Source organism: Tenrec ecaudatus, chromosome 6 (assembly GCF_050624435.1).
Source record: "Tenrec ecaudatus isolate mTenEca1 chromosome 6, mTenEca1.hap1, whole genome shotgun sequence".
Classification (NCBI taxonomy): domain Eukaryota; kingdom Metazoa; phylum Chordata; class Mammalia; order Afrosoricida; family Tenrecidae; genus Tenrec; species Tenrec ecaudatus.
Genome location: NC_134535.1, coordinates 93,269,207 through 93,557,564, shown reverse-complemented (window position 1 = coordinate 93,557,564; position 288,358 = coordinate 93,269,207). Strand labels below are relative to the sequence as shown.

General features: G+C 42.8%; 1 protein-coding gene, 1 non-coding gene and 3 pseudogenes across 10 annotated transcripts; 4 read left to right on the top strand and 1 right to left on the bottom strand.

The window, feature by feature from the left end:
• Nucleotides 1–53,460: 53,460 nt before the first annotated feature.
• GXYLT1 (glucoside xylosyltransferase 1) lies at nucleotides 53,461–270,476 on the bottom strand. Of its 9 annotated transcripts, none has more exons than XM_075551873.1 (9): nucleotides 270,128–270,476; nucleotides 255,894–255,986; nucleotides 250,928–251,099; nucleotides 246,259–246,384; nucleotides 242,693–242,944; nucleotides 232,511–232,634; nucleotides 231,925–232,097; nucleotides 202,460–202,558; nucleotides 53,461–53,558 (listed from the first exon to the last, which is right to left on the bottom strand). In XM_075551873.1, the coding sequence occupies exons 1-9, from the start codon at nucleotides 270,346–270,348 to the stop codon at nucleotides 53,487–53,489; spliced, it is 1,332 nt and encodes a 443-aa protein (XP_075407988.1). In that variant the 5' UTR covers nucleotides 270,349–270,476; the 3' UTR covers nucleotides 53,461–53,486. The 9 variants fall into 9 exon arrangements, with proteins under 9 accessions (XP_075407988.1, XP_075407993.1, XP_075407992.1 ...); XM_075551877.1 differs by lacking the exon at nucleotides 53,461–53,558 and adding an exon at nucleotides 158,334–160,782 and having other exon boundaries at nucleotides 270,128–270,474; XM_075551875.1 differs by lacking the exon at nucleotides 53,461–53,558 and adding an exon at nucleotides 163,431–163,570 and having other exon boundaries at nucleotides 270,128–270,475.
• On the top strand, nucleotides 165,407–166,912 carry LOC142451101 (serine/threonine-protein kinase Sgk1 pseudogene; annotated as a pseudogene).
• LOC142452074 (U6 spliceosomal RNA) lies at nucleotides 219,772–219,875 on the top strand. The gene has a single exon (XR_012785137.1). It is a non-coding gene; the product is annotated as a U6 spliceosomal RNA (small nuclear RNA).
• On the top strand, nucleotides 256,659–257,867 carry LOC142451100 (splicing factor 3B subunit 4 pseudogene; annotated as a pseudogene).
• Nucleotides 270,477–272,143: 1,667 nt separating the features above from the next.
• Nucleotides 272,144–275,179, top strand: LOC142451543 (prefoldin subunit 1 pseudogene; annotated as a pseudogene).
• Nucleotides 275,180–288,358: the final 13,179 nt, after the last annotated feature.

Sequence of the window (288,358 nt, the reverse complement as noted above, 5' to 3'; positions counted from 1 at the left end):
CAACTGGTTCTCTCTGGTATAGTAACTGTGCACTCTTTTCATCTTCTTTTGCTGTTTCCTGCATCATTCAATACTTTGCTCATATAATCTTTTAATATTGCAACTTGAGGCTCGAGTATTTTCTTGAATTCTTTCAGTTTAAGATATGCTGCCCAAGTTCTTCCCTTTGGGTTTTTAATTCTAGGCCGTTGCACGTTTCTTTATAATATTCAGCTCTTTGCCTTCTCAAGTTGCCCTTTGAAATTTCCTCTTCAGCTCTTGGACTTCGGCATTTCTTCCTTTCTCCCACCACTTGTCTGTCAGTTTGTTGTGCTGTGATGGCTCGTGTGTTGCTGTAATCCTGAAATGATTTTCTGGAAGCTCTGTCACTAGTATTTCAAATGCCAGCAGGGTCGCCCAAAGAGAACAGGTTTCAGTGGAGCTTCCAGACTGAAAGCAATGAAGAAGGACATGACTGGCCATCAGGGGAAGAAGTTGCTGAAAACCTTATGCATAGCATTTGGTAGTTATAGATAAAAGATATGTGCAGACAAACTGAGACTGCTTCATCAAGAGGCTTGTGTAGGCTGAGATTGCATTAAGATGCTGGAAATGTGGGAAGGAAGTTTCAAAGCAAGGAGACTCTTTCCTTCACATCCTTCAGTCTTGTCCAGAAGCCCTGTTGACTAAATGGCCAGAAGTATCAGGCTCCCATTCACTCACAATGACCCATTGCTATAGGGCATAAGGCAATATTTTGTGCACTGCAGTTCCAGATGGATTGTAGCATATTACAGTAATTGATACAATTGAGTATTGTTATAAGAAAATCATTTATTGGGAAAGCTATTCCCCAAACAGGCCCATGTTTATTAGGAAACCATTACATATGGTGGTTGTAGCTCCAGCCTAAGGAGAAGGGTAAACATTCAAGAAGTGGTGTCGAGTGTACGGGCAAAGCCCTTGCAAAAAACAAATCAGACCCCTAACTTCATGCAACGTAGAAAAACATCTGAATAAATTAAGAATCAAGATATTTTTAAAGGATCAGATAAAATTCTCAGAGAGTATTTTTATAATTTTGGTATGGGATGGCTTTTCTAAACAAGTTCCAAAAAGCCTAAGGAAAATGACTAATAGATTCAATTAATTGAAAAATCATATGTTTCTCGAATTGAAAAATACTGTAGGAATATAAAAGCTAAACAGCAGGCTGAGGTGAGGGCAGGGCGAAGCATTGGGTGATTTGTAAAGTGGTTTATTTTGAGCATTAATGATGACCTGGCCTGTAAGCCCCCACCACATTCACAAAAAGTGGTTTCTTTAATAGCAGCCTGAGGAAAAAAATAAATATGTGTAAACACTGGTAATAAGATTACTATGAGACAGTAATAATGTCTTCTATAGTTTAAAATATATACAGCATGAACACACAACGATAGCAGGTAAGTCATGTGAGCAAGTGATGCAGATGATGTTTCCACAAACTTTCTAAAGCACACTTACAGAGCGTCCAAGTTGGAGGTAGAATTTAATTGTAAAGAAAAAGGGGACATGGAGTACAGAAGAGGTGCGAGAAATATAAAGCACACAGTAAGATGATATTTTTCATCCAAGTATAGTAATGATTACATTAAATATCAGTTAACTAAATTCTATAATTAAAATACAATGATTATCAGACCTGACTTTAGAATCCAGTAAGACTGAACCAAAAAAAGAAAGCAGTCATATCATGAGAAAAAAAATCACTACAAATCTCATATTGATATTTTGAAATAGAATAAAAGAAAGCCGTAAACAATTTACGTTAATAAATAAGAATATGTAGCCCAAATTTATGAATCTTTCTGGAATATACATATTATCTGGAATTAAAGCCAAAAAATAGATAGAAGAATAATCTTATAAATACTAAAGAAATGGAATCTATAATCTGAACGTTCACCTCCGCAAACCCAAACAAATAAAACAAAAACTCTAGCTCCAACAGTAAATCTTCCCAAACATTTAAAAGTGAACTAATGCCAATTTTAGATAAATTCTGTCAGAGTAGAAAAACAAGGCACACTTCTTTTTTTTTTCTTCTTGTTTTAAAACATTTGGGGGGGGGGCTTGTACAGTTCTTATCACATCCATTGTGTCAAGCACATTTGTACATATGTTGCTATTGTCATTTTCAAAATATTTTCTTTCTACTTGAGCCCTTGGTATCAGCTCATTTTTTTTCTTTTCCTTCCCACCTTCCCTCCCTCATGAACCCTTGATCATTTTTTTTTAATTTCATGTCTTACACTGACAGATGTCTCTCCTCACTCACTTTTCTGTTATCCATCCCCTTGGGGAGGAGGGTTTATATGTACATCATTGTGATTGGTTCCCCCTTCCCCCACGCCCCACCTTCCCTTTACCCTCCTGGTATCACTACCCTCATTATTGGTTCTGAGGGGTTTATCTGTCCTGGATTCCCTATGTTTCTAGCTCTTATCTGTACCTGTACACATGCTCTGGTCTAGCTGGATTTGTAAGGTAAAATTGGGATCATGATAGAGGAGGAAGCATTAAAGAACTAGAGCAAAATTATATTTCATTGGTGCCATACTGCACTCTGATTGGCTCATCTCTTCCTTGTGACCCATCTTTAAGGTGATTTCCAATTATCTACAGATGGCTTTGGGTCACCACTCCATGCTCCACCTATTTCACACTCATATGATTTTTTTCTTCTGGGTATTTGATGCCTGATACTTGATTCCATCAACACCTTCCTCATGATCACACAGGCTGGTGTGCTTCCTCCATATGGACTTTGTTGCTTCTCAGCTAGATAGCCACTTGTTTATCTTCAAGCCTTTAAGATCTATGATGCTGTATCTTTTGATAGCTGGACACCATCAGCTTTCTTCACCACATTTGGTTATGCACCCATTTTGTCGTCAGTGTTTGGGTTGGGAAAGTGAGCATCATGGAATGTCAGGTTATTAGAAAAAAAAGTGTTCTTGTGTTGAGAGAGTACTTAAATAGAGGCCCAATGTCTATCTGCAACTTTAGTACTTAATATGTAAAAATATGTACATAGAATATATTTCCCTGTCGTTATATATAAATATATTTACATATGTACATGCCTGTATTTAGACCTCTATAAATACCCTTTGCCTCCTAGTTCTTTCCTCTATTTCCTCTTAGTTTCCTTTTGTTCCACTATCATGTGTGGCCTTCATTCGGGTTCCAGTAATTCCTCTCAGTTACATTGTCCTTGATCAAGCCCTACCAGGCATCCTACGCCTTCCTTGCCATCAATTTTGGATCACTTGTTGTTCCCTTGTCCCTGGGTTTGTTAACACCCACTGCCTTCCCCCTGCCTCCCCCTCTCCCGTGTCTCCCCTGAACCATCGGTCTGGTTGTATTCTCCTCCAGATTGCTTATCCCGCCTGCCTTAGATAGATATGCAGAGACAATAATAAGCAAAAAACATGACAAAACAACAAAAGAAGCAATGACAAGGGCAATGGGTGTGTGGGTGTGCTTTGCCCCGTTGGTGTGTGTATGGATTGTGATGGGAGTTGTATGAGGCTCTAATAAAATGATTTTTTTTAAAAAACACCACCAACAACAAAAAAAGAAAAGCCTAAAAATAGTTGCAGGTCTGTTTGTTGACCTTTAGGAGTGTTTACCAGTCAAGTCTGATACAGTGCCACACCCTGGCTCCAAATCTATCTCTGATATTCCCTGGGGATTCATTGCTTTGCTCCCCTGGCTGCTTTATTGCACACCTTTAGCATTTTCCCCCAGTGTGGTGGGGTCAGATCAGGCACAATTCCCTTCTTTACTCATTTTATGAGGATAGCTTGCCCTTACTAAGAGAAACTGACAATGGCATTATAAAAGTGAAAAGTAACAGGTCAAGTTCACTTGTAAGTGAAATTCTTAAATTAACTATTAGCTAAACACAGAAGTAACATTTTATAAAGAAAAAGAACAACACAATAACCACTTTGAATTACCACATGAAACCAAGGTGAGTTTTTTAATTAAAACCAAAAAATAAAATTGATTCAATTCACAATATAACATAATAAAGGAGAAATATCAGTTCATCACCTCAATAGATGCCTTAAAACAGTGATTCTCAACCTTCCTAATGCTGCAACCCTTTAATCCAGTTCCTCATGTTGTGGTGACCCCCCCAACCATAAAATTATTTTCGTTGCTACTTCATAACTGTAATTTTGCTACTGTTATGAATCAGCAACCCCTGTGAAAGGATTGTTGGACCCCCAAAAGGGTTGCGACCCACAGGTTGAGAACCACTTCCTTAAAGGCATATTATTACATACAATTTTTTTCAGGATTTTAAAAATGATTAGCAGAAATGTCATAGAGGGAACATCCTTAATCTGATTAAGTACTTGCGAAAAAACAACAACAATATGCATCATATTCAATGGCAAAATGTTAAACGTATTCTCTTTGAGGTAAAAATGAGAGGAGAATTTTACTGTAGAGGGGGATTATAGCAATAGGACAAGAAAAAGGATAGAAGATACATTTATTGCAAAGGAAAAAATAAGTTTTTCTACAGACAACAAGACGATTTATATTAAACTCTAAAAGGATGAAGACACAAATGATAGCAACAATAACCAAAAACACCAGGCAGAATATACGCAAAGGAGGGGAGGTTCTAGAAAGCTGGCATCAAGCAAAGGAGAATGACTCCTAGGAAAAGCAAACCAGGTGCAGCGTCTCACTGCACCAACTCACAGCCTAGAGCGGTGCCCGGCCGTGCAACAGAGAGCGAACCCAGGCCCCGTCCAGAGGACTCGAGTTGAGGAGACCAGCCAGAGGGTCCAAGTGGAACAAAGCAGACAAGGCAGAATTCACAACACCAAATACCATGGAGGGGAAGCTAAACAGAGAATGTTCTGGAAATCTGCAGAGGTCCCCTGGAATATTCTGTGGGATACAGATCAGCACGCAAGGAAACTACACAAAGCCAAAGGAACCCATCCAAAGTCTAGAGCAGCAGTTCTCAAGCTGTGGGTCACGACCCCTTTGGGGGGTGGAATGACCCTTTCACATGGGTTGCCTAAGAGTATTGGAAAACACCTGTCTCTGATGGTCTTAAGAACAGAGACAGCACTCCTCTATCTGTCTCCAGGCGGGTCCGCTCACAGGCAGATACACCCACCTACATACGAGTACCCGGCGTGACGACTGTTAAGCATGCTACACCATTCTTCATGACAAAATTTCATTTATTTGTCATTAGAAACAAATATTTCACCATATATAATGTCATACTGTTTCGTGATTAATCACTATGCTTTAATTATGTTCAGTTTGTCACAATGAAACTACATCCTGCAAATCAGCCTTTTACATTACGCTTCATAACAGTAGCAAAATTGCAGTTATGAAGTAGCAACGAAAGTAATATTATGGTTGGGGTCATCCCAACATGAGGAATTGTATTAAAGAATCACTGTACTAGGAAGACTGAGAACCACTGGCCTAGAGGAAGCAGGCAGAACCCAGTGCTCACACAGGTCCAGAAATAGTGTCTGGTTCCCACCAAGCTGAAAGGAAATCATAGTAATAAAAATACAATCTGCTGACAGGGAGAGAGTATGTTGCACATGTCTGATCAGGAACTGTATCCAGAATCTATAATGAACCCTCAAAAGTCTATACTAAGAAACAAATTATCCAACTAAAATTGGGAGGGTGGGGATTGAATTCCCATATGACCCCTTCTTTGATCTATACTCCAAAGACTTGAGGGCAGGAACATAAACAGATAGCTATATAGCAGAGCACCACTACCTCCAACAGCCCAAAGGTGGAAACCGTCTAAGTGCCCATCATACCCATCAACAGATGAATGGATAAGCAAAATGCTATATAACAACACAAAGGACAACAGCCACGACGAGGAAAGCCAGCTCTGATACGTGCTACCAAATGGATGGCTCTTGTAAACAGTGTGCTGGGTAAAATGACAATGACTATACAAATGCATTCATATGAACTAGCTAGATAGTGGTCAAAGTGTTTTCAGTGATTACCAGAAGCTGAAGAATACGAAAGGGCGGTTAATGTTTACAGGACACGGAGTCTCTGTTAGGGTGATAAAAAAGGGAAACTGTGATGTTTGCTGCACTACCTGGGGAGTGTAATTAATGTGACCTAACCATACACAGAAAAATAGGTGAACTAGCAAATGTTTTGTTATATGTATCTTACCACAATTTTTGCAATGGACAAAAAATTTGCAGTCGCTTAACCAAAAAAAATATATGAATGGCAAATAATCGCATGAAAATATTTTCAATATCAGGAGTCTCTAGGAAAATCCCAATCAAAAATCACAATGAGTTACTACTATAAACCCATGAGAATGTTGGGTTGATCATACCCATTCTGGGTACAAATGTAGAGGAAATAAAATTCTAATGTACATTGTTAGAATATAAAATAGAACAATCGCTCTGGAAAACTGTTGGACTTTTTTCTTTAAATGTATGTATACCATGTTCTCTAGCCTGTCAGACTCAGGTTTCGATCCATTTCAAACAATTGTGTCTATGCAAGTGTTTGTACAAGAATGTTCATAGAAGCTTTACTTGAAACAGCTGAAAACTGGAAAAATCTAAATCATCATAACAAGTGAAAAGAAAAAAATTGTGAACATACATACAATGTAATATGCTACTAAACTGCATAAACGCTTATGTGCATACCCACATGTATCTACACACAGGCTGGACCGCGAAGTCCCAAGCAATCATGAAGCTGCTGGGATGAAGAGTCTACTATCCAGTCTGATTGAGTCACACACACAAAGACATTTACGTGATAGCAACTAAAGGCCATTATGATTATTTATAGAAACTAAGGCGAGATAGAAAACAAGCGGTAACCAACAGCAATCGGTTTAAGGTGAAGTGGTCCCTCCCACTGTCCAATTAGGACACAGCTTTAGTAGGAGAGATCCCTTCCCAAATGAGCGATACCCATGACTCAAGGATGTATCACTTGTTCTCTGCTCTCTCGCCTCATCCACCCATTGCCATCAGCCCACCAGCACTCACGCCCCCGTGTATGCCGTCCAATCAGATTAGATGTTCACTCTCTCTACTTCTTCACAGTTTTTCTTATCAGTGTGGCCTCCCAATCTTTACAGGTCCAATTCCCAACCAGCCACTTCAGGCCAGCTCTGGGCCATTGCCACAGTTAAAACTGTACTATAACAACCCATGAGACAAAACCGTTTTACAGCCAAGCCTTCGTGTTCTATGTACTGCCTGTGAGCACACCCTCTTGGGACACACCTCTTCTTGGCTTTAATATTAAAGCTCAACATATCCGGTGTCACCACTGCCAAAGGGCAGGCTAGCTCAGCCCAGCCCCCATGCTGACACTGGGTTTACTCGGGCATCTGACTGGAGCTGCTACCCGTTAGGAGGTGCCCTTTGGAAAGCTCCTGCCTACAGGCCCCCTGCCCAGAATGTTCACAGAAAAATCTAAATCCTCATAACTAGTGAAAGGAAAAACAATTTGTGAATATATATATACCCAGCTCCATCAGTGGTCTCCTGGCCAGAGGTGCCCAGATTGACAGTCACCTCACCTGCCATTGCTCACTGCTGGTCCAATGCCTGCGGCTCACCCTGCTGCCACTGGTTCTCTGCTGCTCAGTTACTCTGTGCTTGCTCCCACATCTCTGGGGGGTGTCAGCTTAATGCTGCAAGCCCAGTACGGCTTTTTCACGGGGATCTAGGAAGTTTCCAACACAGGTACCACCATTCTAAAGGATGCTCCCCTCTCCCGGCTCTTGTTGATCAAAACCAGTAACCCACTGTGGAGGAGCTGATGCCAACTCACAGCCCCCTTTGGAGACTGGCCACTTATATGGGATGATTTCCTGTCAATCTCTAGGGATAGTTTTCATAAAACTGACCAAATCCTCAGGTCAACTGCAAGCCAACTAATCTTATAGGGTTGATAGTAAACCAACTATGACCATAGAAAACTGACCAATCTTTTCAAACCGATCAGGCTAATAAGCTGAACCATGAATCATTTTGGAAGAATTTGCAAGCCAAGGGCCAGAAAGGCCCCATAGAAGACCCTATTGCATGACAATTATTCAGCCATAAGGAAATGGACAATTAATAAATGCCAACAACATAGATAAATCTCAAAATAATTATGCTGAGTTTGAAAAAAAACCTCAAAACTTAACCTACTGTCATTAGAACTCCGAGCAGCCCTCCATAGTGTTTCTGAGGCAGTCAATCTTGACGACGTCATCTTTCTTCTGAGGTGGTCTTACATTAGTGACATGGCATTCGCAGCCCACAGCTCATTTCACAGCACCACCACAACGCCTTGAGTTAAACCAGACACACACACACACACACACAAACCATCTATATAAAATTTCAGAAAATTCATATTAACTGGGACTAGAATGACGGGGGTTATGAGGGTTGGAAGAGATGAATTACAAAGGGGTACAAGGAATCTTTGGGGAGTGATAGATATGTTCACTGTCTTAATTGTGGCGATAGTTTTATGAGTATATGCTTATGTTAATGGGTAATAAAATATTGAAAACTGTAACTCTGAAGTCAAAGAAATTGCACAAGATTGATGTAATTTAGGAGACATTCAGGGATTAGAATCCCCACATTGTAAAAGTTATATTATAAAAATGATAACCGTTCACAAATGTTCAATAGATTTAATAAATGCCAATTTAAAATGCCAAAAAAGTACATATAGGGAGAAGGGTGTATGTTGGTCCCTTTGTAGGACTTTGAGAGGCAGATTATAGAAATTAAAGTAAATGCTCAATGGTTACAAGTAACCAAAGCAATCTTGAAGAACAGAATTGGAGAGCTTAACTTTACTGAGTAATGAAAACTAAGTCTTGATAAAAACAATAGTAATAAAAGAAGCAGCATGGTGTTTCTACAATGATGGGCAGACCCTCACATATATAGAAATTTGATTTATGACAACGGTGGAAAGTATAACAGTAGTAAAATTATTTCGATGTTTAAAATGTTTCCAAGACATTAGATATCAATGAGAAAAAATTAATAAATTTGGTCCTTACCTTATAAAATATAAAAAAGTCAATTCCATATGATTTATACCTTAGATATGAAAGACAAAACAACACTGTTTTATAAAATAATGTAGATGCGCATCTTTATAACTTCAGAGTAGCAAAAGCTTTCGTGAACAGGAAACAGAAGTAACTAACCATAGAGAAACAAACTGATCAACCTACTAGTTTTAAAGTTAAGGATATCTGCTCATGAAAAACATCATTTAGAGATTCAAACACCACATTGGATAAAATGGTAATAATATACATAACTCACAAAAAGTACCTACAAATGACTGTAAAGGATATATATATACATAATTTATATCAAGAGAAAAATGGGCAAAATACCTGAAAGGCTCTCCAGTAGAATCATATGAAAATGTGTTCAATCTCATTAATAATTAGGGAAATTAAAATTGAATCAATGAGATACTACTATACATCAGCCAGAATACAAACATTTTAAAGACTGAAAATACCCACAACTGACGAAAATATAGTGTAACAGAAACTCTCTTATTGTGTGTTGAGAGCAAACATTGCATACATACTTGTGAACCAGAAATACTACTCGGAGGTACATCCCAACAGGAATGCATGAAGATGCTGACCAGGAAGCTAGCACAATGTTCTGAACAGCATTAGTCATTATGCCCCAAACTGGAAACAACCCAGTTTCAACCGTAGAACAGATCCATTGTGATATATTCATACAACGGAATTCTAAACAATAAAGCTTAATGGCATGGAAAAATCTCATAAACATTCATATTGATTGAAAGAGATTAGACATACCTTATACATAATCCAATAAAGTCCAAATTTGGGCAAAACTAATGCATCGTGTTTCCAGATGCCTATGTAGCTGGGAAACATACACAGAAAAGAGGGACGTTGTTGCCGCCACAACTAAGATGATTGGGGGGCTGTGGTGCAGATGGAGAGAATGTCCACGGCAATGGCACCCGGGGACCTTCCAAGGCTCTGGCTGTGTTCGCTTTCTTGTTAAATGGATTCTCTTTAATAATCCACAAATTTCTTACACTAATGTCTGCAACTTTTTCATACTTCAAAACAGAAACACTTATGAAAATTTTTGTTTTATTTTCATGCTACCAGAAATATTTGTTGATCATACTATCTTTACTATAAATGGAATATAACATTTCCCTCCCTATAATTCTGTGCTAAATCAGTTTTTGAAATGACCATGAGTCATTTTGCAATTAAAAACAATAATTTCTAAAATATAAGGAAATTAAAGATTCTAGGATTGTCTAGAAGTAAATAGAGGCAGATAAAATAAGAGAGAAGTTTCATCAACAAGAAGAAATAAAAAGCTCCTACTCTCAGCCAGCCAAAAATCTTCCGGCAAGTGGTGACAAAACAAGCAATCCCTTTGCCTCTTTCTATCCTCGCTTCAAAGCGCTGGGGCCCTTTCCAGGAGTATAATGCAAATATTAGGAGTAGGACTGATTTTTTGTCAAATACACAAAAATAAATCAGATTAGTTCTATTCCCTTGAAGGCCTTCATCTCAGGAAGTGAGACACTTTTTTCCAATGACGCTTTTATTCATGCAAACATGTTGACTGCGTCTTGGAGAGTTCTTTTAATAACCTCGGGGACGGCACCGTCAGCCTCAGAGAACGAACTGAAAAAGTTATTTGGATTCATGCCTGATAAATGGCGTGGGTAAACTCACTCGTTCAGAGTGTATTGATTTGATCAGAAACTTGAAATATGGCTGGGAAAGAATAAGGGCATTCCCAAGAAAAGTTCCTTCCAAAAAAATTGCGTGAGCCCTGTCAGCACTTCGTCATCTGAAGTGACTACTCGGGAGACCAGCACGTATTCCATCTACTTTCTCAATAAATGGAGCTGAGCTGGAGGCGTTTTTGTGGGCCACACACTGTTCCAGAACCAGCAGAAAGACAGCGTGGAAGAAACAGGGCAAAAAAAGATCTGCCTTCATGTAGCTAACACTAATAGCCCACCTCATGGTATCAGACTTTTCCTTGCTGCACGTGTCTGTTAATAGTCACAGGCACCTTTCTGTGTTATTACCATATTTTTATTATTAATGTATTTAAGGGCAGTTTGGGGTTCAAATCTCCTCTTCTGAGACGCAAGACAGTGTTACATGGTCTTAAAATAGAAATATCCAGACTGCTTTTCCAGTGGAAAACCAAGGATTACATTAACTTGAGAGGTTGCTGCAAAGAAACACAGACTGGACTGCACAAACAGATGTTGACTTGTTTGGGTCTGCCCAGCTGGACGCTGGAAATTCATGTGACATTCCTGCAGACAGGAATGTCTGATTCAGCCTTGCAGAGAGAGTTTGGTGAGGTGCATGTCGCAGCCACGACAAGAAGACGTTGCCCAGTGCTGATGGGACACAGCATGGCCTGGCCTAGTTGTCTCTCAAGTTCACAGCACCGTCCCCACCCCTGGCTGGGCAAGCCCTCAGCTCCCCAACGGGAGTTGCGTTTCATCGGACTCTCAGAGTCCAGGCGTGAGAATTCTGAGTCCCCAACTCATCGCCATCGTGAAGAGCATTGCCTCATCCCAAATCGTACATCATTAACAGAAAAGAAAAAGAGGGGGGCCTTTTATTCCATTTGCGGATGGATGACAAAGGCTTTGCTGACCATTCCAAATGCTCTTGCCCCAGCCTCTCCTGCAAAGAGAGGCGGGACTTAAGCAAAATACTTAGCACTGATTCGAAGCGCAGGGGAGAGCGAAGAGAACGCTCTCTGTGGGCTCCCAGTCGGAGCTTGTCCGCAGCGGGAGGAGCAGCCACGCGGTGCCACAGCACACAGCTCGCGGGTCCCAGGGCCAACTCAGCAGCTGCCGCCCTGCTGGCGCCCTGCCCAGCCCAGCTCTGCCTCCTGCCCCGGAGCCCTGCTTCCTATTTTCCAAGTGTAAATGCTTTTTAATGAGCCTTCATCACGTCCTCAATTTGCCGACAGCCATTACAGGGGCCCCTTGCCCGGCGCCATACTCACCTGGCATCCCCAGTGCCACACCTTGGCCCACACCAGGGCACCAGCCCCGTCCCTCAAACACCCACATCTTCGGCTGCCCGGGAGCACCAGCCACCCCATGGGCCCTTTACTCCCATCACTTCCATTCCTTTGCCCCTTGGAGCTGCAAGCTCCCTGTCTGGCACCAGCACCCCTACCAGGACATACTGGAGTTTGGGGGAATGGGATGCTTTTATTCCACCTATAGTATTTAGAAACAAACAAATTGTCTTTTGGTTGTTATTTTTTTTTAGTTCTTAAGGACGGGGAAACAAAGTATGATCTTGTCAATCTTAGTCAATAACCCTGATCTAAAGGAATACCCCCACCTAGGAAGCTTTTCCTTGACCTTCAGTCGCCAGAGTCTTCTGTGCACCTGCATCCTGGGAAAGTCCAGTCACACTGACTCTGTGAAACACGGTGAATACCTAAGGCTCAGAACTGCAGCAGGTGAGGTGTGCAGTGGGGAGGCCTCCTCTATCAGGAGACTTAATGTTGAATCATACTCACAGAGAGGAATCTTAATCAATATCTCTCTGTGTCTCTGTCTCTGTCTCTCGCACGCATGCACCCACTCACGTCCTTTAGGAACAGAGACCCTGACTTAGAGGTGTTACTGTGTGATGTCGAGTTAAATCTAGTGGCCGTCACAGGAAGCATGGAACTGGCCCACAGATTCCCAGGCTGTAGTCTTTATGGGAGCAGATCCCCAGGGCTTGTTTCCTGAGAAGCCATTGCTGGATTCCAACCCATGGACCTCATGGTCAGGAGCCAAGTGCTTAGCCATTTTGCCACCAGGACTCCTAGTCTTTGAGGTAAGAACAATTACTCTTAATCGTCTCTGAAATTCCTACGACAGTACTCAGAAAAAGCTCACTGCCATCAAGTTGATTACTACTCTTACTACGTGTTTAATAATGCTTGAGTAATAAATTAATTCACAATTTTTAAAAAATGAAACATTCTTTCTTGTCTAACTTCTGGTTGTTGTTAAGTGTCATTGAGTCAATTCCAACTCATTATGACACTAGGTCAGCAGAGGGAAATACCACCTGTTCCTGCCCCGTCCTCAAGATTGGTCTTAAATATGAGCCCAGTGTTACAGCCACTGTGTCAACCCATCCTGTCAAGGGCCTTCTCTTTCGATGAGCATCTCCTGGACCAAGCATGGTGTCCTTTCCCAGGGACTGATCTCTCCTGATCACACATCCAAAGTATTTCACCATCCCCACTTCCAAGGATTGCTCTGGATGTCCTTCTTCCAGAACAGGTCTGTTTGTCCTTTTGGCAGTCCGTGGTGTTTTCAATATTCTTCACCAGCACCATAATTCAAATGCATTGCTCCTTCCTTGGTCCCCCTCATTCAATATCCAACTTTCACATGACTATGGGGTAACTGAAAAGGCCAGGATTGACGGACCTTAGTCCTCAAAGTAACATCCTTACTTTTCAGCACTTGAAAGAGATCCTGTGCAGTAGCTTGACCTAATGCAATGTGCAGTTTGATCTCTTGACGGATGCTTCCATGAGCACTAATTGTGGACCCAAGCAAGATGAAATCCATGACAACTCCAGCGATCCCTCTATGTATCTTGATGTTACCCGTCAGTCCAGCTGTGAGCATTTTGCCCTCTTTGCATTGATTTTTACCCCATACTGAAAGCTGCAACCCTTGATCTTCATCAGCAAGCAATTCTAGTCCTCCTCACTGTCAGCAAGCAAGGTGTGTCATCTGCATATCGCAGGCTGCTAATAAACCTTCCATGATCTAATCCTGATTCCATGATCTTCGTCATATCGTCCAGCTTCTCTGATTATTTGCTCAGCATACAGATTGAATAAGTGTGATGAGATGACACAACCCTGATGCACACCGTTCCTGATTCTAAAGCATGCGGTATTCCCTTGGTCTGGTCACACAACTAACTGCCCCTTAATCCATGCATAACTCAGTGTTCTGGAATTCCCACTCTATAGTTTGTTATGATTCATGTAGTCAAATGCTTTTACATAGTCAATAAAACTCAAGTAAATATATTTCTGGTGTTCTCTTCTTTGAGGTAAGATTCACCTAATATCAGTAAAGGTATCCCTTAGTAAGCCCCTTTTCCCGCTGCCCCCTCTGAATCTAGCCTGAATTTCTGGCAGCTCCTGGTCAAAGTCCTGCTACAACCTTTGTGCCGGTGGCCTGAAGCATTCATTGCCTTGAAGTAGTACCTTAGCCCATAGTCGCATGGCTGTATTCTCACTGTCTGTCTGTCTGTGTCTCTCCTCTTTTATAGGGCACCATTCAGATTGGATTAGGACTCATCTGACTCCAGTATGACCTCAGGTTAACTTAAATAACATCTTTAAAGACCCTGTGTCCAAACAAGGTAATGTTCGTAGGTACCACGGAGTGTAATTTCAGAATACTTTGGGGAGGATTACAAATCCATCCATAACAATCTCCTTCAGAGGATATATCTTAGTTTATAACTATGCTTTCATTAGTGTGATTATTTGATTAGTGTTTTCTCCCCAATTGTCAATAAGCTCCAAGAGAGCAGGTATTATGATTTTATTGTATTATATCCATAAATATCTTAGAGAATTTTAAGTATGAAATAATTTTGTGTTCTATATGCTGTAGGAACAAATGTTTTAAATATTAAAAGTAAAGTCCCAATTACATAAATAGTTCTGTAACAACCAAACAAATATATTCATTGTCATCCAGTCGACATTGTCATAGCAACCCTGTAAGTCAGCGTAGAACCGTGCCTATGGGTTTCTGTAACTGCAATTGTTTACTGGAGTAGAAATCCCCTTCTGTCTACAGCAGAGCTGTGGGCCTACCTAAGCTATGGTTATGCTTAGAGGAAAACGAATGGGTACAGATGACATCCTTAGAAAGTGTAACCTTACTGCAGTCCGATAACATAAAGATAAAATCCCCTTTAGCAAACAGAAATGTGAATACGGTTCACACCCACTGCAGCCGAGTTGATCCCAATTTATATGAACCCTTTAGGAGAGAGTAGTGTTGAAATCTTAGTGGACACTAGACGCAGATTGTCACCTCTCTCTCCCGTGGAGCAGCTGGTGGCTTAGAACTGCTGACTTTCCATTGATTCCATTCCACTAAGGCCTAGTGCCTTAACCACTGCACCACCTGGATGCCTACAGATAAATGCTTCTGAATTACTTGTTGAGTGTTTGATTTTTAAAATAACTAAATACACAGAAAGGTTTTCAGTTTGGGTGCACACAAATCAAGTCGAACATGCCAGTGGTTTCTGGTTTTAGTCATAAAATATGAACAGTGAAAAAGAATATGAACTGTATAGCAGAAAAGAAAATTACCTAGTAAAATGAACAGTAAAGGGGGATTTTTATAAGCCACTGACAAACAGGGAGGCTTGTAAAATAAGATTGCTTCTTATCTGAAATTCTCTGGATAATCTCAAATCTCTAGATAAAGAGAATTAGAGAGACAGTCAGATCAGATATGCTGCTGTTGGATAATAATACAGCAAAACAGCCAGCAGTCACAGAGCCACTTTGCAATGCAACTTGACAATACAGATTGACTGCTTTAAATATCTTTATATATTTTTAGCCAGGAATTCTATATTTAGTGATTTAATCCAGGGAAATAATTAGACAAATAAATACTGCATTTCTATCCTATTTGATTACTATTTTGTATATATTAAAATACATCATCTACATTAAGTAGATATTTAACATAAATATATAAAACTTAAATACCTATTAATCCAATAGTGTTCAGAAAACTTGAAGACAACCAAAATGTCCAACGATATGAAATTGGTAAATATATAAACTCTTAAAATAATAATTATGGTCTACATTACTAATGAGAGCCCTGGTGGCATAGTGGTTAGAAGTTGGGCTGAAAGCCACAAGGTTTGCAGTTCAAAATGATCTGCCACCTTGTGAGAGAAAAATGGGGCTTTCTACTCCCATAAATAGCTGTAGTCTCCGGAACCCATGGGGAAAGTTCTATCCTGTCCTATAGAGTTCAAGTCGGCATCGACTTGATGACAGTGAAATATTACTAATGTGCAACGACCTCACATACTAATCACAGCAAAGGTATATATCCACTAAGGTGAGAAAACAAGTGTGAAAACACAGCAAGTTTTTATTGAACATTGTGCCTTTCACTAAATGTAGTTTACCTATCCAAAAAATAAAAGATGGAAAAATCATATATATTTGAACGTTAGCTTATGATATATATGATGAAGCATGTATTGCTTAATTTACTAATATCTTCAACTCATACTTCAAACCTTAAGCAGAAGGATCAAATGGTGGAGAGATTTTTATTAGAGCATCTACAACAAAATTTCAATGGTGAAGAAACCGCTTTATGTAATAGCATCCCACTTTGGTTACGTGTGTTTTTTTAAGTCACATATGTTATCCAACTGTTCTCAAGAGTCTATAAAATGAGGAAGTGGGAAGAACAAATTAAGTTGCAAAGACTGAAAGATTCTTTACTTTTCTATACTTTCTGAATATTTATAACTAGCAAAAGCAGACTGTTGTTGCTAGTTGCCCTTGAGTGAATTCCAACTCAAGGGGGCCCTGTGAGTAGGGAGTAGAAATGTCTCATGGGGTTTGCAAAGCTGTGGCCTTTCAGAAGCAGATGGCCAGACTTGTCTTCCAAGGTGGCCCTGGTGTGGTACTTACATAATCTGTTGTTAATTTGAGAGGATTATGAGTGAATGGGGTGGAGTGTACCTGTCACTCTACTGACAAGACACATGGCACTACACTGATTGACTCCATGCCCCGGGAACTGGAGGAGCCACGTGGAGACCCCCGCCAGCACTGAGATGCTTACAACACCACTGGATCCACAAGACTTCTCACCCACTGACCTGTGATCTTCCTGCATTCAATGTCTTTGCATGTGTTTTGTGAGTCTGAAGAGGAATTTATAGATTGGTATCAGACATATGGGCTAATATTGGACTTATGGACTTGATCTGGACTGGGCTGCTGTGTTTTCTCAATATTTAACTGCTCTTGTGTATAAAGCTCTTTCTTATACATGTGCGTGTCCATGAATTTCTTTCTCTAGTCTACCCCGCCTAACACACCTGGGCAGGGTCAACCACCAACAAATAGGATTGTGTCAGTGACTTCTGGTTACCTTCCAATATTCATTTACAATTTCTTCCTCGATAAAAGAACCAGTGTCTTAGGGGGACATATTATTGACTAACCAGAAAAGTGCCTCAATCATCCTCTCTTTCAGCTCAGGGTGACCATGTGAAGAAGTGCTGCCCAATAATGTACAAGTGAAGATGCTGCAGAAGGAAGCGCCATTATTAAAAAATGGAAATAATGCACGAAAGACAAAAGAGAAGGCGGCTGTTTCTATAACAATATGGAATTACCCAGCCCGGGAGCAGCCTCTTCAAGAATTTTTTTACATGAGAGAGAATGCTCAAGTCTCTTGCTTTAATCCATTATTTTTCAGATCTTTGTTGCTCACCACTGAATTAATTCCTAATGCTATTTGTAAAAGTAAAAAGCGTGTCTGTCAGTGCTCCTTAAAAATCTAAATTTCTTTGAATTTACATTCAAGACCTGCAAATAAAATAGGATATATTAAAATAAGGCTAAGCTTAAAGAAAAAAGGATAAAATTTAAGGTAAGCCCAGACTTATGTAAAATAAGTGGCTGTGAATATCAACAATGTAACACCAATCACCCATAACTAGCGCTATATCTACATTACACTTGAAAACACCAGAACCACCAGGAAAACATCTGATGAGCTGGGAAAACACGGGAAAGTTCAGCCTTCCTAAGATGAAGGTATAGGTACCTAGGGAAAGAACCAGGAAATGAAAGTGGGCGGGGGTGGGGGGTGGGAGGCAGGGGGAAGGGGGGGTAGGGAGGACCTTCACAGTTCTGTCCAAGATTCCCTTTTTCACTAGATCTCATCACAACATCTGTGATAACTAATGTCAAATTATTTACTCGGAAATTGATCATGTAAAAGCATAAGTAATACTATAAAGGAGAGGCATGAAAAACAGAAAACAGCATTGAGGACAGAGAGGAAGGACACATTGTAAAGAACACTACAAGGGAAAGATGTTCAACAGTTAAATCGCATATCTTGTCAACTGAATTAGAGGAGGAATTGCTAATAAAGCGACCACTGAGGACCTGAGTGACTCGCATAGTCCTCACATCTACTCTGGAAAATGGCATCGGATGAACACGTTTGAAGTGCGTATGTGTATGCACTTACACACGCGCGCACACACACACATCAAATCGTCAGTGATTTACTGCCTCAGTGTGAAGTTAAACAGTAACATAAGGGACATACGTGGCATGACGCCTCTGAATATCGAGTCCAAGCATCAACTACAATTCTTAAGTACTACTGGCATGTGTATCTCTCAAAAATACAGGAGGACGCATGGATCATGCTGTTGGAGAGCCACTAATCTTGCAGAGCTGAAGAGGTAGAGCCAATGATGGGAGACGGTGAGAACGAATAGACGTAGAGACGAGGACTAACACAGGTGCCATGACGGGAAAGAGACTCATGCTGCATGTCAATGTAGATGGTAGGTGTGTGAAAGGATAGGGAAGTGGGTAACAGGATGGGGTACATGATTAACTGTATTTAACCTCACAGAATCACAGGTGAGTCCTGCTAACAAGTTGTGTTTAAGATTCTGACTGGCAATTTACCTTGAAAAGCAACAGAAAAAGTTACCAAGTAGACTTTCTGGAAGATGGTGACTGAGGAACACATACCAGAGGGACTGCAGAAATCAGCGCAGGAGAGTTACTAAGAGGAAATTCCACTCTGTCGGGTCACAGGAGAAGCATCATAAAGACAAGTAGGCACAGATCCACTAGGTTTTGAGGAGCTGGGGCTTTTGGCTTACCACAGTGGAGACCAGCTAGGGTTTGACCTTAACCCCACCACTGTCTCGGCCAAAGGCGGGACCATTTGGAGCCAGACCAGGGCCTTATCTCAACACAACCACAGCTTGCCACCACCTTGAGGCATGGTTTAAACGCCTCCAGCCCCATGGTCAGGGGTCCCGGGGAAGTTACATTGTTACTTTTGTTTCCTCTCTGCTCTCTGACACCCGTCCCCCACCCCACCCCATCTCAGCAGGCTTCATTTGTTTTGTTTTCCTTTTTTCTCCTTTTTCTCTTCCCTTTTCTCTCACATGCCACTGCCAACCTCCAGACCACTCCCCTTAGCCTAGGGCATTTGCGCCTGCCCACCATCCAGCTGGAAGGATTCAGCAGTATAACCCAAGGCTGGGGAAAGCCTGCCCACTCTCCACCAGGGAATATCATGCCCAACTTCTTCCTGGGGAAATCATGCTGCGGGCTGGGGGAGCTCCTAGCCCACCTCTGTGGTCCCATGTGGCTGACGGAACGCCCTCCCACGTGCCATAGTGCCTCACACAGCCTAAGGCAGCCCGGCCAACACTCACCAACATTCCACACTGCTGTGGGAACCTCTGCCCAACCTCCGCAAAGATCTACCTGACCAGGGCAATTCTGCCCACCATTTGCGGTGCTCTGCATCAAAGCGGGCAACTCACCAAACTGCTGTGACGCTCCCATTGCAGTGGGCATCCCCGCACGCCCTCTGTGGCATACCCAAGCTGCCACGGGCCACACCATCACCACTTCTTGTGAGATCACCCAGTACAGCATCCTCCTGGGTCCACAATAACCCAATCAGCATACACTAAGAGGACCATCCAACTTGCCCTCCAAATAACAGAATACTGGTTGACTGGGGCAAGAGTGAAGCCACAGGAGGATAAAGTGGTAGGCCAACTCCATAGTAAAATTTGGCAATATCTAAAACAGATGGAAATTGAGCTACCATACAACCCAGCAATCCCCCTACTGGACATATACACAGAAGAGGCAAGAAACAAACCATGGCCAGACATCTGTGCTCCAGTGTTCATCGCGGAACAGTTGACAACTTCAAGGAGTTGGAAACAACCCAAATTTCCATCAACAGATGAAGAGATTAAAAAACTGTGGTACATACATACAATGGCGTACTATGCGTTGCTAAAAAGCAGTGATGAACGCATGAAGCACATCGCTGCATAGGAAGAACTGGAGGAAATTATGCTAAGCAAAGTAAGCCAAGCACAAAGGGCAAGAACAACATGAGTCTGCTGAGGTAAGCTTTAAAAAAAAAATGCAGAAGGGGCATAGGAAAAAAGCTACTGTGTACAAACATTCCTGGGGTGAGGACCAGGTAGTATGGTAGGGGCCTGACCAAATCCAGGGATACATATGGTAGCCAACTAAAAAGGAGGAGAGATTAAAAAACGAGATGGGTAGCTGGGGAGCAGGGAACTAACCCACCCAAGAGGAGGGTATTGTTTGTATCTCCACAGGAAAAGAGGGACCAGACTTCAACCTGTTGCTCCAAGATATGAATGCAACATACCAGCCAAGAAACAGGGAAACAGAAGAGAGGTCTGAGTGGCCGGCCAGAATCCCAACTATGTGGACAGCCACTCCTCCCCCCAAAATAATTTATTTCAGAGGGCAGCACTGAAGCTACAGTTCAGGGAGAGGGACATGCCCGATCAGAGCACACAGGAACAAATGAAGGGGAGGAAGAGAGAGTGGAGCACATCCTGACCCACCAAACCTTGAGGACGATATCCCTGCTCAGAGCAGGCAATGCACAGAGAGGACCACATGGCCGGCCCCACTACGAGACATGACATCGCTCAATGACCCATAGCCCTACGGGGAACAACACTGGAGACACAGTGTGGGAATTGAGCCCAGTCTGACCCCACAACACCGAGGTGGAACACTAAGGGCTTTCAACAGAACAGCAAGGGGAGCAGAGCAAGGAAGTCCTGAGGGAATACCAAAAATAGACTTTGGGGCCAGGGCACAGCACCCCATCAGACTCTACTGAAAAACTCTCCTAAAGGTGAACAAACAGACCTTGAGCTATTTACAGGCTTTTCTTCGTTGTTGTTGTTGTTGTTGTCATTGGTTTTTTGTTGTTGTTGTTTTCTTTTCTTGCTTTCTTATACTCTGATTTGTTTTGTGTATATTATTCTCTCTGCAGGTCTATATAGATAAGATAGGCAGGTTAAACAATCTGGAGGAGAAAACAACAGGACCAATGATCCCAGGTGGACATGGGAGAGCGACAGGCAGGGGAAAGGAAATGGGTGTTAACAAACCCAGGGATAAGGGAACAAAAAGTGATCCAAAATCAATTGTGAGGAGGTTGTAGGAGGCCCGGTAGGGCTTGCTCAAGGGCAACGTAACCAAGAGGAATTACTGAAACCCAAATGAAGGCTGAGCATCATAGTGGGACAAGAGGAAAGTAAAAGGAAATAGAGGGAAGAACTAGAAGGCAGAGGGCATTGATAGAGGTCTAAATACAGGCATGTGCATATGTAAATATATTTATATATGATGAAGGGGAAATAGATCTATGTGCATATATTTACAAGTTTAGTATTAAGGTAGCAGATGGACATTGGGCCTCCATTCAAGTACTCCAATACAAGAACACTTTGTTCTATTAAACTGGCATTCTAAGTTGTTCACCTTGAAACACAATCGCTGAAGTCAAAGCTGGTGCATAAGCAAATGTGGTCAAGAAAGTTGATGGTGCCCGGCTATCAAAAGATATAGCATCTGGGGTCTTAAAGGCTTGAAGATAAAGAAGTGGCCATCTAGATGAGAAGCAACCAAGCCCACATGGAAGAAGCTCACCAGCCTGTGTGAATGAGAGGTGGTGTCGATGGCATCAGGTATCATACATCAAAGAACCAAAAATCATATCATTGTGAATGAGGGGGAGTGCATACTGGGGACCCAAATCCCATCTGTAGACAACTAGACATCCCCTTACAGAAGGGTTGTGGGGAGGAGATGAGCCAGTCAGGGTGCAGTGTAGCAACAATGAAACATACAACTTTCCTCTCATTCTTTAATGCTTCCTCCACCACCCACTATCATGATCCCAATTCTACCTTACAAATCCAGCTAGACCAGAGGATGGACACCGGTACAAATAGGAATCGGAAACACAGGGAATCCAGGACAGATGAATCCCTCAGGCCTAGTGGTGAGAGTGGAGGGTGGATGGAAGGTAGGGTATAAAGGGGGAACCGATCACAAGGACCTACATATAACCCCCTCCTGGGGGGATAGACAACAGAAAAGTGGGTGACAGGAGACATCGGATAGTGTAAGATAGGACAAAATAATAATAATTTATAAATTATCAAGAGTTTGTGAGGGAGTAGGGAGGGGAGGGAGCGGGGAAATGAGGAACTGATACTAAGGGCTCAAGTAGAAAGAAAATGTTTTGAGTATGATGATGGTAACAAATGTTCTTGCCACATGGAAGGATGGCTGGATCGTGGTAAGAGTTGTACGAGCTCCCAATAAAATGATTATTTAAAAAAAAATAGATGTGGGGGAATTGTACAATTCTCCTTGATATGATTGAACTATTGAATTATATGATATGTAAATTAATTTCTAATGAACTGTCAGAGAAAATAAAGAAAAGGAAAAGTTATCCATTTATTGGCCATAAGAAATAAATCATTACAAATGATGTTACATTTGTATGTAATCAGAATAGTAAGTCTACCACTTTAAAAATCGTGAGTGGTGCAAAGAGTTCATGCGCTCAGGGACTCAGTAGCTTCAAATCTACTTCGAGTTCCTGAAAATGAGGTCTTCAGATCTACTTCCGCCAAACTGGCCACTGGAAACCCTTGGAGCCCAGTTCTACCCTGGCACACATGGCATTCCATGAGTCAGAATCAGCTCAGCAGCGACTGGTTTTATCATATCATCTTAAAGGAAACCGTCTAAATTTTAACGAAAAGGTTCAGAGTCAATAAGTTTGGAAAACATTAAGCAACTTTAAAAGTTTTTTAAAGACTTCTCAGAGCCTATTCTATGCGAATGTTGTATTAGTCTGGGTTGACAAGAGAAACAAATTTATAGACACTCATGTGTGGAAAAGAAAACCTTATATCAAAGAGCAATTGTGTATTTGAAAACACCCCAGGCCAGTCCAGGGTCCATAAATCCGATGTTGCCCATATGTCCGTTACCAGTCTATAAATTCTTCTGCAGACTCACGCAGCACATGCAACGATGCTGAATGCAGGAAGAAAAATCACAGGCTAGTGTGTGGAAAGTATTATGGATCCAGTGGTGGTGGAAGCATCTCAGGGCTGGCAGGGTTCTCCAGCTCCAGGCCTCCATGTGTCCTGTCAGCTGGAAGATGAAGCAGAGTCTCCTACCTCCAGGGAGGAATACAGGACGTCCCAGAATCCTCAAGAGAAGGTCATGCCCACACAGAGGTCTCATTGGCTATGGCCTGATTGACAGGAGGGACCCCACCCCTTTGCAAGTTGACAGATTATGTAACTGCCACAAATGTGCATCCAGTGACCAAAAAGAGGAAACAGCATGTACTGGATTTGATTTGCCCAGTTCATTTTGTCACAGGACTCCTCTTGGTGGAGGGAGCAACCTAACAGATAGGGTTTTCATAGTTCACTCTGTATCTATCCCATGAGGAAAATAAGGCAAACTTCTTTCAAGACTCACTGTGTTTAAAAACAAAGTACTTTAAAATGTAAATAGTACCTGTGTAAGCCTAGGCTTACCGGAAGAGCAAAAACAGCTATGGACATTTATATATACAGAGAAATATGAATCAAGAAAACGGCTTACGTGGTAGAAGTGGGCACATACAATCCATGTTCTGTGGGTCAGATGTTAAGCTGGAGGCTTTTCATAACTCATGTAGCTTCGGGGACTGATGAACTCAAGATCACAAGAAAGACCAGAGGCTGTTATCAGGTTGTAGAAGTGAGGCAAATCCATCATCAGGAAATCAGGCTTGTGCCTAGAAAGGAGAATGACTTTGAGAATGATTGGGGCTTTAAACAATTGATGTATGTATATGTATGGATTGTGATAAGAGTTGTATGAGTTGGCTCAAGTCCTCTTATGTAGGAAGTAGGCCACACTCCAGAAGAAATTTCATTTCAATTGCATTATGGCTGTGACCTGAGTAAGGAGATTGCACACCACCCTAATTTTACAACTGATTGGTTGCTCATTGCTTATCCCATTTGGAGTTGATTACATTGTGTTAGATCTCGTCATGAGGGATTAATAAACCTTAACTGTCAACCCCCCAATAATCTTGGCCCAGCCAAGTTGACTTAAAAACTAACTGCCACAATATCTGACAAGTTTTGTGCCAGGCCTCAGAGCTCCCCAGAGGGGGGTGGGGATGGGGGAAGTGCAATGCTTATATTCGTCTCCAAAAACTGGAAGAGGATCTTATTTGAGGGAAATCTTGGTCAAATGTCTAGGAATACCTGGAGTCTGACAATAGATTATGATTTATATAGTGGTGATTGAAAGGTAAAGACTTCTTTTTTGTGTGTATATAAGAAAGAGCTTTATATCAAAGAGTAATATATTAAGAAAACATCCAGCCCAGTCCAGATCAACTCCATAAGTCCAATATTAGCCCATATGTCCGATGCCAGTGTATAAATTTCTCTTCAGATTCACCCAACACATGCAATGATCCTGCATCCGGGAAGATCACAGGCCAGTGGGTGGAAAGTTTTGTGAATTCAGTGACAGTGTAAGCATCTCAGTACTGGTGTGGGTCTCCACATGGCTCCTCCAGCTCTAGAGCTCAGGATCCATCGGTATAGCTCCATCTGGTTTTTCAACAGGAATGTCTCACAGAGAGAATGTGTGTCCCACTTCCAGGGAGGAAGACATGAGTTCGGGCATCCTCAGAAGGCCATGCCCACACAGAGGCCTCATTGACTATAACCTGGTTGACAGGCTAGACTCCACCCCTCAAGTTGACAGGAGATTATATAAGTGCCACATGCATTGAGGGAGAGCTTGAGCAGAGGTCCAAAGTCTGTCCACTTCCTCAATGTATTGACATATAAATATATGTACACAGGCCAACACCTCTATTTTTATGAATATATTTACATATGTGTACACCTATGTTTGTGCTTCTATCCATACCTTTGCTTCCTAGATCTTTCCTGTTTCCTTTCACCTACCTCCTGTCCCACCATCGCATTCGCCCTTCTCCTGCCTCTCAGTAATTGCTCTCAGCTAGACTGCTGTTGCTCCAACACCCCCAGGATCTCTACGTCCTCCTCGTTGTCGATTTCCATTCCCTGGCTGTCCCCTGTCTATGGCATGCTCGCCCACAGCTCCCTTCCCCCAGCACCACCTGGTCCCTAAGTCCTTCTGGAACCTTTAGTCTTACTGCTTTTTCCTCGGGCTTGCTTCCCATGCCTATCTTATACAGCTAAGCAAATCAACAATAACGGTGGCAAAACAAAAGATTGAATAAAAAGGGAAAATAAAGCAATAAGTAAACATAAATAACTAGCAAAAAACTCCAAAAGCATAGATAATTCTAGGTCTGTCCACTGACCTTTATGACTATCTCACCACTGGTGTTGGGGATTCCAGAAACTGCCCCTCCTAGCCTGAAGTATGTTTGTGGGGCTTCTCATGGGCTTTATAGCTATGTTGCTGATCTGTTATGTTCCCTTGTTGGTTCTGTAGGGGGTTCAGACCAGACTCACTCCCTGGTGAGTGAGTCCCCAGTATTGTCCTCTGTTGTCATCTGCTCCAGCGAGGGGACATCATGTCTCGAGCTGTTGTTGGCCCTACAGTCCTCCCTGTGCCTTAGCAGCTCCCTGCAGGGACGTTGTCCTCAGGGCTTGGTGTGCCGATATGGGATCTGGACCCTCACTGTTTCTTTTCCCTTCTTGATTTGCTTCCGTGTGGGCGTGGCCGGCTCGCCCATCTCTCCAACCTGTAGGTTTAGTGTTGTCATCCTCTGTGGCACATTCTTCTAGAGCGGGTCATTGGTTCGATTTGGGCTGGCCCTGAAGCTCACTCTGTTCATGAGTTGCTGCATGTGGTTCCATTGCCCTAAAGGTGTGGTGTCCCATGATGGGGTCCGCATGCACACTCCCATTTCTCAGCATGAAATGAGGCCCATTTCATAATGCATAGCTTCTTGGTATTCCTCATTTCCTCCTGGTATTGGACGTCAGCAGCCTCTTTTAAGCAACTTAAATCTTTATGTGTCACACCTAGTCTGGACCTCAGGGTTTCATTTGGAAGGTTAGAAGTTCAAATCCAGGCCCCCGGAAGAAGACTTGCTGTTCCTGTCAGCTCCGAGGAAGTCTTGGTCACCTGTGAGCCTCTGCTTCTTCAAGGTGAAGACTTTTAAAAGGCTTTTTCCCCCAGCAAATACATATCTCTGGGACACTCGACCCTCAAATATCTGCATGCTCACTCTTTCAATTCATTCAGATCCTTCCCAAATGATAACTTTTAAAAATCATCTTATTGGGGGATTGTACAACTCTTAGCAGAATCCATACATACACCCATTGGGTGTCAAGCACATTTGTACATTTGTTGCTCTCATCATTCTTAAAACATTTGCTTTCTACTTGAGCCCTTGGTATCAGCTCATTTTTCCCCTCCCTCCCCCCTACACCCTCCCTCAGGAACCCTTAATAATTTATAATTATTATTATGTCATATATTATACTGCCCGACGTCACCCTTCACCCACTTTTCAGTCGTCCATCCCCCAGGGAAGAGGTTATATGTAGATCCTTGTAATTGGTTCCCCCTTTATACCCCACCTTCCCTCCACCCTCCTGGTATTGCCACTCTCACCACTGGTCCTGAAGGGATCATCTGTCCTGGAGTCCCTGTATTTCCAGTTCCCATCAGTACCAGTGTACATCCTCCAGTCTAGCCAGATTTGTAAGGTAGAATTGGGATCATAATAGTGGGTGGGGAGGAAGAATTTAGAAACTAGGGGAAAGTTGTTTGTTTAATCATTGCTACACTGAATGCTGGCTCATCTCTTCCCTGTGATCCTTCTGTAAGGGGATGGCCAGTTTCCTACAGATGGGTTTTGGGACCCCAATCTGAACTCCCCCCTCATTCACAATATGAATTTTTGTTCTATGATGCCTGATATCTGATCCCTTTGACACCTTGTGGTCATAAAGGCTGGTGTGCTTCTTCCACATAGACTTGGTTGCTTCTGAGATGGATGACTGCTTGTTGATCTTCAAGCCTTTAAGACCCCAGATGCTATATCTTTTGATAGCCGGGCACCATCAGCTTTCTTCATCACATTTGCTTATGCATTCATTTGTCTACAGCAATCATGTTGGGAAGGTGAACATCATGGAATGCCAGTTTAATAGAACAAAGTGTTCTTGTATTGAGAGAGTACTTGAGTGGAGGCCCAATGTCCATCTGCTACCTTAATACTAAATCTGTAAATATATGCACATAGAGCAATTTCCCCTTCATCGTATATAAATATATTTACATATGTACAGGCCTATATTTAGACCTCTATAAATACCCTTTGCCTCCTAATTCTTTCCTCTATTTCTCTTTACTTTCCTCTTGCCCCACTATCATGCTCAGCCTTTATTTTGGTTTCAGTAAATCCTCTGGGTTACATTGCCCTTGATCAGTCTCTATCAGGCCTTTTATACCCTCCTTGCCACTGAGTTTGGATCAATTGTTGTCCCCTTGTCTCTGGATTGGTTAACACCACTTCCTTTCCCCCACCTCCCCTTCTACCATGTCCCCCTGGAACCATCGGTCCCATTGTTTTCTCCTCCAGACTGTTTATCCAGACTAAATGATAACTTCTTTAAAAAGACTTTTCCCATATAAAATGTCAAGTCCTGTAACTCTTTAGTCATTGAACTTGGAATCTGCCTACATATTACATATGTATTTGTTTATTGGAGTCATTAGGTGATGTAAATGGTTACCTCATCAGTTATTAAGTAGAATTTTATGGTTCAAGTTTATCCAAAGGTACACCTTGGGGGAAAGGCCTGATGACTTATTTCTGAAAAGTTGATGACTGAATACTGTACAGAGCATAATTCTACTCTGAAACCCATGGGGTTGCCATGAGTTAGAATCAACTGTCTTTTATTGTTTTCCTATTCGAAGCAGCCTTGGTGAGTACTGTGAAAATGCTCAGCTACCAACCAAAAGGTGAGCACTGTGGAAAATGTGGCAAACCTGTTCACTGCCTGTTATCTCACCAGCCTGCTAGCCCATTGAGGCTGGGGGTTTAGTTAGCGCACACCTTTGTATCATCCTAGATGACTGGACCGGTGCCTCTGCCACATAGTGGGCCCTCAAAAAATTTTTGTTGACTAAACATTTAGTCAAAATAACACAAAATAAGCACACATTGGTTTTGCAGTCCTCTGCTAGTGATTTTTTTTTTTGCTTTGAACTATTTCATATACTCAAGTATTTAAAATCCCTCCCAATATTTCCAATTAGAACTGAGTAAACAACAAGAAGTTTGTCTATGATCTTGCTCTATATAATTGCTAGAATTCTGGTAAGGGTTGAACCTTTTATTCTTGAGAACTTCATATGGGGTTAGAAGGGGAAGAAATGAGAGGTAACATTACTCCTTTTTCTGATGAAAAAAATTCCAAGTGGCAATCACACAAAATTTCTCATGACACACAGTAAGACACAAAAACTGCAGAGACTCACAATATTGTGTTGTCTCTTTGATTAAAGTAAAAGCATGTACCAAAATAGCGAGAGGAGCCTGGTGGTGAAGTGAGTTATGCTTGGGTTGCTACTGCAAAGTCAGCAGATCAAGACCACCAGTTGCTCCTCAGGGGAAAGAAGAGGCTTCGTATTCCTGTAACGATTTACAGTCTCACAAACTCACAGGGGCAGTTCAGTGCTGTCTCTGTACCAACAGGAAGTATCCAAAGTGGCTGGACACCCTGCTCGATTCTCACCCTCAGGAAAGGGACACAGGAGATACGAGCGCTACAGCAAAATGTGGCCAAGAATGTAGATGGTGCCCGGCTATCACATAAAATAGTGTCTGGGGTCTTAAAGGCTTGTCTCTAAACAAGCAGCCATCTAAGTGAGATGTCAACTAAGTCCACAAAGAAGAAGTACGCCAACATTAGTCACTAAAGGATTGTAAATCATATAATCCCAAGTTGAAGGAGGTATTAGTATCAGCCTAAAATGTGAAAATCTGGTTTGCAAAAGACTATGGATGACAGTGGGAGACCAAGAATCATTTGCGGGAACTACATAGGAAATAAGCCTCCAGTGAACTCCCTCCATCACAACTGAGGGACGGGAGGAAAGTGGTTACTGAACAGAGTGCCTTGGAGAGAGGAGTGTAGAAGCTCAAAGGCATCACTCTGACCTAACCGGTTAAAACGTTGTCAGTTGATCCCTTCTCTGATGCACGCTGGACCTGGTCTGGCTTTCAACATTTTCTGTATGTTTGTTTTGTTTGTTCGTAGTAGGGTGTATCAGAGGTGTTATGTCATGGGGAGGTCATCCTCTTGAAGTTGTGCTCTATGTTTTCCTGTGTTTCGGTGTGCGAACCCCAGAATGGATGAGCCTTTAGGGGGGATAGCACGTAGAGGGCTCGGGGCAGGGTAGGTGGGTTCAGTGGGGGAGGGGTGGCGTAGAAGAGAGACCATGTCAAAGAGTCAAGGAAGAAAAAGAATGTTTGGAAACTGGCTGTGGTAGCAATTGCACAATTCTGCTTGAAGTGCTTGAACTCTGGAATGATATGACACATGTATTAACTCCTGAGTAATAATAAATTATAAAGAAAAAATGTTAAGTGGAGAACAAGTGAACAGACAACATCCTTGAAGAGAAAATGTCTCAGAACAATCGGCGATAAGAGCGCAGAGGGTAGCAGTTACTGGAAAGGCTCCGCAGGAAGGAGGGATACACAGAAACAGGAAGCTCAGAGAGGAAGTAGGAAGAGGGCTGTTACACGGAAGGATTTTCACTAGTGTCACAGCACGCAGTGTGTAGATGGGAAACTAATTCGCTCTGTACCGGTTGCCCCAAAACACCATAAAACATTAAAACCAAAAAGCCCATTGGAAAAAGAAAAGAAAGTGGCGGCACGGCGAAGCCTCTAATAAATGCATGTTGTGAAAGAGAATGCACCGAACTAGCAAAGACAAGTGAGTGGCATCTGTACGATGAAGCTGGGAAAGTTAACCAGCCCGGCGAGCTGAGGCTTAGGAGAAAATGTTAATCCAACGCAAAGGTTAACCACTGTGGAGAGAAATGAATGAAGAAGAGGAGTAAGCCCAGCTCCGGTGAAAGACAGTGCAATGGTGCCATGGGAGGAGACGAGAAATCACAGCTTCTCCATGGCCTCTGCGTGCACCAGAGAGAGAGACCTTGAGCTTGGGAAGAGAACAAATATGGTTAAGAGGAAATTGAACAGCCAGGTAAATTGCAGCGCTTCCATTTCAAAAAGTTATGTGGATTAAAAGGTTTTAGTGACATAAAAAAGACGGCATAAGATTAAGTGGAAAAAATAGCTATGTGCAAAAATTTTACTCCCAAATTATCTCAATTTATTAAAAATTTCAGAGGAAAAAAATACCAGATAGAAATTTTCCAGAATAACAATGCTCGACTCTAATTGGCAGTAGGTTTTCCCCCCTATACATTGTATTTTTATGAACTTTAAAATAATGAACATTTGTTACCTTCATAATTAGAAAAATGAAGTCAAAAACTATTAGAAAAGCAAAAGTAGGAGTCCACGATACTTAAGGCTATTAACTGGTGGCTTACAGCCAGTATTACGTGAGACCAAGATTCCAGACCCAGGAATTATAGTGAGTGTCCTATCATATATCTCCACGGAGTCATAAACATTAAGTTAGAAGCCAGAAAGCCCTGATTTTCATAACCATGAGACTCCTAAACCCTTGAGCACAATATCTCAAGGAAAACTCTGGATTGAACGCTTAGAAAACATCACTTCCTTCTGCCCTTGATTCCCCTAGACAGGAGGAGCTTTCTCTTGCTCGTGACTATTTCCAAGCTGGTAGAAACAAAATGTAGGGATCATCCTCCCAGCATCGTGGTCTGTGTATCTCAACACCGTCTACGGAGAGGGGAAAGGTGGTTTTCTCTGATTGTCCCAACTCTTCTCCCAAATGCCCACTCCTCCGGTCACACAGCATTCTACAGTCTCCCTCTGCTGGCCTTTTCCCCACTCAACAGTCTCCTCACCTGCCCCAGTCCACCTCTTCTGTTGGTCTCTTCTACTTCATCTCCATCCATCCCTGGTCCTTCTTGTTCAGAAGACGGAGTTGGGGGAAACTAGACCTGACTCTTATCGGCTGTTTCTCAGAGCGTGCGCCTCTTAACCAGACCCACAAGATACTCCGTGGCCAAGGGATTGATGGCACGAATTTTGAGAAACGGGGGGCCCCCCTTAGGAGATTAACAACACCAATTAGCATATTAAAATTGTTAACTGCCTACAATAAATAATTTTGTTTCAAGTTTGCCGCATTTAACAAAGTTCTCTTTTGATGAAATCTTTTTTATTCATTGGGATTTAATACTTATATCCTATCATTCCATATTTCCAGTTTTTTATTACTTTCAAAATGGAAAAAAATGGTGATGAAGAATTCACTTTCTCACCGATAACAGGCATGACCTACAAAGTATCTGCAACTTAGTACCTTTGTCTAAAATATCCTAATGCTGGAATCATGGTACCATGGGCCCTGGGGAGCCAGCGTCAGCCTCAAACCCCATAATGGGTATCTACCCTGTCCCAATGGAAAGAAATCCACCAACAGAGTGGGGTCCTGATCTTCTCACTGATTCTTTCTGATCCTTTCCCCAGTCAGCACTCTGCATCTCACATCTCTCATCCTATTCACCAAAGGGAACCCTGAATGAAAGCTCTGACAGCCAGAGGTCCATAGCAAACAAGGCAATTAACTGTAGCCTTCCTCCCTACCTAATTCTTCCAGGAATGTCTCAGGAAGGTCATTGTTTTCCTAATAATTAATATCCCAATTAAATCATCACTTCTTCAGACTTACCTGCCTGACCAGATCAAATGCCAGGCCTGTAGTCTCTTTCTATATGTACCTCTCCCTGCAAGAAGTACGGCCAACATGCTCCTCAGAGGCAAGGATGCCGAGACTTCCTCCTACGTATTTTGGACATGTTGTCAAGAGAGACCAGCCCCCGGAGAGGAAGGCCTTCAGGGAGGTGGACTGACACCATGGTCTAATGATGGGCATAGGAACAATTGTGGGGATGGCACAGGACCGGGCAGAGTTTCAGTCTGTTACACAGAGGGTCACAGCACACTCCATGACCTAACAACAGGAACAACAACGTGGAGTAGTTGTTGTATCACAGTTAGTCATTTTACATTCAGGGCGAACAGATCCTTCATACCTGTCACTCGCTTCCACACACTAAATTAACATGTTCTACAGAGAATGCTCAATAGTTTGCTTTTTTACCCCCATTTAAGTTTCACAGTTAACCAGGAAGTGCGGAAATTCAATGATCATCCCTATCTTTTAAGAAAGGAACTGAGGCATTGGATTGATAAGGAAGGAGATTAACATTAACCAGAAGCACCCACACCAACCCTGCAAAGGTGACTTTCCGCCTCCTGGTGACCCAACAGGCCAGAGCCAAACTGCTCCACGGGGCTCCCAGGGCTGAACTTTTCATAAGAGCAGATGCCACGTCTTTCTCTGGTGAGCTTGAACCTCTGACCTTTCCATTAGCAACTAAGCACTTTGATTACTGAGCCACCAGGGATCCTTACAAAGCAAAATATCACAAAGCGGGGACATAAAGAATTTTAGGCCGAGGCCTGCATCTGTGAGTGTCGTGAGAATAAGAAGTTCCACCGCGGGACATTGCTGTGATATTGGTGCATTGTTTCCTGCCTCTTCCCCTCCCACCACCACCACCAGAAGCACTCATGTTTTGCTGAATATGAACAGATGGTGGATAAATAGATGTTTATCACCAAAGCAATAAGCAATATCATTTACAATATCTTTATGATCAGGAAGAAGAACCCATGCTGGATAACAGTACAATTATAGAGAGCCAACACTGAGTGTAAGTACCATAACCCAGAAAGAAATCATCAGCTGCTGCTAAATCTGCAGAGAGGTTCAGAGCAGCATGCACAAAGCTCTCTGCCTGCTTCTGACCTGTTCAGCATTTCCAGCCACTATTTCAATTGTGAGGCAGTGGGGAACACACTGACCATTTCTTAGAGAACATCAAGCTAGGAGAGATAGATAATACTTCTGATACCGAAATTAGTTTACAAAATTATTTCTGTTGCTGAGATCTATGAGTCAGAATCATGAAGATTAAATTCAGCAGGATTTAATACAAACTCTGGAGATTAGTCCTGGAACTCAATCATATACATTGCGAAGAATATACAATCAGTTCATTGTTCCCTTATAGCAGGTACAAATGTCCAACTTAGATATGCAGAGAATGTCTATTCAACTTCCATAACTCAGTTTAATTTCTGATTTTGAGATGCCAGTATACCAAGCAAGTAGGAAATGTAATCTCAGTCATTTTTCTCACCACTGCAGGGCAAAGCATGTGGAAGAAGGTGACCCCTCCCATCCCTGGTCATCCATTAGCTGTCAGACCCCAGGGCCCTGGCTGCTCCAGGGTGCTCTGAGCCATTAACATCATTGCTAAGGTCAGAAAATGTAATCCAGGCTTCTTCCTATATTCCTAAATTCCAATCCAGGAAGTAGCATTGGATCCCCCAAATTTAGGATCCCACAGGCCTTTTTCCTTCTCCCATCCTCTTGTCTCTTTTGATTTCAGTAAATTCCCAGGGGCACCTTTTTTTTCTCTCTGTAAGAGATTCTTTTGGCCCCTCTACTCGCTCAAACATGCTAACTTCCACTGTGTGCTCATATGAGGTTTAGAAAACAAAATCCAGAAATTCCATGTATATTGCTTCTGCTTTCCATCTGAACACATAACTTCAGGAGGCAGCAAAGAAAGTCCAGGTTATCTGCCTGAATTGGAGAAATGAACCTGGATAAATACAAAAAGGAACAAACTAATACCTGAAAATATCATGGAATAATTACATGTTACATTCAAAGCAACTATTAGGCCACTACAAATATTTCAGGTATAAATGAAATAATAGTATGAGAAAAATGTATGAGTACTTATTCATATTAGGACTGGAATATATTTTGAAGGGTTATAAATCGATTTCTTCTGTTACAATATTTTATATAAATAAATATAAGCCAATAAACACAAATATAAGGTCCTTAAGTCTAAAGTGACATTAATGTTATAGTCACATAATCTGTTAGCAATTTGAGAATTAAGAGTGAAGGAGTGGAGTTTAGCCTGTCAATCAGGTTGCAGCTTGATGACCTCATTTATAGTCACTAAGGAGATAAATAGCTCACTGGAGGCAGAACACACATAGACTCCCTGCGAGTCATTACTGACAATGTTCCTGATGGAGCTACACTGATGCAGCCAGAGCCTTGAGAGCTGGGGGAGTCACATGGAGACCTCTGCCAGTGCTGAGATGCTTCTACCACCACTGGATCCACAAGACTTTGCGCCCACTGTCCTGTGATCTTCCTGCATTCAGCATCATTGCATGGCTGCATAAGTCTAAAGAGGAATTTAAGGACTAGTATCGGACATATGGGCTAAAAGACTTATGTTGGGCTTATAGACTATCTGGACAAGGCTGGGATGTTTCCTTAATGAACAATTACTCTTTATATAAAGCTCTTTCCTGTATACATGAGTGTCTGTGAATTTGTTTCTCCAGACTAACACAATTAAGATATGGAGCAGAAACGGCTAGTTGTCTAATAAAACCCATTCTTCCTTTCCTCCACTGTGACTGTATTGTAGCAAGTAATCCTCTCTTCTAGTGGGTGTGATCCTGTAGCTATGTCTTTCCAATGGTGGTACTATAGGGTAAGCATTGACCACAAGGTCAACAGTTCAAGCCCAACAGCCACTAAGAAAGATGAGGCTGTCTACTCCTAGAAGGAACTGCAGCCTCAGAAAACCTATATAGGATTGCTATGAGTAGGTTTCAACAGTTTCCAGCCTCAGAACAGTCTACTTCTGAGGAATTGGTCACTGAAAACCGAGTGAATAACAGGAGAACATTGTCAGACATGGTGCCTCTAGGTGAGACCCTCAGATCAGAAGGAGCCCAAAATATGACTGCGGCAGAGCTGACTTCTCAAAGTGGAGCTGTCCACAATGAAATGGATGGAGGACAACCTTTAGGTCTTCATGAGGACAAAAAACAACTGCAAACTATTAATAATTAAAACTTGGAATGTAAGAAGTACAAATCCAGAAAAATCGAAAGTAGTCAGAAATGAAACAGAAAACATAAAGATCAATTTCCTAGGCAATAGTGAGCAGAAGTGAGCTGGTATTGGCCACAAAACAATTATATGGTTTCTATATGGGAATAACAAATTCCAGAGGAATGAGGTCATTAATGGATTCACTGTCAAAAAAAATTTCAAGATCTACTTTGCATACAATATCTATTTGCATACAAAGAAAAACATTCAATACAAATATTATGCAAATTTATGCACCAATGCACCAAATTTATGAAGAAATTGAAGAATTCTACCAACATCTTCTGTCAGAAAATGATCAAACATACAGTTAAGATCCATTGATAAATATTGGCAAGTGGAATGCAATAGTTGGATACAAAGAGGAAAGAGCAATAATTGCAAAATATGACCTTGAGGACATCAATGTATCTGGAGACATGATAGATTTTTGAAAACACAATGACCTCATCATCACAAATACCTTTCTTCAACAACACAAAAGGCTACTATGCATGTGGACTTCTCAAGACGGAATACATAGATATCAAATTGACTACATTTGTGGGAAGAGATGATAGAGAAGTTCTGTATCAAGAGCTAAAACTAGACCGGGGGCAACTGTGGGATCAATATTCATACTTAACTTCAGTTTGGAGTTGAAGAAAATTAAAACAAGTCCATGAGAGTCCAAATACAAGCTTTAATCTATCCTGCCTCAATTTTGAGAACATCTCAAGAACAGATTTGCTGCATTGAACACAAATGACAGAAGAGCTGACGAGCTGTGGATTGACATCAAGAGCATCATACATGAAGAAAGCCAAAGCTCATTTAAAAGACAGAAAAGGAAGACCAAAATGGATGTCAAAAAAAGACTGAAAGTAGCTTTTAATCAGAGTAGATAAGGTAAATGAAAGAAATCATGAAGTAAAAAACTGAAAAGAAATTTTCAAAAGGCAGCTCGAGAAGACAAAGTAAAATATTATAATGAAATGTGCACAGACGTGAGTTAGAAAACCAAAAAGGAAGAGCACATCAGATCTTAAACGGAAAGAAATAAAGGAAAAGTCAAGAATCTAGTTGCAATATTGAAGGATGCAGGAAGCATCCAAAGAAGATGGAAGGAATACACAGAGTCACGGCACCAAAAAGGACCAACCAGCATTCAACCCTTTTAAGGAGTAGCATGTGAGCAAGAACCAGTGATGCCAAAGGAAGAAAGTCCAAGCGAAACTGGAGGCATCAGCCCAAAGCAAGGCTCCAGGGACTGATAGAATCCCAATTGAAATGCTTCAACAAGCTGTGGGGGCACTGCAAGCATTTACTTACTACACTAAGAAATTTGAAAGACAGTTACTTGGCCAACCCAACTGGGACAGATCTATATTTGTGTCCATTCCAAGGAAAGGTGACCCAACAGAATGCTCAAATTATAAATCAATATCATTGATCTCGTATGCAAGTAAAACCTTGCTGGCTAAAAGTGAGGGGGACTTGGAGGACTTGAAGGCCTTGGTGATGAAGACCAATGATTGCACTTTTCAGTATGAAGCATAACTCTATGTAAAGATAACCCAAATCCTCACAACTGGACCAATGGATAACATCATGATAAACAGAGAAAAGATTGAAGCCGTCAAGAATGCTGTCTTGCTTGGACCCACAATCAATTTTCACGGAAGCAGCGGTCAAGAGAACAAATATTACATTGGGTCTGTCTGCTTTCCAAGACCTCTCTCAAGGGTTGAAAAGCAATGATGTTAATTTAAGGACTAAAATGTGCCTGGCCAAAACCATGGTATTTCCAATTGCCTTATATGCATGTGAAAGTTATACCTTGCATAAGGAAGACTAAAGAAAGATTGATGTATTTTAATTATGGTGCTGGGGGAAAATATTGAAAGTGCCATGAACTGCCAAAAGAACAAGCAAATAGGTTCTGGAGAAGTCTGATCAGAATGCTCCTTAGAAGCAAGGATGGGGAGACTCCCTCTAACCTACTTTGGACATGTTATCAGGGAAACGTAGACCCTGGAGCAAGACACTGTGCTTTGGAAAGCAGAGGGGCAGCGAAAAGGCGGAAGGCCCTCAACCAGGAGGGGTGACCTCGTGACTGCAGCGATGGGCTGGAACCTGACAGCTGTGAGGAAGGCACAGGACTGGGCCATGTTTCCCGTGTTGTCCACGGGGTTGCTGAGTCGGAACCGACTTGACAGCACCAAAGAGCAGCAATAAATCTGACTAGGAATCACCTCCACGGTGCTAGGTTCGCAGGTGTTGGGGAAATAAGGGTCTGCTTTCTCCCTGCGGTCTTCTCTCTCTCTAGCTGGCACCAGCTTCGACGTGCTCACAAGGCCCTAACAGATGGCAACTCTTTCCCCAGAAGGAACCTGATGCTTCAAAATCTACATGGGGCAAAACTGCCCACCACCTGGGAACACTCACCTCAGATTATTACATGTAAAACAAATGATTGTCTTTGTTGTTTAATCCTTTGGTTTCAGGAATCTCTTTGTTGCAGCTGTCGGTGAGCACCAGAATGCTAACTGGAAGGCAGTCAGTTCAAACCCACCAGCTTCTCCACAGAAAAAAGGTCAAACTATCTGCTCCCATACAGAGTTAAAGCCTCAGAAAACCATATATATTGTCACTAAAGGTTGGGGTCAACTAGAGAGCAGTGGATTTGGTTTTCTGTTTTGTTTTTGTTTCAGCAAATTAGCCTACCCTGGAATCCTTATTCAGAGGGCCTCTGGAGGTCTACCGTGTTACACAGTGGGTTGCTAATGGGAAGGTCACTGCTAGGTACTCACTGTCATCAAATCAAAAATCCTATAAAAATGAGTAGACCGCACTCTGAGTTTCTCAGACTGTAATTGTTTATGAGAGTAGAAAGTTCAGTCTTTCTCCTGCAGAAATTAGCCTTCTCCCAAAAAGTTAGCAGTTCAAATCCAGCAGTCTTTCTATGAGAGAAAAATGAGACTGCCTACTCCCATAAAGCACTGCAATATTGGGAACCTACAAGGGCAATTCTACACTGTCACTATGAATTGGAATCTTATAGCTCAGTGACAGTGAATTCCTTTCTGTTGAAAAGCCTTATTCGGTTATATTAAAGTGAATGTATCATTACACTTTTAAAATATTCCATCTGTTTTATTGATGCCCTAAAGAAATAATCTCAATTCCAGGTGCCATGTTTTGAAAGGAACTTTTAAAAACAAATGATTAGTTCACATGGAAAGACTAGGGTGGTCTCTTTCTGGTGCTAGAAAGGACATAAACAGATATAGAACAAACATTTATTTAGGGTCTATCAGAAGCACTTAATAAGATATGGGTGTGTATCAACCCATTAAACTCTAGAAGCTAGGCTTTGGTCTAGAGTAGAAGATACCATCTTCAACTATTCGAGGGTTATTCTAAGGCAGAATAATATTATCTCCCTTTACTGTAATCAGTCTTACTACATATGAGGACATAGACTAAATCATGGAGAAAAGACTCAAGTTCCTATTCAACCCTCTTCTCTCACAACAGCTCGACTCATGCAGAGTGACCCATGCTAATTGCTCCGAACGTGTTACTCATGTTGTAGGTAGGCGCTGTCGGGTCAGTACATGCAAACCTTACATGCAACAGAATGAACCACAGCCTGGTCCTGTGCCATCCTCACAATGGTTGTTATGTCTGAGTCCAAGGTTACAGCTCCTGTGTGAATCCGTCTGATTGAGAGGCTTCTTTGTTTCAAAGACCCTCGATGTCTTTTTGCAAGGACAGGTCTTCCCCGACAACATGGTCAAAGTAAAAGGTGAGGTCTCATCACCCTCACTTATACGAAACACCCTGCCCATACTCCTTCCAAGGCAGGTTTGCTTTGGGGCTCTCGACAACACTCTAAATATTCTTCAACATTTCCATAATTTGAATGCATCAAGTCTTCCTCATTCATTGTGCAACTTTCACATGCATATGGGGCGAGTGGAATCCCATGCCTTGAATAAGGCACACCATAGTCTTCAAGTGGCAACCCTGCTCTTCAGCACCTCAAAGAGGTTTCGCAGCACATTTTCCCAGAGCAGTCCCTCATTGGACTCCCTCATTGACTGCCGCCTCCATGAGCACTAATGATGAGTACACGCAAGATGGGTCCTTGACAACTTCAAACTTTTCGGTTTATCGTGATGTTACTTAGCGGTTCCGTTGTGAGGATTTTTATTTTCTTTATATTGAGTTGCTATCCATAGGGAAAGCTGCAGTCTTTTATTTTCATTGCGTCAATATTTCGATCTGATAGAGAAACCTGGAACCAAGCCGCTCCAATGGCCTGGGTCTTAGACTGTGAGCCCCTGGAGGACAAGAAACATGTATCTCTTCACTCGGCATGGAAATGTCCCAGTGAACAGTTGACACTACTTGTCAAACTGAATACAAGTCCAAAGAGGCAGATGTTGAATAAAGCCAACGCCAAAGTGGGAAGCAGTCATTACACAAAAGAGAACCAGGTGTGAATGAATTCACTATCACTCAGGTTCTCAGTCACAGGACTTCTAACACTGTGATGGGATTGGGCTCACCCATGACCAAGAGTCTCTCATACTCTAACTCATATTACTCCCTAGCTCTTTTTGATCCACTTAAGACATGCTTTATGCTTTGAGGAGCACTACATGAGAATATTTTTAAATGTAGTTTTCTTTCCACCTTCCATTTTGTCATTTCTCTCTCATGATCCTCCCCGGGTCTTTCTTCAAAATTCTAAAAGGAACATAAAAGTAAACCTCTCCGTATGAAAAGCAGCAGAAAGTCTCGATCGCATTTTCTTTAAATGCTTAACCGAAGTTCCTCTCCTCTTCACTGGGAGAGAGCGAATGTGGCTGCTCAGTGGTAATTTTTAAACATTATCCTTATAACTTGTCTGTAAAATAAAAAGTAGACATGCTTTTCATACTTCTCCAATATAAGACATAGATAACACCGTTTCTCTGGCGCTCTGGTAGTGACATGCTAAGGCCCTGAGGGAGTAAGAGGAAGAGTTCTGCTTACAGCCTGGGAAACCCAAAGGGGCGCTCTGTCCTCTGCCTAGCAGGCGACTGGGAGCAAGACCCAAGTCAATGGCAATGACCTTGGTTTTGTTTGGGTTTGTCGTAATTTAGAATATTTCACAGGAAAATATCACAAAAGCCATAGTTAAGATGAAACATGGCCATTTTTCTTCTCTTATGGGTCAAGGGGAACCAGGTTTTATTAAATTAAATATTTTTATTAAATAATCTGCTCCACTCTACCACTTGCTTTTTCTTCTATGGCCATTGTGCCCATGAATGTTTCCAATATCCCTTTAACTCAGTGAAAAGAATTGTGCCTGGTTTTGTGGTTGGAAGGAAAGTATTTCCTTTCGTTATTATCATTAGAAATTTTTCGGTGAAAGACTTTTTTTTCCTTTTTCCTGGGGATCTTCAGTTTGTTCTCTTTTAGGGCTTTCATAATTACCTCGCTCTTATCAGTTTCCTCTTAAGGCCAAATTGAATTGCTTTGCATTTATCTCCTGCCTTTAGTATTACTTTCATATTATTGGGTATCTAATTAGAGAAGGCTCTTTTATAAATAACATTTTAAAGCTGTGCCACCAAATGGTTGAATACCTGCTGTTAGCTTCTCAATCTTTCCCACAGGTCCTCCCCAAACAGCTTTAGCTCAGCAGTGCGCACTGTTGCAGTGCTGCATAGATGAGAGCGAAATTCCATGTGTGGAGACCGAATTGAAGTCACAGAAGGCAGAACTCACACTGCTAATTGTTGCTTAGCAATAAAATGTGCAAAACATGCTAATGGAGCAAGAAAGGCAGGCAACAGGGGTGTCTGTAGCCACACAGGCAGTAAATCAGGGAATTAGAAGCCAACAGCGACAGCATGGAAAGGAATTCCGTCCCTTAGGAGCCCAGGAAGGTTTTTCTGCTCTCGCTCCTACTGATTAGGGGGGCAGAGGGGAGTCCCTTTATCCATCAGATACCACTGTTGTGGTGCTTGAAGATGACAGAGACACAGATACGGCTAGGTCCATGATTGAGCAGTATATACCAACAAGAAATAAGATACTCCTTTCTTTTCTCTGATCAACAAAAAGATTTGATGTTCAGATGCCAGTGTGTGTGTTTACGATGAAAGAGCCCAGAGTAGAACTGGCATGCCTGTCACGCTCAGCACACATGCTCTTTGGGTGACAGGAATGCCCCCAATGTTCAGACTGTCTAACCTACAAACAGCAAGCAAAAATGTCCACTGTTTTTCCAGCTTGACTTGCATCCCCCCAGAAATGTATTTTAACTCCCAGCCCACCCACTACTACCACTTGTGAGTGTGAACATGTGTGGAAACAGGATGTTTCAAAGTGTTTGGAAACAGGATGCTTGAAGGTGTTGGCAGTTAAATTAGCACGAGGGCACGCTGGAACAGCGTGAGCTCTAATGCAACATGACAGGTGTCCTTTCAAAAGAAAAGGAGGTTCGGTGGGACACACAGAAAAAAGCAGCCACCTAAAGGTGCATCTATAAGCCAAGGAAGGCTGTGGTGGGGGAAGGGAGAGCACAAACCACAGGAGAGGCCCTCCTCTAGAGCCAATGGAGAGAGCACAGCCCTGCCAGCACTCTGAATTTAGACTCCTAAAATACATATATATTATATATATATATATATATCACTGCTGGTCAGTCAATTCCAACTCAGAGAGAGCCTACAGGACAAAGTAGAACTGCCTCAGTGGGCTCTGAGCTGGTAACTCTGCAAAAAGAGAGCTGTCTTTTCTCCTGGTCTTTCTCCCAAGGAGCAGCTGGTGGCTTCCAACTGCTGGCCTTGAGGTTAACAGCCCAACCTGTCACCACTCTGCCACCAGGGCGCCCCGTCTCCAGAAAAACGAGACCTGGTGGTGCAAACGATTAAGGACTTGGCTACTGGAGCCCCTGAAACTGAGACTCGCTGAAAAGGAGATTTATAGAGGAATAGAGGTGAGAATACATACGCTTCTAAATGTCTCTGCCACTTCCAGTTAAGTGCTACAAGGACTCAGCCACTGGTGCGTGCATCAGTTAGAGCGAGAAGGCAGGGGGTAGAAGTGGGAGGATGGAACTTTCACTGTTTCTTATGCGCCAGGCTTTGGACAGGCATTATTCCATTGAACCCTCATAGCCATCCTACAAGGGAGACCGCAGCTTTGTTCCTTGTCTAATGCAGTTTAGAAGCAGTTCTATTGGCATCGTGGGGTATGAGCTGGCTGCTGACTGCAGTCAGCAATGCCAATCTAGCTGATCCAAGGGAGAAAGAGGATATGGTAGTTACATAATCTGGTGTCAGTTTGAGACTTGAGAGGATTAAGAGGGCAGGGGTGGAGTCTAGTCTGTCAATCGGGTCATAGCCAATGAGGCCTCTGTATGAGCATGGCCTTCCCCTGAGGGATTCTGGGAATTCCTGAATTTTCTCCTTGGAGGCAAGAGACACTTTCCTTTCTCTCCTCATTCCCTTGGAGACGCTCTACTGACAAGACAAGTGGCACTACGCTGATAGACCCTGTGTCTTGGGAACTGGAGAAACCATGTGGAGACCCCTGCCTGCGCTGAGATGCTTATAACGCCACTGGATCCAAAGACTATCTACCCACTGGCCTGTGATCGTCCTGCATTCGGCGTCATACCATGTGTTTCCTGAGTCTGAAGAGGATGCTACAGATTGGTATTGGACATATGGCTAAGGTCAGACTTAAGGGCTTGAATGGGACTGTTGGGATGTTTTCTTAATGCACAGGTACCCTCTATATAAAACTCTCTCTTATACACATATGTGTCTCTATGGATTTGTTTCCCTAGTCTACCCGGACTAACACAGATGAGGTTCTACTCCCATAAAGATTTACATCCTTGGAAACCCGCAGGGGAGTCCTACTCTGTCCTATAGAGCATATGTCAGAATCAAGTCAATAGCGGTGGATGATTTCATTTTACATGCACTGTTTCATTTATTTATTAATACCTTTTACATGCATCATTTCATTTAATGATCATAGCAATCATATAAGGGAGATATCACATATTATTTATCTATTGCTACATAACACTATTAATAATATTAATCACTGCCTAGTACTTAATGGGCTGCTAAATGCAAGGTCAGCAGTTCAAAACCACTGCTGCTCCATGAGAAAAGAGAAGGCTTTCTACTCCCATAAAGAGTTACAGTCTGGGAAACTCACAGGGGCAGTTCTACCCTGTCCTACAGGGTCACTATGAGTCAGTATCAACCTGACACAAGTGAGAAAGTGCTCTCAGTAGCTTAAAACAACACGCATTTCTTACCTCACAGTTTCTGCAGACCAAGAATTCAGGCACAGGCTAGGTGGGCTCTCTGCTAACCTGCAATGAAGGAAGGGTCTAGAACGTGGTTCCCATCCGAGGCTCAACTGAGAAAGGATCTGCTCATGTGGCAAGTTTGTAACTTTCACTTCCTGGCAGCTGTTGAATCAGGGGCTCAGTTCTTGTCAGCTGCTAAGCACTCTGAGGTCCTTGTTACCTGTATGTCAGCCCACACATGACAGCTTGATTCTGCAGATCCTGGAGGAAGAGTTTCCTAGCAGGATGGATGTTCTAATCTATGGAGCATAAGCATATACATCTAAGTGTGTATATGCTACCAACTTTACTGTACTGTACTGATTAGGGGCAAGTCACACGCAGAGAATGAACACCAGGATGCTGAGATCTCAGAAGTCTCCTGGAGTCTGTCTGCCTCGCTTTCAATGGAGAAAATAAACTAGCGAAGATAAAATATATTGCCGGTCATCAGCTAACCCAGATTTTACTAAGACACCACCATGTCTTTCTAACTACAGGGTTTGCATGCTTAGCAACTACTCTGCCAAGAGTGTGAATAAAGAGTCCTGGAGGTGCAGCGGTTAAGCAGTTGGCTGCTAACAATAAGGCTGACAGTTCAAACCTACCCAGAAGCTCTGCAGAAGACAGACATGGTGGTGTCTTAATAAAGATTACAGCCTAGGGAAGCCTCTGGGGTAGATCGACTTCATGGGGTCACTAGGATTAGGGCGTGGACATTATGGCACCAAACAACGGCAGTGGGGCTAGGGACTAGACAACTAAAGTAGCGACAGATCAAGGGAATCCATTAAACAGAGAAGCATCAACTGACGCTGTATTCCCTAGGGAATTGTTGTAGGTTTTTTAAGCAGAAGGTTTTGAAATTACTAAGATGCATCAAGTACTGCGGCCACAGTCTAATCAATATATCGGGAACTTCTTAAAAGAATAAATCTTAATGTTAACCAAAGTGGATATCCATCTCTAACTGGAGATCCTGCCTTTTAAGGCATGCCCCTAAGTAATTTAAAGAAGCAGTAATCGCTAGGTTAAAAAGGTTTTGCACAAAATAATCTTTGTTTAGTTTTAAATGAAAGACCTTTCAGTAAGAAGAGCAACTCCCCAAGTCGTAAATCTCAGAACCTGCGTGCTTAGCCAATACTCTCTCAACAGTGAGCTATGGCACAGAAGGCAGAAATCCATTTTAAATGCACCCCTTTAAACACCCCCTCCATCACGCATCTGTCAGTTGGTTGTACCAAGCTAGCTTGAGTGTTCCTGTGATGTTAGAAGCTATGTGACCAGTATATCAAACATCAGCAAGGTCACCTGCTGTTGGACTTAGGTTCCGTTGAGTTGGTCCCGACTCAGAGCGACCCGATCTTTGTTCACCAGAAAGCGCCAGTCTGCCATCCTCACCATTGTTCCGATGTCAGAGCACATTGATGCAGCCACTGTGTCGATCCTTCTTCTTGGAGGGCTTGCTCTTTATGGCAGCCCCTCTAGTTCACAAGCATGACGCCCTCCTCTCCTGACAACATGTCCAAAGTATGTGAGGCAACGTTTTGCCATCCTGGCTTCTAAGGAGCATTCTGGCTATACTTCATCCAAGACAGATTTGCTTGTTCTTTTGGAAATCAATGGTTCTTCCCACATTCTTCGGTGGCACGATAATTCAAATGCATCCATACTTCTTTGGTCTCCTTATTCAATGTCCATCTTTCTTGTGTATAGGAGGCAATTGGCAACCGCATGGTTTTGATCGGGCACACTTCAGTCCTGGAAGTAACCCTTCATTTTCTACATTTTTCAAGAGGTTTGGTACAGCGGATGTACCCGATGCTATATGTTGTTTGATCTCTTGACTGATGCCTTCATGAGCATTAATTGTGGGTCCAAGCAAGACAAAATCCTTGACAACTTCAAGCTTTTCTTTATCGTGATGTGACCCATTGGTCTGTTTGTGGGGCTCAGTCTGTCGGACACTGGGCTGTCATCCACACTGGAAGCCACAGTCCTTGGTCGCCGGCAGCAAGTCTATCAAGCCCTCCTCACTTTCAGCAATCAAGATTGTGTCATCTGCATATTGTAGGTTGTTCATGAGCCTTCCTCCAATCCTGATGCCAAATTCTTCTTCATATAAACCGGCTTGTCTGATAATTAGTTTAGTTTACAGATTGAACAAGTATGGTGAGAGAATACAACCTGGACACACACCTTTCCTGATTTTAAACCATGCACTATTTGCTTGTTCTGTTCACACAACTGCCTCTTGATCCATATACAAGTACTTCAAGAGTACACTTAATTGGTCTGGAATTCCCATTCTTCTCAAGGTTATCCATAGTTTGTTATGATTCACGCAGTCAAATGTCTTGACATAGTCAATAAAACATAAACAAACATCTTTCTGGTATTCCCTGCATTGAGCCAAGATCCACCTGCCATCAGCAATGATATCCTTTGTTCCATGTCCTCTCCTGAATCTGTCCTGAACCTCTGGCAGCTCCTTGTCCATGTACTGAGGGAAACTGAGGACTGGGATGAATTCTTTATTTTCATATTTAAGAAGCCGGAGAGGCGAAGGTTCTGGGTAAGGGGAGGCCTTCACACTTGTGAGTTAGAGATGAGTCCAGTCACATTCACATAACTAAGATTAATCCCCACAATATCCTCCCAGAACAGTGCTACACATGGCCGGTTGCTATCTGGCCCGCAGCTTTATCTATGGGAGCAGACATGTTGTAATTGCTCTCCCTGCTCAGGGGACAGTCACCCCCACCCCCGACCTGCCCCAGCACTGGTGTTGGGTTACTCCTCCAATGAACTCAGGAACTTCCAGATGTGGGGCTGGATCCCACAATGGACTGCTGCACCCCTTGTTAGATATCTTCAGCAAAACTTTACTTGCGTGTGATATTAGGGATGTTGCCCTGTAATTTGAATGCTCTATTGGATTCTATTTCTCTGGAATGAGGACAAAATCATGCTCTTCTAATCCTCTGGCCAAGCAGCTGCCTTCCAAAGTACCTGGCATAGAAGAGTGAGCGCTGCCGTTGCTTCGTCCGCTCTCTGAAACATTCCCATTGCTCCCATCGAGTCCTGGAGCCTTGCTTGTGGCTAAGCAGTCCATGCACCCATGGTGCATAGGTTCCAGTGGAGCTGCTAGACTAAAACAGGCCAAGAAGAAAGTCCTGCTTATCGACTTCTGTAAATTAACCAATGAAAGCCCCAAGCATCGCAATGTTGTCCACTCTTAGGATAGCAGTTGAGCCCCCGAGGATGGAAAGCACTTAAAATACGTGGTGGTCACAAGAATGAACTTGAGTAGACAAGTGATGGTGAAGATGACGGTCAAGAAATGTTTTATTCTGCTGTTCATGAGTCACCAAGAGTCAGCATCCTCCTAACTGAGGCTCAGAATACCAAACACACCCTCTAAGCACTGAGTAGCAGGGCCTGCAGCCCATAGCAAGATACACGTCGATCTGACCCTCGTGGTGTAAAAAAGGAGGAAACCCTGAGGCTCCAGCAGAGGTTAGCTAAAGGAATCCCTGGGCATTAGAAACTCAAATGCTTCCTTATGCAGCATGTTATTTGTCCTCGCTCCTACTTTCTCTACTTGTGAATTCATACACTTCACATCACATCCTGTTTTGTATAATAGGCTTCAGAGCTGGTTGCTTAGTTTGCAATTGTTTCTCAATTTACAAACTGTGCCCACAAACAAGCTACTTCTCCTGCTCAAACTCATTCTCCTCATAGCGAGGATTGGGATGTAAGATAACATCGTGCATAAGGTTTTCAGAAGGAAAAAAATGTACTAAACTCTTCATACATGTACTTAAGTCATCATGCATGTGAACTGAGTCTTCCTGCATGGGAAGGATTCAGCTTAGTGATTGGCATGTAAGAATGCATAGTGTAAGGATTTGCTAATGAAATTTTAATGGATTGTGTTGAATTTTAAAGATCCAATGTAATAAACTCATGTAAAAATAAGCGAATGCAATAAATCTTTGTCTGCTGCAGATCAAATTGTGCCCCCCAGAAAAATAGTTGGAAAGCCTAACTCCTGTATCCGTGGACATGAACTTGTTTGAGGAAACAGAGTCGTTAGTGTATGTCTGTTTTTGTAGATGCTCTAACTTAAATGAAATGAGGTCATACTAGAGTACAGCGGTCCTAATCCCAATCCGTTCTGAGTGGTGTTTTATAAAAATGAAGAAGAGACCCAGAAAGAGCAAAGTCCAAATGGCTGATGCCCTGACTTGGACTTCTAGTTTCCAGAACTCAAAAAGATAAATAAATTTCTGCTCTTCAATATCTTTCTTCCTCATTTTAATATAAAAACCTCATACTACAACTTCTAATTAAATATGTAAGATTTCTGAACTGTGCACTTAACACATGTATATGTCAGTGCTTCTCATCAGTACGCTAGAGTGATAATTAGGTTTAATGTCGACATGGCTAGCCCAGGAGTCTCCCATGATACAATCTAATGTAATGAGGTCAATTTCATGATGGCAAAATTATGGTGCAGTACCACCTTCTTAGTCTGGCTACAGCCTTGTCACCATGGAAGGAGGCCTCATTCAGGGAGTGGCCTGCTTTTAGTAGAGACACACACTAGGCGGAGGCTGCTAGATCTGGACCCTGCATCTGGTCTTCAGCCTCCTATCATACTGCCTGTCTATCCCAGGAGCCACCAGCAGCCTGCTGACTTCAGATGCACTCAGCTCAGCATCTGCCAGCCTGTTTCCTCCTGCTACTCCCTGTTCAGTAGCTGTGTTACACGGGGTTCTCCAGAGAAACAACACCAGATGCTTATGATTTTCTACATATATAAGAGGATAGGTGTGTGTAGCACAAAGGAATATATTGGCTAATTAGCCCACACAGCAGTACAGAAGGCTCAGTTCAACTCACTTCCGTGGAACAGTTAATATACTGGAAGTCCTTCAACTCATGAGGGCTGCTGGGTCCAAAGTCAAGGAAGCAGACAGCTGAGTCTTCCATAGGCAAGGCAGGCAGTCTGGCCACAGGCAGCAAACAGTAGGGCAGGTTACCAACAGTCAGTCAGATGGCAGGATCCAACAGTCCCATGCGCAAGTGATGTATACACAAGCAGCACAGCAAAGCAGGTCTCAAAGGAACCTCAAGCTCTAGTGACCCAATCCATGGGTTGGGTGTCCCACAGGTAGTGTAGCTCCAAAGTTGAGGCAGAGAACTAGCTAAGGCAACCGGACTTGGGTCTGATCGCCACAGAATGAGAAACAGGTGGGGCTTGCGAGCCATTTATCTCTTTGTCCTCCAATCAAACTGCAACCTTATTAATGCCACATGTTCTTATTGGCCAGGTTGGCACAGTAAACCTACCTACCACAGCAGCCCTGCAGCTTCATCAGTCAAGAAAAGCCTCCAACTTACATCTGACCCATGAACTTTAAATGGACTGGACACACCCACTTCTAGAATTGTGTGAGCTACTTCTTTATATAAATCTCTCTCTACACATCCAAGCATCCCTGGTTTTGTCTCTAGATAAGTCAGCCTAACACAACCGGGAATATCATAAATGCTTATTAAAAGCACTTAAATGCCTGCTTCCAAGGCCACAGTTTAGAAATAACATATGTGGATTTTAAAGTTAAAATACAAGACATTTACATTACAAATATGGAAGAAGTATTCTATTGAACAGAAAGTTTGCTGTATTATATGAGGGTAAGTCAAAAATTATAGAAACCTTTGTTAAAACCATAGAAAGCCTTATTAAACAAAGATATCAAAATGTGAGGCTGCTATATGCCTCATCTAGGTGCTATATGCCTCTTCTGAAAACAGCATTTCCATCTCTCTAACCCTTCCCTGAGAACTCTGGGTTCTTGGATTTGCACATATCAAGACAGTTTTGGCACACTTGAATGGCTGAAATTGTGTCCCTTTTAAATATGCTTTGAGTCTGGGGAGCAAAATAGAAGTGTGAAGGAGCAAGACCAAGGTGTAGGGTAGAGAGGGTAAGGTGTCCCTAGAAACTCTCATAGGACCCCCTTACGAGCCTCGAAGAGTGAGAAGGTAAATTATATCAATGGGGAAACAAAATCCTCAGGACAACATTCCTGATCCTTTCCCCATCAATGAAGTTTTCAATGTTGTAAAAACTTATTTTTAGTAGTTCTTTTCATTGCTCTATTCATGTTAAACCCAACTGTCTTAAAATTTCTTCATAAGAACCTCCCTTGCTCAGCCTCTATCCTTTGAGGGAAGAAACTCTATCAAGATTACCTCTTTGGTCTTAAAAACGCATAAGCTATCTAAGGTGCAGTTAACGATTGATCTCTCCCCATGCAGAGGAAAGAACAGCAACAACAAAAAATCCGATACAGGGAAGCAATTAATTCATGAGAACCTCAGCCTTCACGGCCCTGAGACCAGAAAAACTAGATAGTACCCAACACTACTCCCAACCACTCTGAAAAGCTCTGCCTTAGACGGAAAGTCCTGGACAGAGAGAAAGGGAAAGTGTGGAACAAAACTCAAAATCATTCAAAAAAATTTTAAAAACCACAAGCTTACTGTCAAGTAGAAACTGTGGAACCCCCAAAATTATGGCCCATAGTAGCACCTCAGGCCCAGAACAGTGCTGTTAAACTGTGGGTGTGGAGCCTCCAATCAATGTCACGAATTAAAATGAATATGAATTGTTGAATGGGAACCAAATTTGCTCTGTAAACTACCACCCAAATCACAATGAAAAGTTTTTGGTTTTTCTACTTTGAATGGTTCAATCGTAACATCTGATTTGAAGGGCTAAAGTGTAGTGTTTGATTTGATTCCTTTTTTATACATCTAATAGTACTAACAGTTAAAAAATGAAGGGGAATACACGGGGGGTATGAAACCTCTGGCAAACCCCCTCTGAACATGGACCAGGGATGGGAAGGACCTTGACATTATAGAGAACCCATGGAAATGGGTTATCACAGATATAAGTAGGCTGAGATGCTGTTACCTGATCTTTCGATCTCCCTTTTGACATATTTTGAGTTTGCTCTAGTTTTTAACATTTTCTGTTTTCTTTCAAAGTGGGATTTATCTCTGTTGTATTTTGTTATTGTTGGTAGCCCTCCCCACTCTTTGTGATGTATTTTTCTATGCTTTTCGGTAGATAAAAGGCAGGATAGGTGAATCTATAAAGACACTAATTGGATTAAGAGTTTCTAGAGGTAAACAGGGGAAGTTGGGGGGAACGAGGAGCTAATAACAAGGGGGAAAGAAGGAAGAAAATGTTCTGAGACTGTTTGTGGGCGTGATTGTACAACACTTCTCCAAATGCCTGAACTACTGGATTTTATGATGTCTAGATTGTGTCCTAATAAAATTATAGACACACATATAAAGCTTTTCCTTTTTTTAGGAGGGGGTTTGGCAGTTGAAGGTGTGACAATCTGCTTCCAGAAGGCCACAGCTATGGAAACTCCTGTGCGGTGCAATAGGTAGGGCTGTGGCCATGAATCCAAATGGACGTGATAGCACACGTTTTCCTTTTTTGTTTTTTGAGGGGCTACTCAGAGGACTAGTGAATTTATTAGGAGTGTTTCTTCAGCCATTCAGGAGGATTCCTCCCTGAAGCAGAGTCTATCAGGAAGGAAGAATTGGAGAGAGGGCAACCTTCTCAGGCATGCACTCTACTGCCAGCAGAGGGCAGTGGTGTTCAGTGGTAGGATTCTCCCCTTTCCAGCTCAAGCTGGGCTAGCAGCCCCTGTCAGTGAAAGCTCGCGTGGTCTTATGATGAAGAGCAGGTTTGGGCAGAGCTTCAGGACTAAGGTGCGTTGGGAAAGGCTACTTCTGAAAATCAGCCCAGGAAAAGCCTAAGGATCATAACAATCCAACCCACAGCCCATCGGGGTGACGCGGGACTGGGCAGCATGTGCTTCTGCTGTGCCTGGGGCCACCAGGAGTTGGGGCAACTGAAAGCCAGCACTTGGCCCAGAACAACCCAGCTGTTGACACACACTGCCCTTGACCCAGCAAGTTGACACCTGAGTAACATTACTTGCCCACTTTTTCACCAAAAAAGGGGGGCTCATCAGAGATTTTAATGTGGACTTCTAGTACCAAAAACATTGCTTTCACAGCCACTTCCCACTGCGAATCCTACGAGCCACAGCTGTAGGCAGGCGTTTCTCTGGGGACCTTCTTCTTTCCCTCCCCTGACACAGGAAGAACCATGCACGTCCAGACTGACACACGGCTGCATTTGCCCAAACCCCACAATGACCGACAGTTATTTCTATGAGTTATGATTCAACGTATCCTGGGACCCGCAGGCCAAATTTGGGATGATTCCGGCTTCTAACAGAATAATGGCCATATTGATTGCCATGCATTAAATAAGTAAAACTTCGTGAGACCATTCAGTGAGAACGAGACAGGGATCACAGGAAGCTCTCCTTGACTGAGAACGGCCAACTGATGGCAACAGAATTGGAAAGCAACCATTTTATAACCACTGAATTAGCCCCTTGTGTTATCACTGATTCAGGGCAAGATCATCCAGATATAAAAGCCATCAAGTTTTTAAATGACTGGAATCAGTGGCAAAATGTCACCTCGCCGATTTTTTTTTTATTAATTGTGAAGGATGAAAGGTATTTTGACAAGGGAGAGGTCTGAGCTTCAAAACCTGGGTCCGGCAGGATTCATTTGGGAAAGCGGAAGAGCTGTAGCTCTTTCCAACAGAGGAGACTTACTATGGGGAGTGTTTCAGAGGTGTGGGAGAGGGAAGCAGGAAGCAACAGCTCTCTTCCCAAGGCCTATGGAAACAAACAGGGAAGGGGGAGTTTCGGAAGTGCAGACATCAAAAGAGAGGCACCACCAAGCTGGTCCTTTCCCAGTGCTGAAGTTCTCAGACTCAGCCGCTCTTCACACCTGGGAGGGCTCCAGATGAGGCCCCTTGAGGGGCCCTAAAAGACGCCCACTGCTCAGAGCAGCTGGCAAAGGGCCCCGGCAATGAAGGCATCTGTCCCCTCCTCTCGCCTTCAAATGCCCCCAAGGTCTCCTCACAGACCTCATGGAAAGCCACTTGGCAAAGGAGTCTGGAAATGTAGTGTGTAGGCCCAGGGGTCCTCAAACTGCGGCCCGCGGGCCACATGTGGCCCGCCGAGGACATTTATCCGGCCCACCAGGTGCTTTCGCCTCGTTTGTTGTTTTACTTCAAAATAAGATGTGCACTGTGCATAGGAATTTGTCCATAGTTTGTTTTTTAACTATAGTTTGGCCCTCCAACGGGTCTGAGGGACAGTGAACTGGCCCTGTTTCAAAGTTTGAGTCCCAGCATCTCAGACTAGGACTTAGAAGGGCAGTGGTGGGCTGAGAAACGCAGGTCATTAACTCCAGTGATCCCACTCGGACTCATTAGTAGTGGGACAACTGGCAGGACGGGTCTCCTGGCTTCTTGGAGGATGAGCTACACAACATCACCAATGGAGTTTTCTTACCAAATAAAGCATTTAATTGAATCTAATCACACCGTCGGGCCTAATTTTCAATCAGAGGAAATGCAGAGTAGAAAGGAAAACAGTCAAATGGCTCAGGAAGGAACGCGTTAGATAAATCCAGAGTGTGAGGCGTTCAGCAAGACACCATCAAGACCCTCCTCCAAGTGAATGCTACTAAATCTGCAGCAGGAACAACCATCTTCACCTGCAAAGGAAAGGGGCCAAACGCAACACTCAATGTTCTATTGACTCTTCGTTTTCTCATTACAAAAGGCATTCTTACAACAATTGGAGATAATTTAATCTGAACATGACCTCAAATTATCATTCACTTCCTTGGCTATAGTTCTATGGTAACATTTGTTGCACCTAGAGAGAACATACATGAACCTTATACTGTTTTTAACTAATTAGAATGTGGAAAATTGTTATAAGAACCAGAATTATTTTTTAAATGACATAAAAATAAGCTCTGTCAACCTCACTGCCATTGAGTCAATTCTCTGACTCCTAGTGACCTTATAGGAACTGTCCCTATAGATTTCCTAAATTGTAAATCTTTATGGGAGCAGAAACCTCATCTTTCTCCCACAAATGGCTGATGGGGCTTTGAACAACCGACCTTGAAGTTAGCAGCTCAACACAACCCACTTTGCCACCAGAACTCCTAAAAATGGGATAGTAATGTCATTTCCTCCCTGAGAAATCGGTTTATCTGCTAGCTCATACTAGTAGGCAGGTTCTTCAAAGCTTTGTTTACCTCCAAATGCTTGTGCAAATCACAAAATTAAGCACACTCCTCCCCGGCACATACACATGTTTGTTTTTGAAATGTTGCATGTGTCTCTGAGCAAATAATTTCGCCAAACCTAAAACACCACGTTTTCATGCCTCAACATCCCTGAAATCAGAATGTAATTTTAATCAACAGTATGCAATATCTAGCCTTTTTTTTCTTACCGGTGCATCTTATTTTTGTTTGTTTTTGGTGCTTCACTGGTGCATCTTCTAAACCAGTGTCCAGATTCAATGAAATGAGCGACGTTATACAATGAATAGCACAGCTCATTTTATTGCCAGGTGTCGCCAAAATGTAAAGTGATTTAGAGTTAAGGTCAAGAACAAGGATAAGGTGAAGTTCTATTATTTCCCTCCCCTCGTCTACTGCGTCCTTGGAAAGGCCTTCCCCCTTGAGGACTGCTGTGCCTGGACGCCGCCAGCAGGCTCTTTGGGCGGAGGGTTTGTTGGGGGCTCCTGTGGTTTGTTTCGTTGGGGCGCTGATGGTGGTGGTTGCTGTGGGCAAGTGATCTAACCCTGGGCTTTTTTACTGGGCAAATATGGTGTGATTTCTTTTTTGCTGGCCTGTTTATTTCATAGGAAACAGCTGATCAAACTGTCCCAAGAAGCCCGCGTGGGTGCCTGAGGCAGGTGTTGGGTGAATGTGGCTGGCCTTCGCTGTGGGACCATTTCATCACCTTGTTTCAATAGGCAACTAAACAGAAGAACTAGCAGGACGTGGGGCTGAAGATCAAAGAGAACCGGGGGTTTTTACTTTTAAAAACCACAGAAATACAGTGAACAAAAAGATGATTTAGTAGACCTAGGTACCCCCCTTTCTGCCCATTGGAAAGTTTTATCATTTAGGGAAAAAAGGAAGAGAAAATACATGTGGATTAAGCATCTGACCTAGACCAGCTATGTGAACAGCCTTGTTATCACATAGGAAAAGAGATTATGGCAGATTCGCTGGGTTAAAATCTAACACTTTATCATGATCTCCCTTTTGACCAATTTAAAAATTGTTCTAGTTTTTGCCAGGGAAGCCAGCTCCTAGCACATCATTATGGGTCCGGTAGGTGCAATTGTACAGCGATAATAAGTAAAGATTATTGTAAAGCATGAGAGATAGAAGAGAAATATAGAAATAAATTGAGTTAGACACATTTCATAGTAGCATGCTCACTGCAGCCCCGCTTGGTGGTCCACGTGGAGGGAGAGAATCTTTAATGCTAACCAAGGCTTTTATATTCTCTGGGGACATGCAAGCCCCCTAATTACAGGTGAGGACCTACCATCATAGGAAAGGGCTGTGCTATTGGGAATACAGTAATGGGAGGGGATTATCTAGGGGTAACTTTGGATGTCACAGGGCCAGTTTGCCTGGCTCAACTGATAGAGACCATTATCAGTAGGGTGTGACCTCCACCTGCAGGAACCAAGTTAAAGGTAGCAATCCTCAGGGAGAAGTAATCCATTGTCCCCAGCAGCAGGGAGCAGGCCCACCCCTGTGGTGTGGGGAGACAGCAGTCTGGCAGTGACTGCTTCAGGGATGATGTCTGTAAGCATCTGACCTCCCCCCACAAGTTTTTATTATTTTATGTTTTATTTTCAACTTGGTTTTTTTCCTGTTTTATTTTGCTATTATTGATAGCTTTTTTGACTCTTTGTGTGTGTGTGTGTGTGTGTATGTATATATATGTATATATATATATGTATATATATATATGAAATCTGGGATGGGTGAAGCTATAGATACAGTAGCTGAATTGATGGTTCGTTGGGAGCATGGCAGAGCGGCTAGTGAGAATGGGGACATAAGAGCAAGGAGTACAAGAAATGTTCTAAATTTGATTTTCGTAATGATTGTAGACTCTTCTTGATATGACTGAACTATTGAATTATATGCTTTCTGGATTGTGTCCCAAAAAAACTGCTTATATAAAAATAGACATATATAAATCCCCATTTACACTTCGAGACAGAGTTGGCAGACCTAGATCATTTTAACATACGTCCTTCCATCAGGATGAGGAGCACACCAAAGAGTGAGAATGTTTTGTCCCTTGGAATAATAGCTATTACTCTCTCTAAATTAAAATGTTCCTGTCAGTTGTCCTTGACATTTACTCCTCATCAGGAATGAAATATACCTTCATCAGACCTAACAATGAGGGAGGTGAGTCTCCTCATACTTAAGACCAGAAGATGATATACTTTGTTAATGTGGGCGGTGTTAATACCTTGTTAATGTGCTCACAAATCAGCCATTAGCCATATTAATGAACAGATTCAAGATTAATATTGTTATTGAAATGCAGAATTTAAATTTCATCAGTTTTCCAATGTGTTAAAGACCAGAGCCATTAGTGGGTAATTTATTGAAACTCTTCATCGAGAGGAAGGGCGTTAAAAGACGATGATAATGAGATAAAAGCAGCCATTTTTCTCCTTTGAAACATATCCTCCAAAAATCCCAATTTTTTTAATAATGACCCAATAAAGAAGCAATGTGGTACCAAAGGGCAACTATGGTATCATCTCATGTATACAGCATCTGTACAATTGGCACATCCATAAAAAGAGAGTTAGTAAGTGGCCCAAAGGATGGGTAGGAGTGGGGAAAGGGAATCATGACTTCCCGGGCACTGAGTTTATGCTAAAGATAAAGACAACAATTTGGGAAAGGTGATGTTCCCACGATACTGTGGGCATGACCAGTGTCATTAAATTCTATACATGAAAATGACTGAATTGAAAGATGATTTGTTGCGTTTGTTTTACCACAATAAAAAGGAGGAAGAACAGAAGAGAAGTAAAATAATGTAGTATTAAGTGGAGCTGTGTGTTTAAAAAAGGAAAAGATGTTTGGGGGGGTTGTTTGGGGTTTTTTGGGGGAATTTGTTTTCCTGTAAAGAACTAGTTTTAAATATGTGAAAGGAATGACAAAATGGATTATTAGCATTAGACCAACACCTCATAACATTATCTTAGAGACCAGATTAAATGACTGCTGAAAGGTCCTGAAGCAAAATGACTCATCTGATTTTCATTTTTGCTCTCTGTCCCTTTAAACAGACTGAATTCTTCAGTAGCTCACAATGCTAAAGGCAAAGTGATCTGCTAATTTCTCTGAACTAACCTTCAAAATGGCTTTCATTTTATTTTATTTTTTTCAGGAAAACATATTTTGACATCCCTGTTCCTTAGTTCATCTCAGAGCTCTAAACTCATTTAGGTAAGTGCTTCCAAGAATCATCTCAACACCATTTCTAGAGAAGAAAACACCTGGGATATTTTTTCTTCACTGGAAGAAGAAAGAGCAGAGTAATAGAACAAACAGGCACATATTCCTGAGAGAGTGCTTGGGCAACTAGAGTGGATAACTTTTAACTCTCTGATTTTAATTATAAGACTATCATCTACTTAATAGAGATATTGAGAATTTTAAGTTAGTGTATGTTAATATATAAAAAAAGGCCTCTAAAATGTTAGCTCCATTAGCAGGTTCAAATATCCCTACTTCTCACTTAACTGATGACCTACGAATATCAACCTCATCTCTCACTGGTCATCAAGCAGTAGGTTTCTGCATTTTTCTGAAATCTATATTTTACTTTTTGAACTTTCTTACATAATATGCAATTTCTAAATTTTTATGGGATGGGCAAGGCACAGACTGGAGGATGATATTTGTAAGCTATATAATATGTTCACAAATACTGAGATGCAGAATATCCAAAGAACTCCTAAAACCCAATAGTTACAAGGTAACCCAATAAAAATTGGCTAATAGTTTGTAATAGCCACTTTAGTTGTTGTTGTTGTGAAGTGGGTGGAGATTTACAGAGCAAATAGATTTCTCATTCAACAATCCGTATACATTTTGTTTCATGCCGCTGATGGCAATCCCCATAAAGCATCTCATCCCACTTCCTCTGTGTGTTTCTGGTTTACCTTTCTCCTTCTTTCCTAACACTTCGGAATGTTGGTCTTGGGTGAATGGTTAATTATTCTAAGGTGTGCATGCCTCCCCAGGGCTATTGTTCCTTCTCTAGGCCTATTCTTTGGCTGAGATTAAAGCCATTGGGTGAGTTCATTTCCAGACTTGAAGAGTGACTCAGGCCCTAGTCTCAGGGGTTCCACCAATAACCCTGGTCAATGTTTATATTGTTGAATTTTGGTTCCCTCGTTATCCACCATCTTCTAGTAGGGCCCTTTACAGAACAATTGGTAGTGGTAGCTGGGCACCATCTAGTTCTTCTCCTCTTGGGTCGATCTCCCTGATGTTTTCATGGCCTCATTGTGATCCTTTTTCAGCAGTTGGTAGTTGTAGCCAGGTACCCTCTAGTTTTAGTCCACTGGACTGATGGTTTCCAGTTGTCTTCAACTGTCATCCTCTTCTTTGCTGTATACAGGCAGAGACTAATGGTTGCCCCTTAGATGGTTGCCCATGAGCTAAGAGCCCAGTCTCTCCTCACCGAAGTAGAATGTTGTTTTGTGGGCTGTGTTATGCCAGCCGACCTCATTGTGAACAGACCCTTTAAGAGACACATAACCATACAGTCAGCGTGAGCGATGAAAATAATAACAATGTCCAATCTATCGGGGTTATGAGGGCATGGGGCAGGGGAAAAGAGCTGATCCCAAGGGCTCAATAGAAAGAACATGTCTAGAAAAGAATGAGGGCAACATATGTACAAACATGCCTGATTCAATTGATGTATGGATTGTGATAAGAGTTATATAGAGTCCCCAATAAAATGATGTTTTTAAAGAGAAAATATGAGCAGTCAGTACATGGAAAATTGTGTCTTGACAACATTAGTCATCAGAGAAATGCAAATTAAAATCACAATGAGATATTGTTCACACCCACTCCAATTGTAAAACAAAAACCAAAAAAAGCCTCATCCCCTATGTGCCAGAATTTCCACTCCTAGTCATTCACCCAAGAGGAACAGATATTCATGGAAAGAGACTTGGACAAGAATTTCACAGCAGCTTAACTCATAATAGCCACAAACTGGAAGCCACCCAGCTAGTCTTCAATAGGAGAACGGATAAACGAACCACGGAATACTCACTCACACATGGAAACACTACTTAGCAACAGAAAGGAACTAATTGCTGGTAGATACAACAATACAGGTGAGCCTCCAAACAATAGGCTAAGTCAGAGAACGTTGTAGTCCATACTCTGAAGCTCCATTTATATGAAACTCTGGGGCAAGTACAGCTGATTAAAGTAGAAGAAAATCGGAATACTGTGTGTTTCAGGGGAAGTTTGGGAAAGGGCAGGCAGGGACTCCAGCGATCTGGTAACATTCTGTATCTTGATAAGGGTTTGCATGATAAAGAGGTTTGCATTGATCAAATTCCATAAATATAGGGTTAAGTTTTATTAACTCTCCTTATACAGTTTTTACATTAAAAAGATAGTAACTGGAAGCAGATGTCAAAGACATATTTTAAACGAAATGTATTGACACCTGCTATTTACTTAGAATGTGTCAAAAACAAAATTAAATAATTGAAGAGAAGGGGATGAATAACTGAACTATCATGTTCAAGAAATGGAGTAAAATGTTTACAGTAGAATTTAGATGGGGAATGGACAGGTTTTCACTGTAAAATGCATTACTGTAATGCTAAAATAAAATATTGGAAAATTTGTTTGAAATGATACAAAATTGGATTGCAAAAGCACTGCTGTGAAAAATGTCACAGTAATTGCCGAGGACATTCCAGAAAGGGCACTTTTTTTTTTAATCAGAGACACGCATACATACACACAGTTGTTTTTTTTATTACAATTGAAGCTTCATAAAGCATTTGTTTTGTGTATGTCTTTTTGAATAATTTTTTTCTTTTACAGTACTGTCTATTGTTTTCCTCCACAGACACACTAAAAACCATTTTTAAAGTTACAGGAATCATAAACTAAGCATACTATAAAGTCAAAAAATATTGACACAAGATCTCAATCCCAGCAAGAGGGTCATGGGTTCATTGGATATTATACCTACATGAAGGATAGGTAGGACTTACAAGAAAAACAAAAGTGAATTCAAAGATCCTTTCAGATTGTATTAACATCTGTTTTTCAAAGCAGGCACCATGTTTTTAATGTTAGTTTGCGGTAGTTTTTCCCCCTGAATTTTATTCTATATCAGAGTCCTGTCATGCTTCATCCCTGACCTGACTGGAATCTCTCTAGAAGTACTGGATGAAAATCCAGATTTTAGGGCCTACTCCATTCCAACAGAATCAAAAACTCCGAAGTGTGGGATGAATGCATGTACTTCAATGCTCTTGTGTGACGGAGAACCAGAGCCCAAGCCCAGGCCATTTTTAGATCTTAAGTACTCTCTCTGAGTCACAGGCACATAATGGTTTGGCACTCTACCCACTAACTTGTGCCAACGTGTGAACAGCTCTACGGAATGTTCCCCAGTTAGGCTTCCAGCCCTTCCCTCACACACATTTTGGGGGTCTCCTGTGGGCTGGGTCCGAGCTCCTTAAGTGCAGCCTCCTTTTCCAGCTGATTGAGAGAGTTAGGTTGATGGCTGCCTTCGGGAGTACTATGGGATCACTTATGGAGCCAGCTCTGCAGCTCCCAGCCAGAGGAGGCATCATGGGATATGCAGACCGGGGTGTGCAGAGGGGTCTGTAAAGAGGAAGGGACGCAGACTCTGATCACTGCCTCATTCATTTCGTAATAAATATTTTTGTGTACTTACAGTGCAGAGGCCAAGCTCCACCCTGTCCCCCTGCCCTTTCTTTGTGTCTCTTAGAAATTATCCTTCCAGTGTGTTTATGGGAGACATGTACATTGCTGATTCCTATCTATTATTTAGCAGGCATGTATCCCCTAATCTTTCATCCAAGTGTAAATTGACTAAAATGTATGTTTAAGGGCACTCGTGAGGAACAAGGGGATATGACCGTGGAGGCATTTGAGTGCAGGGAGAGGGATAAAGTGAACTCCAGCCCCATGCTTCCCTACTATCAATGGAAAGCAGCAATTCTTTCTGTTCCTTCTGCTATGCAATTTACAACACCCCTGGTGGTGCTTTGAATAAGCATATGAATGCTAACTGCAAGGTCCTTGATTCAAATCCACCCATCATTCCAAGGGGTACAAAATGGAGCTCTCTGCTCCTGTTGAGAGTTACAGCTTCTGAAACCCTACACAGGATTGCTAGGCGCTGGAATCGACACATATATATATATGCTTCAAATGAACTTGTATGTCACTAAAGACTCTAGGTCAAAAAATAAATAGATAGATAGATAGATAAAAAAAGACTCTAGGTCCACTGCAATTTTAGATCCGAGAGGGAAAGATTCTGGAAAGGTTTGTTCAGACTGTGAGCCTTTACTTGCATTTATTAATTTACTTAGGTCTTTAAAGACACATATTCTGCATCATTGCACAGCCCATTTCAACAAATGAAACCAGTAACAATATCCCATTCAATGTAGTTCTTTTTTTTACTGATTATGAGCCAGAATCAACTGGATGGCAGTGAGTTGGTTGGTTGGTTGGTTGGTTGGTTGGTTGGTTGGTTGGTTGGTTGGTTGTACAATCCACTCATGCCTCATTCCCAAGTCTACTGGGATGGGAAAGGGTATCCTCACTCTGGGAACCTGGAACTACTGTCTCCACTTGCCAAACTGTGTTCCAGAACTCTGGTCCAGCAAGCTCTGTCGTCAGCCAGTAACCATCATTAAATGGGCCCTGAAAATGCTGCCAATGACATCCCACTTTAGGCAGATGACAAGACAGGGAAATAATGGGTTTCTGAAGACAAGTCCACAAAGAAATCATTCTCATAAAAACAAAATATAAAAAGTTGGAGGGGCAGAACGCTAAAAGGGAGGGCCCCTCGTGAAATGGAAAGACAGGGAATGTACATAAAGGAAGCACTTGTCCTAACAGACCAGCTATCCCAGCCAGATCGGCCCACTCTTGATCGCCAGTGCACCCACCTCCTGGGGTCCTAAATGAAAAAAGAGAACCCCTTCTTTGAAAGCTGTTCTTAGGAAGGTCCAGTGCCAGCCAAGAAATCCTAACTGGCAGCATGGCCTCCACTAGAGGATGCAGGCCGACAGCCCAGAATAAGTCCAGGTCCCTCCAGTCAGAAGCCTTTGCTATAGAATCCATGCCAAAGAACTGCTACACACCCATCCTGCCGCCACAATTCTGCCTGACGAAGCCATCCCCTGGAAGTCCTGACCCATTCTTTTGAATAAATATGATGCTACTTCCCTGCTTGAACTTCTTTTTAAAACCTGGCAAGTTTTGGCTCAAGGAGACCCACCTTATCATGACAAACAACACTAATAAATTTGTTCTTTTTAATAAAACCTTACCAAATGGAAATCTTTTGCCTCTCTGGATTAGTTTCAATCAATAGAAAAGACCCCTCCTTCCTAATGTTGACTGGGAAACAGTGTCCCCCTTCCCATCCCCGCCCAGCCATGGTCAACATTGCTGGTCATCAAACTAAAGACGGAGAATTGCTTTCCTAAAGAAACACATTGAGTTTTCTTTAACATGTATATTATATTTATTTAACACAAAGTCTGTATACAAATAAATAAAATATATTTAAAAACCCACAATTTGGAAATGGCTTAGCTTCCTTGTAGTCTCTTACCTCGCTGCCCAAGATGTATAGTATCCTTAGATCACACTCTGTCCAGCCAGAGTCCCACTGAGATATTTTTCCATACCAATATTTAGCTACATAATTTACAGGGTAAAGTATGAACCAAAGTGCCGAGTCCTTTATTTAAACATTATTATAAATTTCAAGATTTATAACATTATTTATAGCATTAATACAGAGCATTAAACGAAGCACGCTTATCCCTCCCATACCTACCTCCCTTCCCTCATCCCCCCAGTTACCCACCTAAGGAAGAAAGCAATAGAATGATATCAATCATATGAGTTGAAGGAATTAATCATACCAAGAAGAAAGACTGGAAGAGTTTTACTAGACAGTGCACACACATCCAAAGCCTGCTTAAATTGCTTGCTGATGCTTAGAAGTAGAGAAAGTATATGTAGAAGAAAGCTATAAATAATCAACTATTTTTAAATCATTTCAAAGAAGAAAGAACACATGTAGGCTAAGTGAAGTAGACGAGAAAGTCTGCGTGTCAAGAAAAGCTAGTACAGTAACTCAACTATGAAGAGCTCGTGGAGACAGGTAAGTCAATACCTGAATAAGCTTTGAAAAGGAGTGGACAAGGAGGGAAGGAGTCCTGGTGGCTAAATGTTCAGCTGCTAACTGAAAGGCCAACAATTTAAGCCCACTAGCTACTCCACAGGAGAACATATCTGGTCATCTCCAAAAAAGATTACAGCCTAGGAAACTTTATGAGGCATTTCTACTCTGTCCTGTAAGGTTCCTATGAATCAAAATCAACCTAGCAGTACACTGCAGCAATAGTCATTCTGTGAGGGCACTTAATTGGGGATCAAAAGTAGTAACAGCAAGAAAACCTTTTGGTAGCATACTGTTACCACATAAGGCAGTGGTTCTCAACCTTCCTAATGCCTCGACCCTTTAATATAGTTCCTCAGGCTGTGGTGACACCCTCAACCATAACATTATTTTCATTACTACTTCATAACTGTAGTTTTACTACTGTTATGAATCAGGCAACCCCTGTGAAAAGGTTGTTTGACCCTCAAAGGTGTCACGACCCACAGGTTGGGGACTGCTGACACAAGAGAATAAGGCTCCTATTTCCCCCTCATGCACTCCTCAGAGGTATAGTCCATTCATGCTGCTGAAGACCAAATTAAAAGCAAAAAAAATTCAGGCATCCAGAGGAAAAAGTACATAGTACATACAAAGGAAAAAAGATGAGAATTGGAAAAAAAAAGATGAGAATTGTAGCCAACCATGCAAACCAGAATACAAGGGAATGACCATCTTTAAAAGGCTGGAAGGAAACATGGACAGCCCAGAATTTTATACCTAACAAAAATATCTTTCCAAAATGAAGTAAAAATAAAAGCTTCCTCAGAAAAATAAGAAATCAATTGCCTACATACTACTCACTCTAAGAACTGTTAAAAAAAAACTTCCTAATACAGAAGAAATATATCCACCATTGGGGAAGGGAGCTGCAACATAAAAAGAGAGAGCTTAGAATAAACTTTATGGTGTTGAATTAGAGATATCAGCAGAAACTTATTATTTTTAATATTTAAATGCACAAATAAGACAGAAATCTATGGAGTTACATGTGTTTATTTCCTAGCTCTTTATAAACTGAGGAAGCCTCTAACAGCCTTACCATCAGGTAGAGACCATTGTCATCTTGATTATGCTGTATCGACCTTGACACTTGCCCTGCTGACCACCCTATAAACACGACCTGAACATGTTCTGGGTGCAAGTATCTCTTACTGGTTCCATGACAGAAATGTCTTCCCTGGCTTTTTTATTATTATTGCTTGGGGGAGGGGCGTTGTCGAGCCCTTCTTACACATTATTTGTATCTTTAGCTGCATACTATTTTGTTTTAATCCTTAGCACCTTAGCATGTTTTTGGTTTTGGTTTTTTTTTCTGTTGGGTCTTCGTAATAAGTAGATTTATTGTGCCAACCTGGTCAATAGGAACATGTGGGATTAATAATATCACTGTTTGATTGAAGAACAGAGAGATAAATGGCTCAGCAAGCCCCACCTCTCTCTCTTGCTCTCTGGTGATCAGACCAGCATGAGGCTGCCTTAGCTAGTTCTCTGCCTCAACTTATGAGCTACACTACCCATGGGACACCCAACCTGTGGATTGTGTCCCTAGAGCTTGAGGTTCCTTCAAAACCTGCTTCGCCACACTGCTGGTGTATACATCACTTGAGTTTGGAACCGTCAGATCCTGTTGTCTGGCTGACTGTTAATGACCCACCTGCTGTTTACTGCCTGTGGCCAGACTGCCTGCATTGCTCTGTGGAAGACTCAGCTGTCTGCTTCCTTGACCTTGGACTGAGCAGCCCTCGTAAGTTGAAGGACTTCCAGTATATTAAATGTTCCATGGAAGTGAGTTGAACTGAGCCCTCTGTACTGCTGTGTGGACTGATTAGCTGTTATATTCCTTCATGCTCTATATATCTATATCCATATCTATAGATATAGAGTTATAAAATCATAAGTGTCCTGTTTTGTTTCTTTAGAGAACCCTGCCTAACACAGGGGGAGTGGATGTATAATGAGAATAACTGATACAGGAGTACAGGGGTGGGGGTGGATGATGGGGAGGGTCGGGGATCTCGTGAGTAAGTGCTGGAGACAGTATGGGGGGGGGAGCACTAGAGTGGATGGTGATTGCATAACTCGTCTTGGAGACGATTTAACCATGGGAGGAGACTGTTCTTAAAAAAACAATGCAAGGGTGATTGCACAATCCTCCTTGCTAGGATTGAACTACTGAATTACTTGCAATAAAACTGTTGGAAAAAAAGAAAAAAATTAAAGATTACCCATCTGTTAGAGTAAGAAATAAAAACAATATATACATAGAGAGCAAAGAGTAGATACTCAATAAATGTTATCTATTTGGGTGTACCAGGCATTTTTATGCCTTTAATCTGCCTCCCATTTATGAATTTCAGAAAGCAGGCTCACAGTAGCTGTGTGAGTAATGCAATTTAGAAGTAAGCCACCTAGATTTGAACCCTAATGTGATAGACTGTAGAGGCCCTGGAACTGTGGCGTCTCTAGCTAATATAAACAGGTAAAATGCTCAGCCTGAAAGGTTGGAAGTTTGAGTCCACCCAGAGGTACCTTGGAAGAATGATCCAGTGATCTATTTCTGAAAAATCAGCCACTGAAAACCCATGGAATCGGAACCCTGGCAATGGGTATAATTGGTTTGGTGACTGCCTGATCGGTTTACCAAGCTCAGTTTACTGTGACCATGCAGAGCGCAGCGAGGAATGGGGGTGGGGGGGGTCAGCGACAAGAGCAAAGGGAGCAACAAGGAAGCTTCTCCCCGACACTAGAGTTAGCATGGCCCTGCAGCTAGGGACTCCAGGAGCATCCACCGTGACCTCCACCTGCACTGTGAGGGCGCCGTTAGTTTCTGATTAAAAAATGATAGAATAACTTGGAATGACATTTTCATTATTACCTCCGACTGCAATGCCAAAGGACGGCTGGTGACATGTTAATTACGATGCCATTACACTTAGGAGTCTCTTTCCACCTCTCTCTACTGAGATCACCGCCCACCTTCCTGTTGTTAAGGGACTGTCAATGATGGACCCCAGAAGCCTTCACTGCCGAATTAGCCATGAGCTGTTGTGAGGGAGAACTACAGAGACTAAGGTTTTGGCCTTAAAAACCATCATCTCACAAAGCATCTTTCCATTCACGTATTTTGACAGAATGTCAGTGCTGTCATTTCACACAGGAGAGAACACAGAGCCACTGATTCTGTGTCTGAAAACGCCATGCCCGCCATTCCTCGGGCTTCGGAATCGGAGAATCGTTAGCCAGGCTGATGTAAACTTTCTTAATTGTCATGGTAGTGGAGGAGGGAGAGAAAACCTTCTGACAAAAATGGGTCACAAACTATCTAGGCTTGTTTTAATCAGTTATGTAAATTATCCAGACCCACAAACCAAGCCCTTAGAGAAAAAGAAATCAGGCTAGTTGGAAAGATATATGGCTATAAGCAAAATATTTTAAATTGAAAGCATATTTTAAAAGTACATCGATCTGCACATCTCTACCCTTAGCTGCACACAATAAAAACCAGCGTAAATGTTTTGAGAAGGAAGAGGGAAAAGGAGGGAGGGAGGAAAAACGGTCTGTTAATCTAGGGCTGTCAATGCTGCTTAAAGGCCAGTGGGCCACTTCTAACATGCAGAAGAGTCCACAGAAATGCTGAAAATTCATCATGCTAGTGTGGAGGAGGTTAACCATTTTTAACTAATCTGTAATCCCAGTAGTAGCATAGGTTAAAGTTCCCCCAAAATTTAAACTCAAAAAAGTCACCGGATGAAGAAATTAGATGGTGCCCGGCTATCAGATAAAATAGTGTCTGGGGTCGTAAAGGCTTGTTTCTGAACAAGCAACCACCTAAGGAAGATGTCAACTAGATCTTCATGGAGGAAGTACACCATCATCAGGCACAAAGAACTGTGAAGCATGGAACCAGGAGTAAAAGGGAGGGACTAGTCTCAGAGCCTAACATCGGCGAATCTAGCTTACAGAAGGCTCTGGAACCCAGGGTGATTGGTGGACTATGAGGAAAGAAACCTCTATCCACAATCTATCCTCTATCCACAATCGTGGGACAGGAGGAACGTGATCACTAAACTAATTGCATTGGTGAGCTGGGTATAGAAGGTCAAAGACAGAAGCCTGACTTGAACAGTTAAAATCTGTGAGCAGATTTCCACTAGGATGAATGCTGGACCTGGTCTGGTTCCCAAAATCTTATGGATTTAGGGGTTGTATGGTTTTGATTGGACAAATTAGGGGGGACCCCGGGAATGTTATCTCATTGGGATCACCCTCTTGAAGTTGTGATATATGTTTTGTTTTGTTTTCATTTTAGGTGTTATCAAAACCAGGCCTGATGAACCTATAGAGTCAGCAAGTGGAATAAGGGTTGGGGGAGAGGGGGACACAGAGGTGCTGGTAGGGTGAAGGGGGTGATGACCTCAAGGGGTCCCTAGAGGAAAAGAATGATTGGAAACTAACTGTAGTCGCAAAGGTACTAGCAAAATTCTGCAAGACGTGATTGAACTATGGAATGATTTCATGTATGTATTAATCACAATCGGTATTTAAAAAACACCAGAAACTGTAAAGCGTGCTTGCAGTCTTCCTTGTTCTCACAGTGGTTCAAAAGCCGTTCTACACACCTGCGCTTAACCAAGAGAACGGGGGAAAAATACCTGCTCTACCTACAGCGGTGTGACAATGACGAACTGGCCTGCCTACACCTACACCTACACCTACACCTACACACACACCTACACCTACACACACACCTACACCTACACACACACCTACACCTACACACACACCTACACCTACACACACACCTACACACACACCTACACCTACACACACACCTACACCTACACACACACCTACACCTACACACACACCTACACACACCTACACACACCTACACACACACCTACACACACGCGCACACACACACACAGTTTGTTAAGCACTGAAAAGCCACTGAGCCAGTGCGTTGTAACACAAAGGGATAGAGAGTGTGGTCTAGTGAACGGCTCCACAGTATTCCGCTTTGAAGAGATATTCCTGCTGTTGCTAGTAGTTAGCTGCTCCTGTTGTTGTTTCTCCACAGCCACGCCCTGAAAGAACAGATGTAGTTCCCTCAAGGGCCGCGGACTTCACCCACTAGGCTAGCACGGGCCAAAGCTCTCTGTTGACAGACTCTCCTGATGGCCAAGTCCTCTGCGCGGGTTCAAATGTCCAGTCAATGTTTGATGAATAAATAGGTCTAAATCGAAGCGCTCCCTGGCTGAGCTTGTTCTCCTCAAACTGCACATCCACAGAATACAAAATGAGAACACCAGTAATCGCAATGTGTTGCTGTTTTGTGGCGTCGCGTTGGTTCTGACTCATAAGGACCATGTAATATAGGACAGCGCAGAATTTCTCCCTAGGGATTCCAAAACTACAGTCTTCATGGAAGCAGAGTGCCACAACTCTCTCCCTCAGCACAGCTTGCGGATTCCAACTGCCAACCTTTAAGTTTGCAGTCAAGCCCTTAACCAACTGCGCCACTGGGGCTCTGTTAACAACAGTGATTATGTATTGTATATTGCGAGCTGAACGCCACCGGACTGGACGGTGTTTTATTCTGCTACACACAAGGCTGCTCTGAGTCAGAGCCCGCTCTGCAGAAGCCAATAGCAGGAAGACGCTACGCATGCGCGTCACGTGGCAGACATTATTTGACTTAATCTTGACTGCAAACACACGAAGTGGGTATTGCCATTAGCCCCATGTCACATATGAGAAAACTGAAAAATGGATACAAAATCATTTGTCCAACTGGTAAGTAACGAAAATGAGATTCTAATTTGAGTTTCTCTCACAGTAATGCCTCGGTTCTTTACCAATGGACTGTAATCTCCTCATCCATCCTTCATGTGGGAGAATTATAGTCCCAAAGAGGCTAATAAGAGAGTAGTTGGACGGATGTCTGGAAGTACCAGGTTCTCTTACATTTGAAAAGCCCAGAGCTCTGTTTGCTTTGTGTAAATGGCAGTTCTACCGGACATACTAATCCACCATCCCTAGTAAATGTGATCTCACAGAGGAGAACTCCAAGGTCTGTTATCCTTAGTGATGGTCGTACGTATGCTGGGTCTGAGGTCTATTCTTACACAGTTCACTCTGGTTTAATAGGCGTCTGCCTTCTGCACAGCACTAAGGAAGCAAGAGCTGTCCCACTTGACTCAAGAGACGGAAGCTTGAACAGATGAGAGCCTTTGAAAACAACTGTGCGACATTTAAGGTAGCCGTTAAGTGGGTCTGATTATGGCTGCCCAGAGTAGCTGACCACCCACATCCTTTGGAGTCCTTAAGACTTCTTGTGGTAGTTACATAGTTTTGTGTCAATTTGAAGATATAAAAGTGTAGGGATGGAATCTAGCCTGTATATCACATCACAGCCTGATGGTTCCTCCTTGTGGGTGTGACCTTCTCTTAAGGAGGGTCCTGGGAACCTCATTTTCTCTCTCTGCCTTCACCTTCCTATTGACAAGCCCTGCTGACATCTGGGGGGAGCCCTGGAAATGTGTCTACCCCCATTGGATCCACCGACTTTGCACCCACTGGCCAGGGATGTTCCTGCATTCTGCATCATTGCATGAGGCTGCATGAGTCTGAAGAGAGACTTATGGACTAGTATCAGACTTCTGGACTTGAGTTGGACTGGTCTGGGATGTTTTCCTGATATACAATCACTTCTTGATATGAAGCTCCTTCTTATACATACATTAGTGTCCCTAGATCTGTATCTCCAATCAACCTGGCCTAATACACTTCTCAAGAATCCAGGTTTAAACTGCAAAAGTCTTCATCATTGCAGACAGGATGCCTGAGCCCTGCTGGCTGGCTGCTGCTGAGCTCTGGACTTGGTCTCTGGCCATGGGATTCACAGCTCCGCCAGAGCCCTCTTCCTTTCCAGCCACATGCCCAGCAGGGCTCCCTGGCCTGTCCAGGTCTGTCAATGCCCAGTCAGGACCTGGCAGGACTTGCTCCTTCATTATGCTTGTGCAGTACCAGATCTCCCATCTCGTGCTCTCTCCCCATGGCTCACCTCCTCAGCCCTCAAATACTGCCATACCAACAGCTTCATTGTCCACGTTGAGATACGTGGTAAACGTGGACACGGTGTTACCGAGGCACAGGAAAGCTGTTGTAAATACACAGGTCTAGGTAAGCTCACCCCATCAGGTGTCCACAGAACTAACCTATCTTAACACAAAATTACAATTAATTTGGATGCCTTTTCTAGGAATCCCTCTAGTTTCTTTCCTGTTTCTCCCTTCTACAGTTTTTTTGTTTGTTTTTAGCTATGAGTTTATTTAAACAAAATTGACGCGTTTTTTTGTAATAGCTATGAGTTTCACGTTTCCACTACCCACTTCATCTCTAATCTCCATTCGCTTCATCTTCTGCATCCAACCCTCAACAGAATTGACTTCATACCTTCTTCTGGTGAGGTGCCTTCGAGTGGTTCTGACTCACAATAATCCTAAATACAACAGAACGAAGTGCTGCCTTGCGCTGTGCCAATTCACAATTGTCCCTATGCTGGATCCCAGTGTGCAGTCACAGTGCCAATCCCTCCTGTTGAGGCCTTCCCCTTTTCCACTGCCCCGCCACTTCACCAAGCAGGCTGTCCTGCTCCAGGGTCCAGTCTCTCCTAATAACACCTCCAGTGTACATATGATAACGTCTCTCCATCCTTGCCACTAAGAAGCATTCAAGCTGTACTTCGTCTAAGACAGGCATTTCCTTAGCAGTCGGTGGCACTTTATATTCTTCACCAGCAGCACAGTGCAAATGCATCGATTCTTCTTCAGTCTTCCTTATCCTATGTCCAACTTGCACATGCATTTGAGGCAACTGAAAATACTGAGTGTCCCTTAGTCCTCAAAGTAACATGCTCGCTTTTCAACACTTTAAAGAGTCTTGTGCGGCAAGTTCACCTAATGTAATGAGTCGTTTGATGTCTTGACGCCTGCGGACAACCCAGCTCCGGTAACCTCATCTGTGTGCAAAGTGATAATACATTATCTGATCATTGACGGCTGATTTTTTTTTTTTACATAGTTGCCAGATCCTTTTTCCAAGATGTCTTTCAGTCAGCAGTCGAGCATTGGCACCAACCAGAGACTCTCTGTAAAAGGACTAGGATCGGTGCCAGTCTCTCTGCAGTCATTTCACCTCATGGGACACACCTTACGTGTGTCAGAATAGAACCACAAATGACCAATTGCTCAAAAATGGATCAGCAGGCCTTTCTTTGGGGCCACTTCTGTGTGGATTCCAAAGCATTAGCCATTTGCCCCACTCTTTATAAATGACAGGAACCTTCAAATATTTGAAAAATCGTTATTTTCTGACTTAAATTTCAATTATTCTTCACATGGCATAATTATGAGATCCTCTCTTCCGGACCTTGTCCTCTATCTTTAGCTCATTAGCGTTTTCCTAGAAATGTCTCATCCGCAGGCGCTAAACCCTGACCACTGGGAACACGGGACCACTGAAGACTCCTTCTCATTGCCCTGTCTCTCTGCTACCCCAGCCTCATAGTGCCCTATCTCTGTTAGCAACCTCTTCACTCTGGTGCCTTCTGGGTCACGGGAAATGATATAATTTCCCCTGGAACTTTATTTGTGAATTCTTCTTAAGTTGCTTTCTTCCATCTTGACCTTGTGCAGAGGATTTTTTTTTTTTTTTTGGTTCAACCCAAGTATAGGATTTTCCATTTATCCCTGTTACATTTCAACATGTTCATTTCAATCCTATTTCACAGCCTGTCAAGACCTTTTTGAGTTTTAATGCTTTCATCTATCATGTTAACTCTTCTTTCTATTGCGTTGTCTGCAGATTTGATAATCATCCCTCATGATTTTTCTCTTTTCTATATCAAATTCAACTTCAAGATGACTGGGTTTTCAAACCTAACTGTTAAAGTTCTTTCCACTGCCTTTAGCTGCTCTGTGGAACAGTGCGTCACAGACATCCGCAGCTCCCTGGTCCTGGGTTATGAATCCTGTCTCTTAGTACAGTGGTTCTCAAGTCCTAGTGGACGTCAGAAGTTTCTGGTGCAATTGTTTCAATTCTCACTCCCAGGGCTCAGCATTAGCAATCAACTCAATCGATTGGAGATTTCCAGAACATGTCCCTATAGGAAGCACCCCCAAGTGACTGATTATTTTCAGATCGTATTTAGACATTTCTTTAGGATCACCAACTTGTGTTTTGACTCTTGGGGGAGGAAAGAGAGAGGGAGAAGGTTATGAGTTGAATTATATCCCAAAAGCACATGTTGTGAACCCGACTATACTTGGGATTATTATCCCATTTAGGAACAAGGTTCCTTTGCTATGTTAATGTGATAGTATTCACGTAGAATGTGTCCTGAGTCAACCTCTGTTGACACACCCAAGAAGGCTATTAAGCAAAGGGTTGAGAGGGGCAGGGGGTGTCCAGGAGCAAAAATGGGAGAAGATAGATGCTGTGAGACAGAAAAATCACCAAGACATCAAAGAACGTGACTTTGCCACCAAATCAGTGAGAAGCCTTTCCCTAGAGCTAGGGAACTGAATTCAGACATTCAGCCTTCCAAACTATGAGGGAACCAGCTTCTGCCTGTTGAAGCCATTCATTTGTGACATTTCTGCTATCATACAATAGGTAACCAACAAAAGTGTGCAAACAGGATGTGAGGGCCATCTGGCTGCACTATCTGTCACCCCGTTGATGGCCAGGGCTGATTCGGCTGATCTGGCTGACTAAGCAGGTGTCCCCTTCCTCCCTCACCGCTCCATGTGCGTCTCTCCCGAAGCTGCCCGCTCGGTTGAGGAGGACGACCGTCCTTCAGTCGAGGGTAGACCAGTAGCTGCGCTCCCCCGCTAGAGCCTCCAAACAAGCCTCAAACACGTACAAACAAATTGCGTTTTCTAGCCACTGCCTCAGGTCCCAAATATCGTTCAAGGAAATAAAATGTGTTTCAGGTTTCAGGTTGGTTTGTTTTATGAATTAGGTGGGGGTTCCTAGATGATCATTTTTGCATTCAACCTATCAAACCTCCCGATGGGCTTGCCCTGACACCGCCTTCTATTTCCTTGGCGCATCTCCCCTCTAGCCTCTCACTTCCCTTCTCTCCCTTCCCTCCTAACTTTGGTCCTGATCAAAGTCTGTCTTTGGTATGAAAACATTTATCTTGACTTTTTTATGACAGTGGTCTCATATAATATTTGTCCTTTTGTGATTGACTGGCTTCATTTGGTGTCAAGTCCTCCAACTCTACCGATGCCATAAGGTTTTCAGCAGCTACTTCCTCTAAACCGGGCAACAGATCCCGTCTCAATAGTCTGTTCTGAGTCTGGAAGCTCTGCTGACACCTGCTCACTGTAGGTGCCCATGCTAGCACTAGACATACTAGTGACAAGCCTTCCGGCTTCAGAAGACACGGGCCCCAACGCTGCAACAAACTGACCAACAAGCGGGAGATGCCATCTGTGGGGGTATTGCAGGTTGTATTGTTGCTTTTAGCAGTTTTGTTGACATGGATGCACATATCATACCATGTAATGGTTTAAACATATTGAAAAGAGTTGTGCCAACATCACCACAATCAAGTTTGGAATGTTTCCTTCTTTTTTGTACTTATTATTAGCTCTTCATTTCCCCCAACTTCCCCTGCCATAGCCCTAAGAAATTATTAATCCGGTTAGTGTCTCTATAGATTCAGCTATCCTGGATATTATACAAAGAAAAACATACAAAACGAAACAAAAAGTTCCAACAACAATAAAATAAAAGAGAAAACCCTAAATCAAAAAAATCAGAAAATAATAAAACTAGAAAAAAACTTTTAAATAGGTCAACAGGGAGGACAAGTGATAAGGTGTTAAATTTAGACTTAATTACATCTTGCTTCATCCACTTTCCGGGCAATCTGTGAAGCAATTCTTTATTCCTTCTCAGAGCTTTATCCTAGTGTACAGGGATCCTGTTGGGATTTGTATGTTCATCTTGTGCCACTTTGCCAAAACTTCCATTATCTCCAACAATCGTATCATCTGAAAATAAAATTTACTTCTTTTTTTGCAAATTTGGATTCCTTTAATTTCTCATTGTTGTCTGATAGCCTGGCGAAGACTTCCAGAACACTATTTAATACGAGTGGCGGTAAAAAGGCATCTTTGTCTAGCTCCCAGTCACAAGGGGAATGCTTTCAATTTCTTCCCATTGAATGAGGTGCTGGCTTTTGGTTTTGCATATATGCTCTTTATTATGTTGAGAAATTTCCTATTTTGACTTTATTGAGTGCTTTTATCAGGGATAGCTGTTGTTTTGCCAAATGCTTTTTATACATCAATTGATGTAATCATGTAGTTCTTTTCCTTTAGTGGAGTACATTATTTTTCAAATGTTGGGCCATCATTCCATACCTGAGATGAATACTACATCATGATATATTATATTTTCGATATTTTTTCAAAGACTATTGGTTTTTGTATTTTGTCTTTTCTCATTTATTTCCATTTTTATTCCTTATTCCTTTAATTATGCAGATTTTAAACAGAAGGCTGTTCAGTTTACATGTGTCTGATATTTTCTTAATTTTCCTATTTCTGATTTCTAATTTTATAACATTGTTATCTGATCAAATTGTCATGTCTCAGCGTGTTTACGTTTATGAAGATTTGCTGTGTGACCTAACATGCAGTCTGTTCTGGAGAGTGTTCCACGTACAGTGGAACATGTAGACTGTGCTGTTGGGCGGAGTGTTCTATACATGTCTCAGAAATCAAGTCGATTATGTTGCTTAGCTTCTCTTTACTGAGTTGATTTCCCAATGGCAGGTTCTTCCTTGAGTGTGATATGTTGAAGCCTTCTACTATGACTGTTGTATATCCTATTTATCATATTTCATTCATGTATATTAAAGGTCTTTGGGGGTTTTATAGGTATTTATTATGGTTGTATCTTCTTGTTCAATTGTTTGATCATTGTGTAGTGACCTTTTTTCTCTCATAATGGATGTTGCCTGTAAATCTATTTTTTACCAGAGATTAATATGTCACTCCTGCTTTTTATTGATTGCCATTACCTTGATTTTTTCCCATACTTTGATTTTTAATCTGATTTTGTCTTTGTCTAAGATGTGTTTCTTGTAAACAGCATATTCATGAGTCCTATTTTCTTATCCAATCTGCCACACTATGTCTTTTGACTGGTGCATATAATCCATTTATAGTCAAGGTTATTGTTAATAGGGTATGAATTTATTGCAGTCATTTTGCTGTGTGTGTGTGTGTTTGTAATGTTGCTGGAGTCTTTGTTCCTCATAATCTTCGGTGCTGAGTTTATTTTGTTTGTGGTTTTCTTGCTATTTTTCTTCCTTTGCTGTTATTCCCTAATTTTCTAGGTGTTTGTGATTTTCCTTTTTTTATCTTAATGGTATTTCTATTTTCTTTAAAGTCATGTTGTTATTTATTATTTTTCCTCAAGTTTAAAACTGTCTGTTTGCTCTTGAAAACTTGACTTCCTCTCCATTTGAATGTTTTGAGTCTACATTCCCTCTGTTTACTTTGAAAGTGTTGTCATTGAGCATTAATCTCTCTGGCTCTGTATTTTCAATCTGGCAAGGTTGTTTTATTTTGAGGGCTGACTTCTGAATGGTGATGTCTTGTATGTTGATCTCAGATTGATGTCTCCTGTTGTTGATTCTCTGTCCCTTTAGTATTTTCAGATTTTGTTTTTACAAGCTCCATTAATTGCTACTTATCTGGAAATACCCTTATTTCTCCCTTGTACTTGAGGGATAATTTCGATGGATATGAGAGTCTCAGTTGGCTATTTTTTTTTCCTTTTAGAGTTGTATAGATGTCTTTGCATTACCTTCTTGCCTGCATGGTCTCTACTTGAAAAATCAGAACTTAGTATTATGGGTTCCCCTTGGTGGGAGGTGTTCTTTTATCCGAGGTGTTCTAAAGATGGTCTTTGACGTTAGGAAATTAGACTATAGTATGTTGTGGTAACTTTATTTTGCAGCTTCTTGAATGGCTCTTTTCTCCTTGTTCATGATGTTAGAGACATTTTCTTCCAATGCTTGTGGAATGTGTTCTCTATGTTTTTATTTGGTCCAGCCTGTTCTGGAATGCCTATCAGGCATATATTTTTCCTCCTGATAGTGCTCCACATAGACTTAGACTTTATACTGCTTTTTAAACCCTTTTTATGGATTGTTCTTCTTGTTGATTGTTATCAAGGGATTTGTCTTCAAGTTCACTTATTCGGCTTTCCATTGCTTCAATTCTAATGCTGTGCTCTTTCAAATTGATACCTATTTTTAATATCTTAGCTGTAATCTTCTGGATTTCTATTTGTGGTTTGGGAATGATTTTTACCTTCACATTTATGTTGTCCGATTGCTCTTCTAGCATTCTCCTAAATGCTTCCCATTTTTTTTTGTTGCTTGTTTGTTTTCCATAGTTCTCTCTATCGTTTCTCTATCTCTTGTGAGATAGTTGGATTTTGTGTCAACTTGGCTGGGTCAGGGTTCTCTAAAGTTTGGTGGTAATCACCATGATGGGATTTAACATAATGTAACAATCAATGTAACATAATGTAACATTATGTAATCAACTCTGTAAGCCACCAGCAGGTGTGGTGGAATGCAGCCCCCTTGCTGATAAGAGTTTGACATAAAAGGGGTTTCCAAAAATGTATGGAAAAGGCCTTGTTTATGATCTGATTCACCTTTAAAATGCAGCAATTAAGGTACTATTATCCTTGTTTTATGGAGAAGCAACTGAAACACAAATTGTTCAAACTCTCATTACTATTAATTGATCAGCCAGGATTCAAATCCAGGTCTGTGTTTTCCTAATCCCCCTGCTCCTTTTACTACACCACACATTCAATCAAGTAAGCCATGGTGGGGCTCTGAAATACTAACTACAAGGCCCCCAGGAACAAACATGCTTGCGAAAGCAATTTTCATATCAAGCCCCCATAAAAACACGCCCTGCCATTGCCTACGACCATGCTACAGTTAGCTGAAGAACACAACCATGTGCAATTCTGCACCCTTAATCAATCAAACACGGCACTGGCAGATAAGCATTGGATTACTCATCACAAGATTACTGGTTCAAATCCAACAACTACTCTTCAGGAGATAGAAGTGGTTGTCTCCATCCGTAAAGCTTTATAGCTTCAGAAACTACATAGTGTCTTTTTGATGGCAGTGGATTTAGAGGTGAACCAATCATATAATCCCACTTGTATATTTTCCACACACAAAAAACAAACACTCCACAACCTCAATTCCAACTCATAACAACCCTATAGGACAGAGTAGAACTGCCCCCCTTTGAGTTTCTAAGACAGTAAATCTTTATAAGAGCAGACAGCCTCATCTTTCTCCCAAGAAGGGATTGGTGGGTTTGAACCACTGGCCTTGTGGTTAGCAATCCAATGGTTAACTCACAATGCCCCTAGGGTTCCTGTTATCCACCAAATTAGACCAAACCCTCTTCCATTGAGGTGACTCAACTTATAGAAAGCCTATCTATTAGTTTCTAAGGCTATCACTCTTTATGAGAACAGACAGCCTCATCTTTCTCCTAAGGAATGGCTAATGGGTTTGAACCACTGACCTTACAGTTAGCAAATGGAAGCGAACCGAAGAAAGGATACTGCGAGCAGGGACTTGATGGGGTGGGGGCCTGTTATCCACCAGTGTCCACTAAATTCTTGCTTTCAAATACTCTGCCTTCAGCCCTCCTTTCAATCTTTGTGCCAAGCGTGATTGCATAACCTTAATTCCCGCTCTGACTGTCGGAGTATGCTAGCTCTTTTCTTGTGCACCAGAGCAGCCAGCTTCACTCCGTGCATCTGGACATTTTCCCAGACCATCTCAGAGCTTTCAAGCAAATCTTTTCATTGTACGTTTACAGCGTGAGCCCTGGATAACCTTCCCACAACCCTTCATGAATAGTATTGATCTCAGCTGAGCTTTTGAGAGCTAATACATGCAGCAATGAGGCTAATGTTCTACTGCTGTAAAAATAGGTAAAGCCTCGTTATTTAATGCTGTCGATTCAGCAAAGATCCTTATACTTGAGTAGCCAGTGGAGCTAGGGGCAGGATTAACATTCGGAGGGGGAAATGGACAAGCCTGAGGAGCACAGAAAGATATTTCACCTCTGCTTGGTGGTGAAGTGAAGGAAAATCAGGGGGCAGAAATAAAACTCTTTTCAAAGTAATTCTGAATTTTCTCTACTACAAAAGTGCATAAATTTGAGGTAAAAAAATATTCTCATAAAAAAATTGGGTCAGCACAATCTTAGCCAGGAAAACCTGGAAACTGAATAAAGGCAATGGCTACAAAAAAAATCAATCACAATAAAATGCCCATGGAATAATTACCTTTACTCTTTGCCCCTTTCAGGTAGGACCCTCATGATAAACGATTCAAGGAATTAACAACACAGTTACGAAGGGCTGCCCAGGCCCTGCATCGCATTGAAATGAGGTAGTCCTGTATACCCACTACCTGTTCTGTAGCTGAAATAATAATCCACTGGTTTGCAATGCTGACTTGTTTCTAATGAACTGAGCCTACGAGTTACAGTCAATAATCCAAGCTTAAAAGTTCCTGTTCAGCAGCTGCCTCGAAGTAAATAACGTATGGAAGTCATTTAGCAAATAGATATTCCCTATTCCTTAGTGATCTAATCAGCAATCAGCGATGGATTTTCTTTCCTGGAAAAGTCCTAGTTGTCAATTTTAATTTGTAAAGGAAACCAGGAGGAAGCTGGAAACAAAAGATGGCAATTATCCAGCTATGTTGGTTTTGTAGATGACTGCACACATGTTGGGTGTGTTTCACAATACATGCGATTTTATGGGATAGGTTTTCTAGGGACTACTCATTTTTTGATTGTTTTATATAAACAGTAAAACTGACATGGGAATGCTTCCGGATTCCAGATCTGCAGCGCACACTGTTTAGAAATAATGGCACTGTCCCCGATAAGCAGAAGGTAATCCATTCAATAGAAGCACAGTCCTTGGAAGTCCGTGGGTGAGCACTTGGCTGCGAGTCAAAAGTTCGGGAATATAACCACAGCAGCTCCCTGGAAGAAAGACGAGGCGGTCTGCTTCGGTAAAGAGCAGAGGCTTGCAAGCTCTAGGTGGCAGCTCTATGCTGTCTTATAGGTAGGTAACAGTGAATCGATATCTACTCAAAGTCAGTGCGTTTGGTGTTGTTTGGGGTCGTACAGTCCTCTTAATTTTTTAAACTGTCACTTGCTCTTCCCTCAACAGCTGGTTTTGGTGCTATGAGGTCTGCTGAAGTCATTCCCAAATCTCTGGACAAACAGATGGCCTGAGAGTCACCAGATAGTCCATCGAGGCAAGGATGGGAGACTTCATCTCAGGAGAGACCAATCCCTGATATGAACTGGTAGATATGGACTGACAGAGGCCAAGAAGAATATCATGCTTGCTAAAGTAGAGAGGCGGCAAAAGAGGGGAAGGCTCTCAACGAGATGGATTGCCACAGTGGCTTAAGCACAGGAACAATTGTGAGGATGGCGCAGGACCGGGCAGTAATTCATTCCATTGTGCGTAGGGTCCCTATGGGTTCCCGATGGGAACCCACTCAGTGGCATCTAACAACCACAACAACAGCATGTGCAACCAAACTCCCCACCCACAACATCACTCCAAAACGAAGCTAAGGAGATGCAAAGTCTAAGCGCAAGGAAAATACTCATTGCTGATGGTGTAATACATACTTAGACTTTACCGCAGGACCAACCCTGCAGGGTCACAGATGGCTGGCCGTTCATCTACTAACCTAAAAGGGGGTCGTTTGGACACATTCGGTGGCAGAAATATAGGCCTGGCGATCTCATTACAGCCAAGAAACCCTTATGAGCCAGCTCCACTCTGCAACCCAAGAAAGAATTGACTCAATGAAAACTGAGGTGCTGAGACCAAGGGCTCAAGTAGAAAGCAAATGTTTTGAGAATGATGCTGGAAACAAATGTACAAAGGTGCTTGACACCATGGATGTATGGATGGATTGTGGTAAGAGTTGTACCAGCCCCCAAGAAAATGCTTATTAAAAAAAAAAAAAGAAGAATTGACTCAATGACAATGCGTACCAGCTCTTATAATTCAGGTTTTCCTCACCAAAAAGGAAAAACGGGCCTCTCAGAGCTTGGGAGCTGTGGCAGGGGTCCAAATGATGCCCAGCCCTGAAGAGCCTTGTATTTCCTCATGGCTTTATTCACCCACTAATTTCCAGTCCTCCGTTTCATTTGTGCTGAGGAGTAGCCGGGCGCCCAGGGGCCATGTACCGAAGCGGCGCAGCCAGCCTCATGCTCTGTTCCCTTTGGCTCCTTCACGGTCCCCTCCCTGCTTCCCGGTCCCCGGAATGCCATTACATGCTCTTGGACTATGTGCATCCGCAGCTCTGGTCATCAGACCAAGTAGCAAGCCTCCTTTGCTGCACAGTGAAGTCATCCTTTCCCCAGTTCCTCCCTTGGAATAACCAGTTTCATCTGTGTCTAAGAGGGCTGAAATGTTCCTACTCAGCCTGCTAACTTTGGCATTGCATCAAAAGCAAGGTCAGTAATCTACTTGACGGAGGATTTGAAACATAAGAAGCTTAGCGTTCAGGTCTAGGAACTTAACCTTCCCTGCCCTCACAGGGCACTTCCAATGAAGCTTCGTTGCAGATTCCGGCTGGCTTCTCAAAAACTCGCATGAGAACACAATGGTTCTCCCCCCTCCCTCCACTTGGAACTAAGCATTTTAAACCCCTCCATACAGGACCAACGAGCAAGCACGGGGAAATACAGGACTTCAGCAGGCAACCTGGCTCCGGTCTCTGTGAACTCTTGAATCAGAGTAATTTCCAAATACATCACTGTCAGTACACACCTTTAGCCTGCCATCAAAGCAGCCAACAACTGAATTGCCACCTCATTCTTCTTTTCTAAAGGTGAAATGAGCCTTTTAAAAAAAATTCTTTTTTCTGTTACATTTTATTGCGGCTATTAAGGTTTGCCTTGAACAAATGAATTAAATGCAAGCATTCTCATTTTCAAAAGAGGAACCTAATATTTCTATTTCCACAATGTACATGCATACATTTATTTTAAAATAGCTGCCTTCATTATCATAATGATTTCCCCCCCTTGTGTTCAGGTGCTTGGGGAATTAGCAGTAAATGTAAATGTAATCAAGGGTACCACCATGCTTTTAATTTGGCAAGAAAAAAAATTTCTATTTCCGATCATTGTGGCAGGACAAGCTGGTTTTCTTACCAAAGACGCGTGTGAGTCGCCTGACTGCCATTTGCAAAGGACGGGGACTTGCTGCCTTTCTTTGCTTCTAGCTTCCAAATGTACCTTTCTGGAATAAATCGGCTGCTCTTAATAGCAAATGCTGATGTGGCTTTAGAAGCATGTACGGACATTGAATGGAAATTGGGACAATCTGTCTGGAAGACAATCTCCCCAAATATCAAAAGTACAGACACACACTCACACAGGGACTAGTCTCACTCTTCTAAACTTACTGAGATAACTGCCCACATAGGACAAAAGATGTGTCTTCTTTCTGTTGCTGTCTACAACAGCGAAAGGAAAAACAGAACGGACCATCTTAAATAGCTAATACAAGGCAGCCAGTGAAATATGTTATGGCACACAAATGAAATATAATACAACCATTTAATGTAATTGTGCAAGTCCATACAGATTGACTATGATATGTGTAACAGTGTTCAATGAGAAACATTACAGCGTGTGCAATGCATATAAATTCCTTCCCTGCCACACGTATCACCTGAGTACTTACTACGAAATGACAGGAATTGCTCTAAAGCAGGGGCTGGCCAACGCGTCCCTCTGTGCAGGACACAGAGCAAACGGTTCAGGCTTTGCAGGCCATCTGGTCACTGCTGGAACTACTCAGGCCTGTTATTGGAGCATAAAAGCGGTCACAGATACGTAAGCAGTAGCTGTGGCCATGTCCCGACGAACTTGATTTACGAAAAGCAGGCTGCTGGACATGTGCAGCTTGTGGCCATGAGTCTGCTAGCCTGTTTCTGCATAGTAGAACATACAAGTGAAACAAAACACATAAAGCCCCAACCCCAAGCATCTTAGACTCTACAGCTGTTTATCTATGCGCACAGTTGCCATAGCTGCTAGAGATGTCCCCTAATCATTCATTAAGCAAATCTTTTTCTAAAGCTTGTTTTATTGTGAACTAAGTGTAGGTTTATCGAGTACATCATCAGTTTTATAGTCAATGGTTCTTGCAAGCTTTGTTTCAACTCCTCTATTGCAATCCCCACTTATCCCACATCCTCCCGGTGATTCCTGGTTCCTTCCCACCTCCTTTCCCAACTCTGTACTTTGTCCTTGGGGACATGCTGCCCTTTTGATCTTTAACGGTCGATGATTCTACAACAGAGGTGAGTTCAGTTCCAGACCTGAATAGTGACTAAGGGCCAGAGTCTTGGAGGGTTTCACCAGAGACCTGCCTGGTCTCTTTTGTGATTTGGGGTCTTGTTCCATATTTCCCCCACCCTACCCAGGACCGCCAACGATGATCCTAATTCAGGCAGTTTGGAGTGGTAGTCAGGCACCATCGAGTGCTTCTGCTCTCAGGGCCATGGAGGTTGATACTCGCTTGCATAGTCCATTGGACTCAATGTTTCCATCTGCCTCCCAGTTTTCAGCATCATTCTTTCCTCTCCATGGAGCGAGATCAATGGTTGCACCTTACATGGCTGCTCACCAGCTTTTTAGATTCCGGTTGCTATTCACCAGAGTAAACTGCAGAATATTGTCTTCGTGAACTGACCTTGGTGCCCCTTGAGACTAGGGTCTAGATCCCTCCAGCTCAGGTGTTCATTCCCTAGAGGTGTTCGGTGATGTCGAAGAAGTTTTCAAAACTTTACCCCTGGTACATTATCAAGAAAATCTTCAAGGACTGTGCTGTGATTGGCTAGAGACTAAAGGGCAAACAACAGGGTGCATAAGCAAATGTGGTGAAGAAAGCTGATGGTGTTGGCTATCAAAAGAGATGGCTTCTGGGGTCTTAAAGGCTTGAAGGTAAACAAGGGCCCATCTAGCTCAGAAGCAACAAAGCCCACATGGAAGAAGCACACCAGCCTGTGCGATCACAAGGTGTCGAAGGGATCAGGTAACAGGCACCATCAGAACAAAAAATCATATCATTGTGAATGAGGGGGAGTGTTGAGTGGAGACCTGAAGGCCATTGCAGGCAATTGGACATCCCCTTATGGAGGGTCGCGGGGAGGAAACAAGTCAGTCAGGGTGCAGTATAGCAACGATGAAACATACAACTTTCCTCTAGTTCCTAAATGCTTCCTCCCCAACCACTATCATGACTCCAATACCACCTAACAAATCTGGCTAGACCAGAAGATGTACACTGGTACAGATAGGAACTAGAAACACAGGCAATCCAGGACAGATGATCCCTTCAGGACTGGTGGTGAGAATGGAGATACCAGGAGGGTGGAAGGAGGGTGGGGTTAAAAGTGGGAACTGATTACAAGGATCTATATAAAACCTCCTCCCTGGGGGACAGACAACAGAAAAGTGGGTAAAGGGAGACGTCGGATAGTGTCAGATATAACAAAAAAATAATTTATAAATTATCAAGGATTCATGAGGGAAGGGGGAGCAGAGAGGGGGGGAAATGAAGTACTGATGGCAAGGGCTTAAGTGGAGAGCAAATGTTTTGAGAATGATGAAGGCAATAAATGTACAAATCTGCTTTACACAATTGATGTATGTATGGATTGTGATAAGAGTTGTATGAGGCCCTTAATATGATTTTAAAATAATAAAATAAAATAAATGGCAAACAGCACACTTGTGCCCTGCCCTCGTGAAGGTTGTGGTCTAGTGGATCAGAGGCAAGAAAGCAAGTAAAAAAGAATAAGTACAGTGTGTTACCTTTGATAAGAAGAAAATAAAAGTGAAAACATTGGCTATTTCAGTAGTAATGTCTGTGAGTTTTCCCTTCTTTTTTGCCTGCCTCTATTGGTTGAATTTTTAATAATCAGCATGTGTTATCATTCCCAGGAAAAGAAGACTAGTCTCAAAAAGTTGTAACCAGTGAAAAAGATGAAAGTTTCACCTGTGTTCTCTGTCGGGAGATGAATCAGACCTGGGGCTCCCTCCACATGATTGACAGTGACTCGCTCTCTCTCCATCTGGGATGAAAACTCTGACTGTCCTCTAAGGAGAGCGAGACAGAGAGAAATGCTAGTCTTTGGGATCTGAGTGTGGTGCTTAGTGAGGGGCAGACAACCCGAATTATTTTCATTCATTTCCTAATCCTGCCTGTGTCCTAAAGCGCTTGAAGAAGTAAAGGAGCAGACTAACTGGACCCCCAATGAAATTGTTTGTATCTTGAAGGCGGGTGGGCTGAAAGGAGGAGGAAGAAGTTAGGAGGATGCATTCTCACTGAGTGGGACTTTGAATCCCCGTGTGCGGTGAGCTATGAACTCCGAAGCTCCTGCTTCCTCTGCTTCTTCAGGCTCTCCTGTGAAGCGCGTTCACCAGCATCAGCACGACTAACTGAGACACGCACGGAGACCGGCAGAGATGGATACAGGAGTCCTAAAGGAAAGGATGTCTTCAGGGAACCTCGACATGTTCTTTCATACTTCACCTATATCTTCTGTTTTCTAAACCATTTTAATAGGACATAAACCAGACATCATACCATCCAATAGTTCGATCATATCAAGCAGTGTTGTACAATTGCTACCACACCCATTTCCAGAGCATTCTCCTCCTTCTTGAACTCCTTGATATCAGCTCCCCATTACCTCTCCGCACCTCCGCACACCTCTACCTTCTAATTTAGATTTTAAGTACTTTTTATCTTCTTTCCTCTGATGTATAGGGAGCAAGTGATGACTTGAGTCAATGCATGTCCTTGATACAAAGACCACAAATTTTGCCAAAATATTTGACAAGCAGATTTTTCATGAGTCAGAAAGAAACCAGATTTCATTTAGCTTTCTGATTTATACTATTAAAAAATGTTTCCTAGAATAATGGCATTTTAGACATTGTTCCTTATGTCTAAAATTAGTGTGTGTGTGTGTGTGTGTGTGTACGCGCGCGCTAACCCCTATCCCTTTGCCTCTCTCCCTTCTGAGTAGTTGAGACCCTGAACAACTTCTCCTGAACCTTCCTGAGGATAGCCGTGGGCTTTCCATGTCACTTGAGGGCATCAAGAGTGAAGGGAGTGGGCGTGGGGGGGGGAGGGAGATTAACTTGTCAACCAGGTGTCCCTGGATTTGTTTCTCTAGTCAACCCAGTCTCACACAGTGGCCTCTAGCAAAGAAATTTGACAGACTCCCTTACTCTAAGTCTATCGTTTCCTTATGCATTGCCCAAAGGCTGTGTCAGTCATAAATGGGTGGCTTACAGGGCCTCCAAAGATACTGGGTCATCAAGTCCAATGAATTTTTTTAACATTAGAAAAAAAGCTCCAATAAAATTAACATTATAACCCTCGGTCAACAACCTAAGCTAGAACCTACAAGTATCTCCTTCATGGCTGTATTTGCCTGCATAAATCCATTTATTAATCAGTTATGAGAACTTGAATTCAGGCTAGAGTCAATCTCTAAAAACTCAGTCTCGCTTAAGCTTGTCCTTGACTCTAAGTTCCAGTGCCTCGCACTTGAAAAGATCAGGTGCAATTCAATTATGAAGTCGTGTCTGACTTTTTGAAGTGTAAATCCACTGCACTTGAAAATGGCAAGTGCAAAATCCATTCGTAAAATGCACTTGACATTTCACATGCGGCTGTACAGTCATGGAAATGTGAGCAGGCTCAAAAAAGATGGCCAAGAGTTACTTGGAAAAGAAAGAAGAAAAAGGAAAAAAGTCTTATGTGTGGTCAGGAGCGGAAGTCTGGGTTTTAGTTATTAGTTTTGACTACGAAATTAGAACTTCTTTGAAAACTGCACCTTGCATAACCCCCCTCCCCCAAAGGAGCTGAATAACAGAAATGTGGGTGAACAATGAACAGTGTAAGATGTAAACTAACAATAACAAGATATAATTTATCAAGGAGGGTGGGGGATGGAGAGGTAATAAGAGGAACTTATACCAAGGCCTCAAGTAGAAAATGTTTTAGAAATGATGAGGGCAACATATGTACAAATATGCTTGATACAATCGATGGATGGAATGTTAGAAGAACTGTAATATCCCCCAATAAAATGACTGTTTTTTAATTATGAGAATGGTGCAAAAAATTACTCTTTGTAAAACGCGTCTCTGTGAGCTGATTCTTCTAGACAATGTTTAACTTCTGGTTTGTATGTCCTCCTCTTTGTCAGACTTTATAGGTTATCTTGATGCCTTCATTCGGTTGCTGCACCTGCACTGACCAGATAGAACAGAGATAGACAAACATGTGCATAAAGCACAGGATGATATGTATCTTTGTCTTGGGCCAATATGGTTTCTGTGGCAACTGCTTAATGCTACGGTTGTAGTGTAAAAGCAGCTAAAACTAAAAAACCCACCACATCAAGTCCATTCCAATTCATAACAACTCTAGAGGATAGAGTAGAAGCGCCCCTATTGATTCCGAGGTAAATCTTTATGGGCAGATTAGAACGTAAATTCTGAGCAGCCCAGTTGCAGAAGCCTATGGATGTCCATGAAAGTCCCAAGTCTCCAATGCATTCCTTTTGGTCACTAAAGGATGTAGAGTCTTACCCTCAGGCAGAGTGTATTTAGTAGTCAGCCCTCAAAGGCTGCCCAGGTGTGTCCTTGATGGAGATCTTCAGAGTGGGAACAGTGCAGGGGGTCTCAGAGTGGGAACAGTGCAGGGGGTCTCAGAGTGGGAACAGTGCAGGGGGTCTCATGGTCAGTTGTGCCAAGACTGCCTTGTTTGGACGGCCCTAGACAAATTTTATAAACTCGTCTAACAAAGCATACTAAGGAGTACCAAAAAAAAACGGAATTTTTAAAGCTATATGTTAAATTTCTTTTTTTACAAAACAACCTTATCACCTTCAATGTACTCTCTATTATACTTAATACATTTGTGAAATCTGTGATTACTTGGTTGGAAATATTTTTCAAATTCATCTGTTTGGATGGCTGTCAGCCATTGTTTTTTTTTTTCTTCATCTATTTTACATCTTCAGATTGCTGTCCTTCCATGTCCCTCCCAGATGTGTCCTAATCATGGTCCTGTTCTCGCTTCTGCTGTCGCACTTGTAACTATGATATAGTGATCTGCTACCACCAATCATGAATTTGTGATAGCTCTTATTCCATGCCTTAAATAACATCCCGAATGTGAACCTTGGTGCCATTATAACCTCCTGCTAATGGCCTCCCTCATCCAGATGATGTGTCTGTGTCTTTGTGTTGTTTTTATCCTGTTTAAGACTTAATAAATGTCCCTCTTAAATTGTATTTCAAATTTGGATCTCTTTTGTACCCCTAAAACAGAACTCAGAAAGCCTAATCTTTTTCCTTTGTAGCAGCTGCTGGGTTCAAACTACTGACCTTGTTGTTAGCTGCCCAACACGAAACCCACTACACCACCAGGGTCCCTGGAAAGCAGCCATAGACAATAGGTGAACAAAGGAATATGGCTGTGTTCCAATAAAACTCTATTTATGGATGCTGGCATTTGAATTCTACATAGTACTCGTGTGTAATAGAAAATAGAAACCCTGGTGGTGCAATCGGGTAATCATCAAATAGTTAACTGGGAGGTTGGCAGTTCAAACCCACCAGCTGCTCCTCTGGAGAAGGAGGAGGCCCTCAGAAACCATATCTATCCTCCCCAAGGGTCAGAAATGACCGGATGGCAGCGCATTTGTTTGTTCGCTTTTAGTTTTGGTTTGGGGTCATGAAATGCTACTCTCCTTTTGATTTTTGTTCAACCGCTTGAAAATGTAGAAACTAGCCTTAGTTCACTGACCATACAAAACCAGGCAAGGGGTCAGATTTTACTTCTGGGCCATGGTTTATCAAGCCCTGATTCGGATGGCAAAACATAATTTAATAGAGCAGAAATGGCGGTGCACGTGTTGTGAAGTGTCCTACACTCTGTGGAATCAACAGCCTCAATTTCAGCTGATTGTCATCCAGTTGACATGAGGTAACCCATGCTCTGGCCCTCTTTCACCTAGCTTAGCTGCAGCCCTACCACCCAGGAACCCCAACCCCTTCCAACTGCCATCCTTGCAGCCACAGCCTGGGCCCTACCTGGAGCATGCTAGAGATGCAGAATCTGGGGCTCGGCCTCCAAACTTCTCAGTCAAGATCTGCATTTCAGGGAAAGCAGCTGGGACGCAAAAGCTCACACGTTGTATGACCCCACTTATCTGAAAACGCAGATAGGTCGTTCCACCGAGTCTCAAGTCTGACTGCTTATTGGGTACAGGGTATTCTGGGCTGATGGAAAAACCCTGAGAGCCAAGAGGGATGGTAGCTGGGTGTCATTGTGGCTGCAGCAGAGCTTAGCAGAGGCGAGTTGTATGTTGTGTGCATTTCACCTCAGTGGGGCCAAAATGCAACAACAAAGATCAGCGTTTTAAGAATGTCCTTGGGTGATTCTGAGGCACAATAAAGTTGAAGAATCAGCATCTATGGAAGAAGTATTAGTATCCTCCATCGGGTTTATACAAACATTAATTTTTAAAGGAAGTAAGCAAAACTGACATTCACTGGTGTGAATGCGCAAAGCATCACAATCTCAGTCTCAGGGGGTGTTACTTGCTTCATGTTTAGGACATTGGAGTTCAGTGGCAGACTCCTCCTCTTTCACACCTGAGATCCGCGTTTAATTCTTGGCCAATGTGCCTCATGTGTAGTCACCACCAAGTGTTCTTTGCATACATTTTATGAAATCTTTGTTAAAGAGCTTCATGGTCTAAATTCACTTTTTCAAATTTATTCTCTGTACGCAATAGGAAAATTGCCTGTTTTGCCCAATGAATTGTTTGGTGCAACGCTCTTATTCCAAAATCTGTTCCCTACCACCACTTTTTTTCCTGTTATATACTCAACGGTAGCACTCTTTTTTTTTTTTTAACTTTTACAGATTAACTCTGTAGAAGTGTTACCCTACTTGATATTCAGTATATATTTTCTTCTGACAGCTTTATGGTACAATTAAATTTCATACATTTTTTCAGTCCTCTCTGAATATGCATTGGAAAGCCAACCATCATAATTCTAAGCCAATTGGCTTGATTTGCTTATTTAAGCCTGCATCTCACAGGCCTGCTACATTTCCATATATTCCATCCCCTTCTGCACTCCGTCCACCTGCCAGAAGTTATTGATGATGCCTATGCGGCCGGAAACCACCAGGCAGTCGAAATGTAGCCTCGTTTCAAAAGGCCTCTAGAAAACACGAAGTCCAACTGAGAGTCTGAACTTCCATGTGCCTGACCCCGTGGGGTTGCCCTCTTAGCCAGGGCACAGAAACTGATGAGCACAGCAGACTGGGCCTTCGCTTGTCAAAATTGTTTATCATACCACAGCATGTAAGAAATTGTTATCACAATTTACTGTATGAGGGGAAAAAAACTCTTGATGTTTAAATGGACTAAGTAACTTAATAAGGCTCATTTGGATGCAAAAATAAATGAGCATCAAGTTAACATTAACTTTTAATGCTTGCCATTTTATGGTAATTCGTATTTTAAAATTGTGGCTGATTCTTTGCAATCAGTCTCTGGCTAATTATGTCTCCAACATGAAAATATGACAGGGTGCTGGGACCCAAGAACAACAAAAACTACCCAGCAAAGACATTGGCGACTCAGACTGTCATGTGCCTCTGTACACGGGTGCAATCCAGCCTGCACAGGAAACCTCAGGCTCTGAACTTCTGTCACCATTCTGTCTCTAAGACCAAAGCTTTGTTCGCTTAACCATGGAAACCATATTGCTGCATCTCTTTGTCAACATTTTTCCTGATTATTTACATTCGTAACCAGTGCCTCTATCCTAAGACCTAAGATCTATGTGTTAGACAGATGCAGACTGGATTTTGAGGAAAACCATGAGCTGAAACTATCTAAATAAAAAGAAATAAAGAATGAAATACTTTATCCCACCCAGTGTGAAGATTTTAAAGGCTCTTCCTTCACAGAGGAGCCTTGGTGGCACAGTGGGTTATTCGCTGAGCCGTTAACTACAAGGTCAGTGATTCAAACCACCAGCAGTCACCCTATGGAACTGTCCTACTCTGTCCTGTCGCCGCTCTCAGCTCAGTGGTAATGGGTTTGTCCTGATTTGCTTTTGAGTGGGTGGGGGGTGTTTTGTTAGGGTTTGGTTTGGGTTCATCACAGACATAAGATTCTGTCCAATTACAAAATGATATTCAAGTCCACCTTTATGCTGAGGACATTGTCATGAGAAGCTCGGAGGTGGGGGTGGGGTGGTGGAAATCATCGCACTGCCATCGAGTCAATTCTGACACATAGCAACCTTCCAGGACAGAGCAGAACTGCCCCTATGGGGTTCCAAGACTATACATTTTTATGAGACCTGATAGTCTCTTCTTTCTCCCAAGAAGCAGCTGGTGGTTTTGAATGGATGACCTCGCAGCGAGGAGCTCGGAACATAACTCATGACACCACTACCATATAATACGTGTAGTGATGATTTGGAGGTAAAACTATTGCTTTCCATTGAATCCAAGTTCAATTCCCAGTCAAAAGACATCAAAATCTGCCACCAGCTTCAAAGGCATATGACCTGCTCAGGGCCCAGCACTCCGGAGGATTCCCAACTAGATTTAATGCTTGGCTGTAACCATCTTGAAATACTGGAATCATTTTCTAGCAAAGCCTAGGCATTTTCATTTGCCCTCCCCACAAAACTGACAGCCACCTAGTCAATCCTGACTCACGGTGACCCTATAGGACAGGGCAGAACTGCCCCTGTGGCCCTGCAAATTATGGGGAAGAACAAATACACTTTTTTAAGGAGGTACCAGCTGCTATGCCCCTAGGAACTGCAGACCCTCTTTGTTTTCCCCAGAGACCAAAGGGCTGGGATGTGAGAGGAAGGGAACAAAACCCATGCCTTTTCAAGGAACAGGCCAGATTGACCCCCCAAGGGCACCTGCTAAGATTTTGACCCTCCCACCCACCTAAGCTCCCTGCCCTTTCCCTCCTCACCCAAGTCTCCCCCCTTGTTACCCCTTTAGCTTATGACACTCGGATTGCTTCGAGGGGAAAGGAGCCAAGTCTTTCATTATTCATTCAAGGAGAGTTTGATTTTGCCTGCCAGCAGGTGCGGAGCTAGATGGATGCTGGGGATATTGTGGTGAGCAGTGCGGAGTCTAGGGATCCTCAGAGCTTGTAAAAGTCTTGAATTCAAAGGCCTGCTTGATTTACCACATTGATTAAAATTCATTAACTTCACATTAACATTCTGTATATTAATCAACAAGTAAAATTGGTATGAAACCTGTTTCTAATGGAGAAGGAGTGGGGAAAAAAGAGGGTGTGGGGTTTCTAAAGCCCAGGCGGAAGGGGCCATCTATTGAAAGGTAGTAGCAAGAAAAAGAGAAAACTTGGAGATAAGATACAAATTTGCCAAGGGGTGGTCCTGTTTGCCTCTCACTGGGCAGGACTGAAGAGTCACTCAGCTCAGAAGGTTTTTGTCTAGCCAATGCCCGAGGCAGTTCTGCCTGGTCTGATTTATGAAGATGAGATTAGAGCTTCCCTCCCACCCCCGCTTCAGCACTGCCTCTTTCCCTGAGGATTTGTTAATTGAGGTATCACCTCTCAAGAATCATTGAGTAAAACTAATATATTGCATTGCATGTTTCTGATTTCCACTAGGGCAATTATTTCACATTGTGTATTGAAGGGAAGACCGTGCTCTTGAGGATGACAAATAGAAAAGCAGTTTATTCAAGACCAAACTAGAAAAGGTTGATTTCTCTAATTTACACACTGGAATTAGACTTTATTTCATTACTTTATCCTATGTCTAGAAATGAAATGATAAATTTCCTCCGATGGGTCTGCACAGATTCATTTTAAGCGCTCATAATTCAGCGATCATTGGTGGGGCTCCTTTAACCAGCATCTGTACATAACTTGTCACACTCAAAATTGAATGCTGAACCCTTTTTAATCTCTTTGGATGGGTACTTTCTATCTAGAAAGATCATAAAAATACCTGCCACAAATTCCAATATTTCCTAGACTTCTCGCAGTTTGGGGAGGTAGAAATGGGGACCCTTGAATGTTTTTATGTTCTTTTTTTTATGTTCTTATAAGTCCAGTGAAAATCATATAATACATTTATACAAGTCAACAGGAAAAAAAATGGAGAATTTCATTTGCTTTGGGTAGAAATTATCTTATATTCATCACTCTGGCTGACAATCATGTGTCTGCTTTTTAATGAAAATAAAATTAGTCATTACTCAGTAAAATCATGATGTAGATAAAATATTTCAAAAATGAAATTGTAAACTAGATAATTTAATCTCACTCAAAAAGAGACCTGGCTTCTGAGAGGTGATCCCTAAGCCCTTGGCGCATCATACCTGATAGGAGGTCACTGTTTCTAGATGGTCCAACAAGATGAGTTCAAGGGGGGGGGGGAATATCATACAGTATTAGAAAGACCAACAATATGATATAGGAGGGGTCACAACAAGCAGGGCTGGAAACTAGACTGGATATCAACTACGCAGGCATCAGCCATGCCCATGTAACGGTGCCTCAATAAATCTTGGGAGCACTGAGGTCTAGGGAGCACCCCAGGTCGACAGTTCCCCATGTGTATTATTACACAGGACTCCGCGTGTACTGACACACGTGTTCTGAAAAAGTAACACTTCCATGGCGCCCTAGAGGAAGGCAACAGAAGCTCCAAAGTAATTGCTTTTCCTAGAGTCTATTCTAGGCAGTTCTTTCCTTCACTTCAGTCAATCTGCACTCTTTTCCTGTATTAAATCATAATCATTAGTGTGACAGCTTTCAGTGAATTCTGAATTGTAGTAAATTATCAAAGATGATAATTAAACTTAAACTTGACATTGGTGTCAGCCCTGAGAGCTGTGTTAGAAACTGTTCCTTCTAAATTAGCCATTGAGCCCATCCTCATTGCATGGGTTGATGGTGGGAAAACAAGTTACTCAATGGGTCCTTGTAGTTGAAAGTCTGGGATATACCTGGGATAGACTATGCTACATCCAACACACAAAACTGTATTCCTTTAGCAGCTAGCTGTTCATTTGAACAGTTTCTTGAGACTTTCCCCTTAGCCCCCATTTATCCCTACACATGATCTAGAGCCAGGAATACTTCTAGAGCTTCCCAAGCAGGTTCTTATTTACAGGTTGAACAATTGAAATGACTTGCATCATGTGTATTTTCGTTAGCAACCTCAATATCCATTTAATCGGTGGATATTAGCAACTGAAATGCAATTCTACTCTGATACACATGGAGTTACTGACTCAATAGCAATTGTTTACTCTGTGTGTGTGTGTGTGTGTGTGTGTGTGTGTTCTTCTCTGTATACATCCCAAGGACTCTTGCCCAGCGTGGAAGTCCAATGAAATCAAAATGGGCATCTCTATAGGTTGGTATCAACTTGATGGCAGTGAGTTTTTGCCCCCTGGGAAGTTGCACCTGTGATTAGCTTGATGCGTGAGGTGAGCAGGAGAGAGGTGGGGAGGGTCTGCAGTCCACACTACAGACAAGTGACCAACAGGTTCTTGAACTCTTTGTCGAGTGCCAGTCATAATGGTAGTTATCCAAATAGTGCAGAATTTCACTGGTATTCTTATTTCCAGAAACTCAAAATGCTTCAGAGGAATCTCCTTAAGCTAGAGCTCCTGTCTCAGAAGGGCACATGAGCTGGTAAAAGCAAACTCACATTTTCAGCCTTGGGTACGTGCTAGCGGAGGCAGCCAACGGTTCTCCCCGACCCCAGGCAGAGTCACTGGTGACACCAGCCTCAGGCACTATCGCACTCAACAGAATAGGGGGCGATGGTGGGGGGTGCTGTGTTTTGCTTCGTTTTGCTTTTAAGTCAGAGAATGTAGACACCATTAGCCATAAATACTATACGTCACCTAAGTAAACAACTTTTCTTTCCTCATTTTGATGGGCAATGGAAGAAAAGTCATTAAAGGGTTCTGACCAAGTGGGAGGCCCTCTCAACTGTGTGCGGGAAGATCACTCTGCTGGCTGTGTGCAGAAGACGCTCTCCTGGAGCCTGGAGAGAAAAACAGATGAGGTGCTTCTTCCAGATGGTGCCGGTCAAACGGAGGCAAAGGTAAAAGTGCAGGATACAAGAAACCTTGCTGTCCTAGAAGTGAGCCAAAAATGGCGTGTGTGTGTGTGTGTGTGTGTGTGTGTGTGTGTGTGTTGACACTCAGCTTGTTTACTTCTTCTCCATAAGCTGAGGCCCATTAGCCCAGAATACCCACCAAACTCAAATGTGTAGATGTCTTAGTTATCTAGAGTTATCCGAATTACCACAAGTGGGTGGCTTGAACAAACAAATATCTCTTCTCACAGTGAGGCAGTGTAGTGGTTAGATGATTCTATGGCAACTTGAAGATGCATAAAAGTGTAGAGGTGGACGGGTGCCTGCCGCCTCTCACAGACACAGGCCTGGACAGGGAGGCGGGTGTGTGAGCGGGCGGGCAGGGACACTGGGCTGAGTGTGTGCCAGCCACCCACCTGTTGGGCACTGGGGAACACAGAGCCAGGACTCTTCCTATTATGTGTTTAATGGCGTCAAATCCACGTGGTTTGTACCTTTGTTCCTTTAATCTTGGGCATTTTGTTTGTTTCTGAGAACAGCACTTGAAACACTACAGAGCCAATGACCATATAAAATGTGTCTCCTGTAAATGCTGTACAGTTTTATACACATTCACAATGCACTTTTGCTGCCTTCTGGATAATTTATTTTGCAACACATTACTTCCCAGTTGTGAATAACTTACTGGTATGTACTGTAACATCACTTTCAGTTATGTATGTTAAATAAATAAACAGATAGATGATAGATAGATAGATAGATAGATAGATAGATAGATAGATAGATAGATAGATAGATAGAGTTTTGTTTTTGAAGTGTAGGGGTGAAAGCCAACCTGTCCATCAGGTCACTGCCTGATGATGCCTCCTCAGGGCTGTGGCCTTCTTATAAGGAGAACCTGGGGACCCCTCCCCACTTCCCCTTTGCCTCCTGCTTGCTGAGACGCTGCCCCTGAGAGCTGCCCTGTTTCCACTGACCTTGGATCCACCTGACTCTGCACCCAACAACCTGTTCTCTTCCTGCATTCTGCATAACTGCTTGTGGCTGTGTGAATCTGAAGAGGGACAGATGGACTAGGATCTGACTTCTAGACTGAGCTGGACTGGGCTGGATGCCTTCTTGATATATAATTATTTCTCAATGAAAAGTTATTTCTTATACATAGATGAGTGTCACTGGATGCGAGTCAGCTCGACCTAAGGCAGGAGGCTCAGCGACCAGATATACAACTCTGCCTCCAGAAGGAGGCTTCTCTCTATGTGTGTTAGTTCAGGGGGAAAATTCTTGTCTCTTCAGCCTCTACTCTGTTCTTTGGCTCTTAGGCGACCTTCATGTGGCGTGCTATCTCTCTTCCACAATTGCTGCTTGCTTGTCCTAATCTGCTCTTTATAGATCTTAAACGTGACTGGCTTAAAAGCACACCCTGCATTGATAGGGCCTCTGAACACAACAAAGAAACCCCATTCCCAAGTGGTATCCGAGCCACAGGTGCAGGGGTTAGGCTTTACAACCAATATATCTGGGAGACACAGTTCAATCCATAATTTCCCATGCTTGGTCTCCAGAATCTCCACGTCCTCCTCACGCTCAAAACATAATAGCCAATTGTTTATAACATGGCCCAAATACTCAGCTTTGGGCCACATAAAGCCTGTCTGCTTTGCATACTTCATGAAACTGCTCCCAGCACCTGCGAGGCAGACAGGAGCTAAAACCCTGCAGTTATGAGGCTCATAGCAACCTAGGGGGTCTCTGTGGGTCAGAATGGGCTCTATGCAGTGAATTTGGTTTCTGGTTTGGGAGTTTTCAGAGGGCTGCTGCGTATCAGGCACTCTGACCAGAATATTCCTCAGCTGCTCCAGAAGGGCGTGGTTAGGCACAGACACTTCCCCACCTCACCCCCAACATACACACCTCCTCCTGCTCTTCACCGGGAATGTTAAGGTCCCTGCTCCCTTCCCGTGCAACCCTAGTGGCACAGTGGGTTACATGCTCTGCTGCCAACCACAAGGTCAACCGACCAAACCCACGAGCTGCAGGAGGAAGCCAAAACTTTCTGCTCCCATAAAGAGGGACAGCCTCAGAAACCCACGGGAACACTTCTACTCTGTCCTATAGGGCTATTGTGAGTCAGAGTCAGCTTGAGGACAGTTGGGTAATTGAATGAGTGATTCTTTCCCTTCTAGGAAGGCTGGTAGCACCATAGTAAGATGCAATGGTTGGCAATCCAAACTCACTAGCCACTCCAAGGGAGAATGATGTGTCAAGTCTCCTTCTGTTGAGAGTACAGACTTGAAAATGCTACGGGTGGCTGCAAATATACCCATGAACGTGATGGAGCAATCAGGAGGCAAAGTAACAAAAACTTCTGAGACATAACCAGATACCTTCAGCTGATGCATTCCTGGGCACGTGGAATCAGAACCTTAATCTCCAAGAAAACCAAGATCAACTGGTGTTCACATAGACAATGTTCTACATTCTACCTTGGTGAGTACCAACTGGTGCTTGAGCACTCCCCAGGGGCAATGTGTGGTGCGATTATGAATCTCTCCCTGTCCGGGGGGTGAAAAGAAAATCAAATGACACCTGGAAACAATCAATGCAATGAACTGTGGAGAAGAACTAGATGGTGCCCAACTCCCACTACCAACTGGATCAAATGGTTGTGGAGGGAGTAAAGAAGAAGACGGAACAAAACTCAAAACCATTGTTTTTAAATCCCAGGACGACTGATCAGACTTCTGGAACTCCAAGACTATGGCTCATCAACACCTTTTGGGTCCAGAATGGACCGCACGGCCATGGCTCAATTTTCAACCAAATAATAAGACAGGTCTATAGGAGAATAACATTAGTGAGGTATTCACACCTTAGAATAATCAGCCATTGGAACTGAAAAAGGCGGCATTTACCCAACGTCAAAATTCACAAGACTAAGGAAATAAGGGGTAATGGGGACAGAGAGGGAATGAAGTATGTGATGTTACATGGAAGGGATTATAGTGAATGAGATGAAAGAAAATGGGGGGTGGGGGTGCAGAGTGGAGACCCAAAGCCCTTCTGTAGACAATTGGACATTCCCTTGCAGAAGGGTCACAAGGAAGAGACAAGCCAGTCAGGGTTCAGTATGCACCGGTGAAACATACAATTTTCCTCCAGTTCTTTAATGCTTCCTCTCTGCCCCATTCCACCCCCCACTATCACGACTCCAATTCTACCTTACAATTCCAGCTAGACAAGAGCATGTACATGGGTACAGATAAGAGCTGGAAACACAGGGAATCCAGGACAGACAAACCCCTCAGGACCAATAATGACAGTAGCAATACCAGGAGGGTAAGAGGGAAGGTGGGGGCAGAAAGGAGTAATCAATCAATCAATCACATTGATCTGCATATAACACCCTCCCAGGGGGACAGACAACAGAAAAGTAGGTGAAGGGAGACATTGGTCAGTGTGAGCTATAAAAATAATAACAATTTATAAATTATCAAGGGTAAGTGAGGGAGGGTGGGGGAGGGAGGGGGAAAATGAGGAGCCAAGGGCTCAAGTAGAAAGAAAATGTTTTGAGAATGATGATGGCAACAAATGTACAAATGTGCTTGACACATGGATGGATAGATGGATTGTGATAAGAGCTGTATGATCCCCCAGTAAAATTATTTTTTTAAGAAAAAGAAATTGGGTAAAAATTGTTGAATAGAAAATTTCTGATCTGTTCTATAAACCCAAATCACAATTAAAAGTTTGTTTATAAATCCTATGGGGTAGTTTTACTGTCCTATTGGTTGCTTTGAGTTGTAATCAATTTGATGGCAATATACTTCCCCTTGTGTCACTTGTCTCAGGAAGACTGTTTTGCTGTGGGAACCACTTTCAGGACACAGTCTCCGTGTATCAGCCCCAGGAAGTAGCTTGTTTGCCAACCCTGCTGTCTCATGTATTATTTTTCTCTGGATCAACCTAGAACTGCCTCAACTTCATTCTAATTGGAAACAACAGAAATCACTCAGAGTTATCTAATTATCTGAAGTGAGGAGGGACTAAAAGCAATGATGAGGTCATCCTATAAAGTAAACATAAACATGATACTAAAGCCAAGCAAAGCTATTACTTAAAAAGACTTGATATGCTAGTATCCCTCATGAACATTGATACAAAACTTCACAAGAAAATCCTAAAATAAATAAAAATGATGACACCGAACTGAGTAGAGTAGAAAGACGTGCATTGAAAATTGTAAGAACATACGCTGTGTGACTCCACATCCCCCACTGGACGAGGAGTACCTCCGAGGCCTGTCGGAACAAAGGTGGGGGCCTGAGCCAGCCAGTCAGCGTCGAGGGGGGAAACGCACAGGTTTGCAGTTAACTGGTCAAGATTCGAAAACCGGCTTGCCTCTGCTCAAAGATGGTGGTCATTCTTCAGCGTGTCTACCAAAAACACTCTTGGTCCATTGCAGTATTAGTCACAGTAGCCCCAAAGTGGAAACACAACTGTCCTTGATAAAGTGATAGACAAAATATAGTATGATTCCTTTTCTAGCTATTACTCTTTCCTGGTGAGGTGCCCAAGGCAAACTAGTTGAAGTCCTCCCCCCATTGCTACACCCAAGGGACAGTCTGATTGTATTTCTTCTAAGATTGCCTCATGTGTTCTGTTAGCAGGCTACCAAAACAAAGAACACCCTTGGGTCAATGCTGACTCGTGGCGACCCCACTGTGGGTTCCAGGACTGCAACCGTTTATAAGAGGAGAAAGCCCCGCCTACAGTAGGTTCAACATTACTCGTCAACACCAAGTTCTGACTCATCAATTCTTGTTTTAATATCCTTTCACTATCCAAATTTCATGTACATGTACATAAAAGACCACGATCCGATACACCTTAGTCATCAAAGTGAAAGCCTTTACTACTATTATGCTGCTGCTTGATTTGTCTGTTTTACATTCCTGATGCCCATAGAGCTGGAGGCAAACCTTGACCCCCTGCCTATTTGTATCAATTGTCCTTCAGGACTGTGATCACTACGCGAATGCTGGACCACTGTTGCCAGGCCCCATAGAAGACTTGATGTTCAAGGAGGATATTCATGGACTCTATGGTACAGCCAGGATAGCAAACCAGTGATAGAGGATCAAGACCATTCCTCCTCACTCAGTTCTCACCTGGGCCCTTCCGAGTTCCTGCTCCCTCCCTTACCTATTGGCCACAGTTCGGAACTCTTTGCAAGTGTCTCCTGTAAAGCTTATCTTCCGTAGCACTGCTGCTCCAGTCTGAACTGCCAACCTTTAGATCTGTGGTTGAACACAAACCATTTGTACCACGCAAGGATCTAAACACAGAGAATCCCCGTTCAATTACTCTTTCCAGACAGGACTCATTTAAAATAAGGGGGAGCACTCATTGTCTAGAAGCAAGCAGTGTGGTCTGCTGACAGCCTCCTCTCAGGGTGGCCCCAGCCAAGAAATGAGCCCCACCAGGCAAGGATCTTGCCTCTCTGGGTATCCTGGGCTAACTGTTTCCCCTACACAATCCTGCACCTGCCTTTTCTGTTCACTGACCTTACACGCTAGTGAATCGTTTACACTGCAATTCCTCCCTGCGAGAGCCAAGTAACATGTGAGAAGAGGTTTCAAAACATTCAAGAAAAAATTCCATTAACTTTTCACTCACTCCACTTTTCTCTGAACTTTTTTGAAGCCCCATAGTATGCGTACTACCAAAAAGAACAAAAGTCCAACGCTATGCCAACTCTGGTGGAGAGGGCGGAACTGCCCCCAGTGGTTCCACAGCTATCACCTGTAGAAAAGCAGCCAGACACAACTTTCTCCTGCAGTGCAGCTGGTGAGTTCCAACCTCCCGTTTTCAAAGTGGGATCCCCAGACCTGCCGAAGCCGCAGCACCACCAGCACCACCTGGAAGTTGCGGGCAGGGTAGATTCCCAGTCTCCACCCCAGACCTCCTGAATATAAATTGGTAGGGTTGGGCTCACAGATGTGTCCACCTAGGAGGGCTGTATCAAGTAATATAGTTCTCAAAATCTACAACCTATCAGATGTCAGTCAAGTTCACGCCACCTGAAAGCCTAGCAGTGAAGAGAAATCAGTGCCTGGGTTCTGCCAGAGATACTACCAGGGCCCTCTGCAAACCATGGGCAAAAGCAAACCCAGCCTGTGAGGCAATTCCTACTCATAAGGACACAACAGAACAGGGTAGAACTGCCCCTGCAGGGTTCGGAGACTGTTATAGGGGTGGAACGCCTTTCTCCTACAGAGCAGCTGGTGGTTTTGAACTTCAGACCTTATGGCTAGCAGCCCAACACATAACCACCATGCAGCTACTATCCAAGCCTTGGCTGGGCCGCACACGGATACACCCTGCCTTACCCAGGATGGCCCGCATCACCTACATGCTGGGCGAGCCCAGACCTAACAGCTGCTCCATTTCAAGTGACAGAATCAATGCAGAGAAATTAACCACAAGGTCAAAGTGTGGATTTGAACAGTGAAGTTAACAACGGTTGACATTTACATTGCCAACTGCTTTTCTCTAGAATCTCCGCATTTGACACCCCAGGCATTTAATAAATAGAGCCTCCTGATATTTAATCTTTTCAGGGTGAACAATGTATTTGATGCTCCATAGGACCTGGGCTCAAACATCAGCTTCCCCCTTCTATTAAATTCTGCATTTTTCTTACCAAGACTCCACGGGCAAGGCTGTAAAACCACTGTGATTACAAGACACAGAAGCTAACTGCAAGCCCCCAACTACCTGGGCATTCTTGCTCAGCCCCACCTCTGGGGGAGAAATGAGGTAGCATCCTCAAACTCTTGGGCCCCTCCTTGCAATGGCTCAGACTGATTCTGTTATTAAAGCTTCCTCCTTAATTACTGACATACGTGCAATTCAAGTTACTTTCTTGCAATTATGTTATTCAGCAATAATTGGATTTCTAGTTTTAATTGGACTCTAAATTAGCTATAGCTTTCATGAAAGCCATTACAGTGATTTCTAACTACAGTTTTTGCTGCTTTTTGAGTACATTATATTTCAAACAAAATGATTCACCAGTAGAAGTCACAGCTGTGGTGAACTCTTGGAAGGGTTCCTATTAATGAGTATTCTGGGTGGTGGTTCACTGTAGGAAACATTTGGTGCAAAACGTATCCCTTGAAATCTGCTGACACGAGAGGCCACCCCCTGCCCAGGTTAAGAGCATGCAATTTCCCTTGGAGCGAAGGTCCAGCCCCCGGGCCCAGTTTCCTAGCTCAGTTAAGCAGGGTGGAGAATCTGTTTGTTACCGCCTGTGACTACCAGTATAGTACTGCTACAGATGCAAACCGTGCAAGATGACACAAAACTACCTAATTATTCTTGGAGGGTGCTGAAAGCCAAAAGTTGTTGAACCCACAGACAGCACCACTCACTCGGCGTCTTTCTTTTCTAAAGAGACTGTTGACAATTCAGTCTGCAAATATTTGTGAGTGTTGGCTGTGTGCCAAACCTCACAAGGGACAGGAAGCTAGGACAAGGCATCGCAGCCATGTGAAGAGCAGGAACTTTGCAGTTAGAGCTCCTGGGTTAGAAGCCCACCGCTGCTACTTCCTGACTGTGCGACCTCAGCTGCATTATTTACTCCTCATGTGTAATCCTCATTTAAAACGCTTTCATCTCTCACTTGCAAAATATGTCACAAGGTTGTTGTGTAGATTAAAGGAGCTGCTTTATGCAAAGGCTGTAGTGAAGTATTAGACGTACAGTAATCAACCACTGATGGAGCCCTGGTGGCACAGTGGGCCACAGGCGCTTTCCGTTGCTAACCTCAAGGTCAGTGGGTCACACCCACCAGTGGCTCCCAGCAGGAGATGAGGCTGTCTACCTTCATTACATGTTAGCTATTATTCTAGTTCAAGGTATCAAAGACTTTCCTCCAGGCCAGCAGGGCGCACCTAGAACAGGGACCGATACATGGCACGTGCTCCATAGGTGCTTTTGGTTTAATTACTTTCTAACCTATTGTGTTCCAGTCAAGTCACGCACAGCAAGCCTGGCTGACAGAGCAGAGCTGCCCCTTTGGGCTTCTGAGACTATAAATCTCTAAGGTCCCAGGCAACCTCTTTCTTCCTCAGAGCAGGCCGTAGGTTGGAACTGGGGATCTTGCGATTCGATTCGCGGCCCATTGTGTAACCCACCACATCACCAGGCTCCCTCTCGTGTAGGGCATCCAAAACCCCAGGGAGCGCCCTCAGCGAGCACGGAGTTAAAGGAGAGAGTGGTTGAATCTAGTTCTAGTTCGTGAGCCTATCCGTCAGGCGCTTGGTAGGAACAGACACACACTGAAAGGGGAGAGAAAGCAGAGCCAAACTCACTGCCACTGAGTCTGTGGTGACGCTTAGCGACTCTCTGGGACAGCGGGGAACTGCCCCTGTGCGTTTCCGAGACTGTTTGTAGGAATAGAAAGGCTCCCCTTCTCCCTGGTGGTTTCAAACAGCTTTTTAAAGTCAGCAGCACCCCCCCTCCTTCCCCCCCCCCCAAAAAAAATAAAACAAAGTGGGCAGCCCAAGGCGAAACGACCACACCACCAGGCTCCTTTCTGAAGAGAGTCTCAGCACTGAAAACTGCCTCTGAGCAAAGGCAGAATCTGCTGGACTTGCTCCGGGTGAGGAAGCCCCCGCGCTGCGCTGCCCCGCGCCTCTGCCGCCGCCTCACCGTGTGGGAAGCTGGCTTTTTGCTTTTAATCGTTTTATTGGGGGCTCGTACAGCTCTTATCATAATCCATATATACATCTATTGTGACAAGCACATTTGTACATATGTTGCCATCATCATTTTCAAAGTATTTTCTTTCTAATTGAGCCCTTGGTATCAGCTCATTTCCCCCCTCCATCCTCCCTCCCTCATAAACCCTTGATAAATTTTTTTCATGTCTTACACTGGCCAAAGTCTCCTTTCACCTACTTTTCTGTTGTCCGCTCCCCTGGGGTGAGGGGTGGTTATATGTAGATCATTGTGATCTGCTCCCCCTTTTTTCCCTCACCTTCCCCTTCCCCACCTGGTATCACTGCTCATTATTGGTCTTGAGGGGTTTATCTATCCTGGATTCCATCTTTCCAGCTCTTATCTGCACCATTGTACGTGCTCTGGTTTGGCTGGATTTGTAAAGTAGAATTGGGGTCATGGGGGGGCGGGGGCGGAGCATTAAAGAACTAGAGAAAAGCTATATGTTTCATCAGTGCTATACTGCCCCGACTGGTCTGTCTCTTCCTTGTGACCCTTCTGTAAGGGATGTCCAATTGTCTACAGATGGGCTTTGGTTCTCCACTTCACCCTCCCACCCATTCACATTGATATAATTTTTTGTTCTGGGTCTTTGATGCCTGATACCTGATCCCATCAACACCTCATGATCACACAGAGTAGTGTGCTTCTCCCATGTGGGCTTTGTTGTTTTTCAACTAGATGGGCACTTGTTTATCTTTAAGCCTTTAAGACCCCAGATACTAAATCTTTTGATAGCTGGGCACCATCAGCTTTCCTCACATTTACTTATGCACCTAGTTTGTCTTCAGTGATCGTGTCATGAAGTTGAGCATCACAGAATGCCAGATTGTTAGAACAAAGTGTTCTTGGGTTGAGGGCATACTTGAGTACAGGCCCAATGTCCGTCTGCTACCTTAATACTTAACATATAAATATATATGTAGATCTATTTCCCCGTCATTATATAAAAATATATTTACATATATGCATGCCTGTATTTAAACCTCTATAAATATCCTCTGCCTCCTAGTTCTTTTCTCTATTTACTTTTACTTTCCTCTTCTCCCACTACCATGTTCTGCCTTCATTTGGGTTTCAGTAATTCCTCTCAGCTAAATTGCTTTTGATATAGCCCACCAGGCATCCTTGCCATTGATTTTAGATCACTTGCTGTTCCCTTGTCCCTGGGTTGGTTGACACCCCTCCCTTCCTTTCCCCTGCCTGCCCTGTTTCCCCCAGAAGCATCAGTCCTGTTGTTTTCTCCTCCGGATCCATGTGGGAATCTTGATGATCATGAAAGCCCCCATTCCTGCTTCTGAGAGGACTCACCTTATACCCAGCAGAATGGCAAAACTGACCGATTTCAGTGTTAAAGCCCTAGTCACCTTATTTGCAAGCTCCCGCCCCATCATCTATGGATAGAAGAGCCAAACCAAATAATTCAACTGCATCACAGAACCAGATTTCTAAAACTAACAAAAAATAAAGAGGCATTACAATGTTGGCAATGACAGGGAGTCATTACCTAGGCCATTAACTAGGTCGAAAGGGGAGGGTGATAATAAGAATAAAATTTTTTAAAAGGGGGGGGTGCTAGAGAAAGTATTCTCTAACAGAAGCTCTTGAGGCCAACCTACAGCCCTGCAGGAAAGGATCAAATACCTGGATTGCTCTCTCTCTCTCCCTCCCTCCCTCCCTTCCTCTCTTCCCTTATGAACTTGTTGGCTAAACCTTAGGGCAAGAGGCACCACCTGCAGGTGAGCCTCCATAGACACAGCAGAGTGAAGAGAGAAGGGTGAGGCTAGAGAGGTAAATGGGGAGCATTGGCCTGAGAGGAAAATCAGGACACTATTGGCTGGAGGTAGAAGATATGTTGAACAAGATTGAAGTGCTTCACTTGTCTGTCCGTTTGCCATATCATAGTGGTGAAGAAGGTTGAAAACACTTGTGGACTGACGGGAGAACAGGTAGTTCAGTCTTGGAACAAGTACAGCCAGAATGTTCTGAAGAAGTGAGCCTGGCAAGGCTTCATCTCACATACTTTGTGTACAGTTAGCAGGAGAGACCAGTCCCTGGGAATGGCATCACGCTCCGTAAAGCAGAGGATCAGGGAAGAGGAAGAACGTCGAGGGGATAGACTAACACAGTGGCGGCAGCAGCAACGTGAGCAGCACAGGACCAGGCAGGACTTGTGTGGGAACCCACTGATGGGATTTAGCGGACAAATAGGGCACACGTAGAAAGGGACGGGTTACAAGTAGAGGTTGGAGCTCTTTGACACACGTCTTAAAGGACAGAGGAAAACTGAAGACTCCACTTTTTAAAACTTTTAGTTGTGAATTGGGTGGTTTACAAAACAGACCATCATGGGGGTTGTTCTGTTTTGTATTTGACAATTCAATCGGTGAATCCTATCAGGACAGTTGTACAATCATTACCACATCAATTTTAGAATATTTTCTTTTTTGTACTTATTGTGATTGGCTCATTTTCCCCCATCCTCCCCAGCCACACCCCAAGAGAACATTAATCCAGTTATGGTCTCTACAGATTCACCCATCCTGGATTTCAAATTCCAAAAATCTTATCAAAGAAACTGAAAAGCTAGCAAAATAGAGAAACCCCTCAATCAATAGGAAATCAGAAAATGTTAAAAACTAGAACTTTCAAATGGATCAAGAGAGATATCAAATGATAAGGTGTTAAATTTTAACCTAACCACATCTGCCATCATCCACCTTCCAGGGCACTCTGCATGATAGCCGGCTGTTTACTTCCCTGGTCTGTGTTCGGCGGGAATAGACTGGAGGCTTACTCTCCGTGTGGCCCCTGCAGATAGATTTTGAGCTTCCAATGTTGTCCATGGCCTCTGTAAACGGAGTATTTGCAAGTTACGCTCTGATGCCATTCCCTCCTTCAGATCTGGATTATAGTGTTTACAATCCTGACAGGCAGGTGGGTGTCTTCCATGCGGGCTTCGTTGGCACCTCACTTAAATCATCAGTTTTACAGACAACACTTAATACACATTTTGTTTTGTGTCCCTGATTGCAATCTGCTAGATGTAACATCCCCTATCCCAATCCCTCCATGTTTCCTGCTTCTTTCCTAACCCTTGTGAACTTGGTCCTGGGGCAAAGGCTGCCTTTTTGATATCAAATGCCCATTATGCTGAAGGGAGGGTGCCTCGCTCGTTATTCCCCTGCTAGGCCTATTTCTTGTGTGGCCGAAAACTTAGCCACAGGAGTGAGTTCCGTTCCAAACCTGAAGGGTGACTAAGGGTCGTCCAGTCGACTCTATTTGAGCAGTAATCCTGATCTCTTCTATGATTTTGAACTGGTCCTTATTTCCCCCACTCTATCCAGGACCTTGCATCCATTGGACTAAGTGGTTCCGTGTGTGGAGACAGTGAGGGAGGCCCTGACCGGGTTGGAACAGCAGATGGGGAAGAAAGGTGTGATTAAGAAGTTCATAGTAATGCATCAGAAAGTCTAGAAAATGGAAACATTGGCCAAATGATTTGAGAGGTTTTTTACTCTATTGTGGAGGTGGGGTGGGGAGTAAATCTAGGCCATGAACTCAGGTGGGAGTAAGAGGGATGGGATCCAGAAAATAAAGAGAGTCAATGGAGATGAGGTCTGTGCGCTGACCCCATTAGCACTCCAGAGAGATGACGGCCCAGGTCAGATTAAGCCACTAGGCAAGGTAAACACGAGTTTCCTTAGGCTTACCTACTAATCTGCTCCCCTTGCTGACTGGCTACTCTGTCCCTCTCAAGGACCGTCAATTTGACTTTCTCTGGAGGAGGTGCTGTGGGGTTGGGAAAGAGGCAGAGGGCCAGCCGTACCTCCACATCGTGGGAAAATGTGAAACATTTTATCACAGATCAACAAATAAGACCAGTAAACTCGTGTTTACCATATTTATTTGGTAACTGAACATTGATTTACAGCCTAGACAATCCTAAAGGGCCCTTTGACTCTAGCCTACAGGGTCACTATGAGCCAAACTCACTCCATGGCACAACAGAGAAGGGAAGGACGTGTAAGAGCAGAATCACATCATTCCAAGGAGCCTGGTTTACATGCCCAGAGGAGAGGGGTAGGGGGAGAGAGGAGGTGTCAGCGCGCCATCTCTTGGGGGCAGAGGAGCAGTAGCCAGGAAGTTACTGGGTGTCTGCCTTCTTCTACATTAACTTGAGGTCCTGCACACTCACCCCTGGTGTCCAGACAGCTAGATTCTTCTACCCACAGGCCCTGTGTTCTGTGACGATGCTTCGGGTTGGTCTGGCTTGTTTTCTAGGCTCTTTAACCTTTGGTGCCTAATTCACTGCTGGGTTTCTGGCTCTTCTTCATTCTGAAAGTCAATCCCAGTTCTAAGGTCACCTCTCTGTAACTTCAGGCCTTTGGCTCATTTTCATTCAGTTACCCACTCAGGCCTAGCTGGACCCATCCACAACCATGTCCAGAGCGATGCTGTTCAGAACTTTCTGTGGTGCTAGCAATGTGCTATATCTGCACTGTCCGGTATGGTAACCATGAGTATGTGTGACTATTGAATATTCAAATTATGATTAGTGGGACTGAGGAAATAAACTCATAATTTATTTTTCACCTTAATGTACATACTCTCAAGGTTTAAAGCTAGGAAATGGATTTCACTAGGGAAAGTGGAAAGGAATGGAGGCTTTTCAGACTTTCAATTTTTTTTTTTAATATATAGCTGGGACTGGCCTAGGAAAGGGAGTCTTGGTGTTATAGTGGATTGCTAAACACTAGGTTGGAAGTTCAAAGCCTGCAGCCACTCACTCGGAGAAAGATGAGGCTGTCTGATGCCATAAAGATCTACAGTCTTGGTAATCCCAAGGAGCAGTTCTACTCTGTCCTACAGGGTGACCTTGAGTCAGAATAAGCTAGATGGTTTGAGTGACAGCAGGTGGGCCCAGAGGAAAAACATGGGCAGGAATGAAGTTTAGCAGGTTTTCAGCTTTGTTTTTTACTGCCTTTCCTTGCACAAGCATATCAGTCAGAAGCTACTTCCTGATTGCCTCCCGCCCCACATCAGGTTGGGACTATGCACAAGACAAATAAAACCAGGATAGGAAGACAGGTGAAGCAGGGCCGATGACTAGAACCAGCTGTTACTGTAACAACTCACCAAGGCTCTCCTTCACCCTGTTGGACCGCTAGGTCACCAAGTAGGTGTCTTTCGCTGGCAATTGAGGCCTCCTGGTGACACGCCCAGAGTCAGCGAGGACCATGTTCTGTTGTGACCCGTAAGGTTCTCATGGACTGATTTTCAGAAGCAGCAGCCAGACCATTTGTTCTAGAAGCTCTACTGATACCTGTCCCACCATGGGGGTCCCGGCTGGTATTTGGGAGACTTCCAGCATCACCGCAACCCAAAAGCCACAGCACAAAACACGGGCAAGTGAGTGGGGATTTCCCACTGCACTATTTCCTGGCACCGGCCAAGCCATGGACTTCCTTGGCAATCTGATGCTGGTGCCTGTGAGCAACTTTGTACAACAGTGTGATGACAGCACAAAACACGGTGTATTAAAAAGGAAGCCATGTTGTTGAAATATGGTTATATAACATTTTTGCAAATTTTTAAAGTGTAAAGTGGGTGGGGGGGTTATATTTTCTACCATGAATTCAGCATTCAACAGTTCAAACCATTTGCCAACCACATACCTGGCCCCTCCCGTAACCTCACGCCACCCGCCAACCCCCACCCCTGCCACCGCCACCTCTCCTGGATTCGTTCTGCATCTTATGCACCTCCACCCACCCTCTAACCAAGTCAATAGCTGCCAACCTTCTCGCCTCTTGCTTTATCTGCACATGTCCTCCCACCCTTGGGCACCTCCACAGTCCGCTTCCTTCGGTAAGCAAGTCTGTGTCTTGGCTCTTACCCTTCTAGAAGTGGGGTCTCCTGCCACATTTGTCCTTTGGTGATCGACTAAATTCACTGAGCATAATGTTCCCCATGTCCATCCTTATCATGAGGTGCTTCATATTTCCATCATTGTTTGTTTTTCAGCGATGCAGAGTATTCTGTCGAGTGTACATGGCAGCGTTTCTGTACCCATCGTTCTGCTGATGGACATCTGAGCTGCTTCAAACATCTTCCACCGTGAACAGTGCTGCCCTGCAATTGGGAATGTGCGTGTCTGTCTGAAGGCTCTTACATGTATGACATCGCATTATATTCCATTCTTAATAAATGTATTAAATAAAATCTAGAGAGAATCGTAGTAACTAGTATAACTTAGAAGTAGTGATAAGAAAAAATATTTCAAGATATCTGTAGTAACTAATATGTTTTAAATATATGTGTGAAAAAAATCTATGCTTTTTATGGCTGACAACGCCCACATTTACAGTTGCGGAAATATTAAATTTCATACAGAGGTTAATAAAGTGCAGTCTTCTCCCCATCATGGAATCCCTAAAGACTGGCAGTTCAACGCCCCCCGCCACTGCCCGACCTCCACCAACAGCTTTACCATGGGAGAATGGCCTGGCAATCTGCTTCCATCAAGCTGAGAGTCAGAAAATCCTGGGGGGGGGGGGGAGGGGGGAGGGGGAATCCTCCTGTAAACGCAGGGACCGCTGGGAGCCAGAAATGAGACACAGCAGGGTTTGGGGAGGGCCAGGGTGATGCACTTTGGATTAGACCACCAGGCCAGCTTTTCTCTCCCCACTGGGAAGAAACAATAGAGCAGAAATCACCTTGTTGACTCAGAGAGCCAATACCTTTCACAGGTTGGTGGAGTGGGGCTCTGGTTGAGCTAATTAGGATTTTCTGAAGGCCGTCTGTGCCCCGTAAAATCTTACTACACACACGTGCAGCGCCGCAGCCCCGGCCAAGCAGTGAGTGCACCATGGCCCTGGACCTCTGCTCGGCCACGGTACGGGTACCAAGACCTCAGTCAGCTGAGTCCCCACAGCCTCTGGGGGCGGCACACGCACGCACGCACACCGGCTTACAGTCTAGAGGAGATCAGGTCCTAGACAAAAACAAAGACTTGACGCTATGGATAAGGAGGTGGCAAATGCTCTGAGGGAATGGGGAGAACATTTTAAGGACTCTAGAGAGCCCGGACGGAGTCCTGGTGGCGTTGTCGTTACGAGTTGGGCTACGAGCCGCAGAGTGGGCAGTTGGAAACCACCCGCAGCTCCTCGGGAGAAAGACGGGCTTTCTACTCCCTTCACAGACACAGACTCAAGAACTCGCAGCGGGCGCCTGTGAGTCAGCATTGACTGTCGGCAGTGAGTTTGGCTTGTTTGTTTAACAGGAAGCCTGTTCGGGGATACAATTTAAAATGGAGTGATCAGGGTAGAGTTCATTGAGAAAATGAAATGTAAGGAAAGACTTGAAGGGGTGAAATCCATCACACTTCCATGACAAGTCCATTATCTCATCAAAACGTGACCACGATCTGTGCCCATGGGGAAGCATGGTTTCAAGGAAAGCGAATAAGGGTAGAGGGCAGAATCCTCCTCCCTGCCAGTTCACATTTCCCTGACCTGCTTGTCTCATCTATGAAAGGAGAGAGTTGGGTAGATCGGTAGTTCTAGAACGACGATTCACACAGCCTTAGTGATGCAGTCTGTTAGGGACCCTGGGGGGAGACGATTCTAGGTGCTCAGTAGGTAAAATAATTGAGTCTTTTCCCACAGGTCATTTACCTGTTTTGCATAATAGCTCTGATAAATCAGAATTTTAGGTTGGGGAGAATGAAGTATTCCCCAAAACAGCAGCCACCACAAAGGGGCGTAAAAATAATTAAGCAGTGACTATTATTTTGTTCCTTTTAAATAATTGCCACCATTCATAAGAAAAACAGAGGCAATGTGGTATAAACCACTGCCTTGATTCTTCACAGTGTGTCATGATTTCCACTACTTCTGCCTTTAATTTCGTGATTTTCTACACCGAGGTGTTTATAGTGATGATAATGAGTTTCAAAACAAATCTAATGAAGTGTGCACTTTCTTAGGCTCGTGAGTCCCCAGAATAAGCAAGCATTGATTTAGGGAACCACGTCATGCAGAAACCCGGGGAAGAAGAGACTGCCTGCGAAGGTGACCTGAAGTCTGCTCCTTTCTCCTCTTCCTTCCCAGCAGGGCCAACCCAACAGTCCTGCCTGCTCAACTAATGCATTCCAAATAGACTTAATGAAGGAATTATCTGATTGCTCCCATTTAGCACAGTGCTCCAGTTGACACCCAGGCTCCCCTCAGGGAATGGTCTAACAGGCGACAGAGCCTCAGTACAGGGTTCCATTCAGTCAGGTGTCAGACACAGCATACCCACATAACTGATTATATTGCTCTCCCCATAAATATCTTGCCGCCCAGGAAGAGATTTACAATAGTGTATCTTCAGTTCAATTTTCAGAACGATTTACAGCTCACACACATCCCCAAACTTATTACCAGGCGCATTATTTGAAAACAAAGTGATAACTTGCTATCCTCTGAGAGAATCCAAGAACCCTTCCGCGGCACATTCTCCCTCTCTCTCTGCTATCTCTGCCACTCCTATTACTGTAATATATATAACAAACATCTGAAGTGAAATTACAAAGCACACACGCTGCAGGGTGGGCAGTGGTCTATTAAGTGCACAGCCTCCAGAGGATCACATATTTGTCTCGAAACTGGGAGTCCTGACAGCACTGTTCAGGAAAGCACAAGGCTGACACAGAGATTGTGTGAGGAAGAATCAGCCCCTCCGCCTACCCTTTCTGATAACCACAGGCCTTCTGAAACCTGCCGCTGGCCCAGATGCTGAGCTGAGTCCTTCCGACAGTGGTTAGCATGCCCTCTGAGCCTAACCAGACAAATGCGACCTTGCCGCGCCGCTCCTCTGCCCTGGCTGCTCCGCAGAGGCCCCAGGGGAACTTTGCAATCACTGCTGATCCGGTCTCACCTTCGGAATCCTTCCATTTGTCTTCCTGTGGCTGCTTGCATGTTGCGATGGTGCTAACAGCGATCCCACCAGTATTTCCAATACCAACAAGGTGGCCCGCCCCCACGACCACCCCTCACCTCCTGATGGATAGGTTTTGGGAAAGTTTCTAAGCTAAGATTGACTAGGAAGAAAGGGCAAATTAGCCAAGGAGCCCCGTCAGGATCCTGAGAGAAGATTCTCTGATTTGTTAGCCCTGCAGACATCATCAGTGGAACGAGCTACAGGGGCGGACACCAGGTTAGGCAAAATGAGGGCTCATGAGCACGGAGGCCGAGCCCTCCGGTGAAATGGATTGGCATCATGGCCACAATGGACTCAGAACATGCTGGTTAGTCACAAAAATGATGCAGGATTAGGCAATGTTTGGATCTGTTTTATATACGGTCACAAAGTTAACATCGGCTACCTTGCTAGCTTTCTAGCTATCTGTCTACCTATCCACCACAGGACTTGGCTCCAGTATTTCTCAAAGGTGACAGCCCAGGTGACTCCCCAGTGCAGCAGAGTCGAGCACCTCTGACCGAATGACTCAGCCTCAGGATCCACAGCCGTAAGCCATCATCACTAGTAGGGGCCTACCTTGACAAGTTGTCCGAATGTTTGCAAACACAGATCTGGCTGCTTAACTACCACCCTCACCCATCCCAGTGCCAGGCATACACCGGGAACTTGAATTTGAGTTGAATTAGCTAGTGGGTAAACACCAGGGCCAAGGTGTGGAATATCATCATCTTTAACCAGTGGCAGGTGCTATTAATATTCAAAATGCCACCTCAAGCCTTCGACTGAACAGCTCAAGTCGGCGAGCGTGGCCTTATCTGACTCTTGCTTTCCCCTTCCAAAGGCACCGTTTCCTTTCAGCTCAGATTTTCTTTATTATTTCACCGTCACATATGGTCACGTACCAGGGAGAACAAAACAGCAGATGGTAGAAAAGTACCAGTAGTGACATGCATCTTTTTGCCCTAAAATACTTTCCTGCATCCCATTTCAGTGGTCCATTGGAGAAGAAATGCTCCTTGTCTCCATTTGCTCCTTGTCTCTATTTGGCTCTCCTCATTGATTGAGAACATATCGTTCCCCATGACTAGCCTCCTACCATTATGGAAAAAGCAAAACTATGCTTTTATATTCAACGTTCTGGCAAAAAAAATGAGCAAATCGTTTTCAGAGGCAAACGTCACAAAATTTAAAAAAAATTTTATGTCCATTTTCATTTTCGTTCAACGCCAAAGCCATCTGGCTCTTCGGGTAGACGCGAGACACCCGTCCTATGGCCATGTGAAAGGAACCAATCCACCTTGAAACTCATGTAAAGCAATCATTCTGGCCCCTTGCCTTGACCAGACCCAGCCACCCAATCAATCCTGCCAGGCAGGCAGCCTTGGTGACCAGCACTGGGGACACAGCCATCCAAAGAATGGGTACTCTGAGTGGACACCCAGGAAAAAGTAAATACAACAGAATCACAGTCTCCATCATTCAGGGAAAGGGACTCCTGCAAAAAAATAGCCAATGACTTGGCTGTACAAGTAACCAGTCCATTTCATTGAGACCCATTCCCGATACCTCCACCTGTTTCCCCTCTCCTCCTCCTTCCTTTAGGACCTGAAGTTTAGGCGTCACTTGCTCACTTCCCCAGAATCTTCCCTATCTAAAACCAGATAGCTCAGCTACCATTTAAAACTTTTGTGTTTCGTTCACATTTAGTCCCTTTGAAAGCCAACTTCAGACTGCTCTTTAAAATATGAATAATTTTCACCCTTCAGCCAATCAGGTCGGCCTCTACCACATCCTTCTGAAATGCCTGTTCCCCCAGGATTGCCTCCAGAGCTTGCATCTTTGAAAAATCTCTGTAATAAAAATTCAAATACATTCAAAAATGAACATAAATAAAACATAATTTCCTCCAAATGATTTAAAAAATACTAAAACATTCACTTCCCTGTCTTGCTGCCTGTCAGGAGGGCCGTAGCCTGTATCCTTAGGGGTGGCGGAGCTGCTCCCACAGACACCAGTGAGGCGCTGCCTTGACAACAGAGAAGGCCCAAAAGCAAGCCAGTTTCCGTATAATGTGGATCTCACTTACCTATCAAAGCAGCAAGATGAATCTTATCCACAGAGAGATAGATGGTATCACTCTATTTTTCCTCCACAAAGGACTCTAATTTTAGGGGGAAATACTGGGGTGTAAAAAACAATCTGTTGGGACAGCCACAGTGAGAGGGAGTACTGCTCATTGTCCCACAAGAATGTTTGCAGGAGGCCCTGTCCCAGAGAGCAGCGCGGCAGAGTTAGGGTCAATCCCTCACCACCTCCACCTGCCCTTACTCCTCCACCTGCCCCTGCCTGGGAAATCAGAGATCCTCAGTGTTGACTTATTCAGAGTGCTTTGGTAGGGCCTGTTGAGATGCAAATTGCTGGGCTCCACTCTCAAAAAAACAAACTCATGAGTTTGTCAATGCTGACTCTTAACCACCCTTGTGGGTTTCCAAGACTGAAAGTCTTTCCCAGAGTAGAAAGCCCAGCCTGGCACCACTCCAACGTTCCTGATTAAGTAAGTGTAGGACAGGGCATGAGAACATACTTTGGGAACCACTGGTCAAGGTTCTCAGGACCCCAGGTCCATGGTGGGACTCAAGCGGGAATGGAATTGTGCTCAGGGACCATTCAAAATGTACCAGATGTGATCAAATTATATTCCATAGAAAAACTCTAAACTTATATGATTCCCAGGGACACACAGACACACACACACACACACACACACACTGCATATGGAAGCAGCCGTCAAGAGATCAAACAATGCATTGCATTGGGTAAGTGTGCTTCACCAGACCTTTTTTTTTTTTACTGTTGAAGAGCAAAAATGTCATTTTGAGGACTGACATATACCTGACCCAAGCCATGGAATTTTCAATTGTCTCATCACATATGAAAATTGCACAATGAATAAGGAAGACTGAAGAAGAATATTGAAAGTACCAGGGACTGCAATAGATAGATGATAGATAGATAGATAGATAGATAGATAGATAGATAGATAGATAGATAGATAGATAGATAGATAGATGAACACATCTATCTGTCTTGGAAAAGTACAGCCAAAAATGCTCCTTAGAAGCCAGAGTGATGAAACACATAATTTGGACAGGTTATCAGGAGAGACCCATCACTGGAAAAGAACAACATGCTTGGTAACGTAGAGGGAAAGCCATAAAGAAGATGGATTCAGGAGACGGACTGGCACAGTGGCTGCAACAACAGGTTCAAACATAAGAACAATTGTGAGGATGGCACAGCACTGGGAAATGTTTCTGTCTATTGTACATACAGCCCCTCTGAGTTGGAACCAAATCTGTAGCACACGCACACAATCCTGGTGGCACAAACAGCTAAGCATTTGGACGACGATCAAACATTGGCGGTTTGAATCTACCCTGTGGCTCTAAGGGGGGAGAAAAACAACACACTCACTGCTATGGAGCCGATGCCAACTCATGGGACCCTGTCGGACAGGGTAGACCTGCCCCTGTGACGTTCCGAGACTGTAACTCTTTAAGGGGGTAGAAACCCCCTTCTTTCTCCCGTGGTTTGGGACTGCTAACCTGGCAATTAGCAGCCCATCAAGTAACCCCTCCACCCAGGGGTCCTCCCTGTGGGAAAAAGAGCTGATCCTTTGCTTCCAGAAAGATTACAGCCATGAAAACCCAATGGGGTATTTTTCTATCACATGAGGTCACTGTGAGCTGAAACAGACTTGAAAACACAACAACAGCCCACACACACATATACGTAAATGTGTGTGCAAAGACACAGAACACATTGAGGTAATACAAAATCCATTAGACGCAAAACCCTTCCCCTTGAGTAACTCATACACCAAAGGAGGAAAGGTTGTAAAAATAATTAGAAAACATGAAAAAAATGTTTAGAGAAAGTGTGTACAAAATACTGTGGAAGTCCAAAGAAGAGAGATTAATTACCCAGAGGAGTTGTAAAGGGGTTCAAAAAGGAGGTTCCATTGGACCTGGCCTAAAACGGTGAACAGCAGGAGAACAACAAAGTCAGATAATCAAAGGACGAGATGCAAGAGTCGTCTGAGACAGAGGAAAGAGCCTGGTGCATTCAGGACAAGAAAGAATGCTCGGTGAACGTGAGGAAATGCATGAAGCTTAAAATCTATAAAATCCTAAAAGCCAAGCTAAGGAGGTACATTTTAAAACAACCAGAAGACTTGCAGGTCAGACCTGTGTTTGCATTTGAGAATGCAGACTAGCTAACTATTTTTCGGGACTCATGAGTGGGCCCACTCCAGTTTCCTAAAGCAATCACAGCCTCCCAGGCCATCCTGGAGCTTGAGGGATGGTTGGCCAGAGAAATCACACAGAGTCAATAAACGGAAAAACTGAGACGCAACATGGAGAACCCCCAACAAGCTGCTGCTCTCTGGAGGTTTCTAAAAGGGTACAATCTGCCTAAGACCTACAAAACTCCCATGGGGCAGACACTGGCAAGGATCCTCGGAATGAGGCCATCTGATCTAGTCATGTGCCTGCGCTGTGAGAAGAGGCCCTGGAGTCTGGTCTAGGGTACAGCCCAGCCTGGAAGCAGACACAAACATCAGTCACATGCACAGTATTGGTAGTCGTTAGCTAGCTACTACATGAGTATACATTTTGAAGTCACAAACTCGAGTTTTTACCAAAAAAAAAAAAAAGGTACTCTAGAGCTCCAGCTACCATAACTCTCAAGTGTCCATTTCACTTAGCCTTGTCATTTCCACAGGAAAATTCAAAGATATCTCAATCAACTCAAAGTCATCCCCTTCTTTTACTCCCCCTCTTCCTGGCCCTTCTCCTCTTTCTCCTTCTCCTTTTCTCCAGAGATGCTCTCCATCATAGGGCTCCCTCCCGAGCATGGGAAGGGTGCATCTTTCCCCCATCTCGATCTGCCTCAGTCATCTGCTGCGTCCATCCCTCGTCTTTGGTCACCAACCTCGCAGCAGGTACTGCTGAACTTGAAGGACCCACCCTGCTCCTTGAATGCCAGGAACATGCAGACCACCTGCGTCCATTTGTCTCGCTGGCACAGTTTCTCAGGTCTGGTTCCCAAACTTAGCCACTTCAGCACCCCCGCTCAGAGGTACAGGAAACTTTCTCTGTTCTTCACACTGCTTCAGGAATCCAGAAACTGAATGATAGTAGGCTGTCAGCTCTTGTCTGCCAAAGCAAACAACTCTTCTATTGTTAATCTGTTGGGGACCCCTGAGATCCTGTCATACTTCACCCCGAAGTGAAGCCCACGTGCCCTTGCTGAAAAAAATCCCCACTCTTACTTCGACTTTCCAAGGTCAGCACCATCCCAAGGACTCACCCCAGGAATTACGGGATCCCGTCTCTAACACCCACCAACTCTAGCCATAACCCCTCCAAGTCTCTTCTTCCAACACCTCATTGACCTTGACCTCTTCTTGATGAGCGAAGTCTGTTCTTAAAAATAAATAAGTAAACCTCAGTTACCTCCAAATTCTTTGAATCATACACCTTAGTCATTCATCTATGCATTTGTTTAATAAGTATTGTATCTGCCAAATATGTTCTAGACCCTTAGAATATGTCCAGAAACAAACCACAAAACAAGATTGCCCTCATGAAGTTTCCCATCTAGAGCACAACGCAGATGGGGTTCCTTAGGGCAAAACATATTTGCTGCTAATATCATACTCCTCCACGCTACTCACCATTTGGGGATAAAAATCGCTCAAAATGACCTAATAATTCTCCTTTTCACAGACTATAACTAAGATATGTTAAACTGTAGATCATTTAAAAATCTACTGTAATTGCTGAAATTTCAGTTATTCAGCAAACCTTAATCACTGAAAATATCAAGCAAGAACTGTAACTTATTTCTCCATTGTGTGGAAATTTTTCAGTGCTCATTGTCAATGGAATATTTTTGTATTCAAGTGAAAGAAGGAAAATAGAGTCCTCTTTCTCAATTAATTCTCACCACACACAGACAAAAGGGCCCCAGAAGTTTCATGGGGAAAAAGGAATTCAAAGCTACTCTAATGTTTCCGAAAACTTTGTGAAGACCTTCATCTACCAAACCAAAACCAAACTCACCGCCATCAAGCCAACGCCGACTCGTGATCCTATAGGACAGTGAAGAACTGCCCTTGTGAATTTCCAAGACTGCAGCTCTTTACAAGAGTGGAAAGCCCATCCTTATCCCATGGTTTTGAAATGCTGACATTGAGGTTAGCAGCCCAACATGTAACCACTTCGCCACGAGGGCTACTCCCTCATCTACAATGCTCATTATTATCCCCACTTTTCAGGTAAGAAAACCGAGACTCGTACAAGTTAAAAACAACGTGTCCAGGTGCCGAGTTATCAAAAGATATAGCATCTGGGGTCTTAAAAGCTTGATGATAAACAAGCGGCCATCTAACTGAGAAGCAACAAAGTCCACATGGAAGAAGCACGCCAGCCTGTGTGATCATGAGGTGTCGAAGGGATCAGGCATCAGTTATCAAAGAACAAAAAATCATATCATTATGAATGAGGGGGAATGCGGAGTGGGGATCCAAAGCCCATCTGTGGGCAACTGGACATCCCCTTACAGAAGGGTCTCGGGGAGGCGATGAGCCAGTCAGGGTGCAGTGTAGCAACGATGACACAGTTCTTTAATGCTTCCCCCCGCCACTATCATGATTCCAATCCTACCTTACAAATCTGGCTAGACCAGAGCATGTACAGATCAGAGCTGGAAACACAGGGAATCCAGGACAGATAAACCCCTCAGGACCAATAATGAGAGTAGAGATACCAAGATGGTAAGGGGAGGGTGGGGGGAGAAAGGGAGAACCGATCACAAGGATCTACGTCTAAACCCCTCCCTTGGGGATGGACAACAGAAAAGTGGATAAAGGGAGACATTAGAGAGTGTAAGACATGAAATAAATTATAAATTATCAAGGGAGAGAGCAGAGGCAAGGGGGAAAAATGAGAAGCTGACACCAAGGGCTCAAGTAGAAATAAAATGTTTTGAGAATGATGATGGCAACAAATGTACAAATGTGCTTGATACAATGTATGGATGGATGGATTGTGGTCAGAGTTGTATGAGCCCCCAATAAAATGATTTTTTTAAAACTTGCCCAGTCACACACTCAGTGACCACAGCTATGCCTCTCCTGCAGGCCCAGAGGGCTCAAAAGACCATATTCTTAGCCTCTCTCATAATAATATTTCTCACTTCTCATTTTATTTTCAAAACTTACAATGGATCGGTTTCATGACATAATTTTAATGGAATTAAATTTGAATAGCTCAAAATTGTGTAATTGATTACATTCAGGTTCCATCACAAGTTACTAATTTGATTCACACCTGCTGGTCTGACACCTGGAGGAAATGTATTGAGTAGGTGGGTGGTTAGGGCTTGTTGGTCTGCACACATGTGTGCTAATTGGCTAAAATAAGTGTTATTTTAAAATCGCAAAAGGACCACGACCCTAGGTTAGGCAGGCAAAATAGCTATCATCAGCTTATCTGTGGAACACCTGGGAATTATTGACTCAAGTCTGGTAAATTGTGAAATTAATTTTCATTAAGTCTCCCTCTATGAGACCAGACGTCTGTAGAATACTCTACAGTTCTGAGCAGCATTTCCTGTTCAGCACACACAATGGGCGTTTTCAAAGACCACCTATACATCACATTCCATTCAACCAGTAATTGCCGCTCTCCGTCCGACATAAAGCTGTACTGTTGGCGGGGGCCCTGGCTCCTTTCCCCAAGGAGCTTTCCTTCTCTTGGCAAGTCGCACCTGGATGGGCCCATCAGAGGGTGACAGGAGGGTCCAAGCCCAATGGGCCCTGAGGGGGACGGGCTGCTACCAGGGGGCAGAGTCTAGAGAGGTCATTCAGGCCCAGGGATCATTTGAAAAGAAGGGGGAGAGGCTGCATCGGGCAGGGGGGAAGAGGGGGAAAGGGGAGCACGGCAGCAGGGATGGGTGTGAGCCAAGAACACGGAGAAGTGAGGCGACAGCTACAAGGTTAGCCAAACAAGGGACCTTCAGCATGTTCGCTTCACCACAGACTGGAGACCTTTGCAGTCCCGACTACCTGGGACTGGGTTATAGGAGCCGTTTGTTAGAATGTACTTAGCTCTCAACAAATGCAATTCAAGGAGGGGGAGACGCGGAGAAGAGAAACACTTAAAAAACTAATCAGTCAGGTTGAGAAATAATGAACAAGAGGAGCTTGGAGATGATAAAACCCCTTGGTAAGGTCTGGAGAGGAGCCTGAAGCCTCCCAATAAAGGGGGTTTTCCCTAAGGGGGACATTTTGTTTCCTAGTTGGTAGTACATCAGTATAACAATCGTTCATGTGTGAGCACTTGTGTATTCAGGCACTGCTTTAAATACTTCATGTGTAGTCCTTGCCCACATGCACCTAACAATCCATTGAGTAACAGTAACAACTCAAACAAACACCCCTACCCCACCCCACTCCCGCCACCGGGTTGATTCTGTGGGGCAGAGTGGAACTGCCCCATGGTTCCCGAGACTGCGACTTTCCACGGAGGTAAAAAGCCTCCTCTTTCTCCCAGAGTGGGTGTAGTTTCAAACTGCTGACCTTGCAGTTAAAAGACCAACACATAACCCACTATGCCACCAGGGTACCCTGAATCAAGGTCGATCTGATCATCATCATAATCATATGCCCCCTCTGTAGATAAACTGAGAGGCAAAGGAGAAATGGCACGGCCAGTTGTAGTTCCTCTGCTCAGAGCGACCCCTCTAGGGCGCCTGCGGTGTTGCCTTTTGCGCTGTTGCGCCCCTGCACGGGCCACGCGCTGGGCCCATAGGCTGTAACCCTTGCAGGAAATGAGCGCTGTGGCACTCTGGGAAAACACCTGTCTGCTACCTGCAAGGCCAGTGGTTCGAAAGCTATGCAGTCGCCTTCCATAAAGCCTGCAGAAGCCCATTGCTGCAGAGCGGTGGTCTCAACCTTCCTCAGGCCACTACCCTTTCACACAGTTCCTCATCTTGTGGGGACCCCCCCGCCACATGCTGCTTCATCACTGTCATTTTGCTCCTGTTATGAATCGTCATGTAAATATCTGATAGGCAGGATGTATTTTTATCAATACAAGTTGAACATAATTAAAGCATAGTGATGAATCACAAAAGCAATATGTAATTATGTATTGTGAAATACTTATTTCCGATTAGAAATAAATGGAATTTTGTCTTGTAGCATGGTGTAGTATGGGTAATAGTCATCACACGGGTACTTGTAGGTGGGCGTATCTGCATGTGGGCGGACCCTCCTGGAGACAAATAGAGGAGCAGTGGCTCGGTTCCTAAGACCATTGGAAACATGTGTCTTCTGATGGTCATAGGTGACCCCTGTGAAAGGGTCATTCGACAACCCCCAGGGGGTCGCGACCCACAGGTTGAGAACCACTATACGATGTAAAGTTACTATTGTCTAGTCTCTAGCAGGCATCCGCAATCTACAGCCTGCGGGCCACATGCAGCTCACCGAGGACATTTATCTGGCCAGCCGGGTGTTTTTGCCCCATTTGTTTTTTTACTTTGAAATAAGATAGGTGCAGTGTGCATAGGAATTTGTTTGTAGTTTTTTTTAAAACTATAGTCCTGCCCTCCAACAGGTCTGAGGGACTGTGAACCGGCCCCCTGTTTAAAAAGTTTGGGGACCCCTGAGAATCTAGTGTGTCCAAAACTACAATCTCTATGGAACAGAGGGCCACACAGCTGTCACACAGAGCAGCTGGTGGTTTTGAACCACCAACCTTTTGGTTAGCAGCCAAACTCTTAACCACTGCGTCATCAGGGCTCCTCAGTAAAGATCACTGCCTTGGAAATCCTATGCCGCAGTTCTACTCTGTCCCAGGGCGACGTTATGAGTCACAGTTCACTAGGAGGCAATGGGGTTTGTTCTGTTTTCTCTTTAACTGAGCGTTTGAACTGCCAGCCTTTGCTTGGCTCCTTGTCAACATGCAGACGTGGACTAGATGCAGATGCTCCACGTGGACTAGCCCTTAGGACCTACTCAAAACTTGTTCAAAAGGAAACTGAGTCCCAGAAATGGCTATGGCAGCATTTCTCCAAATTGGATGGCAGGTAAAGGCTGTGGTTGGTTCATGCATTGAAGCAGCTCTGACTCGAAGCAGCCCTGTATACAAAAGAATGAAACACTGCCACGCCCACAGCATCCCCACGATGTTCATGTCCACGGTCTGCCTCTATTTCACTGATCCTCCACTTTATCGAGCACGATGTCCTTCCCCAGGGACCGGACTCGCCAAACAGCACATCCAAAGTATGTGAAATTAAGTCTCGTCACCCTTTCTTCTAAGGAGCATCTGGCTGTACGTCTCCCAAGCTAAACCCGTGTGTCCTTTTGGCAGCCCATGGTCCTTTGAATATTCTTCACAGGCGCCACGATTCAAGTGCACACATTCTTCTTTCGGTTTCCAATGATAAAAGGCAAAGACTGAATTCAAAGTCTTGCCTTGTGGTCACATGTCCTGCTGTAATTCAGCCTCACCGCTCCTTTTAGAATAGTAAAATTGGACACTTCCAAGGATTGTCTGGGTTTTTTTCTTAAAATAATGCCAACGCAATGTGCTTGACACAGTGGATGGATGTATGGATTGTGATAAAAGTTGTGTAAGCCCTCAATAGAATGATTTTTACAACTAAAATAAAATAATGTCACTCTCTGACATTCCCAAAGAATTCTGTTGACTTACATCAGATTCTGCACGCTTCCTACTTGTCTGTGTGGTTCTGTGACTATCAGAACAAAACAAAAGAGGGAGAAAATTTCTCAAAATATAAATCCTATAACTTTTCTGCTTCCATAAAGAGTTAAAGTATCCCAAAACCCACCTGTAAGATAATTGGACCGTCCCTCACAGAAAGGTCACACAAAAGGAATGATAAATCCAGGGTGCAGTATGCCACTGATGAACCACATAATTACCCTCTAGTTCTTTAAATTCTCTTCCCTTAATATTGTGGTTTTTATTTGTTTTATCTCATTAAGTATGTTAGACTTGTAAATGTTCATTTGTATATTTAAGATCATTTGGTATATGAAAGTCAAGATAGATCACCCTTCAGAAACAGTAGCAGGATTAATGATTCCCTGAGGGTATGAGAAGAGGGTTGGAGAGGCAGAGCTGATAGCAATGATGATTATATAACTCCATTTTATGGGACTGAACAACAGAATTGTATGGGAATGGATATATTGGATTGTATAATATTTGGCAAAAAAACTGTTATAGAAAAATAATAAAAAAGAAAAATAATAAAAGAGTACGAGTTCCTAGCAGGTATGGTGGAGGAAGGAGAGGACAAAGAGGAGCTGATATCAAGGAGTTCAAGAAAAAAAGAAAATGTTTTGAAACTGATTGTGGTAGCAATTGTACAATACTGCTTGATGTGACAGAACTATGGAATGTTATGATATCTGTAAGAGCTCCCAATAAAATACTTTTAATAATAATTTTTTAGAAAAAGATTTACAGTATCAGAAACCCACAGGCAAAGTTCTACACTGTACTATGGGGCTGCTATGAATTAGGATCTACCTGATGGCAATAAGTTTGGGATTTTGGTTCATCACCATAAGAGAGAAAGAGGACAATGTAAATATAATTTTCATATGTATGCAGAATAAAAGCTAAAGCTTATTAAGAATTTACAATACGCCAGACACATCAAATGTATTTTTCCATGTAATGTTCACACCGAACCTTGCAGATAGAGGCTATTGTTAGCAACGCTTTGGCGATTAAGGGCCCAGGTGGCGATGCAGAGTAAGTGTTGGGCTGTTAACCAGAGGGTTGCGGTTCAAGCCCCACCTGCTCCCAGGGAGAAAGGTGAGTCTGTCAGCTCCCTAAAAGGCTTGCAAACCCCTCAGGAACCCTACACAGGGTCACACTGAATCAAGATCCACTCAATGGAAGCAGGGTTGGGGAGTTAGAGATGAGGAGAAGTTGTCCAATTTTAAAGGTTGCCAGCGATGCAGCAGCAGTCCTCCGTCAGACCCCAGCACCCACACTACTAACATCCACGCCGGAGTCCTTCAAGCTCGTACTTCACTTTGCACCTTGCCTCTCATGAATACCTTCCCTTCTCAACATATCCCAGAATAGTCCAAAGCACCCGTTCCCGTCTTCCCTGTCATATCTGCAAGTCTTCTCCACATTGGATATCCCAACAGCATCACTGCCACTGAGTTTATTTCAACCCACAGTGACCTTATGGGACAAAGTAGGTTGGCCCAGAGGGTTCCTAGACTATAAATTGTTATGGAAGCAGACTGCCACATCTTTCTTCCAAAGAGCAACTAGTGGCTTCAAACCACTGACCCTTGGGTTAGCAGCTATGTGGTTCATCCACTGCACTACCAGGGCTTCTCAACATGTAGAACACAGACAAGAAAAGTCTCTAGGTTTCTTTGTGACTGTGGGAGGTTCCTTATCCTACCCCTAGAAAGAACCCAAGAGAAAACCCAAGCCTCGAGCTGCAATCTTGAATGACTCTTTCAGTAAACTGTTGAACGATGGAGGAAGCATCAGAAGAAGATGGAAAGAAAACAGTGCCACTGAACCAAAAAGAACGAGTTGCTATCCCACCATTGCAAGGAGTAGCATATGAGCACGAACCAATGGTGCTGAAGGAAGAAGTTCAAACTGCACTGAAAGCATTAGACAAAAACACGGCTCCAGGAATGGATGGAATGCCCGTTTTAAAGTTTCCGCAAGCTGATGAAGCACTCACTCGTCTATATCAAGAGATGGAGATGACAGCTACTAGGCCAACTGACTGGAAGAGAATGATGTTTGTGCCCATTCCAAAGAAAAGTGACCCAACAGAATGCTCAAATTATAGAACAATATCACTGATAACATATGCGAGTAAAATTTTGCTGAACATTATCCAACAAAGTTTGCAGCAGTACCATGACAGAGAGCTGCCATAGGTTCAGGCAGATTCAGAAGAGGACATGGAATAAGGGATCTATGATTGCTGATGTCGGATGGATCTTGGGTGAAAGAAGAGAACACCTTAAAGATGTTTACTTGTGTTTTGTTGACTATGCCAAGGCATTCTTGAGTGTGGATCCTAACAAACTGGGGACAACCTTGACCAGAATGGGAATTCCAGAACATACATTGTTCTGTGGAACTTGTGCATGGACCAAGAGGCAGTTATGTGAACAGAAGAAGCAAATACTGACTGGTTTAAAATCAGGAAAGGTTCGTGAAAGGCTGCATCTTCTCACCATACTTATTTCGTCTGTATGCTGAAGCAAATCATCAGAGAAACTGGATTGTATGAAAGAGAATGTGGCTTCAGGATTGAAGGAAGGCTTATTAACAACCTGTGTGTGCAGATGACACACCCTCGCTTGCTGCAAGTGAAGAGCACTGCTGTTGGAGATCCAGCTGGCAGCCTGCGGTATGAATTACAGCCCAATGGAAAGAAAAGCCAAGTACTCCAGCTAGACCAATAGGTAATATGATGATAAATGGGGGGAAAGGCTGAATTTGTGAAGGGCTGTGTCTTGCTTGGATCCTCAATTACTGTTCATGGAAGCAGCATTCAAGTAATCAAAAAACATTAGGTAAATCTGCTGTACAAGACCTCTTGAGGGATATAAGGCATCATGCAAAAAAAAAAAGATATAAGTGTGTGTATTTATGTGTATTTATGTGTATATGTATATATGTATGTGTATATATATATTATATTAAATGAAGGGGGAAGTGCAGAGTGGAGACCCAAGGCCCAAGTGTCAGCCAATGGAGATCCCCTCACAGAGGGGCTTAGGAGAGGAGATGGGTTACTTAGGGTGTGAGGTAGTATCGATGAAGAACACAGCTTTCCCCCAGATCCTGGATGCTTCCTCCCCCCAACTACCATGATCTGAATTCTACCTTGCAGGGTTGGATAGGACAGAGGCTGTACACTGGTACATAGGAGGGTTGGAGATACAGGGAATCCAGGGTGGATGATACCTCCAGGACCAAGGGCGTGAGGGACGATGCTGGGAGAGTGGAGGGTGAGTGGGTTGGAAAGGGGGAACTGATTACAAGGAGCCACATGTGACCTCTTCCCTGGGAGAGGGACAGCAGAGAAGGGGGGAAGGGAGACCCCGAATAGGGCAAGATATGACAAAATAACGAGGTATAAATTACCAAGGGCATATGAGGGAGGGGGGAAAGGGGAGGGAGGGGGGGAAAAAAAGGAGGACCTGATGCAAGGGGCTTAGGTGAAGAGCAAATGCCTTGAGAGTGATTGGGACAGGGAGTGTATGGGTGTGCTTTGTACAATTGATGTATGTATATGTATGGATTGTGGTAAGAGTTGTTGGAGTCCCTAATAAAATGTAAAAGAAGAAAAAAAAAAAAAAAAAAAGACCTCTTGAGAGTATTGAAAAGGATGTTACTTTGAGGACTGAGGTGTGCCTGACCCAGGCTGTGCTATTTTCAGTCGCCTCAAATGCAGATGAAAGTTGGGCATTGACTAAAAAAGACCAAAGAAGAATTGGTGCATTTGAATTGTGGTGCTGGTGAGGGATGTTGACAGCACCACAGACTGCTAGAAAGATAAACGAATCTGTCTTGGAAGAAGTACAGCCAGAGTGCTCCTTAGAGGCAAGGATGGAGAGGCTTCGTCTTACGTTCTTTGGACATGTTCAGGAGAGACTAGCGCCTGCAGAGAGATAGCATGTTTGGTAAGGCAGAGGCGCAGTGAAGGAGGGGAAAGCGCTCACGAAGATGGCTGACATCACAGCTGCCACAACGGGCTTCAGAAGGGGAACGATTGTGAGGATGGCGCGGGACCGGGCAGTGTTCTGTTCTCAATGCCACCCAACAACAACAACAACAACCCATAGCCCGATGAATGAAAGACCAAAGAAGATCCAGTGCATTTGAATTAAGGTGCTAGTGAAGAAGACTGAAAATAAAACAGACTGCCAAAAGAGAAAACAAATCTATCTTGGAAGAATTAAGGCCAGAATGCTCCTTAGAGGCAAGGATGGTGAGACTTCTCGGGTACTTTGGACGTGGTGTCAAGAGAAACCGGTCTCTGGAGAAGGAATCATGCTAGGTAGAGCAGTAGGGCCTTCGATCAGATGGATTTGCACAGGGGTTGCATCACGCATGAGAACGCTTGTGGGGCAGGCACGGGGCCGGGGCGCGTGTCATTCTGGTGTCCAAAGAATCACTCTGGGAACTGGCGTGAGGACACCTAACAAGAGCCCAGTGAAGTGTGGCTCCCAAGGTTTTGTTTTCACACAAGATCAGTGGCAGAATCTGATGGCTACTTACTATTTAAAGGGCAACTGGATAACACGCTAACTTCCGGCTGAAAGTTCAAGTCCATCCAGAGGCACCTCCGAAGGCAATCCTGGGACTCTGCTTCTGACATAGCAATAATTGCAAACCCCATCAAGGGACTTCGTCCTCCGGGCTTCGTATACCGAAATGGGGCCTAGATCTTCACTCTCTCGGTTTCCTTCTTGGTTTGAATATGTGTGGGCGTGCATGCCAGCCCCTCTCCCCAAACTGTAGGTTTGGTGTTGTCCTCTGTGGCACATACTTCTAGGGAGGGGTCAGTTTGGCTCTGATTGCGGCCACCCTGTAGACCTCTCTGTTCATGGGTTGTTCCATGTGGTCACGTTGGTGCGCTGTGGTGGGGTCTGCACTCACACTCCCAAGTCTATGGAGACATAACCACTACCCTCCCCCTGGGTTGGTTGGCATCCTGCTCCCTCAGTGCCATGGTCGCCCTCCCTCCCCTTTCCCCTTCTTTGTGTTAGAATAACATGTACATCCTTAGGTTTGGTCTGACCACCTCCCAACTGCCTGTACCTCAACCCCTAGAGTGAGATAAGTGGCTTTTCTTCTAGACCTCCTGTGCTGATTATACTTACCTCAGGGGACTCATGTTGTACTTGTCCTTTTGTGATTGGCTAATTTCACTTAGCATAATTTCCTCCAACTCTTCCCATGAGACAATGTGCTTCATGTAATCATTCATGTTTTTTAGTGATGCGTAGTACTCCATTGTATGTATGTGTCAGAGTTTTCTAATCCACTCTTCTACGGATGGAAGTTCAGGTTGTTTCCAATTCTTTGGAATTGTGAATTGCACCACAATAGCGCACACTGGAGCAGAAACAGCTGGTCGTGTTGTATTACTTCCCTCGTCAGGTGTATGCCAGGAGAGGGAGAGCTGGGTTACAGGGTAGGCCAATTTCCATTTGCTTTAACTATCACCAGATGGCTTTCCACAGAGACTGTACTTATCTACAGGACCACCAGCAGTGGAGGAGAATTCCTATCTCACAAATCCCCTCCAACATTTGTTGCTGTCTGATTTTCTGATTTGGGCTATCCTCACGGGTGTTAGGTGATATCTCATGGTTGTTTTAATTTGCATTTCTCTGGTGGCTAATGACTGGAGCGTTTTCTCATATATTTATTAGCCACTTAGGTCTCCTCCCTAGTGAAACTCCTTTTCAGGTCTTTTGCCCACTTCCTCAGGGGGTTAACTGTTTTCTTCTTTTTGTAGGCTAGGAGGGTGTTGTCGATTTTAATAAAAAGTCTTTGTCTGTTGTGTCATTGCTAAAAATCCTCTCCCAGTCTGTGGGTTCTCGTGTTAGTCTCTTGGCAAAGTCTTTCAACGTACACAGGTGTTTTATCCTTAGTATATCCCACGTGTTGATTTCAGGTTCACCTGTGTGTCTGTGTGTACCCTTCCCTATTGCAGTTAGCCTGTGTATTAGCTGAGCCAAGGTTCTTAGCTTTGTCCTGATCCTTTCATTGATGGTACTGGTAGTTTGGGGTTTTACTTCTAGGTCTGTGATCCACCTTGAGTTTATTCTTGTGCATAGGGTGGGGTAAGCATCTTGTTTCATTTACTAATAGTGGATATCCATTGTTTTGTTAAATCGGGCCCAGAGGACAACATCCCTGCACAGAGCTGCAAAGGCACAGAGAGGACTGTAGGACTGACAGCAGCTCCAGACATGATGTCCCCTCACTGGAGCACACTGCAACAGAGGACAAGGCTGGGGACACAGGGCAGGGAGTTAGTCTGGTCTGATCCCCCCACAGTGGGGCAAACCAAGAAGGGAACATAACAGGTCAGCAACAGGAGCAAAGCAAAGCCACAACCCCAGAGGAGCCCCCAGAATAGACTTCAGGCTAGGAGAGGCAGTTCCCGGAATTCCTCCAGGACCAGTGAGGAGAGAGTCATCAAGGTCAGCGGACAGACCTGGAATTATGTATGTTTTAGGGTTGTTGTTTTTCCTAGTTATTGTTTCTTTTGTTCTCTCTCTCTCTTTTTAGTCAATCTTTTGTTTTCTTTTTGTTTTGTCTCCGTTATTGGTTTGTGCCTACCAAATAAGATAGGCATGGGAAGCAAGCTCGAGGAAAAAGCAATGGATCGACAGTTCCAGAAGGATTTGGGGGGAGGGGGAGACCGGGGAATGGAGTGGTGAGCAAACAACACCAGAAACAGGGGAACAACTAGGAAATCAAAATCAACAACGAGGAGGAGGTAGATATCCTGGTGGTGTTGGAGCAGCAGCAGTCTCGCTGAGAGAAATTACTGAGAGGCAGAAGAAGGGCAGTGTGATGGTGGGGCAGGAGGAAGGTAAAGGAAACAGAGGAAAGATCTAGGAAGCAAAGTTACGGATAGTGATAAAAGCATAGGTGTATATACATGTGAATAAAATAATTCATAAAAACAGAGGTACTGGCCTATGTACAGATATTTCTATGACAATATACTGAGGTAATGGATGGACTTTGGGCCTCTGCTCAAATCCTGCCACAGTGCAAAAACACTTCGTTCTAACAACCTGGCATTCTGTGATGCTCACCCTCCCTGTATGATCACTGAAAACAAAATGGGTGCACAAGCAAATATGGTGAAGAAAGCAATGGTACCCAGATATCAAAAGATATAGTGCTGGGGTTTTAAAAGCTTGAAGTTAAACAAGCAGCCATCTAGCAGAGAAGCAGCAAGCCTACACAGAAGAAGCACACCAGCCTGTGCGATCATGAGGTGTTGACAAGATCAGATAACAGGCATCAGAAGACCCAAAACAATCAAACAAACAAAAACATTGTTGAAAATGAGGGGGATTGGAACAGAGACCCCAAACCCATCTGCAGACAATGGGACATCCCCTCATAGAAGGTTAAAAGGAAGGGATGGGTCAACCAAGGTGCAGTATACTTCTGGTGAGGCACACAATATGCCTCCGTTTCCTTGAGGCTTCCTCACCCCCCATTATCATGACCCCAGTCTGGCCTTTCACTACAGGCTAGACTGGAGCATGTGCACATAAGAGATTAGAGCTCACAACACACGGAATCCAGGAATGGGAATAACAATACCAAGACGGTGGGGAGAGAGGGAGAGAGGGAGAGAGGGAGAGGAAGGGGGAATTGAAAGCAATGATCGACACATAACCACACCCCACACCCCAGGGGGACAAGCAACAGAAACTATGGGGGAAGGGAGATAGCAGTTGATGTAAGATATGAAAATAATAAAAATTTATAATTTTTCAAGGGATCATGAGGATGGGGGGGGAAAGGAGCTGATACCAAGGGCTCAATAGAGAGTAAATGTTTAGAAAATAATGATGGTAACATGTGTACAAATATGCTTAATACAAATAATATATGGATTATTATAAGAGCTGTAAGAGCCCCCAAGAAAATGATCTTTTATTGAAAAAAGAAACCCCATGAAGCAAGCTCCCCTCCAACATACGTGGAATGGAAAGCGTTCATGGCAACTGAATCCATGGCCATGGGGTCTATCCCACCTCCAAGGCCTTACTTCTCGACGGGAGCAGCGGCCCTATAGGGTCTCCAAGGCCTTACTTCTCGATGGGAGCAGCGACCCTATAGGGTCTCCAAGGCCTTACCTCTTGATGGGAGCAGACAGCTTCATCTTGCTCTCTTGGAGTAACTGGTGTGTTTGGACCACCAACATTTCAGGTAGCAGTCCAACGCTTACCCACCAGCACCCCACCACCAAAGTTTGAGCTTATTGATCGGCGTCATTCTTCCTCAAACTTGCAGACAAATACCTGTCAACCCAGCACTGGGGATCCAGCAGCCGATGCGACAGCCTGGCCAGGGTTGGTCACAAAAACGGCTGCTTGATATTTCTCCTCAAAGCAAGAAGGAATGTTTGTTGGTCTCAGGTTAGCCCACCAAAGCTGGGTTAGGCGCAAATGATATTGAAACAAGACAAATGTAATGCTTGTACTAATGACTGAGGAAATATTAGATACAGAACGCAAAGGAGAGAAAGTAAGGTGTCTTCTGAAACACTTATTTCCTGGGGTTCATGTGTATCAAATGTTTCCAAGTCAAAGAACATCCATGCCTTATGGCATTTCCACTCGTGCGAGAAAGAAAGTGGGTGGCAAACACATCAATCATACCCTGCAAAGAAACCACTGCCAAGAGCCAGGTGGCTGATGCAAATTAAAAGCCATTTTGTTTCTCTTCTGAATAACAAGGAACAGCAGAAAGCACATTCTCGCCGACGTTTCCAAAGCAGTGATTTCCTTCTCTCTCCCCGAGACGCGCCATTCACACGTAGACCCGGCCCTGAAGATGAGCGTGATTAACAGACATGGTGTGGTGACAGATGTGTTTGGAGCAAAATCAGCTTTTTCATTCGCGTGGACGAGCATTTAGTGAACACGTACTATGTCGACACCATAAAAATAAAAAATAAATCCCACTCCCACTGGCACCAAGTAGATTCCAGTTCATCACGGCCCTCTGTAGGGTTTCTGAGGCTGCAAATGTTCGCAGGAGCAGACGGCACACAGCAGCTGGTGGCCTTAAACTGTTGACCAAGTGGGTACCTGTCCTACATTCAGCCAGCAGCAGCCCCGGGGCTTGTTACGATGAAATCGAGATTTGAAAAACAGTTCGCCGTTGAGGCTCTGAGAGGGGTGACGATGGCCGTATCTGAGAGACTGGTTAAGCCGCGTCCTGGAGTGAGTCTGGAACAGTTAGGTAGCTTCTACATTTAGTATGCCCAAAGGAATCATAAAAGCACGGGAACATAAGTTTTCCTTAAATGACTCATCAACTAGCAGGGTGCCATGAGCTGAAACTGCATTTTGCTGGGCGCTTTTCTATTTCTCCAGAACAACTATAATTGAGCAAATGGTCCCTTGGCCCAGCCAGCAATTGTGCATAATTTAAGAGGGAAAAATTTCTACACAGTCTCCCACTCTCGTTAAGTAATTATTATTCTTATTTTGCACTTGATCTTAGCCAAGGCCAAGAAGCAATATTATTATTCTTATTTTGGATACCTGTTAACAAAATGCAAATCTGTTAAGGAAATGTTCAGCGTAAAGTTACTAGTATAAATTCAACACGGTTAAAAAAAACTTTTCTCAGAATAGCAATTTGTTCAGTGAGAAATCTACCTTCTACAGACTTCTGACTGTGTCCATTTATTCAGTCTGTAGATGATGTTTGGTGCACTTGGGAATCTGTGGTGGCTGTTCCTTGCTGTGAAATCAACTCTCACTGACGGCGACCTGGTGTATAACAGAAAGCAGCATTCCCTGCTGGACGTGTACCAGCTTCACCATAATGTGTCAGTCTGGGTGCCTTAGAGAAACAAATCCACATTAAATCATGTATAAGAGAGAGTTTTATATACAAGTTAAGTGTGCATCAAGAAAACATTCCAACCCAGTGCTAAGGCAGCCGCACCCTGGTCTGACCATCACAAAGCAAGAGACCTAAGAACTAGAAAGGCGAGACTCACCGAGCCATTTATCCCTCCGCCCTTTAATTAACCACACTTGTGTTTATCAGCCAGGTTGGCACAATAAACTAACTAACTCAACCATGGTTGGTGTGTTTGAGTCTGTTGTTGCTGCTATTATGCCAATCCATCTCATTGATCCTCGACTTTATCAACCAGGTTGTCCCTTCCTAATTGGTCTTTCCTGGTGACTCGTCCTAAGTAAATGAGCCAGTCTACCACCAGCTTCTAAGCATCCTTCTAGTGGCCTTGCTCCCAAGACCGAGGCGCTCATTCTTCTGGTAGTCCATGTCCCTCCCATTCAATGTTCTTCACCACCAACAACATTCAAATGCAAGCAGGCAGCGCTCAAGGTCCCAGAATGAAGATTGAAGTCTGACAGCCAGAAATCATTGGCGCCAGTCTTTTTCTTTTTTAAGAGAATTCCCTTTGTCGGGAGTCTGTGGGAAGACGGCCCACATATCCATGTCAAAGCAGGGCACTTAGACCTCTTAGGGAATGGGAAGGCTCGCAGCGAAAGCTGGATTTCAGTGGAGGCTTGTCCCCAGCACTGCCATCCCTGTGTGTAAGAGGGGGACGGAGGCTCCTCTGGGTCAGAGCACCTACCTCTTCATGTTCAGAGAAAAGCTGATCCTCCTCCCAGAGGACACGCCGGCCGACAGGGACGAAACAGGGAGGGCGACAAAAGTCTGACACAGAAAAATGCATGCCAAATGCCCCACCCCTCCAGGGGAGAGGAGCCTTGTCCATAGGAATGTTCACACCGCGACACCCCAGGCAGCAGAGAAGTAGGCTAAAGGAGCTTTTCCTGAAAATTTGTTCCTCAAAAGTCAAACATGGCTTCAGTTGGGGGTCATCCACCACGCATGAAGGTTATTGATAACAGCATGATTAATAGTCCATAAATTCTTTATGCAGTACTCAGGAGAAAATCATCATTCGTAATATTTATCTGGTGCTTGAATGAGAACATGCGATAATATGACAATTCAATTTTCTACTTTGACATTTCAAATATGACCAAGTCATGATAATCAATCAGTAATACATTTATCATCTACACAAAGCCAATTATGCACCAATAATCAGTGAAACTTCAAACTTGTAACCTCGGCCCATGTCCAATAGCGACAGGGAAGATGGAGACATTTGCTGTAATTACGCTGTTATTGCTTCTAACAAAATGTTTTATACCTGAAAGGGCAGGCAGTGCTTTTAAAATCGCAATTCCAGTCTGGCTCTTTATTACAAATTACCTTTTGAATCACAAGCGCTTTAGAAGGGCAAGAGGAGGTGCAGTCCTATCACGGTAAGACAGCGTGTGTATAAGGCTTGGAATCTGACAGACTGGTTCAACCCCCGGCTCTGCCATTTATTCGTCACGTAACTGTGCGTGTGTACAGGATTTTAAAAACAGTTTTATTGACACTTCATTCACATATCATGCAATTCAGTAGTTCAAGCATATCAAGAAGAGATGTACAATCCTTACCAAAATCCATTTTAGAACATGGCCTTCTTCCTTGTACTTATGGTTATTCAAGTAATTATTTTTTTACATTTGTGACCAAAATAGACACAACAAGCCATTCTCCCATTCAACAACGTCTACCTCTTTAATTCAGCACCACTGATGACACTGTTCGTGTTGTTCAACCAAGATGGAGATCCCTCTCCAAACTGTCCCACCACCATTAACATCAAATCGAGGCCCCTTAGCCAAAACGCTTCCTCCTTCACCCATGGTAACCAGAGGTCAAGTCTGATGTCTTTCTTTCTTTCTTTCAGTAGTTAACTTGATATAACATTCACATAGCAGGCACTCCCATCGTGAAATTGCTTTTTTTTTTTTAAGTTTTACAAACATCGTCACCATGCGTTCTAATGCTCCTTCCTACCTCGGGCACTCGTGAGCAGGAGCTGGTGGACGTCACGCACAGCTGAGGAGCCCGGCAGGAGCTGCCTCCCAGGCTTGTGGAGGGCGCCACCACCACACAGGGCACCTGGGTGTTCAACAAAGACACGCTCCAATCCAGAGGGACCTGCGCACCGTGCCAAGTTTAGCTCACTTTCTTTTTTTTTAAGACTCATTTTTGAACTTTGTATGTGGGGAAGCCAACGCTGAGGGGCAAAGAAAACACTTAAAGCAGCGCTCATTATAATCAAATATCTTTTTAAAATATTCTGATTGCCAGACAACAATTATACACGCTATTTTTATAATGTCATAAAACGGTTTCACTTTGTTCGTTGTTTATTGCGTTCTGAAAGCCCCTGTTAGAATGATGGGCACATAAACTGAGGCTATTAAGAGGGCCTGCGGATGGCACTTACTGATGCATCATTGAGCCGGTACCCTATCTTCGGAACAGAGAAATCCAAACGACCGCTTCCTTCAAACATCACCCAGATACAGTGCTCACGCGAGAGCAGCTACCTCTTGTCTGTGCTGAGGGGTCTAATCCAACTGTCCACCGCACTTTGCAAAAGGTTTCTTCCCAGAGAGCTCTGGTGGTGCAGTCATTAAGTGTTCCACTGCTCTAGGACAGGCAAGTTCAAATCCACCAGCTGCTGCTTGGGGGTGAGGAGGGCTGGAGGGCAGTCTGGTTCCTTAAAGTTTTAAGCCTTGGCAAGCCTACCAGGCAGCTCTGCTCTGTCGCACAGGGGGCTATGAGTTGGACTGGACTGGACAGCACTGTGGTTGATGTCCAGCTTATGGGAACGTGTAGGATACTGTCTGGTTCCAGGGTGGATATGGAGGTCCCCAAAGGGCTTGGGACGTGTCACTATGGGAAGCCCCAGATGAACTTCTCTGGTCTCAACTAGCGTGGATCTCGGGCCTTGCGGGGGCTGAAACGTTACGACCAGATATCCTTAAACCAAGCTGAGTGCAGTCATTGACTGTGTGCAGACTACAAAAGGCATATTCCCCCACACATGTTCATTTCTGTTATTGATCACCGTTTCACAAACCACCTCAAAAGAGACAGCCCCAATTCCTGAAGCTATAAAACCAAACAAACTCTCTCATGATTCCCTGGCTTGACTGGAGGTTCACCGCTCCACACAGTGCACCGGAGCACCACGGTGGCTGCAGACTGGGGACTCAGAAGGAGTGGGACTGTCTCCCACTGCTGGCTCCTGACTGGGCGGTCAACTGAGGCTGTCACCCCAAACACCTGCCTGTGGAACCACCCTGCAGTCTGGTGAGGCGACTGGGTCCTGGAGGTAAAATGCACCCAAAGAGGTGGAAGCAACAAAGTTTCTGAAGACCGACCCTGGAAATGACATGATGTCACTTCCACTTCGTTCCATGAGCCTACCTGTAGATCAAGAATAGGGCAATGGAGAATGAGACTACTTTCCAAATGTTTTACAATACAAATGTATTGGAGGACATACTGGGCATTGGGTATTTTTCAATCAACTCATAAAATGGCATAAGCCCTGTAGCAAATGATTAAGAAGGCTGGCTCTACGTGACATGGCTTTGGATTTAAAGCCTCTTAGCTGTGTAATGTGAAGAAAAGCCATAAGCCTTGGTTTCTCCACTTCTAAACTGGGGGTAAAAGTAGACTTCGCAGAGTACGAGTTTACCGCAGATGCTCAGCCCGGAGTGGAAATGAGCTCTTGAGGTGCTGTAGTGGCAGGAAGCCCTACTCTCGCTCATCCTCTCGCCCCGCTAGCTCCTGCCACACACCTCCCACCCCCCCCACCCCCACCCCCACCCCAGACTCTATCCCTTCCCTTCCCCAGCTTCCTTTTCTGTCACATTCCAAAGAGTGGGGTTGCCCCAGGCAGATGCTGTGGTTAGGAAGTAGCTGAAACTTGAAACTTAGTAGAAAGGTACTTTCTACTATTTTTATATAATTTGATTACATTATATATAATTGTATACAATATATAATTATATTAAATAAGTTTATATTGATATTTATAATATTCTTCTATTTTGTCAATGCAAAAAATGGTAACTGTGACAAACATAATTTAAATGACAAAAAAGGGTGGGAAATCTATGCAAGCGGTTCCTATGATGGCCCAGTGGCGCTCAGGTGGCGCAGCTGGCTGCCGTGGAGGTGCCAACAGCAAGTCAGCAGTTCTAAATCACCAGCCTCTTCAGAAGAGCGGGCGTGCTACTTCCGGGAAGAGCTAGGGTCCCGCAAACCCACGGGACCGACCGTTCTACCTGCCCGATGGGGTCGCTATGAATCAGCATCGACTTGACGGCAGTGAGGATCAGTTTGGGCTTAAGATTATGCAGGATCCTTTTTAAAATTATTTTAAACTGCATTCTTTTAGCAGATTTCCAGAGCCGGCCCTTACGTATTAATCACATATGGGTACATATTAATCACATCTCGCCCAGTTGCCAGATCTCTTGGGACAAATCTGAGCAAGAGGCAGAAAGCAGGGCTCTCGTCGGTAGCAGGGTACAGAGTGGGAAAGGAGGGACCCCGCCAGTCAACAGCATGTGGACGAGAGGCTACAGGGCCACACAGAGCAGGTAACCAGGAGCCAAGAGGACGCATGAATCCGCTCCGCGCCGTGGGTAACCAGGATAGACTAAATACCTGGGAACCAGAAAATCAAACTGTTGAATCGAAATGTCAAATCACAGGAACACTGGAAGTTCAGATAGAATGTGGCTGGCCCCTTTGGGCTGCTCCCCTTATAATCTGTTCAAAGCAGCTCTCCCCTTCTGGGTTGGCATCTGACCCACACTCAGTCCAATCAAGTCCAAGTTTAGCCCAGCCCAGTGCATGGCAAATAAGAGTCTTCGTGCAACTTTTATATACTAACCATTTCTTAATTTATATGCTTGATGGGACAGCTGTCATCTAACATTTTGGGGGGTACTGTTCATATTGTTAGTGCCAACAAACAATAAACAGCTTGCTGGGACTGCAAAGTCCCTTTGAAAATTTATCCAATACACTGGTAGTCAGGGGGCTGTTTAGTCACTACCTTGACATATATTGCTTATATTATACATTTTTGTTTAAACTCAAGAGATTTTTAGCTTGGATAATTGATTGATTCAAATGAATCTCATTGTTCTTCCTGCTGCCCCCCTGCCCTCTCTCACTGAGAAATGCTTTCCCAAAATCCTTACTGGCCATAGGATATTCTTATTGAAAAATAGGTTTGCATCTAATCCTGAATACAAACCTGTCAGTAAGCCTTTGAAGATACCTCAATGGTTGCCCCATGCCTTCAGGCAGCCATTACCGAAGAAGACTTTGTTGCTATCTTGTAACATTAAATTCCCCTGGCTCTGCCCTGCCAATCACTTGCATTTAAATGTGCACTTAATTGGATGGGAGTTTAGCCAGGCAAAAGTGGCAAATCTGTGGCCACTAGGCCATGTGGAACTGACTGTCACTCATTAAACTTATCCTTAAGATAAAGATTTAAATCTATTTCATTTCCTTTTTCTGTATCACTAAAGTAAATAGGATTCAGACACAGGAATTAAAGGAGATTTCCCAGCCAAGAACATTGACAGCTGAAATATAATCAGTTTCTAAGATTTATAATGCTATTGACTTTTCTTTTGCATCATAAATTTCACTGCTGACTCTCGGCCTGGGTTTTATTATAATATCATATCATATTAGGGAGATCAGCCTTGCTGGTGACGAATGAAAATCACTGATATGAAAAAAAATTCCCATTATCAACTCATCACCTAATCATATTAGCATCTTTGTATCTTATTATCAACTTTTTTATATAAAATAACATTTCCTAATGGCAGGGATTTCACTAATGCTATGTGAGTGGTACTAATATCATTTGAGAGTCCCAATCATGCATAGCCTACTTGAAGGCAGAGTATATTTGTTTTCTACACAGACTTGGCAAATGAGAAAAGGTACCTAATAATTCAGGTAAAAACGACCCCTTAAGAAAAAGTTATCCTCTTGATTACTATCAAAGCCTTCCACCATTTGGTCTCAGCTTTTTATTAGTAGCATGATAACTCACAAAAGGTAGTTATAGCAGATATAAAAATAAAAACAAACAAAACCTACCAGCCTACTGAATGCAAAGTAGCAGATACAAGTATCTAATTTCTTTCATCTTCACTTACATTCCAGTATTGCTGCAATACTGGTGCAATTATTAGGTGCCAACAAGAGACTTTTATTTATTTTTAGCTCCAACTTTCTGAAGATTGGATGAAACCTGGTTAAGGAAAAAAAGAAAAGCAGCATTTTCTGAAAGTCGCATTTTAGAATGTGATCAAGCCATTGGAATTTGTGGCCATATCTGCAAGATGCTGAACCAGTCAATCACCTCAGCAATTTGGTATGACAACCAGTCAATGCAGTGAGAAAATCAATTTTATCAGCTCAGTGAACTGAGCCGATGCCTGTGGACACATGCAAATCATGGGCCTTCGGTGGCTTCCCAACACCACTGGGGCAGCTGCTGGTGTTCTTGATCTTTCTCTTTATGATGGCAAAAGGTTCTCACCTGGCTTGACTCTCTTCTGCATTTTTAAGTTCTCCTTGCATCTGGCACTAAACTAGGAGACACTGGCTAGGGAGCACAGAATCTCCCGGTCAACTCTGCTCCAGGTCCCTGCAGGGGCTGCCTCAACTTCTGTTTTAGTGGGTTCTCTAGAGAAGCAAAACAAGTGACACTTAGACATGTCTCAAACACTTGTAGAAGTGGGTAAATCCAAGTCTGGTCAGGATCCAAGTCTGTGGGTCAGATGTTATGCTGGAAGCTGCTTCTGACTCATATAGCTTTGGGGGCTGTTAAATCTAAGATCAGCAGGAAGAGAACAGGCTGGTAACTGCAGAGGCGAATGAATCCAAAGTCAGCAAGTAAAACTTAGGGCTGCAGAGGTGAAGGGATCCAAGGACAACAGACCACATGGCAGACAATGAAAACCCCCAAGATCAGCAGGCAATGGGGCAAATTGTTGCCTCGAGTCCAAACAAATCGGAGGTCAATGAACCAGATGTAGAATCCAGATCCAGCAAAAAGCAAGCAACCTTGCTCACACTGACCACTTATATTACAAGCAGGCCACACCCCGTGGACAATTAATTGCATCAGTGCTGTAACTTGAGTAAAATTGGTGCATTCCACCCTAATCTTATCCTATTTTGGAGACTTGCACTGCTTGGCTGTGATTACACTGTGTTAGGTCAGGTCGTGAGAGAATACTAGGTATTAACTGCCAAATCCCTGAAGCTCATAGCCGGGCAAGTTGACACAAAACCTTCACTATCACAGCTTCTTGGATGAGTTAGTTCCCATCCTACTTTACTCATCCCTCCTCAAGTTCAGGATTGAACTCTGGCCCTTCTGTGAACATATGCTTCCAAAATTTCACAACCTAGTGGGCAGAAAAACTCCATTCCAGCATTTCTTGCAAGGAACTTAATGAGCAGACACGCATGGTAGAAGCTCACATCGCCAAGGTACGTCCTGAAGTCTAGAATTCCCACCGTGATTCTGTCACTAGACTTCTCCATGGCCATCACCACATATCGCAGAACCTATCCAAACCAGTGCGGATGGAATCACGTCTGAGCCCTGATGACTCCATGTGCTGCGGAGCAGAACTGCCCACGTGGGTTGTCGAGGCACGCTGCGTGCGTGCAGCTTCACCCTGTAAACCTTTCCATTAGCAGCCCAATACTTAGCCATCACCAGGTAAAATATAAGTCCTTAGAATGCAGGGGCCATGGCTTTATATCCCCAAACCAACGCCAGAGCATCAAGTGGATTCTGACTTGCACAGTAGAACTGCCCCACAGGGTTTCCACGGCTGTGTATCTTTCTGAAGCACACTGCCACATCTTCTTCCCATAGAATGGCTGGTGGGTTCCTTTGTCAATGTTCCTATATTGTCAATGATTGGATTCATTCATTAATTTAAAGACTGGCTCTCAAGTCAGAGTGCAGTGTAGCAACAATGAAACATTCAATTTTCCTCTAGTTCTTAAATGCTTCCTCCCCCGCACTATCAAGATCCCAATTACATATCTGGCTGGAACGGAGAATGTATACTGGCACAGGTAGGAACTGGAAATACAGGGAATCCAGAACAGAAGAACCCCTCAGGATCAGTGATGAGAGTGGCGATATCAGGAGGTTGGAAGGAGGGTGTGGAAGAAAGGGGGAACAGATGACAAGGTCTACATATAACCTCCTCCCTGGAAGACAGACAGCAGAGAATTGGGTGAGAGAGACATCAGAGGGTGTGAGATATGATAAAATAATAATTATTTATAAATTATCAAGGGTTCAGGAGGAGGGGGAGCAGGGAGGGAGGGGAAAACGAGGGCTCAAGTAGAAAGGGCTCAAGTAGAAAGCAGGTGTTTTGAGAATGATGATGGCAACATATGTATGAAGGTGCTGGACCCAAATGATGTATGTACGAATTGTGAAAAGAGTTGTATGAGCCCCTAATAAAATGATTTTTTAAAAGGAACTAAAATAATAATAATAATAAATAAATAAAGACTGGCTCTCTAACTTTAGTTGCTTTTTTAAATGAAATTTTTTAGGTATCAATTTTTTAAGTTATGGATTCCGTTGCCAGAAATTCTAATTTAATAACTTTTGAATTAAGCCCAGGTGTTTGAATATGAAGCAAGTGTTCTAGGCGACACACTTTCATTCAAAACAGCAGTTGCCTTCCATTGATCTTATTCACTTCCTGGTTTAAATTCAAAAGCAAAAATTAAAAACTATGTAAATGCTTTATCCAAACAAAAAATGTAAACTGATCCATTTCTAATGCAATTATATACTTTTTCTATTTTTGTATGTATGCATCATCTAAGCCTTTAAGAATAGTCAAGCATTTTTTAAAATTATCTTCAGCCTTGAACTTCAGTGGAACTTAATTGGGATGGCATCCAAGTGAAAAGCGCAAAAGAACTTCTACACGGCAGACCTGAACATCGTAATAAATGTCACCCTTGTTTGGTTCTTATGAGCTGCCTTAGAGTATCTCAAGGCACCCAACAGCAAAACCAAACTCACCCAAGCCACACAGAGTTCCCACCTTTCAGGAGCGGTGAGAGGAGTCAGAGAGAGAGGTCTAATTGGAAAATGACCAGGAGAAAGTGAGAGAAAGCAACCTTTCCTTGGAAGCGAGGGAGAAGCAAGCAATATGAGGAGGGTGAGCCCGTCACAAAGACTCTGTAGCTATCTCAGCGTGTCCTAGCAAAGAGAGCCGCTCCCTTTTGATGTGGACATGTCCTATATGACAGCGCTTTCTGCAGAGCCGTGTACCCAAGGGTACATGGCCCAGCAGGGCAGTGGACTGCCCCTGGACAGGACCTGAGACTGACAGTGCCACGGCTTGGTGTTGTAGAGGTAGACTCTGCAAAGTCACATCTAGATCGGCCACTGCCCAATTGTGTGGCCTGGGCCTCCCTCAACAGCCTCATCTGCAAGATGGAGACGAAGACTTCGCTGGAGGGAGGGTCATGTGGGTGAAGTAAGCTAATCAATGGAAGATGCTTGGCAAATTTGCATTGTAAGGGTTTGATAAAATGTCAACTCGTGTAAAATAGTTACCTTGGGTCCCCGGTACAACCTGTAATAAATGAAATTGAAGTGAGAACCTCTGATTCAACCACTAGGCCTGGGGAAGTTGAGTAGGGGGTGGGGGGAGTTGCTTGGTTGTTTTGCCCCAAGCTTTACCCCATCTGCCTCCAAAACATTCAGCTTGGACAACGCAAATACCAGCTGTAACCATGCTGGACTCAGGCGTGGTAGGCCCCACAGAAATCAAAGTACCCCTCAGCCTCCTCTTTCTTGTGCAATCCAGGGGAGTTGGAGGGAGCCACAATAATGAATTTGAATAAAATCCTTGCTCACCCTCAGAGATGGGTACACACACTACCACTTATGTTGACTTTTTCAAAAATAAGAAAATGTGAAATTGCTTTCAGAACTTAATTTTGTGATTGTATATGTGTTCATAGTAAACAGTGAGAAAAATAAGACAAAAACAGACAGCAAACATCTGAAAATACACACACATCACCACTGTATAAAAACAACCTCTGTTTGGAATGAGATACTTGATGAGGGAGGGGGGAGTGGGGAGAGAGGGGGAAAAGGAGGACCTGATGCCAAGGCCTTAAGTGGAGAGCAAATGTTTTGAGAAGGATGAGGGCAATGAACGTACAGATGTGCTTTACACAATTGATGTATGTATGGACTGTGATAAGAGTTGTATGAGCTAATTATAAAAATAAATTTAAAAAGGAATGAGGTCCTTGGTTTATTAGGCAGCCTGTTGGTTGAGAAGTGGTTCTTCCTTTTCCCCACATAGACCTCAATTGTTTAAAGGGGCTCTGGGGGAATTCTTGTCCCTTACTGGTTTGAGTGACCGTCTTTAACACAAGTTAACCTTCCCAAGTACAATGGTGCCAAAATAGCTTTCACGATGTGCTGGACACCCACAAAAGGAGGGAGCTCCCCAAAGCACATGGCTATTAAATAACTTTATATGTCCCAATCCCAAAGTCATTCATCATGACATAAAAGATGGAAACTAGCTCAATGACAGAGGATGGTCCCATGTCATAGCACAGTCCTTGACGGAACACAAACCGGATCACCTAGCTGAAAATGTCTCCCTTCCAGTGGTCTACCAGCATTCTAGTCCCCTCTCACTCTGCCAACCAAACTCGATTTGGATTCCCAGTGACCGACTAGAACTGCCTCTGTGGGTTGCTGAGGGTGTACATCTTTAAGGGAGCAGAAAGCCTCATCTTTCACCCTCAGGGTAGCCGGTGGATTCAAACTGCTGACCTGGTGAGTAGCAGCCCAGCATGGAACCCCCTACTCCACCAGGTTTCCCATTCTGCAACACTCTGGATTTTGTTTCTTGCTTGCTTTGTGGCATTTGGGGGTTTCTTTTCTTGCTTCCATGCAATTATAGACTGGAGGATTTCTTTCGGACTTAATCCACCATGCTAATGTGTTCACAGCCTGAAGAAGGCTGTCCCCTAGCACCTGCATTTGCCTTGTTCAGGACCAAGAACAGACCTCAAACGCACTGCTATAGAGTCCATTTTGACACATAGCACCTCCTGAGACAGAGAGTGGAATGGTCGCTCTCTGGGAATAGATAACGTCCTTTCTCTCTGTGGAGCGGCTAGGGAGTTCAGACTACTGACTTTGCAGCTAACCAACTTGTAATCCTCTCCAAAAAAAAATCCATTCAGCTTTCTGAACTGCCATCTGCTGTGAACGGCTGCCCTGGCGCAGAGCCCCTGACGGGGAAGACCACCACTCTCCAGGTTGAACCCTCAGATACGGCAGAACATGGAAAGGCCAATGTCCAGGCTACTGAGGGAATTCTTCTGCTCAGCAGAAGTGGATCTTTGCTGGCAAGCAGCTGGAAGATGGACTCACCTCGTCCGACTACAGCATACAGAAGGGTGTCCACTCTTCATCTTGGGTTGACCCTTCGTGGTGGGGTTAAGAAAAGGAAGAAGGTGTGCACCACTCCCAAGAAGAACAAGCAGAAGAGGAAGAAGGGTAACCTGGCCGTCCTAAAATACTACAAGGTGGTGTGCAACAGAGCAGCAAGAGGAGTGAAGCAAGGAAGTCCCCAGAGAACTACCAAAAATAAATTTTGGGGTCAGGCTATGGTACCCCATCAGACCGGATAACACTCCTAAAGGTCAACAAATGATTTATAGGCTTTTCTTTTTTTGTCATTGGTTTTGTTGTTTTGGTTTTTGGTTCTCTTTTGTTGTTTTATTTTACTCTGTCTTGTTTTTGTGCTTATTATTGTCTCTGCATGTCTGTCTAGATAAAATAGGCGGGATAAACAATCCAGAGGAGAAAACAACTGGACGAATGGTTCCAGAGGGACATGGGAGAAGGGGAGGTGGGGAAAGGAAGGAGGGGGTCAAAAAACCCAGGGACAAGGGAACAAATAAGTGATCTAAAATTGAAGGCGAGAAGGCATACGATACCTGGTGGGGCTTGATCAAGGGCAACGTAGCCAAGAGGAATTACTGAAACACGAAAGAAGGTGAACATGATGGTGGGACAAGAGGAAAGTAAAAGGAAATAGAGGAAAGAGCTAGGAAGCAAAGGACATAGATACAGGCTAGTACCTGTGTAAATATATTTTATATAACAATAGGAAAATAAACCTATGTACATATATTTATATGTTAAGCATTAAGGTAGCAGATGGACATTGGGCCTCTACTCAAGTACTCCCTCAACACAACAACATTTTGTTCTAATAATCTGGCATTCTGTGATACTCACCTTCCCGACACAATTGCTGAAGACAAAGCGGGTGCATAAGCAAATGTGGTGAGGAAAGCTGATGGTACCTGGGTATCAAAAGATAAAGCATCTGGGGCCTTAAAGGCTTGAAGGTAAATAAGCGGCCATCTAACTGAGAAGCAACAAAGACCACATAGAAGAAAAACACCAGCCTGTGTGATCATGAGGTGCCAATGGGATCAGGTAGGTGTCAGGCATCAAAGACTCAGGACAAAAAAATCATATCAGTGTGAATGAGGGGTGGTGCGAAGTGGAGATCCAAAGCCCATCTGTAGACAAATGGACATCCCCTTCCAGAAGGGTCACAAGGAAGAGACCAGCCAGTCAGGGTGCAGTATACCACCAGTGAAACATACAACATTCCTCTAGTTCTTTAATGCTTCTTACCTCCCTACCATGAACCCAATTCTACCTTATAAATCCAGCTAGTTCAGAGCATGTATGCTGGTACAGATAAAAGCAAGAACACACAGGGAATCAGGACAGATAAAACCCTCAGGATCAATCATGAGAATAGCAATACCAGAAGTGTAAGGGAAAAGTGGGAGCAGAAAGGGGGAAACCGATCACAATGATCTCTATATAACTCCCTCCCAGGGAATGGAAAACAGAAAAATGGGTGAAGGGAGACAGCAGTCAGTGTAAGACATGAAAAAAATAATTTATAAATTATCAAGGATTCAGGAGGGAGGGAGAGTGGGGGAGGGGGGAAATGATCTGATACCAAGGGCTCAAGTAGAAAGGAAATGCTCTGAAAATGATGATGGCAACATATGTACAAATGTGCTTGACACAATGGGTGGATGTATGGATGGTGATGAGAGCTGTACAAGCCCCCAATAAAATGATTTTTTAAAATATACTACAAGGTGGATGAAAATGGAGGAAGCAGCCACCTTTGTCCCGAGTGCCCTTCCAATGAGTGTGATGCTGTTTTTCGGCCAGCCACTGTGGCAGACACTATTGCAGCAAGTGCTGTCAGACCTGCTGTTTCAACAAATCAGAAGCCAGGTGATTGTGTACTGGTTAATGAAGGACTTGAACTTAAAAACCACCACCAAAAAAAAAAACCAGCTTCACTCATTCCATCCAAAGAGAAGTCTGAAGCCTCACTAAGAGTCAGGCACGATGCAAAGGACAGGAGCCCCAACCATGAACGAGATGAATGCTCCCAGCCTGGGGAGACGACAGGCAGTATCCATGCCAGCACAGCGCCCGAGGGGCAGAGGAGCAAGGTGAGCCCCTGGACTTCCGGGAAAGCTGGGGACGGGGTTGCCTGTAATCCACGCACGATCAGCATTCCAGAGACATGCACTCCCTCGGAGATTTCTGATCTGAACTTGATTTAAAATAATAAGAGTGCGTAGCGTAAGGTGGGCTTTCTTCCACAGGAAAACTTGGCGCAGGGTCCATTCTCTGCATGTACATGAACCTGAACAAGTCACTGCTCATTTCTAGATGTGATGCGACCACCATCGGCCTACATTGCCTCTGAGAGTGCATCTAGCAGACAATGATGTCATTATACGCGTATGTAACTGTCATCCCCTCCTCCACACACAGAGAATGTATTCCTGTTAATATTAAATAAAACCGAATGCATCGATTTGTCAAGATCAATCGGCAAATGCAAATTAGGATGAAGTAATAAACTCAGAGGACACAAAGCCAACCCCAAACCAAAAGTCTAAATCTAGGTGAGCGCTGGTAACTAGCGCCGCACGCAGCTGCACAGCATCCGGAAACCCGTGGGACTAAATATCTGAGTGCCACCTCCCTGGCCACAAATTTGCCCAAGCTACAAACCACATTATTTCATGGCGAGCCACTCCCAATCACCAAGCCCCAAATGATCCTGACCCTATAGTACTGCTCCCAAGGGTTTCGAACTCGCGAACTCGCTATCCTTTGGGACACCAGAGAGCACTGGGTTTCGAAGACTGTAACTCTTCCCTCTTCTTGTCCCAACGCAACGGCTGGCGGATTCGAACTGCTGCCCTCGGGTTTAGCAGCCCAAGGCATGCACCACCAGGTGCACAGCTGTCAATCTTTAAGGCAGCAGCCAGCCTCATCCTCCTCGGGTTGAACAGCTGACCTTGCAGTTAGCAACCCAATACCTAACCGGTAGTTCCAGAGCTCCCCTCGGACCCCGAAGGGCCTTAAATACAACTTGGGCTTGAGGGTGAGGAAGGGAGTCGGGTCTAGGGCGCTCCATCATTGAGGGCTGAGCCCCGGAGGCCGAACTGCAGCTTCCTCCTTCCCCCGCCAGGCCGGCTGCGCGCGTTCATTGGAACGCGGGCAAAAGGGGGCGCGGCGCCATCTGCTGGTCAGCCGGGGACAGCGCCGCGGCTGCTCAAGAACTGCGGACTGGACCTGCGCGGTTCAAAGAGAAAGGTGCGGCCAACTTCAGCGGGGCCCCTGTAGGGGCAGTTCCGCCCTGGCCGAAAGGGTCGCTGTGATGTAGCGTGTGCTTAATTTGAAGGCACTGCTTCAAATGCAACCCTGTCACCATTTTTCAAAGCAGTTTTCCGTGCTATAAAGGAATACATGAGATTCTTTTGCTGTAGTATGAGTTTGATTATTTATGAGTGTGTACTTTTTTTGTCTGATATTCAGGCAAAATGAGATTGGAAGTTTAAAGTCTAATTTTTGTGTACCATGTGGAACCACAACATGGAGTTGGTAAAAAATCTTTCAGCCTTAATTACAATGCTTTCCTGCGCATTCACTTTAAGTACCAGAAAATTAATTCCAAACACACAGTTGCTCTTTCTACAAATACAAAGAATAGCTGTTGAAGAAGAAAATATATTCAAGCATGGTTATAAAAGAAACAGAGGACTTCTTGATTCCCTAAGATGAATAAAATGTATAAATAGCATATTGGAATGGAAAGCAATTGATTCATAAGTAACCTTGATTTCCTATTTTTCAAAAAGCTAATTTTTCACCCCCAAGCTTCATGATCTCTTTTTTCTTTTTTTTTTCATGATGTTTTCTGAATAAGGTCTGGCGTCTAATTTTATTAATTAAGCCTAATTTCAGAACTTACCTGGGGACACTGGGATTCTTTCCATATGAATGAATAGCCCTGTTTAAGACTGAGATACAGATTTCCTCCTGACTCGGGTGATTTGTCATATTTGGGTTATAATCATAAAAATGATCATAATAACACAAAAACAAGGGTGTTGCAGCTGCTGAGATCCTGAATCACCGCAGACTAACGTCTGCGCGGTGTACTTGGGTAGCACGCCAGGCTGCCAATTGTGAGGTGAGAGGTTCAAGGGCCTTGAAAGGACGGCCTGGCAGTCTACTGCTGAGAAGTCAGCCATGCGCCAACGTTGTGGAGCACGGTTCTACAGACACACCCAGGGTCCCCTTGAATCAGAGTCAACCCCATGGCAGCCAATTTAGTTTACTACAGCCAAAAGTGAAACTGCAATCCCAAGGGATATTGCGCCAGCCACCTCCCCACAACCATTGAATTCTGTTGAGGTTTGTTAATTAAACTTGTATTGCCATGTCTTGAGGTGGAGATGATAGCATGAGGCAAACAGTGCCCGGTTTTTATTTCAAATGTTCCCAAAGTTTTGGGGAGAGGCCAATCAATATGTCAGAGAGAGCGATGTATTTGACAAATCCTGGCATGAGCCATACGAAATTTCTGACACTTGAGAATTTGTACCTGAAACTTACAAATTCCATAGAATTCACAGGATTACCCCACAAAAAGATCAATAAATAAATAATCCTCTTAAAAAGTGGAGAAAGGCAGTCAGGGTGCAGTGTCACAATGATCAAACATGCAACTTTCCTCCAGTTCTTAATGCTGCCCCCCTGCCCCCAATTCTACCTTACAAATCTAGCTAGACCAGAGGATGGACACTGGTACAGATAGGAACTGGAAACACAGGACAGATGATCCCTTCAGGACCAGTGGTGAGAGTGCCGATACCCAGAGTGTGGAGGGAAGGTGCAGTAGAAAGGGGGAACTGACTACAAAGATCTACATATAAACTCCTCCCTGGGAGATGGACAACAGATAAGTGGCTGAAGGAAGATGTCAGGCAGTGTTAGATATGAGAAAATAATAATAATTTCTAAATGATCAAGGGTCATTAAGGAGGGGTGGTGGGGAGGGAGGGGAAATGAGGAACTGATACCAAGGGCTCAAGTAGAAAGAAAATATTTTGAAAATGATGATGGCAACAAATGTACAAATGCGCTTGACACAATGGATGGATGCATGGACTGTGAGAAGTGTTGTATGAGACCCAATAAAATGATGAAATGGAAAAAAAGGTGGGCAAAGGACCTGAATAGACAATTTATAAAGGATGACACCCAAATGGCTAACAGGCAAATGAGGAAATGCTCTCTCCTTCCTCAGCCACCCTGGAAATGCAAATCAAAACAGTGAACTGCAAGGCTAAGCATCTAGCATTCACAACTGTGCCAATTTAAAAAAGAAAAAGGTGAACAAATGCTGGCGAGGTTATGGAGCATTTGAAACGTGTGCGCGCCTGGGGGCCTGCAAATACGACGTAAGACCACTGTGGAGAGCGATGCAGCAATTCTGATAGGAGCTGCTACCGGAAATGCCTTACGACCCGGCAATACCACTGCTGGGCACGTACTCCGAAGAAGTAAGAGCCAGATCATGAACAGACACGTGCTCTCCCATGTTCATTGCAGCACAGTTCACAATCGCAGGAAGATGGAAATGGCCCAAGTCCCATCAGTAGAATAGATTACAAAAAAAAACATTGTAATATGCATACAATGGAATACTATACATTTCTGAAAAACAGCAATGACCAATTCTACCTTACGAATCTGGCTAGACCAGAGGATGTACACTGGCACAGATAGGAACTGGAAACACAGGGAATCCAGGACAGATGATCCCTTCAGGACCAGTGGTGTGAGTGGCGATACTGGGAGGGTGGAGGGAGGGTGGTACGGGAAGTGGGAACCAATTACTAGGATCTACATGTGACCTCCTCCCTGGAGGACAAACAATAGAAAAGTGGGTGAAGGGAGACTTCAGACAGGGCAAGATATGACAATATAATACTTTATAAATTGTCAAGGGTTCATGAGGGAGGGGGAGCGGTGAGGAAGGGGGAAAAATGAGTAGCTGATGCCAGGGGCTTAGGTGGAGAACAAAGGTTTTCAGAATGATGAGGGCAATGAATGTACAAATGTGCTTTACACAAGTGATGTATGTATGGATTGTGATAAGAGTTGTATGAGCCCCTGATATAATGTAAAAAAAGAAAATGATTAGGGCAAAGAATGTACAGATGTGCTTTATACAATTGACGTATGTATATGTATGGATTGTGATAAGAGTTGTATGAGCCCCTAATAAAATGTTTTTTTAAAAAAAGAAGATATTTCCCTGAAACATCAGCTACAGGGAGAGAAAAACCAGGTAGACAACAAAGGAATTCCTTATTTTTTGAAAAATGAGGAGAGATGTTGATAAAGATTTTAAATGAAAAAAAAAAAGAGTTGTATGAGCCCCTAATAAAACGATTTAGAAAAAAGAGTTGTGTGAGGCCCCTAATAAAATGATTTTGTTTTAACAGTGATGACACCATGTAACACCTCATGACATGGAGGGATCTGGACACCACGCTGCTGCGTGAAGTCCAAACACAAAAGGACAAATACTGTATGAGTTCACTGCAGTAGGAATGAGCACCGGGCTGGGGGCAGGCTGAGGTTTGCAGGTCATCCAGTCTGCTGGCAGGGTGGCCAAGCAGCGCCATGGAGAACCTGGCTGTTGTCCGGGCACCGTCCTCCCTACGTGTGTATCTTGAAGACCACTTCAGTGGAGGGAGCAGATTTTCAAGAGAAGGGGAGGCACAGATGACCACGTAGTGGCTGCCAGGGGAAGTTATGATGATGTTCCCCCACCCCCAGACTGGCAGACGTTCCTATCAGAGTGGTGAGGGATGCTGATGGGAAAGTCAAGTCAGGAGGGGGGAAATAGAGCAAACCGGTCTGGGAGAAGACAAGGCCATGTCTGTTGGTAAGAAAAGGAGAGGACTAACTTCCTAGCGGGGAGGAAATGACTAACAATTCTTTTAAGGACTCGAAGGGTGGGGGGAGAATGCCTGGTAATAAGCACCTAAGAAGCCACACTGGCCCGAGTCTCTTCACACCCCCTTGGGACCCAGGGAATGTGCCAAGGATCCAGGACACTGAATCCTGGATCTTCAAGGCACACGACACTCTCCAAAGGCCAGACCATTGGGATCTGATGTGGAAACCCCACTGGGAGAAGCAGACTCTACCTCAAACACACCTGTAACCTGAGGACAAGGACTGAAATTACCTAGTGTGTGAAGAAGCAGAAGACAGTTATGCCGAGTCTTGAACTGTTGGTAGGCAGTTTTCATGATCTACATGGGGAATAAACCTCAGGTGGCTTCCTCCGAACCATGAGAAAGGGGTAAGCTGGTGATCAGAGTAGTGGAGAGACACCTATAGTAGATTGAAATGATTGATCTGACTTGAATGGTTAAAACCTTGTCCCTTGATCTCCTTTCTGATACACTTTAGGTTTACTCTGGTTTTGTTGGTTTTTTTTTTTCATATTGGGATTTATCTCTGTTCTCCTTTGCCCTGTTGGTAGCCTTCTGGACTCTGGTGTGTGTTTTTCTGTGTTTTGGGATGTGAAATCCAGGATAGGTGACTCTCTAGAGACAACAACTAGAATAAGGGTTCCGGAGGGGACGGGGTGTCCTAGCGGAGGAGCTGATGTCACCAAGTTCAAAAAGGAAGATGCTTTGAAGCTGATTTTGATAGCAATTGTACCCTTCTTGATATGATTGAACTATGAAATGGTATGATGTCTGGATACGGTCCTAATAAAATGGCTTAGGGGAACAAATTCACAGGATGAGTTAGAAAACACATGGAAAGGTGCACTGACCTGAATGTGACTAGGAAATTACATCTCTTATACATGAAATGTTAATGCACTAAAGTCCATTTATACCAGTTTCTGTGGGGTAAAGTCGAACACATGACTTTAGCCTGCTAGAGAAGAGTTTAGAGGGAAAACAAAACAAAATAATACAACTAACTAGTCCTAGCACTTAGCAGAATGCTTCCGCTCCAATAAGTTTGCAATAAGCCAGACCCACGGCCAGTCCTACAGAGTGGATTGTGACTAGCACGTAGCTCCTCATCTTTGTTGACTGGCGACGTCTCAGAACGTTCATGCTGTAATGTAAACATTGTATGCATATACCTATCCATTTGTAATAGACATGCTGAATTCCAAAAGCCCATTTTTTAAAGCAATTGCTTAAAAGTACGAAAGTGCCAAAAAAAATGTAAACACATCATAAAAAGTCATCAAGTTCCCTGGTCAGCCAAAGAGATTCTACATAATCCACAATGGAACTACACTAGGACATTAATTTACAAGTATGAATTGTGAGCCAAGGAAATATAAAGACACAGAAGCGAAGGAAAAGGATCCCAAATGGCAGTGTGGCACTCAGTGCTCGCGTAGTGTCATTTCTGGTGTGCTAGTACATTGTTTACATATTGAACTACATACTACAGCTTTGTGATAGTGTTCTTTTGGTATGTGAAAGCTGAATCACTTGTGTTCAAAATAAGATCAATGACTCAACTGTTCAATGTATGTCACAAAAGCAATCTGCTCATTCTTTACACCTAGATGAGTCCACGCCCATGAACGTTTCCATAAGCAATGAGATGTGTGATTTCAGCTCCCACAGCAAGCCTGTCTTGTTCCAATTCGTAGCCTTTCGGGACAAGTGAAGTATGAATATGTCAGTACTGAAATCGATAAAGATCTCCTGATCTCAGGCTCTCCATGATGAAACGAAACGGGACAAAGATAAACCAGAAACGCTGTCTTCAGAACGAAATAGGAGGAAGCATTGCACACAGGAGGAAGAGGGAAGAGTGCTGTCGTGTTGTGAGGGCGGCAGTCAGCAACACAAACAAAATTTACACGAAGCGTGGGGGGGGGGGCGGGGACAATTTGCTCTGGAAACTTGCACCCAAAGCATAGCAAAAAGATTTTTTAAAAGAATAAACCATGACAACTTACCATAATAAAAATATGCTGCTCTGAAAAAAGGAAGAATAAATAAACTATATGAGTGTGTGTGTGTGTGTGTGTGTACACACAAAGGGATTGGAAAAGTTCATGGAAAAAGGAATTAAAGATAATTCCAAAAACTAAAAACCGAACTCACTGTAGGGTAGAAGGGCCCCTATGGGTCTGGGAGACTAACTCTTTACAGGAGTAGAAAGCCTCACCTTTCTCCTGAGCAGCAGCTGGTGGCTTTGAACTGCTGGCCTTGCGGTTAGCAGCCCAACTCATAATCCACTATGTCACCAGGACTCCTTCAGTATCTTAAGGATAATTATAATTTTTTTAATTCCAATTTTATAGGAAAAATGTAGGACCCCTCATGTGTGTATGTGTGTGAGTACCCACCACTCACCTGTTTGTTATACTGTGGTGGCGTGTACGTAGTTAGTGGTGATACGGGATGCGATGCCATCAATATTTCAAGTACCAGCCGCATCACTAGGGAAACTCCCAAAGAACAGACTAGGAAAAGGGCAGAAGTGGTTCATGTCTCAAAAGTTAGCCACTGAAAGCTTTATGAGTAGTAGTTGAACATTGCTTGATACAGCCAGAAAACACGCCACTCATGTTGGAAGGCATTCAGAATACGACTGAGGAAGAGTAACCTTCTCAAAGAGTTGGCCCTAATGATGTGACTGGAGCAGAACTTTCCAGGCCTTCGTTTGCTGATATATATGACTCAAAATGAGAGGAAACAGTTGCAAATATTTAATAATAGCCAGAAAGTTGAATGAATGAAGATGAATCCAAGGAAACTGGAAGTTGTCAAAAATTGAATGTAATGTATAAAGATTGATATCCCAGGCATCTGTGAGCTGAAATGTACAGATGTTGGCTGTTTGAATCAGAAAATGATAGGTCTACTATGCCAGGAATGGCATATTTAAAATGAATGGCATCATATTCATTGATAAAAAGAACATTTCAAGATCAATCATAAAGTATAATGATGTTGGTGATAAGTTAATAGCTAGAAGTCTACAAAGAAGACCAATTAGAATGACATTGAGTATGTCCCATCTGAATTTAGAGACCATCACAAGAATAGATTTGCTCCACTGAACACAAATGAAGAAAGATCAGCAGAGCAGTAGAGAGACATCATACTGAAAGAAAGCAGAAAGGTTATTGTGGCAGTTACAGAATCTCCTGTCAACTTGTGAAGGGGTGGAGTCTAGCCTGTCAATCAGGCCGCAGCTTGATGAGCTCATTTGGAGATTCAAAGGAGATAAATAGCTGACTGGAGGCCAGTTGACCTTCCTGTTGACAAGACACATGGAGCTACTTTAGAGCCCTGCAGCTGAAGGAGCCATGTGGAGACCCCTGTCAGCATTGAGATACATCAACTGCCAGTGGGTCCACAAGACTTTCCACCCATTGGCCTGTGATCTTCCTGCATTCGGCATCATTGCACGTTTTGAGAGATTCTGAAGAGAAATTATAGATTGGTATCGGGCATACTGGCTAATATTGGACTTATGGGCTTGAGCTGGACTAGTCTGGGATGTTTTCTCAATATACAATTGCTCATTTATATAAATCCCTTTCTTATACACATATAAGTGTCTCTGGGTGTGTTTCTCTAGTCTACCCAGACTAACACAGTATTGAAAAGACAGGAAAAGGAAGAAAAGTCCGGAGGGGATGTTAGGAGAAACTCTGAACCTTGCTCTTAAATGTAGAGTAGCTAAAGCAAATGGAAGAAAAGATAACATAAAAGGACCGAACAGAAGATTTCAAAGAACACCTCAGGAAGACAGAGTATTATAATAAAATGTGTAAACACTTGGACATAGAAACACAAAGGAAAGAATATATTCAACATTTCTCAAGCTGAAAGAAGTGAAGAAAGAATTCCAGCACGGAGATGCAATACTGAAGAATTTATGTGCAAAATGGTGAGCAATGCAACCACCATCAAAAGAGAATGGAAGGAATACATGGAGTCCCTCCACCAAAAAGAACTGTCAGTATTCAGCCACACAGAAGGTAGCATAAAATCAAGAATGATGGTTTTGAAAAAAGTAACGCAGGCTGCCCTGAAGGCACTGACGAAAACAGGGATCCAGGAATTGACGCATTACTAATTGAAATAAACCAAGGCAGTGCCAGAGAAAATCATCCCTGCCAAGAAACTTGGAAGACGGTTGCCTAGCCACCCAAGTAAAAAAGAACTGACCCAACAGAATACAGAAATTATCCAACACGGTCATTTGTAACACATGCAAGTAAAATTTTGCTAAGGATAATTCAAAAAATTATTATAGCAGTACATAAACATGACATTTCCAGAAATTGAAGCCGGGTTCAGAAGTTGATATAGAACAGGAATATCATTGCTGACATCAAGTGGACTTTATTGAAAGCAGAGACTACCAGAAAGCTGTTCCCCCATGTAAAGATGTTTATTACTATTCAAAGGCATGCGATAAACCATGGGTAACATTGAAAAGGAGAATTCCAGAACATCTCATTGTATGCAGAGTCTAACACAGACCAAGGAGTCTCTTGAAGAAAACAAGGAGATACTGCGTGGTTTAAAATCAGGAAAGTTGCGTCAGGGTTGCATCCTGTCACTACACTTATTCCGTCTGTATGTTGGGCAAGCGATCTGAGAAGCTGGATTTTAAGAAAAATGCATCATAAGGATTGGTGAAGACTCGTTAATAACTTGAGATATGCAGAAGACATACCTTACTCGCTGACAGTGAAGAGAACTTGAAACGCTGATGACTGTCAAAGACTGCAGCCTTCAGTACGGATAAGAATTTCACAATCGAACTGAAGACAACATCATGATGACTGAAGAACAATTGAGGTCGTTGAGGATTTTACTTTACTTGGACCCACAGTAAACGCTCATCAAAGTAGAAGTCAAGAAATTAAATGATACACTGCAATGGGCAGGAGTCCTGGTGATACAGCGGGTTGCAAGTTGGGCTGCTAACTGCCAGGTTAGAAGTTCAAAACCACCAGCCATTCTGCTGGAGAAAGATGCGACTTTTCAGTTATACTCTATCCTACAGGGTCCCTATGAGCTGTACTTGATTCAACAGCCTTTTGATTATTCCTCTGGGCAAATCTTTTGTAAAGGACTTTTTTCCTTTTCTTTGGGGGGCGGGGAGGGGGCATTTGGTCCAATATTCTCTTTTTTTTAAGATCACTTTATTGGTGGCTCATATAGCTCTTACAACAATCCATGCATCAATTGCATCAAGCACATTTGTACACAGGCTTCCATTGTCATTTCCAAAACATTTTCTTTCTACTTGAGCCCTGGGTATCAGCTTCTTTTTCCCTCCCTCCCCGCCCCCTCCCACCCTCATGAACCTTAATAAATTACAAATGATTATTTTGTTCATATTTTACACCATCCGCTGTCTCCCCTCACCCACATTTCAGTTGTTCCTGGGGGGGGGTAGTTACAAAATGATCATTGCGATTGGCTCCCACTTTCTCACCCTTTTCCCCACACCTTCCCCCACCCTCATGGTATCCCTACTCCCATTACTGTTCCTGAGGGATTTATCGGTCCTGCATTCTGTGTGTCAAGAGCTTTTGTACCAATCGATGAACATGCCCCAGTTGAGATGGATTTGTAAGGTAGACCTGGGATCGTGATCGGGGAGGGAGGAAGTCAGGGTGCGAAGCAGCACTGATGAAAAATACAGCTTTCCTCCAGTTCCTAAATGCTTCCTCCCTGCCCCCCAACTATCATGATCCGAATTCTACCTTGCAAGGCTGGACAGAGCAGAGGATGTACACTGGTGCAGATAGGAGCTGGAGGCACAGGGAATCCAGGGTGGATGATCCCTTCAGGACCAGGGGTATGAGGAACAATACTGGGAGGGTAGAGGGAGAGTGGGTTGGAAAGAGGGAACCAATTACAAGGATCTACATGTGACCTCCTCCCTGAGGGACGGACAACAGCAAAGGGGGTGAAGGGAGATGTTGGACAGGGAAAGATATGACAAAATAACAATTTATAACTTATCAAGGGCTCATGAGGGAGAGGTGAGCAGGGAGGGAGGGGAAAAAGAGGGCCTGATGCAAAGGGCTTAAGTGGAGAGCAAATGCCTTGAAAATGATGAGGGCAAAGAATGTACAGATGTGCTTTACACAATTGATGTATGTATGGATTGTGATAAGAGTGGGATGAGTCCCTAATAAAATGTTTTTTAAAAAAATAACTAGGGGAATGTTGTATGTTTCGTTGGTGCTACACTGCACCCTGGCTGGTTCTTCCCTTCCTTGTGACCCCTCAGTGAGGGGATGTCTACTTCTCGACAGATGGGCTTTGGGTCTCCACTCCACCCCCTTCATTCACACTGATTGTAAATGACCTTTTCAAAGTGGATAAAGATGTCAGTTTGAGGACTAAAGTGCACCTGACCCAAACCAGGGTATTTTTAAACAATTTTATTTTCATATAATTCACATATCATACAATTCAATAGTTTAAGCACATTATAAACAAGAGTTGTACAGGCATCACCACGATCAGTTTTAGAACATTTTCTTCATTCTTCCCTCCACTCTCCCCTGCCTTACCCCCAAGGAACCATTAATCCAGTTACTATCACTACAGATTTACCTATCTTGGATTTCCTATACAGAAAAACATTTCTAAAAATAAAATAACAAAGTAAAATAGATATAAACCTCAATCGAAAAGAAAGCAGAAATATTATAAACTAGGACAAATTAAAAATCGATTCTAAGAGAGATCCAATGATAAGGTGCTAAGTTTTACCTAAACCGCATCTGCAATAGTCCACGTTGCAATGCATTCTGTATGACAGGAAGGCTGCCAACGCCCTGGTCCACCGGAACAAGGGCTTTTCAATCACAACATGAGCGTGTGAACGCGGCACAGTGAATGCATAAGGATGAGAAGAACAGATTCATTTGCATTTAGGTGTTGGCACAGATTACTGAATAGACCCTGGACCACGAGAAGAAGGAACAAATCTTGGAAGAAGTGCACCCACAATGTCCCTTAGACGTGAGAACGACTTGTCTCCTGTACTTTAAACAATTGATCCAAGAGGCCATTCCCTGGAGAAGGACATCGTGCTGGTCAAGCAGGGGGTCTGAAAGAACAGAGGAAGCTCCTCAAGGAGACAGATGGCTGCAACAGTGGGTCCAAGCCCAGCAAGAATCATGAGGATGGAAGGGATCAGACAATGTTTTAATCTGTTGTATTGTGGGATCACTGAGTCAGAATTGACTCAACGGCACCTAACAACAATGCACACACGCGCACATACACACACACACGCCTTATATTGCTCTTTTTTCAAAGTAGCACTTTTATTATATATATATATATAAACTCTGTGTGTGTGTGTGTGTGTGTGTGTGTCTTTCAAAGAGATGGAGATGAAGGGAGAAAAACCATGTCTGGCTTTAGTTTATAGCTTCCTCTGCACTGCTTCCTGACATGTATAGAACCAGAAAGAGCTTTGTCAGCAGCTAGAAATTTTACACAAAAATATGCTTGCAGCTGAAGGACAATACCATTGACCTCACTTTTTATAGTTGGTATTTCTTTAAAGATTTATAAAGCATATCAGATATCTAATTTTACATGTGTATTAATTTTTTTAATTTAAGAAGAAACCATTGTATATGACTTTATTTTGTGTATTTCCTCTGTTAATAATTCATATTATTATAATGTATGCTTATTTATCTTCATAAATTTATATTTTACTTGAGGGTTTCTAAGTTTATAATTTTATATTTGAAATACATGGGTTTTAGTTCCAGTGAATTTTTCATTTCTTAGCATTCATAAAAATTATTATAAACAAGTTATAGGATCTCATTGTTCATTTCACTTAAAATCAAAATAAATACTAAACTAACAATAGTTTTTTTCCTGATGTATTACAATGTCAAAAAAACAAACCCTCAAACCCACTGCAACAACTCGATTCCAACTCACAGTGACCTTATAGGACCTTACAGGACAGTTAGCAGCCCAGCCTATCGCTCACTTATACCAACAGGGCTCCATTGTAAAGTCTAGTGGTGCTCAAAGCAGAATGTTGAGGAAGAAAGAACAAGGAGCTGAGACCCAAGAGACCTGTAGAGACCCATCATTCGTGATAAAATACGGTAGCCTCTCACTAATAATGTAATAAAAGTAAAAACCATATTAAACTCCAAATCGGCTCTTTCCCCATATAATGCTGATAAGGCAAACCCTCTGCTGTCTAGTGGATTTTGACTCAGAGTGACCCTACAGAACAAAGTGGAACTGCCCCCACTGGGCTTCGGGTCCCTGGAGAAGGACATCCTGCTTGGTAAAATAGAGGGTCCACATGAAAAGAGGAAGACGCTCAAAGAGATGCGTTGACCCCAGTGGACTCGAACACAGCAACAAGTGTAGGCCAGCCTAGGACGGGGCCGCGTTTGTTCTACTGTGCGTAGGACTCACCCCTGGGAGTCGAATCGACTTGACCACCCCTACCAACTACCACTCTTCGCAGAAGTCGATTGTCACGTCTTTCTCTTGTGGGTTCAACCTGCCGAGCTGTTGCTGTACCCACTGTGCCACCAGGAAACTCAAAGAATAAACAATGTGTGGGTAAAACGTTTCCTTTTCAAAAAGACATTATCCTGGTGCTCCTGATTTGTACGTCCTTGTGTCCAAGAATGTGTCCCATCGATCTGCAGGGAACCCAGCCCTCTTCAGTCTCTTCTCCTTTTGCCCCCAGTCTTACCCTAACCCCTTACGAAGCAGACACACTTCCTCCAGGTCTTCCAGCAGGATTCCCGGGCTGCAACCGAATAAAACCACATGAAGTAGGAGGAAAGCAATCGCTTGAGGAACTCAGTTTTACTGTAGTGACAAGTGGAAGGAAATCCCCTTTTCACATTTTACACCTGTTGAAACAACAGAAGGATAAATTAAAAGTCATAATATAGTTATAATCCAGTGAATTGTGTGGTATGTGGATTATATGTCATTAAAACTGGTTTGTTTTGTTTCTGCTTTTTAAGTTAATAGTCAGAGGTGTTGAAATTACTTGATGGAGAAAAAAAAGTAAAATGCATGAGTTAAGACACTTAAACTTCTCTCTGTGAAATCAAGAGTTTATATTTGGGACATATACTATCGCTGGCAAGAGGTGAGTGAATCCTCTAGAATGGAGAGGCAACGCGGTTTCTGTGTTTACTTATCTATCTAGTGCTCTGCCTAGATCCTTTTCAGCATTTCTGAGAGCAACATAAAAGCCGGATTTAAAAAGGTCCATCAGAGCTAGCGTGTACTTTCCATCAGGCCTGGGCTGTGCCTAAGAAGCGCTCTTTCTTTCTCAACTGGGGATTTGAACCTGGTCGTTGCTCTTCGGGGTGTGGGGGGGGGTTGGAGGGGGGAGAAGCGGTCTCCCTGTGTAGAGATGTACAGTCTTCAAAACCCCTGTGGAGCTGATCTACTCTGTCATATAGGATCACTATGAGTGGGAATGCACTTGGCAGAAGTGGGTTTTAGGCTGGTTCTAAGATTTATCAAGTGACCCCAGAAAGATTCACGCAGGCTATATCAGTCTGGATTTGCCCAGAAAAGCAGAATTGCTTGAAATATTAAGAACTAAGATATTTATCAGAGGAATGAAATACTGCAACTGGAGCTGAAGGGAACCTGACACTAACCTTGGCCTGCGTTCAAACCATGGAGAGAGTGGGGGAAGCAGAGCTGGTGACACCAGTCCCGGAAACGGATGCAGCGCAACTGCCTCTTGCAGTTCCTGGAGAAAGCTGCCCTGGTCAGCAGGGCTCCCTGTGAGCGGTCGCTTTGGCTTCACAGCCACCTTCCACCTTCCCCAGCATGTTGTTCTTTTGCCCACTTCTAACCTAGAACCATACAGGGAAGGGAATTCTGGGAACCATAATTCCAGCTTTCCAATTGAAAAATACACACAGTCACTGAGTTGATTTCAACTCGGAGCGATCCTACGCTGGGTGTCAGAGACTCCCCACCTATACTGGCGCAGACAGCCTGCTCTATCTCCTGCGATGGCTGCTGGCTTGAATGGCCAACCTGTTAGCCCAGCACCGAATCCACGTCAAAAAACTGAGTGCTCAAACCAAATCAGTTGCCATGGAGTCAACTCTGCTCGTGGTGACCTCACACATCTCCGCTTGGAACTGGGCCCCAGAGGGTGTGGCCTGGTGGACCGTTCAGAAGTAGACTGCCAGGCCTTTCCTCCAAGGCACCTCTGAGTGAATTCCAGCTTAGTGCACTGGAGTTCACTAATCCTCCTTGACTAGAACCTTCGGTATTGGACACAGTTATCTACTTCTCTCTGAACTTTGTAATATTACTTTCTCTTGGTGCCTCTTGGATCTCATCGGCCTCGCCTCCTCATGTGTAGGTTCTGAATGGACAGATCTTCGAGGGACAGGGTCATGATTCAGCCCACCACATACCTCAAATTCTTGATACCTGTGCCAGTCTCCATCAGTCTATCTCAACAAAATAAAAATGGCAATTCCATTTTTTTAAGTTACTCATGTCAAAAAAAATTTACCCTTAAGTTTTCTTTCTTCTTCAACCAACAATTGATCCATCAACAAATCCTATCAGCTCTATATTCAAAATTTATCAAGAATCTGACTACTTCTCATTACCTCTACATCTGAAACCTTGATCCAAGCTCTATTCTGGATTTCTGCAAGGATTGCCTCATGTTGGAAGACCAAAGGTGGCCCTCAGTCTATTCTCAATACAACAGGTAGAAGAATCCTTTCAATACATAACTTTGATCACATCAAAACTCTACAGTGACTCTCCATTTCATTCAGATGGAAATAAAAAAGTTTTCAATGTTTTCATAAAAAAGATATGACCTTGCCACCTTATAAAAAATAGCAACCCCATCAACATTCTTCTACCTTAGTGTGATTTTTTTCCTATAATGCCTCTCATCTGCTACCTGACCTACTCTATATTCATCTCATATTTTATAACACACTCTTGCCAACTGGATTACAAGATCCATGGAGACCGGATTTTATTTTGGTCACTGCTGCATCCTCTGGACCAAGTTACCACTCAACACACAGTATACATGCATAATTAATCAATTCCTCAATGAAAGAATTGTCCAATGCCTTGGCTACCAAGTGGCAGAGTTTGAGTTACCTGAGGTGCTAGCTGGTAGCTGTACAATGTAAATATTCCATCTTAATTGCTTGAATCTAGTTGGCAAATGACAATATAAGCAACTCCTCTTAAACATTCAAGCACACTCAGAGACTGCAAATGCAAATTCTGCCTTTCCAGCTATTTGAACGATGTGGGCATCCATTAGATAAAACTTCACAGCTTATCTATCCTGACAGAAACGTCATCTCAGCATTCAGAAAGGCCCGCCTTCAACTCTACTACCATCCAAACCACAGAAATGTGCTTCTTTCGTTCGTTTACAATAAAAAGCTGTATTGGTGCAGAATTGACATGGCGCACAATTCAATAGTTGAGTCACATTTAAGAAGGGTTGTGCATTCATCACCACAATCAACATCAGAACATTCTCTTCCTTCTTGTATCCACTGCCGTTGACACCCCATTTCTTTTTGTACCCCATTTCTCCCACATCTCTCCTTCTGGGCCCCCAGGTAATCATGAATCCCGTTTCTGTCTTCAGAGAAGAGTGAGTGTCCTTGCTTCCTGTACAGAAAAACATCAAAATATGCTTGTTATTTGATCCACAACTCTTGGGCAACCTCACTTGGAAACCAACAAACTGTTTTCTTAGTTCCAAAAGATGGAAAGCTTGTGGTTAAAGAGGCAAATTCACATTGTGAATTAACTTTTGATATCAATTCATCTGTCTCCACTAAAGCAGAAAGCTCAAAATCCCTCCAACATATTGCGCCCGATCTGAGCCCACCACACCGAGGCAAAACACTAAGGGCGTGCAACAGAACGGCAAGGGGAGCAGAGCAAGGAAGTCCCAAGGAAATACCAAAAATAGACTTTGGGGCCACGGTGTGGCACCCCACCAGACTTGACCCGAAAACACTCCTAAAAGTCAACAAACAGACCTTGAACTATTTACAGGCTTTTCTTGTTTTTGTCGTTGTTGATTTTTCTTTTGTTGCTTTGTTTTGCTCTCTTATTTTTGTGCATATTATTATATCTGCAGGTCTGTCTAGATAAGATAAGCTGGATAAACAATCTGGAGGAGAAAACAATGGAACTGACAGTTCCGGACGGGACATGGGAAAGGGGGAGGTGGGGGGAAAGGAAGTGGTGTTAGCAAACCCAGGGGCAAAGAAACAAGTGATCCAAAATCAGCGTTGAGGAGGGTGTAAGAGGCCTGGTAGGGATTGATCAAGGGCAATGTAACCAAGAGAAATTACTGAAACCCAAATAAAGACTGAGCATGATAGTGGGACAAGAGGATAGTCAAAGGAAATAGAGGAAAGAACTAGGAGGCAAGGACATTTATAGAGGTCTAAATACAGGCATGTACATATTTATATGTGATGATGGGGAAATAGATCTATATGCATATATTTATATGTTTAGTATTAAGGTAGCAGATTGACATTGGGCCTCCACTCAAGTACTCCCTCAAAACGAGAACACTTTGTCTATTAAACTGGCATTCCATGATGCTCACCTTCTCGATGCGATCCCTGAAGCTGGTGCAGAAGCAAATGTGGTGAAGAAAGCTGATGGTGCCTGGCTATCAAGAGATATAGCATCTGGGGTCTTAAGGCTTGAAGATTAACAAGCGGCCATCTAGCTCAGAAGAAACAAAGCCCACATGGAGGAAGCACACCAAGCTGTGTGATCATGAGGTGTCGATGGGATCAGATATCAGGCATCAAAGAACAACAAATCATATCATTGTGAATGAGGGGACCTAAAGCCCATCTGTAGGCAACTGGACATCCCCTTACAGAAGGGTTGCGGGGAGGAGATGAGTCAGTTAGGGTGCAGTATAGCAACAAGGAAACATAAAATTTTCCTCTAGTTCTTTAATGTTTCCACCCCACCCCACTATCATGATCCCAATTCTACCTTACAAATCCAGCTAAACCAGAGGATGTACACTGGTACAGATAGGAACTAGAAACACAGGGAATCCAGGACAGATACACCCTTCAGGACCAGTGGTGACAGTGGCGATACTGGGAGGAGGAGGGAAGGTGGGATAGAAAGGGGGAACTGATTACAAGGATTTACATATAATCTCCTCCCTGAGGGACGGACAACAGAAAAGTGGGTGAAGGGAGGCTTCGGACAGTGGAAGACATGACAAAATAATAATAATTTATAAATTATCAAGGGTTCATGAGGGAGGGGGTGGGGGGAGAAGGGAAGGGGATAATGAGCTGATACCAAGGGCTCAAGTAGAAAGGAAATGTTTTGAGAATGATGATAGCAACAAGTGTACAAATGTGCTTGACAAAATGGATGTATGTGTGGATTGTGATAAGAGTGTTACAGGTCCCCAATAAAATGATTTAAAAACAAAATGGGTGATTGAGCGGGTCTCCTCTCCCGGACTTCTCTCTCTTCTCTTCCCGCAGCTATGACTGTGAAAACCGAAGCTGCTAAGGGCACCCCCACTTACTCCAGGATGAGGGGAATGGTAGCAATTCTCATCGCTTTCATGAAACAGGAGGATGGGTCTGAACGACTTTATTCAGAAGATTGCCAACAACTCCCATGCTTGCAAACACCCCGAAGTGCAGTCTATTTTGAAAATCTCCCAACCTCAGGAGCCGGAGCTTATGAATGCCAACCCTTCACCTCCGCCCAGCCCATCTCAGCAAATCAACCTTGGCCCATCATCCAATCCTCATGCAAAACCATCAGACTTCCACTTCTTGAAAGTCATTGGGAAAGGCAGTTTTGGCAAGGTTCTGCTGGCAAGACACAAGGCAGAAGAAGCATTCTGTGCCATCAAGGTTTTGCAGAAGAAGGCAATCCTGAAAAAGGAGGAGGAGAAGCACATCATGTCAGAACGGAATGTTCTACTGAAGAGCGTGAAACACCCTTTCCTCGTGGGTCTTCATTTCTCTTTCCAGACTGCTGACAAGCTGTATTTTGTCCTTGACTACATCAATGGTGGAGAGCTGTTCTACCACCTCCAGAGGGAGCGCTGCTTCCTGGAACCCTGAGCTCGCTTCTATGTTGCTGAGATAGCCAGTGCCTTGGGCTACCTGCACTCTCTGAACATCGTTTATAGAGACTTAAAACCAGAGAATATTTTGCTGGACTCACAGGGACACATTGTCCTGACTGACTTTGGGCTGTGCAAGGAGAACATTGAACACAATGGGACGACGTCCACCTTCGGCGGCACCCCTAAGTATCTGGCTCCAGAGTGCTTCATAAGCAGCCTTGCGACAGGACTGTGGACTGGTGGTGCCTGGGGGCCGTTTTGTACGAGATGCTGTATGGCTTGCCTCCTTTTTACAGTCGAAACACTGCTGAGATGTATGACAACATTCTGAACAAGCCCCTCCAGTTGAAGCCAAATATCACGAATTCTGCACGGCACCTGCTCGAGGGCCTTCTGCAGAAGGACAGGACCAGGAGGCTGGGCGCCAAGGATGACTTTATGGAGATTAAGAATCATGTGTTCTTCTCCCTAATTAACTGGGATGATCTCATTAATAAGAAGATTACGCCCCCTTTTAATCCAAATGTGAGCAGGCCCAGCGACCTGCGGCACTTTGACCCCGAGTTCACCGAAGAGCCAGTCCCCAACTCCATCGGCAGGTACCCCGACAGCATCCTCATCACGGCCAGTGTCAAGGAGGCAGCCGAGGCGTTCCTGGGCTTCTCGTATGCACCCCCTATGGGCTCTTTCCTCTGAGCAGCCCTGGGGACTTCTGAAGGATTCTCTGTGTTCCTGAATGGTTGTTAGCCTACTGGTAGAGCTGCCAGCTGACAGGCCATTTTAAAGGAGAATTTGCACATCTCTGGAAGCTGGGAGATTGGCACTGCACACTTTGCTGGAAGCTTTTCGAAGAGCACACCCTCCTTCCAGTGAGCGGAGGTTTCCACGCCTCTCTCTCCCTCTTCCTTCCAACGTGGTGCTATCTCTGAGACAAGCAGTAGGGCGAGCCCCCAGGCCAAGGAGCCCTCCCTGGAGGCTCTTCAGAGGAAGGCTCTTCCGAAGGGTTGTCAGGCCGCGACACTGATGACTATGAAATGTGTCTTTTCTGATGAGATCATGTTAGCTCCAAAGCTTTTCTTATCACAGAGTGGTCCGGTTCCTTCCCTTCCCTCGCGGGGCCTGCTGCACTAGCGGCGCCGTTGAGTGGTGTGCTTGTTCACAGGTGGGTTGCGTTCTAAGCATCAATGTGACACTTGCAAGACACTGCAACGTGTGGGACATTGTTTCTTCCATATTTGGAAGCTAAATTTATGTGTAAACTGCTTTTGTTTCGTTTCGTTTTTTGTAAGATATAAATACTTAAGAACTAAAATTTATGGAAATGGTCTTGCGATGACTTGTACCCAGATGCTTACAGAAAGCATTGCTGCTATGAATATTTCTATTTTCAGAAAGGGTTTTTATGGACCAATGCCCAGCTGTCAGTCGAAGAGGTTGGTGTTTTCATTGTTTAAAATGTCACCTGTTAGATGGGCATTATTTATGGTTGGTTTTTTTTCCATTCCTGACCATTGTATGTGTTGTATAAAATCTGTACATTGGGTTATATAACATTAGGATATTTAAACTTACAGGCTTATTTGTATTGTAATCCACCATTTTAGTAATTAACATGGTTATAATATGTACAATCCTTCCTCCCCAATCACACAACTTTTTGTGTGTGTGATGAACCAATTTTGGTTTGCAATAAAACCTGGAAACATATTTATTAAATAAATAAATGAAAACAAAGAAAAGAAAACCCCCAAACCAGAAAATTCATAATAAATAAATAAATCCCTCCCACACGACTCCATGAGACTGCTCAAAATAAGACTCCTTTCAAAGCTGAAAGTAGTGGCCATCTCTGAAAGTCCAGGGCAAATGGGCCATAAATGAGAAGCAGTTTGTAAATTCTGAGATTGGGCCCACTAGCACCAATTACTGTAACAGAGACAATCTTGGTGGCTTCATTTTGTTGCTTCAAATAGCCTGTTTACTGCAAGGTAAATGAATTGATGTGCTCTCTCGGTGTAATTGAGGAGAAACCTGTTGGATCACAAATTCATCCTGTAAGTACTTTAGCATCCCTCTGAGAAACTGCCTACATAATTTCCTTTGTATATGTTTTCCAAAAGGACATATGTCGCCTACCCAGTGTTCTCTAAACCACAAATGTACCCCATTGATTTTCTCCGTCTACAGTGAGTTGATTTTCGGCCCACAGTGTGTAAGGTGAAAGGAAACAATAACTGTATATAGAAAGTATTGATCTGGGACCATTGATTCAAGACCCCAGGGTGTCAAAAGATTAGTTACTTTTAAGAGAAGCACTAATGGTGACTTTCAACTACTTTTTATTGACTAACACAGAGCAGATTAATCCTTCTATCAAGAGCCATACAACTCTTCTCAAGAAGACATAATGAACAGAACATGTATCTGCTTGTTGAGATCTAAATAATACCCTAACATATTTCCAAAACACAAATAAACAAATACCGCAGTTACCAACTGACTCATGACATCTGTATTAACACATAAGAATAACTAATACATGTAGTGTGCACGGTGTTCCGGGCACTGTTTCCAGTGACTTGGCATTTCACAACACCCCTCTGCCAATATTATCCCCGTTTTACAGGGAAAGGACCTGAAGCACAGCCAGGTTCAGTAACCTGTCCAAAGTCACGCGGGTAGTAAGTAGCAGAACCAGACTTTGAAGCTCCCTCATAAGTAAAAATACAAAAGATGGAACACAGTGCTTGCCACCAGAAATTACCCTTCACCATGTGATGCCACGTGAGTATTAAGGATGATATGAAAAATGCTAAGAGTTTCGTAAGCTAGTTCCCAGGAGTCAAGGACAAAAAAACAAATCTTTGGGTAAAGTTAGTTGTATGCCCTACATTCACGCAAAGGAGCGCCTGCTGTACCGAGTTCCGTTTGAAGACTGCGCGCTGCAGCAGAGTCCACGGCCCTCCCCCAGCAGAGCTCCTCCGGGTCGGAGTGCAGACATGGACTCACATCCCATCCGTCAGCCTAGTGTTGACTCCCATCCCAGCCGTCAGCCTAGTGTTGACTCCCATTCCATCCGTCAGCCTAGTGTTGACTCCCATCCCATCCGTCAGCCTAGTGTTGACTCCCAACCCATCGGTCAGCCTAGTGTTGACTCCCATTCCATCCGTCAGCCTAGTGTTGACTCCCATCCCATCCGTCAGCCTAGTGTTGACTCCCATTCCATTCGTCAGTCTAGTGTTGACTCCCATCCCATCGGTCAGCCTAGTGTTGACTCCCATCCCATCGGTCAGCCTAGTGTTGACTCCCATTCCATCGGTCAGCCTAGTGTTGACTCCCATCCCATCCATCAGCCTAGTGTTGACTCCCATCCCATCCATCAGCCTAATGTTGACTCCCATCCAGGTAAAAGGGGCCTGGAAACGTGTGGAGCAGGAAATAAGCCTTTTGACAACTGTCAGGACTACTTCACCCACACTTCGGTTACACAAGTAGAAACAATTTCCTCACTATAGATGAGTTCAAAAGTTTGTAAGTTATTTATGGATGGCCTGTATTTTTTTTCAACTCTTCGATGATTATTTATTCACTCAACAAATATTGATGTAATTCCTGTTCCAAACTGAGTGCAGGCATATTGTAGGCATATGAATAAACAAACGATGATCCCTAATTAGACCCGCCGCTGCTCTAGCTCCTCCCAGACCGAGTGGGAAGAGCAGGTCAGAAATGACAGGCTGTCTTCTCACCCAGCCGCTGGGCCAGAGCGTAAGTCAACTTCCTGCTCCCGGGCAAACGTGGGCACTCAGGAGGAGAGCCACGGTTAGTGCCCAACTCAAAAGACACTTGGTGTGTGTCACTGGTTCAAGGTCACCCCATGAACCCATGCTTGGCATTTGAAGGGTTTCTGCATATGCCTCGCATTTGCATTTTGCACTAACATTATGCATAGGTGAGAGGAGCGCGTGTGATACAGTCTCATCCACGAGCTAATTAGCCACACCTGCACCAAGACACGATTAGCATCTTGCTATTAGGTTACTGTCTGGTTACAGGATAAGCGTTTATGCCTGTCAAACTGTGACAGGACTTGCTTCATTTTTCAGTTCGTGTATAAATTTAAATGTCACATTTTTAAATAGCCACCAGAATTTTTAAACGTGGCATGGCTATTTTGGAATTTCAGTGACAGATTTCCGTTGTTGATGAGGAATTACAATCCAAGTCCTAAAAAACTGGAATGTTGTAGTTACCTGAAGAAAGGTAACTGCTGGGCCTTCCTGTCCTCCCTGAGGCTCCACTGGCTAGATATACACTTGGAAGGCATGCCCTAAGACTCATCATTTTACCCCTAGACCTAGTAAGGTGCCCAGCATGTGCAGGGATATATATATACATATATATGTATATAGAACTCAACCTCTGTCTCTGTGCTGAGACTCCCAGATCTTCTGCCTGAATCCCTCTCAACTCCAAGCTTTGATTTGCTCTGACTGAATATCTGTCCTTCAGTACGTAAGTACTACACAGACACCACACAGAATCATCATGTGCGTTATCTCTAAGTTCACGGCAATTCACATCAAGAATGCGCACCACTCACTCCTCATCCACACAGGAGGAAAATCTTTCTGCCTCGAGTCTGGAGGGAGTGCGATGCTGTGAAATGGCCTTAGGGCCGCAGGATTCATATCCTGGCACTCGTATGATGGCCGTTCTGCTACCTTCTGCTGATGCTCATTTACATTAGAGTGTGTCTCAGAGGTGTGTTACCACTGGGATGCACTCTCTTGAAGCTGTGTTATGTATTTTCTTATTTGTCAGTAAATGAAACCCAGGGATGTTGAGCCTACAGGCAAATCAAAGATAACAAGGGTTTGGGGGAAGAGGATATAGGGGTGGAAGGGGGCGGGGCTTGGCAGGACAAGAGGCAGAGGATGTCATGAAGCCCAAAAATGAAAAATATGCTTTGGAAAACATGTATGATTATGCAAGAAATAGTTGCTCCGTGAGTGTTCTCTGTCTCCCTGGGGTGGGATGGTTGCAATCTGTGGTGTGGACATGCTGACAAGCCAAGTTGCCGCAGCGTATACTTACACTGTTAATGCAGGAGCGTGGTGGACGCTACACGTCCAAGTTCATTCTTAAGAATGGCTAGATAATTTGCAGAGCCCAGTACAAAATGAAAATGTGGAGTCCTTTATTCAAAGATGTCTAAGAATCACAAGACTGACAGCTGAGCATTAAATCGAGTGTGTGGCTCTGTCTGCAGGGTCAACATGGTACAGGTTATGGGGGCTCCCAGGCTATGTTGGTGGTGGTGATGCGGACTAGCCTTGCTCCTAGTTCTACAGCCAGCCCTGTGAGGCGGGGGCTTCCCATAGCTCAGCAACCAAACGCCTCCCTTTGCTGCTTCAACAACTAGACTTGGGATCCGCTGCTGACACCAGAGACCCCACCTGATTGTGGCTTATTTGCGTGTTATGAGAGAAGGAAGCATAGCTTTTATCAGACACGGGCGTCCTATGTTTTAAAGCCAAATCTAACTGGCTGCTCAAATGAGATCACAACATGAAAACAGGGTCATTTTTTCCTAGGACCCTGGTTACTAGGGTGACCTATAGTATTTGTATTTCTGCCCACCCTAGCATTTTTTTTTCAAAATATTTTTTGTTAATACATACATCATACCCTTCCACAGATCAATCCCATCAAGCAGAATTGTACGATTGCTACCACATTCAGTCTCCAAACAGTCTTTTTCCTTCCTGGCCTCCGTGGCACCACCTCCCTTTTAGTTAAAATATATTATAATGGTATGTATTCTTGACATTTCCCAATGAATCTATAAGATGCTCGAAGACAGGAGCTCTGCCTATGCTTTTCCCCAGACCCGACCACAATGTATGACCCAGAGCAGTTCCTCACCTCGTAGCCAAGCCTCGAGGACCAAGAAGGAGCAGGTGAAAGGAGGAAATATATTGTAGAGCAGCGTGTGCACTGGCTCAAAACTGACATAGAGCACAATCGGCTTTCTGCTTCCATGTGTGGGGTGGACTGTAGGAGGGGAGGTAATGAATGATGAGGTTGGAAATGACATAGAAGAGCTTTTGAGGGCCAGTAACAATATGCGATAAGAGAACACAGATCCATAAAGATCTCTTATCCAAAGGACAGATTAAATACAATAAGAAATGTAATGGGGATCAGAATAAGTAGGGAAACCCAGCCAATCATGTACAGGGTGATCTTCAAAGCCCAAGCCCTAGAAGGCGAAGTCAGAATCTCATTTTACATGATGGCATCCTGCCTGCAACAAGGAGCTGAATTTTTGCTTTCGCTTAAAGCTATGTCCCATTTCTCAAAAGGTTATTTCTCCTAAATATTAGCCCTTACAACTCCTTAGGCGTAAAAAAAAATAGAAGCTGCATCACCAAGATACTTTGTTTTGTTTTTTTCTTTTGCAGTTAAAATTGCACAGATTTATAACCGAACATAGGCATAGCCACGCTCCGACTCTCAAGATTGAAAAGCTCTTCCCAGTGCACAGCACCACGGGAGCCCCTTCAGCCACCAAGGCTCCATACTTCCTGGGAAATGGACTCAGATCTGCCTCCAGCTGTACAATATAAAACCACGTGGACAGCGTTCTTAAATTCTCTGTTCATAGTCCAGGGACCTTCTCCACGCCCTACATAAAACCACTCCTTCCGACAACGAGGGGTGCCTCTTTCTCGGCGCTAGAGTGGAAAAGGCACCGTAGGTGAACGTCTCTGTACTCGGAAAGCACATGGACTCATTGACTTCAAGTACCATTTGAGAATGAACTACAGCAGTGGTGACCTACAATCTCTAACATGTGGCTTTATCCTGAAAAAAATTCAAAGGGCCTTATACCTCTCTACTCTTCTGTTCTGCGCATTTCAACTTGGATGCCTAGTTCCTCCAAGGTACGGATATTGTCTGTGACATTCACTTAACTTGATCATTAGTTTCCTAGCTCAGCCTCCGTTGCAGAGAAGATTCTCCAGTTCAAATATATATTCTTAAATAGAAAATCGTAACAGATTCGTTGAAGCAGGGCTATTTTTAATCTATTTCAGAATCTTTAGAGACTTTTCAGGATAAGGACATTTTGAATTTGCTAACTTTTGTGGAATTTTTAAGAAACAATAAGCTGCTTGGTATAAGGTACTTAGTGAAAGCAAACAGTCGCCGGGTCATCTTCCCCATGTCAGTAGATAAAGAGAACGGTCATGATAAGGGAAGAAAGTACAATGCCTTTTAGTGTTGCTCTTGAATGGGATGAGAATACAAAACTCACTTTCTAAAACAGATGGCTTTTGTTTCTTCAGAACGAAGACAAAAATTGCCACAAACTATAAATAATAAGACTTGAAAGTTTTACCTTGACATGCTGACGCTATGAGATTTCATTAATTTGATATAATATCAAGCATTTAACTGTATTAAATTTCAATGTAATTTGAAATTAATGATGTGAAAATTTTATTTCAGTTATCATTCAATCAGACACTTGCATAATTTAGCTACTCACCTTGGCTTCCCAGACACTAATGAAAGAAACGGTTTCTTCTCAGAGGGTAGGGGAGGATGGACTTCAGCGTCTGACCGTGACCTGGCGAGCACTGGCCATCACCTTGGCATGGCACTTACTTTCTCTGTACCCAGCTTTGCATCCAAACATAGTGCACTGCTGCCTATCTCACAGGTCACATTCATTTTTTAAGGCAAATGTCTGTTATGAGCTATAGAAGGCATATAACTGTATGTCAATGTGACGGCATACAAGTGTGGCGGTGGTGCCTAGCCTGCCCATCAGGCCATCGCCCAACAGTGCCTCCTGGTGTGCCACTGGACATGTTTCTCTAGTCAACCTGCCCTAAGGCAGGAAGAGCTCACCATGAGTCTTAGTCACATTGTCACCAATCGACCAGTGGTCGTGGGGTCAATTCTGACTCATAGCATACCCAAATGCATCAGAGTGGACTTGGCTTCCATAGGATTTTCAAGGACTGGTTTCTCAGAAGCAGACTGCCATGCCTTTCTTCCAAGGCACAGCCAGGTGCACAGAAACGTCCATCCTTTCGGTTAGCAGCTAAGCACCATAATCATATAGATACTAGATACACAACTCCACACAGATACTAGAAGTCTAATTAAGAATACAGTAAGCATGGCCCCTCTCTACATGAAACTCACAGTATAGAACAAGGAAAAAAATCTAAACAAACCCAGGGACCAGGCAACAACAGGAGACCTGAATCAATGGCAAGGAGGTTATAGAATGTCTAGTGGGGTTCAATCAACGGCAATGTAGCCAAGAAGAATTGCTGAGAGCTGAATGAAAGTTGAACATGATAGTGAGACAGGAGGAAAGTAAAAGGAACTAGAGGAAAGACCTAGGAGGAAAAAGACACTTATAGAGGAATAAATATAGACATATACATATGTACATATATTAATATATAATGTTAGGGATATAGGTATATGTACATATATTTATATGTTAAGTATTAAGGAAGCTGATGGACATTGGGCCTCTACTCAAGAACTCCCTCAACACAGAACACTTTGTTCTAATAACCTAGCATTCTGTGGCACTCAGCTTCCTGACAGGATCGCTAAAGACAAAAAGGGTGCATAAGCAAATGGGTTGAAGAAAGCTGATGGTTCCTAGATTTTAAAAGATATAGCATATTGGGTCTTAAGGATTTGAAGTTTAAAAAGTGGCCATGTAGCAGGGAAGCAACAAAGCCCATATGGAAGAAACACACCAGCCTGTGTGATCACAAGCTGTCAACAAGATCAGGTATCAGAAGACCCAAAATGATCATACCAATGCAAACAAGCGGGGGCCAAGTGGAGACACAAAGCCCATCTGTAGACAATTGGACATCCTTTCACAGAAGGGTCACAAGGAAGGGACAAGTCACTCAGAGTACAGTATAGGACCTACAAAACACACAACATTCCTCAAGGACTTTAATACTTCCTCCCCCCCCACTATTATGACCCAGTTCTACCTTACAAACCTGGATAAACTGGAGCATGTACTCTGGTACAACTAAGAGCTCTCAAGACATGAAATCCAGGACAGATAAACCCCCCAGGAACAGTAATAAGAGTAGCAATACAATGAGGGTAGAGGGAAGGTGGGGAGAAAAGGGGGAACCGATCGCAACGATTGACTTTTAACACTATCACCCTCAGGGGGATGAACAACAGGAACGTGGGTAGGAAGGGAGACAGCGGACAGCATAAGATATGAACATAATGATTTATAATTTATCAAGGCTTCACAAGGTGGGGGAGCTGATACCAAAGACACAAGCAGAAAGAAACTGTTTTGGAAATGATGATGGCAACATATGTACAAATGTGCTTGATACAATTAACATATGGATTGTTATAAGAGCTGTCAGAGGTCCCCAATAAAACAATTTATTTAAAAAAGGAAAATCCAAATAGGATAATAAATAAAATGCCTACATCTCTAAATGAGCACTACACAAGGTACACCCCAGGGGAAGAATGAAGAATGGGAGAGGGAGCCCTGCAGAGAGAGTGACGGGGAAGCCACTAAAGGTGACAACCAACAGAGGACACAGGGGTAAAGCATCGCTACACAAAAAGCACTCAATAAGTGGGATGCTCTACTACAATGCTGTTCTCCAGCAAAATCTCAAGACAGTTCTGGAGTGAAGTAGTCAACTGTAGGACTAAATTTAAATAACAGCATGCTAGATTGTTTCAAAAATTCTCCTGAAATATAACTAGACAAACACCTACACACACTAGTTAAAATATACTAAATGCATTTTTTAATGGGGGAAGATTCCCAAGGATGAAGACTAGAGAGCAGGTGTGTCCCTGTGTTTGCAGGCAGCCAACTCACTGCCGCCCAGGTGAGCCTGACTCATGGCAGCCACATAGGCTAGAGTAGAAGTGTCCTTGTGGGTTTCTGAAGCTGTAACTCTATGAGCATAGAAAGTCTCATCTTGCTCCTGAGGAGCAAGCTAGAGGTTTTGACCTTGCGGTTCACAGCCAAATGTGTAACCGCTACGCCACAGGGGCTCCCAATACTGAAAGCCGTTCTCAAATCAAGTCCCAATGTTCATTTTCTAAAGGTTGTGTTTTACTGGCCGCTGGAGACTGGAAAGGAGAACTTGACCCTGCATGCAGGAGGGATTTGGAATCAAATTCCCCACATTAAAGTCTCACCCTCAGTATAAGAGAAGACTGGACAAAAATTGTCCAGTAACAATGAAGAAAAACCTAACTTAGACAAATGTTTTCTTAGATTTGGGGTGTTTGGAAATCAAACTTTTCCCTGAGAATTCCTGACTTCAAGTTTATCTTCATGTTAATGGGATTAAAATTTAGAGTCTGAATGGTTGGGCAAACTCTAGAACAAGAAATGAACAAAGTTCTGACAAGCATGATCTCACATTCCAAAATTTAAAACAAATAGAAAATAAGCCACCATGAGTAAATGCACAAATAAGCACCTTGGCCCTCAAGCGCTTTAGCGGTTGCACATATCAGAGAAAGGGTACAAGATAAGACTGTATAAAAGATGCATATAACCCACCACCGTCGAGTTCACTTCAACTCCCAAAGACCTTGTAGAACGGCATAGAGCTGCCCAAAGGATTTCTGAGACTACATCTTTATGGGAGCAGACAACCTCCTCTTTCTCCAGTGGAGCAGCAGCTGGTGGTTTTGAACCACTGACCTTGCAGTCAGCAGTCCAACACTGAAACCACAGTGCCACCAGTGTTCCTTAAATGAAGCATATGGCCCTCCCCGGAAGAATGCACTACGGGGGACAGCCCTGAAGGTATAGCCCGGGGAGATTGGCGGGTCTGCCCAGACCACACAGGAACAAAGAAGGAAAGAGAAAGGTGGCGAGAAAACTGCACCTGGCCCCAAGCCTCCAGGACAACACGGAGTAGTCAATGCACAGAGGAGACTGTAGGGCCAGCCCCACCGCGAGACATGACACCCCTCACTGATCCACAGCACTATGGGGGACAACACTGGAGACAGTGCAGAAATTGTGTCCAGTCCTACAACACATACACGCACACACTCACACACACACACACACACACACTGGCCTCCCAGGAAGGGAATACAACAGAGCAGTGAGAAGAGCAAAGCAAAAAAGTCCCTGAGGAATCTCAGAAATCGACTTCTGACTCGGGGGACAGAGCTTGGCACCTCATTAGACTCAACAAGAAAACATTCATAAAGATGAGCAGACAGGTCTGGAACTATTTATAGGTTGGGTTTTGGGGGAGGGTTGTTTTTTATTTTGTTTTTTTCCCTTTTCTTTCTATCTATATAAGATAGGCAGGATAAACAATTCCAAGGAGAAAACGATGAGACCGATGGGTCCAGGGGGACATGGGAGAGGAGGAGGTGGGGAAAGGGAGTGGAGAGGGAACAAACCCAGCACAAAAGAACAAGAGATCTAAAGTCCATGGAGAGGAGGGCCTAGAGTGCCAGGTGGGATTGGATCAAATGCAACGAAGTCGAGAGGAGTCATTGGAAGCCGAATGAAGGTAGAACATGCTAGTGAGCCAGGAGAAAAGTAAAAGGAAATAAAGGAAGGAACCAGGAAGCAAAGGACATTTATGGAGGTATAAATATAGGCATGTATATATGTAAACATATTACCATATAATGATAGAGATATAGCTCTATGCACATATAGTTATATGTTAAGTATTAAAGTAGCAGATGGACATTGGGCCTCTACTCAAGCATTCCCTCAATGCAAGAACATTTGTTTCAATAACCCGCCATTCTGTGATGCTCACCTTTCCAACATGGTCGCTGAAGATAAAATGGGTACATACGCAAAGGTGGTGAAGAAAGCTGATGGTGCCCCACTATTAGAAGATAGGGGTCTAGGGTCTTAAAGGCTTGAAGTTAAATAAGGGGCCATCTAGCAGGGAAGCAACAAAGTCCACATGAAGAAGCACACCAGCCTGTGTGATCACAAGGTGTCAATGAGATCGGGCATCAGAAGACCCAACACAAAAACCATATTGTTGCCAACAGTCGGAGTGGAGATCCAAAGCCCATCTGTAGACAACTGGACATCCCCTCACAGAAGGGTCACAACAAAGGATCGAGTCAGTCATGGTGCAGTATAGCACCAATGAAATACACAACATTCCTCTCAGTGGTTCTCCACCTTCCTAATGCCGCGACCCTTTAATACAGTTCCTCATGTTGTGGTGACCCCCAACCATAAAATTATTTTTGTTGCTACTTCATAACTGTAATTTTGCTACTGTTATGAAAGGGCTGTTCGATCCCCAAAGGGGTCATCACCCACAGGTTGAGAATCGCTGCTCTGGTTCTTTAATGCTTCTTCCTCCCACTATCATGACCCGTTTTACCTTACAAATCCAGCTACACTGGAGCATGTCCACTGATTGATACAGATATGAGCTCTGGACACAGGGAAGCCAGGACAGATAAACCTCTTAGGAAGAGTAACAGGCGTAGTGATACCATGAGGGTAGGGGGAAGGTGGGGAGAGAAGGTAGAGAAAGGGGAAACTGATAACAATGATCGACACATAACACTCCCCTCTTCCCTGTCACCAGGGAAACAAACAACAGAAACATGGGTGAAGGGAGACAATGGCCAGTGTAAGATATAAAAATAATAGCAATAATTTATAATTTATTAAGGGTTCACAAGAGTGGGAGGGGAAAGAGAGATGCTGATACCATTGTCTCAAGTAGAAAGATTATGTCTTGAAAATGATGATGTCAATATATGCACAAATGTGATTGATACAATTAATGTACGGATTGTTAGATGAGCTGTAAGAACCCCCAATAGAAGAAGCACACCAGCCTGTGCGACCACAAGGTGCCAAAGGGACCAGGGATAAGGCATCATGTAGGAAGATGGTTGACTATAAAACATTGGATCATCTGGGGAATTTCGTTAATCAGATGCCCCAACACGATCACCACCCAAGTGAAAGGACTAGATCACAAATATTACAGGGTCCAGGACTGAATGCAAGCAGATGGAACATTCTCTTTCTCATTCAGATGAAGAATGCTCTGCTTCTAACACAGTAAAACAGGGTGCCTGAGGAGATGTTTGACTCTTACAAAAATCATCTCCTTCAGAAATGAAACAGGTATTGCTTTTACAGTTTTAAACAAAGGTCAATTTAAAGGGAGCCTCTGGCAAAGGGCATTTATAGAGGTCTAAATACAGGCATGTACACATGTAAATATATTCATATATGATGGTGGGGAAATAGATCTATGTGCATATATTCATAGGGTCAGTATTAAGGTAGCAAATGGACATTGGGCCTCTATTCAAGTACTCCCTCGATGCAAGAATACTTTGTTCTAATAATCTGGCATTCTGTGATGCTCACCTTCCCAACACAATTGCTGAAGACAAAATAGATACATAAACAAATGTGGTGAAGAAAGCTGATGGTGCCCAGCTATCAAAAGATATAGCATCTGGAATCTTACAGGCTTGAAGATAAACAAGTGGCCATCTAGCTGAAAAGCAACAAAGCCCACATGGAAGATGCACACCAGCCTGTATTATCATGAGGTGTCACGGGATCAGGTATCAGGCATCAAAGAACAAAACATCATATTCCTGTGAATGAGGGGGAGTGCAGAGTAGAAACCCAAAGCCCATGTGTAGGAAACGGGACATCCCCTTGCGGGGAGGAGATGAGCCAGTCAGGGTGCAGTATAGTAACGAGGAAACATACAACTTTCCTCTAGTTATTTAATGTTTCCTCCCCCGCCACTATCATGATCCCAATTCTACCTTACAAACACAGCTAGACCAGAGAATGTACACTGGTACAGATTAGAGCTGGAAACACAGGGAATCCAGGACAGATAAACCCCTCCGGACTAATAATGAGAGTAGTGATACCAGGAGGGAAAGGAGAAGGTGAGGGAGAACGGGGGAACCGATTACAATGATCTATATATACCCTAAAGGGAGATATCAGTGTAGTTCTAAACTATTTAAACTGGACTAGACTTGTAATAGCAGAAAGACACCAGAAAATCATGAGCTCTGCCCAAGGTGTTGTGGGGAGATTGGAAAGTGAGGTTTGACATTGGATTAGTAAAAGTAGTTTCCTCCATGTATTCCACACCTCAATAATACAGTTGCAATGGTGTAAAAAGCAGAAAGAGCAATAGAATCTTGAGTTTTCAAGCCCGGAGTTGAATAATAAGCCTGCATTCTCTATTTGCAGTGGAGTCAGCGCTAATGTCCAGTGGCCCCATTTGTGCCAGAGAACGGTGCTCCACACACAGGGTTTGTGGTGACAAATGTGTCAGGACTAGATTGGTAGGCCTTTCTTCCACGGCAACTCTGGGTGAATTTTAACCTCCAACTAACCATTAGGTTAGCAACTGTATTTAGTCTGGGTCAATTAGAGAAATAAATTCTTAAACACTCATATGTGTTTTATATACAAGAACAATTAAATATTGAGAAAACATCCCAGCCCACTCCAGATCAAGTCCATAAATCTGATATTAGCCTATATGTCTGATACCAATCTATAAAGTCCTCTTCAGACTCAAGAAACACATGCAATGACACTGAATAAAGAAAGATCACAGGACAGTGGGTGAGAAGCCTTGTGGATCCAGGGGCACTGTAAGCATCTCAGTGCTGGCAGGGGTCTCCACGTGCCTCCTTCAGCTCCAGGGCTGTAGCGCTGCTCTGTGTGTCTTGTCAGCAAGCATGCCTTGCAGGGAATGTGTGTCCCGCCTCCCACGAGCTAATTATCTTCTTAACACCTCCAAATGAGGTCACCAGGCTGCAACCTGATTGACAGTCTAAACTCCACCCCTTCACTCACAAGTCTCAAACTGACAACAGATTATGTAACTGAGCAGGTAAACCAGTGTACCACCCAGGGACTCCTAAGACTGTGCTAGAAAATTCTATATACCATAGGGAGATGGTATCTGCAGAGATCAAGGGTAAACCGTGTAAAAACTTTCACAAAGCTTCAAGAAATTAAGTCCTGAATGAATGAGTAGTGTAGACCATGAAGGAAAGAAGCAACTTGTGGACAGCTCAGTGAGGCTTCAGGAGCAATGAGGATCCCCAGCTGGCCTGGCCAGATACTAGATAAAATTTGCATTGATAAAAAGGTGCGAGAATGATTTTGCAGATAACAGGGGGAGGATCAAAGTTGCAGAGGTGAAAATCTGTGGTCTACCTGACTGTCGTGGTATTCATGTTAGGGAGCAATGGGCATAAATTCAGGAGGGCGGGCGGGGGGGAGAATGGAGGAGAGAGTTTGAGATAACATTTTTTTTTTAAGTGTTGGGCTGCTATCTACAAAGTTGGTGGTTCAAACCCACTCACTGCTCCTCAGGAGGAAAATGAGGCTGCCTGCTCCTGTAGTTTTGTAGGCTCATAAAGCCAGAGGGGAGTTCTGCTCTGTCCTATTTACAGTTCACTCTGACCCTGGTGGCATAGTGGTCATGAGTCAGGATGCCAACAGTTAAGGTTAACAGTTCAGAACCACTAGCTGCTCCGAGGCAGAAAGAACGAGGTTTTCTACTCCCGTAAAGAATGACAGTCTTGGAAATCTCCAGGGGTAGGTCTGCCCTGTCCTAGAGCGTCGTGTGAGTCGGGATGGACCAGACAGCAGTGAGTGAAATTAGTCAAAAAGTCTTCAGGAGTAGTGGGCTGGGTGATGACTCCTTACCAAATCAAACTCAAAAGGAATGTGAGTTTAACTGAATAAGTAGTAAAAACCCATTAGCATTTTTTGCACAAAGGCTTTTGAGAGAATTGTTAAAGGAAGACTTGCAGAAAGAAGCATTTAGAAAAGGCATCGATGCCTTGATTTGACCAATGAGCAAGAGCAGGCCTTCAGAGGAATGGGCTCCCAGATACAAAACCCAATGAGTATCTGCATTCATAAGTTTAAAACTACCCAGGTTACTGACTCTTACATGAAGAAAACTGTGAAGGAAAAGGTCGCTTTCTCGTATGATTGTAATGTCCACAAAGGGCTGGTGTATCTTCAGGGGTAAAATGATGTATGGGATATAGTGAAATAGCAGTCATTGGGGCTGTATTTTGGGCTTCTGACAGAGTGCTTCTTGTTTCTCTGGTTGAAGTACCTGAAAATCCATACTGGATACAGGCCAGTGTCCCTTTTTGCTTCTACGGAACCAGAGTGGAATTTGGGCCCAAACACTTGGCCAGGGTTTTCCCTGGGAGGGACAGGGGTGGGAAGACTAGATGGCCATCCAGTTCTCAGCAGCACAGCACGTCTGTTCTAGAGACGGAGGCAGAAGGGATTGAGTGCGGATTACAGGATCTAGGTAGGCCTCAACATCAAGTGGACATTCAAGAGGTTTTAGCCATTCTGATTAGCCTCCTGCACCATGACTTCTCTTTCAAAATCTACAGTGAATGAATTCAAGTGCCAGGGTGTTCCAGAGTGGCTATCAACAAGACAAAGGATGTAAGTCTCCCAAGTAGTATTTATAATTGCATTATTCTTAATTAGGCAGCAGTAACCTCGGAAAGAACCATCCTGTGGGATGTCTGATGCCTTCCTGGATGTATCAGCACGATTGTCAGAGCATCTGCCTCCTTGATCTCGAATTCCAAACCATTTGATTTACCTCTGCTTTTATATTCGGGGATTTCCCTCCTTGAACCTTGAAGGTGCAATTGGTATCTCATTATTACGCCCTGATTCTAGCCACAGAGAGATGGGAAGTTGCAAATATACCTCAGTGGTCTCATACAGGCTCTGACATTAAGAGATTCCCATTATTTCTGCTACCAGATCCCATCTGCTGCCAGGCTGGTGGAAGGAAATGCTTTCAAAGCTCTTGGCTGCATTCCGTTGGTCTTGGCTGCATTCTGGGCTGGCTCTCTATTGTTCAATAATTATTCAGCATGAAAAAGAAATGTCTAACCCTTCTCCAAAGCATGGTCCATGAAGTGAGGATCGGTTCTGGGTATGCTGCCCAAAGAGCACAATGCAGACCTTTCCAAATCTTCACTTGGGCCACACAGGGTCTGGGGTGTTCTTTATGCAAAAGATTGATTGTAAATTTTTTTCTGCTATCCTGATACTGCTGTTAATTCACTTCAGCAGTCTAGATACTAAAGATATGAAGATGATGGGAGCATGGCCCATGCTTTCTGATCTTTTAAGACATTTTTTTTACAATCCAAAGGGGAGTGCTGATATATAAACAAATGCTGTGATACAGAAAACAGAAAGCCTCAGACATCATCTGGACTTCTAAGGCATCTCACCTCAAAGCTCCTTGCCTTACAGTTTAGGAATCAATCACTCTTAAGTGTGCTCCGGCTATATGGAGCAGTTTCCAGAGAGCTACTTCATGAACACCCTTACGCAGGGTCTTTGGCCCCTCCTGCTGTGGCCTCCGCATGCCCATATGCCATTTCTGAGGGGGAAAAAATGACCATTTCACTGAGTCCAGCCAAGATGGCCATCACTCCCACCTCGGAGGAATGGTCTTCCTTCTTACATTTATAATAATACATCAGAGAACATACTAATAAAACTTCATAACTATGTTTAAACCATGTATCATAGAAGGGTTTAACTTACAACTCCCACATGGCCTGGGGCTGTTCTCGTGACTTTGCCTGACAACTCCCTTCTTCGTCCCTTCTCCAGAGTGATACAGCCTAAACACCTAACGCCATGATGCCCACGAATTAACAAGTCCATCAAATGGTATGCCAGGGTTAAAGATCTGTTAAAGATCTACAGTTAAAGATGCTGTTAAAGATCTACAGCAATGATGGTGCCTGGCTATAAAAATATATATATACAACGCCTGGGGTCTTAAAGACTTGAAGGTAAATAAGTGATCATCTAGCTGCGAAGCAACAAAGCCCACATGGAAGAAGCACACCAGCCTGTGTGATCATGAGATGTCGAAGGGATTAGGTATCAGGCACTGGACATCGTTTTGCAGAGGGGTATAGGGGAAGAGACAAGTCACTCAGGGTGCAGTGTAGCATCAATGAAACACACAAGTTTCCTCTAGTTCTTAAATGCTTCCTCCCCTCCTCCACTCCCACTATCATGATCCCAATTCTACCTTACAAACCTAGTTAGACCAGAGGATATAGAGTGGTGCAGATAGGAACTGGAAACACAGGGAATCCAGGACAGTAGTGAGAGTGGCGATACCGGGAGGGTGAAGGGAATACGGGGTAGAAAGGGGGAACAGATTACAAGGATCTACATATAACCTTGTCCCTAGGGGATGGACAACAGTAAAGTGGGTGGAGGAAGACGTTGGGCAGTGTAAGATATAATAAAATAATAATAATTTATAAATTATCAAGGGTTCATGATGGAGGGGGCAGTGAGGAGGGAGGGGAAAAATGAGGAGCTTATTCCAAAAGCCCAAGTGGAAAGCAAATGTTTTGAGAATGATGATGGCAACAAATATACAAATGTGCTTGATGCCATGGATGGATGTATGGATTACGATAAGAGTTGTACAAGCCCCAAATAAAATTATTTCAATTAAAAAAAAATAAACAAACAAAAATCCAGCCATGAACTCAATGCCTCCTACCAGACAAAATAAGAACCTGGAAGCTCTAGGAGGGGTCTCACTACTTGTGTTAGACAGGGTGCTCTAGAAAGATAAAACCAGATTGCTGATAATTACATATATATTTATAAAGATAGATAGATAGATAACACAAGAAATGAACTGTTAAATTATATACAGATAGATAAATAATACAAGAAATGAACAGTTAAACTATAAAGCAGTACAATGGCTCAGTGCAACTCACTCCCAGGTAGTCCTCTGTAGAGATTTAGGCTATCCCAGCACAGGCAGCAAACAGCAAGGCAGGTCATCAACCATCAGCCAGATCACCAACCAGAGATGTATATTCCAACTATCTGGCAGGGCAAGTCTTAAAGGGACCTCGAATTACAGCGACACAGTCCATGGGTTAGGTGTCCCACAGGTAGTGTAGCTTACAAATTCAGGCACAGAACAAGCAAGGCAGCCGCACACTGGTCCGATCATCAAAGAGAAAGAAAGGCGAGGCTCACCAAGCCATTTATCTCTCCGCCCTTCAATTAATCCTACATGTGTTTATCAGCCAGGCTGGCACAACAAACTAACTATCTCAATCCAGCCCTTGCCAACCTGGCACCTGTACACAATTCTTTAGCCATATATACTTATATAATTTCCGGAGATTGATGAAATCACACTTATACTTATCATCAATCATCTCTCATACATATAAATGAAAACACACTGAGTCCAATTGTATCTGATATATCAGACCTGAACAAAGGAAAGATATGCAATAAAAACATAAAAAGAAAAAACATTGATAATTACAAACCTCGCTTTTGCAATTAGTCACGTAGTCGTGATTGATAGGTAGAATAACCTTCCTCTACTACCAATTCTGTATTACCTTTGCCCTCAGCAAACACCTCAGCTGGCTGTGGTTTTTGGCCTGGCGGGGTGACCCAGACCTTCATTCCTGAGGGGTCTGGGTCTTTATAAGTCCTGTCAGGATTCGGTTGCTAAAACTTACCATTTACTTTAATCACAGGGCATGGTAACACCAAGAGTCGGCCTATGGGATCTCCTGGATTCCAGACATATTCTTTATCTTCGTTATGTAACACCAGTCCAATTTCTCCCTGGTAATCAGGATCAATCACACCAATTAGTACAGTGACACCCTTCCTGACCTGTTGATCCAAAGGCATGAGAAGCCCAAAGTGGCCAGGGGGCATTCTCAGCTGCCAGTTCAGTGGAATCCGTGCTGTGTTTCCAGGTGGGAAAGTTCCTTTCTTCAGGACCAGGACCTCCAGGCCTGAGGAACACAGGGTTGCTGGGACAGGAAGCAAAAATGCTGCAAGTGGATCACTAGGAGTAATAGTGAGTGGTGCCACTCCAGCTTCCACCCCTTGGTTCCTGGACCCATGAATTCTGGCTTTTGGAGACACAGCACCATATATTGGCCGCTAGTTTAGAGCATATACAGCTACCTGGAGAACATTGCCCCAGCCCCACAAGGTGTTGCCACCTAGTTGGCGCCGTAATTGTGTCTTTAGGAGCCCATTCCATCGTTCTATCAAGCCGGCAGCTTCAGGATGATGAGGAACATGATACGACCAGTGGATTCCATGGGAATGGGCCCATTGCCGCACTGTATTTGTTGTAAAGTGAGTTCCTGGATCTGAAGCAATGCTATGTGGGATGCCATGCCGGTGGGTGAGGCATTCTGTAAGTCCACGAATAGTAGTTTTGGCAGAAGCATCACGTGCAGGGAAGGCAAATCCATATCCAGATTAGGTGTCTATTCCAGTAAGAACGAAACGCTGTCCCCTCCTTGATGGAAGTAGTCCTATGTAATCAGCCTGCCACCAAGTTGCTGGCTGATATCCCCGAGGAATGGTCCCATATCTTGGACGTAATGTTGGTTTCTGCTGCTGGCAAATGGGGCACTCAGCAGTGGCAGTGGCCAAGCCAGCCTTGGTGAGTGGAAGTCCATGGTGCTGTGCCCATGCATAACCTCCATCCCTGCCACCATGTCCACTTTGTTCATGTGCCCAATGGGCGATAACAGGAGTGGCAGAGGAAAGAGGAGGACCAGTCTCCACAGTCTCATCTTATCCACTTGGTTGTTAAATTCCTCTTCAGAGGTAATCCTTTGGTGAGCGTTCACGTGAGATACAATCAACTTTACTTTCTTGGCCCATTCAGAGAGGCCTATCCACATACCTCTTCCCCACACCTCCTTGTCACCAATTTTCTAATCATGGTCTTTCCAATTTCCTGACCATCCATCCAAGCCATTAGCCACAGCCCATTAATCAGTATACAGTCTCACATCTGGCCATTTTTCCTTATAGGTAAACTGAACGCCCAGGTGCACTGCTCGAAGTTCTTCCCATTGGGAAGATTTCCCTTCACCACTGTCCTTTAGGGAGATCCCAGAAGGGGCTGTAGTGCTGCTGCTGTCCACTTACGAGTGGCACCTGCATATCGTGCAGAGCCATCCGTAAACCAAGCATGACTTTTTTGGTCTTCACTTAAAGTATGGTAAGGAACTCCCCAGGAGGCCCTAGGTGCAGACTGGGAGAAAGGAGGTAATGTGACAGGAGTGGAGACTGGGCATTTGGGCCACTTCTTCATGCAGCTTACTTGTTCCTTCAGGTCCTGCTTTGGTCCGATCTCGTATATACCACTTCCATTTAACAATGGAGTGTTGCTGTGCATGTCCAACTTTATGATTACATGGGTCAGACAATAACCAGTTCATGATAGGTAATTCAGGCCTCATGGTGACTTGGTGGCCCATGGTGAGGCGTTCAGTCTCCACCAAGGCCCAGTAACAGACTAACAGCTGTTTTTTAAAAGGAGGAGTAGTTGTCTGCAGAGGATGGCAGGACTTTACTCCAAAATCCAAACGGTCTACACTGTGATTCACTAATAGGGGACAGCCAAAGACTCCACACTGCATCTTTATCTACAACTGACACCTCTAGCACCATTGGGTCGGCTGGATCATATGGCCCCAATGGCAAAGCAGCTTGCACGGCAGCCTGAACCTGTTGAAGAGCCTTTTCTTGTTCTCGGACCCACTCAAAATTGGAGGCTTTTCACGTCTCTTGATAAATAGGTCGAAGTAGAACACCCAAGTGAGGGATATGTTGCCTCCAAAATCCGAAGAGGCCCACTAGGCGTTGTGCCTCATTTTCAGTCGTTGGGGGTGCTGAATGCAATAGCTTATCCTTCACTTTAGTAGGAATATCTCGACATGCCCCATACCACTGGACCCCTAGAAATTTTACTGAGGTGGAGGGTACCTGAATCTTCATTGAGTTAATTTCCCAACCTCTTATATGCAGATATTGTACCAATGAATCTAGAGTCTTTGATACATCCTCCTCAGTGGGTCCAATCAGCATAATGTCATCAATATAATGGAACAGTGTGACATTTTGTGGAATATACAGGTGATCAAGGTCCTTTCAGACTAAATTATGGCACAGAGCAGAAGAGTTTATGTACCCCTGGGGGAGAGTTGTGAAACTGTATTGTTGCCCCTGCCAGCTGAAGGCAAACTGCTTCTGGTGGTCCTTCAAGACTGGCATAGAGAAGAAGGCATTAGCCAGATCAATAGCTGCATACCAAGTACAAGGAGGAGTATTAATTTGCTCAAGCAATTAAATCACATCTGGAACGTCAGCTGCAATTGGAGTCACCACCTGGTTACGTTACGATAACCCACTGTCATTCTTCGGGATTCATCGGTCTTCTTTACAGGCCAAATAGGTGAGTTAAATGGGGATGTGGTAGGAATCACCAGCCCTGCATCTTTCAAGTCTTTGATGGTGGCACTGATCTCTGCAATCCCTCCAGGAATGTGGTATTGCTTTTGGTTTACTATTTTCCTAGGTAATGGCAGTTCTAATGGTGTCCACTTGGCCTTTCCTACCATGATAGCCCTTATTCCACATTTCAGGAATCCAATATAGGTGTTCTGCTAGTTACTAAGTATTTCTATTCCAATGATGCATTCTGAAAGTGGGGAAATAACCACAGGATGGGTCCAGGGGCCCACTGGACCCACAGTGAGGCGTACCTGAGCTAAAACTCATTGATAACTTGACCTCCATAAGCCCCCACTCTGACTGGTGGAACTTTGAAACACTTTTGATCTCCTGGAATTAGTGTCAGTTCTGATCCAGTGTCCAGTAATCCCTGAAAAGTTTGATTATTTCCTTTCCCCCAGTGAACAGTCACTCTTGTGAAAGGCCGCAGGTCCCTTTGGGGAAGGCTAGAAGAAAGACTAACAGTATAAACCTTCAGTGATGTAGCAGGGTCCTCCTTACAAGGGACCTGGCCTCCCCTTCATTCAAGGGGTTGTGAGTCTGTAAACTGGCTCAGGTCTGGGAATTGGTTGAGTGATCGCGACTGTCTTTTCTACTGTTCACTTGATCTACCATTCTTTTGCCTGTATAGATCACGTAAATATTTAGTAGGCTTCCCATCTATTTCATTCCTAGGGACACCATGGCTATGTAGCCAATGCCATAAGTCCACACGAGACAGGTTGCTTTGATTACTACTGAAACTTTGTTGTCTATTATAACCACGCCCACCTGTCTGTTGACTCAGTGCTGACACCTGCCCTCTACCATCACAGGGACCAATCAGCCCCATTGTGGGCAAATGTCGGAGTTCGCTTAGGGCAGTGCCCACTGTTAATCCTGGTGCACATAAAATAGCAATTACAGGAGTCTTAAGAGATGCTGGGGCCCACTTCACAAACGTGTTCCTTATGGTTGTGGTAAAGGGTATGTCCTCAGGACACCCCCTTTTTGGATCTATGGGACTATCTTGATAGATCCATTTCAACATACCAATTTCTCTAAGCTTCTGGATGCCTTCCTCTGCAGTGTACCAAGGTAGGTCAGGTACTTCAAATTAGTCTAATCTAGGCCATCTGGCAGTCCATGCTTCATTGAACCAACCAAATAAAGAATTAGATCCTCTCTTAGCCCCTCTCACAGAGACATTGAAAGAAGAGTCTGTGCTTAGGGGTCCCATATCCAGAAACTCATACCGGTCTAATATTACATTTCGTGCACCAGTATCCCACACCCTGAGTAACCATTCCCAGGGGTATTCTCCAGGCTTCTGCTTATACGTATTTAAAAACTCGAGCAGATTTTTGTGAGGGTAGCGCACTTCTTCTTGCGTAATCATCTCAACCTCACCTTTAGGAGCTTTCTGAGACTTAATTTTAGTGACAGGTCTAGCGGAAATAATGGGTGCTGAGGGTGTTTCCTGGGTGCTCTCAGCAATAGCTTGTAAGGCATCTCCCTCAGGCAATGCTACTGATGCAGCCCCACATGGCGTATCAACTTGAACAGTTTGCCTAACCTGCTCAGGTATGGATTGTGAATTAACACTTTCAGCTGGGAGGGGTGGATCTGTTGACTGGGGTGAGTCAATTGTTTCTAAGGGCTCAATATCCTCCTCTTCTGGATCATCAGCCCATATGTTCCCATCCCATGTTTCAGGGTCCCAACTTTTCCCAATTAATGCCCTTACTTTGGTTTCAGACACTGCTCTAGATCTGCAATTCAGCTGCCGTTGTAATTCAGCCACTCACATAATGAGACTCTGGACCTGGTTCTCAGCAATGTCAGCTCTTTTACTAGAGGAGAGAAGGCTCTCCTTTGTAGCACAGATGGAAGTTTTTGAATTCGTTAGTCTGCACCTGAGGTGCGCTTCTGAGGCTCTGAGACCATCCCTCTCCTCAATCACACTTTCGATTGTAAGGACCAGCCGACCATCTTCCCTATACTTGTTATCCTTACAAAATTCCTGGAAAATATCAAACATACGCTCACTCAGAGCCTCTCTTTTAACCAGCACCTCATCTATCGGTGGTGCTACTTTAGGTATTATCTTTGCTATTTCACACCATGGATTAGGAAATGTAGCAGACTTATCCATGCTTCGGGGTGTTGAAGTAGCATTACTAGTGTTAAGACTAGTCAGGTTGGAAAGCCAATTTAAGAAGCCCCTATTTATGATTTTATTTCTCTAGAAGCACTCCTGGTACAAAAATTGCTGATAATTTATATAGATAGATAGATAGGTAGATAGATAGATAGATATAGATAACACAAGAAATGAACTGTTAAATTATATACAGATAGATAGATATATAATCCAAGAAATGAACAATTAAATTATAAAGCAGTACAATGGCTCAGTGCAACTCACTCCCAGGTAGTCCTCTGTAGAGAGATTTAGGCTATCCCAGCACAGGCAGCAAACAGCAAGGCAGGTTATCAACCATCAGCCAGGTCACCAATCGTCAGTCCCCAGCTCCAGAGATGTACATTCCAATTCTCTGGTGAGGCAAGTCTTAAAGGGACCTCAAATTACAGCGACACAGTTCACAAGTTAGGTGTCCCACAGGTAGTGTAGCTTGCAAATTGAAGCACAGGATAAGCAAGGCAGCCACACACTGGTCCGATGAACAAAGAGTGAGAGACATAAAAGGCGAGCCTCACTTAGCCATTTATCCCTCTGCCCTTCAATTAATCCCACATGTGTTTATCGGCCAGGCTGGCACAATAAACTAATTATCTCACTACTCTCATCTTTTTGGTAGTGCAGACTCACCAGGGGTCTGTCCCCAGCATATCCTGACTGACAGTTCAGCGGGCTGGCTACCTCTACCTGTTCCTTCAGTCTGCGTTTCCCCAAGTCACCGCTCCATTCCAGACGCCAGCCACACAAGATTCCCCCAGCAAAAGATGGCATCTTCCTCTAGCACTTTTACTCTATGTAATCAGTATGTGTGTGTGGAGAGATAATTGCCTACGAATGTTTACTTGGTTATTTCCTGTTGAAGTCTCAGGTCAAATATGATTTGCCTCCAATCATCCCCCCCCCCTTTTTTAAGGAAAAAAAAAGATCTACAGCAACACTAAAACTGTTCACAGTGTTCAAGCGAGGGGATTTATACAGAATCCTCCGAACAGTATGAATTCCTATGTGACAGGACTTCAAAAAGTTCATGGAAAAACTCCATTACCTTTTTAATTCATTTCCTCAATGAATTTTTTAAAATTCATACACAAAAACACACTATATATATATATATATACTCAAATATACACACAACAAGGAAACAGATGGACTTTGGGCATCTACTTAAAGCTTACCTCAGTACAAGAATGCTTTGTTCTAATAATGTGGCATTAGATCACAACATGATCACTGAAGACAAAAGGTGTACATAAGCAAATGTGGTGAAGAAAGCTGATGGTGCCTGGCTATTAAAAGATATAGTGTCTAGGGTCTTAAAGACTTGAAGTTAAACAAGCAACTATCTATGAGGGAAGCAACAAAGCCCACATGGAAGAAGCACACCAGCCTGGGTGATGATGAGATATCAAGAATAGGTACCAGAAATTCAAAAATAGCAATCAGATTGACATGAAGGCGTGTGGACAAAGAGGAGACCCCAAACCCATCTGTAAAATAATTGGACAGTCCCTCACAGAAGGGCCACACAGAGGACATGGTAAATCTAGGGAATGGTATAGCACTGATGAAACACATAACTCTCCTCTAGTCCGTTAATATTTCCTCCCCTTACTATTATGGTCTCTGTTTTACCTCATTAATCTTGTTAGACCTGCGAATGTTCATTTGTGCGTTTGATGCATGAAAGCCAAGATAGATAACCTTTCAGAAACAGTTACGGGAATAATGACTCCCTGAGGGAACAGGAAGGGAACTGATAGCAATGTTGCAGGTGAATGGATACATTGGATGGTGTAAGATACAGCAAAAAAAAAAAAACCTAGTAAAAATAATAATCAGGGATCCTGGAGGATAGGGTGTTGGAGGGAGGGGATAAAGGGGAGCTGATATCAAAGAGTTCAAGAAGAAAGAAAATGATGGTAGCAATTGTAAAATAATGTTTGATCTAACTAAATTATGGATTGTTGTATCTGTAAGAGCTTCCAATTAAATGATTAATTTTTAAAAGGTGATGCATAAATGAACATTGAGATTAAGAACAAAACAAAAAGTTACAGTCTTGGAAACGCATAGGGGCAGTCTACCCTGTTCTATAGGATAGCTATCAGTTGTGAGTTGGTTTTCTTTAATTTAGTAAGTAGATAGGCAAACGGAGAGGCAGGCGGATGTCAACGTTGTTAACCTGGAAACTATGCAACAAGGATGCTCAGAATCCCCTTCTCTAAGTGGCTGGGTGAGAATTTGATGCCATAACTCGCTGACAGAATTCTCAGTCAGATACAATGATAGATACAGAAATACAGATGAACTCTCCTTTATTGGTGTTCTCTCTCCTCTTTCTCACATTCAACACCTCTCCTGGCTGCTGGCCTCCCTTGCAGACCCACCTGTGTAGCTGTGGGCTCCCGTAGGAGGCAGCTACATAGAAGCAACTGAGCTCGTAGACCTGCTACACGCTCCTTTTTATGGTGAGGGTAGGTACACGCTATTTCCTGTAAGCTCCAACTTGTCCACTCAGACCAGGGTTTCAGGAAGATTGTTGAAGGCTTTCTTTGACTTCCAACACCACCTTTCTTTCATAGTTCACTCCTCTGACAAGTTAAGGTTTAATTCCTACAACCAATCTCGTGTCCTATAATCATACCTGATATGATATATAAGGAGCTTCAAAAAGTTCACCAAAAAGTTCCTCTGTCCTTTAAGTCCACTGTTCCTTGAATTTTCTACCCTCCTCCTATGGATATGTGTAGAAATATGTCTGAAAGATACAGTCCAAATGTAAATATTAGTTCTGATTGAAAGGCTTATGAGAGATTTTTTTCATTATTTGTAATTCTTTTTTTTAATAATAAGCTAAGTTTTAAGTGATTAAAGAAAAATTCTCTACTTGCGTCAGTCTGGGTAGACTAGAGAAACAAATCCATGGATATACATATGTGTATAAGAAAAAGGTTTATATACAAGAACAATTGAACATGGAGAAAACATCCCAGCCCAGTCCACATGAAACCCATAAGTCTGATATTAGCCCATATGTCTGATATCAATCTATAAAGTCCTCTTCAGACTCATAAAACACATGCAATGAAGCCAAATACAATATGATCACAAGCCAGTGGGTAGAAAGTCTTTGGGTCCAGTGGCGTTGTAAGCATCTCAACACTGGCAGGGGTCTCTCTGTGGCTTCTCCAGCTTCTGAGGTCTGGTTGTGTCCATGTGGCTTGTCTTCTGCAATGTCTCCCAGAGAGTAGCAGAGAGAGAGAGAAGTGTATTCCACCTCCAAGGAGGAAGTACCAGATTTCCCAGGAAAAGACCATGCCCACACAGAAGTCTCATTGGCTATCTCCAGATTGAGAGACTAGAGTCCACCCCTACAGTGTTTTTGTTTGTTGTTTTAATTGTTTTATTACGGGTTTATACAACTCTTATCACAATCCATACATACATAACTTGTGTAAAGCCCATTTGTACATTCATTGTCCTCATCATTCTCAAAATATTTGCTCTCCACTTAAGCACCTGGCATCAGGTCCTCAATTTTTTCCCTCCCTCCCCACTTCCCCCTCCTTCATGAACTCTTGATAATTTATAAATTATTATTTTGTCATATTTTGCCCTGTCCAATGTCTCCCTTCACCCATTTTTCTCTTGTCCATCCCCCAGGGAGGAGGTCACACATAGATCCTTGTAATCGGTTCCCCCTTTCCAACCCACCCTCCGCTACTTTCCCAGTATTGCCACTCTCACCACTGGTCCTGATGGGATCATCCGCCCTGGGTTCCCTGTGTTTCTGGTTCCTCTCTGTACCAGTGTACATCCTCTGGTCTAGCCAGACTTGCAAGGTAGAATTCGGATCATGATAGTGGGGGTGGAGGAAGCATTAAGGAACTAGAGGAAAGTTGTATTTTTCATCGTTGCTACATCAAACCCTGTCTAGCTCGTCTCCTCCCCAAGACCCCTCTGCAAGGGGATCTCCAGTGGCCTACAAATGGGCTTTGGGTCTCCACTCCGCACTCCCCTCTCATTCACTATGGTAAGATTTTTTTGTTCTGATGATGCCTGAACCTGATCCCTTCAACGCCTCGTGATCGCACAGGCTAGTGTGCTTCTTCCATGTGGACTTTGTTGATTCTCAGTTAGATGGCCGCTTGTTTACCTTCAAGCCTTTAAGATCCCAGATGCTGTATCTTTTGACAGCCAGGCACTATCAGCTTTCTTCCCCACATTTGCTTATGAACCCATTTTCTTCAGCAATCGTATCATGGAGGTGAGCACACAATGATATGAATTTTCTTTCTTTGATGCCTGATAACTGATCCCTTTGGCACCTCATGATCACGCAGGCTGGTGTGCTTCTTCCATGTGGGCTTTGTTGCTTCTGAGCTAGATGGCTGCTCTTAATCCTTAAATTGACACCAGATTAGGTGACTACCACATTACTCAACAATGACTAAAAATCTTTTAAAAATGATAAAAGTCCATAGAATTTCAGAGCTGCCTAAGTGTCCCAGAGAATAGACTGAGCACTCTGGGTGGCATATATCAAAGAGAAGTATCTCATTTGTAGCCAACCATGTTTCATTTAAGAGACTCTAACTTCTAAGTAACAATCATTCTTTGACATCTATTAAACAGAAACCCTGGCAGCAATGAATGAGACACCAAACAAACCCACCAAAGCTAATGCCACTGAATCAAGTCTGGCTCAAAGTGCTTTTATCAAGGGTTTTGAGGACTATGAATTTGTGTTGGAGCAGCTGCATCATTCTCTCAGGGAGCAGCTTATGGGTTTGAACCTTTGGTCTTGTGGTTAGCCGCTCAAAGCCTAACCCATGGTCCCACCAGGTCAGCTACTTTGATAGTGTCATTAGGTTAGCCAATGGTATAGAATTTAAAACACTGTTGAGGAAATTAATATAAGTATAGGCCAGCTATGAACCTCAAGACATGAATTTTTGGCTTGTACAGATTAAACCCTTATGTGACAGGACACTGTTTACACAAACAACAGGGGTTAGTGATAGGGTAAATCTTACAACAATCTTCAATGACAACCCCAGAGCCACACACCCCAGATTAATAAGACATGTCATAATGAAGTGAGGAGGACATTAGTTAAGGTGGTTTGGGGCCACCATTCATTGGGAACCCTCAAATCAAAAGATTCCAATCAAAGTCCCACATCCTCCAGTTCTGTGCCCTTGGAATACCAGGAATCTGCTTCTTCCCATGCTAGGGAGTTTCAGCCTTAAGTCTGATGGCGACTGGCGAGTTTGAGGTAAAGCCCAGTTCACTCAGTGGGGTTTCCGCATCAAGTCCTTCTGGTGTGGCCCATGAAGGATGTTGTGTGCCTCGAAAGAACAGAGTCTAACAGCCCAATAGTCTACAGTACACAGACTGGGTCACCAAGGACTGCATAGACACTAGGTCAAAAGTGTCCAGTTTGAAACCTAATACCTGGTAGATCCTCCCCTTGGGGTTCACATGGTATTGCTAAGCGTGTTCGCCTGACGGGAAGTCGCAGCTCCTTGTTTTCTGACCAACAGAGATGTAGTTGCCTTTTCCAAGACATGCATGCATGCCCTTCCCCGCCTTGCCTCATATTCCCAGTAAGTTTCCCTTTTCACTCTGGTGAAAGTGTCTGTGGATTGGGGTGACCTCAGCACAATTTTGCACGGCAGCAACTGCACAATCTTCTTCCTCGCTGCACATCTTGAAAAACTGACCCCAGCTGGGGTGAGGTCTCCCGTCAAAGTAGTTTTTAAGATGAACATACAGAGGGAGTGATACATGTTTCCTGGATGAAACAAGGTAGGCTTCTTCTACCACATTGCTTAGGGGACTGAACTAGAAGGACACATGCCTGGGAGCGGTGACCGGGCTTTATCATGGCGTTTATCTGACAGTGGGGAGCCCATACAAGATGTGTCCTTTTGTGACTGCCTGACTTCACTCAGCATGATGGCTTCCAGGTCCCTCCACACCGTTCTGTGCTTCATTGCTGTGTTGTAAGGATGTTCGGCAGTCCATTGTGTGTACGGGCCAGTCTGTAGCCATTCTTCTGATGAGCACTGGCGCTGTTCCCAGCGTCTTGCTGTGGGCACTGGGCTGCAGTGAACATGGCAGAGCATATGTCTGTGTTCCGCCTCTTATTCTTAGGGGTACATGCCCAGCAAACGTCTTGCTGAGTCACGTAGTATTTCTATGCCCAGTTGTTTAGGTAATTTCCATACTGCTCTCCACAATGGTTTTACATAGTTACAAGCCCACCAGCAGTTTATAAGAGTTCCCATCTCTCCGAACCCTCTCCAGAATTTGTTGTTCTCTGTTTTGCTTTGATTGGACTGTCATTATGAGTGTAAGGTGATAGCTCATCTTTCTTTCGGTTTGCATGTCCTGGATGGCTGGTGATACTAAGCATTTCCTTCTGTTTGTCATTTGAGCATCATCCTATGTAAACTGTCTATCCATATCCTTTGCCCACCTTTTAATTGGATTATTCACTTTTTTCTTATTGAGGTATTGCAGAATTCTGTAGATTTTAGTAATTATGTTTTTTTTTATAAAGGAAAGAGACTGCATAATTCTACATCTTCAGACTTTTGATCACCTCCACATTTCTTCCTTGAATCTCTTCCCACTCTGGGAGGGTATAGATATAAATCTCAATTTTACCAAAGCAGAGACACACAGGACAAAAGAGGGTCGGATTAAGAATTCATGATATGGAGCTCTGGTGGCACAGTGGTTACGAATTGGGCTGAAATCCGCGAGGTCGGAAGTTTGAAACTACCAACTGCTCTGTTGGGGAAGGAGTGAAGGAGGGAGGGAAGGAAGGGAGGAATGAAGGGAGGAAAGAAGGGAGGAAGGAAGGAAGGAAGGAAGGAAGGAAGGAAGGAAGGAAGGAAGGAAGGAAGGAAGGAAGGGTCATGATAAAAAAATTTAACAGTTTTTCTGAAATCAATCCAACTAAAAATCAACATACTTATGAAAATATACAATTTCCATATGTATTTGGTCAGTCTTTGGAGAGTGGGTTGATAGGGCTCACTTTTGGTTTCTGTAGACAAAGAGACCATGTGTCTGAAACAGTTCATATTAGTATCATCAATTCATTTCACAGGTAAGATTTTAGCTAAAAAGTTTGGCAAATGATCAGTAGACCTGCAAATCCTTTAACATTTTATCAAATGAATTTGTTGTGCACAGCATATAATTACAGAGCAGGGAATATGCTGTTAAACTATCAAAAGTATGAGATAAATTGGCTTCTGGAAGCACGAGGATAGTGAAAAGCACATTGTAGCACCTGAGTAAATTGCCATCTGAGAAAAGACTTAAAATGGTATTGATATAAAAACCAAAAGATAATTCCTTAAGAAATGAATATTAGCTGACACTCCCTGGGAGACATAGCAGCTGACAAGACACATGGACCCACCCTGGTTCAGAGACCCCTGCCAGCACTGAGATGCTTCCAATGCCACTGGATCCAAAGATATTTTACCCACTGGTCTGTGATCGCCTGCATTCAGCGTCATTGCATGTGTTTCATGAATCTAAAGAAGATATAATAGATTGGTATTGGACATATAGGCTAATATTGGACCTATAGACTTGATCTGGACTGGACCAAGATGTTTTCTCAATGTTAAATTGCTTTTGTATATAAATCTCTTCCTTATACACATGTGTGTCCATGGATTTGTTTCTCTAGTCTACCCAGACTAACACATTATGGTATCTTGGGAGTGGGGTACTGGAGAAACAAATAATAAAAATGGAGGGTACATGTTTGTGTGACTTCTGCCTCACGGTAGTGTTTCTTCTTTGGCTAGCCAGAAGACAGATATAGCCTTGTAGTTTACTGAATTGTTTTGTAGAAAGAATATGGGAAGTTAAAGCTTTGATTATTTTGTTTGGTTGTAGTCTTTGATTATTCCTGTGTGAAATGGAAAAAATGAATGTTGTTAATGTATATTTTGAGCTCAGGGGTAGAAATCGCCATTTGAATTCCTCAGAAACCATGCTGCTTAAGGAAAATGGCTGCCAGAAGGGAGAATGGTTCTGTTTTGATACTCTCAGCAGCATATTTTTCTATAAATAGAATAGTTTAGATAAGGATTTAGATAAGCTAAATAAGAGTTGAATTTAACTGTTTTAAGAATTGAGTTTAGTATCTGATTCTACTTTATTTATACTGATTTCCTCTGTTGATTATTATTGATATAATAATTGGTTGCAGAAATTATCATGATAATATTATTGATAAAATAATATGATTGAGAGAAATGTTTATTGGGAAGTATGAAAATAGAGAGCTTGTAAGTCTACTTGCCTCAAGCCATCAATGTGATCGTTAGATGTGTTTAGGACATAAAGACGGCTCTGAAAGGATAAGCCCCACTCAGGGCTTTGGAGTACTCAGAATATTTGCATTCCAAGAGAGCTGCCTAAGGGCACGATTGATAGATTGAAGGACAAAAGGAACTCTTTGGATTTGAAGTTTCAACTCTAGTGGATTTTGTCAGAAGCTGGAAAAAATCTGGAACCATGAAGAAAACTCTCTAGGACTGAATGTTAAAGGGAGCCTGTGAGCAGGCTGAAATGCTTGCTAGGTGATCAGCTGGATTCACTTGTTGAGTGGAAGTGGGAGAAATGCAGCAATAGAGAGACGGGTTGTCCTTGGCCATTTACACCCATGAACCTGGTTTATAGGAACTAGAGGAGAAGACAAGAGTGGGTTGACTGATCTGAGTTCATGACCTAGCACAAGGGGCTAGGGTTGGTGAGAATTTGTGATGGGACTATGGTCTAGGGCAAGGCGACCAATGGATACCCTGGTGAGGCTAAGAGAGGCAGCCTACATTGAGTTGACCAGAACCTGATCAAATGAAGAGATTTTTGAGCCTGTGAACTGGTGCATATTGCCGTTGACTTTGTGAATGGCCTATCCTGATTTGACTTTGCTTATGGAGGCAGATTTCACAAGGTTCCAACTGGAATGAAGATTCTTCACGTCGAAAAATATGATTGTCTCCTCAGAGCACTGGGTTGATGTAAGTGGGCAGTATATAAATTGGATACCCAAAACTGGGGGGGGGGGGGATAAAGGCATGAAGCAGTTGGCTTACAAACTTTCATAGGTAGGGGAATATATTCACAGGGTTATAGGATCAAGGTATAGGTGTCACTTCACTGCAATTGTTAGGCATAGGATAGTTTTGTTTTGTTCACTTATAAAATGTTATGTTTAAATGAGGGTGGCCCATGTTGAATTGTATGCACTTTAGGGTTTTGTTTTTTTTTTGCATTTTGTATGCACTTTAATTTTATCCTGTTAGGTACAAATACAATTTTATAATTGTTAGTTTGAAATTTATATATGGCTAAAGAGTTATGTGAACGTGTTAAATTGACAAGGAGTGGTCTGTGGTAGTCACCTAATCTGGTGTTAATTTGAGGATGAAAAGTGTAGGGGTGGAGTCTAGCCTGTCAGGCTGGAGATAGATAGCCAATGAGACCTCTGTGTGGGCATGGCCTTTTGAGAATTCTGGGAAATCCGGTACTTCCTCCTTGGAGGTTGGAGACACTTCTCTCTCTGACACTCTCTGGTAGACATAGCAGCTTACAAGATACATGGACCCACCCTGACTCAGAGACCCCTGCCAATGCTGAGCTGTTTCAATGCCACTGAACCCAAAGACTTTCTACACACTGGCCTGTGATCTTCTACATTTGGTGTCATTGCATGTGTTTTGTGAGTCTGAAGAGGACTTTATAAATTGGTATCAGACATATGGGCTACTATTGGATTTATGGACTTGATCTGGATTGGACTGGGATGTTTTCTCAACATTAAATTGCTCTTGTATATAAATCTCTTTCTTATACAACAAAAAGAAATTAATAGTAAATGATTTGATCAGTAAATTTTTCCTCCTTCCTAACCGCGACCCCCCCCCCCAAAAAAAGAGGTACTACAGTAAATGAAAAACCAAGAAGGAAAATGAAAGAATCTAGTTAAGAGTAAGACCACTGAAGTCTGGTTTTGCCTTAGACAAATGCATAATCGATCATTCAGCTGGTGCATATCTACAACCAAGAGTTTTACATTTATAAACAAAGATACTGTCTACCTCCTAGAACCATGGAGAGACTTATTTTTTATTATTTTTAAGATCATTTTACTAGGGGCTCTTACAGCTCTTATAACAATCCATACATCAATTATATCAAGCAGATTTGTACATGTTGCCATCATTATTTTCTAAACATTTACTTTTTCCTTGAGCCCTTGGTATCAGCTCCTCTCTTTTCTCCTCCCTTCCCACTCACACCCTCGTTAACCCCTGATAAACTATTATTATCTTCATAGCTTACACCACCGCTGTCTCCCTTCCCCCACAGTTTCTATTATTCCTCCCCCTGGTTGGGGGATGGGATGGGGGGGGGGTTATGTGTCCATCATTGTGATCATGATTGGTCCCCCTTCCTCCTAGTATCGCGACTCCCATTTCTGTTCCCAAGAGGTTTATCTGACCTGGTTCCCATGTGTTGTGAGCTTATCTGTACCAGTGTACATGCTCTGGTCTAGCCTGAAGTGAAAGGGAGGACTGGGGTCATGATAGTGGGGGGTGAGGAAGCCTCAGGGAACCAGAGGACTATCGTGTGTTCCATCAGAACTATACTGCACCTCAGTTGACTCATTCCCTTCCTTGTGACCCTTCTGTGAGTGGATGCCCCATTGTCTACAGATGGATTTTTGGTCTCTGCTCTAGCCCCCTTCATTCTCAACAATATGGTTTTTGTTTGTTTGTATGGGGTCTTCTGATGCCTGTTAGATCCTGTCAACACCTCATGATCACACAGGCTGGTGTGCTTCTTCCATGTGGGCTTGTTGCTTCTCAGCTAGATGGTCAATTGTTTGACTTCAAGCCTTTTAGACCCCAGACATTATATCTTTTGATAGCTGGGCACCATCAGCTTCCTTCACCACATTTGCTTATGCACCCATTTGTCTTGAGCGTTCGTGCCGAGAGGATGAACAGCACAGAATGCCAGGTTGTTAAAACAAAGTGTTCTCGCACTGAGGCAGGACTTGAGCAGAGGCCCAAAGTCTGCCCACTAGCTCAGTGTATTGCCATATAAATATATGTACATAGGCCAATACCTCTATATTTATGAATTAATGTATTTACATATATACACACTATGTTTATACCTCTATCCATAGCTTTGCTTCCTAAATCATTCCTGTTTACTTTTACCTTCCTCCTGCCCCACCATAATGCTCACCCTTCTTCTGCCTCTTAGTAATTCCTCTCAGCTAGATTGCTGTTGCTCCAACACCCCCAGGATCTCTACATCCTCCTCACTGTTGAATTTGATGCCCTAGTTATTCCTGTCTACGGTGTTGTTTGCTCACTGCTCCCTTCCCTCGCCTGCTCCTCCCCCAAGTCCCTCCAGAATGGTTGGTCCCATTGCTTTCTCCTCGGCGAGGAAAGATTTAATAAGGTAATTGCAAAACACAAAATATTGTACTATGTGCTCAGTGAGAACAAGCTATTGATAAAGCTACCTCCTTTAATAAACTCACTTATAAGCAGATAGAGCTTATTAACAAATCTAGAGTTTAGTTAAATGAGTCTTTTACATGGAATCATTTTCACTAAAGATGCACAATACAGAGAGAAAATGAAAATTCCTTATTTTGAAAATAACAAAAATGTCTGAATTAAGCACAATGAAGCAAACTCACACACTGACCTTTTTTCTTCTCTGCTCAACCCCAATAAATGCTAATTCAGCAGGAGAAGCATAACTCAGAGAGATGAGGAAATCCAAGGCCAAAGCAGCCACAAAAATCTGAAAGTTGGAAAGACAGTGAATCAGCCTTTCCGTCACTGAAATGTAAGCAAGACCATACTTGACCTAACCGTCTCCCTACTGCTGGGCAGGTAGGTTGTCCTCAGTGCTGATTGTAAGCATGCTTCAGACATAAATAGGAAAGTTGAAATAATTCTCAGACACATTAGTCTCATAAAATATAGCTATGGCTACTGATTAGTACTATCTTGACTTTAATGTATAAAATTGTTTACTTTCAACTCTCTCTCTCTCTCTGCCATGGAGTCAATTCCAGCTCATGGTGGACCGCCCCTGTGGGCTTCTGAGACTGCACCTGCTTATTGGGGCAGAAAACCTTTCTCGTGGTTAGAATTGTTGCCCTCGTGGCTAGCAGCCCTATGTGTAACTACACCCATGGCTCTTTCACTTTGAACCTACCATGAACTTTGAAGCAGGCTAGTTTTATTCTCATATTGAGGCACTCTTTAGACTACATTAGAACACTAGAAAAAAATGGAAAAAGTCAATCATTATTTCCGCCATCAAAACTCATTATTTGGAACTTTTATATTTCAGGAGTCTGTATACTAATCTCTACTTAAGAACAACATGATGAAACAATATGCAGCTATGCAGAAGAAAGAGGTGGGTTATGTATTAAGAAGCCATGGTATTACATGAAAAAAGTTGTAGGCATGTGCAACCCATTTTGGAACCATATATATATATATACACACACACACACACACACACGAAATTTAAAAGATGAGGCTTCCTACTCCCCTGAGGAGTTACAATTGCAGAAACCCACAGGAATAGGTCTAGCCCTCCTATAACGTCACTGTGAGTTGGAATCCACTTCATGACTGTAAATTGGTTCTTTGATTGTATATATGTGTCTTTCATTCAGGTGCACAGCATGGAGGGCATATATCAAAGTTAACTGTGGCAAGGCTGCGAGCCACATGGTCAGCAGTTTGAAGCCAGCAGCAGCTCCTCAGAGAAAGACTGGGCTTTCTACTCTTGTAAGCAGTTCCAGAAACCCACAGAGGGTTGCATGAGTCAGCATTGACTTGATGACTGTTGAGTGAGTTTTACTGATGGCTTTGTAAACTTTTAATTCTGTATTTTTTGGCATCATTTTCTAATGTGGATATTTTGCAATTCATTCTTAATTTTTTTAGTTAAAATAGATAGGTAACAAAATATTCATTTGTTTTCATCACAAATCCAAAGGAGCTTTTAAACTCTTCTGGAAAGCTGAAACATAACTTCAACAAGCTTGTAAGATATGATTACGACCATATCGTGTAAGATAATGAAATGGGGAAAAATAAGAAAGGTTAAGATCATAGCCATTTTGGGGACTTGTTAAAACAAACTTAATGTTATTAGCAGCTCACATAGAGCTGTGCCAAAGTTCACAATTCAGAAAAAGTGCTTGTCTCAAAATCTGAGTTTGATCCCTTTAGTAATGATAGTTAATACCTGGATCAGTAAACTAAGATATGACCTGCTGCCTAGCCAATAGCTAGCTCGCAAATTCCCTCCCACTACCTTCCCACTTTCTTCCATGACACCAGAACCCAGATGTCATCCCTCTTCCTGAGGGACCTTACAGTACAGTGGATTTCTTACAGCACTTCAAAGCAGTTAGCTTTTGCTATTTCCACCAAATCATTTTCCCTAATAGCTTTGGGTAAGATGGGGGTGGGGGCGGGATATGATTGTATTATATCAATCAGCTGAGGGTGTCATCCAGCAGGGTATAAAGTGAGGCATCTCTCCTCAATGCAAGAATACTTTGTTCCCCCTCAGTGACTAAGGGCGATACAGGGGACAGCATCGGAGACACAGTGTGGGAATTGCACCTGACTTGATCCCACCACACCGAGGCAAATCACTGGGGGAGTGCAGCGGAACAGCAAGGGAATGGAGTGGCAAGGTCCCCAGGGAATGCTGAAAGTGGACTTTGGGGCCAGGGCGTGGTGCCCCAACAGACTGGACTGGAAAATGCTCCTAAGGGCCAGCAAACGACCCCTGAACTAACTACAAGCTTTTCTCTTGTGAAGTTTTGTTCTGTTCTTTGTCAGTGGCTTGTTTTTGTTGATTTGTTGTCTGGTTGCATACTGTTGCTTTGTTTTCCTCTGTCTAGTTTTCGTGCATGTTACTGACTCCACAGGTCTGTCTGAATAGGACAGGCTGGATGAACTATCTGGAGGAAAAACAACAGGACCGACAGTTCTGGGGGGACTTGGGGTGGGGGGGTAGGAACGGTAAGGAAGTGGTGTTAACAAACCCAGGGACAAGGGAAAAACATGGGACCCCAAATGGTAGAGAAGGGGGAGTGGCAGGCCTGGTGGGAAATGATCAAGGATAAGGTTGCTTAGAGAAGAGGTATACTCTAGCCCAGGTGGCGATGAAGCATGGTAGTAGGGCAGGAAGAAAGTCAATGGAGATGGAGGAAAGAGCTAGGAGTCAAAGGGCATTCATGGAGGTCTAGACAAAGACATGTACATGCAAATATATGTAGGAGGATGGGGAAATAGATCTATGTGTCTATATTTATAGGTCAAGTATTAAGGTGGCGGAAGGACCTTGGGCCTCTACTCAAACACTCCCTCAATGCATGAATACCTTCTTTTATTAAATTGGAACTCTATGATGCTCACTCTCCCGACACAACGGCTGGAGCCAAAGTGGGTGAACAAGTAAATGTGGTGAAGAAAGCTGATGGTGCCTGGCTATCAAAAGAGATAGTGACTGGGGTCTTAAAGGCTTGACGATAAACAAGCGGCCATCTAGCTCAGAAGCAACAAAGTCCACATGGAAGAACACACCAGCCTGTGTGATCGAGTGGTCCCAAAGGGATCAGTTACCAGGCATCAAAGAACAAAAAATCATATCATTGACTGCACACCTCCATGATAGGATCGCTGAAGACAAATGGGTGCATAAGCAAATGTGGTGAAGAAAGCTGATGGTGCCCGGCTATCAAAAGAGATAGTGTCTGGGGTCTTAAAGGCTTGAAGGTGAACAAGTGGCCATCGACCTCAGAAGCAAATAAGCCCACATGGAAGAAGCACACCGGCCAGTGCGATCACGAGGTGCCCAAGGGACCAGGTATAAGGCATCATGCAAAAAAAAAAAGATATAAGTGTGTGTATGTATGTGTATATATGTATGTATGTATATATATATTTATATATCATATTAAATGAAGGGGGAAGTGCAGAGTGGAGACCCAAGGCCCAAGTGTCGACCAATGGAGATCCCCTCATAGAGGGGTTTAAGAGAGGAGATGGGTTAATTAGGGTGTGAGGTAGTATCGATGAAGAACACAGCTTTCACCCAGATCCTGGATGCTTCCTCCCCCCAACTACCATGATCCGAATTCTACCTTGCAGGGCTGGATAGGACAGAGGCTGTACACTGGTGCATATGAGGGTTGGAGGTACAGGGAATCCAGGGTGGATGATACCTTCAGGATCAAGGGTGTGAGGGACGATGCTGGGAGAGTGGAAGGTGAGTGGGTTGGAAAGTGGGAACTGATTACAAGGATCCACATGTGACCTCTTCCCTGGGAGAGGGACAGCAGAGAAGGGGGGAAGGGAGACTCCGGATAGGGCAAGGTATTACAAAATAACGATGTATAAATTACCAAGGGCATATGAGGGAGGGGGGGAATGGGAAGGGAGGGGGGAAAAAAAGAGGACCTGATGCAAGGGGCTTAAGTGGAGAGCAAATGCCTTGAGAATGATTGGGGCAGGGAATGTATGGATGTGCTTTATACAATTGATGTATGTATATGTATGGATTGTGGTAAGAGTTGTATGAGTCCCTAATAAAATGTAAAAGAAGAAAAGAGAAAAAAATGATTAGGGCAAAGACTGTACAGATGTGCTTTATACAATTGATGTATGTATATGTATGAACTGTGAAAAGAATTGTATGAGCCCCAATAAATTGTTAAAATTAAAAAATTTTTTTAAATAAAATAAAAAATGATGCACCCCTAAGGAGGTGTTATCAGACTGTGAAAAAAAAAAAGAATACTTTGTTCTATTAAACTGGCATTTCATGATGCTCACCTTCCCAACAAGATGGCTGAAGACAAAGCAGGTGCATTAGCAAATTTGGTGAACAAAGCTGATGGTGCCTGGCTATCAAAAGATATAGAATCTGGGGTCTTAAAGGCTTGAAGGTAAGCAAGCGGCCATCTCACTCAGAAGCAACAAAGCCCACAAGGAAGAAGCACACCAGCCTCGTGGTCACGAGGTGTTGAAGGGATCAGGTAGCAGGCATCATCAGAACAAAAAATCATATCATTGTGAATGAGAGGGAGTGCAGAGTGGAGACCCAAAGCCCATCTATAGGCAACTGGACATCCCCTTACGGAAGGGTCACAGGGAGGAGACGAGCCTATCGGTGCAAAATACAACTTTCCTCTAGTTCCTAAATGCTTCCTCCACCCCACTATCATGATCCCAATTCTACATTACAAATCGGGCTAGACCAGAGGATGTACACTGGTACAGATAGGAACTAGAAACACAGAGAATCCAGGGCAGATGATCCCTTCAGGTCCAGTTGTGAGAGTGGCGATACAGGGAGGGTGGATGGAGGGAGGGTGGGGTGTAAAGGGGGAACCGATTACAAGAATCTACATGTAACCTCCTCCCTGGGGGACGGACAACAAAAAAGTAGATGAAGGGACACTGGACAGTGTAAGCTATGACAAAATAATTTTTATAAATTATCAAGGGTTAATGAGGGAAGGGAGAGGGGGGAGGGAGGGGGAAAATAAGGAGCTGATGCCAGGGGCTTAAGTGGAGAGCAGATGTTTTGAGAATGAGGGCAATTAATGTATAAATGTGCTTTTACACAATTGATGTATGGATTGTGATAAGAGTTGCATGAGCCCCTATTAAAATGATTTTTTAAAATAATTTAATTAATTTTAAAAGTGAGGCATCTCAAAGTGGGGGCGGGGGGGGGGGGGTTGCAAAGCTCATTCCCAGTGAGAGCCAAGATTGGAACATGTCCTCTGGACCTCAAGATTCCTGCAGTGAACCTCTTTGATCCAGGAGGCAGCTTTGACATCCGAAGATCGAGGAGTCCCAAAACCAGGAGCCAGAGCGGTGGGGCCCTCAGAGCAGGTAAAGCTGAGGGCTTGTGCACAGGAGGCTGACTTGTGGAGTAGAGTTCCTTTGGAAACTTCCCGTAATTCATGCATCTGGGTTTGCTGACTCAGGGAGCAGGAAAGGCGTGCCTTGTTGAGGCCTACAGCAGTGGCATGCCCTTTGAGCATGTATTAGCAGCCACAAAATAACTGGGTAAAATATCCCGACAGCGTGAGTCTGTTGAAGACATTATTCCTGACTTGTAAGCTGTTCATGTCCACAATAAACCCCGTAATTGTGAGCATTGCCTGCATGTGTGGCCATTGCAATGAATTCTAGAACTCAGCCGAAAGCAGAGTGAACTGTGTGAGAGAGCAAGCCTCCCTCCAAAAGTGGAGGTCATTTCCAAGGCCAACGGGCAAATCTTCATGGTCTGAGTCTATCACGACAGCTTATTTTCCTTGGCATTGCTTTGTCTAAGGGAAGTGGGTGGGGGCAAGAGGAAGCTTCTTCTGCTTGCCTGCCTCTGTGCCCTGGATCTTCCACATGGTGAAAATGGCCACGGAAGAGCCAGGTACCTTGGTCCTTGATGGCAGTGCTCCGCTCCGCATTTAGTCAACGACAGAACTATCCTCCCTTCTGCACCCCATTAATAAAACCCTCAAGTGGAGATTGTTGTGGACCTCCAGAGTAATTAAGACAGATGATGTGAGGAAAGTAACTAATTATTGGATAAGTTTACTTAACAATACTCAGTTTCTCAAGAAAGAGATGAACTTCCCCCAAAACAGAACAAAGCAATTCTCCACTGTTTTCAGATTAGACTTGAATCTATCTCACCCAAGGGAGCTTCAAAAAGTTCATGGGAAAATTCCATTATGTTTCAAGTAGTTTTTTTTTCCACAAAGTTTTTGAAGTCCCCTTGTTCCTTTAACAAATGTCAAAGTACATAAAATACTCAGAGAAAAATATCTCTATTGTTCTAAAACTATTTTAAGCTAAGAAGCTGTTCAAGAGTATACTTTACATGCCACCGTTCACCAAAATGCCTCCTTGCAGCTTTAAAATATCCATATACTTATGCAAAATGTTTGTGAACAATTCAAACACCTGAAACCTTTTCCAGATTCTGATTCTGGGAACAGGTGCAAATCAGTGCAAGCCATTTATCTGAGCCACGTCCAATCTCCTTCATGAATACTGTGCTACTGCAGCCATCAAAAAGTGGTCCAGTTCTCAAGAATGAGTGGCAGTGCGTGTCCTGCCACACTCAAAAGAATGTCCTAGTTAGCATTACTAAAAACAAATTCTTTTGCACCACATTCTAGTACTCCCTGAAGACATTTTATATCAGTTAAAAACTTTTTTCACCTTATTTTTTAAATGGGGTATCTACCACTACATTATGCCCACCAGTATTTAGGGATGACTACATGTGTGACTATTGCACATATAAACCAAACTGTCATAGTTTCCAAATGTTAAATTTGACAAAATGCCTAAATACAAACCTTCCAAATGCTATTTTTCCCTATGCAATTATATTTTAATAATACTTTGTTTAAAAAGATCATTTTATTAGGGGCTCTTATCACAAACCACACATCCATCGTGTCAAGCACATTTGTACATATGTTGCCATCATTTTAAAAACATTGTCTAATTGAGTCCTTGTTATCAGCTCATTTCAATCCCCACGAATCTGATTTTTTTCATATATTACACCAACTGCTATCTCCCTTCACCCACTTTTCTGTTGTCCATCTCCCTGCGAAGGGGTTATATGCAGATCACTGTGATCAGTTCCTCCTTCAAATAGTATTTTAAACTCTACACCATGTTTTTACACAAATAACTGCATTTTTTAAACCAGCTTCCCCCATACATGAGTGCCCTGCAACAAGCGCCTCGTGTGTTACCCGTCCGCCTGACTTACAAGTGCATGCCATGTGTGGAAGTATACATTTTCATTTCTTTTTGTCCATTTATCTTTCCAAAGACTTGTTTGAAAATGGAGTTCATGGTATATTCTAAGCAATAATCATTTGAAATCACTGGTAGGGTTGAGGTGACAATACATATATTTCCATTTAAAAGTAAACCTGACATTGGCTTGCAATCAATTTTAAATTGAGCAGCCGAATATGCTAATCTATATATTTTGATGTTGTAATTGCTATGTATTTGCATAACATCAATATTCATTTTCAGTTTTGCAAAGAAAACTCTTATCTTCTGTCTTAAGTTTACCTACCACTTAGCTTTAAAGATCTAGTTTATGTTCAATGAATTAAGAAACAACACACATTAGAACATGGTTTAGCCAGACTTTAATAGACAAAGAGAAGTTGCTTTGGCAATGTAGAAAAGGATAACTGCTATAGTACAAATCATGATTTAACAGTTTATTAAATTTAAAATGCAGTAAGGCAATTCCTGTTTTAAGACACTTGAAATTCCATGTAATAAACAGATAACTGGCTCCACACCTGGCAGATCACCCCTACTTTTCTTCTCGAATTACTCTACGGGACTCAAAAAGTTATTCCAAAAAACTGACCAGTAGTTTTCCTTAAAAAACAAACAAGAACTCAAAGTTCTGATGACTACTAAAGTATTAATAGCTTACAATACAAACTTCTGACAAGGATGTGGGAGACACCCTTCCTGTGGTTTCCTTTTCCTGCATTTCTGCTCTTCCCGGCTCTGTCGAACCCATTCATTACGGGTCAGCTGAAGCATCCTGCCTGAGGATGAGCAGATGTGATCTATACGCTGAAGCTGCCATGCAAGGCAAGGAGGGATTCCCAAACCACGCTCTAGCAGGCGCGTCTGGGAAATCGTTTGAGTTCCTTCTCCACCTCTAGTTCTCCATTTCCTCACTTTCCACCTTCTCTCGTACTCTGCCATTTCCATTCCCACTTATTCCCCTTTCCTCTCTCCCTTTCTCACTTCCTTTTCCTTCTTATTTTTTCCTGATCATCCTTTCATTCTCTGCTTCTGTCTCACCCTAAAAATTCCTCCTTGCACAATATAAACAAAATGTGTCAGAAAACATTCAACCGAAGTCAACAGAACAATGGCACAGGAGCCAACAGGGTGAAAGAGAACTTTCCCTGTCACACTGGCGGGGCCCGAGGACACTGTGCAGAACGCTCTGAACCCCACTGCTTCTCTCGCTCATCTTCTGGGGCTGTGGGTAGGGCACACTGATTGTATTGAAAAACCCAGTGCACAGAGGAAGTGAAATGCTATGCCAGTAGTCCACATAGTTCTAATTCACAGCCTCCTCGTTTGAAACCAGCAACATCTAACTGGAGGCAACGCAGAGCAATGGGAAAAGCAGAAATCGTGTTTAGTCTCTAAGTGTCCAGAGAACTTGGTTACATTGTACATACGGTACAACTCTTCACAGGGGGCTCTGTCTCTACATGTAAATTACAACATGTATTTCCTAAATTCAAATTCTTGTTAAATGGCTACTGCATACACGTTTGGCTACTTTTAAAAAAAGTCATTCCACTTTGGTAAAACTGTCACCCAGAGATAGTTCTGAGGTCAGAATTGTTCTAAACAGAGTCAAAGAATATATAATGTCATTCATATAAACTGCATAGATACATGATGTTCTATAGAAAGAACACTCACACTGGAAACCAATGTAACACTCTGTAAGATGTCTATTAATTTAACCTCGTTAACTGTATTTCTTGAGAATGCTCAAGGAAATTACCAGATCTAAAAGTAAATTCAGAAAATTCATTTTAGTCTTGTCATGAAATTTCTATGATGTCCTTAATCTAAGTGACACTAGTCCTCTGAAGTAGTTTTCATCATAACTCAATCTGTGATACAATGTCTAGTCAGGTCGGGTCTGAATAAGCTGAAGGAGGAGCCTTCCAAACAACCCACCAGGCAGTGGGTGTGACGGTGTAAATGACCACAATCCATGTGCACTGAGCACACTCTGCATCGGCCCAACAACCTATCAGAACCCTATTTTTTTTTTTTTGGCTTTACAAAGAGAACTTTATTCTGTCTTCCTTGAGGTACAGGACAAAGAAATGTAGACGTGGCTGTTTAAAAAAATAAGGTTCTCAACAGGTTGGCTGTAGAAAGTACTGGTCTCTTTTCAACATCTGAGGTGCCTGCATTCCTTGGAGATCTCCGTGTCTGGGCATTCATGTTTTACTGAATCAAGAATGTTTCCAGGGCAGGAATCTTGGCTTCAAAGGAAATGATTGTCTCCTAGGAGCCTGGTGGCATAGTTATGCATAGGGTGAAATCTGCATGGCGGGCAGTTTGAAACCACCAGCAGCTCCACACGAGAAAGACTGGGCTTTCTACTACCTTAAACAGTCTCAGAAACCCACGTGGGAGGAGGGGGGGATAGGGGGTTGCTAAGAGCAATGGCAGTGAAGTTGGGTTCCTTGTTTGCTGATGGGAGTCAGCATCCTCTCTGCCTGCTGGCTTCGCTCTCCTTTGATGTCTTGTAGAGGAGAGAAGGGAAGTAAGCAGGGGTCAGAACCCTATTTTACAAGCCACCAACGATGCCAAGAGTATTCTACCTTTATCCTTCAAATGGTCAGAAGCGTTTCTGGTGGTTCCCAAACTTGCTGACACCAAAATCATCTGAGGAGCTTGTTAAAAACAGTCACAGGCCGCTATGTGACTTCCTTTCTGCACCTAAATTTAACAGACCAACTATAAAGTAGCATATTTCAAAACTCAGGGAACTGTGTGTGAGGACTGGGTATTACAAGAAACCAATTGTTACTTTTAATAAGCAAGAGGTCACTGTAGTTACCCACAGACCGTTCACAGGTGGTGGTCAGAGGACTGGAGAACTAGGACACCCCAAGTTCCGGGAAAGCCCTTTTGACAGGGGATAAAGGAGGGTGGACTACATGAAGCCAACGTGGTAACACAGAGGTACTTGTTTCACCTGGGTGATAAGTAACATCATACACTAGTCTACTTTTGTGTGACGCGGACATCTTTTCATTCAGAAAAAGATCTGCAGATCCTATCCTACAAAGTCTGTCCGTGCCTCCACAGGATGAGTCCAGGAGTCAGTCTGTGCTTGCCACACTCCCTGGGAGTCACACAGCTAACAAGGCAGAGATGTCATCTGAGAACCACTAGAAACAATGCTGTGTACGTCCTTCCACCGTATAAGTTCAAGGAGCCTACTTCTCCCTCTGGAGGCTCACGTGCAGCACGGTCCACCGTCAGGTTCTTGCACTCAGCAGGGCCTTCTGCCGGGGGCAGGCAGAGCACGCGCTCAGAGGGCAGCCCTTCTATGAGGGCCGATTGACTCTCAGATTCTTCCTCCTCCCTCCCTCTCGGTCCCTGGATGATCTGAGAAGACATGGGACTACTACACTGATCCCCGATTTCTGCGTTTTGTTATTTTTTTTGTCTCTAGAGGACGTTAGTTCTTCATAAAGCAAATCACCCGTTTTCACATGCGTGGTGTTTTTCCTTCATGGTTTTCCCATCTCTATTTCAGCCTTAACGTACTGGAGAGACAGAAAAAAGGTGACCACATAGCACATGGCGAAATGAGATCTGTGCTCCCAGCACAGAGCCTGCTGAGCACCCAGAATCTACAGTTCTTTTAGTCTGCAGGCCAAGAATGCCAAGAGAGGTATTGTTTTCCTGGTCTTCAGACCTTGAGATAATTAACCATCTTAAAGTGATGTTCCAAAAATGGAAGATATGCACATTCACGCAATGAAAACTACCTTTCTTAAAGTCAGGTGGTGCTATCATCTTATTAATTCAAATTATTCACGAAGTGGCTTATCTTATAGTAAGGTTCTATACATCTGTTTCTTCCAACGTATATTGTAACACCATGTTGAGGTAGATGAAAAAGTTTAAGTGGACTAATTGTTTCTGTTCCATTCTAACTAAAATTACTGTTCACAGAACGTGTATAGTTTACACATTTTGGGCCCTTACATTTTCCACTATTATAGTAGTAACTCTCAAGGTCTCGCTTTATGATCAACTTGTTATTTTTTTTCTTCCAGAATGCCCAGTAAAGCTGAATTGTTCACTTAAAATGAAAATAATAATAAATTCTCACCAAAGACTTTTAACAATCTTAGATGTGTTTGGGCAAGAGAGTTGAGCACACACAAAATGAAAATAAAACATGACATTTCACAAATACACGTACACACAAAACCCCAGTGACAAAATGAGCAGTTTCGCTGTTCACCCATCCTCTTCACAACAGCTGTCTGAAACATGCAGCTAACTTCTAATCTAAAAATGGTCCAAACGCGATTGTCACAAAAACACTGGAAAACAGAGATGAAATGAATCAAGGCACACATAGATTGTCAACGGTTACGTTGGTTACATCACATTTCCATAGAAACAGAGCTTTTTCTGTTCCTGTAAACAAGTCTGTTCTCATACATTTAAAGTGAGGTTAGTGCTGACATGGAATTATTGCTATGCTCACAGGCTGAGTGTTTTCACTGTGTAGGAGGTACCTGTCCTCCATCCACACACCCCTACTACTCTTACTCACTTGAGAAGAACAATCGACAGATGTCTGTACACCTTAACTATGCAATAATAGTTTTAGCAATACTGGAATGATAGCAAGTAACGCTACAAACACCAGAGATCACAATGTCTTCTAATTGGGGCCCAAGAGTTTAACTTATTCTTCATTGCATTTAACTTATTCTTCATTGCATTTAACCCCATTGGGGGGGGGGGGAGAAGGGAATTACTCTCAAAATGGATCATTCTTTCCTGAATACTCTGTCCAAGACTACATCCTCTTCACAGGTATTCTGTGATACTCTGTTTTGTTTTGCTTTGAAATTCGGTTGACTCAGCAGTCACCAATCACATTCCTTTTGGTGGTCGATCGTAAAGGTCTCGTATGCTTTTTGCCAGTTGTTTTATAATTATTTTGTACAGTTTTCCACAGTATGTATGCACTGTTTTTTGCAGCTCCAGTTCTAAAGGATTCAGTAAGGAGTGAACCTTGTCATCTTCAAAAGAGCACTAGAGAAAGAGGAAAAATAAAGACTGAGAGACATATAAAAATTTCATTCAGATATATTCAAAACTTTCTTGGTTGATACTATCACCACAAAGAGTACATGCCAAACATCTGTACTGAATTAAATTGAACTATGGTTTCACAGTACAGAAGGGAGAAAACACCATGATAACCCTGGGAGAATAAGGGATGTTTTTCAGAAAAGAAGTACAGAGTGAGAGGGCTTTCCAGGCCCAGGGAAGGAGTCTTCAAAGACACTGATGGGAGAAGTCAACCAAATGTTCTGAATAAAGGGATGGAAGCCAGATGGATTTTAAAAAGAAAACCCAGAAACGTCCATTGGGCTCTATTTGTTCAGAGCAGCAGAAGGGGAACCAGAATTAGAAACAGGGAATGGACTAAAGATTTCTTTTCCTCCATAAACTAGTTCCTTCATTACCATGACACCAGGAGAAAATGATGGTGCCTGACTATCACTACTGCCCATTTTACTCAAAGACCCAGCAGGTGAATCCTGAACAGGTGGAGGAAAAAGATGGAATAGAATTTCTACCTCATATGGAAACAGACTTACTGGATTCCCTGAGCCCAGGAACCCCAAAAACCTATGCTCTGAAATAATATTTAAATCTTGAACTAAATAAAAAACTATTCCAGGAAGACACTGTTAAACAACCAAAAACCATTGACTAGATACAGACTCATAGCGACCCTACAGAACAGGGTAAAACTGCCCTTGTGAGTTCCCAAGACTGTAAATCTTTCTGGGAGTAGAAGGCCTACTTTCTCCCTCGCAGCAGGTGGTGGTTTTGAACTGCTGATTTTATGGGTAACAGTCAACTCTTAATTAACTATACCACCAGGGGTCCTTAAACTAAATTAACAGTTTAGCTTAATTAATTAATAAGGAATGTTTGTCTTGAACATAGCACTCACATAAAGAAATATCTCTGACAATAACTCATTTAAAGCAGAAATGAAAACTTTGAGGGCAGTGACCATAAATTAAAGGTGATCAAACAACATGGGTACAGATCATGCCACTGGTGACTCTGTGAAGTATGTAACCAATGTCATTGGACTGTTCATGTAAAAATTGTGAACAGATGAGCCCCAATAAATTGTTAAAATTAAAAAAAAAATCCTAAATTCTCAAAAAAAAACAAAAAAAATTGTGAACAGATGTAGGTTTGTTTGGTCATGCATATTGCCACTTAAAACTGTTAAGGGGGTGGAGGGTCTTATAGCTAGCCTCAGCCAGGTTTCCCAAATCACTCTTCTAAGTGTGTGCAGGCCGTCTGAAAGAAAAGAGAGAGGCATAGAGCGGGACGAAAGGCTTTGCCTCTAAGCACTGCCCGAAGAACCCTAACTGCAGGGGCACAGCACGAAAGGGTCCCAGGATGAACCCCCTTGGGGACTACTAGCTGTGATGTACTCTTCATGCAGGATCAGACTGACACATGAGGAACTCTAAAAAGTCCATCAAAAATGTCCCTGTTGAGCTGGACCACTGTTTCTAAATGCACTTTGACCAGGGAGTCTTAATTTACTGCACAAATACATTCATATCCTGAGGAACATATTTTGGCGCTACTTTAGTAGTGGCTAAATGGAAGCAATTTGTTAGTTACCTTGGGATTTTCAAGTAGGTGTATGACTTGCTATCAACTAACAAGAAGTACATCACTTTAACTAGAAAGATGATTCGGGCTTGCTAAGAGGTCTTTTTGGCGATCTTAGAAGCCAGTGAAAAATGCAAGATCCTGAAGGAAATATAGCGTTGAGGCTCACTACCATGCACTGACTGAAACCATCATTCCAACAGCAGTTAGTGAGTCTGTACAGAGCAGCAACAGCAGCCTGTCTACTGAGAATAGCATGAATTAGGCACTTATTTATAACACGGACTTCATGAGTATAGAGATGCAAAGGAAGTTTTAACACTATCTCTTAAGTAAGAAAAGCACAGGCAATGGCTGCAATAACCATCACCCTTGAGATTTTTTTTAAAAAACCCATCACAAAAAAATAAAATAAAAACCCATCACATACACTGTATGTGGCAGTTACATAATCTCCTGTCAACTTGCAAAGAGGTGGAGTTAAGCCTGTCAATCAAGTCAGAGCCTGATGACCTTACTTTAGAGACACAACAGAGATAAATAGTTCACTGGAGACCAGATATACACTCTCTCTCTGCTTTGTTTCTCTGCTACACATTCCTGTTGACAAGCCACATGGAACCATGCTGATATCAACCAGAGCCTTGGAGCTGGAGGAGCCACATGGAGACCCCTACCAATGCACAAGACTTTCTACCCACTGGCCTGTGATCTTCCTGCATTTGGCCTCATTACATGGCTGCCTGAGTCTAAAGAGAAATTTATATACTAGTATCAAATATGGGATAATATTGGACTTATAGACTTGATCTGGACTTGGCTGGGATGTTTTCTTAGTGTACAATTGCTCTTTGATATAAAGTTCTTACACACGAGTGTCTGAATTTCTTTCTCTAGTCAACCCAGACTAACACACTGTAGATGATTGCCTAAAATTATTTCAAGGGCAGAAAAAGGGTTGGGAGAAAGTTTACACAATATCAGTGGGAAATAATAATGGCTAACACACAGAAAGATATTTACTTGTGTTTTACTGACTATGCCAAGGCATTCGATTGTGTGGGTCATCAACTATGGATAAGCCTCAAGAAGAATGGGAATTATGGCACAGTACATGTGTTCATGTGGAACTTGTACATGGATCATGAGGTGGTTATGTGAACAGAACAAGGGAATACTATGTGGTTTAAAATCAGGAAAGGTGTACGTCAGAATTTTATCCTCTCACCATACTTGTTCAATCTGTATGCTGAACAAAACAACAGATAAACCAGATTATAAAAAGAAGAATGTGGCATCAGGATTAGAAGAAAGATTACTAGCAACCTGTGGCATGCAGATGACACAACTTTGCTTGCGGAAAGTGGTAAGGACTGGAAGTACTTGGCGATTAAGATCAAGAATTGCAGCCTTAAGTATTGCAATAGATAGGTTTATTGTGCCAACCTAACAGGAACATGTGGGATTAATCGGGTTGCAGTTTGAGTGGAGGGCAAAGAGAAAAATGGCTCAACAAGGCCCATGCCCCCCTTCCCCCTCTCTCTGATGATCAGAATGTGTGTGCTGCTGCTGGAGCTAATTCTCTGCCTCAACCTGTGAACTACACTACCTGTGGGGCAGGCCAATCCATGGACTGTGTCATTAGAGCTTGAGGCTGCACCACACTGCTGGGGTGCACATCACTTGAGCTTGAGGGTGACAGATTCCATCTTCTTGCATTGCTTGCGTTTGATATCCTATCCAGGCCTGTGGGATTTCTCCCAAGTTGTCTCCCCAAAATGTACGCCAAACCTAGCTGCTTGCTACACACAGTAATTGACTATACACTTGGAAGTCAACGAAAGAAGGTCAGAGGTTATTCTCCCTGGGGGTTGTCAGCCATCTAGAGCAATCAGACTGTATAGTCTGCCCCACCCTAAATAAAGTAGGGCCCACTCTCTTCTGATAAGGAGAGTAGTAGATTGGTTCCCTGAAGGAAAGCCCAGGGAGGTTAAGCCCACTCAAGGATGACCAAGGTTAGGCTGCCCTATTGAGTCTAGGGTCCACATGTATACCCTTTGTCACATGTATACCCTTAGTCCCTCCCTTTCCTATTACGAGTACACCCCTAGGTCATTCCCTCCCTGTGATGAGTGTGGTTACCTGTAATCACGCCCCCTAAGTATATATGGACCTTGGCCAGAAATAAAGAGACTCCTTCTGCCCTTTATGCAGGCGCCGTGTGCGGACCTGGCTGGTGAGATCATGGCCGTCCAGGAGGTGAGCATGCTACTATGAAATGTGTCTGACTCCTTCAATTTACTCTTTCCTATTGCTCCTATTTCTCTATGACTTTACTATAATTTATATATATATATACACCATACAATTGAGCCTACCAACCTGACATTAGTTGTGGGGGGGGGGGGCGGTTTCCCCCACATGGGCCTGCTTCGCTAAGCTCCCGAGCTACTGACTATTGATGACCCATCCTGCTGATTGATACATGTAGGCAAACTCTGCTTCCCTTGACCCAGGGAGGACTCGGCAGTCTGCTTCCTTGACCATGATCTTTTAATTGCTCCATATGCGTGTGAAATTTTGACAGTGAATAAGGAAGATTGGAGAAGAATTGGTGCGTTGAACTGTTATAGTAGATAAAAATAATCAAAGTACCATGAACTGCTACAAAGACAAACTGATCTGCCTTGGAATAAGTACATCCACAATGTCCCTTAGCATCTCTTCGTCTTACATACTTTGGACCTTTTGTTCAGGAGAGACCAATTCCTGGAGAAGGACATCACGCTTGGTAAAGCAGAGGGACAGTGAAAGAGAAGAAGGCCCACAAAGAGAGAGATCGGCACTTTGGCTGCAACAATGGGCTCAAGAACAGAAACAACTGAGAGAATGGCACGGGGCTCGACACTGGATCGGATCGGATCGCTATGGGTGAGAACAGACTCACTGGCACCCAAAAGCAACCATACACACAACACAATGCCACAGGCACCATTCTAAGAATTTTGTATGTATTCACGAATTTAATTGTCACAGTAACTTTAAGAAACTGGTATTAGTATTATTATTATCTCTAATTTACACTGAAGCAACTAAGGTAAGAAATTCAAAAATCAAAAACAAGTTCACTGTCATCAAGTTAATTCCAACCCATAGCAACCCAATAGGACAGAGCATAATGTTCTAAGACTATGACTCTTTGCAGAAGCAGGCCGCCTCCTCTTCCTCCCAAAGACCAAGCTGGTGAGTTCACACTGCTAGACTTTCCATGAACAGACCAACATTTACCCCCAAAAGGCACCAACTAGGAAGATATCTTTTCCCCAGTTACAAAGAAAGTTGTAACAGGCTAAATCAGCAGTCTTGCTCCAAAAAACCAATTTCTAAACCATTCCCTAAGCACTGCTTATTCAAACTAGCAAAAGAAACCTTGCCAACTCTGCTTCAAAAATCCTGCTGAAAAATACAAATAGCTTCTATAAAATTGGAATGATACAGAGAAGATTAGCATGGCTCCTGCACAAGGATGACAAATTTGTGAAGACATAGACAGCTAGAGGAAAATTGGGTAAGGTGTGGGTGGTATATAAAACCCAAGTGGGAGTCATCTAATCTGGTGTTGATTTAAGGATTAAGAGTGTAGGGGTGGACTCTAGGCTGCCAATCTGGAGACAGCCAATGAGACTTCTGTGTGGGCATGGCCTTCTCCTGAGAATTCTGGTACTTCCTCCTTGGACTCCTCTCTCTCTGCTACTCCCTGGGAGACATTGCAGAAGACAAGTCACATGGACGCAACCAGACCTAGGAAGCTGAAGCCACAGAGACCCCTGCCAGCACTGAGATGCTTATACCACCACTGAACCCAAAGACTTTCTACCCACTGGCCTTGATCGTCCTGCATTTGGCTTCATTGCATGTGCTTCCTGAGTCTGAAGAGGGCTTTATAGATTGGTATCGGGCATATGGGCTAATGTCAGACTTATAGCCTTGGACTGAACTGGGTTGGGATGTTTTTACAATGTTCGATTCCTCTTGTATATAAACCTCTCCCTTAAATACATATGCGTGTTTAAGAATTTGTGTCTCTCGTCTACCTAGACTAACACAACCTGCCGGCCACTGCATTGAGCTGATTCTGATTCATCGTGGGCCTACATAGAAGATAATTAGCATTTATTGTGCCAACATGGCCAATGAACACGTGGGATTAATTAAAGGGCAGAGAGATAAATGGCTCAGCAAGCCTTGCCTTTCTTGTCTCTTGCTCTTTGATCATCGGACCAGTGTGTGGCTGCCTTGCTTGTTCTGTGCTTCAATTTACAAGCTACACTACCTGTGGGGACACCTAACCTGTGGACTGTGTCGCTTTGAGGTTCCTTCAAGACCTGCTTCGCCACATTATTGGAATGTACATCTCTTCAGCTGGGGACTGTCAGACCCTGTCATCTGGCTGACTGTTGGTGAACTGCCTTGCTGTTTGCTGCCTGTGCCTGGATAGCCTGAATTGCTCTACAGAGGACTACCCAGCAGCCCTCAAACCTGAAGGACTGCCAGTGTCTCACAACTATTTCACAGGAGGGAGTTGCACTGAGCCATTTGTACTGCTTTATAATTTAATTAACTGTTTATTTCTTATGTTATACATGTATCTATCTGTATAAGTCAATATAAAATTATTAGCGTTCTGGTTTTGCTTCTCTAGAGAACCCTGTCTAGCACAATAGGGTTTCCTCTTTACAGGAGCAGTAGCCTCCTCTTTCTCCCTGAGAGAGGATGGTGGATCTGAACCTCCAACCTTGAAGTTAGCAGTCCAATGCCTACCTGACAGTACCATTAAGGTATGCCTAAATCTTTGGGGGGTTACAAGTGGTAGTCAGAAAATAAGGGGGGGACCATTATCAATTAATACTGGCAAAAACATTTCAATATGTACAAAACCATACTTAAACAGTTGATCAAGAGGCCAATACGCCAAACTCTGAATTTTGTGTTACTGTTCCTTGACAAAGAGCCCTGGTGGCTTAGTTGAGCTGCTAACCTCAAGGCTGGCAGTTGAAAACACCAGCTGCTACTCATGAGAAACACGTGTCATTCTATTGTTGCAGAGATTCAGTCTTATACACCCACAGGGACAGTCCTACCCTGCCCTGTAGCCTTACTGAGTCAGCAACAGTTGGATGGCAGTGAGTTTATACCTTGACAATAAAATACAAGTACTACTAAGATATTTAAAAGTCAGAAGGAGATTGCCAATTCCCAGAATTAAGAAGTACTTTTAATTTAGCTCATTCACTTTGGTGATATAAATCACAAAGTTTTATATAATTTATTGCTTTTCCTTCACTGGAAAAAGAATAGTCCTTTAGTGAATATTTTCTTGAAATTAAAGAAGTCCCTCTCAAAATAATAGAGAAGACCAGGCTCACTGGTCTGCGAGACTGCTGGTATCCCAGTGATGAGGCCCTTCATAGTCATCAGTGCTGGGACTGAATTCACCCTGCTGGCTCAGCTTTCAGCCAAAAGGGAGGTATATAAGGTGGACAGTCACACTAGGGAGTTTTGTACCCCATAAAACAATCAACATCTCAGATCAAAGGGACCCCATCTGCCCAGAAGGCAGGGCTGGGGGGAGGATAACTGGAAACATTAAACACAAGAAGGGGGGTGGGGAGAGTGCTATTACCTGGTGGGGCTGCAATCAGTCTCCAAACAAAGTGTGTCTCAATTGCTGGATGGAAACCAATTTGCTTCGTAAACTTTCACCAAAAATGTCATTTGAAAGGGGGAGAGGGGAATGCCTCAGGAATTAGATGTCTTTTTGGCCTAATTTGACACAATAATTTTGCTTTCAAAGAAGCTCAACTATCAATGTCCACCTATAGAAATGCAGCCTGAAGACACTGCATTCTGTCTTTTTAACAAGCTACAAAGCCCCTGCAGCAGCATGCTGCAGGTAACTGCATCTGGGTGGGTGTGCCCTTACTGGTCTCCAGGCCTCTTAACCTCCTGCATGTTGCGCCTGACCTCTCTTCACCTTTCCTCAGCCTGGTACACATCATCCCTCACAGTGAAATGCCAACTCCGCAGGCAAGCCGCTCTTGACACAGTTAATCATTCCCTCTTCTCACCTGCAGTCCCCAAGTCCACCCTAGGAATGCTTACGCTTCTTATATAAGACTGCCCACTGAAAGTCAGGGGGAAGAGGTGAAGCTAGGATGACCACAATTAGGCAATTCTGAGCATGCTCATGTTTTGAAAGTATGGCAGCTTGACACCTCAATCCAACAATGTTGAGTGCTAACCATACACAAGGAGGCACTGCAGTAGGGAAATAAAAATACTTTTTGATCCCATACCCAAGACTCCCTTGCAGAGACAGTAAAGTGACTATAAGCAGGGTGCAAATTAAATCAAAGTTAACACAAACATGAAGAAACAGAATTCAGAATGAAATACATAAAGTAGAAAATAACTTATGGAGCAAGAAAACGTTTTGTTTCTATTTTGAATTTGCATGTCCCAGACTTAAAGTATTTTTATTCATTCAACAACTAATATTTAACAAATATTTATGGATTATAAAAACTGATTTGCAAGAGAACATAGCCATGCATTTATACATTTACAACAGTTTGTATCTTTTATAATTCATAGATGGTGCACTGCATTCGATAGCTATGACTAAGCTTCTGTCTGAACCTGCATAATTATCCTTGTTTGAATGCAATTCTTTAAAAAAATTACATTTCTCGTTGAATTATAGAAAAGATGTAAAAACAGTATCCATGAGTACCATAAAAGATTAATTTCATTAAGTTGACAATTGGATAGATACAAGCTGTAGTTAAGACAGACCCAAAACAAACCCAAAAATCATTAATTCAGTATTTGAAATCATTTTAAAGATATCATTTATTTTTTTAATTCAAGCCCATTTTATGTGGACTTTTCCAAATAAAACTAGGGTGATTTAGTTCACTAATAATAGGTTCTATGAAGGCTCAAAGGAAATAATCAAACCAAAAGAAAACACACATTTTTATAGGAATGCATTTCCTTTCTACCCTGCAAAGCCTCAGACCCCCAAAAGTACTTTTCTTCATTTTTATCACCTTCTGACAACCCATAGTAAAACACTATTAAAATATTATACTGATTCCTGAGGGCATATAAGGGCTATTGCATTAAAATGAGCATCAACACTAAATTTATCGTTCTTTGAATAATGCTATCACAATAATTATTAAGAAAAGCAACAAAGCCCACATGAAAGAAGGACCCTAGCCTATGTGATGGAATCAGGTATCAGGCATCAAAAACCCAGAACAAAAAATCATATTGTGAATTAGGGGGAGTGTGGAGTGGAGACCCAAAGCCCATCTACAGGCATTGTACATCCCCTTACAGAAGGGTCAGGGGGAGGAGACAATCCAGTCAGGGTGCAGTATAGCACCATTGAAACATACAACTTTCCTCTAGTTCTTTAATGTTTCCTTCCCACCCACTCCCACCCCACTATCGTGACGCCAATTCTACCTTACAAATCCGGCTTGAGTAGCACATGTACATGGGTACAGATAAGAGCTGGAAACACAGGGAATCCAGGACAGATAAACCCCTCAGAACCAATATTGAGAGTAGTGATACCAGGAAGGTAAGGGGAAGGTGGAGGGAGAAAGGGAGAACCGATCACAATGAACCTACATACAACCCCCTCCCAGGGGAACAAACAACAGAAAAATGGGTGAAGGGAGACATCAGTCAGTGTAAGACATGAAAAATATAATAATTTATAAATTATTAAGGGTTCATGAGGGATGGAGGGGGAAGGGTGGGGGAGGGAGGGGGAAAATGAGCTGATACCAAGGGCTCAAGTAGAAAGAAAATGTTTGAAAATGATTATGGCAACAAATGTACAAAGGTGCTTGACACAATGGATGGGTGTATGAATTGTGCTAAGAGTTGTACAAGCCCCCAATAAAATGATTTCAAAAAAAGAAACCTTAGTGTCCAAATTTAAAGAAAAGTTTAACAGTGAGCTTACAATACTACAGTACTTAGTACTTTGTCTGCCATCAGTTTGAGAAGCACAGATTTCCTAGAGAAAATCCAGTTCCTTCACAACACCAGCACATCCCCATCTACACTTCCCATCTTCACCCGACAGCCCAGTCAGCCTCCCGGCTCAAAGTCTGACTGGATCACTGACTTCTTCTACCCAGGCTGCTCATGCTCCCCGAGCACACTCATCCTCATCCTGTGGGTCAGCTTCCAGTCAGCGATGAGCCTCCTGTGACCCTTCGAGGAAAAGCTACCAGGCTTATGTTACACTTTCACAGTCTGTCATAAGGCAGTATAGTTCAGTCCTTCTATTCTCGTTCCTGCCGACGAGCTGTACTAAACCAGAGGTTTTCTGCCATGAGCAAATAAGAATGTGAACGCAGCAGCAGGCGTTGTAGCTCTTCTCTCAGTGACCCCAAACCAGCATTCCTTTTGCTCATTGTCACTCTTCAGGCCGACAGTCCGGCAGCACTATGAGCTCATCTACCGCAGAACTGAGTGGTGACATGCAGCTCTTCCTCAGTCTCCACCAATGAGTTGACATTGAGACGGCTCATCAGGCAAAAGTATAGATCCAAATCCTCTTTGGATATGTCTCAAGCTTTGGTCCGCAGCCTATTCACGAGCATTGCTCATGTACCAGCCTGGCAATACCAGATGAATAAGCATTTCCCCACCGACCAGCTAGAGGACACAAAAGGAGGACCATGAAAACAAAACGAAAAAGGAGAAGAGCAGGTATCTGGGACAGGCACGGCCTTCCCTACAAAGCCAATATACAGCAAAGGCTTAAAACACACCTCATTTACAAAGCCAACAAAGATAAAACATGTAAGCACCAATATAAAGTAAGTTCAAAACGCGTATGAAGAAAACTGTAAAACATTACTGGAAGAAACCAATGGAAAAGACAGTCCTTGCTCTTGGTAGGGTGTCTCAAGATCACCAAATGGTTATCTCTCCTAATGGTTATCTCTCCTAAGCTAGTACTCTCAATAAAAAACCCCAACAGCGGTCAGGCAGACCAGCGTTGAGAGAGCTCTCAGGGTGCCGAGGTCTGAAGGCATCCAGCACGAGCCCAACACACAGCCAGTATTCCCAAAAGGAAGCTCAGCTCGGTGAAGGTGCAGTCAAAAAGGAGCCCAAAAGAAGACTGTCAGCAAACCCTGTGCCTACAAAAGTGGAGATGAAGCCAAAAAGGGCAGCAGGAAAGGATAAATCTTCGACAAAAAAGTGCAAGCAAAAGAGAAAGGGGCCGCAAAGGGAAAACAGGCTGAAGAAGCTAAAGATGTATTTATCTGCTGAAAAACAAGGAGAGTGCAGCCTCTGATGAAGCAGGAGGAAAAGCAGCCAAGTCTGATTAACATTTATCTACCATGTCTTATCAGTGGGCCCTGTGAGCTCCCTTCAAGTTCAATCCAGAGGAATATTTTTCTTAACTATTTTGCTAATGCAAGCTTTATAGTAGCTCTAGAAACATTTTTGAGGAGGAAATCCCACTTCATGCTTTTGTTTTTTTTAAGACACAAAATCATTGACTGGCTGGTTTTCTTTGGTACAACCAGAAAACAGTGGGGATGTTGAATTGTAGGAAAATTTGACTGTGTTATATGTCCAAATAACATTTCATGAGACCTGGGAACAGGGGGAGGGGGGGAGAAGGGGAATCAAGAGTTTTTCTCCCTAACACAAAACAATACTTAATGGCAATTTGGAGTCACTGTCATGCATTTATATGACTTGAACATTTAAAGTGTTTCCAAGTTATTGGTTTTTAGTAGTTGTGTGAAAACCATTCTGTTACTGTGGCTTTCTTGTCAGAACTGTGTGCATTCTTTTTACACCTTTGGTCGTGGTTTCCTAGTAACTTTCTTATGTGCTATGAAGAGTCAAACATTTGAGTGTGTAGTGTGTGTGACATTAAATTGTGAATTACTGGGACTGAAGATGTAACAGCTTCAACATTTAAAAATAATGATACTTAATAACCTCTTTTTAAAAATGCCTCCAAATTTAAAGCTGGAAAGTCACTGGAATTTAGAAAAAAAATTGTATCTACATGCCATTTTAGGATTTTGGTACAGGCATTAAGAATTGTGCTGTTAAAAAAATATGTTTTTATTTTGTTTCCCCTTAGTGCGTGTGCTATTTGTTTATTTACTGGTTGGCTTATGGCAGATATTGGTGCAGTTGGTCTTATAGTGTTTTGATTTTGTCTTACTGTGTTTGCCAAAGTAAACCAGAGACATGCAAACCTCACGGACAAGCAGATGGAGTCTAGGATCCTACTTAACTCTAATCCCAATTCAAGAACAGTTAGCTCTGATAACATGGCCCTACTCGATACTCACCTTCCTTCATGAAAAAAAATGATCACTGAAGATAAGGGTGCTACAGCAAAGTGTGGTAAAGTAAGTAGATGGTGCCTGGCTATTAATCAGAAAGGTGTTTGTGGTCTTTAAAGGCTTGTAATCAAATAAGCAGCCATTAAAGCAAGGAGTCTACTAAGTGAACATGGAGGAAGCACACTAGCTTGTATGATTCAAAGATGACAATTACAAAACTCGAATACAGCAAAGGAAAAAATATCAGCTAAAATTATGAACATCCTATTTATAGAAGGCTATGGGAGACAGTGAGAGCCCAAAACCCATCTGCAGAGTATCTAGTCAGACTGAGCCACTGGCAGATCCCCGCTAACCATAGGCAAGAGTCCAAACAGCCTTACCTTCAGGCAAAGACCACTGTAATCTTGATAATGCTGGACTGAACTTGATACTTGGCCAGTTGACCTCCCTGTAGACCTTATCTAAATTTGTTCTGGGTGCAAGTATCTCTTACTTGTTCCATGACAGAAATTTCTTCCCAAGTTTTTTAAATGTTGATGAGGGTCTTTTCTTTCTTGCTCATTATTTGTATTTTTGCCTTTATATTATTCTTATTATCTTATCCTTATCACCTTATTTTTATTTTTTTAATTGTTGGGTTTTCCAGTTTTGAAGCACAAGAGGAGTGGGTGCATAATGATAACTGATATAAGGGTGGAGGGTGGGCGATAGGGAGGAAAGGGGATTTCGGGAGTAAACAATGAAGGTGGAGCGGGAAGGAAACACTAGAACTGATCATGATTACACAGCTCATTTTAAAGACCATGTGACCATGGGGGTAGGGTCATGCTCTAAAATTGATGTGGTCATGACTGTACAATTCTTGATATGATTGAACTACTGAATTACATAATATGTAAATTATGTGCCAATAAAATTCTGAGGGCAAAAAACTACAAATTTTTTAGTAAAGTTTCTGTATTGATCTCAAACAACCAATAAAATGCTGGTTATAAAAGAAAAAAATCTTCATTTCATGAAGAACTTTTCACAAATAGATACTTAGAGAAATATAAATACAACACTGTTATGGTAGCTATATAATCATTCATCAATTTGAGAGAATTAAGAGTAAAGGAGTGAAGTCTAGCCTATCAATCAGATCATAACCAATGAGGCCTCTGTGTAGGTAAGGCCTTCTCCTAAAGATTCTGGGAACTCCAGTATTCCTCTTTGGACTCTTACAGACTCTCTCTGCTCTGACTCCCTGCAAGACATCCCTGATGAAAAGCCGCATGTACCTACGCTGATGCAGTCAGAGCCTGGGAGCTGAAGGAACCACATGGAGACCCCTGCCAGTGCTGAGATGTTTACAATGCCACTGGATCCACAAGACTTCCCACTCACTGGCCTGTGATCTTCCTGTATTCAGCGTCATTGCATGTGTTTTGTGAGTCTGAAGAGGACTTTATAGATTGGTATCGGACATATGGGCTAATATTGGACTTACGGACTTAATCTGGACTGGACTGGGATGTTTTCTTAATGTACAATTACTCTTTATATAAAACTCTTTCTTATACACATGAGTCTCCCTGGACTTGTTTCTCTAGTCTACCTGGACTAACACACAGTTTGAAAAGGAAGAGCTATACAAAGCAAATAGCTCTATTAAATATTAGAATAGTATTTTTACCTAGAATAGCAGACACAGACTAATGAAGCAATAAAAAGTACAGGAATTAAAATCAAATTTTAGTAAAAATAAAATATCTCGAACCTTTGGGCTAAAGATATATTTTGAACATGTGGCATTGGGACAACAGGATATTTATTTGGAAAAAGACAAAATTAGATCCATTCCTCACCCATTGACTACAAAGGAGCAAATTCCAAATGAAGCAGCGGTCTAAATGCAATAAATACAATGGAGCTGTTTTATAATGGATACCTGAGCACTGATCGGGAAGGGTTCTCTAGTTATGACCATTACATTTTTTTAAAAAGTTAATACATTGAACTACAAGATTTTTAAAAAGGAAATTTTAAAAGTCTACCTGGCAAAATAATCAAACAAAAGAACTCCACAAAGGCAAATTAGGAGAAACTATATAAAAGTGTACTTCACTAATATAGGACTAATACCTCCAATATACAACAAACTTTTAAAATTAGGGTGAAGACCAAAAAGCCCTAATTGTGATGTGGTCTGACTGTGCAACTCTGTAAACACATCATCACACTATTGCTTTCAAAATGTGTGACGATTATGCTGTGTAAACATATTACAATAAAGCTGCTACTTTCAAGTCCACACAGAGGTACCGCAAAAGAAACGTCTGGCTAAATACTTCCAAAAATTAAAGTCATTAAAAACCTTAAGGAAAAAAAAATTAAATTAAATAAATAAAACCTTAAGGATCATGATTCTTCTGGGACACAAATGGGATCTTCATGAGTTGAAATTGACTCACTGGAGTTTGGTTTATAAGAGCATGGCCAAAGTTTCAAGAGATAACCCACCAGAAAGTGTTATTAAAACAGTCCTCGAATACGCAAAAAGATTTCCAAGTTCACTCATAGTAAAATGAGTGCAAATTAGAACTATCCTAAGATTGCCTTTCTTGCCCATCACATTGGCAATTTTTTAAGGGCTTGAAAGGTATTTAGATGAATAAAATAACATGAAGGGAATAAAAATGGACTAACCCAAGTAATTCCAGAATACAGCACTAAGCATATCCCCCACTCTGCAGGCAAGAACTGGACAAATCCTGAATTTCCCATAGTAAATTGTGATTATTTGTGGGGAGAACAGGAAAAGAGGTAATGGTGTGAATGAAACATTTCTGAAAAAAAAAATATTTCTAACTATTTTAAGATTAAGTAAATGAGGAAATGTCCCTATTTGGTGCCAGGATTCTTAACTCCACAGAAAAGAGGTAAAAACATAGAGCAGCAGGACGTCAGAAGGGCAGGCTGCACTTGGAGGCGCAGTGTAGACACAATGTCGTGTACCATGTGTCCATATTTCCTATTCTGATGCGGAATGAGCCTACAAGTAAAGACACCCCCACAACAATAAGCACATGTACCAAACAGAGCACAATCAAAGGCAGTGGGCGCTTTGGACCAAAGGCTGCTTAAGAGCTAGGGCAATGTTATGGACTGAGTTGTGTCCCCCAAAAACACCTGTCAACTTGGTTGGACTGTAATTCTTAGCATTACAAGATTGTCCTCCATTTTGTAACATAATTTAATTACACGCAGGCACTCACTCACTGCCAAGGTCAGTTCTGACTCAGAGCAGCCCTATAGGAGTAGAGCTGCCCCTTTGAGTTTCTGCGGCTTTTAATCTTTAAGGGAGCAGACAGCTTCATTTTTCTACTGCTGAGTGGCTGCTGGGTTAGAACTGCTGGCCTTGTGGTTAGCAGCTTAATGTGTAACCCACAATACCACAATTATCCTATGTGCTGTAAATCTTACTCTCTACCATGTTACTGAGGCAAGATTACTGTCAGTTTATTAATTAGGCAGAATAAAACACACTACAGCACTGGGGTGCATTTTGAGGAGTTTGAGATATAAAAAAGATTAGACCAGCACAAAGAGATGAGAGGGGCTTACTATTGCCAAGAAAGAAAAGCCTTTCAGCCCAGAGAACACCGATGCCAAGACTGATGTAGATCTCCAGGGAATACTGGCTGCAGGTGTTTAAAGGTGACTAGGACCTTCCTCAAGAGCCAAGAGAGAAAGAAAGCCTTCCCCAAGAGTTGACACCCTGAATTCAAACATATGACCTCCTAAGCTGTGAGAGAATAAATTTCTGTTCGTTAAATAAAGTCGCCACATGTGCTATTTCTGTTATAGGGTGCTGGATAACTAAGGTAGGCAGGGAAGTTAAACGACCAGAGCACACTGCTGGGGCAGAAAATGCAGCTATGCTACCACAATATGACGGGATATGTCAGAAGGGCTCAGAAGGCAATCAAACAGGGCTTTCCACAGACCAAATCTTGAACACGTTGCATCATCGTAACTAAGAGAGAATAATGAAGTCTATAGATCCTAACAAAATATATCAAGGAGTTCAAACTGAAGGACTGTTCCTTACAGAATGCTGAGTGTCAAGTTACATATGTGGAAGTTCAAGAAGTCTTCAATGTGCAACTATCAAAGAAAAACTGGTATGAAGAAGAGCATCAATGGATGCTAAATCTAAAAGGGAAATTCTGAGGAGGAGGGGGAGCAGGCTCTTTATGGGTTTTCAAAGAGTCTCCCAATAATTACTTTGAAGAGGAAAAATAACTAAGCAATGGGGAAAGTAGGCGGTGTTTTCTGACTGAGAGATCAAAATCGACATTACCAAAGAGGGGCAGAGAGAAAAGGTGGCTGGCTACGAATGTGATACACAAAGACAGTCCACGACACACTTATACAGTATGCTGGCCACAATGGGCAGCAGGAAGGTGATGGTAAGGAAACATCAGACAAGCCAGAACAAAGAACAAAAGGCGAGGGGAACACTATTCTCCAAAATTGTCAATCTCACAAAAGACAAGGAAAGGCAAAGAAACCATTCTAGAAGAGAAGAAAAATATGTGGATGGTAGATTCAAGTATTATACCAACAGTAAATTTCCTGAGGTTGACATCTATACTGTGATGTCCTTGTTCTTAGTAGACAATGATGCTTTTAGGTGTAAAAGGGTGTGCAAACAACATGCAAATGACACTAAGAATCAATAATAATGGAAACAGCATAAACTGTTAATGACTATTATCCCTGGGTAAAAGATACATGGTTGTTCTTTGTAAGATTCTTTCAAGCTTTCTCTGAAAGCTTCAAAGTATTTCCAAATAACCAGGAGGTTAGGGGGAAGGTTGTGGGAGAAAGGAAAAACCTATCACAATAATTGACATATCCCCCCCCCCACCCAGGGGGACAGAAAACAGAAAAGTGGGCAAAGGGAGCAGCCATCGGCATTAAGACATGAAAAATATAAATAATTTATAAATCACCAAGAGTTCATGAGGGAGTGAGGGGAAAAATGAGCTGAAAACATGTAGAAAGAAAATGTTGTGAGAATGATGAAAGCAACATATGTACAAACGTGCATGATACAATGGAGTATAGATTGTTCTAAGAGCTGTATGAGCCCCCAATAAAATGATTTTTAAAATAAGTAAGTAAAACTTAAAAAGAGTTAAGTGCTTACATTTCTCATTGCTTCATAAACAGCTCTAAATGCTGGTTGCTTATCATCATGGTAAACACCTCTGTTCCCATGAAGAATAAAGATTCCTTCTTCTTCTGCTTCTTGGCAATTGCTTCCATATATGCAATGATCTGGTCGGTAATTCCACTGACACGGGAAAACAAAGAGGCTTTCTATAGAAAGAGAGAAAAAACAACAATCAAAGGCCTTTAATGCCACAGAAATAACAGTATCCAAATTCTAGTTTAAAACTCAGAGCCCTGCAGACTCCTTACTCCTCAGATCTAACCACCGCTTTAACTAGGTATGAAAGAAAAACAACTGAATTCTTTAGTGATATACAAGTTCATTTCAAACAAATGGATTTAAGAATTAAAACAATTTTTTAAAAAAAACTACAACTCAGAAGATTCAAAATAATGAAAATGGTTGGCATTTAGAACTCTTCTGACTCATAGTCAAGAAAAGCCTATCATAAACATAAATAGTAATAATGCACCAAAACAATCATGGCTCTTCATTTCTGACTGATTACTGTTTTCTCATTTTTCTTAACCCAACAGATCAAAGAACAATGAATGATTACCTGGATTATGAAAAAACATGATATTCAATAAATCTTGGTCGCCCCAGGTGATGTTTAGTTTGTATTTTTTAAGCAGTGGCATAAGGATATCTCTCCATTGTAGCCGGACCGTTGTCATATCATTCTGTTGATAAATACATTACAACGATGCTCAGGTTTCCAGTATCACAGCAGTAGCACAGACAGTCCTCCATTTGCCCTTCACTAGCATTGTGCAGTTCTTTGTTAGAAACGTGGGCACTAGAGCCCTAAACTGAGGAAAGACACTGGCAGAGGAGATCTGTAGCAGCAGGGGAAGTGATAAAATGACTGATAGGGAAGGAGCAAACAGGACGTCAGACAAGCACTCCGAGTACGACAGCTTAAAAAAGGTAGATAATCTGAGAGCCCCACTTTCAGAGTTCAACCCGTTATTAAACACAAAACCAGAGTTAAAGCAGAACCTCACATAACGTACGCTGAGGTTGTTGCTTGTGCTGGCAATGGCAAGTCAATGCGGACTCACGAAGACCCCCATGTGACAGAACTGAACTGTCTGAGAGGGTGCCTTACCGAGAGGGTGTGCCTGGTGGCACAATGGCTAAAGCACTCGTGAATTAAAAAGGTTACTAACCAGCAGCTGCTCAGTGGGGTAAAGATGTGGTAGGCAGTCTGGTTCTTTAAGTTAAGAGATTTACAGCCTTAGAAACTCTACGGGGCAATTCTACTCTGTCCTATAGAGCTGCTGTGAGCTGGATGGCAAGTGGGTTTGGTCTGCTTTTTTAAGATATCCGAGGCTGTAATCTCCACGGCTTAAACTGCTACTCTTCCGCTCACTGAGCAGTAACTGCACCAGAAGGGCTGCTTACTTAAAGTTCACTATTAATATGACCATCATCATCACTATTATCCTTAGGTGACCTGCTACCCTATCACATGTGGTAATCTAGAGAGATCACTGAGAACTGATAATCAAGTAAAAGGGACGTTCACATGCAGAGGCTTCAAAATGTTTGGGCAAAAATGAATTAAAATATAATGAAAATTTTCCAAGAATTTTTGAAGCCCCCTCATATAAAAGCACATTCGAAAATTCAAACAGGAATCCTACAATGGAACTGTGAATGGCACATAGCAACGTCGGATTCATTATAGAAAATTTCTGGGTCAGGCTTACCAGGATGTATGCAGTCCCACAAACTCTTGCAGCCCAGGTAAAGTGGAGTTGGGGCTGGGCATATCTGGATGTGTTGTAGGTTGGTCAGAAACCGTGATCACTCACTGTCACTCTTATTTATGTAAGGTTGAAAGGAAGGGGATTTCAAACTTTGCTATCAGCAGCACAACCGTGCTAACAAAACAGGAATTATATACTTGAGTTTTGATTACCTAGAAAAGTTTGTGAATCAGGAAGCCCTACATGCTACTAGAGAAAGAATTCCTGAGGTCAACCAGCTGACAAACTGGTTTGTCTCCTTAGAAAATTATTTGTGTCTTTATTTCTTACCCAGCAACATTAACATTTATCTCTATTGTTCAGTACACCTTTGAATATATGCTTATGAGTTTTCTAGAAATATAGACAAGTCAAATACATATAATAATTATTTTATCTCCTGCCACCTAATTTTAACAAAGATGTGGCAGTCTGTTACTATGAAGATGTAAAGCAGAAGTACATCAGCCTGTGCAGTCACGAGGTGTCGATGGGATTAGGTACCAGGCATCAAAGAACAAAAAATATTATCATTGTGAAGGAAAGGGAGTGCGGAGTGGAGACCCAAAGCCCATCTGTAGGTAAGTGGACATCCTCTTATATAAGGGGATGAGATGCCAGTCAGGGTTCAGTGTAGCAACAATGAAACACACAACTTTCCTCTAATCTTCAATGCTTCCCCCGGCCCCACGATCATCATTCCAATTATACCTTACAAATCCAGCTAGACCAAAGGATGTACACGGGTACAGATAAGAACTAGAAACAGGGAATCCAAGACAGATGAACCCCTTAAGACCAATGATGAGAGTGGTGGAGGGAAGATGGGGTAGAAAAGGGGAACCAATTACAATGATCTACATATAACCCCCTCCCTGGGGGATAGACAACAGAAAAATGGATGAAAGGAGACATTGGACAGGGCAAGACATAACAAAGTAATAATAATTTATATATTATCACGGGTTCGTAAGGGAGGGTGGGGGAGGAAGAGGGATGAGGAGCTGACACCAAGGGCTCAAGTAGAAAGCAAATGTGTTTGAGAATGATGATGGCAACAAATGCAAAAATGTGCTTTATACAATGGATGTATGCATGGATTGTGTTAAGAGTTGAACACGCCCCCAATAAAATGATTTATAAAAAAAAGATTTAAAGCCTTGGAAATCTCACAGGGCATGTCTACTTTATCTTATAGGGTTGGTATAAGTAAAAATCAACTCAATAAACATGGGTTTGTTTTTCACTTATTTTTAAAGTCCCTTCATTTAAAATCCCTCCATGTTGGTGAAGAGTATTCAAAATGCCAAGGGACAGTCTGAAAAGTAAGCAAATCTGTCTTGGAAAGGGTCCAGTCAAAATTCTCCTTAGAAGCAAGGGCTAAGACTTCATCTCATATATTTGGACATGCGATCTGGAGAGACCAGTCTAAAGAGAAAGACATGATACGTGGTAAAGCGGAGGGACAGTAAAAAAAGAAAGGCCCTCAACAAGATGAATTGACACCGTGGCTGCAACAATGAGCCAAACATAACAACCAATGTGAGTGTGGGGCAGGACTGAGCAGGGCTTACTTCTGTTGTACACTGGGTTGACCTGAGTTACAACCCCTTAGATGGCACCTGACAGCTACATGCTGAGAATCATTGATACAATATTGTGTAATAGTTATGGCAAGAGACAGTCTTGCCTTGATTTTAATTAGAATGTTCCCACCGTTTCCATTTTGAATTGCCTTCTGGTCTGAAATAAATATGTTATATTTATTAATTAATGATCCACCAATTTAGTATCTATGCTATAACGAGGATTTGAAAACTTTTCTATGCTTCTTTGATAATTGCAAACAGATACTGAATTTCATCAGCTGTATATTCAGCATCTAAAAGAGATACTCATGGCATATTAAAAACCAAGTCAAAAATGTTTAACTTAAAATTCAATAGTTTTATGTTTAGTCAAGTCTATTTTTTAGTCGTTTCTTTTATAATAGTATTGACTTATACCAAAGTGGAAATTAAGGACAACATTGATCCCCCTCCAGACAGGTTGAGACACATTATTACAAAGTGCCATATTCTATTATAGTATAATACACTCAGGAGGACACAGGCAATTTGCCCTTTAAAAAGGAAATGACAAGATCCCTAAAAAGAAGCCCACATATTTAAACACGGTACAACAATTAAGTGCTGAGTAACTAACTGAAAGGTTGGCAGCTGGCAGTTTGAACCCACGCAGAGGCTCCTGGGAAAAGACCTAGCAAGCTGCCCCAGACAGTCTCAACAAACTTAGGGATGGGATTCTGCTTGGGCACATGGGGTCACTATGAGTTGAAATGGACTAACTACATTATTACCTGTATTAGCCTTGGGAAAAATTTCCGAGAATGTAGTAAGTAGAACAGTAATTGTGAAATAATCAAAAAATACACACACATAAATCTAAAAATAAAGGAAAGTTTGTTTTCATTGCTGTGTGTCACAGAGTGGGTTCCAACTCACAGTACTACTACTGCACACGCTAGAAATGCCCTTGGGGGTTCCAAGGCAGTCCTCTTGGTGGAAGCAGACAGCCTCACCCTTCTCCCATAGAGCCCTCAGGGCTCCTTTAGCTAAGTCTACTTAAGGAATTAAGAAAATACTTCGTTAAAGAATAAATACTGGAGCAAGACATTTAGCATGTTAAACTGTTAAGGATCTAGAAAGGAAATTTTAAATTGCACATAAAGACTAGCCTCCAGGGTGATCAGAACCCAATCAAATGAGAGATCAAACTGCGAAGGACAACTTGTGGGTTGTGGCTTAAGGTGGAACTGTACTCGCCTAGTCTCCTCATGCCGACAGTGTCGGGCGACTGGGAAAACTGATGCTAACACAGTAATAGACTTAGACCCCAGGAGGGTGATTGACAATGCTATATTTCATTTATATGGGGTTTTGCTTTCCTACTTGTTCCTTGTTTTTTTTCTAGTTTTGCTTTTCCTCTCTTTTTTTTTGGGGGGGGGTGGTGGTGGCGAGGTGTTGTTTGTTTGGTGGCTGGTTGGCTTATGGCAGGTCTTGGTGAAGTTAGTCTCATAAGGGATTAGATTTTGTCCCATTATGACCACCAAAGTAAACCTGAGGCATGTGAACCCCATAGACAAGTACCAAAGTAAACCTGAGGCATGTGAACCCCATAGACAAGTAAATGGAGTCGGGGCTCCTACTTAACTCTATCCCCAATTCAAGAACTAGTTCTGATCCACGGCCCTGCTCAATACTTACCTTCATGAAAGGATCACTTAAGATAGGGGTGCTACAGCAAGGTGTAGTGAAGAAAGTACAGGGTGCCTGGCTATCAATCAGAATAGTGTCCGGGGTCTTAAAGGCCAGTATTCAGACAAACAGCCATCTAAGCAAGGAGGCAACTAAGTCCACATGGAAGAAACACATCAGCTTGTGATCCAAGGAAGACAATTAAAAAGTTGAATATGACAAAGGGAAAAATATCAGAGCTAAAATTATGAACACCCAATTTGTAGAAGGCTACAAAGGGCAGTGGGAGCCCAAAACCTATCTGCAGAGTATCTAATCAGACAGAGCCGCTGGCAGATCCCACAGGTCAGCCTCAAATAGCATGACTATCTGGCAGAGACCATGATACTCTTGATTATGTTCATTCTGCTGAATCCAACTCAATACTCAGCCAGATGATGTCCCTACAAACCCAACCTGAATTTGTTCTGGGTACAAGTATCTCTTACTTTGTTCCATGACAAAAATTCCTTCCTGGGCTTTTGGAAGGTTGATGAGGGTCTTTTCTTTCTCACTCATTATTTGTATTTTAGTCTTTATATTATTATTATTTTATCCTTGTGTGTTAGGGTTCTCTATAGAGATAAAATCAGATTGCTGATAATTCTATATATATATATTTATAAAGATATATAACACAAGAAATGAACTGTTAAATTATATACAGATAGATATATAATATCTCACCTTACCAGCTTATTTTGATTTTTTTAATTGTTTATTGGGTATCCCAGTTTGTGAGTGGCTGCGTAGTGCTAATAAACTGATATAAGGGTTTATAGGGGATGCAAGAGTGAGTGATAAGGAGGGAAAGGAAAGGGGATTTCAGGAATAAAAAATAAAAGCAGGTAGGGGGAGGGAGTACTAGAACTGACCTTGATTGCACAACTCATTTTAAAGGTGATTTAACCATGGGGGATGTTCTAAAATTGACATGGTAATAATTATACAATTCTCTTTGATACAATTAAACTACTGAATTGAATGATATGTAAATTATGTACCAATATAATGCTTTTAAAAAACAAGACTAGGGCAATGAGTGTACAGAAGTGCTTTACACAATTGATGTCTGTATGGATTGTGATAAGAGTTTTATGAGCCCCTAATAAAACATATTTTTAAAAAAGAATTATAAAAGCAATAAAAAATAAATAAATAAGTGGGGGGGTGGAGGACACCAAGACTAGCCACATATTCAATACACAAAACTGGTGAGGCCTTTAAACAAGATTCCATTATAATACATCTACACCAATGAAAGGAAAAAACAAAACAATGAAAGGTCAAATTTTAAGGTCCAATGTTGTCGTAGAAAAAATATTAGAGAAAAAAAAAACCAAAAAACTTAAGAGGATAAAATTAACATAACTTCAAGTACTACTAGAAAAGTATTAGACAAAATTATTTGTTAATGGTATAACCAAGAAAATCCAAGTCAGCTAACCAAAAATAAGAAGCTTTTTACATATTTTAAGTCAATATGGAGTAGAAAAACAACCAAATAGAGATATGGGCAAAGGACATGGAAACCATTCACAAAACAGGAAACAAATGATTACTAAATATATAAAACTTTTCAACCATTATAATCAAGAAAAACAATTTCTCAGCCACATAATTAAAAATGCAGACTAGTACATACAAACAATAAAACCAAACTATCCATGTTTACTTTTTTCTTAATTAATTATTGTGAGTTAATACATATATCATATTCTATATAGTTTAACTGTGTAAAGTAGAATTGTACATTTGCTACCACAATCAGTTTCCAAACATTCTTTTTCTACACGGACTCCTTGACAATGCCGCCCCCCACCAAAAAAACTACCATTCTACTTGCTGTCCCTATAAGTTCCTCGATCCTGGATTTCATATACCGAAACACAAACTTCTAACACAACTTCATTAGGGTGACCTCCAATGATATAACTCATCTGAGATCCACCCTAATACGAACAAACAAAAACACAGAAAATGTTGAAAACCAGATCAGGTCCAGAATGTCTCAGAGGGTGGATCAACTGACAAAGCTTTAACTGTCCAAGCCAGAATTATGTCTTTGATCTTCTTCTTTTTCTTAAATGTATTTATTTTGTCTTGATCTTCTATACTCATCTCTCCAATGCACTCTGTTTAGTAACCATTTTCCTTCCATCCCTCTCTTGAGGATAGAGGGAGGCTTATTTCCTATGTAGTTTCCCCAAATGAATCCTAGAGCTCCCACTGTCTTCAATCACCTTCTGCAAACCCGATTCTCACAATTTAGGAGGGGAGTAAATGAACATACCAGTAGTGCCCCAACTTGCAGTATATTCAAGTCAGTACAAATTGCATTTAATAACAGGTTTTTTTGGGGGGGTATATAGCCTATTATTAGTAATATGTACTATATACAGTGCTGTAGCACACAATTAGCTGATGTTACCATTCTCAGATGTAATGTTTCGAATTCCCAAAGACAAATAAAGACCGAATTTATAAAGACTCTGATAATAAAAAGAACAATGAAAAATTTACCGTAGGTCTTTATTTAGAAATAGAACCCTATCTTAATTCAAAGGCTATCTACAATCAACCCTCTCATATTTTTCTTCAGTGAAGTTATTAATGCACAGAAGAAAACACATTTGAAAATTTAGAAATTACTTCAACCCCTACATTTCTAGCTGGCTTTGAATATGCTAGAGCCAAGTTTGCCTTTTTTGTAAATCAAGCAATGTGCTACAGTAAGTTGCTAAACTTCTCACAGCCCTGTAAATTTCAAATTCAGACTTACTGAAAAGTCACATTATTCCTTAGCAGATAATCTCACAGCACCATCTTCTGGTATAAAATTACTGTGCACTGTCTAACACTCAGAAAATACAGAAAACTCAAATTATTACAACTGCCTTATGTAGTCAGCTTTTTGGTACAAGAAATTTAAAAGTCCAAATATAAAACAGCTTGGTCAACTGAAGAATATACTACTGACAAACAAAAGCAAATGTTATTGAGCATTGATCTCATTAATCCACTCAGTTGTGGGAGACAAAACCAACCAGAACAAAGATTTTAAAACAGAAAGGGAGACGTCGGACAGTATAAGATATGACAAAATAATAATAATTTGTAAATTATCAAGGGTTCATGGGGGGGGCGAGAAGGGAGGGGAAAAATGAGAAGCCTTCTGTTTTATTTAGTCCTTCTGTTTTATTTATTTGCACTTGACTCAAGCCATGGTATTTTCAATAGCCACACACACAAGTGCAAAATGGACACTGAATAAGGGAGAACTTACGCGTGTGAATGCTGGTGCTGCTAAAGGAGGACAGTACCACAGACTTCCTGAACAAGTCTGCCTTGGAAGAAGTACGATGAAATGTTCCTGAGAATCAACGATATTGAGAATGTACCTCGCATAGTTTACACCTGTTATCAGGAGAGACCAGTACCTGGAGGACATCATGCTTGGTAAAGCAGAGGGGCAGGAAAAAGGAAAGCTCTCAATGAGATGCCACGACACAGTGGCTACACCAAGGGTTCACACATCGCTACAATGATGAGGATGGCTAGGGTCAGGGCAGAGTTCTGCGGTACTGTACATGAAATAACTGTGAGTCGAATTGAACTGACAGCACCTAACAACAAAAACAGATAAAGAGAGAAGCAGCATATCTACAGTATAACCCCATAGGGTAAGACAATGGTGGGTACTCCAGAATAACTTTTAAAAATTGCTTACTATGTGCCAGACTCCGTGATAAGCACATTAAAAGATTTCATGTAATCCTAACAACCTCCCCAAGGCACCGTAATTCCATTTCTTCTCTCCACTGTGCACTTGCTAAAACCGCGGTGTAAGCACTAACTGGCTAGCGGTTAAACAGCGCACAGAGGGCAGAGCCACACCTGAAGTCACACCTGGGCCCTTGGCCTGAGTTGCTTGTGTTTGACCATACACAATCATCTACATAGAGTAGAAAATAATAGAGAGTACACGCACTCCTGGATTCAGAAGGCATAACTTGAAATTTTAAATTGCCACTGATGCCACAAGCTGATAGATAAGAAACATGCAGGAATTTTTTTAAGTTACATTCCAACAGCATGAAAGATAATAAATAGCACTTACTAAATCATTTAATCCTTATAAAAACCCTATAAGGTACTAAGTATTGTTTGTTAACAACTCTATTTTAGAAATGAGGAACCCGAAACTCAGATGTTCACAACTCATCCCTCAACACTGTTAATAAGGTATCAGGATTTCATCCTGGCTAACTGGCTCCGAAGGCCATCTCTGAATTAGCACTCTTAGTTTGTTCCTGAAAGACTGAATACTTGAGATTCGGTACTATGGCTACATCTATGGTTACAAGATGACAAATTGGATGGTAATCGAAGGAGACAATGTGCCTACTTCTTGTTGTTGTGGTTAAATGCTGTGGAGACCCTAAGTACAAGACAACAGAATGCTGCCAGGCCCTACACCATCCTCACAATGCTTGAGTCCAGTGTGGCAGCCCTCTGTATCAAAGCATCTCAATCTGGATTTTCCTCGTTTATACTGACCCTCTGTGTTAGACAGGGTTCTCTAGAGAGATAAAACCAGGTTGCTGATAATTATATATATATATATATATACATAAATATATATATTTTTAAACAATTTATTAGGGGCTCATACAGCTCTTATCACTGTCCATACATAAACATACATCAATTGTATAAAGCACATCTGTACATTCTTTGCCCTAATCATTTATATATATATATATTTATAAAGATAGATATATAACACAAAAATGAACAGCTAAATTATAAGCAGATAGATATATATAATACAAGAAATGAAGTTATAAATAGATTGATCTGTAATACAAGAAATGCACAGTTAAATTATAAAGCAGTACAAATGGCTCAGTGCGACTCACTCCCGTGAGAGAGTTGTGAGACACTGGCAGTCCTTCAAGTCTTGAGGGCCGTCAGGTAGTCCTCTGTAGAGAGAGCGAGCTAGGCTATCCCAGCACAGGCAGCAAACAGCAAGGCTGGTCACCAACTGTCAGCCAGGTCACCAACTATCAGACCCCAGCTCAAGAGATGTAAACTCCAATTGTGTGGTCTTAAAGGGACCTCAACTTCCAGTGACACAGTCCACAGGCTAGGCGTCCCACAAGTAGTGTCCCCTTTAAACTGAGGCACAGAACAAGCAAGGCAGCTGCACACTGGTCCGATGATTAAAGAGCGAGAGACAAGAAAGGCGAGGCTCACCAAGCCACTTATCTCTCCGTCCTTCATTAATCCCACTTGTGTTTATTGGCCAGGCTGGCACAATAAACTATCTCACCCTCTAATTTACCAAGCTTGATGTCCACCTTCCAGGGACTGGTTCCTCCTGATACAATGGCCAAAATACCTGAGTAAAGTCTCGCCATCCTCCATTCTAAGAAACAATCCGCACTGTTACTTCTGAGATAGATTTGTTTGCTCACCACTTCTGCATTGTTACCTTCATTCTAAGGCCACCTTGTTTCAACTATTGTTCTACTAAGCAGAATATTAACAAATATCAAGAGAAAGAAATACAGAAAACTAAATAAAGAAAAATTGTGAGTATTTCAATTTAGTCTTTATAATCAAACAAAACCAAATTGGAGACCAAGGCCTCTAGAGGGAAAAAATGGGAAATGTTAACCAACTTACCTTGAAATATTTCCTTCTCATGCGAGTCATGTTCATTAACATAACTCCAGAGTTAACTCCGGTTTTCCCATAGTACGGATGTCTTGCAAAGCGATTATACCATCCTATCCGAGGCTCCTCGTGCTCTGGTGCCATCGCAGCAATTTGTGTGGAATTAAATTTCTTTAGTAAAGACCAAATATCATCAACGGGTCGTAGAAAAAGAATATCTGTGTCCACATACAATAGTGAGTCAACTTCTTTCAGGATTAACTAAAAAGAAAGATATTTAAATCACTGTAATTTATCTAACTAAAACATAAGATGCTTTAATTATAAATCTACTAAAGACATAGTTTTATATTTTTAAAACAACATTTCCCAAATAATTTTTCTAAGTCTGTAATTTTTTGCTAAACCATAAAGAGATGATCCTAATAAAACTTTTGAGGGAAGAAAACTAAGAAAATAAAATTGAGAAGACCCAATACTAACAATCAGGACAAGAAAAGTGTTATCTTCTTCAAAGATCGGGAAGTGGTGGAGGGAGGGTGGGGTGGAAAGGGGGAACCAATTACAAGGATCTACATGTGACCTCCTCCCTGGGGAACGGACAACAGAAAAGTGGGTGAAGGGAGACATCAGACAGTGTAAGATATGACAAAATAATAATTTATAAATTTTCAGGGTTCTGAGGTAAATAACAGAAATAAACCAATACAAATGAAAATCTTCTGAGCCAGTTCCCTCAGCCTTAGGACACTTTTGACTGGAATTGTTACATTATTTCAGCCTTAACTAAAACGTCACACACACAACCTCTAACTAAAATGTCACACACACCCCTAGAAAAGCCTGTCCTTAAAAACTCAGCCACCAACTTCTCGCATCACAGTATCTACTATCCTGGAACTATGCTTTATTTGCTCCTGACACTTAACACTTGTCTTCTTCGTTGTCTGCCAACTCTCACTATAGTGTAAAGCATCTAAGGGCAGAGATTGTGCCTAGCTTCCAGTGCCTGGAACAGTGCTGAGCACGGAAAAGGAGCTCAATGCATATCAAGAGTAACATGACTTGCACTCATAGACACTGAAGAATTTTTTTCTATTTCACAGATGAAGAAATGGAAAGTAATGGGTGACACAACTAGCGTGTGACAGGAGCTGGGACCCACGCCTTCTGACTCAGAGTCCATGCGCACTGCCTCCAACAAACCAGAGAAGAGGTACACACAGCTAGGGTGAAAGCAAGACTTAATCGTGCCTCAACGTGCATGTGACCTACAGCACGGGATGAGCTTTTCATTAGCTGATGTTCTTGCCCATCAGCATGGTTTCTACACTCACCGTGCATTCTAAGTGTTCAGAGGACTCTTGAACTTAAGGGTGCGTCTTTCACCATGTTTCTTACACCAAAGCCAACTGCTCAATATGAAACAGCATCATCCGTAGCCGTCTTGTAAGAAAGACCGGCTAAATTCTACTTCTTCAGAGATATTAAATCTCCAATATTTGACCCGCAGAGGATTTCCAGGGGTAACTTTGTACCTGCCTTACCCACAAAGTTTAGAATCCAGCTCCTACAAATTTAAGTTTACTGTCTTTCGCGGTACAAGATGAGGCTAAGAAACCTTTTTGGTTAAAAATATAATGAGAAAAAGAGCATGGTCCTAACTCTGCTGCTTTTTAAAGCTGCAGCCTGCTTCGAGAACCAATATTAAGCCATTGCCTTAACAAGCAACCACTAGTCTGAAATCACGAGACAGCACCCCCCCCACCCACCCCAGTTCACTATCAGATGACTGCTTATTAGACTAGGACAAATCTGATGGTTGACAGCAGAACCTGAGTCAAGAAGGCTCACTTGCTCAAAGACCTAAATTAAAAGGACGTATGTAAGGAGTCCTAAGTACACTGGATTAGGTGTTGGGCCGTTCATGGCAAAATTGCCAGTTCAAACCCTCTGGCTGCTCTCCTGGAGAAAATACAAGAATGTTCATTCCAATAAAGATTTATCGTCTCAAAAACCCAGTACTAACAATCAGGACAAGAAAAGTATTACACTCACCAAAGATCAGGAAGTGATGTTTTTCACAATATAACATCATTAACATACGTGAATTATATTTTCAATCGCATTGCTGACCAGGGGTTTGTGTGAGTGTTGGTGAAACTTCTCTTTTGTAAAGTAAGAGTGGAGGAGCTGTATTTAAAGTGATCCTCTGCTTCTGCACCAGGATATAGCTCCAGCTTTCACATTATTAGTAATAGCAGACTGGGATGATGTACCATGAAACCTCAAGTTCAATGTTGGGAGCCACTGGTAATGGGAGGTCAGAGTTAAGGTTCAAAAATAACCGGGTCAGAATGTCCTGTGGCTCTTCTGCTGGGTAATGAAGGAGCTGACAGAGACTATATTAGCCATTTTTATCCATACACTTCAAATGAAAGAAACTGAGCAGAAAAGATTCTCTTTCAGAAAAATTAATCACCATTTGGCGGTCTAATTATGTCAGTAATTTTATACCCAAAGCGGTACATTGTTTTTCATAAAATTTCTTGTTTTATATTGTAGGCCTGTAATTCTTAAGAAATTACTCATTTTAATCTCTCTAGTAGACATTCCACATATGCTATTAGCTTTCCTGCAGTTGTGATCTCTTATTTGCATATTTCTTATGACAAGGTTCTAGGACCTCCTATGTAAAGAACAAAGGCTCAGCAATCAAATGATCATTCAAATCTTATATCCCAGATTCTGTATACTGTACTCTTCATATGCTGAGAACTGCCTTAATCCAGTTTAACAACAACAAATAACTGAAGGTCCTTTTCCATAACTCATACTTTCCAGAAACTTGCGAACTTCCTTTAATTTAGGAATTTCTACTATCGTAGCTATTTTAAACATTATAATGCTCCTAGCATCTACTACATAAAATGAGTAAACATTTAACACCAAAGAACAGCACTCCTACTTCCCCTGAGTTCACGCCTTAAATTGTGTCTATGTAAACTACCAGTTAGAAAAGGTAAATTGGCTTGTATGAGGACTAAGTTTAAAAGTACTGCTACAAAATTACAGAAACTTTTATTAAACAAAAAGATTAAAACACGAAGCTCCAGTTTCTCACTATATCTTCCGTCCTGTCTACCCATTTCTGCAGGTGGCTCCATCTCTCCCGCTCTTCCCACTGAAAAACTCTGTGCTCTTCAATGTATACATCAGGATGGAGGCGCCGGTATCCTCACGGGAAACCTTCAAGACGGAGGTGCATTAGCTTCCTTCGTTACTGGAGTCGGGAGAAGCCTGCAGCCTCGCATCTGAACCGCAGGCTGGGAATTTGCCCAGATGTGGCACCTGTCTGCTTTTCCAACTGTGTGAGCCGTTTTCCTGATAAAAATTTCTTTCTGTATATAAGCTTCACTGGTTTTGCTTCTCTAGAGAACCCAGCCTAAGACATAGTATTAAAAAGGAAAATAGCATATACGTGTCTTTATTTAACTAGATTTAAATGTAAATCTTAAGGAACTGATTTATGCAAATGCAAGATTCAAGTAAGAAAGCGACTAGAAAAAACTTACTGGCAAGAATAATCTCTGGGAAGCGCATGGTTTAAAGAGTTTTTTCCACTCTGCTGCATTCTCACTTGGAAAGGTTACTGGGTATAATGTGTAATTAAATGTTTGTAGAAATAACCAGCGATCAAGCTGAAAAGCAAAACAGAAAACAAGAATGAGGTTTTGCATTATTCCACTTTCAACTTCTCTTTTCTAAAATAACATACAACTAAATTATGAAATGAAATGAAGACAACTAAAATTTAAGATGTTGTACATTATACACAGTTAAGAGAAATCGGAGATGCTTTTTCACCATTTCTTTGTGTTTATTCATTAAATTGAAATCATAGTAACATGCCAGAAGCACTCCATCATTAAGAATTGAGGAAGAATGAAAATCACCAAGATGAAATTATTTTTTAAAAAAACAGATTAAAAAGTAGAAAAAAAATTTAGGGGGGAAAAAACAAAACAAAAAATACCCAGCATATTAAACAATCAGAAAACAGGAAAAGCCTTGAAATAGTTCACCTACCTCAACTTTAACTGTTATACACATCCTCTCAATTTCTAAACAAATTTAAATCAGAAAAATTAGCCACTAATTTTATTACCGTAGTACATTTGACATAATGAAAAAATGTTAACATTCAAAATTTAGACCAATTGAAAAATACTGTCCACCTGTAAAATGTTTAATATGCATGAATACTCCAGAAAGGTTATCACATTTTAATAAACACACGGCCAATGCCATTTAAAAAATATCATTTAAAAAGCAAGATACATCTGAACTTTATAATGAACACATCTATCAATATTCTGAATGCACTCCATGACACTGATTATTGTAAATTCAGTTTAAAGGTGACTTATCATTGGTGCTTCAATAGTAGTGTTGATTCAAATTCCCTAAAGAAACAATTCATATGAGAGCAAGGGGAACTAAGTAGTTCAGGTAACAGGCAAAAGATGTCACTTTTTAAATTACAGTGGTATTCATGTAATATTTTAGAATATTAAATATAGTAGCCTCTCAACATTGTTTCAGGGTATACACCTGTGCTTCCAACTTACTTGTCTGTTAATAATGAATTATTTTAAAACACTGATATTTTTGTTTTCCTTGCCCAGTTTATAAATTACATAAGTACTATTTTAATACCAACTTCAATATGAAATATTAATCAGATTTCAATTAAAGTTATAATAGTCATCTTTTCTGTACTAAAACGATGTTCCACAAAATACTGATATTCTCCCCTCAAAATCAAAAGCATTATTAATTATTGATTAACGATGGAAAATCTAATTTTAAAAGAACAGAAAAATCTAAGTTTAGGATGTAATATGTATTACAGAAGCAGTAACTTAGCCAGATTACAAAGCAACTCAGAGGCTGGATATAAAGTGAAGCTATAAATTTATATTTGTTTTCTACTGCATTTTCAAAGGCTTCTACAATTGGTCGCAATCTGTTAGAATTATCTTAAATGCTAGAACAAGTTCAATTCCTCGGCTAATCTTTTAGGAAACAATCCAAATAAGAATATCAAGATCACAAATACACACTCAAGTAGATAGCTCTTAGAAACATTCTAAAACAATAAGTTATGCTTTACACTTCTTGAACTCAGTGGGCAGAAAATTGTAAGTCTTACGGTCACAAGTATTATTTTTCACTCAATATGCAAGATGAATTCCTTTCACCTGAAAAAAATGTTACATATATTCCTTAACATAATTTAAGTAGCATAACAATCACGAGCAGTTTGAAAGTTTACTACATCGATGTAGACATAGATAACATGAAGATCAACATCTTTGTTACTGTGAGATATACAATCAACTCAGTTCTGACTCACATCGGCCCAATGAACAGAACAAAAAACTGCCCAGTTCTGTACCAACCTCACAATTGCTCTATTTTGAGCCACTGTGGCCACTTTGCCAATCTATCTTGTTCGGAGTCCTCCTCCTTTTTGTGGACCCACTACTTTCCACACAGAATATCCTTCTCCTTTTCCCAAGAAACCTGTATCTCCTATAATATGTGCAAATTAAGTGAAATAAATCCTTGACTCTAAGGAACATTCCAACTACATTTCTTCCAACACAGATTTCTTTGGTAGCCCCTGGTATAGTCAATATTCTTTTGCCAATATCGTAATTTAAATGCATCAATTCTATTACAGTATTTCTTATTCATACATATTCATATGCATGTCATTTACATGTATGTGAAAATGCCACAGCTTGGTTCACACATCCCCTAGTCTTCAGTGGCATCTTTGCTCTTTAAAATTTTTAAAAACATCTTTTTCAATGGATTTGCCCAATGAAATTCATCATTTGTTTTCTTGACTGCTGCTTCCATGGGTACTGATTCAAATAAAATGACATCTTTACCAACTTTACTCTTCTCTCTGTTGATCTTGATGTTAAGATTCGGGTTTTAGGTTGAGGTGTAATGTATAAGAAAGGTTCAACTCCACTTCACTTTCAGCAACCAAGGTTTTGTCTGCATACAGCCAATGTTCACGAGTCTTCCTCCAAGTCCGATGCCAGGTTCTTCATATAACCCAGCTTCTCACATTATTGATTCAGCAAACAGACTGAACAAGCATGGTGAAAGATATGTCTGAGGCACATTATTGCCTGATTTTAAACCACGCTGTATCCCCATTCTATATGTTCAATAGCTGGTAAATTCTGTTGAGTCATCTTTCTTTGGAATGGGCACACAGATCTCTCTCTTCCAGTCTATATTTGTTGGTCAGGTCTTCCAAAATTTTGGCATAGATAAGTGAGGGCTTCTAGTATTCTATCTGTTTGTTGACACATCTCAACTGATACTTTCTCAAATGCTGGAGTTTCATTTTTCACCAATGCTTTCAGTGCACTTTGGACTTCTTCCTTCAGTACACTGGTTCTTGGTCATATACTACCTTCTGAAATGGTTAATACTGACCAATTCTTTTGGGGATGGCTATTATGTATTTCTTCTATCTGCTTTGGATTTATTCTGTGTTACTCAAAACAGAATCCTTCAATACTGAAACTCAAGGCTTGAATATTCAACTCAGTTCTTTCAGCTTGAGAAATGTCGAGCACGTTCTTCCCTGCTGGTTTCCTAATTCCAAGTTTCTGTACATTTCCTTCTAACACTTTGTCTTCTCAAGTCGCCCAACTCGCCTGCTCAGCTCTTTTATGTCCTCATTTATTCTATTTGCTTTGGCGAATCTACATTCAAGAATAAGTTTCAGAGTTTTTCTTTTTTTTTTTTTTTAACAATTTATTAGGGGCTCATACAACTCTTATCACAGTCCATACATACACATACATCAATTGTATAAAGCACATCCATACATTTCCTGCCCCAATCACTCTCAAAGCATTTGCTCTCCACTTAAGCCCTTTGCATCAGGTCCTCTTTTTTTTTTCCCCTCCCTCCCCTCTCCCGCTCCCTCATGTGCCCTTGGTAATTTATACATCGTTATTTTGTCATATCTTGCCCTATCCGGAGTCAGAGTTTTTCTTTTTACATTTTATTAGGGGCTCATACAACTGTTATCACAATCCATACATATACATACATCAATTGTATAAAGCACATCTGTACATTCTTTGCCCTCATCATTTTCAAAGCATTTGCTCTCCACTTAAGCCCTTTGCATCAAGTCCTCTTTTTTTTCCAGAGTTTTTTTCTGACATTCAATTTGGTCTTCCCTTTATTCCCTGTCTTTTTACTGACTTTTTTGCTTTCTTCATGTATGATGTTCTTGATGTTATCTTATAACTCACCTAACCTTAGCCCATTAGTATTCAATCATCCTCATTATAACATCTCAAAACACAAGACAGGGAGATTGCAGGGGTTTCGTTTTCATACACATGCTTTCCCCTGAAAGGGAGTGTCCTCCTTTTCCATAAGAATATATATTTGTCCAATCAGATTGCATTATCCCCTCAACTAAAGAGTACATTTTGCACCTTCAGACACAGGTAGGTATGGTCACATGATGAAACTGAGAACAATGGAACACCGCAAGATTGTCCTGTCTAAATTTCTGGAGTGTGTCTTCAAAGGAAAGGAAAGTCACTGTTTGGTTCACCTTTCCTCCTTTATTACTGTTTAAAGAAACCGCACACTGCAGACAATTCAGCAATAAGATAGACTAAGAGTCCTTGAAGGCACGAAACATATTTTCCCGGAGTGCCTATTTTTACATGAAATGTGTGCATAAATTTCTCTATCTTGTTAAGCCACTACCATGACCGCCAAATTTACTCTAAAAAATCTAAATAAGGAACTTTCTTATCCAAGAAAGTTATCTACCTCCTTCCAAAGAGTCATTCAAGAATTCCCACTCCTCAAAACATGATTAAGGCCTTTGTGTGTGCTCTGAGCGAGGCAATTCCCAATCAGGATGGAGACAAAGTTAAATCATAGGATTTCTCAGTTAAAACGTCCTAAGTGGAATAAAAGCCTCCATCCTTGTCAAAGTAACTCACTCCTATATTCACAAACAATCTTTCGTTGATATACAGGTTTGGTACCTATGATGACAGTGGCAGCAAGGAGCACTCCATCCCCACAAGAGGTGGACAATGGAAGTATTAAAAAATGAATCACCGCATTCCATTATATATTCAACTCTACCGTCTTCACTAAGTCTCAAATACTTACTATGCCTTCAAAGCTGGCATGCAGCTGATCTTCGGCAAAAATATGGAATTGGAGAGGTTTGATGCTGAAAAGTATTGCAGACTTCAGCATGGTTACAGTTTCTTCCAGTCTTTCACCACAGGCAACTACAGCTAAGTGCATCCGCTCAACCGGTTGTGTTTTCGGGCTATACCTAACAGAAAAGAAAACCACATTTCCAACAGTTTTAGTGTGGGAAAACAAGTCTGCGACATAGTCTCTATCCACCCTGTGCAAAACTCAAGTTCAAAGGTTGGGTCTAAGACGCAAAGCAACACCAACATACAAACCCTTGCCATGATAAACCCATCTTTTTTTTTTTTTTTAACTTTCAACCAGTCTGTCTTAATCAATGTTCTTCATCTGAACCAGGGAACACAAAAACTATTTTCTCAGTTGTCCTATAACGGTAAATAATGACTTCTAGATGCACATAAATTAGATGATTACTCAGGCTGATGGTTTTAGGCACTGGCATTTGATTCTATCATTGAACCTCAGCTGAGAATGAGAACATAATGATTTGAAAGTCTTTTGGTCAATCTCAACCAAATTAACAAGCAGAACAAGAGTAGACAGATTAATGCAGTCAATTCCTACACACCCAGCTCTCACCTACAACAACAACTTGTTCCATGGAACTCATGTCTCCTCTAAAACCCTTCCTCCCATTCTCCTCCATTTACCAATGACTCATCTAGAAGCAAATTTACACATAATTTCATTTATAAATACTTCAATGCTGAACCATGCTGATTACCAAAAAAAGTTTCTCTCACACAAGTCCCATTTACAGAGTAATCAGAGAAAGGTGAAAATCCGTAAGACGGTATAAAACATACTGGTAATCAAACACTAGAATGTCATTTTGGAAGGAAGGGTGGACTAACCTAAGTCCAATTACTTTTGGAGGCTATGCTTGAATTTGAACTTAGCACAGCAGTAAATATGTTTATGACATCAGGCCTAAGCAACCTTTAAAATCTTTCACATTTTCTCTCAATTTCAGACTAATAATGATGGATTAGAGCACATAACAAGCACAACTAATTATTCTAAAATGTTATTAAGTAAAAGATTACTTATGATCTATAACTCAGACTTTTGGGAACTGACTCCTAAATGAGTATTAAAATAGGAGGCAACATAAAACAATATATCAAAATAAATATTAAGACTATCTCTGATGAACCACATAACTATCCCCTAGATCTTTAATATTCTTCCCCTATTATAGTTTCTATTTGTTTTATCTCATTAATCATGTTAGATTTATTTACGATGTTCATTTGTATACTTAGACCCCCTCAGAAACAGTAATAGGAGTAATGGTTCCCTGGGGGTATGAAAATGGGGGGCAGGGAAGTAATGGGGGAAAGAAGGAGCTGAGAGCCTTGATGACTGTATAACCCCACTCAATGGAAGTGAACAACTGAACTGTATGAGAATGGATATGTTGGATCAAGTAAGATGGCCAAAAAAAATGCTTTAACTACTATAAGGGAAAAATAAATAAGGGTTCCTGGGGGGTAAAGGGTAGCTGACTGTGGTAACAACTGTACAATACTGCTTGATGTGATTGAACTATGGAATGTTATGACAGCTGTCAAGAACTCCCAATAAAAATGGTCTAAAATAAGTACTAAGGAATATAAATACTTTGAATTAAAATTTTGATTTTAACATAATTTTTAATTACTGGTGCCCTTTCTGTAAAACATGTAAGGATTAGACAGAGAGACAAAAGAATCATTGTTCACAGATGGCAGTAGTCTGACATTCAACAGGTAAATCACTAGATTTTAACAAGAGTCTACCAAAGTTACAGGATATAAATATCAATACACAGTAGGTGTGCAGCCACACTGACAGCCCAAGATGAGAAACTGTACAGAGTGAACTTAATAATCAAAGGAAGGAATGATGATTGTTCTGTGACTTTTAAAAATTATCACGGTATTAAAATTTTACTGCTATCTACAGTAGTTGGCATGTAGTAAAGGTACTATTATACACAATTTGAAACACTAAGAATTAAAGTGCTTGATTTCTTTGTACAGCCTGATCCCGAGTATTTACATGTTGCTTCCTGTAGAGAGTCATTGCCATGTTTGACTAACTGTGACGCTCCTTTCTAAGTCTGCTGTAGCTTCCAGCATTCCATCCTTTGTGCTTTCCGTGTCCTCATGTGCTTGCATCCCAGAGTTCCTTTAATGTGAAGATAGGTGTCAGTCAGTGTCACTGCCCTAGGACATAAGCCATCTTGTGAGTCACAGCCATGTTGCTGACTGACGTCAATACCTGCACCTTCAATAAACTTCTCTGCTGCATGTTTCAAGTCTCTAGAAAAGTGGTACTGTCAGCATTCTCATGATCAGTTATTTTGTCCATAATTCTATTTATGTTCGATTCAAATTTCACTTCCTCTGCCATCACTTTTCATTGTTTTGCTGATCTATAAAATGGCATTTGGATTTACCAGTGAAGACAACAAAACTCAATGTGCTGCTCTCTGCACATGACTTGAATAACAGATGCAAGGTGACCAATCACTGGCTAGACTCTGATCAGGATAGGCATCTGTTATTTGCTTAGCTGTGGTGCAATGAATTATGTAGTATGACCCTTCTAACCAGTCTTCATAATTCCCATCAGTGATTAGGTAGGACTATGCAAATGTGAAATGCCTGTGGTTCACCAAGGGGACTGGATAGCTTGCTAATAATGGAAGTGAGGGGCATGGCACCTCTGTGGGGGTGCAACTATGGAAATAAGCAATACAGAACCGTAGCATGGGAACGGATCAGTTTTGCCATCCCGTTAAGCTTAGGATGAGCCATTCCAGAGGCAGAAAAGGGGCTCTCACACCACCAAGAAACAACAACTAGGAGTGAAGTGCATCCTTTGGACCCATGACCCCATGCTCACAACCTGCTTGACCCAAGAGCGAGAGTTGTTTATATCTTGCTGAAATATTAAAAAGCAATGGCAGAGAAACAGCAGGCGCAGAACCAAGATCCCAGCAGGAGACAGTGTGGTGGGCTTCTGGGCCCACAGAAAAAGAAAGCTGGTAACCTCAGGTAGGAGGTGTGCTAGTGGAGTCAGTCCCTCTGGGCATTTATCAGCAAAGCTAAAAGAGCTTTGTAATTTTCTAACACTTCCCCAGAGAAGGAAGCCAAGGCCCTGAGGGCCAGAGAGATGCCTTCCTGCCTAGACATTCTGATTCATTGGGTTACAAATGAAGCCCAGGGATTTGTAGTTTCATCAAACCCCCAGATGATTCCAATAGTCAATGAAGTTTTGGAACCTAAATGCTGAAATAAAGGAGAATAAATCAGCAATCGAATAGTATTTTGGCTTGTCAGCATGTTTGAAATAGGGCACTTAAATGAGGATAATTTGTTCTAAGAAACTAAATTCGTGAAATTTTGCATAATTATATAATATGTATAGCAAATGAGTTGTTTTATGTAATCATATGCCATAAACTATGCATATAATATTACACAGAATACTTCAGACAATAACAAGTACAAGGGCTTACAACAAAGTGGGATCCACAGGTAATTTCTCCTAGGGCATACTTCTGGAGTATTAAAAAATAAAGTAGGGAAGTTAAAAGAAGAGAAATGGATAAAGTAAATTTTTCTGGAAGGAAATCTTCCTGGAAGGAAGGGTTGATATTGTTGAATGATGATGATGCATGCTTCGATTTACAAAAGGGTCTGGTTTCTATAAACCAAACTGTTCTGAAGTTTAAGCTTTCCAGGCTTCCAGAGTAAACAGACTTTTTGTCATAAGACTGGAGATAGCAAAGTGGTGCCTTGTCGACACTTATCGATTAGCAAAAATACAAAATATAAAGCTCCAACTTTCAAAAGTTATAAAAGCTATAAAAATTGTAAGATTATCTTTAACTCATCACCTACTCCTGCAAGCTCAAGTTTACTGACCCAAAGCCCCCAAAAGGTCAGAGCCAGATGGTCCCAGACATTCTCAGCACCAACCAGTGCCTGGCAATGGAATGAATAGAACTTAAAAGTACATGCATGAATCATGAAGACCTGGTATAAATATATGACTCTTAAGAGAACTTTTTTCTTGTGAAAGACATTTCAGGGCTATGGCCTCATTCTCTCAGAGAGCAAAGTCTTTGAAAACAGACTGCCCTGTCCCATTACTATCAACACTGTTTCTTTCTTTCTTTGAAGGTTACAGCAGGAAGGGACCTAAGCTATCAGCCAACTCAATGCCTCCATTATATAGAGAAATCATTTCAAAGGTCAAAACACCAAACCAAACCAGACCCATTGCCAACTGTCACTGTGATTCACAGCAGGTGGCAGGACAGAAGAGAACTGAGCCCATCAGGCTTCCAAGGCGGTGACCCTTACAGAAGCGGACTGCCACATCTTTCTCCTGTGGAGCAGTTCTGAGTTCAAACCTTTCAGTCAGCTGCCAAGCACTTACCCACTGTAACACCTGGGCTCTCCAAAGGTCAGTAAAAACTGCCACATCATTTGTTCCTACGTGAAACACTGTTATACATCTTCTCATTTCCCAAAATTCAATCTTTCTGCTAATATTCAACTTAATCTTATCCCAGTGGCCCGCTATCCACCTACAAAATTTTCTGTGTACAAGCTTTAGATGCATGCATGTGTGTTAATGTCGGAAGTTTACCTTTATCACTTTTTACCTAGAGTTGGATCATGAATTCTAAGAACAATGGCTTATCAATAAAGTCTGAGGAAAATCAGAGCATTTTACATACAGTACGTACTCTTATTAGTAATAAAGAACTGTAACTACAAATGGGAAATTGAGTATTCAGCCAGAAAAATTTACTTGGAGGACAATATTATGTTACAGGAAAATAAATACGTTTTTATTATTTACTATCTAATCTTACCTACACTGATCTACCAATTAAGTATTAAATGCCTACCTAAAAGTCGCTTCCCAAAAGCAGTTCATTCCACAAACATCAGAGGGCAGCATCCAATAGGGATTCCAGTAACACAGAGAGAAATCTTTACACCTAACAGTAAGACAGAAACAAGAGTCCTATGTTAAGTATTTCAGTTTAGAACCAACAAGGAATTTATTCAATAATATAATAATTGACTTCCTATTATAGAACAATGAATCCATGCTGCCAAGATAACTTGTAAATGTTCTTTAAAATTTTTCTCCTCTATTGAAGGCATCATTATTTTTAAAAGCAGAATAAAATCTTTAGGATATTTTACATATTGGGAAATAGTTTTCAAGCCAGGAACTCTCAAGTCAAGCATATATTTCTTAAAGAAATAAAAAACAAAATTCCATTTCAGCCGAGCAAAACCTAAGGCTGAAGGAAAATTAAAATGCCACAAATGCTTGGTGGAAAGGAAAGCATCGGACCTTCACAGGGTAAATGAATGCCTCCGTCCAAGCCATTTGTGAGGGGTTTTAAACAGAATCATCAGCAAACATGCTGACAGCCATGGCTCAGTTTCCCTACCTACAGTAAACTCAGCTTCCCTATATTACACAAGCTAAAAGATTACACACACACACACTTTTTTCTTATACCTAATAGGATATAAAATAATCTCTCTTCTTCAATCACAGGTTGCCACTAAGGCAAATTCCTCACATTACAGTCTGTTTTGTTTTTAATCATTATCCCCTTTAAAAGAAAGTTGCTGATGGTGGGAGCCCGTTCGCCATGGCTGCCAGGCCTATCTCCGAGCAGAACCAGGATGCTAGTGTTCGTGGGGGGCCTGGATGAGAAGGTTAGCGAACCCCTCTGATGGGAGCTGTTCCTCCAGGCAGGGCCAGGAGTCAACACTCACATGCCACAGATTAGCCCCCTGGCTAGCACCAAGGCTGTGGCTGTGTGGCAGATGCTGACTATGCCATTAAGATCATGAACACGACCAAACTATGGGAATCCATCCGAGTGAAGAGGGCATCAGCACACAATAGAAACCTGCACGTGGGGGGCAGCATTTTTATTGGGAACCTGGACCCAGAGATGGATGAGAAGCTGCTTTGATACTTTCAGTGCCTTAGGGGTCATCTTACAAACCCCCAAGATTATGCGGGACCCGGACACAGGCAACTCCAAGGGTTATGCCTTTATTAATTTTGCACTGTTTGATGCTTCGGATGTAGCAATTGTGCCATGAATGGGCAGTACCTGTGTGACCACCCTATCACCGTGTCCTATGCCTTTAAGGATTCTTAAGAGTGAGTGGCATGGCTCAGCAGCAGAAAGCCTCCTGGCAGCCCATAATCCACTCTCCCAGGCTGACCAGTCACCAGCCTTTCCCTCCACCTTCTGCCCCCAATCCTGGGGTGTCATCACTGGGGTCTGAGTTTCCTCCACCAAGTATGCCTCCTCCTGACTACTTCCTACCCCCAGTACCACCACCTGGAGCCCTTCCCCCGGTGTACCCCCAGCCATGCCACCACCACATACGCCCCCCCCCATCAGCAGGAACCCCAGGAGCTGGACATCCTGGACATGGACCTTCTCATACCCACCCATCCCCACTAGGTGGGATGCCCCATCCAGGGATGCCCCAGATGCAGCTGGCCCACCATGGACCCCATAGCTTAGGAAAGCCTCATGTAGGACCCCCAGACTCTGGGGGACAGCCACCATCCTAACCACCACCTGGAATGCCTCATCCTGGACCCCCTCCAATGGGCATGCCCCCACGAGGGCTTCCATTGGTTCGTCCATGGGTCACCCAGGTCGGATGCCTCCACATGACACGTGAGAACCTCCTCTGTTGATGCCTCCGCATGGATACACTGGCCCTCCACCACCTCCACCTATGGCTACCAGCGAGGGCCCCTTCCTCCACCCAGAACCCCTCCTCAGCCTCCAGTTCCTCCTCGGGCTCTTGGAGGCCCTCTCCCTCAATAAATTCTCACTCTCCTTCCTCCTGCTTTAGTTTCCCAATAGCGTCTGGATTCCTTGGAACAATCAGAGTTGCTGGAGCTCCCTGGAGCTAAGGCAGTAATTAGTTTCAGGCCTTTCTTTCTCTCTTTTTTAAAGTAACTTGTACCACAGGGAGTTTTGCTTTCTGGCTTTTTTTTCTATGTTGTTTCCAAATATTTGTCAAATGCAAATTTGCATATAATAAAGTGAAACTTGTTTTTAAAGAGACAGGAAAGTTGCCATCAAGTCCATCTCAACTCTAGGAGAGAGGAGAACTGCCCCATCAGATTCCCAAGGCTGTACCCTTTTATAAAAACAGACTGCCGTCTTCTTCCCTGAGCAGCTTGATGGGTCTGAAGCACCAGCTAAGCACGCTAGCCACTGTGCTACCAAGACTCCTTAAAAAAAAAAAGTCCCCAGAGGGAAACCCTGGATTCTACAACAGAAATGTATAAAGTCAAGGGAAGTCACTAGACCAGGCCATCCCATAGCCCATTCACGAGACAACTTAGTTTCTCTCACTACAGGCTCAAGTTTAAATTACTATCTTTATAGGACCTCTGACCACTCCCCTCAAAAACATTAGTCATGTAGGCAGAGAACTCAGCCTTGGCTAAGTATGAGGACATCAACTCAAAGGCCCACACCAGACTTATTACCTCACAATCCTCGGAAACAGAGTTAGGTAATGGTGACTTTAAAATGCTTCCTAATTCTGAATGCTAGTACATAACGAACAACCCAGAAAGTCTTCTAAAATAGGAACAATAAATACTTTTGTTTTCCTTGAGTTGGACACCATTCTCCACCACTGCATAAAGAGTTACATAGCTCAACTTCTAAGATTGATATAGAAGACAATGTGTGCGTTAGGACTTAATCAGGAAATTTCAATCTGTACTTTTATCAGGATGTTTATACTTAAGTCTTGCATTTCATATCAAAAATCAGACTCAATGGTAGTAGCAATGAACACCTGCACAGTCCTCATCAGATTCAAGTACTTTCACATACACCTATGCCTCACACAAATCTGTTTGAGTCTTCACAACAAGCCCGTGTAGAAAGAGAGCCTGAAGTCTGAGGCACGTGGTGTGCATAAACGGAGCACTAACTTTGTAGGTTGCCTTTCCTAGCAGCAATTCCCCTCCCCCTGGTGCTGCCCTAACCACACAAGCGAAGGAAGTTTTCTTCTTCTGCACTCTGGCCCGCATAGCCTATCAGTCAGTTCCAGAGGGTCATTGCGTTCTACAGTCAAGTAGATGCAATAGCTTTGACCCAAAAGATCTTGATAAACAGCAATTATTAATAGATCTTCATAACTGACCCGCAGAAAAGGATTACTGGAAAACCAGTGTTTTAATAGGTTACCAGAAAAACCTTTCTTGCCACAGTCCTGTGACTACTCTGTAATAAAGTAAAAATCCTGTCCACTTGTAATTATGTACCCTTCACCAATCATGTAATCTACCTCCCTGCCAAGCTCCACTTTTCGGGACACTGCCTTTGACTCTCAAGTGTCCTTTAGGCAACTGTGACTTTATCCCATTAGTTCTTGCTCTAAGTCTACAAGAATGATTGCATATTCACTGTGCAGTGAAGTGGCCATCACCACTGTGAATTTGGATATCTTCCCATTCCAGCCATCTCTAGACTGGCAATCAGTCTCTTCAATTTACCTTTACACGTTTTGGGTTTTTTTCTTTTGTTCTAATATCTATCTATGTAAGATAGGCAGAACAAACAATCCGGAGAAAACAATGGGACCGGTGGTCCCAGGGGAACATGGGAGAGGAGTGGGTAGGGAGTAGGGAGCCAACAAACTCAAGAATGAGGGAACGAGAACTAAAGTTCATGGGGAAGAGGGCATATAATGTCTGGTGGGGTTTGAATAAGTGCAACGTATCCCAGAGGAATTACTGAAAGCTGAACGGACAGTATGATAGTGGGACAGGAGGAATATGAAAGGAAAGAGAAAAGAACTACAAGGCAAAAGTTATTTATAGAGATATAGCTATAGGCATGTATACATGTAAACACATGAATTTATAATGAAAGCAATAGAGGCCAATGTACATATGTTTATGTTAGTTATTAAGATAGCAGGCAGACTTTGAGCCTCTACTCATGGCCTCCCTAAACACAAGAACACTTTGTTCTAATAACCTGACACTCTTTGATACCTTCCCGACACCATTGCTGAAGACAAAATGGGTGCATAAACAAATGTGGTGAAGAAAGCTGATGGTGCCCAGCTAATCAAAAGATGTATTATCTGGGATCTTAAAGGCTTGAAGTTAAACAAGCAGCCATCTAGCAGGAAAGTAACTAAGCCCACAGGAAAAAGCACATCAGCCTGTGTGATCATGAGGTATTGACAGGATCAGGTATCAAAAGATCCAAAACAAACAATTATATCGATGAAAAAGAGGGGGTTTGGAGTAGAGACCCAAAGCCCATATGTAGAAAATTGGGCCCCTCCCACAGAAGGGTTACAAGGAAGGAGTGATTCAACCAGGGTGCAGTACAGCACTGACAAAACACACATCATTCCTCTAGTTCCTGAATGTTTCTCCCCCACTACCATGACCCAGTTCTACCATACAAATCCGGCTAGACACACATTGGTACAGATAAGAGCTCTCAACACATGGAATTCAGGACAGATAAAACCCTAAGGAACAATTGTGGAAGTAGTGATATCATGATGGTAAGGGAATGGTATGCGGGGGTGGGGGAACGACCCCATCAGAAGGTTGGATATATAACCGCCCCCTAGAGTGGGAATGAGTAACAGAAATGTGGGTTAAGGGAGACAACAGTGTAAGACACAAAATAACAATATATATTTGATCAAGGAGTCACAAGAGTGGGAGGAGAGGTGAGGGAGGGAGGGGAAAAAGAGGAGCTGATACCAAGGGCTCAAGTAGAAAGAAAATGTTTTGGAAATGTTGATGGCAACATATGTGCAAGTGTGCTTAATACAACTGAATGATGGATTGTTATGTAAGAGTTTTAAGAACCCCCCCCCAATAAAATGATTATTGAAAAAAGAATTTACCTTTACAGTGTTTTCACTCTAGAATAGATGTGCTCTCTCCATTTTGTAGCTATCCACAGCATTTTATTACAATAAATCCACAACTTCCTTATAATCAACACCTAACATGCATGTTTGCTCCAGGAAGAAAACAACAAATCTGGCTATTCCATCTCTCCCAGTCAAACCTCACAGTAACACAAAAGATTTGTGTTTGGAATTCTCAAAGATACAGACTCCCTTTCTAATTAGATTTTTCTACAATAGTTACTTGAAATTATTTTCTTATAAATTAGCACTTTTTGCTCCATTTTGCACTTGCAATTACAGAAAGAATCTGTTGCATTTTGTTTCCCAGGCTTGATTGGTTCTTGGGTTGTTAAAACACACATACATACACAGGAATTCTATTGCAGATCCAATTGTTCAAAATTCTCAAGGGAGATGTTAGATGTTGTAAAATATGGCAAAATAATATTAATTTATAAGTTTATCAAGGGTTCATGAGGGAGGGGGGAATGGGGAGGGAGGAGCTGATACCAAGGGCTCAAGTAGAAAGAAAATGTTCTGAGAACTATGATGGCAACAAATGTACAAATGTGCTTGACACAATGGATGGATGGATGGATTGTGTTAAGAGTTGTATGAGCCTCCAATAAAATTTTTTTTTAAAACGGTTAAAAAAATTCTCCAGGAAGGGCAAAATCAGAGAAGGGTCAGGAAGATGAAGAAGTGGACAGCATGGCTAACTGCCTCCATTAACAAAGGTCTCCTTTCCCATGAGACCAAAAGAAATGGATGGTACCCAGCTATCAAAAAATGTGCCTCAAAATTCTGATCAAAAGAGGTGGTATTACAGATCATAGAATCTAGCTTTTTGAAGCCTAAATGTCAAAACTACTGCCGATACAATGATTAAACCTTCAGTCAACTATATCCCCTTGAGTCTTCTTTAAACCGAACAACAACTTTACTTAATTAGTCACAAGGCCTACCTGAGCATTGTGATCTTTCAAAATCTATTATGGGATGAAAATGACACCAGCCACTTGAAAGATTACACAGGGAACTTAGAAGGCAGTAGATTGTTATCGGCGAAAGAACAATCTGGAAAAGGCAAACTGGCTGCACAACCTGAAGAATGCAATGAGTGTCACTGACTATACATGTAGAAATTGTTAATTTGGTTCTACTATAAAAACATGGGAAGTCAAAAAGCATTGCTACTTGGATTCATTCACACTTGCATAGGTTTATTCCAAACAAAATGTGTTTCAACATGTCTCTATCAGTGGGTGGCTGCAGATAATTCTTAGTAGCAAGCTTGTATTAGTCTTGCTGCTCTCAAAAATATGACGTTTTAGTCATTGAAAAAAATAAGCAATTTTGAGGTTAGGGTGTGTGTATGGGACAGAGAGGGAGAGAGAGTTGGGGGAGGACTGAGTGGTTTACAGAGACGACCAATTTTCCATTCAATAATTTACATTTGTTTTATGTGATTGGTTACAATCCCAATAAAATAGCACTTACCCCATTTCCTCCAAATCTTCCTATCCCCGTTCTGCCTTTTGATCTCAAATGGCTTATAATTCTAAGGTGTAGGTACTTTTTAGTGTTATTGTTCTGCTTATAGCTCCATTATTTGGCTGGAAATTGAACTGTGCGAGTGAGTTCATTTGCAGACCTGAAAGGTGACTACGGGTCACATAGTCTCAAGGGCTCCTGGAGTCTCTTCCCGACCAGTAAGCCTCATCTTTTTACTTTCCAGTATGGTTCCTATCAGAGGTGGCAGTTCTTTTCGTCTCAGGGTTGTGGAGTGATTTTTACATAGTCCATTGGTCCAAAGGTCTATTTCCATGGTTCTTCCACTTTCATCACTCCGGGAGTACCACCTCAGCTGACTACTCACTCGCAGAGCTCTTAAGACCCTTGTCACTACTCACCAAAGTAGAATGTAGAACATTGCTTTTGTGGCCTGTTAGGGCAACTGACCGTAATGTCTGAGATTTGTGGTCCTGAGCCCCCAGTCTCACCATGATCTAATTTTTAACAAAATCCAAGTCGGTACACTGATGCTTTCCAACAGTGTATGGGAATGCTGCCAGAACTAAAACAAGAGATGGAGCGAGTATCCTAATGAATGTCAGGAAGACCTAACAACTGAGCCAAGAGATGCAAGACCATCAACCTAAACAAAGGAGGAATGAAGCTGAAGTCCAAAAATGACGGGAAACTATAGAATAACCACTGCTTAATGATGAGACCACTGGAGTGAAAATCTCACATGGTTTGGCATTTTTTAATCTTAAATGAACATCTTGGTTTCGGGAAACTTTCACTTGGCTCAGTGAGTATAAAAGGATTGTGCAGATTGTCAACTTCAAAGGGCTAATCTTTCCATCAGTCTTTAAGCAAGATCAAAGTTAATGAAGACAATTCTATGAAATGAATCAGAAACATATGAATCTTGGATTTGAAAGTATGACCCACAAGGCAAGGCCCAATCAAAACAGTGGCTTCCAGGTTTGGGCAAGGGGGATGAGGGGTACCCTTCTGGGTCAGTTATGTTCAAGGCAGAAAAGTTAGCTCCCAAGGTTACAGTAGCTTTTTAGGGATTTCAAAGAAGTAATCTCGGCAGATTTTCTCAAAGAACACATGATAATCTTGGGGGCTTACTATATGAACAAGTTTCAAGAAAACTGAAAACTGCATAAGTGAGGAAAAGGCCAGGTATTTTTGCTGAGGAAACTTTTTTTCATCACGACAACGTACTGGCTCATTCAAGGACAATAGCAAGGATTGTCCTATGAAAAACTTGGAAAATCTTTACCCTTCCATCCTACAGCCCTGCTCTTGCCCTCTGTCAAAACGAAACACAAACTCAAGTTGATGTGGACGCAGTGACCCTATAGGACAGGGTAGAACGGTCCCTGTGGGTTTCTGAGACTGTTAACTATCTACAGGACTAGAAAGCCCAGTCTTTCTCCTGAGAGGCTGGTGGTCTTGAACTGTGGACCTCATAAATCACAGCCCACTGTGTAAACACTTCGCCACCAGGACTCCTTTTTGCACCTTGAATTTTTTGTCAACTTGAATTTGTATGAAAGGTCCAACCTACCAGTCAAGTCACAGCCTGATGATGCTTCATGGAAAGTGTGGCCTTTTTATGGGACACTGGAGATCCCTCCCTTCTCCTCATGCTTCCTCACCTTACTCCTTGCTGGGACTATGTCTGCTGTCAAGGGCAGCCCGCCACTGGGAGCCAAACTGGGAGCTATCAGCCACCTGCCATGTTTCCACTGACTCTGGAGCAGACACTCAGGACCCACTAGGCTGTGATCCCCATGCCGCTTCATTTCTCTGCTTCATCAGCTTTCGGCTACAGCTGTCTGAAGAGGGCTCTAACTGGCATCAGACCCGTGGACTTAAATTGGACTGGGCTGGGATGTTTTCTTGATATAAATTTATTTAAGATAAAGTTCTTTCTTATACATATATGAAGCCTCTGGCTTTGTGCTTTTAGACAACCCAGCCTTAACCCTTCAGCCTTCTTCTTGTTCCAAAATCTCAAAAAACACTGAACATGAACACAATTTGAAGCCCTTGGGTATGCCAAAACTGCCATTCTGACGTTATAAATTGAAGAATGCAGACTTCTTCAGGGAAGGCTGGAGAGAAACACTGTCTTCAAAGGACAGAGACTGAGATAAGGGACATGCTGAAAAACAGTGGATATTTTTTGGTTTAATAAAGGTTTCTACGATGTATGCAGCAATACTTTTTAACTTACCCACACATACACAATTCCAGATATAGTGCTCTCAAGCTACAGAAATGTAAGATATTGTCATGGGCACTGGGGGAAAGGGGAGTGCTGAGTGAAGAATGTCTCCACCACAGCTCATGATCCCATATTTACTGGAAATGAAAACGTGTTTTTAAAGGAACTGTTCAGAATTAAGAATTTCAATATTTGCAAAATGTCAACATGGAAATTACTTCATGCTCTGGATTAAAGAAAGTATTAAACCATAAGAAGCATCACAACAGTTTTCAAATTTGAAGTCTACTTCTAGCCTTTAATGAAAAACCTTTTAAACTTTTTAATTAAATGGCCAAAGTGTGTTTTCTTAAATGTCCGTGATAGTCATAAGCCTTCATTGAAAATCATGTACAACTCAGAGTGAGGGATAAGCCTAGGCATATCCTGCGTACTAGGGAGTCTGAAGGAAGTGCTGTAAGTGCAAGACACCAATTCCTGTGCTGAGAATGGGTCAGAGAGACAAAGATGAGTACAGGCACGTTTAAAGAGCCCATCCCCATGGTTTACCCAAATCTTCAGGGCCTGACAATCAGCGCCTGGGCCTCAGGCAACTTAGATTAGTACTAAGTCATTTCTTATATACTAAAAACCAGAATGAATAAAATATTTAAATACTCTTTTTTAAAAAGGGAGTGGGGGAAGCTCTGATAGCAAGTTTTCTATATGTACAACAAAGACAAAATACATGCAGAAAATAAATGCCAATCTGAATAGTGTACACATCCTGAACAAAATTAAAGTCAACATTGTGGGGTATGAGGTGCAACACAAAGATCTTCATTTTACTGTTTAAAAATAGGATTTCTAAACGAAAGGTAAAAATTTTTCCTTGAGTCAAATCAGTTTCCTTGACCCCAACCCTAAAAAGCAAATAAAGACTTCAATTAGTTAAAATTACTAGCATTTTTTAAATATTATGAATTAGGTGTGTCTAAGCACATTACAACAATATATATACTATTATGTTGAATGAACTAAACTATTAGGTGCAGAGTATTGGTTGTATAAGATATCTCTGCCAGTGAAGTAATTAGCGAAAACTTAAGGGGCCCTTGTGGCATACTGGGTCATGCACTGAATCACAACGTCTGAGGTTCAAGTCCACCAGCTGTTCCATGGGAGAAAGATAAGGCTGTCTACTCCCATCCAAGATTTTTTTTAAGTCTCAGAAACCTAAAGGCCAGCTCAACCCTGTCCTACCGGGCTCCATGAGTCAAAACCAACCCTATAGCAGTGAGCACGAGATGGAGAACTTTAACAAGTCATTCAACTTTCTGCACTGTTCACTGCTCCATCCCCTTCTTCACAAAATAACTGCAAAGATGGGGGGAAAGGAAACTTTCCACAAAAATAGTGCAAAAAGTCGTTGTGAAACCACTCTTAGCTAAACCAGTCCTGGGTTCTGTGCTACCACCTGGGGAACTTGCCTAGAAAGCAGCTTGGTACACACTGCCATTCTTTCATTTTTCTAAGATTTATAGGTTTTATTTCAATGCCCACTTTACATTTAGTATGGATACATAGAATAACAGCATACATGACATGAGCTAACATAATTCAAACATGTATGAGATGGTCATGATAATGAAGATGGGGAGATATCACCGAAGCATTATCGTATGCTACATGCTTTACAGCAGTGGTTCTCCACCTTCCTAATGCCGCAACCCTTTCGTACAGTTTCTCATGTAGGGACCTCCCAGCCATAATATTTTGTCACTACTTCATAACTGTAATTTTGCTAATGTTATGAATCGGGCAACCCGTGAAAGGGTTGTTCAACACCCAAAAGAGGTCGCAACCCACAGGTTGAGAACCACGGCTTTACTTAATTTTTTTCCACTTCACAACTTTTAATTTTTTTATTAAAAGATTATTTTGTTGAGGCTCTTTAAACATATAAAATAAGTCCCCTATCTCCATTTAACAATGAGGAGAGCTGTTCAAGGGCAGCACAACCTATAAACGGCACTATGACTAACACGATGGCCTAACCAAAGCTCTGTGTGTGTGTGTGTGTGTGTGTGTGTGTGTGTGTGTGTGTGAGAGAGAGAGAGAGAGAGAGAGAGAGAGATGACTACTATAGTATAGTCCAGAAAAGGGATCATTGAAATGCTTAGCAGTTCCTTGACTCTCCACTCTCAACATAGCTGAGTAGACACAATAGGATAAAGTCCTAAGAACTGCTGTGAAACATGAAATATAAGAATTTAATCACCCTGTATAAAAGGTTACACAGGGAAATAACTCCTGCAGAAGTACTAAGGCCTGGTAATAACAACTCGTTCAAGTTGAGTAATACCTTAATACACGGTCCAGATTTAATGGCTTCAGTGCATACGTCAGAGAGGCACTCCCCGCCACCCACCCCTCCTCCCAAACACCAAGCATGTTATTCTGTCCACCATGAGGATGCACAGGTGGCACAGAGCCAGCAGAGCAGACGGTCCACAGTCCCAGCCCCCATGAGTGGTCCCACAGTTCCCTTTCAAGGAGAACCTTTCCCTGAGGATTCCTCCTTGCTATTAGAGAAGAAACACACAAGGGCTGGAAAGGTGCCAGGAGAACTGTAGGCAGTGGAAGAGGAGTGAGACTCCTCAGTTCCTTGAGGTTTCTGAGGTTGCCCTGCTATTTGCAGTTCTTCCTTCAATTCTGTTCCTTCCAGCGACCCATATAAGCTATTAAATATCCATTTTGCTTATATTAGTTTTATGGGATTTTAATCGCTGGCACCTAGGAATTCTATTACAAATTAAGTACGGTTAAGTATTAGCTAGTTTACAGGTAAAGAAACTAAAGCAGAGAGAGGTGATGTAATTCAGCCAAGGTTTCAGGGTAACCGGAGCCAGAATGAGAACATAGGCTTTGTCAGACTCTGAGATCTAGCTACTTTCTGAATACTAAAAACATGGCTTCAAACAGAAAGCACTAAGTGACCAAGGATTTCACTGGAAAAGTGTCTAAAACACTTTTAAGTGTTTATTCTAAAAGTTCTGACTCAGAAAGTTTAAGGGCCTTGCCAAGTATATTATTATTGGTCGTGAGATTTTGTACAATGACTACTTTTTGAAATATTGGAATATATTAGACCCCACCTTTTTCATTTTGACCCCACATTTTAAATTTGAAAAATACCAGTTCCCATCTTTCAGGAAAGGCTGCTTTGAGAAGGTAAAAATGCAATGATAACCAAGTTCCGGGACAAAGGAAGATGTTGGCGTGCTTCTGAGCCACCTTATTCACCCTTGAAATACTAGCAAGGCTAGACCCTTATTACAGCTTTACAGAAGAAGCACTTGTACAAAATCAAAGAACAGTGTCTAATCCCGGTCCAATTATGGATGCTCTTTGGACCTTAGCCAAATCATTGATACAGACAGGGCTTGAGCATATCCCATAAAGCCAAAGCGGTGGCTTTAACTCTGAGAAACTTAAAGAGGCTATAATATCTCAAATGAAATTCCCACGATGGCTTCATAATTCTGCTTTTATGAATGCAAAGTCCTGATGATGTCTAAGGCATTCATCTGACCTTAGGGACAAAAGCTTCCAGCTTTACCACGCCGGCCCCTCTGCCAAAACATTTCCCTTTAAGCACACAAATGTCACAAAGCAGTTCACCACATTTTAATAGACTGACAAACTTTGGGTTTTAACTTAGATCTATGCCTCACTCAAAATGAAGAGTTATGTTCCTCAGAAGACCTATAAAAGCTCTTTTTGTGGATGTGACTCGACTCTGACACATCAAACTTCAGATTTCATTAATAGTTCTATAAAATACTTATTTAAACTGAGGTACTTATTTTCTAAATTTCAAAGAAAGCAGCTTTGTTAAATTAGTGGGCCAACTGGTATGTAATCCTACTGATAAGAGGTGTCAAAATACAAATATCTGAAACAAAGTGCTACAAGTGAAGGCTAGTCTATAACACTGAAATACTAGCAATCTAGTCTAATTTCACTCATTACTTTGTTTTTTCTCTCATCTTAAATGCCTGACAATAACACAAAAGGCTATAAACAACTTAGCTTCCATCTGTCCCTTTTCATGGACTCATTCAAATCTTCAGTCTTAGTGTCCTACATGGCAGGGAATTGATTGTCAAAGCTGACTCTGGAAGAGTTCTGCTTTCAGAGAAAGTACACTGATGTTTTAGGAATTCACCTGATCCGTAATGAAATCATAGTGAAAACATGGTAATTCAGTTTTTCCACACTACTCATGTGAGGGCCACACTTCCCCCTTTTCAATCTGGGAAGGACACAAACTCAGAATGGTATCACACAGCAGCCTAGAGCTGATCAACTCTCTCTCATCAACTCCACTTTCTGTATCAAAGTAAGATTTGCCAACTGGTAAGGCACAGCACCCTGGGTAGCACCCCCTGGAGAGGTAGGTACCAAGTGGACTGTCTAGTTTTCATGGCCCAGGTTTTGTTAAGCATCCAATTCATACTGCTTTACCGTCCCCTCACAAAAAAAAAAAAATTATTTTTCCTTTAAATTTCAAGTTGATTGATTACAACTCTGGCAGTGATTTGTATGAATCTGCCCAAGTCATTGGCAGTCTTTTATTTCTGCTTTTTTTTCTTCACTGATATGACCTTTATAGCCATATAAATGTATACATATCCACCTATCTAGATATATGATAGATGAAAAACAAAAATGATTTATGGAGATTTTGAACTTTGTTAAGCGAAGGGTTTATTAATGCTTTTAAAAGATCAATCTGTAAAGAAAGACACCTTGGGGGGTAAAAAAGACACCTTTATCCCATCTCCCAACAGACTTAGCGTGTTAAGTAAGGCTCATGTTTCAATCTGCTACAAGTTCCAGAAGAAATCGATAGCTTTGGAAAGAAAAATTTACAAAGCGAATAAAGACCACGTCCAGATTGAACGACTGCTCCTAGCAATGAAAAAGTTAAAAGGCAGCCCACGAAAATCAAGACGGCCCTTTCAAGGGGGAGGAGAGGGCGCCAGCCTGTTTAAATAGCTCAACTCGAACTCCATGGAGACAAGAGGGAATTCCCGATTACTCAAACAGCGGGAAGGCTTTAACACGACGCCCTCTCTTTTCAGGAAATCCTAAAAATGGGGGTGGTAGGGGGGCCGCAAACGTCCAAAGCTGAATCTGAATATTAATACTCAGGGCTTTAGAGACCGCCTGAGGAGCAGGGTCAGAAGCGAACCCCGAGCGGTCTGGGGTGCTCCGGGCTGAGAGGGAGGAGGGAATGCACCGAGGGGGTCGCAGACCGCGGCAAAGAGGCGGGAGAGCAGGGCCCGCGGGCGGGAAGCGCGGACGCTGGGCCCGCAGAGCCGTCCAGGTCGCGCCCCGCACCCCGCGCGCGACTCCCAGGCAGGAAATGGCCCGTACCTGTCCGAGCGGCCGGGAAGCGTCCCGGGGCCCGCGCTGCCGGCCCACCTCCCGGTTCCGAAGCCGCCGCCCGCCGGCCAGGACGCCGTCGCGGCCTGCGGCATCCCGCCACCGCCGCCCGTTTCCTCCTCCAGCGACACGGCGAGCTGGCTGAAGGTGTAGAGCAGCGAGCAAACGCCGCAGCCCAGGCACAGCGCCAGGATGCGCAGGTACCTCCGCATCGCCCCGGCCCCGCGCGGCTTCCGCCGCCACCTCTGCCGGGCCCGCCACCGCCGCCGCCGCCGCCGCTGCTGCTGCCGCGCCCGCCAGGGCGAACTGGAGCTGAGGGAGGACGCGGGCGCAACAAGTTCCTCCGCCGCCGCCGCCGCCTCGTGCCCGCCCTCCTCCTTCTTTCCCCTCCCACCTTTCCCCTGCGCACCCTTCCCCGCCCACCACGCCGGGAGCGCGGCGCGGCGGTGACTCCACGGACCGACGACCGCCCACGGCCGGACGCCGCCTACGCCTCTCCCAGCCCTCGGACGGCGACGGCGACGCGGCCCCGCCCCAGCCCCGCCCCGGCCGCAGCTCCGGCCCGCCCCGCCTAGGCCCCGCCCCGCCCGGAGCTACGGCCCGCCCCGCCCAGGCCCCGCCCCGGCCGCAGCTACGGCCCCGCCCCTCCCCGGCGGGAGGGAGGGAAGGAGCTGCAGGCGCGCCGGCGCACTGAGCACAAGGGGCCGGCTGCCGGCGAGGGGCAAGTGGGAGCAGGGGCTCGGAGGCAGAGAAAATTCAAATTCTGCATCCAAATTCTACTTCTGCCACCTGGTATTTTGTTAACGTGGAGCAACCTAAATGCCGGCGCATGTTCCCTCCTCTCACGACTGGATCTGTTAACCTACCAGCCCTGGTGGGATTGTGGTTACATCTTGGGCAGTTCACCAAGATGTCAGCGGTTCGAAACCAAAAGCTGCTCCAAGGCGAGATAGGGTCGTCGTGAGTCTGAATTGCAGTCAGTTTGGTTTTGGCATCCTCCTCCCAAGATTGTTGTAAAGAGTAGATTTTTAAACGTATGGAACATGCTTAGTACCTGTAAAGCTCTCAATTAAACCATCTTCAACTGACCTCGCCAGGAACGTGCCCTGCCTTACAAAAGTTTCTGTAATAGTCTGTTGGAGGACATGTTCGCCCAAATTTCTTACTATCCTCTAACGTTAAGGATTTCATGTACTTTTCCTGCCTCCCAGCAAAGCTGTGGCTGAAGACAGGGCTCCTCTGCTTTACATCTTTTTTAATTTGCAACTCATCATGTGAATGTCCCCTATGGAATTAGCAGTGCTCCGTCAAACTCTCCCTAAAGAGCTTCTCTTCACTGACTCGTACCCCCACCCTTCCTCTTTTCACATTTTGAGTACATCCACTGGGTACCAGAAACTCAGTCTGAGAACCTTGGAATGGAGAGGTGAGGCTGAGGGAGGTAAGGGGACATTGTGGTGATGAGGTTAGGGGGCTGGTATGAAGATACTTGTCTATAGGTAGGGCCAAACAACATTGCAAACCTTGTGATGTTAGCCTCTGAAGGTATGGACAAACACACACACACACACACAGTAGCCATCAATTCTCCTGGCAGGAGGGGCAGCCAAGAAGGATTTCTTTGTGGATTCTTTGGGTGGGGTGAAGGAGGTAATTCCAGGCTGTGGAATCAATGAAACAGGTTGTGTGTTCAGAGAACTGAGAAGTTTGATACCACACCAACTAAATGAAAGCAAAAGGATATGATGATGGATAAGACTGTAGGAATGGTGGGCATGAGATATCTGAGGACTTTGTTGAGCATACTTAAGAGTTTGAATTAAGTAACATCATCACGTTTGCATTTTAGAGACGTTAGATTGTAGCAGATTGTAGCTTCAATGTGGATGCCCAGGCAGACAGATGAGATTGGAGGCAGAGAGCAATCTCGGCGCCAAGAAGTGAAGGAGGCTCTTTTTCCTTCTTAAAAAAAAAATGAAGAAAAAGAATGTGGTTACACTGTTCTAAATGCATTTGGGGGATATTGAAAGTTTGGGCCTGAGAAACAAGGTAAGGGTGGGCCTGAGAAACAAGGTAAGGGAAATGTAGTAGGCATGCAAGTGACAGCGCAACATCACTAAACAAATTTAAGCTTCAGTCTTTTGCTAGGGGAAGGTTGCCACAAAGTTATAGAAGTGAGAAAAAAGATGTTATTAAGAAAATGCAACTAAAAAGAAAAGCAAGGTAGAAACCAGACGGGCACATCATCATAACATTGGCCACCCTAGTCCCAACAGTATTGGTATAAATGAGATGGGATATGTGAGATTACAATTTAGTAAAAGCTTCACCCTTCTTACTAAAAGTTACTCAGATGCTATGATTGTTTTCGAAATACACGTTGGAACAAGAGTTCAGCAACGGCTGGAGGGTTTCAATTGGTCCAACAAACCTTACTGTTTACCCAACTCTCCAGGTAGAAGTTGAGAGTGGTAATTGCCCCTTATCTAAATATCTTGTTTATTGTAAGAAGGCCACACTTAGGCAACTTCCCCTAATTCTTGTGTAAACACCTGTCTGTGTACTAATCTCCTCCTCCTGAAGGCAAACTACTTTTCCCAGACTTGTCTAAGCTTGGCCATCTTGGGGGTTTCATGGAGAGAAGCATTAGGGAAGTAAAATTCAAAAATTCAAAATGGCATCTGAATGTATGTTAAGGATAAAAATGGGAGTTGGAGTTTCAACTGTAATCTACTCAAAACCTGGCTGCCATGGAGTCTACCCCATCTCGCAGACCCTGTGGGACAGGGTAGAACTGCCCTGGGGGTTTCACATCTGCTACGCTTTAGGACAGTGGTTCTCAACCTGTGAGTTGCAACCCCTTTGGGGGTCAAATGACCCTTTTACAGGGGTCGCCCGATTCATAACAGCAGTAAAATGATGGTTATGAAGTAACAACGAAAATTATTTTATGGTTGGGGGATCACACAACATGAGGAACTGTATGAAAGGGTCACAGCATGAGGAAGGTTGAGAACCATTGCTGTAGGGGAGTTTAGGAAGAAGAGGCCTAACTCCTGTTCTCCCGGGCAGCAGCTGATGGTTGTACACTGCTGCCTGGGAGTTTGCAGCCTGGCATGGAACCACTATGTAACCAGGGCCCTCTCACTAGGCCATAGCCTTCCACAAACCAAATGCTCTAGATTTTAGACTTCGATGCCGGATTAAATAGCTTGCCTTACCTGACCAGAAGTGAGAACTAGCATGCTATCAAGATACATAAATAGTAATGACATATCTGACAAAGGACTAATTTCTAAAATTTATAGAAAGCTTCAACCCCTCAACAAGAAAAAAAAATCCAACTGGAAATGGGGCAGAAGTCACCTTCTTGACACAATCGCTGAAGATAAATGTGTGCATAAGCAAATGTGGTGAAGAAAGCTGATGGTGCCCCACTATCAAAAGATATAATGTCTGGGATCTTAAAGGCTTGAAGGTAAACAAGAGGCCCTCCACCTAAGAAGCAACAAAGCCCACATGGAAGAAACTCACCAGCCTGTGTGACCACGAGATGTCTAAGGGATCAGGTATCAGGCATCAAAGAACAAAAAACCAAATCATTGTGAATGAGGGTGAGTGCAGAGTAGGGACCCATGACCCATCTATAGGCAACTGGGCATCCCTTACAGAAGGTCCTGGGGAAGAGAGGAGCCAGTCAGGGTACAGTGTTTCAATTATGAAACATATAACTTTCCTCTAGTTCTTAAATGCTTCCTCACCACCCCACCCCACCCACTATCATGATCCCAATTCTACCTTAAAAATATGGCTAGACCAGAGGATGTACACTGGTACAGATAGGAACTGGAAACAGGACCAGTGGTGAAAATGGCAATACTGGGAGGGTGGGGTGGTAAGGGAGAACCCATTACAAGGATCTACATATAAAACTCCTCCCTGGGGAATGAATAGCAGAAAAGTGGGTGAAGAGAGACATCAGACAGTGTAAGATATGACAAAAAATAATAATTTATAAATTATCAAGGGTTCATGGGGGAGGGGTGGTGGGAAGGGAGGTGGAAAATGAGCTGATACCAAGGGTTCAAGTAGAGAGCAAATGTTTTGAGAATGATGATGGCGGTGCCAGATGGGTTCTAACGGCTGACCTCGCAGTTAGGAGTTCAATGCAAATCCCACTACACCACCAGGGCTCCAGCACTAGAAAGGTGCCAATCAAAAACACGGATATCCTGTCACCTCGGCATTTACAGAAGAATTTAAAATAACAGAAAATAGAAAATGCTGGCAAGGGTGTGGAGAGACAGAAACTCCCCTGTACTGCTCGTGGGACTGTGAAGTGGCGCAACCACTGTGGAAAATCCTGAGCCACTTCCTTTAAAAGTTGGAAATAGAACTACCTCTACGTAGTATATCACCCAGAAATAAGAGCCAGGGCACAAAAAGATCTATGCACAACTGTGTTCATCACAATTCACAACCGCAAACCTAGATTCCCATCGGTGGAGAAATGATAAACTGGCACATCCACACAATAGATAAGTAAACAACCCTACAGAGGAACCATGAATCTACAAAGCACCCATCTATGTGAAAAAGAGAGGCACAGCGTGGGCCAAGACGGCGGCTCCTGTGGATCTGGAGTTGAAGAAGGCCTTCACAGAGCTTCAAGCCAAAGTCATTGACACCCAACAGAAGGTGAAGCTTGCAGACATACAGATTGAGCAGCTAAGCAAAACGAAAAAGCATGTGCATTTTACAGACACAGAGATGATGACCTTGGTCGATAAGACTCACATGTATGAAGGTGTAGGAAGAATGTTTATTCTTCAGTCCAAGGAGGTTATTCATAACCAGCTGCTAGAGAAACAGAAAATTGCAGAAGAAAAAATTAAAGAACTGGAACAGAAAAAATCTTACCTTGAGCGGAATGTCAAGAAAGCTGAGGACAACATTCTGGAGATGTTGATGGAAGAAGGGCCCAGTAGGAGGCCCAAGGAGACTCCCCTTCTCCCGCCTCCTCAATTTTCTTGGCAAGGGTAGGCATGGGGCAAGGAAAGCCTCTGCTCACCCCATCGACACTGTACAGGACAGCCTCATCACCCCACATTGTCTCCAGGACCCAAGTCCCTTACAGATCCCAACCCTGCAGCTGTTACCTGTCTCTGCCTGCCTCTCCTGCCCAGGACACGCCCCTCTCCCAGGGGTCAGGCCTGACTTCCCTCTGGGGAAGCAGGAGCTAGGGGAGCTCTGGCAGAGCCTACCATTGGTACCATGCTGGCCAGACCAATAAAGGCTTCTGCCTCACGCTAAAAAAGAAAAAGAAACCCCAAATTCAAAAAGATTTTATAGAGACTATTAAGTCTTTTTTTTTTTGAGACTCATTAAGTCTTAAAGGGAATGAAAATAAACCATCCAGAAGATGGAGACCATAATGGTGTCCAAAGGATTCGTAGCTACACAGCTAACTTACAGTCATCAAAAACACAGGAAATGCTTTTCCCCCATTGTGATTGGCAGCAGAATAATTCATCACAGTCGCAGGCAGGGCTCCAGGAGGACAAGGACCACAAGCAGGACCCACATACTGTTACAGATGAGACACGTGTACACGTTGATTCAAGGCCCTCCAGTCACTTTAGTCAGAGTAATGTTAGAGGGGTTGAAAGGATTAGCTCTGTTAATCAAAACACTAGAACTATCACTCACATAGTTTAATACTTAGTTTAGCCCTCTCCCCTCCCTGCTGTAACAATTTCTTTTTTTTTTTTACAATGTAAACCTTTTTTATAAATTTTATTTAATGTTAATAAATTTTATTTGAGTTTTACATGTCTTTGTCATCCATCTGTTGCTATTTAGTTGGCTCAAAATCTTGTAAAAGTTCATCTTCAAGGTAGCCCTTTTCAAGGCGCCACCGTCGTCCAGTAGGCATTTATCACAGATCTGTCAATTCTTGTTATACCACACTTTAGCCTCCATTATGGACAAATGTCAAACATTTCATGCCTGAAACTTGTTATTCTCTTCAGGAAACTTGCTATTCTCTTCAGGGCCATCTTTGGATCCGATTCATTCTGCCCTTCCTCTCGATTTCAGTTATCCTGAACATTGAGTTGAAATTCCTTGCAGTCCCTATGGTGACAATATTAAAAAAAATTTTAATTACTTAATTGTTAACTTTAATAAGCATATTCTTGGGTTCTATCCAGCTCTTTTACGCTTAATCAGTAGGGATGTTCTAACTCAGGAAGGAAGAAAGCAAGCCATTAAGATTAAGTAACCAGGCCCGAAGTATCCAGTAAACTGGGGACCAATCCCCACCTAGGGAACCTTCCTTGCCAGGGGACCCACTGGACTAGGAGGGACAGTGAGTGGAAGTACTGCAGACCCCTAGGCGTCACCAAAGGTCCTTTCCCTTCTAGAGCATCCAGGCTGCCGTTTTCCATCTGTATTTGAGAGATCGGTAATCTCTAATTTGGTTGCTGTGATGTGCACCAAAACATTTGTAACTTTGTCTGAGAGCTGTCTAATCTGTAATATGTGAGTTTGGTTGCTTGTAATGAGCTCCAAACTATGTGTCCCAGAGGAAAGCCCACTAGGGCATACTGTCCTGAAGGTCTCCTGTAAACTAAAGCCCACCCGGGCATTCACTTGACTTTGTATGGAAGTGTAGGAGCGGAAGCCAGCATGTCAACCAGGTAGCAGACTGATAGGCCTTCGGGGAAGTGCATACCCTTTTTCTAAAAGGGAAACTGGGAATCTATCTCTCTCTCTCCACAGACCCCACTCCCACCCCTCACTTCATCTTCCTCCTTTCTGGGACTCTGTGCCTGCCTCCAGGTGAGGCCCCAACCCTGAATGCTGTGAGCATTCAGTCATATTGCCACTGATCTTGAACCCTTAAGACTCTGCAGCCCCCAGCCTATGACCTTCCTGCATCCCACTTCACCTTTCTGTGTCATCAGCCTGCAATTATGTGAGTCTGAAGAGGGCTCTGCCTAGCATCAGATCCACGTACTTTAAGTTGGCCTGGACTGGGATGCTTTCTCAATGTTAAGTTACTCCTTGATAAAAAGTTCTTTGTGTACATGGCTAAATGCCATCGGTTTTGTTTCTCTACAAACCCAGACTAACACCAGCATATTCCACTCCATGGTCTTCTGTCATCTGTAAACTTGGTTGCTAATGATGGCCATCCATTGCTTAACTCACTACATCACCAAGACTCCTTTTAAAAGCCTTTCTAAGAATGAAAAACAGCTGTTCTCGTTATCTAGCGGTTACAACAAATACCACAAGTGGATGGTTGGAACAAATTTATGATCTCACAGTTTAAGTGGCTAGAAGTCTGAATTTAGAGCATCAGGTCCAAAGGAATGCTTTCTCGGTCTGCCCTGGGGGAAGGAAGGTCTTTGCCCCTTCCAGCATCTGTGGACTTGGAGCTTGCCATGGAGCTTGCCATGGGTCTTGGCATCAACCATCTCGGAAAGTCTATCTGGGAGGCTCACAGCACAGGAATTGAGGGTCCAAAGGGCACACTCTGCTCCTGCTCTTTTTTGGGGTATTGTGGTCCCTCCGATCTCAGCTCACTTGTTTGTTTATACTTCAATAGAAATTGACTGAAGGTGCAACTCTATCTGTATAACTTCCTGTCTCATTAACATCCTACCATTAACCTTCCCCCATCAACATCATAGATTTTAGGATTTACCACACATAGCAAAATGGCATCAGGTTTTTTTTAAAAGGAAGATAATTACGTACTACCGAGAATCATGGTCTAGCCAAGTTATCGTTTATTTTGGAGAGATACAATTCAGTCCACACCAATAGTTTTTGAAAAAGTTGAAGTATATAGTACTAAGAACGTGCCCTAAAACCTAGTACTCACATAGATGAAAGATGTTATCTGCAATTGTTCTCTACAGCAAGAGAGACTAAAACACTCCTACATTGCCAATGGGACTGTAAGATGGTGCAACTGCTGTGGAATGGCACTTGCTGAAAACGCTAGAAATGGGAATGCCACACGACCCAGCAATCCTTCGGCTCGGGATCGATCTCCACCCTAGGAAGGCAGAGCTGTGGCATGAATACACATCTGAACACCCATGTTCATCACAGCATGTTCACAACAGCAAAAAGACACTCACTTAAATGCCCACCAGTGGAAGAGCGGGTAAGCCAGCTCTGGAACAGACACAAAACGGAATACCCTATTTAACACGAAAGAAAATCAATGAACACGGATGGACCTGGAGGACATCAGACTGAGTGAAATCAGCCAACCCTGAAAGGATGAGATTGTGTGAGAACACCATTATCAAGGGTCACAAAACAGGTTTTCACACTAAGAGAAACATTCTGTTTTGTTTGCCAAGGGTGGAAGAGGCCATCACAGGCTGGCACATACATGCATGCTAACTCGGGTGCCAGTGAAAGCAATAGGCATTACGAGGGAGGTTCACCAACAATGATGGCACAAAGGCCGGGCATATTTCTGCAATAATTCACAGAGAAAGCATTTCCAGAAGAAGAATCATTCATGTACCTGCTATCAGGGTTTTGGGCCTCTCATCTTTTTAATCCTGCAAATAGAAGGGACATTATATATACATATAATATTGTATATTATATACATTGTTTGAGAATACCATTATAAAAAGTCAAAAACGGGTTTTCACAATAAGAATTATATATATGTCCTTTTAATAAAAATGCTTTCTCTGTCATATTTACAAGGTGTATAAATACATAAAAAAACACGTATTTTTAAGGTGTATCAGGAGGGCAAGGCTATTGTCAGTATTACGTGACTTACTGCTGATGTATGGAGAAGGGGCGCTTCCTCCCAGGAGAGCTGGGAGCCCACAGAAAGGCCCAGAGTGCACTGCTGAGGGAGCCCGTGGGTGGCAGAGCTCTCTGGAGAGCTCCAGGGTCCGAATAAAGACGGGGCATCTTGACGCATCTGTCATGCTTGTACTCTTGGAATCAGGCAGAGAGGCTTCTTAGGTCTGCAGGAGTTCAACCCCGCTGCACGCGTGCCCCTTCCTGGATTGTTTAGTTTGGGTTTGGGACACTGCATCTCACACCAGCTGATGGAACCACTGGACCCGAGTCACTGTGGGCCACCACCACACTCCGCTCATTCTCCGCCGTGGTCAGCAAGTAATTGGATTGTACATCACTTTGGCCAAAACAATGTCACCGTGGCACCATGATTGCGATGGTCCCAGCAGGAGATTCTATTGATAAGTAGATAAGACATTCCGAAATATGTTGTGTTTTGTTTTGATTACTCAGAGTGCTCAGTGCTTCTCTGGAATACAGAGACCTATGCACACACTAGTATTTCCCATCTGTTCACTTCCAGGATTCCCACACTGAAATCTAATATTCCAAAAGTTTGGTTTAAAGCTATTATTTCTCAACGTACCCTCCATGTCGGTCTACAGATTCATGGCAATGGGTGTTTCCATCTCCATCTCCCTAACCATTCCCTGAAGAATTCCGAGATCTTCAACGGTCACTGTCAGAATGACACTTGGGGCCTCCCGCAGGGGCTGAGCCCGTGTTCCTTCTTAATGTTGTCTAAGTTTGAGGAACAAACAAGGCCTCTGAAGGGGCAGGATGTAGGGCAGATGTGATAAGGGTTCCCAGCGACATTCTCAGAGAGCCCTTGTTCTCCTTGACGAATGGATCAGGTCATTGTTGAGACAGAAAAGAACTTCCTTGGCACACCTTTCCTTGCCTTTTGCTCACAAATTTAGTTTTAATTTTCTTAAAACTTCTTTCACGATCATCTACTGTCCGATAAGAAATTCCCCCAAGAGTACCCCCTTTGGGGTCCTCAGAAAAGTCACCATCCCTTTCTGAGCTAATGGTCAAGGTCAGAGATGGGCCAGCGGATCCTCTCAGAAGCCAGTTTCCATTAGACTTTTATTTGTAAAAGCACATTCAAGAGGGAATGACCAAGAACACTTGTGTGTGGCACCCACTCATCAGAGACCACATTTTAATACATTTTGTTTGGAATAAACCTGTGCTTGTATGAACTAGAATGCTAGAATCATTGGGTTTTTACTGACCTCATATTGAATCACATCCCCTTGAGCGCCTAGACATTCGTTTAATAGCTGTCTTAATTTTTCCAAGTCATCCTTATATCATTCTAGAGGAGATTTGGAATCCCCAGCATTTCCTTCCCAGTTCAGTTAATGAGACTTGGTAGCGCGGTGGGTTAAGTAGTGGGCTACTGACTGCAAGGACAGCAAGCTAACCCACCAGTTGCTCCATGTAAGAAAAATCACGTTATCTGTTGCCATGATTTTTTTCTTAGAAACTTTCTAGAGCAGTCCTCCTCTGTCCTACTAGTTGTGAGGGACACAGGGATAGTGGGTTTGATTTTGCTGAGTCCCCAGTTGGCGAAAATGATGAGCATCCTGGGCCACTTCTGAAAGGACAGCAGATGGTGGTTCAGATCCAAACCCAAACTCAAAACCTCACCGTCATCAAGTCGATTCTGCCTCCCAGTGACCCTTGAGGGTAGAATAGAACTGCTTGTGAGTTTCCAAGACACTATAAATTTTACAGGAATAGGAAGAAAGCCTCATCTTTCTCCTGCAGAGTGACTAGCAGGTTTGAACTGCTGGTCTTTGGGTTAGCAGCCCAATATGTAAACCACTATGACCCCAGGGCTCCTGCATCCACCAGCAGGTTCCTCAAAAGAAAGGCCTGGCCATCTGTGCCCCTCTTCCTCCAAGAAAACAGCCCTATGGGCACACATAGTCCCTCAAGGGGTCACCAAGAACTGAAGCCGGCTCAGAAGCAAATAGTTACTGATTTATGTGCTGGAAGCACAAGGTACTTTTTTCTTAGTAAAGGCCAAAAAATAACTCAGATCTGAAAGTATTCAGGATTCTTCATGGCAGAGTTTGAGTTCAGCTGCTAATCCAGAGGTCTGCAGTTCAAACCAACCAGCAGCTCTAAAGACGAGGTTTTCTGCTCCTAGGAAGATTTACAGCCGCATAAACCCACAGGCACAGTTGTATCCTGTTCTATAGGGTTGCTTGAGTTGGAGTGGACTTGGTGGCAGCGATTACTGGATTGCTGTGAGTCAGAACTTGCTTCAGAGCAGCAGGGTGGGTTTTCAGTCTGGGGGTTCAAGGTCAAGACACTGCTCTTTTTATACAGCTAGGAACTTAGCTGGTATCCTAGTTCCTTTTTTAAAAGGTTTTTACCATTCGTTTTGCTTGATCTTTGGAATTCTCCTCCCATGCTAGTTTTACAGGGAGCTTATTTCATCTTTGCATACCCCCAAAGTAAACAGAGACCCAGGTTATTGCTATTATGAATTAAGCAGATAAAATAGCACACCACACGTGAAGAAGTTAGTCAGTACATCTTGGTTCCTGAATTATCTTGCTAAAGGATTAATAGAAAAATGATGAGCTGGTAGGTTTTATCTAAACTTCCTACTTCCAGGATGGGGAGCAGATCTCAGTAAAGATATAACCTAGATAGCTGCCATGACCCATGGACACCTGTTTCCATTTCTCAGAAGTTCACAGGGGGAAATATGCAATTGGCTGGCTCCTTATACCAAAAAGTTCCCCTTAGATTCATCCTCATATCTTGAAATAACACAGCTTTTAAGATTAAAAAAGAATATTATTTAGCCTTATTACATAGGGAGTTGAGGTAGTTCATAAGAATACAAGGTACAATAGATTTTTAAAACACACACACACACACACACACAGTCTCTGAAAATGTATAGCTAGAAGATCCCAGAAGTTATCATGCGAAGGAGTAAAAAAAAAAAAATTTTTTTTTTCAAAGCTATGCATTTAAAGTTTTTTTTTTTCAAAACAACCTATCACCTTCAAAGTACTCTCCATAACACTTAATCCATTTGTCAAATTTGCAATTCCATTCATGAAAACATTTTTCAAACTTATCTGTTTGGATGGCAGACAACACCTTCCTCCTTTTTTTCTTCACTTCTTCTACATCATCAATTTGCTATCCTTACATGTCTCTCTTCATTCTTTTGTTTAAAAGAAGCCTCACAGAACCAGGTCAGGTGAGTAAAGTGCTTGGGGCAAGAGGCATGCTGTTTTTTGCCCCAAACTGGCATACTGCGATGGCTACACAACCAGGTGCACTGTCCTGGTGGCAAAACCAGTCCCCCTCTGCCACAAATCGGGCCTTTTTTTGTCCCACGCTGTTAAGCAATCTTTTAAGAACCTCTAAATAGAAAGCTTGATTAACAGTCTGACCCAGTGGAAAAAACTCCAAATGCATTATTCTCCCTCACATTAAAAAACAAACAAAAGAGAGAGTATTGTCTTGATCTTTGATTTCACTTGATGAGACTTGCGGGGGGTGGGGGGGGCAAGATGATGATGGCATCTTCCACTGGCTTGATTGATGTTTGCTTTCCAAGGTTGTAAGAATAACCCCATGTCTCCTCACCAGTAATGACCTTGCGGGGGAAAGTCCGGGTTGCTTTGGAGCTGTTCTTTCAAAGACATGTTTCTACTCCACTGGATTTTTTTTTTTTTCCGGGTCACTCAGAACCCGAAGCTCAAATTTTGCAGCGATCCTTCTCATTCCCAAATTGTCCGTCAAAATTTGATGAACTGAGCTCCAAGATAGTCCAGATAACTTCCCCATCTCTTCAATGGTCTGTCTTCAGTCTTCGAGCACAGGTGCACAAATTTGGTCACCATTTTCATCTGTTTGGGATGGTGACAGACATTCAGAACAAGGTTTATCATCCATTGACATTTCACCTGTTTTGAAACAATAAGACCACTCAGAGATTTTCCCATAGTAGTCCTTGTAAGTTGTGTTCAATATCACAATCGTTTCTTGAGAATTTTTCCAGAGCAGGAAACAAAATCTCAGTCACATGCTGTTCTTTTAAATTGGCCAGAACAAAAAACGAGGCTTAAGCGAAAATACTTTTACAAAAAAATTCCCTATGACCAAAGAGAACCTTCCCAGGCGATGCCACTGGGGACAATAACTCAGACGGAGCTGCTGGATGCTCACCCCGTGGGAAAAATGCATACTACGAAAGCTCGGTCTAGAGGAACGTTACTGTTTTTGTTTTTTGGGGGTACTCCCTTATATAGAGATGCAGGTTGTGGCGTCCTACACAGTAATTAAAACGGAGCCACCAAGTTGGCGCTAAGGTTGATCATGCCTAGGATCCTGAGTGGTAGAAGGGTTTGTGCTTGGCTACAAACTCGAAGACTGGGGATCTGAAACTCCTGTCATGAAATAGAATGGTCTCGTGATCTGCTTGCTTAAACTTCATAACCAAGAAAACCCAACAGCGCTCAGTTTTACTCTGTAACACATGAGCTCACCATGCGGTAGGAGCTGACCAGACAGCCCTTAACAAAAATAGGCAACCAAATTTGGGGGACAATCAATTCGTAATTTGTCCATAAATCAAAGGCAAACTGATTTAATATGTGAAACTCCTCTAGAAACATGTCTATATTAGCTTTCTTTTGGATTATTGAAATTGGATCAGTGATGTAACATATTTTTCTAAGCATTTTCACAAAAACACAATAGCATACTTCAGTTAGCTGTTTGCACACAGGAAAATAATTCACATTATATGGATGAAACCCTGAATCGTTTAAGGTCCTAGATGGAGTAAACAAATGGTTAACTGGCTAAAACTACTGGTGGTACCCAACGTTATCAGCTGCAAACACCAGGAGGAAATAAATAGTATGTTTCCATTGGAGTTGTCTCCGCCTTGGTAAATTTATAACGAGTGGGAAGCTCTGAGTGGGAAGCATGCCGTTTTTTGCTACATAAGTAACTGACATATTTTTCTTGCTGGAGCGAACGCATTGGAGTTTATTTGCAAATCTCTTTTCTAAGTTGTGAGTTCCTTGCGTACAGAGTCCCCGTATTTTGTTTTTAACACAACTCTTGTGTACCTGGCACACAACACACACTAAATAAATGTTCACTCAATTAATATTGATGTAAAGAAAATCTTGACAGGTAAATGTCGCGTGCTCAGTCTCGCCAGCAAGAAGGACGCGCCACAACAGGATTCTTCCACAGGCGTTTAATGCGGGTTCGATTTGCAGATGCGGAAAAAGACCCCGAAGCCCCAAACTACTGCTGCTTATATGCGCTCTATGGGGACGTGCTGTGCATTGATTGGTGCGTTCGCCAGAACCCTTATTAGCATACTCCAGGGTGGAGTTATGACTACGTCATCTAAGCAGTGCGCATGCTCTAAGTGGTTGTTTACCACTTAACTGGGCCACCGCCCTGACTGCCCGGCGCCATCTTGTAATGGCGGAGAGAGCTGCGGCTTCCCACAGGTAAACACTGGCAGAAATGTGACAAAAAATAGCTACTGTCTATGATTTCCAGTGACAGGAGAAAAAATGACCCCACATGGAAAACCACCTTAGAACACACACATTCCAAAATTCTTGTTTTTCCTACATTAACATCTGTTCTTACCATAAAGGCAGGAAAATCTGCACTGATTTAAAATAAAAAGAACTATTATATTAATAGCACATTTAAAATATCTGGGTTGGGTAATGTGCATTCTGGAAAGTAAACTAAAATTCAAGGTGAATTTTGTCTGTTAACAGCTCCCTAAAGTGATCTGATTTTAGTGAAAGTCATTCTAAAATATTACAAATATTGCTGCTCTATATCTACTAGAACAGTCTACTGAACAGTCGAAATCATTTTGGAGATGATATATCGCATTAAAAGGTGCTGTTCTATTTCTCTACCTTCCTAGTGATTCTATTTAGATTACATCCCAATGGCCCTCTAATTTCTATTGATTTTGCACCTCTTCCCTCACCCCTTCTTTCTTGCCTTTGATATTAATAAGGTTTATTCTTTTTCACCCTTAGTAGTCAGCGAAGGGAGTTTTTCCGAAGGTAATGTTTTTTGTCGTTTTCACAACCATGATCAGTCACATCCTGTCTTCTGAAACTCTCCTTGTTTTGGGATTGTACTCAGCTGTTTTTGTCACTGATAACTTTTGGCACCTCTTCAGTTTTTCTACTTCTTTGTTCCAAACATCAGATGGTGTGGGACTCAGGGCGGTGAGTGGCAATAAAAACAATGTTTCATTCTCTCTCTCTCCACACACATACGCACGCACGCACCCACACACACACACACACACACACAGGGCGGTGAGTGGCAATAAAAACAATGTTTCACACACTCACACACACACACACACACACACACACACACACACACACACACACACACCCTCTTTCCATTTCACTCTCTCAAAGAAATTTCTATCAAAGGATTACTAAATAAATAGCCCAATTTTTACATCGGGTCTTTAAAACTTACCAGAAGAGATTAATTCAGACCAAGAAAAAAAGTAAAATACTTTGGTAGGAACTAACATACTTGATCATTTACTGTTAATGCATATAAAATGCCCAAGCTACATCCTTACAGGAAGAACTTTTACCTAAATAAAAGCTAATAGCCTAGAAACTTACCCATATTTACCTCACCCCCCAAAAAAGGCAGTAAATGTCTACAGAAGAATGATGGCAACAACTGTACAAATGTGCTTGGTACAACTGATGTGTGGATTGTTGTAAGAGTTGTAAAAGCCCCCAATAAAATGATCTTTTATTTAAAAAAAGAAAAAAAAAAGCTAATAGCCTGTCAATTTAGAAAAGCTCTATTTTGTCTTTCCTTTTTGTTTCACCCTAACAGGTTGCTATAAATCATAAGTGACTTAATGTGTTTTGTTTATTTTGATGATTTTAGGAAGCCATTTAATAAAAATAAAACCTTTAAAAGATTAACTTATTATATGCTTCCCCCAAATTCTATCTTCACTCTTGTATTTAAATAAGACAGTAAAGTAAAAAATAATCCAAATTATCTTTTTATATGAAGTTTGGATAAAAGAACCAACTGCTAAAACCACAGAGTAAGTCAACCAGGCAGAATTAAAGAAGCATCCTAGGCCCAGGCTCTGGATGTTTTTGTGCATTTTAACATTAGGTATAAGTAAAGAATTTGATGTTTTTCTAATGGAAGTGTGTTTAAGGTAGGGTGGAATGAAGGTAGTAAATAATGAATTCTGCTAAAAAATTTTAATGGTGTCACTAAGGTGGTACAGACCATGAGACGGTTTACACCATCAGGAGAGTAAAACCAAGAGAAATGGCAGCAAGACGAGCATTTCTGCTCCTAGTTAAGAGCCTTAGAAACCCACGGAGGCAGTTCGAATCTGCCTTATGCCATCACTGGGAGTTGGAATTGACTCAACGGTGGTGGCTTTTTCACAGGGCTCAAGGTCTATGCGATTTACTTCTTGAACTTTCTAATAATGCTCCAGTCAGAGCTACCATTATTACCCAATGACCGTAACAATTTGAATCGTGTTTTTTTTTGTTGTGGGTGTTTTTATAGTCATCAATTTAATCAAATTTTCTGGTGTTTTAGTTATAATATTGTGGTATCTGTGAACCTGTATCAGTAGCTTTTGAATACGTAGTAGTTATCAAAGGAAAAAGAAAATTTTAAAGGTTTATATTGAGTTACTAATAATGTAACTAATAATAATGTTTTAACTCACGACATCTCTCACTGACCCATAACCCTACAGGGGACAACACTGGAGACATAGTGTGGGAATTGTGCCCCATCTGAGCCCACCACACCGAGGCAAAACACTAAGGGCGTGCAACAGAGTAGCAAGGGGAGCAGAGCAAGGGCGACCTAAGGGAATACCAAAAATAGACTTTGGGCCAGGGTGTGGCACCCCATCATATTCAACTGGAAAACACTCCTAAAGGTCAACAAACAGACCTTGAACTATGTACAGGCTTTTCCTTTTGTCATTGTTTTTTTTTGTTTGTTTGGTTTTTCCCTGTCTCATTTTTGTGCATTATTATTCTCTCTGCAGGTCTAACTAGATAAGATAGGCGGGATAAACAATCTGGAGGAGAAAATGGACCTACGGTTCTGGGTAAAAATGGGAGAGGGTAAGGTGGGAGAAAGGAAGTGGTTGTAACCAATCCAGGGACAGGGGAATAACAAGTAATCCAAAATCGGTGGTGAGGAGGGTGTAAGAGGCCTATAGGATTTGATCAAGGGTAATGTAACCGAGAGGAATTACTGAAACCCAAATGAAGACTGAGCATGATAGTGGTACGAGAAAATAAAGAACTAGGCGGCAAAGGGCAGTTATAGAGGTCTAAATATAGGCATGTACATATGTATATTTATCTATGACGATGGGAAAATAGGTCTATGTGCACATTTCTACAGGTTAGTATTAAGGTAGCAGATGGACATTGGACTTCCACTCAAATACTCCCTCAATGCAAGAACAGTGTGTTCTATTAACCTGGCATTCCATGATGCTCACCTTCCCAACATGATCACTGAAGACAAAGTAGGTGCATAAGCTAATGTGGTGAGGAAAGCTGATTGGTGTCCAGCTATAAAGATCTAGGTTCTCGGGTCTTAAATGCTTGAAGATAAACAAGCAGCCATCTAGCCCAGAAGAAACAAAGCCCACATGGAAGAAGCACACCAGCCTATGTGATTATGAGATGTTGATGGGATCAGGTATCAAAGAACAAAAAATCCTATCCGGGATAGTGCAGAGTGGGGACCCTAAGCCCATCTGTAGGCAACTGGACATCTCCTTACAGAAGGGTCTAGGGGATATGAGCCAGGCAGGGTGCAGTGTAGCAACGATGAAACATACAACTTTCTTCGAGTTCTTTAATGCTTCTCCCCCACCCCACCTCCCCACCATCATGATCCCAATTCTACCTTACAAATCTGGCTAGACCAGACGATGTGTGCTGGTACTGACAGGAATTGGAAACAGGGAATCCAGGGCAGGTGAACCCCTCAGGGCCAGTGATTGAGTGGCGATACTGGCAGGATGGAGGGAAGGTGGGGTAGAAACGGGGAACCGATTACACGGATCTACATATAACCCCCTCCCTGGTGATGGACAACAGAAAAGTGGGTGAAGGGAAACGTCGGGCAGTGTTAAGACATGACAAAATAATAACAATTTATAAATTATCAAGGGTTCATGAGGGAGGGGGGAAAATGAGCTGATACTAAGGGCTCAAGAAGAAAGCAAATGTTTAGAGAATGATGATGGCAACAAATGTACAAATGTGCTTGACACAACTGACTGCT

Bases quoted from the DNA above. Each gene is read 5' to 3' on its own strand.
- GXYLT1 (XM_075551873.1), bottom strand. From the start codon at position 270,348: ATGCGGAGGTACCTGCGCATCCTGGCGCTGTGCCTGGGCTGCGGCGTT. The intron at 255,987-270,127 runs GTACGGGCCATT...TCTTACTGTTAG, and splicing joins CTTCCCGGCCGCTCGGACAG to GTGTAAAGATTTCTCTCTGT. The intron at 242,945-246,258 runs GTAAGTTTTTTC...CTTTCTTTTTAG, and splicing joins CCCAGAGATTATTCTTGCCA to TTAATCCTGAAAGAAGTTGA.